At 48.6% G+C, this 288,358-nt stretch overlaps 2 protein-coding genes across 2 annotated transcripts in view; both read right to left on the bottom strand.

Moving 5' to 3' along the window:
* Positions 1 to 3,314, bottom strand: part of rhoh (ras homolog family member H) — a 22,301-nt gene extending 18,987 nt beyond the window's left edge. Inside the window, exon 1 of the mRNA XM_072496603.1 lies at positions 2,992 to 3,314. The gene's annotated coding sequence lies outside the window, so the exon portion shown is untranslated. The remainder of the gene's footprint in view (positions 1 to 2,991) is intronic.
* A 112,949-nt stretch (positions 3,315 to 116,263) lies between these two features.
* n4bp2 (NEDD4 binding protein 2) lies at positions 116,264 to 281,253 on the bottom strand. The gene is made up of 16 exons (XM_072496602.1): positions 280,870 to 281,253; positions 235,453 to 236,962; positions 230,500 to 230,624; positions 222,644 to 222,732; positions 205,028 to 205,104; positions 193,101 to 193,256; positions 184,583 to 186,912; positions 182,275 to 182,360; positions 181,031 to 181,076; positions 178,444 to 178,709; positions 169,572 to 169,693; positions 160,493 to 160,619; positions 159,293 to 159,481; positions 138,864 to 139,032; positions 129,916 to 130,039; positions 116,264 to 117,506 (listed from the first exon to the last, which is right to left on the bottom strand). The coding sequence occupies exons 1-16, from the start codon at positions 281,144 to 281,146 to the stop codon at positions 117,461 to 117,463; spliced, it is 5,739 nt and encodes a 1,912-aa protein (XP_072352703.1). The 5' UTR covers positions 281,147 to 281,253; the 3' UTR covers positions 116,264 to 117,460.
* Between the last annotated feature and the right edge of the window lie 7,105 nt (positions 281,254 to 288,358).

Genomic DNA, 288,358 nt, shown 5'->3' with positions numbered 1-288,358 from the left:
AAAACAAATCTGTGGCATTAGTGAGAATTTACTAAAATGCAGTAATGAAAGAAAAGATAATGATTCTTCCACTTTGCACTGAAGCAAAACTATTATTTCTGATCATGTTAGCTTATTAAAACAATCTTTCTGTTATTCTGATGTTGACCTGGGGTTGTTTCCAGATGTGAATCCTGATATGGTACAGACATGAATTATTCAGCAGCCAAATATTCCAAAAGTTACATGACAACATTCTGAAAGGCCTCATCTGCGACACTTTAGCTTTGTCAATTGATCCATACTCTCTGTATTAACTGATCTCAGCCGGAGTAACAGATGAGGGGCATTTGCCTCAACACCACGGAGCCAGATGTTGATTGGGGGGGGGGGGGGGGGGGAGAAACTTAGCCAGTTGCCCTGTGATTCCAGCAGTGCCACATTAAATTTGGGCAAGGTCAACATGCTCAGATGGTCATGTAGCCTACCAACACTTGCTGTGTGCGCTCAAATGCAAAGAATGGGTTACTTGACCAGAGGTGGTTAATGCTCATGGAACTATACTTTAGCACGAGTCAAGTTTTCTATTGAGGAATTTAGAAAAAAAGTGGAGAAAGTTAGAAGAAAAAAATCAGAATAACTGAAGAAAGTCAACATTATATTTAGTTTTCTAGCCTACAAATAAATGCGAGCGATATAAGACAGTAAAACAGGATGAAAATGACCCAACATATGTGGGAAAAATAGACCACTGAAAAAAAATGAAGGAAATCAAATAAACAGAAAAGAGGAACTGTTGACGAATTTGTTCACCCCCACTCCCCCCAGTACCAACTCCCCCCCCCCCCCCCCCATCATCCACCGCCCCTGAAATGGTGGCATTAATGGCACCTTACATTCAAAAAGTAACCCTTGAACAAACTGGAAATTCTATCCTAACTAACTGTTATGAGCTCCCATTCATTTATTCTCGGCTTTGAAGCGTTCCTAGAATGGACCTCACAATAAAAGTGAAAATGGAGGCCCCCAACAAGATGTCTCCCTCATTGTGTTATCTTCAACAAGACCAATTTCCTGACAAATATAGATTTTCTGAAACTATTTTTTTTGTTTTGCTACCGTGAATATCAATCATCTGATACATTTTAACCCAATCTTTCTTTCAGCCGTATGGAAAAAGTATTTATTTTCGACAATGGAGATGCGAGTGCCACCCACATGTCTTTGCATGTGTGCGGCCCATGGAATATTATACGTAACAACCACAGGTACAACCAAGTACCGAACGAATAAGGTAAACATATCAAACTTCCTCACAGCAACAAACACATTCTCCTCAAAAGGCTTTCTGAAAGTTACTTCCAGATTAGGTCTTCCTATAGTACTCCTCGCTTTAAATATCGTGTTTTTTGGTGTATCAAAAAAAAAATAGAAGGAATTTAAAACCCGTCAGTAAAATAATAAATATTTATCATTGAAGTCATGAAACTAAACACCGAAAATCTGTAATTCCTGTTCTCAATCAGTAACTCGTTTGTGTTTATCTTTTCTTGACCTCAACTCTACACATTGTTAGCTCGTCTGGAATTCAATTTGAGGTATCACTGCACTCTTTGAAAATGTTGCCAACTGAATTAATTATTGAAAAAAATCTCTTGCTAGCTGAAAGTTAAAACTGTTGCATAGTCCAGTTTATATCGTTTATTACTGCACAACCCGTTTTGTTTTTGTCATTGTTTTGTCGTCCAATGTGTATCTTGTTGCAGAACATCAAACCCTCTTGAGCAAGGCCTACTGGCGGAATGCTCGCTGTGTACAATTCACTTCTAAGAATGGTCTGAATACTTTAATGCTTTATTTTAAATAGTGAATCCATAGAACTCGAAAAACGGCATGTTATTTGTGATCCTATCTGAATTGCCGCATTGCATTGTAAATGCTGAGATCTGTTCTACCTTAGTACTCAAAAGTTCACATGAAATTATTAAGGCGAAAATGCCGGCTTCTCACCACCCTGGAAGACTAGCAATTTACCTTGTACGGAATTAACTATAATGTTCATTTTTCTGACCAAATTATACGAATTCAACAAAATTACCACCGTAATCACTTCCGAAATCCAAAATTTTGGGGTGTTGCCAAATATCAGGCACTTTGAAGATATTTTAATGGTGTTGCTCTGGATTGAGGTTCTCGAAATTATATATAATCTATCTGTGCTACTTGTGAACGTGTGATGCTGATGTACAAGTGTAGCGGAGAGTGCGGCACGGTGTAGAGGTTAGGGTACATTACGTTCTACTGCACATTATTGTTGCTTAGCATATTTGGGGCAATATTACCATGGCATTATTCTCCCATTTACCCAATGTTCTCTACAGGCCATAACCACGTTCATTTTCTTAACACTCATTTCCACCAGAATTACTCCCCTGTTTTTTTTTCTAAACACCATGGATCCCCTCTGCAGTCGATATTCTAAATTTTAGCTTGATTCTTGTTCGCACTTTGCCTAAAGTGCGAAAGAAAACCTGCCCCCCACCCCCGTGATTAAATTCAACAAAACTCGATGGGTGCCTTTAGGTAAGGAGGAGAATCTAAACTAAGGGAAACAAACCACCTTCAGAAACAGAAACCAGAGGATCTGGATTAAAACCTTGCTTTCGGAGTTAAAAAAATATATATTTCCATTAACAGTGAGTATGCGGCGGCGGCGGCGTGAGGAGAGCGACAAGATCCTCCTCAAATTCGCTAAAACTTTCCCAATTTGCCGATTGGTCACCATTTAGCAAACGGTTCCACAAACCTGGACATGAAATGAATTGTATATTTTCATTTTTTTTTAAATGTTAAATGATTGGGGAAAAACTTTTCACTGAGATTTTCTTCATGCCTTTTTATCGTTATGTTTTATCAAACCGGGCTCCGGGTGAAATCAGCCCACACTTTGAAACCGCCGACACGAAGGGTTGAGATACCTCGGTTATTTTTTTATCTACTGCGTGGACCTACCTCGGCCTCCGTTCCCCCTCCCTCGGCTCCTTGAGACTGGCGCCCGGCTCCACTTGACTGAACCCACCCCTCAAACCGGCGGGTAACTTGCTCACAGATTCAGCTTGTCGTTTTTCATATGTGAAGCTTGGACATAAACATCCCTCACACCGAGCAACATCTTCCTTTTTCGGTTTCAGCACTAGTTCTCGCGGTGGCTTAACATATCCACAGCAAAGGCGGGCATCAAAAAGCGGCACGAGGAACCAGGTTGTGTCGGCGGCTCAGCCAGAGGGTTGACTGGCTGACTTGACTTGACTATAACTGCGAACCTCCACTCAGGACATCCTGCGCGACGAGCAGCAAATCAAAAGTGCTGGAGCTTGCAGTTTCCCCTACCCCCTTGTGGTTTGCGCTTCAGAGCAAAGCTAAAGGACAACGCAAGTACAGAGGTGGTTGACATCCTGACTCAGAAAAGGAGAGAAACCCCCCTAGAGAATTATTTCTCACACTGTTTTGGTTGGGCTGCTCGTGCAATTTAATTCTAATATCGTGGTATCAAACCTGGGTTGAAAGCGCACAGCGGCTTCTGCCTCTGTACATTTACGACATTTAAAATGTTATGATGAGAGTAATACCTGCATTTGGCGGCACGGGAGCACAGTGGTTAGAACTGTTGCTTCACAGTGCCAGGGTCCCAGGTTCGATTCCCGGCTTGGGTTACTGTCTGTGCAGAGTCTGCATGTTCTCCCCGTGTGTGCGTGGGTTTCTTCAAGGTTCTCTGGTTTCCTCTCACATGTCCCAAAAGACGTGCTTGTTAGGTGAATTGGACATTCTGAATTCTCCCTCTGTATACCCGAACAGGCACCGGAAGATGGCGACTAGGGGCTTTTCACAGTAACTACATTGCAGTGTTAATGTAAGCCTACTTGTGACAATAAAGATTGTTATAAGATTCTAAGTACTCTCCTTGTGAGAAAGTAGTCCTTATCCTGCCCAGCATTTGTTTTTCCACAAATCTATGTTGCGGACTGTACATTGAAGTAGCAACACAGAACCAGGCCATTCAGCCCAATACACTCATGTCAGTGTTTATGTGCCACATAAGTCTGTTCCCGGTCGACTTAATCAGAACCTTCTGTTTCTCTCCCCCTCGTGTTTATTTGGCTTCCCCTTATATTCATTAATGTTATTTGTTTCAACCACTCACTATAGTAGCGAGTTCCACACTTTAGCCTGTCTCCAGGAAAATAAAATTTTCCTAAACTGCTTATTGAATGCATTAGTGACTATCTTTCATGTATGATCCTTCGTTTTGGCTTTCCCCACAAGTGGAAATTGTGAGACGGCTTAGCAGGACCAATACTGAAAGAGTGCTTCTACTGGCTGGAGAGTCTGAGACTTTTTTAAAATTCTATCATGGGAGGTGGTCTAAGTCAGCATTTGTTGCCCATCCCTAATTGCCCCTGAGAATGTAGTTAGCCGCCTTCTTGAAACGCTACATGTGTAGGTACACATAATGGTGGTGGGAGAGGGGGGGTGGCAGGGAGGATAGTCTCAAGTTAAGGGGTTGATCATTTAGAATAGAAGAAGAATCTTTATTACTGTTACAAGTAGGCTTACATTAACACTGCAATGAAGTTACTGTGAAAATCCCCTAGTCGCCATACTCCAGCACCTGTTCGGGTATACTGAGGGAGAATACAGAATTTCCAATTCACCTAACAGCATGTCTTTCGGGACTTGTGGGAGGAAACCGGATAACCCAGAGGAAACCCACACAGTCATGGGGAGAACCTGCAGACTCCGCACAGACAGTGACCCAAGCCGGGAATCGAACCTAGACCCTGGCGCTGTGAATCAACAGTGCTAACCACTGTGTGACCGTGCCTTCCATTACTGATATTAGGAAACATTTCTTCACTCAGGGTTGTGAATTCTCTACTTTTGCGGGTGGTGGTGCTCAATCATGAAGTACACTGAAAGCTGAGATAGATGGAGGGACTCTATGGAAATCAAGAGATAGGAGATCAGGTGAAAAAGTCGAATTGAGGTCCAAGATCAGCCATGATCATATTGAATGGCAGAACAGGCTTGAAGGGCCAAATGGTTTATTCCTGCTCCTATTTCTTATATTCTTATGAGACTTCTTCTCTACATTCACTCTATCAACCATTTCCGCAATCTTAAAATCTATGTCATTCCTCAGCATACTATTTTATAGTGAAACAAATCCCAGCCTGCTCAGTCCTCATGGCAGTGTTCAAGTGAATGTGACACTGAGCATTAGTCAAACTGAAGTCAATGTGGGTCCTCAAGAGAAACTGTCCAAAGGCTGGAATCAAATCTGGTGCAAAGGGAAATTATTTTGGTTGTGAGACAGCTCTACAGCCATTTCACAGTGTCAAAGTCCACAACAACTCCTCTGACAATGAAGCACCCTTGCCAGGTTACAGCAGGACTGAAATAACATTCAGACCTGGGTTGGCAAGTGGCACATCGCATGCATGTATAGGTGCTAAGCAATGACGATCTTATGTTATTTACTGTGCTATGTTTGCATTCAAATTGTTGTTACAAAATCACAAATGCCTTAATGAAATGTTTTTTTTAAAAGTAATAACCATCTTGACCAAGAGGATGTATAACCATCTCTCTTTGGCGTTCAGCTGTACCACCACTACTGAGTCTCCTGCTGTACATATCTTGGGAGTCACCACTGACCACAAATGTAGACATTAGGTAAGGGGCAATGTTCTGAACACCTCAAATCTTTTCCATACACTACAACAACAACTTGCATTTAAATAGCACCTCTAAACTAGTAAAACATCCCAAAATGCTTCACAGGGGCATTATCAGGGGCTGTTTAGCACAGGGCTAAATTGCTGGCTTTGAAAGCAGACCAAGGCAGGCCAGCAGCACGGTTCAATTCCCATAACAGCCTCCCCGAACAGACGCCGGAATGTGGCGCCTAGGGGCTTTTCACAGTAACTTCATTGAAGCCTACTTGTGACAATAAGCGATTTTCATTTCATTTCATCAAAAATCTACTATGCTGAAGTTAGGAATGTGATAGAATACTCTGAGATAGAATACTTTGTGAGATAGAATATTCTCTGTGATAGAATATTCTGAGAGATAGAACAGTTTGTAATAGTGATGTGGAGAAGCCGGCGTTGGACTGGGGTGAGCACAGTACGAAGTCTTACAACACCAGGTTAAAGTCCAACAGGTTTGTTTCGATGTCACTAGCTTTCGAAACAAACCTGTTGGACTTTAACCTGGTGTTGTAAGACTTCGTACTTTGTAATAGAACACTGTGATAGAATACTCTCTGATAGAATGCGCTCTGATAGAATACTCTGTGATTGAATTCTCTGTGATAGAATTCTCTACGATAGAATACTCTGTGATAGGATACTCTGTGATAGAATATTCTGTGAAATAGAATACTCTGTGCGATAGCATACTCTGCGATAGAATATTCGATATGTATGATCGAATATTCTGTGATGGAATACTCTGTGTAAGAGTACTCTGTTTGAATACTGGGTGCGATTCTCCACTCCCGTTCCGAAGTGGCCGCGCCGTTGTGAACCTCGACGGCGCGAAACGGCCCCGATCCCGACCAATTCATGGCCCGAAAATGGGCTAGGATCGGGGCCGCGAGAACCTCGGGGGGGGGCGTGCCGCGAAGGCCGCGTCGTCACCACGCGACGCCCGAATGACGCAGCGCTGCATCATAAATTGCGCGATCTGCGCACAGAGAACCCGGAGGAGAACAGAGGAGATGGCTGAGCCCCAAAGAGCCGCACCGAGGTTCCGGGACACGGACCTGGACACCCTGGTGGATGAGGTGGAACGGAGAAGGGGCACGCTCTGCCCAAGACGTGGGCATCGTCAGCCATCCAGCGCGGTGAGGCGCGGCTGGCTGGAGGTGGGCACCGCTGTCAGTGCTGTGGGGCAGACCCCCCGGACGGGGAGCAGTGCCGCAAGAAGCTGCACAACCTCACCCGGGCTGCCAGGGTAAGTGCCATGAGGGTGCCCCCAGGCCCCCCCCCCCCTCTCCCGGCGGGGCTGGCGGGAGGTGGGCACCGCTGTCAGTGCTGTGGGGCAGACCCCCCGGACGGGGAGCAGTGCCGCAAGAAGCTGCACAACCTCACCTGGGCTGCCAGGGTAAGTGCCATGAGGGTGCCCCCAGGCCCCCCCCTCTCCCGGCACGGGGGAGAGTGGGGGGGGGGGTTGGGAGTGTTGGGGGGGACTGGGGCATCAGGGGCGATGTTGGGGGGGGTCAGGGGGGTTTGGGGGGGTCACGGTGCCCAACTATCTACTCGACCCACATGAGCCCCGGGACCCACCTGGAGCGAAGCCATGGCGTGCTGTCTCCTGAACCAGCAACAATGTTGTCTATATCTGCATGCCCTGATGATACCCGCCTAATGGTGATGCTTTATCCAACCCCCCCCCCCCCAGGACAAGACAGCGCACAACCAGCGGGAGCGCATGAGAACCGGAGGGCGTTCTCCGGTCCTGCACACCCTAACTGTTCATGAGCAGAGGGCCCTGGACCTCGTTGGGGGATCCGCCACCCAGGAGGTTGTGCCATGCTAGGTCAGAGGCGCAGGAGCAAGTGAGAGAACCCTGCATGTCCTCTCCAACCCCAACCTGTCATCGCCCCCCTCACACTCTGGCCACTGCACCCCCGATCCCATCCCCCCTCACACTCTGGCCACTGCACCCCCGATCCCATCCCCCCTCACACTCTGACCACTGCACCCCCGATCCCCTCCCCCCTCACACTCTGGCCACTGCACCCCCGATCCCATCCCCCCTCACACTCTGGCCACTGCACCCCCGATCCCATCCCCCCTCACACTGTGCACCCGCCACAACCATACACCCGGGCCACCGTGTCTAACGGACCCCGAATCTTTTATGTTCCCCAGGGCCACCCGCCGAACCTTCAGGGACGTCTCGCCCAGGAAGCAGCGCAACGCCGCCCACCACAACTGCACCCAGGGACGCACGCCAGAGGTTGGCAGTCGGTCGGACAGGAGGGCAGACCTCACAGTCTGGGACACAGGACCGGGACGCTGAGACCACCGGGACAGACATTAGTCAGGGACACAGGGTGGACAGTAATGCCGAAGCCCACATCACGGCCACACACCCGCTGGATCGAACTGGAGGTCAAGACGACATGGCCCGCATGGAGCTTGCGCCGGGCCATGAGGGGGACCAGTACACACCAGACTTCTTGACGGATGATGACCTCGAGCTTGCGGCACTGCTGTCTCCCACACCGTTCACCATCGCAGAGACACTCACCTCGGTTGGGCATGTAAGTGATGAGGCACCCGGGTCAGGGTCTGGTGCGCACCCCACAGCCGAGCCGGTACAGCAGGTGGAGTTTGGAGCAGCCGAGGGGCTGGACGGTCGGAGGGCAGCCCAGGCCCAGCAACCAGCTGCCACCCAGACGGTTCCCAGGTTCCTGGACGTAATTGACCCACCCGGACAACCGGTGCGTGTGGACACCCAGGGACTGAGTAACGGGATGAGGGCCATCTTCCAGGACCTGCACACGCAGCTGGAGGAGTCTATCCGCGTCCAGGAGCAGGGAGTGGGGCCGCTCATCGCAGCCACCCAGGCCGACACCACACGGGTGGCGTCCGCGGTGGAGGCAATGGGTGAAGGGGTTTCGGCCATGGGTCAGGTTCTGCAAGGCGTTGGGCTTCACGTGGACGCGTCATCCATGGCCCAGGAGAGGGCTGCCCTCTCACAGGTAGCCATGCGCCAGAGCCACCACGACATTTCCGCCGCTCTCCGGGCCCTGGCTGAGTCTCACCATGCCATGGCCCGGTCCCAGCAAGCGATGGCACAGTCCCAGCAGTCGGTTACGGAGAGCATTGACCACCTGGCGCACGTGATGGATGGCGTCGCGCACTCACAGTTCGAGATCGCACAGACCTTGGCAGGAATGTGGCACTCCCTGGGCCCCGTCGCGGCGAACATTCAGACCGTGGTCGATACCGCTGCAGGCCTCCAGGACTGGCAGTGCCAGGTGTCGGGGGTGCGACGGGGCATGTCTCCGAGCGCATCTCCGTCCCACAGTGAGGCCCTGGGGGCCACCAGGCTCCCCGAGGGAGGAGGAGGTTCTGGGGCCCGTCCCGGTAGCTCCATCAAGGGATGTCCCGGTACACTCGGCCTCTCCCCGTTCCGTCCCTGGCGCATCTGGTGGGGAGCGGGCAGGTCAGGGTGGCACCACGCCATCCAGCATGCCCGCAGAGCAGCCTGGCCCATCGAAGCCGGGCCACCCCAGGAAACATGTGCCGACGGGGAGCCATGTCGAAGGGCGTGATTCACAGCAGTCCACCTCCACTCCTGCTGTACCATCTGGGAACACACCTAGACGTAGCGGTAGGGCCCGTAAGGCAAAGCCGTTAGGCACGTAAGAAGTTGGCACGGGTGCAGGGCACAGTCTAGTTGTAGTGGGTAGGGCACCTATGTTAACCACACGAATAAACGCACTGTTAAATTTGACTTGTAAGACTGTGTGCTATGTCTGGTGTCAGGGGGCTCGTGAGGGTGCCCGATTGGCGTAGTGGTATACGAGCCGTTCAAGGTCTGTTCCGGATGTGCTGACCCTTTCCCCCCCGCCCCCCCATAATCGTACACCGTTGTCCTCGGTACACCGACGCCAGCCACCCCACGGGCATGTGGTGAAATATCTGTCACGAAGGCTGTGAGCACCGGAGTGCATGGTTCAGCTATAGCCATGAGTCAGACCTCGGCTGGCGAATCTGAGCACACAGCTCATCGCAGAGCGGGCTGTCATCATTCAACATGGCACTGATCACACTCGCTTACCCAATCATCAATGTTGTGCAATCCTGTAGTGCCGCAGTGGTAAGGTGATGTGGAATTGTTGCCGTGAACGCGGTGCGGGGGTGCAGGGGCGGGGGGGGGAGGTGGTGGGCGCTGTGTGGTGCCCGTGTACAGGAGTGACGGTGCAAGTGGCAGTGTTCAGCGAATCCCACCCCCACAGTGCGTGAACCGTGCGGCCACCAACGCTTTGCGTGCCCGCTGTCCCCGGCGGTGCCGTCGCGCAGCCTCCTGGACGTAACGAGCAGCCGGGCAGTGTCTGCGTCCTGCGCCCCTCCCCCCACCCTGATGCGCCCCATCATCCTCATCCTCCGCATCCTCCTCGTCCCTATCCCCCTCGTTTGCGTTGGCTCTGGTGCCGTTGGGTCCTCCCTCCGACTCCTCCACCAGGGCATCTCCCCTCTGCATGGCAATGTTGTGCAGTGCACAGCAGACCACAACCATGCGACCGACCCTGTCGGGTTGGTACTGCAGGGCCCCTCCTGATCGGTCCAGGCATCTGAAGCGCATCTTCAGCAGCCCGAAGCACCGCTCCACCACACCCCTGGTTGCTGCATGTGCCTCGTTGTATAGGCTCTCCGCGTTGGTGTGAGGCCTCCGTATTGGCGTCAGCAGCCATGACCTCAATGTATAGCCCTTGTCGCCCAGCAACCAGCCCCTCAGCCGGGGGGGGGGGGGCATCCATCGAACATTGCGGGGATGAACGACTGTGCCAGAATGTAGGCGTCATGCACACTGCCGGGGTACTTTGCACACACGTGCATGATCTTCATGTGGGGGTCACACACCAACTGAATGTTCATGGAGTATGCGCCCTTTCTGTTCATGAACACTTCCCTGCTGTCTGCAGGCGGGCGCATGGGGACGTGCACACCATCGATGACACCCTGGACCATCGGTATCCCGGCCACCTTGGCGAATTCACGTGCCCGATCTTCCTGCTGTGCTCGGTCCTCGGGAAATTGAATGTACCTGTCCGCGATGGTGTACAAGGCGTCGGTGACGGCCCTGATGCACCTGTGGACCGATGCCTGTGATATCCCGGATAGGTCCCCGCTCGGCGCCTGGAAGGAACCGGTCGCATAAAAGTTTAGGGCCACCGTCACCTTGACGGAGACTGGTATCGCGTGTCCTCCTCCCATTTCACGTGGTGCGAGGTGCGCCACGAGCTGGCATATATGTGCGACCGTCTCCCTGCTGAACCGTAGTCTCCTTCCACATGTGATGTCCGTTAGGGCCTCGAACGACATTCTGTCACGGTACACCCTCGACCTTGCTGGATGCCTGTGGTGCCCTGGCACCACCATCAGTGGATCCTCCTGCTCCTCCTCCTCCTCCTGCTCCCCCACAAGCACTTCCTCTGCATTCCTCGCCATCTGGCGGTCAATGTTGCCCTCGGCATCCCCCTGTACATTCGGGTCCTGAGCGCCTGCGGCCTGCGCGGCGACAACAGGCCACTCCGCGGCCATCCCCTCTGCTGCACCGGCGACCGCTGCATCTGCAGCCACTGTGGGCCGTCCGAATCTACGCTGCTGGATGGCAAACTCCAGAGCTGCTGCTCCAACCACGGCAGTGAACATCACTGTCTGGTTGGCATACATGGTGACCTGCAGGAGGGTGGTGGAGGACAGAGAAACGACATGTTACACGGAGGTTCTTCCACACCTTGTCAGCCGGGCTGCATGGGATACCTGTGTGCCCCGGTGGCCTGGTCGCGCTGCAGACACGCAGCCAACCTAACACCTGGTCACTGTCTGCGCCCAACGGTCAGTTCACACCGTACTGCTCACCAGTGTGCCACTCTCCTGTGCCCATCAACCACACGCACCCTGCGGCCGTGTCCTCATCACCGTCCTGCCATATCAGGGCGGCTGACCTGTGGCATCCGCGGATGGACGATACCATCCACACTCTCCCTCACCCCCGTCCCACCTGCACACTCTCCCACCCCCCCTCCCACCTGCACACTCTCCCACACCCCCTCCCACCTGCACACTCTCCCACACATCCCCGTCCCACCTGCACACTCTCCCACACATCCCCGCCCACCTGCACGCCACTCCCTCATCCCCCCCCCCAACTACACGCTCTCCCACCCACCCCCCCTCCCACCTGCATGCTCTCCCAACCCCCCCTCCCACCTGCACGCTCCCCCCCTCCCACCTGCACGCTCCCCCCCCCCCCCCCTGCTCCCCCCCCCCACGCTCCCCCCCCCCCCCACCTGCACGCTCCCCCCCCCCTGCTCCCCCCCCCACGCTCCCCCCCCCCCCCTTGCTCCCCCCCCCCCCCACGCTCCCCCCCCCCCCCTCCCTTGCTCCCCCCCCCCCCCCACGCTCCCCCCCCCCCCCCCCCTTGCTCCCCCCCCCCCCCCCTTGCTCCCCCCCCCCCACCTGCACACTCTCCCGCACCCCCCTTTGGCCGCATCCTTCTCGGGTAAGCCGACCCGGTCTCCAGGCGCTGCGCAACAGTCCGCTCACCTCCTCCCTGCTCAGCGTCAGCCAGCACGACTGGCTGACGACTTTAAAAAGCAGGTGTGAACGGCGAGGGCGTGAACTGGGGTCACGCCGTCGGGGACTTCGGCCGTCCGGGCCTGAGAATAGCAGGGGTGCCGGAGAATAGCCGTTTTGCGTGTCTCAGGCGATTCTCCGGCCTGCACAGCGCGAAGCTCGACGGGGCCGTTCCCGCCGCTTGGGAGAATCGCGGGAGGGCGTCGGACCGGCGTCGTGGGAAATTTTGGCGGCCCAGGCGATTCTCCCAACCGGCGCGGGAGTGGAGAATCGCGCCCACTCTGTTGGAATACTCTGTGATAGAATGCTCTGCGATAGAATGCTCTGCGATAGCATGCTCTGCGATAGAATGCTCTGCGATAGAATGCTCTGCGATAGAATGCTCTGCGATAGCATGCTCTGCGATAGAATGCTCTGCGATTGAATGCTCTGCGATTGAATGCTCTGCGATTGAATGCTCTGCGATAGAATGCTCTGCGATAGAATACTCTGCGATAGAATACTCTGCGATAGAATGCTCTGCGATAGAATGCTCTGCGATAGAATGCTCTGCGATAGAATGCTCTGCGATAGAATGCTCTGCGATAGCATGCTCTGCGATAGCATGCTCTGCGATTGAATGCTCTGCGATTGAATGCTCTGCGATAGAATACTCTGCGATAGAATACTCTGCGATAGAATGCTCTGCGATAGAATACTCTGCGATTGAATGCTCTGCGATAGAATGCTCTGCGATAGAATGCTCTGCGATAGAATACTCTGTGATAGAATGCTCTGCGATAGAATGCTCTGCGATAGAATGCTCTGCGATAGAATGCTCTGCGATAGAATGCTCTGCGATAGAATGCTCTGCGATAGAATGCTCTGCGATAGCATGCTCTGCGATAGCATGCTCTGCGATTGAATGCTCTGCGATTGAATGCTCTGCGATAGAATACTCTGCGATAGAATACTCTGCGATTGAATGCTCTGCGATTGAATGCTCTGCGATTGAATGCTCTGCGATTGAATGCTCTGCGATTGAATACTCTGCGATAGAATACTCTGCGATTGAATGCTCTGCGATAGAATGCTCTGCGATAGAATGCTCTGCGATAGAATGCTCTGCGATAGAATGCTCTGCGATTGAATGCTCTGCGATTGAATGCTCTGCGATTGAATGCTCTGCGATAGCATGCTCTGCGATAGCATGCTCTGCGATAGAATGCTCTGCGATAGAATGCTCTGCGATAGAATGCTCTGCGATTGAATGCTCTGCGATTGAATGCTCTGCGATTGAATGCTCTGCGATAGCATGCTCTGCGATAGAATGCTCTGCGATTGAATGCTCTGCGATAGAATGCTCTGCGATAGAATGCTCTGCGATTGAATGCTCTGCGATAGCATGCTCTGCGATAGAATGCTCTGCGATAGAATGCTCTGCGATAGAATGCTCTGCGATTGAATGCTCTGCGATTGAATGCTCTGCGATTGAATGCTCTGCGATTGAATGCTCTGCGATAGAATACTCTGCGATTGAATGCTCTGCGATAGAATACTCTGCGATAGAATGCTCTGCGATAGAATGCTCTGCGATAGCATGCTCTGCGATAGAATGCTCTGCGATAGAATGCTCTGCGATTGAATGCTCTGCGATTGAATGCTCTGCGATTGAATGCTCTGCGATTGAATGCTCTGCGATAGAATGCTCTGCGATAGAATGCTCTGCGATAGAATGCTCTGCGATAGCATGCTCTGCGATTGAATGCTCTGCGATTGAATGCTCTGCGATTGAATGCTCTGCGATTGAATGCTCTGCGATAGAATGCTCTGCGATAGAATGCTCTGCGATAGAATGCTCTGCGATAGAATGCTCTGCGATAGAATACTCTGCGATAGAATACTCTGCGATAGAATACTCTGTGATAGAATACTCTGCGATAGAATACTCTGCGATAGAATGCTCTGCGATTGAATGCTCTGCGATTGAATGCTCTGCGATTGAATGCTCTGCGATAGAATACTCTGTGATAGAATACTCTGTGATAGACTACTCTGTGATAGAATGCTCTGTGGTAGAATGCTCTGTGATAGAATACTCTGTGGTTGAATACTCTGTGGTAGAATACTCTGTGATAGAATACTCTGTGGTTGAATACTCTGTGGTAGAATACTCTGTGATAGAATACTCTGTGATAGAATACTCTGTGGTAGAATACTCTGTGATAGAATACTCTGTGATAGAATACTCTGTGATACAATGCTCTGTGATAGAATGCTCTGTGATAGAATGCTCTGCGGTAGAATACTCTGTGATAGAATGCTCTGCGGTAGAATACTCTGTGATAGAATACTCTGTGGTTGAATACTCTGTGGTAGAATACTCTGTGATAGAATACTCTGTGATAGAATACTCTGTGGTAGAATACTCTGTGATAGAATACTCTGTGGTTGAATACTCTGTGGTAGAATACTCTGTGGTAGAATACTCTGTGGTTGAATACTCTGTGGTAGAATACTCTGTGATAGAATACTCTGTGGTAGAATACTCTGTGGTTGAATTCTCTGTGGTAGAATACTCTGTGATAGAATACTCTGTGATAGAATACTCTGTGGTAGAATACTCTGTGATAGAATACTCTGTGATAGAATACTCTGTGATACAATGCTCTGTGATAGAATGCTCTGTGATAGAATGCTCTGCGGTAGAATACTCTGTGATAGAATGCTCTGCGGTAGAATACTCTGTGATAGAATACTCTGTGGTTGAATACTCTGTGGTAGAATACTCTGTGATAGAATACTCTGTGATAGAATACTCTGTGGTAGAATACTCTGTGATAGAATACTCTGTGGTTGAATACTCTGTGGTAGAATACTCTGTGGTAGAATACTCTGTGGTTGAATACTCTGTGGTAGAATACTCTGTGATAGAATACTCTGTGGTAGAATACTCTGTGGTTGAATTCTCTGTGGTAGAATACTCTGTGATAGAATACTCTGTGATAGAATACTCTGTGGTTGAATACTGTGATAGAATACTCTGTGATAGAATACTCTGTGGTAGAATACTCTGTGGTTGAATTCTCTGTGGTAGAATACTCTGTGATAGAATACTCTGTGATAGAATACTCTATGGTTGAATACTCTGTGATAGAATACTCTGTGATAGAATACTCTGTGATAGAATACTCTGTGGTAGAATACTTTGCCACTCACTTGAAAAGTTGAAGCTGCAAAATCACACAAGCAGCTCAAAGCGATCCAGGACAGACTAGCTCATTTGATTGGCATTCGGGTCACCAGACTCAATATCCACCTAGTCACCATTAATGGACATTGAGATTTTATTGATTTTTTTGCACAGTTTCACATCGCAGCCATCTAGATTAGAAAATAATGGGCGGGATTCTACGATCCCCGCCGGGTCGTAGAATCACCGGGAGAGGCGCGAATCCCGCCACGCCACTCCAACGGAGGAGGCGGCGAGGTAGGCCTCGAAACATTGGAGCCAGTGTGAAAAAATCCCTTCGGCTTCGACGGCCTGTGGGTCGAGTTCCGGTCGGTCAGGTTTGAGGGCCGATTCCATTGTGGTGTTGTAGTCGATTAAATTGATACAACCATCAATTCACGCGAGACAGAGAGTTGAAGTGAACAGTGGCTTTAATCGACTAAAACAGTGCCTGCCTGTGACTGCTCTGCTAGTGAGGGCCACCTACAGGGCAGCTGCTCTTTATACCTCCCCTCAAGGGGGCGGAGCCAGGGGCAGAGCCCACAAGGGCACCAACATGATACATTCTGTGTAATATCGTACAATGGTCCATAGGTGGAGCCCACATGGGCAACAGCATGATACAGTGTAATACAGTGGTGAATGGTTAGTACAATACATTCACCACAGTACAGCACAGGAACAGGCCCTTCAGCCTCCAAGCCTGCGCTGACCATGCTGCCCATCTTCTAAAATCTTCTACACTTCCGGGGTCCGTATCCCTCTATTCCCAACCAAACAAACTATTCCCAAACAAATCTTTCCCCCCTCATGCTGGATGACTGAATTTGAAGAAGAACAGAGACTTTTCAACAAAAGAATGATTTAACAAAGAAAACTGAAGATAATTGATCTTTGGAACCTCTGGGACAAGAACAGAAGAATTCAGGGCACAGTGAGGAACTTGTTACTCCCTCAAAAGACTCTGGAAAGCACTTCAGAAAAGTAACTTTGGGGAAGACTGTCACAGCTGTATCCTCCACTGCTGAATCCCCCACTGCTGAATCCTCCACTGAAGTATCCTCCACTACTGAATCAGCAACTGCAGTATCCTCCACTGCTATATCCTCCACTGCTGAATTGTCCACTGCTGTGCCCTCTACTGCTGTATTCTCCACTGCTGAATCGTCCACTGCCATGTCTTCCACTGCTGAATCGTTCATTGCTATGTCCTCCACTGCTGTACCCTCCACGGCTGAATCATCCACTGCTGTGTCCTCCACTGCTGTATCTCCAGTGATGTATCCTCCACAGCTGCATCATCCAGTGATGTATCCTCCACTGCTGTATCCTCTACTGCTGTATCCTCCACTATTGAATCATCCATTGCTGTATCCTCCACCACGGTATCCTCCACCGCTGTATCCTCCACTGTTGAATTGTCCACTGCTGTATCCTCCACTGTTGAATCGTCCATTGCTGAATTGTCCACTGCTGAGTCCTCCACTGCTGTGTTCTCCACTGCTGTGTCCTCCACTGCTGTATCTTCCACCGCTGAATACTCAACTGCTGTATCCTACACTGCCTTATCTAAGACTGAAATGTCATTGAAGATCTGAGGTTTCAATTAATTGGGCAATGTAGAAAAAATGACCAACTACCTGTAAAACTGTCAGGAAAAGAAGAGAAGATTTACCAATGATATTCTGGGAGGACCATTTACGTTCTATGGGCAATGGTAAGAGAGCCACACTTCTCTCTGTATGAGGGTGCTCCACAATGGACAATGGGACGAATTGGTGAGAATGTAGAGACAAGACAGCGTCAGATTCTGTAATGAGAAGGCTTTTCTATAGACACTGAACTCTGGGGAAAGATTGCTGTACAGAATTCTGCAGTTTCAGTAGTGGTAAAAAGATTCTGCCGCAGCTTCTGTGCTGACCTCCAGCACCAAAGGCAGAAAACGTTTCACTAGGACTGAAGTATGGATGTCAATTGAATTTGACCCTGGGAAGATACCAGCTCTTTACTGGTGTTATCCTCTATGGACTATATCCTGCACTCAGGCAAAACATTCTCTGTGAATGACTCTTCATGGACAACAGGAGATAATTTTTTTATTTAATAATCTTTATTGTCACAAGTAGGCTTACATTAACACTGCAATGAAGTTACTGTGAAAAGCCCCTAGTCGCCACATTCTGGCGCCTACTCGGGTACACGGAGGGAGAATTCTGAATGTCCAAATTACCTAACAACACGTCTTTCAGGACTAGTGGGAGGAAACTGGAGCACCCGGAGGAAACCCACGCAGACACAGGGGAAACGTGCAGACTTCGCACAGACAGTGACCCAAGCCGGGAATCGAACCTAGGACCCTGGCGCTGTGAAGCAACAGTGCTAACCACTGTGCTACCGTGCCGCCTGAAAACTATACATTGGCAGATTCAGTGGAACTAAGATCTGAATGCCACTCAGCCATTAAAAACACAGCTCATTCTTCTAAAAAAAAACAAGAGACATCATAAGATGCATCCATCATTGGGAAAGACAAATCATTCTCTTGGATCTCAGTCTCCAACAGATCATTCAGTACTGCAAGAGATTCTTCCTCATCACTGTCCAGGAAAAGAAAATTAAGATCCAGCAGGTCGTCATGTGGATGGCAACTGCCTCCTGCAGTGCCTTCTGTATCTGCCAGTAGCCTTACTCTGTGAAGAACTGAGAGCTTCTTAACTTCCATAACTTCCTCAGTTTCTGAAGAATGAAATATAAGTTTTAAGGTTGCTGCGTGAAAGACAGCTAGTCGCTTAAATGGTGAACATCATCAGGTTTTCCCAGGATTTCTAGAAGGATGCAACCTCTTCACTCCGTAGGGGTGTATGTTGATTGTGAAGAACATTGAGAGAATCAGTGATATCCCATCCCCTGCAGCCAATATCAGAAATAATCCTGCCTTTGATTGGAAGGTCTATGCCACCTAGACCTTGTAAATTGATGTCTGATGGATGAAAGGTCATTGGCTGAAGCCATTCAAGGTCATCTGCTTATATGTTAACAGCAGCTCCAGGATCAATTTTGAACCCTCTACAATGAGGAGACCAAATATAGATTGGGTGATTGCTCTGTGGAACAGCTCCATCTGGTCTGCAAGCATGATCTGAGCTTCCAGTGCCTATCATTTTAATTCTCCACCCCACTCCCATTTTCCTGTCCTCATTCTCCTACACTGTTCTAGAGAAGCTGGATCTAAATTTAAAGAACAACACCTCATCGATCCAGGAACTGTGTAGCCTTCCAGACTCAACATGAGCTCAAAACTTTTAGATCATAATTCCTGCACTTTGCTTTTGGACGGCTGCTGGTGGTGATTTCTTTTTTCAGTTACTTTTAAAAAATGTTTTATTAGGGTTTTTCTTTTTATACAAAACAAAGATGAACGTGAAGATACACAAAAACTATATACATCGGTTACCATTCAGTATAAACATCAGTTACAATTTATATTTCTTCAGCAAGTGCCTGGTTTTGGCTAGGTCCCCTGTTCACAACTCCCCGCTTTCCTTCCGTTCACCATCCCCTTCATGCTATTGGCATGCCTTCTTTGTTCGTTGGCTCTTCCAACCCGGACCTGTTGGGGCGTCATGTTGCTACATATATTGTTTCATGTTAGGTATGATTGGGTTCTGCGCTTCTTTGTTCCCTCCCTCCCTCCCCCCTCCCCCTCCTCTCTTTCCGTTTGTGTCTGTGAGTCTCCCGTAGATCCCCCCTACCACTGGCTTATTGGCTGTGGGCTACAAACAGGTCTTGCAACAGATTGGTGAACGGCTCCCATGTTTTGTGGAAGCCCTCTTCCGACCCTTGGATGGTGAATTAGATTTTTCCCATTTACAGAAATTCCGATAGGTCAGAAAGCTAATCCGCAGCTTTAGGTGGTGCTGCTGATCGCCAGCCGAGCAGGATTCTCCAGCAGGCAATTAGAGAAGCAAAGACAAGGGTGTCAGCCCTCCTCCCCATAAAGAGATCTGGCTGTTCTGTTCTGATACCCCGAAGACTGCCACTCTCGGTACGGCTCCACTCTCATCCCCACAACATTGGACATTGCCTCGAAGAATGCTGTCCAGAACTCAACAAGTCTGGGGCATGGCCAGAGCATGTCGGTGTGGTTGGCCGGCCTCCATGGTATCGTTCACATTTGTCCTTCACCTTTGGGAAGAACTTATTCATTCGGGTTTTGGTTAAGCGAGCTCTGTGTGCCACTTTAAGCTTAGACTTGCACAAGTGGAGGTGGAGTGCTTCGTCCAGAGTCCCCACCTTATTTCAAACCCTGGGTCCTCCTCCCATTTTTCCCTTGTCTTGTCCAGTGGAGAATGTTCCATTCCCAGAAGTCACTTAAACAGGTCCCCGCAGTTTCCCATCCCTAGGATGTCCGTGTCCAGTAGGTCCTCTAATAGCAATTGTTGCGGTGGCTGTGGGTATGTCTTTACTTCCCTGTGCAAGAAGTTTTTGACTTGCATATATCTTAATTCATTTCTCCAGGTCAGTTAGAACTTCTCTGTCAGTTCCTCTAGTGTTGTCAATCTGTTGTCTCTGCCACGTCCCCATATCCTTACTCCACCTTTTGACGGTGGCATCCATTTTGCTGGCGCGAACCTGTGGTTGTTGCAGATGGGGGCCTTAATGGGCATCTCGGTCAGACCGAAGTGCTGTCGTAATTGAATCCATGACCGGAGTGTGGCTATCACCACTGGCCTCGTTGGGTGCCTGGTCGGTGCGGATGGGAGCGTTGCTGTACCCAGGGCCAGAGGGAGGTCCCCGTGCAGGAGCCCTCCTCCATTCTTACCCATTCGGCCTCCGGTTCCTTTATCATAAGTCACAGCCTGCCAATTAAAGTGCAGAGCCATCATCTCTGCTTTCTGTACTGGACAGACCTCTGACATTGGACAAACTGCGCTGACATGTTCGGACAACTGTTGAGGAGGTAAGGGCACCGCTGGATGAGACACTGGGAAAGTGTAAGGAAAAGCTAGGCACAGAGATAGGGGAGGACTCTGGGTCGAAGCACTGTATAGGACGAACTCCACCTCCTCATGTGCAGGGCTGAGCCTAATGCAGCTAAAGGTAGTGCACAGTGTGCACTTGACCAGAACACACATGAGCGGGTTCTTCCCGGAGGTGGAGGACAAATGTGAACAGTGCCAGGGAGGCCCAGCCAACCGGGCCTATGGTCTGGTCCTGTCCCAGGCTTGTTGGGTACTGAACCACCTTTTTGAGGGTGGAGCCATGCCCACTAGTGGCGGTCTTCGTGGTATCAGAATGGCCAGAGTTCTTTACAGGGAGAGGAGCCGACGCCTTAGCCTTTACCTCCCTGATTGCCTGCCGGATGACTCCTGCTTGGCTGGAGATCAGCAGCACCACCGAAGGTTGTAGACTGTCTGTCCGACTTAGCAGAATTCAAATTGGAAAAGATCAAATTCACCATCAGAGGATAAATAATTTACCAACCTGTTTGAGGCCATGTTTGTGACCATCAACCAATGGGGGGGGGTGGGGGGGGGGGGGGGGGGGGCGGGGAGAGAAGGAAGGGGGGACCGAAACAGACAAAGGAAGAAGAGAAAGGAGAGGGAGGTGGGAGGGTGATAGGGCTGGAGAGGAGAAGGGAAGAGGGAAGACACTGCCCAGAATACAGGGGAAGCAGCGAAGAGGAAACAAAGGGTACAGAGGGAAAGAGTGCCCATGGGTGTGGCCACAGCAACAACAGGGTACGCCTTGCTGGCCTTAAACACACCATTCGTATGTTTTAATACCATGGGGGCCACATGTAAACAGTACGGTTGAGGTAACTGATTACCTGGGGCTCGGTATTAACATGCCCCGTAGCTGCATATATGTTCCCCATGTATTAATACCTTATTATTTGTTTTCCCTTTCGTCGTTTTATTTTTCTGTTTGCATTTTTTATTCTTTTGCTTTTTCACAATGTTGTCACAATCAAATGCAAAAATCAATTAAAAATAAATATTTTTAAAAATCTCTGCTCCCCGTCCTAATCAATTGCTTAACTAAGTCATAGGTTGCATACAATTCCATGTGCTCCTATGGATTAGGTTTTGTGATTCCATTCTGATGAATATAATGATTCCTTCATTTTCAGTGCATCCAAACCACAGCCCATTTCCACATCAGGCCCTTGAGCCTGGAAGTCCCACCATTAAACAGAGGCAATTCAGTCTATTAATACCTAGATGCTGTTCTTGTTTTTCTAACTTACTTGAAACTTTTGCTAGTTGATTGATTTGGAAATGTTCTGTGTTATTGCCTTCATTCATGGATTAAACATAAATCAGGGGCGAAATTCTCCGGTTTCGGCGCGATGTCCGCCGACCGGCGCCCAAAACGGTGCAAATCAGTCGGGCATCGCGCCGCCCCAAAGGTGCGGAATCCTCCGCATCTTGGGGGGCCGAGCCCCAACCTTAAGGGGCTAGGCCTGCGCCGGACTAATTTCCGCCCCGCCAGCTGGCGGAAAAGGCCCTTGGTGCCCCGCCAGCTGGCGCGGAAATGACATCTCCGGGCGGCGCATGCGCGGGAGCGTTAGCAGCCGCTCACGGCATCCCCGCGCATGCGCAGTGGAGGGAGTCTCTTCCGCCTCCGCCATGGTGGAGACCGTGGCGAAGACGGAAGGAAAAGAGTGCCCCCACGGCACAGGCCCGCCCGCGGATCGGTGGGCCCCGATCGCGGGCCAGGCCACCGTGGGGGCACCCCGCGGGGCTAGAACGCCCCGCGCCCCCCCCCAGGACCCCGGTGCCCGCCCGCGCCGCCTTGTCCCGCCGGTAAGGTGGTGGTTTAATCTACGCCGGCAGGACAGGCATACTAGCAGCGGGACTTCGGCCCATTCGGGCCAGAGAATCGCAGGGGGGGGGGGGGGGGGCCCGCCAACCGGAACGGCGCGTTTCCCGCCCCCGCCGAATATCCGGTGCCGGAAAATTCGGCAACCGACGGGGGCGGGATTCACGCCAGCCCCCGGCGATTCTCCGACCCGGAGGGGGGTCGGAGAATCTCGCCCCAGAAGACTTGGATGGGTTTATAACGGCAGTTTAATGAACGGGAACATGAATTTTGATTTTGTGTTATGTCTGTGAGGCACCATGGTAGATATTTAAGCCAGTGTTTTTTCCGGGACCCATTTTTACCAATCGGCCGGCCTTCGGGACCCATGCTGGCTGACCTTCGCAAACCACACAAGCCGATCTTCGCGACACATACGTTTGCTTACCTTTAATGCAACAGGTGGGCAGCTTGGTCCTCATGATCTCACTTGCTTTGTCATTCAATGTTACATTTCTGCTAAGGATTTCAGCTTATGATCTAAATTCTCACTGCATCCTTTGAAAAAAATCAAGAGGTTTGTCCTCGAACGTGTCATGCTTACTCTTCACATACCTTTGAAGTTTTGAGGGTTTTAAACTTTAACGTGTTTTATGGACACCAGTCCAGATCCTAACAATGGCTAAGATACTGGACCAGAACCGCAACGTTTATTTTTTATTTTTAAGACTCTGCGGAAAGACTGATTCACGCCAGGAGTGATTGCATGAAAAATAGGGCTTGGTTATTTTTACAAACAAAACTTTATTGAAGCAAAAGAAGAAACAATATTTTAAACTTCGAAACTAACAAGAACAGCTTACATGTATCTCTCAACCCTAACACACGATTTCCCATTAAATCGCACGTAAAATGAACATACAGTTATTAACTTCACTTACACAGACATGCAAAAATGATACTTGCATTACCAAACATATTCCTGCTGTTAGTGAGGCTCCTTCAGACCCTATCCAAAAGCCTGTCCCTGTGGCAGTTTTTCATGGCCTCGTCTGATCGTTCTTCAAATCCTTCTGACCCCACCTGTTCGAACAGGATTCTTTTATCTCTCTGAGCTCCGCCCAGCCCCTCAAAGATGGTTCTGTCTAGACTTGTCCAGATTTGAACTCATCATCGTTATTTGGACTTTTGATTACCCACTCCCACATACACAAAAGAACAGGGCCATATTATGAATACGCAACTAACCTCCAATTTATGGATAAAAGAAGCCATCAGGTACATAATGGGCTAATGGCTGGTCAGACAAGAGTACCCCGGAGGACAATGGATCTTGAGTGAATCAGAGGGCCATCATGTTCATTCCCATTAATGTGTTTAAGTCTGAATGGGACAATCACTTAGTCCAGGTGTAGGCATATACCTCTGACTCAGTGCTAACAGTTTTACCTTCAGGCCGTTAACCCCTAAATTTCCCACTACATCTTCGACCCAATTTCCTAACATCTCCCAGTCATCACACGTGGACTCTCCTGAGCAGCTGCCGCCACCAGATTCAGTTGTGAAATCCTGGCCTCTTTGTGTCTCTGGCCCTCTCTTCCTTATAACAAAATGATCAATCTTCAGTTCTTCCCAATCCTGTTACCATGCTTGCTGGCAGCTAGAAACTGGAGGAACCTCTCCTCCATGATTTTGATCCAAAATCACGGATGTACAGTGACGTCAGTGTACATGCCGGGCACGTGGCGTGCTCTCTGCCAACGCTTCTGATGGGAAAATGCATCGTTTGCATTTAAAAGACCATCACAGCTGGCATTTACAACTTAAAAACCGGTTGCGGCTGTTGGGCGCTTCTCCCGCAATCAGGAATGCTGTGACTGATCGCTCCACGACCCTCCCAAAACCTGCCCGCGACTCGCTCGTGGGTTGTAACACGCAGTTTGGAAAACTCTGATTTAAGCAATCCGACATGATCATTCCTATCTTAACCAGCAGTTGCCTCACAGACACATTGTGGGGTCCATTCATAGAATGTTAGTCTCCATTCAATTCTGAATATCTAAACAGCATTATTTCCAGTTTGAATCTGTGGAAATACTGCTGAACCAGACCATTATTTAAATGTTTACATTGGCTCACCAGCTAGATCATGGAAATTACCCAACCAGGAAACCACTTGAAAATGTTGAAACAACTGATGTGAATAGGCGTTTTAACCAAGGTCAAGTTTGTTGTGTAAAAATTGACTGCCACAACTCCAACATTACAATAGTGATTATACTTCAAAAATACTTAATTGGGACTTCCGGTGATGGGGATGTGGACGCACATCAGGTGGCTCTCCTACAGACCAGATCCAATTAGGCACTTTTAGGCAAATTTTGCCCGAAAACTCGAAGACAACTTAATCTCAATGGTGAGAAATGATAAGCACCAAAATGCCAGCAAACGGGAGCTCAATGGGTCGAAGGGACGGCACGAGTGGTAGAAAGGGCCACGACCAGCAGGCGTGCGAGCCGGCTGACCCTCGAAGCAAGGGAGCTCCAGCCACCCGGAGAGAGGGAGACCGAGGACCCGAGCACCAGCCACCCCCCCAACCACCTGGAGACAGATGGGAGATTTTCCTCATGGAGGAGCTGACCGCCATAAAAGAGAATCTGCAATACTACCACTGGGCAGCCACAGCCGAGAGGGTGAGGGGATGGATATGAGAACCCATTACGGAATGGGTGAGGCTGGAGGAGTCCTCCTGCAAAGGAACAACCCTCCAGGCCCTCGCCATGGCAGTACTCCCATCCCCCTTGACAAAGTATACATCCTGCCCAGTGGTGGTAGACATATTGAGGACATGGAACCAAATGAGGCAACATTTTGGCCTAACCGAGATGTCCTCCATGGCCCGCATCTGCGGCCACCACAAATTCCCGTCAGCCATGCTCACGCCACCCTTAAAAAATGGAGACAGGAAGAGGAAGCTAGGAGTTAGGGATTTTTATGTAGGGGACAGACTCGCAACCTTGAGCGAACTGACGGAAGACCTGGAGGCACCTTCAAATTAAACACTTTGTCCACAAGGAGACGGCAAGACACCCTGGGGTCCCAAGAGACACATTACTGGAAGAGCTAATAAACACGGACAGAAAGTGGGGGAGGAACTTTGGGGACATCTATGGATGGTTGTTGGGAAGGGCAAGAACACCACTGGATGGAGCCAGGTGAAAATGGAAGGGCGAACTGGGGACAGAAGTGGGTTGGGGACTCTGGAACGAAGCACTGAGCAGGGCCAACTCCTCCTCCTGCTGCGCTAGGCTAAGCTTCATGCAGTTCAAAGTGGTGCACGGAACTCACCTAACCAGAACCCAAATAAATAGGTTCTACCCGGAGGTGGAAGATAAATGCGAACGTTGCCAGGGAGGAACGGACAACCCACCCACATGTTCTGGGCCTATTTTTATTCAACAAATTTTCAACATTTTCAAAATACAACACCCAAACAGCCCCAAGCAACCCCAAACAAGACATCCCTCCCCCAACTCTCCTCCCCCAACTGACAATGGTAACCAACTCCCGAAAATGCATAATAAACAATGCCTAACAATTGTAGAACTCCTCCTTCATTCTCCTCAGCTCGAACTTGACCTTTTCCAGGGTCAAAAGCTCCAGTAGATCTCCCCGCCACGCCGAGGCACAGGGTGGAGAGACTGACTTCCACCCCAATAAACCCGCCTTCGACCGATCAAAGAGGCAAAGGCTAAGACATCTGCCCCCCCCCCCCCCCCCCCCCTCCCTGCAGCTCGAGCGGGCCTGCCACCCCGAATATGGTTTCTAGGGGGCCGGGCTTCACATCCATATGTAAGACCCCTGAAATTGTCCTGAATACTGACCTCCAAAAATGTTCTAGTTTCGGACAGGACGAAAACATGTGAACATAATTCTCAGAGCCCCTCCCACATTGCTCTCAGGTATCCTACACCCCCTCGAACAGCCGGCTCATCCTTGATTTAGTGAGGTGTGTCCTACACACGATCTTGAGCTGAATCAGCCCCAACCTTGCAGCACCTCACACCACAGTTACTCTTCTAGTGCCATCCCCAGCTCCCCTTCCCACTTTGCCTTAATCCCCTTCATGGACACCCCATCCTCCTCCAGGATCCTCCCATAAATCGCCGCAACGACTCTCTTTTGCAATCTTCCTGCTGACAACACCACCTCCGGCGCTACCGGGAAAGTCAGGAATACCTTCCTTGCAAAGTCCCACACCTGCATGCACCTAAACCCCTCTCTCTGTGTCTCCACGTTTCTCTCCCAACTCTTCCAGACGCGCGAATCGTCCCCCAAGGAACAAATCCTTCATTTCACTGATACCCTTCTCCTCCCAACCCCCAAACCTCGCATCCATCCTTCCTGGCTCGAACCCATGATTCCCCCTAATCGGCATCCCCCCCGACCCAGCCCTCAATTTAAAGTGCAGCCTAAACTGCCTCCAAATCCTCAATGTGGCCACCACCACCTGACTGCCCAAATATTTTCCTGAGACCATCGGGAGCGATGCCGTTGCCAACGTCCGCAATCCCGAACCCCTGCAAGAGCCCACCTCCACCCTTACCCACAGAGCCCACCCCTTCTTACACCATCCTCTCACCTTCTCGGCATTTGCCGCCCAATAATAGGATGGATTTGTTTATTGTCACGTGTGAGGGAGGAAATCAACTTATTCACCCCCTTGAAGAACGATTTATGTAGAAAGACCGGCAGACACTGGAACAGAAACAGTAACCATGGCAACACATTCATTTTGACAACGTGCACCCGGCCTGCCAGTGACAGAGGGAGATTGTCCCACCTTGCCAAACTGGTCTTCACCCTCACCATCAAACTGGTAAAATTAAACTTCCAGAGCCCTGCCCAGTCCTGAGCCACCTGCCCAGCCAGATACTTAAACTGAGACTTCGCCAAGCAGAATGGCACCCCTCCCACTCCCAGTGGGGCAACATGAAAACCTCACCTCTCCATAGGTTTAACTTGTACCCCGAGAACGTGCCAAACCTCTGAAGCAGCTCCATTATACCCCCTAATGATTCTTTCAGCTCCGAGATGAAGAGGAGCAGATCATCTGCATACAGGGACACCTCATGTTCTACTCCACCCCTCACTATCCTGTTCCACAACTCCGGGCTCCTTAGAGCAATGGCCATGGGCTCTATAACCAATGCCATCAAAAGGGGGGATATAGGGCACCCTGCCTCGTGCCCCGATGTAATGCAAAATACCCAGAGTTCGAATTATTTGGACGCCTTTAGTTCCTCATATGGCAGTCGCCCCCATGCCCCAAACTTTGGCCCAAACCCAAACCTCTCCAATACAGCCATCAGATAACCCCATTCTACCCAATTGAATGCCTTCTCCAGAGCCATCACTATTTCCGTCTCCCTTCCCTCTGCTGGAGAGAGGACCACATTCAGCAATCCCCTCACGTTCGAGAACTGCCGCCTTCCGTTCACGAACCCCATCTGATCCTCCCCAATCACCTTCGGGAAACACCCCTCCAGCCTTTGCCAATATTTTGGCATCCATATTCAGCACGAAATGGGTCTATACAGCCCACACTCCACCAGGTCCATCTTTCTTGAGCAGTAACGAGATGGAAACTTGCCCCATCGTTTGTGGCAAGACTCACCTGTCCAACGTGTCTTCAAACATGCTCACCATCAGCGAAAGCAGTTTGTCTTTAAATTTCTTATAAATTTCAACTGGGAACTCATAGGGCCCCGCCGCCTTCCCTGCCTGCATACTTCCAATGGCCCCATTCACCTCTTGCATCCTCACCAGCTCCTCCAAGCTCACCCTATCCTCCTCTTCCAACCTCGGGTACTCAAACCCATCCAAGAACTGCCTCAGCGCCCGTTACTCTTCTGGAGGCTCCGATATATATAGGTCTCTATACAATTCTTCAAATACTTCATTAATCTGCTCCGGAGCCAGCACCACCTTCCCTGCCTTATTCCGTATCCGAATTATCTCCCTCTCCGCTGCCTCCCTTCAAAGTTGGCCAGCCAGCATCTTAGCTGACATACCACTTTCCCTGTGGACAGTTGATCGAACCTTGCTTGTATCTCCTTCCTCTTAACCAGGTGACCCGGTCCGTGCCCTCATCTCTATTAGTCTTTGGCGTTCTTCCCTCTCCACCCTGTCTACCTTAGCCTTAAACAAAATCACCTCCCCACCCCCTTACTCCCACTTTCAACGCCTCCCAGACCACTGATTGCGAGACCTCCCCCGTACAATTAAACATCACATATTCCTCAAACACCTTCCCAATCTTCTCCCAGAATCTCCAGTCTTCTAAAAGCCCCACATCCATTTGCCACCCGGCCTCTGAACTATCCATTTTACCAATACCACATCCATCCATCCAGTGTGGGGCACGATCCAAAATCACGATTGCTGAGTACTCAGATCTCTAAATCCCAGTCAATAATGCCTTTCCCACCTCGAAGAAGTAAATTCTTGAGTACACCTTGTGTACCGGGGAGAAAAAAAGAATACACCTGTACCTCTAGATGTAGGAACCGCCTGGATCTACTCCTCCTAGCTCCCCCATAAGTCCAGCCAATGCTTTTGTGCCCCCCCCCCCCTCCAATTGGGACAGAAAGTGCGGCTGGGACTTGTCCACCTTTGGTTCCAATACCATGTTCCAATCTCTCCCTACTATCAACTCATGGGTATCCAGATGTGGGATAGCACCTTTCATCTTCTTTGCAAACCCCGCATCACCCCAGATGGGACCATATGCACTCACTAATACCACCAGCCTATCCTCCAGAGCACCCGTCACTACTACATACGTACTCCCCTGTTCCTCCACTACCTTCTCCATCTGAAACTACACCCTCTTACCTACCAATACAACCACACGCAGAGCCCTACTGTCAAACCGAGTGGAATACCTGACTCGCCCAACCCTTCCAAAGCCTCACCTGATCTTTCACCCTCACGTGTCTCCTGCTCTTTAAATGTATGAAAACCTTTGATCTCTTCACCAGCTAATGCCCTCAAGTTCCACATTACTATTCTGACTGGGGGTCTCTCACCGCACCGCCCCCCCCCCCCCCCCCAACCGTTCCTATCCATCATCATCATAACCCCGGGTCCTGCCTCTTAGGCCTAACCCGCACCATCCATTTGTTACTGTCGGACCCTTCCCCCCCCAACCACCCCCCAAAAAAAATCGAACTACTGCCTTTTACCAACCCCTCACCTAGTATCATTCCCCTTCACCCCTCGCTCTTTCACACCTCCTAGGCCCATCAAAACCTGCTCAACCAAGCTCCGACAGACGCGGACCCTCTCCCCACCACACTCCCATTCACTAGCCAAACTCTGCTTGCTAGTGCAGGGGCTCCTACCCGAACCCCTGTCCTCCCAATCCCCTCTTCCATAGCCCAATCCCAGGAACAATAAAGAAAACACCCCCGCCAAAGCTAGTGCACATATCCCCCAAGCCCAAAGTGCTCAGAACAAACTCTAAATACAGCTGGACTACCCGCCTACATTCCGAAGTAGAGATCCTTTGAGTTGGACATCACCCATAACTTCGGAGGATACACCACTGCAAACTACATGCCTTTGTTGTAGAGTGTAGCCTTCACCTGTTCGAAGACGCCAAATCCACCGTCAAATCTTGGTATATTCGTATTCAAAAAACCAAAACCTTCAGGATGGAGTCAATCCCATTTCACCTCTTGCCTTTGCCTCACCCAATTTAGGATCTTTTCCTTGGTACGATACTTGTGGAAGCGAAGTATAACTGCTCTCGGCGGCTCATTCGCTTTCGGTTTTGGCCTTAGCAACCGATGTGCCCTGTCCAGCTTGTATCAGGAGGGTTCTTTCCCCTCCACCATCAACTCCACAAGCATCTTTGCGAAGTAGTCGGTCGGCACTCGGGCAGACCCACGATCCAAAGATTTAGTCTCCTTGGCCTGTTCTCCAGATCTTCCACCTTATCTTTGCGCCCTTTATTTGCCTCCGCCACCCTCCACAACTCCTCACCCATCGAAGGGATCTGGTCGTTGTGCTGTGACATAGCCTCCTCTATCCCTTTCATCTTCTCTCCTTGCTCTCTTATCCGGCCACATTCTTCGACACAGCCGCCTTTACCGGGGCAATCGCCTCCTCCATCCATGTTTTCGTCTCAACCATCATTTCCCTTTGCATCACCTCCATATGCTTGGTGAACAGCCTTTCAAACTCTCGGGACATCACTGCGATCAGAGATTCCACTGTGAGAGAAGCGGCGGCACATTGTGCTCCTTCCCCCGCCATCTTGTTTCATGCCTGAGACACCGACTCATTCGGCGACAGATTTTCATTCGCCCCCTTTCAGTCATCCCTCTTCTGGGCCGTTGACATCACACCTCTATCTAATATCTTCCTACACCGACTTATTCAGAAATTTCCCCTGGGATTGGGCATTAAAGTTCAAAAAACCAAAACCTCGAGCAGGAGCTTTCCAAAGTACGAACTCCGCTGGACGTCCACGGCCTGACCCAGACTTGTCGGGGGCTTGGAGGTGTGCAGTCCCCGGTAGAAGGTCTCGAATGCTCGGTTGGCCTCTTTTTGCTCAGTTACCAGTCTGCCTCTGCTATTCTTCACATGGGCTATCTCCCTTGTGGCTGCCTGCTTACTCATCTGTTGAGCAAGTAGGTGGCCAGCCTTTTCTTCATGCTCATAGAAGGTCCCCCGTGTCTGGCGGAGTTGATGCACTCTTTCCTGGTGGATAGCAGGTTAAAGTCCATTTGTAGCTTTTTCCTCTTCAGCAGAATCTATACGGATGGGGCCTCAGAGTATCTTCTGTCGACCTTCAGGATGGAGTCAATCAGTTGTTGCCTCCCTCTCTTCCCTGTCTCTGCGAGCCTTGAAGGTTATAATTTCTCGCCTAATCACAGCCTTCAGTGCCTCCCAGAACGTGCAAGGTGAGACTTCCCCATTTTGGTTATTAGTAACATACTCGCCTATGGCCTGTGCTATTTTCTGGCAGAAGACCTTGTCAGCCAAACGGTCCTTGTCCAGCCCCCATGAGGGCTCACCTGTGAGGGCTCCAACCTCACATCCATGTAATGTGGAGCATGGTCGGAGATGACTATCACGGAATATTCCGCCCTTACTATTCCTGGAAGCACCGATTTCCCCATTGCAGAGAAGTCTATCCTCGAGCATACTTTGTGGACCGGTGAAAAAACCGAGCATTCCCTCTCACTGGGGTGTAGGAACTGCTATGGGTCCACCTCCTCCATCTGCTCCATGAATGCTCCCAGTTCCCTAGCCATGCCTGTCGTTTTCCCGTTCTTGGGTTTGATCGGTCTGTTTGAGGGTCCTGTACACAGTTGAAGTCGCCGCACTGACCCCATGATCAGTTGGTGTATGTCAATGTCGGGGATTTCCGCCATGGTCTTTTTTATAAAGTCTGTGTTGTCCCAGTTGCGCGCGTATACATTTACAGGAACTGCCAAGGTCACCGCTGACCATGACTCCTGTCCCCTCTTGGTCCGTAACTGTCTTTGTCACTGTAAACCTCGTGCTTTTACTAATCAGTAGGGCTACTCCCCTAGCCCTCGTCACATAGCATGAATGGTACGTCTGTCCCACCCAGCTGTTTCTTACCCGCAGTCAGTCCTTCTCCCTCAGGTGTGTCTCCTGCAGGAAGATTTTCAGCTTTCAGACTTCTTAAGTGGGCGAAGATTCTGGATCTTTTCACTGGGCCCTGACATTCCAGGTGATAATCCCTCAGTTTCTGCGGGATCAACCATACTTAACTGGTGGACACGCCCCCTACGCTCCGTGATTTTCCCTTTGTTAGGGGGCCATCCAAAATGGTCGTGGTCACCGTTCTCACCATGAGGTTGGGCCCCTGCGCTCCAGGGTTTCCCTTTGTCCCGGGGGCACCCAACATGGCCACGAATTGTGTGTCTGGCACGTGGGTGCCCCCATACACTCCGGGGTCTCCCTTTGCCCAGGGCCCCTCCAAAGTGGCTGCTTGCAGCGCCATCTTGTTTCCTCGGCCTGCTCCCTGCCTGCCCAAGCCAATCCAAGATCCAACTCCTTTTTCCCATCCTGTTCCCTATGTGTTCCGTTCCTTTCCCCCCAAACTCCCCTCCCTGCATCGTCCCCTTCCCATCCCCCCACTATACGTTCCCCTTCCTTGGTCCTGTGTCCGCCTTCCCCCCCCACCCCACCCCCAGCCAGGCGCTCCCTCCCTGTCGAGAGGTACGCCGCAGTCCCACTTGCTACTTGCTGTCTGTCTTCCCGTGCTAGCTATTCCTGCTAGTGTGGTGGTTCCCCTCCCGGGGTTGGTCTGGCCCCGAGCTTATACCCACTGATTGTCTGCTTTCCGTGCCTGTACCCTCACCTGCATTTCCCTGTCCTCACTCTCTGCTGTGACCTGGTCTTTTTGATCAAAACGAGGCAGTACAGACCCGCCGCAAACAAATTGTCCAACGAGCCTCTATTCTTTTTAACAATCCTCCTCTGATCCCCCTTCATCGCTGCCTCACCTGTCCCCTGTCCAGGCGTTTGGTCTGCACGACTTTGTTTGCCTCTGCCGTGGTATTGAAGTAGTGCTCTGTGTTCTGGTACTTGACCCAGAGACTGGCTGGGACAGCATACCAAATCGTTCCCCCGTTTTTGTATAGGCCCGACTTTGCCTGGTTAAACACAGCCCTCGTTTTGCCAGATTTGTCCCAATGTTTTGGTAAACTCGGATTTCTTGCCCTTTCCCATGTACTCGCTCTAGTCGGTCTTGCCCACCACAGGATCCTCGCCCGGTCCTGATATCGGTGCAGCTTCGCGATGGTCGCTGTTGGCTGCTCCCCCACCTTGGCTTTTGGCCTGAGCGACCTTTGTGCCCTGTCGAGTTCTGGGGGGGTTGGGAAGCTGTGTCTCCCAACTAGGTTGCCCTGCATTTGGGCGATATAGTCTGTCGGGTCTCTACCCTCAATGCCATCCGGCAGGCCCACACTCCGAATATTCTGTCGTCGCGACCTGTTCTCCTCGTCCTCGACTTTCCCCTTTGAGCTCCCTTGGGCCACCACCAACCTTTTAACTTCTGCTTCCAGAGCGACGATCCTGCTGCTCTGGTCCGTCGAGGTTCTCTCCAGGTCGAGGATTGCCCTCTCTTACGCCTCCACCTTCCTCCCCAACCCATCGATTGTCTTTTGCATGGTGACCATCGCCTCCGTCACCGCCACCCTGACCACCGCCTGGATTTTGTTCTTGATCGCCTTTCATGGCGGTCAGCTCCTTCATGAGGAAAGTCTTCCATCCATACCCAGGTGGTGCGAGGTCGATGGTCTCCCCTGGGTGGCCGGGACCCCCTCTCTTCGTGGGTCCACCTGCTGCTCGTGGTCCTTTCCGCCATCCCTTCAACCCCTTGAGCTCCCGTTTGCCGGCATTTTTTTGTGGTTGTTTTCTTTTCTCCATTGAGGTTTATTTGCCTTCAGATTTTCAGGCAAAATTCGCCAAAAGCACCCATTTGGTTCTGGTTAGGAGAAGAGCCACCTGATGTGCGTCCGCTCAGCACATCACCATCACCGGAAGCTTTCATGTGCTTTTTAATGTGGTATTACAGGTCAGCTACAGCAGTGTAATCTTTTAATTTGGAGACAGCTCGAAGTTAATAACTGACTCTGGATTTTCAACCACAAAAGGAATTTTTCACCCACCACTTCTCTTTCAAAATCTGAAATTTCTCCTCTCATTTTCCAGTACTTCCCTGCATGTCACATACATGGGCTTTGCATCCTTATTTGCATTGGCACAATTGACAAAACCATATCGCAAGAAATCATCTTTATATTGCTTTGTTCCTGAGTTAAGTTTCTTCTTTGTCGGCTGTTAACCAAAGACCCTAGAGCTCTGTACAGAGCCAACACTAGCACTGCTCAGTACTACCCTGGATTCTCCTGAGCAGTTCTCTCCAGCAGGTTCTGTTGTGAGATTCTGCCAATAGGTAAACTGTCTATTTGAGTCTCTGGCCGTTTCCTACTTTTAATTTTTATTCATCTTCACAATCCATTTGCCTTGCTTGCCAGCAGCGGGAAAATGGAAGCAACACTGCTCTGTGATTTGGTGCCCAAACTACTTACCTGGCGGGTGCTTGACATCAAGTGTGCGTGCAGGGCTTGTGAGCTGCTCTCTGCTGCTGCTTCTGGCCAGAAGACTCCACACAGCCTCATTATTTTCACTTAAAAGGTGGCAGCGGCCACCATTCTCTCTGCTGTGTGAAAATCAGCTGCCATACTTCCTATATTCCAACAGTGAGCAAACGTCAAAAGTACATCTTTAGCTGTAAAGAACTTTGGGATGTCATAAGTTCTTGAAATGTGTTCTTTAAATGCATATCATTTTGTACTGGTGTATGGCCTATTGTGGTTATGTTACTGAAGTTCCCTGTGCTAGTAATACTGAACTAATGATCAAGAGACATGGGACTGGATTTTACATCCACAAATTCAGTGGGGTGCGCCGCCAACTCCACTCCTTCATAATTCTAGCTGTGACTACTTCCTGTTTACTGCATTACTCCTTTACCATGTGACATCCAGCACTGGAATGTCAATTGGCTGCGGAGCCCCCCTTTCCACCTATAATTAGTCCCCCTCCCATTGGGTGATCACAAATTGACCACTTGATATTTTATTTGATGAGCTGAGACGGCAGGGGTGGGAGTGAGCTGAACATGCAGTTTGCATTCTGCCTCTCTCACCCTGTTAAGAAATGTAAAATCCAGCCCTTGAGTTCCAGGACAGATAAGAATTCAAATTCAATTAATTAACTAAATCTTGCATTAAAAAACTAGCATCAGTAATGTTGGCAATTAATCTACTGAATTGTTGTCAAAACCGATCAGGTTCATTATGACTTTTAGGGAAGGAAATCTGCCACTCTTACTCATTCTGACCTATGTGGCTGACTCTTAACTGCCCAATGAAATGACCCAGCAAGCTAATTAGTTGTATTTGAGAAGGCAGCTCACTGTCACCTTCTCAAGAGCATTAGGCAGAGCTTCCCAAACTTTGGGTTATAATAAATTTTGGGCTTCACAGCAATGGTTGCCATGGAGCTGCAATGAGTGCTAACAGCAGCAAGGCCACTTTAAATCTTAGCGTTTATTTCCCAGTGTGGCCGTCTGCAACAAAAGAAAGCGATTTCGGTGTCAGCAATCGGAGAATCGGGCTACAAACTCAACCTGGGTAAGAGCGAGATATTCCCAGTGAACACGAATTGGGAAGGCACAGAGCTGGAGGATCCAGATAGCCCATGACTGGACACGGATCCACAAGTGCAATCTGACCAGTCTGGCGGAGGAAGTACAAAAGGACTTACAGAGATGGGATGCACTCCCGCTCTCCCTGGGGGGGGGGGGGGGGGGGAGGATGCAGACGGTCAAAATGAACGTACTGCCGGGGTTCCTCCTCCTGTTGAGATCCATACAGATCTCATCCCCAAGACCAATTTCTACAAAGTAGACAAAATTATATGCCTTTTGTGTGGGAGGTAAGAACTAGAGGATCCCTAAGGAGGAAAAATATGGGGGGTCTAGCCCTGCCGAATCTACAGTACTACCACTGGGTGGCCACAGCCGAGAGGGTGAGGGGGTGGATACGGAACGGGTGAGGCTGGAGGAGTCCTCCTGCAAGGGAGAGACCCTCCGGCCCTCACCACGGCAGCGCTCCCATCCTCCTCATCAAAATACACATTCTGCCCAGTGGTGGTAGCCACACTGAAAACGTGGAACCAAATGAGGCAGCATTTCAATTTAACAGAGATGCTCTCCTTGGCCCTCATCTGCGGAACCACAAATTCCCACCAGCCATGCTCGCCACCGCCATTAAAAAAATGGAGACAAGACGGGGAACATTAGCGTTAGGGACCTTTACATAAGGGTCAGACTCAAGACCTTGGACGAGCTGATGGAGGACTTGGACCTGCCAACGGGATAGGAGCTCAGACACCTCCAAATTAAACATTTTCTCCACAAGGAGACGGCAAGGTACCACAGGGCCCCGAGAGACACACTACTAGAGGAACTAATCAACACGGATAGTAGGGGGGGGGGGGGGGGGGGGAACTGTGGGAACATATGCGGATGGTTGATGAACACGGCAAGACCAGCGCTGGACAAAGCTAGAGGAAAATGAGAGGACGACTTGGGGATGGAAGTGGGTTGGGGACTCTGGAGGGAAGCACTGAGCAGGGCCAACTCCATCTCTTCCTGCGTTAGGCTAAGCCTCATGCAGTTTAAAGTGATGCACAGAACCCACCTAACTAGAACCCAAATGAGCTGGTTCTTCCTGGAGGTGAAGGATAAATTTGAACAGTGCCAGGGAGGTCCGGCCAACCACACTAACATGTTCTGGGCCTGCCTCAGACTTGGCGGGTTTTGGACAGCCTTCTTCAAGGCAATGTCCAAGGTTGTGGGGGTGAAGGTGGAGCCGCGGCCGAGAGTGGCAGTCTTCGGGGTATCGGACCAGCCAAATCTTCTTATGGGGAAGAGGGCCGACATCCTGGCCTTTGTATCCCTAATTGCACGACAGAGAATCCTGCTCAGCTGGTGATCAGCAGCACCACCCACAGCTGCAAACTGGCTGGCAGACCTGGCGGAATTTCTCCACCTGGAGAAGATCAAATACACCATCCGAGGGTTGAATGAGGGCTTCCACAAAGCATTGGGGACATTCATCAGCCTGGGGGGGGGGGGGGGGGGGGAAGAGGAAATAAGACAAGGCAAGGCATACACAAGAGAAAGGGGCAGTGGGGTGGGGCGGGGGGGGAGGGGGGGGGAGGGGGGGGGAACCCAAGGCAAGCACAAGACGAAGCATGGGGACAAAGGGAGGAGGGGGAAGGGCCATGCAGGACCCTCATGTAAAACCGTTATAAATAAGACACAAACTTGTTTGTAAAAAGCAGATACACTTGAGCTGTTACTCTGTAAAAACTGGAAAATACCAATAAAAATATATTTTTAAAAAATAACATTTGCTTCACACCTTGATTTAAGAGCAAATCTCTCTGTAATTTCTCCCATCCCTATCTCTGTAACTTCATCAGCCTACAACCATACAAGATATCTACGCTCTAAGTAGACTAAAACTGATCACTCATTTAGGAGCTGTATGCTGTAAAATGCTTAGAAAAGTGTGTAAAGATTGACTCCAGCTCGATCCTTCACCAACTGGCTTCCTGGAATATAACCCAGTGGCAGAGGATGGTTGCCTAAAGATGAAAGTTGGAAAGCAATACCTTCAGACAAAAAACTGCAATCCTAATCACCATTGTGGAAAATGTTAGAATGCAAGTGAAAGTTACCACGGTATGATTATAGTCTCATGTTCTTGGAGTCTGAACCATATGACCAGTAAAAGATGAAGTGGATATATGGACAATGATTATGTTCCTACCAAAGAGAAAACAAGAAATGGCCTTGTCGGTGTTGTACTCCTCAAGAAGTACCATGGATCGCGGCCTAGACGTTGACCTTTGATGTCTCCAAAAATCCTTCCAAAAACAAAGTTGATTTATATGCTAAGCATTAAATATGAACCGCAAGTGTCGCCACTTTAAAATGTGAACAAAAAATACTGGTAATTTATATTAAATTAATGTGGCACAGTTTATTGAATTAATTAATTGTACAAAGATACCTTTAGTCACAATCAAAGTATTTTAATACCATCATTCTTCAGCATTTGATGCAAAGAGTTTGTCACAGTGGTTAGCACTGCTGCCTCATGGCACCAGGGACCTGGGTTCGAAACTGACCTTGTGTGACTCTCCGTGTGGAGTTTGCACGTTCTCTCCGTGTCCGCATGGGTTTCCTCCGGGTGCTCCGGATTCCTCCCACAGTCCAAAGATGTGCAGGTTAAGTGGATTGGGCATGATAAATTGCCCCTAAGTATCCAAACGTTTGGTGGAGTTACGGGGATAGGATGGGCTATTGGACCTAAGTAGGGTTCTCTTTCGGAGGGCCAGTGCAGACTCAATGGGCCGAATAGCCTCCTTTTGCACTGTAGGGATTCTATGGATTCTATGAAAATTTGTTCTGATTCACTTTGGCTATGGAATGAACATAAGGATGCCACTCTGGATTAAACTTGATGTTTTCACTTTCAGAATCATCTTGCTCTCCATCCATGAGATTAGACATTCCACATTCTTTAAAAGACACAGAAGCATCAAGTGGGGAAGTGTGCATATTTCCACTTTGTGAAGGTTTGTTTCTCCATCAACCATCCGCCTATTCCATTCTGTGTGAACATGATCATTGAATGGCTTGTTGAGGCACACTTCCAAAGGTCAAACTATGGAGTTAGACCCCCTGGTATAACTGCAATAAGGGTGGTATTTCTCAAACGCACTTGATCTCATTGATTATATGGGAACTGAACATGTCCCACACCAATAAGCTGCATTCTTTATATAGACCATCGGGAGATCTATTTCACACATTGCTGATGCAAAATATCTCTTCTTCCTCACCCATCCAACCATTATCATGGACTTGCTCAAAAGCTCTTCCAGGGAACTTGATGTTCAGCATGGTTTTACATTTGAAAATGACCACAGATTTTAATTTTATTCCGTTGGCCATGCAGGTTAATATCATCATGAATATTTGTCTTCTCATGTCCTATCCTTTTCATTAGTACTCATTTTGAATGTTTCCCTCCAGCGTTGGGCTGCTGGGCACATTGAAATTCATGGGTGTTTCACCCATGTTGACAATTTGACTTAATGGATACTCATGTTTTTGCCATTGTTTCATGATGAATTGCTGGAAACTGGTAATTTTGGCATCACAGTCTTTTGGTAGTCTCTGAGCAATCTTGTTCTTCTGCCACAATACTAGACTGTTTCATCCCATAAAGCATCTCCACCAACTAATTGTTGCCCTGAAACCTTTGCTGGACTCAGTGTTTGACCCACTTAAGGGCTTATATACACATTGCAATTTTGGTGATGATGTAATCATTCTGACTATATTTGAGGACCTATCCTGATACATGTTGCTGGCCATCAGGCCAGCGGCAGTTCCTGTTCTGATAATCTTGACCATCTTCTTCGGGAAGGATTCTTTCTTCTTCCATTCCTGCAGCAGCTTTTTGCTGACGTTGAATTCCCTCACAGCAACACAGTTCTTTGACGATGTAAGGGTCCTTCCTGTTTGTTCCCTTATTTCCTCTTTCATTTTTGCTGTTACATTTTTTATCTGTTAAATCGATAATTAATAGACTTGTGACTTTAAGACAAGCAACCTGTAAGAAGCCTGCACCTTTAATTCAAACATAGGAATCAGGAAGGCAGTGCTGGTTTAAACTGGTGATTGAAGACTTGCTGGTATCAGTGAGGACTTGATTTGATTGATTTGGCTGGTGGCCAATGAATGGGCCGAGAGGGCTGTGCTCTGCCCTGTAACAGGTGGTGATTGGATATTATTCGACTGGAAAGCTTTTCAGAGTTCCGAGGTTCCAGTTTGGTTTCAGTTTTAATTCTGGTGGCCCGGTGAAGAGATCCAACTAACTCTCTCCAAAAAGATCTAGCTAATTTCTCCAGAAGGCCTCTGTGAGGGTTGACTCTATATAGCAGATCTGGATGTAGTTCCCTTGAGACTACAGAGACCTGAAGTCATACCACAAGCTGAAAGCAAGGGTTGTCGTGAAATAAAATTTCTCTCTAGAAAGATAGAGGTCTGAATGCGAAACTCGAGCTGAAGGCCCAATTTGATGAAAAATAAGGCATCTCTCCAGAAAGCCTGTGAGTACTGATTTCTAAACTACAAGGACCCTGAATGAATGAATGACTCTATAAAGAAGACCAGTACCGGCTGCAAACCAACAGCTTTAATCAGCAAGCTTGCAGTGAAGAAAGTGAGGAAACCACCATATGAAGCAAAGACTCTTGGGTGATTTCTCCATTGGCTAATGCTGAAATCGCGAAATGCGATTGGGCAGAGAATAGGTTCTGACGCTAAAATCGTGGCAGGCGGCGATTTGACACCAAATCGCAATTCACCTCGACAGCGGTGTCAATGCGGTCCGGAAACCATGTGCAGTAAACACCATTTGCATATCATTAGTGGGTCTGACCCGGTATTCTCCGGGCCCTCCGCGATTCTCCTCCGATGGGCCGAGTTCCCAAGGGTGCGGTTCAATTGTGCTTTTAAAAATTGTGAAACCGGCATCGTGGCTGCTGAGGGAGAGAGAGGGGGTGCGAAAGGTGTCCAAAATCGCCATAGTTTACCGACACCGGGGGCTTCTGCCAGGGCTCGGGGCAGTAGCGGGGGTGGGGGTGGGGGGCATAAGGTGGGCTGTGGGGACAGGGTGGACAGGCATGGAACACCATTGCCGCAGTGGGCAAGGCAGCTATGCAGTTGCACATGCCTCTAACAGCCCACTGTGAACTTAGGGCCACTGGTATAATAGGTGTCCCCTTAAGGGCACCCTCCCAGGTGCCCTCTGGCCCAAGCTGACCCATTAGCTGTATGGGTGATCTCCAGCACAACCAGTCGCATCTTGTTGACTGGGATGGTGTGTGTGGCGATTGAAATAAGTATATGTGGCTGCAGCTTGTCAACCTCCCAAGTGTCAACCACAGACCCGGTGAATCCCGCACCGTTGTTCATTGGAATCGATTGTGTTCCATGTGGCACCGGTGCTAGCCCCTCCACATTTGCTGAATCCATCAGGTTCAGCACCAGTATTTCTGTCGGGAAAATCCACGACTTGTGTCGGCGTCAACACTTAGTCTCAGAAACAGAGAATCCCACCCCTTATCTTTTGACCTTCATTATATTTTTTGTTTCCCCTTTCCACCCCCTCTGTGTTTGTCTGTCTTGTGTGTGTGGGTAGAGCGGAGGCAGTTAAGGTGGGTAGTAGGTATTACCTTGGCATTGACCAGTTGTCTTTACTGCATATTTCATGATCGCCCTCGTTATAAATTAACAGTAATTCTGTTTAAACTTTCAAACCTGATGACTGTAATTATTGGGCAGCCAAGGGCCAAAGGACTTTGGGTATTTTTTATAAGAATTATTGGTTAATTCACTCGTGTTGTGACTCCAGGGCACGTGGGGCTGGAATTGACGGCACACTAGCCCATGGTGTTGTAACAAGTTTATTTTGGAAAATGCTTTTAATCAAGTTTTTGATATTTTAACATTTTAAACACACAACATAACAAAGAAAAAACAACACAAACCCCAAAACCGCACCCCCCCCTCAAAGTAACCTCAGCCAAATGCTTCACTTTGCCCCTCCCCCAATAGCTGGCAGTAACCAGCTCCTTGAAATGTAGTACAAACCTCATCTCTTGTGAAACACCTTACTTGCCCTCCTCAAAGCAAACATCACCTTTCCCAAATTCAAAAATTCCGTTAAATTCCCAGCCACACCAAGGCACAGGATGGAGAAGCTGCTGAGCTCCACCCCAACAGGACCCCGCCTGCGAGCGATAAGCGTGGCGAAGGCTAAACATCCGCCCCACTCCCTTTTGCAGCTCCGGCAAGTCCGAAACCCCAAATATGGCCCCCAGGGATTGGGCTCTAAATCCATGTGCAAGATCGCCGACATGGTGCTAAGGAACGACCTCCAAAATCTCTAATAATAATTTTTATTGTCACAAGTAGGCTTACCTTAACACTGCAATGAAGTTACTGTGAAAATCCCCTAGTCGCCATACTCCGGTGCCTGTTCGGATACACTGAAGGAGAATTCAGAATGTCCGATTCACCTAACATGTCTTTCGGGACTTGTAGGTGGAAACCGGAGTCCCCAGAGGAAACCCACGCAGACAACGTACAGACTCCGCACTGACAATGATCCAAGCCGGGAATCGAACATAGGTCCTTGGCACTGTGAAGAAACAGTGCTACCACTGTGCTATCGTGCCATCCGGGTATCAGGTATGTATCAGGTGTAATGTATTTTAATAGTAAACGTTTCACTGTGACAAATCTCCATTCCCCCGAGCTACTGATAGTGACACCCTCGAGTGCCTTCAGTCTTATTGGTCTTCAGATGCGCTGGTGCAGGAGGGTGGGATCTGGAAGAAATGGAGACCACCGTAATCTCCTTGGTGGCAGGCCCCAGGCTTTCCTCTAGTGCTTCCTCCTCCCTGATAGTGCCCGTAGGGCCCTGGGGGACCACATGGGATGGAGGGGCAGCTGGAGTGAGCTCCAGATGCGTCTGGGTCATCTGGTGCTGCCAGTCCTGGTGGCTCCCCATTGTCTGCACCATGGTGTTGACACCCTCAGCGATGTTCCTCAATGACTGGGCCATGCTCTGCATTGCTCCGTCAATGTCCAGCTACGTCTGAGACACGTCTCTCAGCGATGGAGACATGATGTCGAGGCTCTCAGCCATGGTCGTCACAAACTGAGCCATGCCTTGAACACCACCACTCAAAACGCAGACGTTGTGCTCCAGGTGTTCCACTGCGGTCACCACCCCAGTAGTGTTGGCCTTGTTACCATCATCCTCTGCCCCTGAAGCCTTTGAGACACCTCCAATCGGCTTTGCATTGACTGGAATGTCGCTAACACTCCCTCCTGAATCTCACGGCTGTTTCCTACGGGCACGGTACAGTGGCTAGTACTGCTGCCTCACAGCTCCAGGGACCCAGGTTCAATTCCGGCCTCGGGTGACTGTGTGGAGTTTGCACCTTCTCCCCTTGTCCACCTGGGTTTCCTCCGGGTGCTCCGGTTTCCTCCCACAGTCCAATGATGTGCAGGTTAGGTGGATTGACCATGCTAAATTGCCCCTTCATGTCCAAAAGGTTAGGTGATGTTACTGGGATGCGGAGATAGGGTGGAGGCGTGAGCTTAAGTAGGGTGCTCTTTCAAGGGCCAGTGTAGACTCGATGGGCTGAATGGCCTCCTTCTGTACTGTCAATTGTATGATTCTATCTATGTATGATTCTATCATCTGCGTCAGCTCTGGGATAATCTTGTCCAGAGACTCGGCATCTGACTGGGACCCAGCGGAGTCCTGGGATCCAGCAGACGGAAGGTTCCTGCCTTCCCCTGATGTGCATTAACAACTATGAGGCGCTCACGAGATTGTGCACCGGACGCCTGTCCACTAATGTCGCCACCAAGGTATGTTTCTCTGCACTGGTGGAAGGTGTGGGTGATAGCAGTGAAGCCTCACCGGTGGTCTTCTCGGAGCTCTCCTCCGATGTGTTCTCTTGGGTGGCAGGGTGGGTATGATTCCGGTTGGACCGGCCTCATCAGATAGAGGTCCTACGAGACAATGGACATTTGGTCAGTGAGAGGGAAGAATCATTTTATCTGACATGAACAACTCACTTGAGACAGGTTACCTGGGTGAAGGGGCAGTGGATCCTCACCTCTGTTGGTGACTGCTCTCGCCTCGGGCAATCCCACGATTTCCAGGGCCTGCTCCTCATAAGGAATGAGGACTCAAATCTCTAGTACACCTGTCTTGGCGGGTGGTGTGGGGGTGATAAGGAGGTGGTGGGGGGAGTGGTGTCGGGGTGGTGAGCGGGGGCGGTAAGGGGGTGGTGAGCGGGGGCGGTAAGGGGGTGGTGAGCGGGGGCGGTAAGGGGGTGGTGAGTGGGGGTGGTACAGGGGTGGTGTGGGGGTGATGAGGTGGTGGGGGGAGTGGTGTCGGGGTGGGAGGGGTGGTGAGTGGGGGCGGTAAGGGGGTGGTGAGTGGGGGCGGTAAGGTGGTGGTGAGCGGGGGTGGTAAGGGGGTGGTGAGCGGCGGCAGTAAGGGGGTAGTGAGCGGGGGCGGTAAGGGGGTGGTGAGCGGGGGTGGTAAGGGGGTGGTGAGCAGGGGCGGTAAGGGGGTGGTGAGCAGGGGCGGTAAGGGGGTGGTGAGCGGGGCCGGTAAGGGGGCGGTGAGCGGGGGTGGTAAGGGGGTGGTGAGCAGGGGCGGTAAGGGGTTGGTGAGCGGGGGCGGTAAGGGGGTGGTGAGCGGGGGTGGTAAGGGGGTGGTGAGCAGGGGCGGTAAGGGGGTGGTGAGCGGGGGTGGTAAGGGGGTGGTGAGCGGGGGTGGTAAGGGGGTGGTGAGCAGGGGCGGTAAGGGGGTGGTGAACGGGGAGTGGTAAGGGGGTGGTGAGCGGGGCCGGTAAAGGGGTGGTGAGCAGGGGCGGTAAGGTTGTGGTGAGCGGGGGCGGTAAGGGGGTGGTGAGCGGGGGCGGTAAGGTTGTGGTGAGCGGGGGGCGGTAAGGGGGCGGTAAGGGGGTGGTGAGCGGGGGCGGTAAGGGGGTGGTGAGCGGGGGCGGTAAGGTTGTGGTGAGCGGGTGCGGTAAGGGGGCGGTAAGGGTGTGGTGAGCGGCGGCGGTAAGGGGGTGGTGAGCGGGGGCGGTAAGGGGGTGGTGAGCGGGGGCGGTAAGGGGGTGGTGAGCGGGGGCGGTAAGGGGGTGGTGAGCGGGGGCGGTAAGGTTGTGGTGAGCGGGGGCGGTAAGGGGGTGGTGAGCGGGGGTGGTAAGGGGGTGGTGAGCGGCGGCGGTAAGGGGGTGGTGAGCGGGGGGCGGTAAGGGGGTGGTGTGGGGGCGGAAAGGGGGTGGTGAGCGGGGGGCGGTAAGGGGGTGGTGAGCGGGGGTGGTAAGGGGGTGGTGAGCGGCGGCGGTAAGGGGGTGGTGAGCGGGGGGCGGTAAGGGGGTGGTGTGGGGGCGGAAAGGGGGTGGTGAGCGGGGGGCGGTAAGGGGGTGGTGTGGGGGCGGAAAGGGGGTGGTGAGCGGGGGGCAGTAAGGGGGTGGTGTGGGGGTCTGGTAGCATCCGTGGAGAGAGAAACAGAATTAACGTTTCGAGTCTCTGTGACTCTTCTTCAGACCTGCTGAGATTTTATAACATTTTCTGGGTTTTTTTCTTGCACTCTCTGTTTTTATTACACACAGAGACTTGATTGATTTCCCGGGGGTTAGACAGTGCTATGGGTTGATACAGTAACTTCATTGCAGTGTTAATGTAAGCCTACTTGTGACATTAATAAAGATTATTATTATTAGTTGTGTCACCCTCAGGGATTTCCCCATTCATTTCACGGAAGCCATACCACATGAATCATCCGACGCTCTTGTATGCAAATTTAACATTCTTGCTATAATAATATTTATTGTCACAAGTAGGCTTACATTAACACTGCAATGAAGTTACTGTGAAAAGCCCCTAGTCGCCACATTCCGGCGCCTGTTCGGGTACACAGAAGGAGAATTCAGATGTCACCTAATAGCACAACTTTCGGGACTGTGGGATGAAACCGGAACACCCGGAGGAAACCCACGCACAAACAGGGAGAACGTGCAGACTCCACACAGACAGTGACCCAAGCTGGGAATCGAACCTGGCACCCTGGAGCTGTGAAGCAACAGTGCTAAACACTGTGCCACCCCTGCCAATGTTTTAGTATTTCCTTCAACAGGTTTTTGAACAGTTTACAAAATTTCATCAGTTTGTGATGATGAAAGAAATATCAGCACCAAGTCTAGACGTTGCTAAACAACGTGCGTTGGTGCATGGCTTCAGATGTTGATTTATTAGAAAATGAAACTTACGTTTGCGACTATTTGGTTAATGGTTTTTCCTCTTCATTTCAGCTTTTCAGGAAGGTAAAGATCATGAGGACAGTCTTCTCCGCAAAACACAGCGAGGAAGAATAGGATTAATTTGAACATAATTTATTCTTTTGTGCTTCTGTAGATTTATTTAATATTTTGTTAAAATTGTGAGTACTGATAAATAATATCAGGAACTTACTGGCTGGGTGTTTTTATTGTAAAAGGCGAAGCTCAATTAGCAACCATAGTTGAAAAGATACAATCACTAAACGAGTCAGTGTCATAATTATCTCCCTGTGTATAATCTATTTCAGTTTAGCGATTATCCCTAGTCAGATTACCCACTCATCTCCAACGTTTGTTTAAAGATGGTGATAATAATTATGATAAAAAGATACCCAAAAAAAATCAACCTTTTGATTTCAGCATTTTGGGGCATAATGTTTGTGAGCATTTATTCCAATTCTCTGGAGTTACAATCATCTGCTGAAATTGCAAACGGTTAGGAGACTCCTCACTGGACGCGATTCTCCGGCCTCGCTGTGCTCTCATTCGGGCGAAACGAGGCCGGTGAATAGCGGAAGTGGCGGAAAATGAGAACTGCGCCAGGCGCCAAACAGCTTGCGATGTAACTGGCCTGTTACCAGAGGCGAAATCAGGACTCTGCCGTGGCGTGGGGAGAAACCAATGAAACCCTATTTCAATATAATTAATGGGAGGCACCTCATATGCAAAAGCCTCCTGTGATTCAGCAGCCTCCCCAGCAAGTGGTTACGCTGGCGCCGATTAGTACTCCCTTTGAAAAAGGTGAACCTGGCGGATGGACTGCTGCGGGGAGCCGAGGAGCTGAGCAGCCATCTTGCTCACAGGCAGTAAGCCCCGGGGCATTCTGCTTGCTGCCCCTGTGCTTGGGGGTGGGGGGGGATGGGGGGAGGGGGGGGGGGGGGGAACCAGGGGGTGGAGCCCTGGTTGGGGGTGGGTCGCCATGGGGGGCTCGGGGAGCGTCCTGAGGGGTGGTGTTGGGGGGGGGGGGGGGGGGGGTGCGGACCTGCGCGGGTCTGCCATGCCAACCCCTGTACCAAGTATTCCCTTACCCGGGGCAACCATAGCCACTGCCCGTCTGCCCCACCGACCACCATAACTCCCACTGACCACAGAGGCTCTGGCCCTGTGGCTAAAGGCTATTGCTAAGAGGGAATTGGTAATCATGGTTAAATGCGCACTTCGCACATCCCAAGTGGATCCCCGTGGGTGGGCAGGCCATGTAGCATGTGGGAGGCAGCACCACAGACATAGCGGCCAACCTTCGGTCACCCAGGGGATGGGCCCCAGCCATGGGCACATGTCCGCAGCCAGGTGTGCGTGGGCAGGATGGCTCAGGTAGGGGCGGGGGGCATGCCTGGAGGGATGGATTGGTGGTCAGCCCGTACCACAGAACAAAGAGCCAGAGGTTTCATACTGATTGTGGTGAGAGTATTTTAATGTTCCTCATGCAAGCACACACCACTGCCCACTGTCCAGATGGTGCTGTCCTACTATCTCCTCCCTCCCTCACCCCCCCAAATCCCCCCCAATGTCCCCTCCCACCCAATGCACACTGCATTCCAACACCCCCCCCCCCCTCCCCCGCCGCGTCCTCAGTGATCCTCGATGTGCTTGGCCTTCCTTGCTCTACCGCTATGTCTAGGTGAATTCCCAGGATGCACACCAGAGGTGGAGGCATCCGTTGCTTACCATGTCTCGTGCCTTCGATGCCCAGGCAGGCATTCTCTGGCGGCTCTGGGGCCGGAGGGCCCCGCCGCATTTGTCGGCGGCACATGCACAACCGTGTCGCCCTGCTCCAGGTGCAGGCTACAAGGCGCGGCCTCATCGGAGGGGTGCAGTTCAGGGGCGTTGGTGGCCATGGTCGACAGTCCATCGGATGGCTCTAGGTTTTATCCCTACACCCGCTCCTCCCATCCAAAGGGCCCTGGGTTTCACCTCGGGATGGGGGGCAGCTGGTTCGAGCCCCGGCTGCACCATGATGTTTGCACCATGGTGTTGACGCACTCGGTGATGCTCCTCAGTGATAGGGCTATGCTGTGCAGCACCTTGGTTATGCCCACCTGCGACTGGCACAACCTCCGCAGCACCTGGGCCATTTCCATCTGAGAGCCGCACATCTCCCTCAGCACCTCACCAAGGTCAATCTGGTACTGGGTCACATCCCGCATTGAGTCGGACATTCTGCTGAGACCCTCACCCGTGGCTGTCATCGACTGCGCGACACCTTGGACATCTTCAAACATGCTGCCAACGTCGTGCAACAGGCTCTCCGGTGCGGCTGCCATCTTAGCAGTGTTGGCCTCGGTGCCACTCATTGCCGACGACATCTCCTGCGCCCATAGCCTCTGGGACACCTCCAGTCAGCTATGGGCCTGCTGGAGTGTCGCTCACATCTCCCTCTGGATATCCTGGCTCATCCCAATGTCTCCATTAGCTCCGGGTAAACTTGTTCCAGAGGCTCAACGTCTGGCTGGGACCCAGCTGGGTCCTGGAATCCAGCAGACCCCCGACTATTGTATCCCCTGGGTGTTACTGCCTCCAGCTGATGTGCATCAACAGCTGTGTGTTGCTCACCAGATTGTGCCCCAGAAACCTGACCACTAACGTTGCCACCGAGGTGCGTGTATCTGCGCTGGTGGAGGGTGGGGTGACACCTATGACGCCTCGATCATGTCTTTCTCAGATCTCCCCTCTGATGTGGTCTCATGGGAGGCAGGGGAAGGGGCCACCCTGGATAGGCCAGTGCCATCAGCTAGAGGACTATGGGGAAATGACACATGGTCAGTGGGAGGGATAGGTCATTCAGTATGGCAATAACAACTCATGTGTGACAGTCCATCTGTGTGGGGGCTGGTGGATCCTCACCTCTGCGGCGAGCACCGACCTCCGCATTGGTGACCGCTCTGTCCTGAGCCACACCCAAAACCTCCAGGGTCCATTCCTCGAAAGTCATGAGGATTCTTATGTCTGGCACTCCTCCGCCAGTCTGGGCCCTCTCCCAACGATTGTGGGACAGCTTCTCCTGCGGAAACACAAGGAGGACATCGTTAGCCACACATGCAGTTCACATTGGTGGGGGGCGGGGGGGGAGGGGTGGGGGGGGGGCGGCATATGGAGGTTGGGTGGCGTGGGATCTCAACTCACCCATCCTGCCCGGTGTAGGTCATTGACCTTCTTGCGGCACTAGAGGCCAGACCTCCTGGTCAAGCTGCCTGAGCTGACTGCCACTGCCACTTCTTCCCAGGCGGCATGACTGCCCTGTGGCACATTCTTTGGGACCCTCGGGGGAACAGGGCATTCATCCTGACCCCCACCCCATCTAGGAGCCTCCCCATGTCTGCATCTCCAAATCTTGGGGCCGGTCGTCTCAGCGCCATGGCTGAAAGCTGAGTGGGGTTCGTTGTGCAAGTGCTATTTAAGTACTGCTCGACCTTGTTAGCGGGGTGAGGGGAGGGGTGGAGCGCACGGTCCTGGCGAATCGGCTGGCGAGCCTTCATTTGCAGCGTGAAGCCCGTGAGGCCTCATTAAGTGGACCAATTAACGTTGAATAACATTGCCGGCCTCGTCAGGCCGAGCGTCGGGAAGCTCGCGGCAGTTCCCGCTGGCTACCACACTGAGAAATTTTTCTGGAGAATCACGCCCATCGTCTCTGATCTAGAACTCAGGGCCATTAATTAATTTGAACATTGTATGGCCGCTTTAATTTAAGATGCACTTGTAATGTGTTATCAACCTGAACCCCACAATCCCTCTTCTCTTCCACATTTTTCAGCCTTCCTCATTCAATACTGTTTTTATCAAAATATACCAAGAATTCCATCCATCCCCTGATTGCCTATTTCACTAACTTACTGATAACTCCCTTTGCAGTTTCCTTTGTCCTCAGTTAGTCACTATGCTCCTTTTTCAATATTCTCTATAAATTTCAACATCATTCCTCTACGCCTACATCTTCATTATTATTTCATAATTACTGTTTCAAAACAGCTTTCTATGAAACCAGTAACCAAAGTGTCATAATCCGCTGCACAGGACTTACAGGCTGAGAATGATTATCTTTCCCATGTCCCTTGCGGAGTACGATCTCCCTCGTTAAGGGGGTGGGGGAACTCAATCTATGTTCTACATCCGTGTGGAGTTTGCACATTCTCCCCGTGTTGCGTGGGTTTCGCCCCCACAACCCAAAGATGTGCAGGTTAGGTGGATTGGCCACGTTAAATTGCACTTTAATTGGAAAAATAAATAATTGGGTACTCTAAATAAGATCGGCCAGTTTGGCACCAACCAGGAAGACCCGGTTGGGATCTACCGGAAGCTGTGTATTATAGCCTTGTAAATAAACCTACATGTTTTTGATACAAATCTGAGTGGACTATCCGTGACATCATTAAACTAAGCAAGTTACATCAGCCAATGTTTTAGTTTTTCCTTGAAGAGATTTTTGAACCTTCAATAAATTTCGTAAGTTTAAGGATGATGAAAGAAAATATCAAATCTAGACAGTCATTGCAAAACAATGTGCATTGGTGCATGGCTTCAGAAGTTGATTTATTAGAAAATGAAACTTCACACTATTTAAAAGAAATTAAAGGAAATTGACCACATCGATATTAGCCAATTAAAGCTGCATTCTGTTATATACGTGGGTCGAAATTATTATGTGTTGCATGTTCCCTTTAAGAGTTGAATCACCTGATAGTCTATGAAGTCATCGGCTACTTTGCGGGATTAGGGTCAGTCTATACTCACTTTGTTCATCAACAACCATTTGATTATTGGGTTCAACCCACGTGCTTCAGCATTTTCATTCTTTTTTTTTCTGAACCGGACTGGTTCCTCGTTTCCAGTTTGCCTTTTATCCTGCAAGTACAATACACAACAGGATAAAAGACAAACTGGAAACGAGGAACCAGTCAGGTTCAGAAAAAAAATATTTTCCAATGTGGAAAAGAAAATCAAAGCTGTTAATGATTGACCTTGAGGCAGATCAACAGTGGGTCAGCGATTGCACCTCACACATTGCATTTTGCACCTGGCATCGCTCTGGTAAGGTTGTTGGGCACAAAATTAAAAAGAAAAGGGTCCATACCTTAAAGTTAATCCGGCAACCCGAGGAGTTAAGGCTGCATAGCTCGCCACGTGCAATGGGGTAAGACACAGAGATCGAGAAAGAGAAATAAAATTCTGGCATCACAAGCTGCTACAATTGGCCTTATTCACCATTTACAAAATAGATCATCGATTTGAGAGAAGTTGCAAAGCATTCCAATATCACTGAAAAATGGGAGGAAAATCTCTTTGAGGCAGACTCAGAAAACTGGAAACCACATGCAGAGAGATTCCACTATTATGTCCTGGCCAATAACATTTCAGAAGATATTCAGGTCCCTATTTTTCATGGTACAATTGGAAGCAAATTGTTTAATTTACTCAGAAGTTTGGTTGAATCTGAGAAACACAGTGATAAGCCTTATCAAGAATTGACTAAAATATTAGAGGACCATTCTGCACCAAAGCCATTAATTATCGCAGAGAGGTTTTGATTTCACCAAAGGAATGAGCTAGAGGGGGGAAACAATACAGTTCATCGCAACCCTCAAGTGCCTTGCGGAGCTTTGCGAATTTGGTGACTCGCTAGATGATACCATTAGAGATCGCTTGGTTTGTGGGTTGAGAAATTAGGCCATTCAGAGAAGATTATTAACGGAACAAAATCTAAGTTTGAAAACAGCATTTGATATTGCCATTTCAATGGAGATTGATGCGAAAGAGACTTCTCAGCTCGGAGCAGGCAGGAAAATCCATAAACTGGCTGCCGATTAGAAAACGCTTACCCAGAAAGGTGTGTCACTGCTCTGGAAAAATGGCCTGATTACTGGAGCGAGAACATCCAATGCAAAAATCGTGGCAGAACTGGCCACACAGCAAGAGCTTCCAGAGTACAACAGTATCGCTAGAGAAGAATGTGCAAGAGAAAACACAGAAAAATTCTAAAATAAGAAAACAAATTCAACTAAGAAAATTCACAATGTGGAAGAAAGTAAGAATAACAACACTGAAAATAAAGCACATAGTTCTGGCGAGGAACTGAAATTGAATGTACTATCAGTGGAAGATGAATCACATTGATTTGGGTAGTTTCAAAATTTTATGGACAATCTGTAAAAATGGAGGTCATGGTGTCTCTTTAATTCCTGAGACCATCTATTTTTTAAAAAAATGTTTTTATTGGTTTTCCAATCATTTACAGTAACATTTGTTGTGGATAACACACAATAGTAAAGACAACGAAGAAAGAAAAATGAGAATCTACAAAATGGGTATACAAATGGAAATGAGGGGCAGACGGACCTTGAAGATGTACCTATGTACGTGAATGAGGGTCCCAGTTTTTGAGCCCCCTGGAGTTGGTTGTCATAGCCGTATTGTCTTATTTACGCCCCCTGCTGCCCCTGGTACTAGAATGTGACGGATGTGGGGTGGAGGGTGGGGGGGGCACAGTTTGGTTGGTGTCGGCCGGCATGCTCCTCGGGTGAATAGGCTGTGAAGCCTTCCTCTGATCCCAAAATGGCGTATTTTATTTTTTCTAATTTGAGAAACTCTACCAAGTCAGACTGCCAATCTGCGGCCTTGGGTGGCGCTGCCAATCGGCAGCCGAGTAGGAGTCTTCAGCGGGTGATAAGGGAGGCAAAGGCTAGGGCGTCTTTCCCTCACCACATAGAGACCTCTGGCTGCTCTGAAACCCCGAAGACCCTCACTAGCGGGCATGGCTCCACCCTCACACCCACCAGCAGAGGGCAGTAGAGCGGAGCTGCTGATTGGGTGTTGCAAGGGAAATTTGCATACCTCCATTGTGGTCACCCTAACTTGAAGGTGTACCTGAGCTAGAGACCCTAGCTGTTCAAATGAAGACACGCATCCAGCAGAGGGCAGTAGAGCGGAGCTGCTGATTGGCATTTGCAAGGGAAATTTGCATACCTCCGTTGTGGTCACCCTAACTTGAAGGTGGTTTGTGGAGGAGCTGTTGTCAAGTGACACTTAAACCCAAAACACTTCTTCAGTGTTTCCCTCCCTACCCCCTCCTCTAACCAAAAAAAAACAACCGCTGTAAAGATCAAGAGGAAGGCTCGAGGTCAGGTAGAAGTAGAAAGAAGTTGAACCGTGATGCCACAGCCTGCAGGTAAGGGATTAGCTGGTGGCTGGTAAGTAGTTTTTCTTTTCTTTTCCCTCAGGTGTTATCGTGCAGGGCGCAGAGGTTGCTGAGTGAGTGCTTGCTGAGAAGGGGAATTAATAACAGGTAAGCTCTTCCTTTCTGTTTTTTTATCTAGAGGGGATGACAGGGAAGGTAGTGCAATGTTACTCCTGCAGAATGTTTGAGGTGAGGAACGCTGACAGTGTCCCTGCTGATTTCATCTGTGGGAAGTGCACCCATCTCCAGCTCCTCAGAAACCGCGTTAGGGAACTGGAGCTGGATGAACTTCGGATCATTCGGGAGGCAGAGGTGGTCATAGATAGAAGCTTCAGGGATGTAGTTACTCCGAAGAATGAAGATAGATGGGTGACGGTGAGAGGGTCTGGGAGGAAGCAGTCAGTACAGGGATCTCCTGTGGTCATTCCCCTTAGTAACAAGTATACCGCTTTGGATACTGTTGGGGGGGGGGGAAACTACCAGGGGTAAGCCATGGGGTACAGGTCTCTGGCACAGAGTCTGTCCCTGTTGCTCAGAAGGGAAGGGGGGAGAGGAGAAGAGCATTAGTCATTGGAGACTCCATAGTTAGGGGGATAGATAGGAGATTCTGTGGGAACGAGAGAGACTCACGGTTGATGTGTTGCCTCCCAGGTGCCAGGGTGCATGATGTCTCGGATCGTGTTTTCGGGATCCTTAAGGGGGAGGGGGAGCAGCCCCAAGTCGTGGTCCACATAGGTACCAACGACATAGGTAGGAAAAGGGATAGGGATGTAAGGCAGGAATTCAGGAAGCTAGGGTGGAAACTTAGATCTAGGACAGAGTATTATCTCTGGGTTGTTACTCGTGCCACGTGATAGCGAGATGAGGAATAGGGAAAGAGAGGACTTGAATGCGTGGCTACAGGGATGGTGCAGGAGGGAGGGTTTCAGATTTCTGGATAATTGGGGCTCATTCTGGGGTCGGTGGGACCTCTACAAACGGGATGGTCTACACCTGGACCAGAGGGGGTACCAATATCCTGGGGGGGGGGGGGGGGGGGGGGGGGGGGGGGATTTGCTAATGCTCTTTGGGAGGGGTTTAAATCGTTCAGCAGGCTGTTGGGAACCTGAATTGTAGCTCCAGTATACAGGAGTTGAGAGTAGTGAGGTCATGAGTAAGGTTTCAAAGTTGCAGGAGTGTACCGGCAGGCAGGAAGGTGGTTTAAAGTGTGTCTTCTTCGGGACTTCCGGTTGCGGTGATGCACTGCTAAGCCGCACGTTCGGCACCTCCCGTTCCAACGGACTTTTGGGCTCTTATCGGGAGCCCAACGAATTTTTTGTCGACCTAACCCAGTGTGGGGTAACGAAGAAGGAGTCCCCCGGGTGTGTATGGAAAGGAGCGGCTGTAGTGGCCAGATTGCGAGGGATCCTTTGGAGCAGCGGCAGAGAAGAGAAGGGAGAAGCAAGATGGCGGCGGATGGAGCCCAGATGGTATGGGGCCCGGACCAGCAGGAGTTTCTCCGACGATGTGTGGAGGAGCTCAAGAAAGAGGTGCTGGCGCCGATGCTACTGGCAATCGAGGGACTGCAGGAAACACAAAAGGTCCAGGCGATGGAGCTCCGTGGAGTGAAGGCAAAGGCAGCCGAGAATGAAGATGCGATACAGGGCCTGGTGGTAAAAACGGAGACACATGATGGACTCTGTCCAACAGGTATGAGGCACTTGCTCCCTGTGTGGATGGCGAACAGGGCTGCAGGAAGGATGAGTCAGCTGACCAAGGCACCATGGTTCAGCAGGCCATTCAAGGGGAGGGAGTAAATAGGCAAGTTGTAGTTGTAGGGGATTCTATTATCAGGGGGATAGATAGTATCCTTTGTGAGCAGGATAAAGAGTCCCGCATGGTATGTTGCCTGCCCGGTGCTAGGGTGCGGGACATCTCTGACCGGCTTGAAAGGATACTGGAGAGGGAGGGGGAGGATCCAGTTGTTGTGGTCCATGTCGGTACCAACAACATAGGCAAGTCTAGGAAAGAGGACCTGTTTAGAGATTATAAAGAGCTAGGATTCAAATTAAAAAACAGGTCCTCAAGGGTCATAATCTCCGGATTACTGCCCGAGCCACGTGCAAATTGGCACAGGGAGGCAAGAATAAGGGAAGTTAACACGTGGCTGAAAGAGTGGTGTGGGAAAGAGGGGTTCCTTTTCATGGGACACTGGCATCAGTTTTGGGACAGGGGGGACCTATACCGTTGGGATGGTCTCCACCTGAACTGAGCAGGGACCAGTGTTCTGGCGAAAAGAATAAATAGGGTGGTCAATAGGATTTTAAACTAAAGATTGGGGGGGGGAAGGGAAAGTCAGGGAACCAAGAGGTGAAGTAATCAGTGGGAAGCGTAGCTGCTTAGGAATACAAAAAAAGCACGAAAAGACAAAACTCAGGAGAGGTTACGATAGTCCCCATCCCACAAAATATGACAGTGTATGGAAAGGCTCAGTAAACCAAGGTCCACCACACTAAGAAAACAAAAAGGGACGGTCAATAGAGAATTAAAGGTGCTATATTTAAATGCGCGCAGTGTACGGAACAAGGTAGATGAGCTTGTGGCCCAGATTGTGACTGGCAGGTATGATGTGGTAGGCATCACAGAGACATGGTTGCAGGGGGTTCAGGACTGGCATTTAAACATCCAGGGATTCACAACCTATCGAAAAGACAGGGAGGTGGGCAGAGGGGGCGGGATTGCCTTGTTAATTAGGAATGAAATTAAATCAATAGCACTAAATGACATAGGGTCAGGTGATGTGGAGTCTGTGTGGGTAGAGTTGAGGAACCACAAAGGCAAAAAACCATAATGGGAGTTATGTACAGGCCTCCTAACAGTGGTCAGGACCAGGGGCACAAAATGCACCACGAAATAAAAAGTGCATGTCATAAAGGCAAGGTCACAGCGATCATGGGGGACTTCAATATGCAGGTGGACTGGGTAAATAATGCTGCCAGTGGACCCAAAGAAAGGGAATTCATTGAATGTTTACAGGAGGGCTTTTTGGAACAGCTTGTGATGGAGCCCACGAGGGAACAGGCCATTCTGGACTTAGTGTTATGTAATGAGCCAGACTTGATTAAAGATCTTAAAGCAAGGGAGCACTTAGGAGGCAGTGATCATAATATGGTAGAATTCAATCTCCAATTTGAAAGAAAGAAGGTAGAATCAGATGTAAAGGTGGTACAGTTAAATAAAGGTAACTACAGGGGCATGAGGGAGGAACTGACGAAAATCGACTGGGAGCAGAGCCTAGTGGGAAAGACAGTAGAACAGCAATGGCAGGAGTTTCTGGAGTAATTGAGGACACAGTGCAGAGGTTCATCCCAAAGAAAAGAAAGGTTATCAGAGGGGGGATTAGGCAGCCATGGCTGACAAAGGAAGTGAGGGAATGCATCAAAGCAAAAGAGAAAGCTATAATGTGGCAAAGAGTAGTGGGAAGTCAGAAGATTGGGAAGGCTACAAAAACAAACAGAGGATAACAAAGAGAGAAATAAGGAAAGAGAGGATCAAATATGAAGGTAGGCTAGCCAGTAACATTAGGAATGATAGTAAAAGTTTCTTTAAATACATTAAAAACAAACAGGAGGCAAAAGTTGACATTGGGCCGCTCCAAAATGACGCTGGTAATTTTGTGATGGGAGACAAGGAAATAGCTGAGGAACTAAATAAGTACTTTGCGTCAGTCTTCACAGTAGAAGACATGAGTAATATCCCACCAATTCCGGAGAGGCAGGGGGCAGAGTTGAATATGGTAGCCATCACAAAGGAGAAAGTGCTAGAGAAACTAAGAGGTCTAAAAATTGATAAATCTCCGGGCCCAGATGGACTACATCCTAGAGTTCTAAAGGAGATAGCTGAAGAAATAGTGGAGGCGTTAGTTATGATCTTTCAAAAGTCACTGGAGTCCGGGAAAGTCCCAGAGGATTGGAAAATCGCTGTTGTAACCCCCCTTTTCAAGAAGGGAACAAGGAAAAAGATGGAAAATTATAGGCCAATTAGCCTAACCTCGGTTGTTGGCAAGATTCTAGAATCCATTGTTAAGGATGAGATTTCTAAATTCTTGGAAGTGCAGGGTCAGATTAGGACAAGTCAGCATGGATTTAGTAAGGGGAGGTCGTGCCTGACAAACCTGTTAGAGTTCTTTGAAGAGATAACAAATAGGTTAGACCAAGGAGAGCCAATGGATGTTATCTATCTTGACTTCCAAAAGGCCTTTGATAAGGTGCCTCACGGGAGACTGCTGAGTAAAATAAGGGCCCATGGTATTCGAGGCAAGGTACTAACATGGATTGACGATTGGCTGTCAGGCAGAAGGCAGAGAGTTGGGATAAAAGGTTCTTTTTCGGAATGGCAACCGGTGACGAGTGGTGTCCCGCAGGGTTCAATGTTGGGGCCACAGCTGTTCTCTTTATATATTAACGATCTAGATGACGGGACTGGGGGCATTCTGGCTAAGTTTGCCGATGATACAAAGATAGGTGGAGGGGCAGGTAGTATGGAGGAGGTGGGGAGGCTGCAGAAAGATTTAGACAGTTTAGGAGAGTGGTCCAAGAAATGGCTGATGAAATTCAACGTGGGCAAGTGCGAGGTCTTGCACTTTGGAAAAAAGAATAGAGGCATGGACTATTTTCTAAACGGTGACAAAATTCATAATGCTGAAGTGCAAAGGGACTTGGGAGTCCTAGTCCAGGATTCTCTAAAGGTAAACTTGCAGGTTGAGTCCGTAATTAAGAAAGCAAATGCAATGTTGTCATTTATCTCAAGAGGCTTGGAATATAAAAGCAGGGATGTACTTCTGAAGCTTTATAAAGCATTAGTTAGGCCCCATTTAGAATACGTTGAGCTATTCTGGGCCCCACACCTCAGGAAGGACATACTGGCACTGGAGCGGGTCCAGCGGAGATTCACACGGATGATCCCAGGAATGGTAGGCCTAACATACGATGAACGTCTGAGGATCCTGGGATTATATTCATTGGAGTTTAGGAGGTTGAGGGGAGATCTAATAGAAACTTACAAGATAATGAATGGCTTAGATAGGGTGGATGTAGGGAAGTTGTTTCCATTAGCAGGGGAGACTAGGACCCGGGGGCACAGCCTTAGAATAAAAGGGAGTCACTTTAGAACAGAGATGAGGAGAAATTTCTTCAGCCAGAGAGTGGTGGGTCTGTGGAATTCATTGCCACAGAGGGCGGTGGAGGCCGGGACGTTGAGTGTCTTTAAGACAGAAGTTGATAAATTCTTGATTTCTCGAGGAATTAAGGGCTATGGAGAGAGAGCGGGTAAATGGAGTTGAAATCAGCCATGATTGAATGGCGGAGTGGACTCGATGGGCCGAATGGCCTTACTTCCGCTCCTATGTCTTATGGTCTTATGAGGCACTACACAAGAGGTGCATAGAAAGGCTGGAACCCCTGGAGAACAGCTCGAGGAGGAAAAACCTACGGATTCTAGGTCTCCCCGAAGGAGCAGAGGGAGCTGATGTTGGGGCTTATGTGAGCATGATGCTCCACACACTAATGGGAGCTGAGGCCCCAATGGGCCCCCTGGAAGTGGAGGGAGCGTACCGGGTCCTCGTGAGAAGACCAAAGGCAGGTGAAACACCAAGAGCAATAGTGGTGACGTTCCATCGCTACAGGGACAGAGAGATGGTCCTGAGCTGGGCCAAGAAGGCATGGAGTAGCAAATGGGAGAATGCGGTGATGCGTGTGTATCAGGACTGGAGTGCGGAGGTGGTGAGAAGGAGGGCAAGCTTTAACCGGGCCAAGGCGGTGCTCCATAGGAAGAAAATTAAATTTGGGATGCTGCAGCCGGCGCGACTGTGGGTCACGCATCAGGGCAAGCACCACTACTTTGAGACAGCGGAGGAGGCATGGACATTCATCCAAGAGGAGAAACTGGACTAGATTTGAGAGTTTGATGTTTGGAGAGAAGCAGCAAGGTGGTGGTACAGAAATGTAAAGTGGGGAAAGGGGAGGGCTATTGTACAGCAATGTTGGACGGGGAATTTTTCTCGAAGAAAATGTGACACGAAGAAATGTGGGCGCCGGTGGGAAAAGGGACAGGGAAGGGGAATGAGGGAACTGCGCCATAGGGGGCGGGGCCGAGAGGAAAGCGCGGGTATTTTCCCGTGCTATGGAAATTATCACGGGAAAACGGGCGCAGGAAGGAAGGGAGCCCCACACGCAGGGAGATCAAAGAGTGAACGGGGGAAGCAGAGGTCAGCCAGAGCCCTTCGGCCCACGATGTTGCACCGAAACAAAAGCCATCTAACCTACACTAGCTGACTTCCGGAAGCAATATGAGGGGAGTAATCAAGCTAGAGGGGGATCTAGCGGGGGGGGGGGGGGGATTAACTGGGTTGCTGCTGCGGAGTGCAAGGGGGAGCTGGTAAGAGATGAGGTGACCGGGGCGGGAAGGCGCTGCCTGGGGGACAGACAGGTGCGCGGGACCTGGATGAGGAGATGGCCTAAAAAAGGGGATGGCTAGTCGACGAGGGGGGGGGGGGGGGGGGGGAATGGCCCCCAATCCGGCTGATGTGAGAGGCTTAAATGGGCCGATTAAGAGGGCACGGGTGTTTGCGCACTTAAAGAGACTGAAGGCGGACGTAGTCATGCTCCAGGAGACGCACCTGAAGGTGGCGGATCAGGTTAGACTAAGAAAAGGATGGGTGGGACAGGTATTCCACTCCGGGTTGGACGCGAAAAACAGAGGGGTGGCAATATTGGTGGGGAAACGTGTATCATTCGAGGCTAAGAACATAGTGGTGGACAGTGGGGACAGATATGTGATGGCGAGTGGCAGACTGCAGGGCGAGGCGGTTGTGCTGGTGAATGTATATGCCCCGAATTGGGATGACGTGGGATTCATGAAACGAATGCTGGGACGTATCCTGGACCTGGAGGTGGGAAATTTGATAATGGGGGGGGGGATTTTAACACATAGAACAATACAGCGCAGTACAGGCCCTTCGGCCCACGATGTTGCACCGAAACAAAAGCCATCTAACCTACACTATGCCATTATCATCCATATGTTTATCCAATAAACTTTTAAATGCCCTCAATGTTGGCGAGTTCACTACTGTAGCAGGTAGGGCATTCCACGGCCTCACCACTCTTTGCGTAAAGAACCTACCTCTGACCTCTGTCCTATATCTATTACCCCTCAGTTTAAAGTTATGTCCCCTCGTGCCAGCCATTTCCATCCGCGGGAGAAGGCTCTCACTGTCCACCCTATCTAACCCCCTGATCATTTTGTATGCCTCTATTAAGTCTCCTCTTAACCTTCTTCTCTCCAACGAAAACAACCTCAAGTCCATCAGCCTTTCCTCATAAGATTTTCCCTCCATACCAGGCAACGTCCTGGTAAATCTCCTCTGCACCCGCTCCAAAGCCTCCACGTCCTTCCTATAATGCGGTGAGCAGAACTGTACGCAATACTCCAAATGCGGCCGTACCAGAGTTCTGTACAGCTGCAACATGACCTCCTGACTCCGGAACTTAATCCCTCTACCAATAAAGGCCAACACTCCATAGGCCTTCTTCACAACCCTATCAACCTGGGTGGCAACTTTCAGGGATCTATGTACATGGACACCTTGATCCCTCTGCTCATCCACACTTTCAAGAACTTTACCATTAGCCAAATATTCCGCATTCCTGTTATTCCTTCCAAAGTGAATCATCTCACACTTCTCTACATTAAACTCCATTTGCTACCTTTCAGCCCAGCTCTGCAGCTTATCTATATCCCTCTGTAACCTGCTACATCCTTCCACACTATCGACAACACCACCGACTTTAGTATCGTCTGCAAATTTACTCACCCACCCTTCTGCGCCTTCCTCTAGGTCATTGATAAAAATGACAAACAGCAACGGCCCCAGAACAGATCCTTGTGGTACTCCACTTGTGACTGTACTCCATTCTGAACATTTCCCATCAACCACCACCCTCTGTCTTCTTTCAGCTAGCCAATTTCTGATCCACATCTCTAAATCACCCTCAATCCCCAGCCACCGTATTTTCTGCAATAGCCTACCGTGGGGAACCTTATCAAACGCTTTGCTGAAATCCATATACACCACATCAACTGCTCTACCCTCATCTACCTGTTCAGTCACCTTCTCAAAGAACTCACTAAGGTTTGTGAGGCATGACCTACCCTTCACAAAGCCATGCTGACTATCCCTGATCATATTATTCCTATCTAGATGATTATAAATCTTGTCTCTTATAATCCCCTCCAAGACTTTACCCACTACAGACGTGAGGCTCACCGGTCTATAGTTGCCGGGGTTGTCTCTGCTCCCCTTTTTGAACAAAGGGACCACATTTGCTGTCCTCCAGTCCTCTGGCCCTATTCCTGTAGCCAATGATGACATAAAAATCAAAGCCAAAGGTCCAGCAATCTCTTCCCTGGCCTCCCATCAGGAGGATCCAGGGCTAGACCGGTCCAGATCCAGGACCGGGAGAAGGCCGGCAGCGGCCAAGGTGCTTAAGGGATTTATGGAACAAATGGGGGGGGGGGGGGGGGGAGTGGATCCGTGGAGATTCGCCAGGCCGATGGCTAAAGAGTTCTCTTTCTTCTCCCACGTACACAAGGTATACTCCCGGATAGACTTTTTCGTTTTGGGAAGGGCGCTGATCCCGAAAGTGGCAGGAACGGAGTACTCGGCCATAGCCGTTTCAGACCACGCCCCGCATTGGGTGGATCTGGAACTAGGAGAGGAAAGGGAGCAGCGGCCACTCTGGCGACTAGATATGGGACTACTGGCGGACGAGGGGGTCTGCGGAAGGGTGAGGGGGTGTATTGAGCAATACCTGGAGGTCAACGACGATGGGGAGGTTCAGGTGGGGGTAGTATGGGAAGCGCTGAAGGCGGTGGTTAGAGGAGAGCTGATCTCCATCAGAGCCCACAAGGGGAAACAAGAGGGCAAAGAAAGAGAGCGATTAGTGGGGGAAATTTTGAGGGTGGATAAAAAATATGCGGAGGCCCCAGACGAAGGGCTATACAGAGAAAGACGAAGTCTGCAGACGGAGTTTGACCTGCTGACCACGAGAAAGGCAGAGGCACAGTGGAGGAAGGCACAGGGGATGCAATATGAGCATGGGGAAAAGGCGAGCCGGCAGTTAGCCCACCAACTTCGGAAGAGGATGGCGGCGAGAGAGATCGGGGGAGTTAGGGACGAAACGGGAAATATGGAGCAGAGAGCAGGGAAAGTGAATGAGGTGTTCAAGACCCTTTATGAGAGGCTATATAAGTCCCAACCCCCGGGGGGAAAAGAAGGAATGCTACACTTTCTGGACCAGCTAAGGTTCCCGAAGGTGAAGGGGCAGGAGGTGGCAGGTCTGGGGGCGCCAATCGAGGTGGATGAGGTGATTAAAGGACTGGGGAACATGCAGGCAGGGAAGGCCCCGGGACCAGACGGGTTTCTGGTGGAATTCTACAGTAAGTATACGGATCTGTTGGCCCCGCTTTTGGCGAGAACCTTTAATGAGGCTAAGGAAAGGGGGATGCTACCCCCGACAATGTCGGAGGTGACGATATCGCTAATCCTGAAACGAGATAAAGACCCGCTGCAATGCGGGTCATACAGGCCTATCTCACTCCTAAATGTAGATGCCAAACCGCTGGCCAAAGTGATGGCGACAAGGATAGAGGATTGTGTCCCAGGGGTGATGCATGACGATCAGGCAGGGTTTGTAAAGGGGAGACAACTGAATGTTAATGTACGAAGGTTGCTGGGGGTGATGATGACGCCCCCACAAGAGGGGGAGGCAGAGATAGTGGCGGCGATGGATGCAGAGAAGGCATTTGATAGGGTGGAGTGGGACTATCTGTGGGAGGTGCTGAAGAGGTTTGGGTTCGGTGAGGGGTTTATTAGATGGGTCAGACTCTTATATGGGGCCCCGATGGCAAGCGTAGTCACAAACCGGCAAAGATCGGGGTATTTTCGGCTACATAGGGGTACAAGACAAGGGTGTCCCCTGTCCCCGTTACTGTTCGCGTTGGCAATTGAACCACTGGCCATAGCGCTAACGGATTCTAAGAAGTGGAGGGGGGTGCTTAGAGGGGGAGAGGAACATAGAGTTTGTAGCTCTACGCAGATGATCTACTGCTATACGTTGCGGACCCGGTAGAGGGGATGCCAGAGGTAATGCAGATACTTAGGGAGTTTGGAGAGTTCTCGGGATACGAACGAAATATGGGGAAGAGCAAGCTTTTTGTAATGCACCCCGGGGAACAGGGTAGGGGGATAGATGCTCTGCCGCTGAGGAGTGTGGTAAGGAACTTCTGATACCTGGGGATCCAGGTGGCCAGGAACTGGGGAACCCTGCAAAGACTTAACCTGATGCGACTGGTGGAGCAGATGGAGGAGGACTATAAGAGGTGGGATATGGTGCCGCTGTCGCTGGCGGGCAGAGTGCAGGCAGTTAAAATGGCGGTCCTCCCGAGGTTTCTTTTCGTGTTTCAGTGCCTCCCCATTCTGATCACAAAGGCCTTTTTTAAAAAAAATAGATAGCAGCATTACGAGCTTTGTGTGGGCAGGAAAGACCCCGAGAGTAAAGAGGGGGTTCCTGCAGCGCAGTAGGGACAGAGGGGGACTGGCGCTGCCGAGTTTGAGCGACTCCTATTGGGCCGCCAATGTGTCGATGGTCTGTAAGTGGATGAGGGAGGAAGAGGGAGCAGCGTGGAAGAAGCTGGAGATGGCGTCCTGTAAGGGAACGAGCCTAAAAGCGCTGGTGACGGCGCCGCTGCCATTCTCCAAGAAAAGGTACACCACAAACCCAGTGGTGGTGGCAACCTTGAGGATCTGGGGGCAGTGGAGGCGACACAGGGGAGTGACGGGTGCCTCGGTGTGGTCCCCGATAAGGAATAACCACAGGTTTGTTCCAGGGAGGATGGATGGGGGGTTCCAGTGTTTTTTTTTTTAAATAATATTTTATTGAAAATTTTTGGTCAACCAACACAGTACATTGTGCATCCTTTACACAACATTATAACAATACAGATAATAATGACCTTTTTTATTTAAACAAGAACAAAAGAAAACAACAACAAATAAATAAATATTAAATAACAAAAATAAAAACTAGCCCTAATTGGCAACTGCCTTGTCTCAGGCCACACCCCCCCCCCCCCCCCCACCCCCCACCCCCCAAGTTCTGGGCTGCTGCTGCTGCCTTCTTTGTTCTCCCCTATCTATCTTTCCGCAAGATATTCGACGAACGGTTGCCACCGCCTTGTAAACCCTTGAGCCGACCCCCTTAGGACGAACTTAATCCGCTCTAACTTTATGAACCCCGCCATATCATTTATCCAGGTCTCCACCCCCGGGGGCTTGGCTTCTTTCCACATTAGCAATATTCTGCGCCGGGCTACTAGGGACGCAAAGGCCAAAACATCGGCCTCTTTCGCCTCCTGCACTCCCGGCTCTTGTGCAACCCCAAATATAGCCAACCCCCAGCTTGGTTCGACCCGGACTCCTACTACTTTCGAAAGCACCTTTGTCACCCCCATCCAAAACCCCTGTAGTGCCGGGCATGACCAAAACATATGGGTATGATTCGCTGGGCTTCTCGAGCACCTCGCACACCTATCCTCCACCCCAAAAAATTTACTGAGCCGTGTTCCAGTCATATGTGCCCTGTGTAATACCTTAAACTGAATCAGGCTTAGCCTGGCGCACGAGGACGACGAGTTTACCCTGTTTAGGGCATCTGCCCACATCCCCTCCTCAATCTCCTCCCCTAGCTCTTCTTCCCATTTCCCTTTTAGTTCGTCCATCATAGTCTCCCCTTCGTCTCTCATTTCCCTATATATATCCGACACCTTACCGTCCCCCACCCATTTCTTTGAGATGACTCTGTCCTGCACCTCTTGTGTCGGGAGCTGCGGGAATTCCCTCACCTGCTGCCTCGCAAAAGCCCTCAATTGCATGTACCTGAATGCATTCCCTTGGGGCAACCCATATTTCTCGGTCAGCGCTCCCAGACTCGCAAACTTCCCATCCACAAATAGATCTTTCAATTGCGTTATACCTGCTCTTTGCCACATTCCATATCCCCCATCCATTCCCCCCGGGGCAAACCTATGGTTGTTTCTTATCGGGGACCCCCCCAGTGCTCCGGTCTTTCCCCTATGTCGTCTCCACTGTCCCCAAATCTTCAGTGTAGCTACCACCACCGGACTCGTGGTATAGTTCCTTGGTGAGAACGGCAATGGGGCTGTCACCATAGCCTGCAGGCTGGTCCCCCTACAGGACGCCCTCTCTAATCTCTTCCACGCCGCTCCTTCCTCCTCTCCCATCCACTTACTCACCATTGAAATATTAGCGGCCCAATAATACTCACTTAGGCTCGGTAGTGCCAGCCCCCCCCTATCCCTACTACGCTGTAAGAATCCCTTCCTCACTCTCGGAGTCTTCCCGGCCCAAACAAAACCCATAATACTCTTTTCTATCCTTTTGAAAAAAGCCTTCGTGATCACCACCGGGAGACACTGAAACACAAAAAGGAATCTCGGGAGGACCACCATCTTAACTGCCTGCACCCTCCCTGCCATTGACAATGCTACCATGTCCCATCTCTTGAAATCTTCCTCCATCTGTTCCACCAACCGCGTCAAATTTAGCCTGTGCAATGTGCCCCAATTCTTAGCTATCTGGATCCCCAGGTAACGAAAGTCTCTTGTTACCTTCCTCAACGGTAGGTCTTCTATTTCTCTACTCTGCTCCCCTGGATGCACCACAAACAGCTCACTCTTTCCCATGTTCAATTTATACCCTGAAAAATCCCCAAACTCCCCAAGTATCCGCATTATTTCTGGCATCCCCTCCGCTGGATCCGCCACATATAGTAGCAGATCATCCGCATATAAAGATACCCGGTGTTCTTCTCCTCCCCTAAGTATTCCCCTCCATCCCTTGGAACCTCTCAGCGCTATCGCCAGGGGCTCAATCGCCAGTGCAAACAGTAATGGGGACAGAGGACATCCCTGCCTTGTCCCTCTGTGGAGCCGAAAATATGCCGATCCCCATCCATTCGTGACCACACTCGCCACTGGGGCCCTATACAACAGCTGCACCCATCTAACATACCCCTCTCCGAACCCAAATCTCCTCAACACCTCCCACAGATAATCCCACTCCACTCTATCAAATGCTTTCTCGGCATCCATCGCCACTACTATCTCCGTTTCACCCTCTGGTGGGGCCATCATCATTACGCCTAACAACCTCCGTATGTTCGTGTTCAGCTGTCTCCCCTTCACAAACCCAGTTTGGTCCTCATGAACCACCCCCGGGACACATTCCTCTATTCTCATTGCCATTACCTTGGCCAAGACCTTGGCATCTACATTGAGGAGGGAGATTGGTCTGTAGGACCCGCATTGTAGCGGATCCTTTTCCTTCTTTAAAAGAAGCGATATCGTTGCTTCTGACATAGTCGGGGGCAGTTGTCCCCTTTCCTTTGCCTCGTTGAAGGTCCTCGTCAGTAGCGGGGCGAGCAAGTCCAAATATTTTCTGTAAAATTCAACTGGGAATCCGTCCGGTCCCGGGGCCTTTCCCGTCTGCATGTTCCTAATTCCTTTCACCACTTCTTCTACCGTGATCTGTGCTCCCAATCCCATCCTTTCCTGCTCTTCCACCTTGGGAATTTCCAGCCGATCCAAAAACTCCATCATTCTCTCCCTCCCATCCGGGGGTTGAGCTTCATACAATTTTTTATAAAATGTCTTGAACACATCATTCACTCTCTCCGCTCCCCGCTCCGTCTCTCCATCTTCGTCTCTCACCCCCCCTATTTCCCTCGCTGCTCCCCTTTTCCTCAATTGGTGTGCCAGCAATCTGCTCGCCTTCTCTCCATATTCATACTGTACACCCTGCGCCTTCCTCCATTGTGCCTCTGCAGTGCCTGTGGTCAGCAAGTCAAATTCCACATGCAGCCTTTGCCTTTCCCTATACAGTCCCTCCTCCGGTGCTTCCGCATACTGTCTGTCCACCCTCAAAAGTTCTTGCAACAACCGCTCCCGTTCCTTACTCTCCTGCTTCCCTTTATGTGTCCTTATTGATATCAGCTCCCCCCTAACCACCGCCTTCAACGCCTCCCAGACCACTCCCACCTGAACCTCCCCATTGTCATTGAGTTCCAAGTACTTTTCAATGCATCCCCTCACCCTTAAGCACACCCCCTCATCCGCCATTAGTCCCATATCCATTCTCCAGGGTGGACGCCCTCTTGTTTCCTCCCCTATCTCCAAGTCTACCCAGTGTGGGGCATGATCCGAAATGGCTATAGCCGTATATTCCGTTCCCCTCACCCTCGGGATCAATGCCCTACCCAACACAAAAAAGTCTATGCGTGAATAGACTTTATGGACATAGGAGAAAAACGAGAACTCCTTACTCCTAGGTCTACTGAATCTCCACGGGTCCACCCCTCCCATCTGCTCCATAAAATCCTTAAGCACCTTGGCTGCTGCCGGCCTCCTACCAGTCCTGGACTTCGACCTATCCAGCCTTGGTTCCAACACCGTGTTAAAGTCTCCCCCCATTATCAGCTTTCCGGTCTCTAGGTCTGGGATGCGTCCTAGCATTCGCCTCATAAAATTGGCATCGTCCCAATTCGGGGCATACACGTTTACCAACACCACCATCTCTCCCTGTAATTTGCCACTCACCATCACGTATCTGCCCCCGTTATCCGCCACTATAGTCTTTGCCTCGAACATTACCCGCTTCCCCACTAATATAGCCACCCCCCTGTTTTTCGCATCCAGCCCCGAATGGAACACCTGCCCTACCCATCCTTTGCGCAACCTAACCTGATCTATCAGTTTCAGGTGCGTTTCCTGTAACATGACCACATCTGCTTTAAGTTTCTTAAGGTGTGCGAGTACTCGTGCCCTCTTTATCGGCCCGTTAAGCCCCCTCACGTTCCACGTGATCAGCCGAGTTGGGGGGCTTCCCACCCCCCCCCCCTTGCCGGTTAGCCATCATCTTTTTCCAGCTTCTCGCCCAGTTCCCACGCGGCTGTATTTCTCCCAGACGGTGCCCCCCCGCCCATCCTTTCCCGCACCCACTCCCCCCTTTCCCCAGCAGCAGCAACCCAGTAATTCCCCCCTCCCCCCCCCCCCCCGCTAGACCCCCCGCTAGCGTAATTACTCCCCCCATGTTGCTCCCAGAAGTCAGCAAACTCTGGCTGACCTCGGCTTCCCCCCGTGATCACGGCTCGCCCCGTGCGGTGCCCCCTCCTTCCTGCTTCTCTATTCCCGCCATAATTATCATAGCGCGGGAACCAAGCCCGCGCCTCTCCCTCGGCCCCGCCTCCCATGGCCAACGCCCCATCTCCTGTCCCTCCCCCCCTCCCCCCATCACCACCTGTGGGAGAAAGAAAAGTTACCATACGGCAGGATTAATCATACAATCCCTCTTCGCCCCCTCCCCCCCCACTCGTCCCACCACTTTGTCCAAACGTTCATTTTCGTAGTCCAATCATTCCAATTTTTCTTCTACAATAAAAGTCCACGCTTCATCCGCCGTCTCAAAGTAGTGGTGCCTCCCTTGATATGTGACCCACAGTCTTGCCGGTTGCAGCATTCCAAACTTTATCTTTTTTTTGTGAAGTACCGCTTTGGCCCGATTAAAGCTCGCCCTCCTTCTCGCCACCTCCGCACTCCAATCTTGATAGACGCGGATCACCGCGTTCTCCCATTTACTACACCGAGTTTTCTTCGCCCATCTAAGGACCATTTCTCTATCCTTAAAACGGAGAAATCTCACCACTATGGCTCTGGGAGCTTCTCCTGCTCTCGGTCCTCGCACCATAACTCGGTATGCTCCCTCCACCTCCAACGGACCCGTCGGGGCCTCCACTCCCATTAACGAGTGCAGCATCGTGCTCACATATGCCCCGACGTCCGCCCCCTCCACACCTTCAGGAAGGCCAAGAATCCTCAAGTTGTTCCTCCTTGCGTTATTTTCCAGTGCCTCCAACCTCTCCACAGATCGTTTCTGGTGTGCCTCCTGTATCTCCGACTTCACCACCAGGCCCTGTATGTCGTTTTCATTCTCTGCTGCTTTCGCCTTCACGACCCGAAGCTCCTGCTCCTGGGTCTTTTGTTCCTCTTTCAGCCCTTCAATCGCCTGTAATATCGGGGCCAACAACTCTTTCTTCATTTCCTTTTTTATCTCCTCTACGCAGCGTTTCAAAAACTCTTGTTGTTCAGGGCCCCATATGAAACTGCCACCTTCCGACGCCATCTTGGTTTCTGCTTGCCTTCCTTGCCGTTGTTCCAAAGGATCCGCTGCAATCTGGCCACTTTCCTCTCCTTTTTCCATCCGTGTCCAGGGGGAACACCCTTCTGGTTTACCGCACGGTGTTTTCAGCCGTTAAAATTGCCGTTGGGGCTCCTATCAAGAGCCCAAAAGTCCGTTTCACAGGGAGCTGCCGAAACGTGCGACTCAGCTGGTCATCGCCGCACCCGGAAGACGGGGGGGTTCCAGTGTTGGCAGCGAGCAGGAATTAGGAAGCTGAGGGACCTGTTTATAGACGGGACGTTTGCAAGTCTGGGAGCGCTAGAAGAAAAATATAAGTTGCCCCCAGGGAACGCCTTCCGATATATGCAAGTGAGGGCATTTACGAGGCAACAGGCGAGGGAATTTCCACAGCTCCCGACGCAGGGAATCCAAGATAGAGTGATTTTGGGGGCATGGGTTGGAGAGGACAAAGTGTACGAAATATACTGGGAGATGAGGGACGAAGGGGAGGCGATGATAGAGGAGCTGAAGGGAAAATGGGAAGAAGAGCTGGGGGAAGAGATTGAGGAGGGGCTATGGGCGGGTGCCCTAAGTAGGGTAAATTCCTCGTCCTCGTGTGCCAGGCTTAGCGTGATTCAATTTAAGGTTCTACATAGAGCACATATGACGGGAGCAAGACTGAGCAGGTTTTTCGGGGTCGAGGACAGGTGTGGGAGGTGCTCAGGAAGCTCGGCGAACCACACACACATGTTCTGGTCGTGTCCGGCACTGCATGAGTTCTGGGGGTGTGTGGCAAGGGTAATTTCAAAGGTGGTGAAGGTCCGGGTCAAGCCAGGCTGGGGGTTAGCTATATTTGGGGTTGCAGAAGAACCGGGAGTGCAGGAGGCGAAAGAGGCCGATATTTTGGCCTTTGCGTCCCTAGTAGCCCGGCGTAGGATTCTACTCATGTGGAAGGAAGCAAAGTCCCCGGGCATGGAGGCCTGGATAAACGACATGGCAGGGTTCATAAGATTGGAACGAATAAAATTTGCGTTGAGAGGATCTGCTCAGGGGTTCTCCAGGCAGTGGCAACCGTTCCTTGACTATCTCGCGGAACGATAATGAAAAGATAGAAATGACAGCAGCAGCAACCCAGGGGGGAGGGGGGGAGCACTATTCTGTGTTTCTCCTATTTGTTTTTCTTTTTTTTAGTTTTTGTTGTAAGCTCACTATATTATTTAAATAATGTTATTTACCAGTTAATGTATAATCCCTTGTTGAGTTGTAAAAACGGAAAGATTTTTGTTTGAAAAATTTCAATAAAATATATATTTTTTTAAGTGTGTCTTGTTCAATGCCAGGAGCATCCGGAATAAGGTGGGTGAACTTGCGGCATGGGTTGGTACCTGGGACTTCGATGTTGTGGCCATTTCGGAGACATGGATAGAGCAGGGACAGGAATGGTTGTTGCAGGTGCCGGGGTTTAGATATTTCAGTAAGCTCAGGGAAGGTGGTAAAAGAGGGGGAGGGGTGGCATTGTTAGTCAAGGACAGTATTACGGTGGCAGAAAGGACGTTTGATGAGGACTCGTCGACTGAGGTAGTATGGGCTGAGGTTAGAAACAGGAAAGGAGAGGTCACCCTGTTAGGGATTTTCTATAGGCCTCCAAAAAGTTCCAGCAATGTAGAGGAAAGGATTGCAAAGATGATTCTGGATAGGAGCGAAAGCAACAGGGTAGTTGTTATGGGGGACTTTAACTTTCCAAATATTGACTGGAAATGTTATAGTTCGAGTACTTTAGATGGGTCCGTTTTTGTCCAATGTGTGCAGGAGGGTTTCCTGACACAGTATGTAGATAGGCCAACGAGAGGCGAGGCCGTATTGGATTTGGTACTGGGTAATGAACCAGGACAGGTATTAGATTTGGAGAAAGGTGAGCGCTTTGGTGATAGTGACCACAATTTGATTACGTTTACTTTAGTGATGGAAAGGGATAGGTATATACCGCAGGGCAAGAGTTATATCTGGGGGAAAGGCAATTATGATGCGATTAGGCAAGACTTAGGATGCATCGGATGGAGAGGAAAACTGCAGGGGATGGGCACAATGGAAATGTGGAGCTTGTTCAAGGAACAGCTACTGCGTGTCCTTGATAAGTATGTACCTGTCAGGCAGGGAGGAAGTGGTCGAGCAAGGCAACCGTGATTTACTAAGGCAGTCGAAACACTTGTCAAGAGGAAGAAGGAGGCTTATGTAAAGATGAGACATGAAGTTTCAGTTAGGGCGCTTGAGAGTTACAAGTTAGCTAGGAAGGACCTAAAGAGAGAGCTAAGAAGAGCCAGGAGGGGACATGAGATGTCTTTGGCAGGTAGGATCAAGGATAACCCTAAAGCTTTCTATAGATATGTCAGGAATAAAAGAATGACTAGGGTAAGAGTAGGGCCAGTCAAGGACAGTAGTGGGAAGTTGTGCTTGGAGTCCGAGGAGATAGGAGAGGTGCTAAATGAATATTTTTCATAAGTATTCACACAGGAAAAAGACAATGTTGTCGAGGAGAATACTGAGATTCAGGCTACTAGACTAGAAGGGCTTGAGGTTCATAAGGAGGAGGTATTAACAATTCTGTAAAGTGTGAAAATATATAAGTCCCCTGGGCCAGATGGGATTTATCCTAGGATTCTCCGGGAAGCTAGGGAGGAGATCGCTGAGCCTTTGGCTTTGATCTTTAAGTCATCTTTAAGTCAACAGGAATAGTGCCAGAAGACTGGAGGATAGCAAATGTTGTCCCCTTGTTCAAGAAGGGGAGTAGAGACAACCCCGGTAACTATAGACCAGTGAGCCTTACTTCTGTTGTGGGCAAAATCTTGGAAAGGTTTATAAGAGATAGGGTGTATAATCATCTGGAAAGGAATAATTTGATTAGACATAGTCAACACGGTTTTGTGAAGGGTAGGTTGTGCCTCACAAACCTTATTGAGTTCTTTGAGAAGGTGACCAAACAGGTGGATGAGGGTAAAGCAGTTGATGTGGTGTATATGGACTTCAGTAAAGCGTTTGATAAGGTTCCCCACGGTAGGCTACTGCAGAAAATACGGAAGCATGGGATTCAGGGAGATTTAGCAGTTTGGATAAGAAATTGGCTAGCTGGAAGAAGACAAAGGGTGGTGGTTGATGGGAAGTGTTCAGACTGGAGTCCAGTTACTAGTGGTGTACCACAAGGATCTGTTTTGGGGCCACTGCTGTTTGTCATTTTTATAAATGACCTGGAGGAGAGCGTAGAAGGATGGGTGAGTAAATTTGCAGATGACACTAAAGTCGGTGGAGTTGTGGACAGTGCGGAAGGATGTTACAAGTTACAGAGGGACATAGATAAACTGCAGTGCTGGGCTGAGAGGTGGCAAATTGAGTTTAATGCAGAAAAGTGAGAGGTGATTCATTTTGGAAGGAATAACTCGAAGACAGAGTACTGGGATAATGGTAAGATTCCTGGCAGTGTGGATGAGCAGAGAGATCTCGGTGTCCAAGTACATAGATCTCTGAAAGTTGCCACTCAGGTTGAGAGGGTTGTTAAGAAGGCGTACGGTGTGTTAGCTTTTACTGGTAGAGGGATTGAGTTTCGGAGCCATGAGGTCATGTTGCAGCTGTACAGAACTCTGGTGCAGCCGCATCCCCGAACAGGCGCCGGAATGTGGCGACTAGGGGCTTTTCACAGTAACTTCATTTGAAGCCTACTTGTGACAATAAGCAATTTTCATTTCATTTCATTTGGAGTATTGCGTGCAATTCTGTTCGCCGCATTATAGGAAGGATGTGGAAGCATTGGAAAGGGTGCAGAGGCGATTTACCAGAATGTTGCCTGGTATGGAGGGAAGATCTTATGAGGAAAGGCTGAGGGACTTGAGGCTGTTTTCGTTAGAGAGAAGAAGGTTAAGAGGTGACTTAATTGAGGCATACAAGATGATCAGAGGATTGGATAGGGTGGACAGTGAGAGCCTTTTTCCTCGGATGGTGATGTCTAGCACGAGGGGACATAGCTTTAAATTGAGGGGAGATAGATATAAGACAGATGTCAGAGGTAGGTTCTTTACTCAGAGAGTAGTAAGGGCGTGGAATGCCCTGCCTGCAACAGTAGTGGACTCGCCAACACTAAGGGCATTCAAATGGTCATTGGATGGACATATGGACGATAAGGGAATAGTGTAGATGGGCTTTAGAGTGGTTTCACAGGTCGGCGCAACATCGAGGGCCGAAGGGCCTGTACTGCGCTGTAATGTTCTATGTTCACCTTGGACATAGCCTCAAAGAAGGCTGCCCAGTACCCGAAGAGTCTGGGGCAAGACCGAGCATGTGGGTGTGGTTGCCAGGGCCTCCCTGGCAGCGCTCACAATTGTCCTCCGGGCAGCATGGTGGCACAGTGGTTAGCACTGCTGCCACACGCCGCCGAGGTCCCAGGTTTGATCCTGGCTCTGGGTCACTGTCCATGTGGAGTTTGCACATTCTCCCAGTGTTTGCATAGGTTTCGCCCCCACAACCCACAAATGTGCAGGTTAGATGGATTGGCCACGCTAAATTGCCCCTTAATTTGGAAAAAATCAATTGGGTACACTAAATTTAAAAAAAAAACAATTGTCCTCCAACTCCGGGAAGAACCTACTCATTCTGGTTAAGTGTGCCCTGTGCTCTACCTTTAGCTGCATAAGGCTCAGCCCTGTACATGAAGAGGTGGAGTTTTCTCTGTGTAATGCTTCTATTCAGAGTCCTCCCCCTATCTCTATGCTTCGTTCTTCCTCGCACTGCTCCTGCAATTCGTCCAGTGGTGACGTCTCGTGTGGTCCTCTAGTCGCCACCTGTCATATTCACACAGTTCCCATCCCTAGCTCACCCACAGTCAGAAGTCTGTCCAGTAGGCAGTGTCCTGGTCACTGGGGGAACGTTGCTGTTACCTTTCGGAGGAAGTTCCTTATTTGTATTTATCGTAGTTCGTTCCCTTTCGGAAGCTGGAGCTTATCCGTGAGTTCCCCTAGGGTCGCTACTCCACTGTCCCTGCAGTCAGTACCCCTTTGTCCTGTCTCCATCTTTTAAAGGAGGCATCCATAGTCATGGGGGTGAACTTCTGGTTCTTGCAGATGGGGGCGATGGTCAACAATGCAATCAGGCTGAAGTGGTGCCTCAGTTGGTTCCATGTTCACAGTGTGGCCACTATCACTGGGCTTCTCGAGTATCTTGCTGGGGGTATTGGGAATGGGGCCATGGCAAGTGCTCAGAGGAATGTTCCCGTGCAGGAATTCTCCTCCACTCTTTCTGCAGTACTCTTTCTGCGGTAGCTGCCCGGTGGTAGAACAGGAGGTTCAAGAGGGCCAGGCCTCCCATGATCCTCCTCCTTTGTAGCACATTCTTTCTAATCCTTGGGTTCTCCCCTCTGCCCCCGCCCACCCACCCACACACACACACACACACACAAACGCCATGAGTAGTTTGTCTACCTTAGTGAAGAAGAAGACCTTGGGGATGAAGATTGGGAGGGATCTGAACAGGAATAGGAACCTAGGCAGTACGTTCACTTTGATCGTCTGCATCCTCCTTGCCAGGAGAGTGAGAGCGAGTCCCACCTCCACAGGTCTTTCTTTACCTGTTCTACTAGACTCAACAGGTTCTACTTGTGGATCCACGTCCAGTCATGGGCTATTTGGATCCCCAGGTATCGGAATTTGGCTTGGGCCAGTTTGAACGGCAGATTCCCCCCATCCCCTTGCTGGTCTATGGGGAAGTTGCTCTTATTCAGGTTAGGTTTGTAACTTGAAAAGGCTCCGACTTCCTTTAGGAGTTCCATTATTCCTTTCATGCAGGCTATGGGGTTCTACATAAAGGAGCAGGTCATCCGCATAGAGTTTCTGTACTCCCCGCCTCTCCTCTGGATGCCTCTCCACCCCTTCGCGGATCTGAAAGCAATATCCCTGGCTCGATTGCCAGGGCAAATAGCAGCAGAGATAAAGGGCATTCCTGCCTCGTGCTTCGATGCACCCGGAAGTATTCAGAGCTGGTGGTGGTTGTCCGTACGCTCGCCATGGGAGCACAGGACAATAGTTTCACCCACGGGGTGAACCCTGGCTCAAACCCAAAAGGTTCCAGTACCTTCATGAGGTACCTCAATTTGACTCTGTCAAAGGCCTTCTCTGCGTCCAGGGAAATGATCACTTCTGGTAGCTCCTCCCTGGTTGGGTCATCATCACATTCAGCAGACACTTGATGTTCGCAGTTAGTTATCTGTCCTTGACAAAGCTCGTCTGATCCTCCGCGATTACCTCTGGTACTCAACTCTCCAGTTGCCTCGCCAGAACGTTCGCCCGAACTTTGGCGTCAATGTTTAGGGGTGTGGTGGGTCTTGTAGCCACCTGAGTTGGCCACTTCCCGACTTAAAATGGAGAACCACAAAGGCTGAAGGAAAATTCAGCCAACACAGGCAAAGACTAGCAAATACAGAGATCATGTATATTGGAACCTGCAAAACAACCAGACAGCACCGAAACCAGCAGCCATCTACATAGTAATGTGCGATTCCCAGGCACAATGGCAACAGTTAAGGTAAACAAAGCCAAGCCAGACTCCTCGGCGCCAGCAGGAGCCAAGACAAAGGAAGGCCAACGGACACTTAGGACCGCCCAGCGATCAGGGAACCGCTCCAGCATTGGAGAAATCGATCCAAGTGATCAGAAAGTAGTCCAATCACTTGGAACCAGATACGGGGTCCGCTCCAGAGGGCGGGAAGCCCCTGGGGACTATAAAGTAAAGCCCCCAAGTTCAAATCGTCCTTCTTTGGCAGGGTCACTCAGCAACTTGAACCAACCCTTGACAGTGACCTGTCTTGTTGCCTCCAAGCAAGTAAGTCTCAAGTCAACGCTCGCTATGAGATAGGCACTCCTAGCTACCAGTCCATACCAGCTTTTGAATCTCGCAGACTCAGGACATGAATGAAAGGCCATTTGTTCCCCTGACCTGGTGGGCCAGTCCAAAGCTAAGTTTAGGCCTGTTAGTTATAGAAATAGCCTAGAAAGTAGAGTTTATGCATGAGTAGTGATTTACTGTGTATAATAAATGTGTTTTGATTTGAATCTTACTAATTGGTGTGTTGAGTTATTGATCATTACTTGAACTTGAACCTCGTGGCGGTATCATAAAGATACCTGGCGACTCGAGAGCAAAGGTTATAAAACAGAGCCAAACCAACCAAAAGTTAGCAACATATTACTGGCGACATCCTGACGGGACCTGATCTAGAAGTGGCTTAACCACTCCGGGAGACCCCAAAATTTGAATTAGAGATCCAATTGGGAACAGAAAACCACAAGTGTTCAAGCAGTTCTGATCAATCCTCATAATTCGGAAGTGTGTTAATGCATGCATAACTAACAGGGCTATAAGGTAAACTGATAGATTTTTTTTGTTGCGACAAAACTGTCGGGAGTTTGTATTCTGGAAAATAGCGAAAGCCGCACCCGTAATTACAGCACCGCCTTAATACCCCTCGTTCCAAATTTTAAGAGAAGCATTCAGATAAGAAAGATGGCAATGCAACGCCTCATGAACCCCGAAGAATTTGTGGTCGCAGTGACCAGCAGTAGAGTAGGACAGTGTCCCGTTTGGGAAGAGGAAATCAGAAAGTACCTCAAAGGGAAAGGATGGCCCCTTTGGAGCGAATTCTGTGAAAATGAGGAAACAGGTCCCGGGAGTATAGGACATACTTGGTGGGAGAACTTGAACAAAATCCATAAGAAAAGCTTGGGAAAAGCTCACAAGCCGATGGCAATCGTGTCCTGTTTGGCACAATTACGAGGCACAGGGGAGGTCGTTCGGACCCTCCGTAGAGAGATAGAGGAGGCACATCAAATGAGCAAGGTCGATGTGAGAGAGATAGAGAAAGAAAACCTAGAATTAAGAAGGAAGTTAGCAGCAAAGGACGGAGAGGTGGATGATGTCAAAAGGGCACACCAGTCTTGTCTGGCGCACTTAAGCAGCTTCCAATCCCAGTACGAAAAGGCCTATCAGGACACGCAACGTGCAGTCCTGGTACAAGAGGAAACAGAGAAGCAGGTAGAGGCATTGCAGAGGCAGTGTAGAGACCTGAAGGCAGCGTTAAGAGCACTCCATACTACCACCAAGGAGCAAAGACAAAGCTCATTAGACCACGCAAAGTGCCGGAAGCAGATTGCAGAACTGCAGTCTTTGCTTTCCGTTCAGAAAGGATTCCAGAGCACCTTTGGATCCCAGTTAGATGAGGAAGACAGCCCTGATTGGGAAGAATTGAGTGAGACAGCGCAGAGATATGTTCAGGGAACATGTGCGCAGGGAAAGCCCCAGAAGAGAAAAGCGCCCCAAGCCCCCACAGAGCAGATAGTTCAGGCTCCAATGAACCCAGTCACCACCCACCGCACAGCCACATCGGATGACATGGAATTTCTGTACACCACCCCCTTAACAGTGACCCAATTACGGGATGCGTGCGATAAAATCAAACCGTTCCTCCCCACCTCAGGCCCCCACCACTTACTTCTTTGCCAGAGTAAAGCAGCAGGCTACCATGTATGGCCTGGATGAACGAGAGCAAGTAAAGCTCACAGTTTTGAGTTTAGATCCTTTGGTCGTAGCAGCCCTTCCCGACCCACGGAATGTAGGAGGAGGCACCCTTGCAAAAATGCACGCAGTGATCCTAGACGCGATCGGCTACAACAGAGGTGACCCCGTAGAAGGCCTGAATAAATGCAGGCAGAAAAAGACGGAACACCCCACAGCGTTTACTGGACACCTGTGGATTCATTTCAGAGCAGTTTTTGGAAATTTAGAACGCGCCCATTTGTCCCAAGACAGTATGGCCAAATAGATCCGCACCCTTATCTCCCATGCCACAGAGGCAGGACAAAAAGCCTGTACAAATTATGACCCCTCAGAGGAAGCCCACAATGAGAAATGGGTTTTAAAAAGATTGTCCCGCACCTGGGAGCAGTCTGTACAAAACAAACCCGCAGTTAGGAAACCCAAAGAACAGCAGGAAGAGCAGGCAGACATGCATCCAGTTAGGACGCACCAGAACCCCGCATGGGTAAATGAGGGAAATAGCCCACAGCAGCCTAAATCCCAGGAATGCTACAATTGTGGACTGTTAGGACATTACGCACGAGAATGTCAAGCCCCCCTGAAACAGCCACGGAGTCAGCCCACCAATGCCCCCCGAACCAGCAAAGACACCAACAGCCCCGACCCCCCACCCAGGGAACAATACCCAAGGGAACAATGCACCAGAGAGCCTGCTCCACCTTATGTGCCCCAGGGGTCATGTTACAACTGTGGGCAGTCAGGACAATTCGCCCGAGATTGCAGGAGACCCCCACCAGCTAGACTAGCCCCCAGATATGAAAGAGAACATCATCCACAGCAGCTACAAGGTCCCAGCTGCCCCATGCAAACTGTGAGCGCTTACCCACCACTTCTCATGGCAGCGTTACTTCAGCAAGGCCACTTCATTTTTGTTTCGCTCCTCCTTCCTCTCTTCTTCGGTCACGCTGCACTCCCTCCATATGCTAGTTACACCCCAGTCCAAATGTGATTTACGATGTCCTGTATTCTGATGGAACCTGCACCATGTTTGTTGTATGTTTGTTCGTTTAATGTACATGTTAAATGTTGTTTGTGAATTTAAAAGTTTTCATGGCCCCATGCCATCACTCTTTTAATGCCCACTGGCTGTTAAAGGTACAAGTTTGTCCCAGACAATAGTTCAGAGGAACTAGTCTGTTGGCATACAACAATCATAACTACTCTCCTGATTCGAAGGTAATCACGAGGCAGCCCCCACGACGACCACCGGCATTGATCGCCGTCCTACCCGGGGATTCCATCCAATTCTTACCCGTCGCGGCCCATACGCACCCCATTTCGGCACTTTTGGTTCAAAAAGTTTTGTTTTGTTTTCAGGCGACCCTTAGGTTGCCATCCCTATGCTATTTACATCCTCAAACATTTGGATGGTAAATCGCACAGCCTGCGAGATGGTTCGCACTGTTTCAGTATTTTTAAGTGTGTCTTGTCCTGAATATTTGGTTTTAAAAAAAAAATGAGGGAGTGACACATGGTGACAAATTGTAAAGGGAGAATTGGCACAAAAGGACAGACATACTGTTATAACCTGCCTGCTTACCATTGGCTGGGGACTAATGACAATCCCACAATCCTGTGGGAGTATGAGCTTCCCCAATGAGGGGGGCGGAGAAATCATTAGCAGACTCCCTGTATAAATAATGGGCATCCAGTTGTGACCAAAATGAAAATGGTGGCCAGGCCTCGACGCCGACATTGAAAAGGTGGCCCAAAACTGCTCCATTTGCCAGGAGCATCAGAAGCTTCCGCCAGCCGCGCCCCTACATCACTGGGAATGGCCAGGGCGGCCTTGGGCGCGCTTGCATGTGGATTTCGCCGGCCCTTTTCAAGGATCCATGTTCCTTTTATTAATCAACGCCCAGTCTAAATGGCTAGAGGTGCATAAGATGCAGGGGACAACGTCCTGCGCAACAATTGAGAAGATGCGTTTGTCTTTTAGCACACATGGCCTCCCCGAGGTGCTGGTCACGGATAACGGCACTCCATTCACCAGTGAGGAGTTTGCGAGGTTCATGAAGATGAACAGCATACGCTATATCTGCACTGCCCCTTACCACCTGGCTTCAAATGGGTTGGCGGAGCGCGCAGTGCAGACATTCAAACAAGGCCTAAAGAAGCAGTCTTCTGGGTCAATGGACACGAGACTGGCTCGCCTTTTGTTTTCGTACAGGACCACCCCCCATGCGGTGACTGGGGTAGCACCCGCAGAACTCCTAATGGACCGGAGACTTCGCACCCGCCTTAGTATGGTTTTCCCGGACATTGGCGCAAAAATACACCGCACACAAGAACGGCAGGGGCAGGGTTTTTCTCAGCATCGGCCGATTCGGCAGTTTGCGCCGGTGACCCAGTGTTTGTTCGCAATTTTGCTGGTGGTGCCCAGTGGGTCCTTGGTGTAATCTTTCGCCAAACGGGCCCTATATCTTACCAGGTGCAAGCCCAGGGTCGTCTCCAGCGCAAACATGTAGACCACGTTCGGTCCAGAAGACTATCCCTTCCAAAGATTCCCCGCCCCCGGAGCTCATTTCTACAGCCGTAGAGACCAGAGACAATGAAAAGTAGTCCTCCAATCTTCCTCTGGTGCCTCACTCAAAGCCTGCGCAGGTCGTTACAGAACCGCGCAGAGATAGAGACGGCGAGATGACAGAGGCTCTGACTCCGAGATGGAGACACAGGACGCATCAGAGGGGGAATCCTCGGGCCCACGGGCCGTGGATGTACAACCGTTACGCCGTTCATCACGGAAGCGCCGGTCTCCGTCAAGTTACACGCCGCCCGATCCTGGCCTCGTGCAAATGGTGTCCGGCCTGCGGCAAAACGAGTCTGACGCCTTCCTTCGCCAGGTCTTCGGTGGATTCCTTGGACTTTGGGGGGGGGAGGAATGTTATAATCTGCCTGTTGACCATTGACTGGGGACTAATGACAATCCCACAATCCTGTGGGAGTATTAGCTTCCCCAATGAGGGGGGCGGAGAAATCATTAGCAGACTCCCTGTATAAATAAAGCTGGCCAGTTTGGAACCAGCAGGAAGGAGTAAGCAGCAAGCGAGGTTGCTGCTGTTGTGTATATATGTTATTGTAAATAAATGTTATTTCTTTGTATCCTTGAAACTCGTGCTGGATTCTTCGTGGCCCTCACAAAACATACTAACAGACGAGATATTAAACCAAGATAGTAACAGACACTATGCTTGATCCCACAGAACTCCAGAAGCTCCAGGAAAAGAGACGAAACGGAAAGGAAGAGAAAGAAGAAGACAACAATGAAGACAGCATACGTGTTTTTCGTTATTGCAATTTGTACCCGGTTGCGCGCGAACGCGAACCCCCTGACCCCAACCCCCCCAGCTGTTAATGATTCACTTCCCCATAGCACCCAGAGCCCAGTCACAAGCGACACCACACCATCTTGGTGTGACAGGTTTATAACCTGGTACTCCCTGTCCTACTTAATAGAATCCCTATTAGTGTTGGCGATACTCTGCAGCATCGTGCAGACTATCCGCATGAGGAAATGGAGAAGGAGAGCCTACCGCTCTCGCACCCCGGTATATAGGATAAGATCCCCTATTTTCGGTTATGACCAGACCCCCGACCCCCACGATCTATAATGAAGGACATTAGTTTGCATTCTTCTGTAAGTAAAGAAATGGAAATATTGTGCACCCCTGTGCTCGACTGCCAATCCAGGAAAAATGTAAATGCTGCTTTTATTTTGTATTGTTTGGGAAGTTAGTATGATTGAATGTTTGAGTGAGTGTAGTTTATTGAGGACAGTTAGAGGTACCGTTTTTTTATTTTGTAATGCATGTCCCTGTGTTGACATAACACCACTTAGAATGTTAGTTAACATTTTTCTTGCATAGTTATGGTCAGTGTAGAGGCCATAGAAGAGTGCTCGCCGGGTCAGGGAATGAAGACAACGCAGTCATGTGATCCTTCACGCTTCGCTGGTAAATAACATTATTTAAATAATATAGTGAGCTTACAACAAAAACTAAAAAAAAGAAAAACAAATAGGAGAAACACAGAATAGTGCTCCCCCCCTCCCCCCTGGGTTGCTGCTGCTGTCATTTCTATCTTTTCATTATCGTTCCGCGAGATAGTCAAGGAACGGTTGCCACTGCCTGGAGAACCCCTGAGCAGATCCTCTCAACGCAAATTTTATTCGTTCCAATCTTATGAACCCTGCCATGTCGTTTATCCAGGCCTCCATGCCCGGGGACTTTGCTTCCTTCCACATGAGTAGAATCCTACGCCGGGCTACTAGGGACGCAAAGGCCAAAATATCGGCCTCTTTCGCCTCCTGCACTCCCGGTTCTTCTGCAACCCCAAATATAGCTAACCCCCAGCCTGGCTTGACCCGGACCTTCACCACCTTTGAAATTACCCTTGCCACACACCCCCAGAACTCATGCAGTGCCGGACACGACCAGAACATGTGTGTGTGGTTCGCCGAGCTTCCTGAGCACCTCCCACACCTGTCCTCGACCCCGAAAAACCTGCTCAGTCTTGCTCCCGTCATATGTGCTCTATGTAGAACCTTAAATTGAATCACGCTAAGCCTGGCACACGAGGACGAGGAATTTACCCTACTTAGGGCACCCGCCCATAGCCCCTCCTCAATCTCTTCCCCCAGCTCTTCTTCCCATTTTCCCTTCAGCTCCTCTATCATCGCCTCCCCTTCGTCCCTCATCTCCCAGTATATTTCGTACACTTTGTCCTCTCCAACCCATGCCCCCAAAATCACTCTATCTTGGATTCCCTGCGTCGGGAGCTGTGGAAATTCCCTCGCCTGTTGCCTCGTAAATGCCCTCACTTGCATATATCGGAAGGCGTTCCCTGGGGGCAACTTATATTTTTCTTCTAGCGCTCCCAGACTTGCAAACGTCCCGTCTATAAACAGGTCCCTCAGCTTCCTAATTCCTGCTCGCTGCCAACACTGGAACCCCCCCGTCTTCCGGGTGCGGCGATGACCAGCTGAGTCGCACGTTTCGGCAGCTCCCTGTGAAACGGACTTTTGGGCTCTTGATAGGAGCCCCAACGGCAATTTTAACGGCTGAAAACACCGTGCGGTAAACCAGAAGGGTGTTCCCCCTGGACACGGATGGAAAAAGGAGAGGAAAGTGGCCAGATTGCAGCGGATCCTTTGGAACAACGGCAAGGAAGGCAAGCAGAAACCAAGATGGCGTCGGAAGGTGGCAGTTTCATATGGGGCCCTGAACAACAAGAGTTTTTGAAACGCTGCGTGGAGGAGATAAAAAAGGAAATGAAGAAAGAGTTGTTGGCCCCGATACTACAGGCGATTGAAGGGCTGAAAGAGGAACAAAAGACCCAGGAGCAGGAGCTTCGGGTCGTGAAGGCGAAAGCAGCAGAGAATGAAAACGACATACAGGGCCTGGTGGTGAAGTCGGAGATACAGGAGGCACACCAGAAACGATCTGTGGAGAGGTTGGAGGCACTGGAAAATAACGCAAGGAGGAACAACTTGAGGATTCTTGGCCTTCCTGAAGGTGTGGAGGGGGCGGACGTCGGGGCATATGTGAGCACGATGCTGCATTCGTTAATGGGAGTGGAGGCCCCGACGGGTCCGTTGGAGGTGGAGGGAGCATACCGAGTTATGGTGCGAGGACCGAGAGCAGGAGAAGCTCCCAGAGCCATAGTGGTGAGATTTCTCCGTTTTAAGGATAGAGAAATGGTCCTTAGATGGGCGAAGAAAACTCGGTGTAGTAAATGGGAGAACGCGGTGATCCGCGTCTATCAAGATTGGAGTGCGGAGGTGGCGAGAAGGAGGGCGAGCTTTAATCGGGCCAAAGCGGTACTTCACAAAAAAAAGATAAAGTTTGGAATGCTGCAACCGGCAAGACTGTGGGTCACATATCAAGGGAGGCACCACTACTTTGAGACGGCGGATGAAGCGTGGACTTTTATTGTAGAAGAAAAATTGGAATGATTGGACTACGAAAATGAACGTTTGGACAAAGTGGTGGGACGAGTGGGGGGGGGGGGGGGGGGCGAAGAGGGATTGTATGATTAATCCTGCGGTATGGTAACTTTTCTTTCTCCCACAGGTGGTGATGGGGGGAGGGGGGGAGGGAGAGGAGATGGGGCGTTGGCCATGGGAGGCGGGGCCGAGGGAGAGGCGCGGGCTTGGTTCCCGCGCTATGATAATTATGGCGGGAATAGAGAAGCAGGAAGGAGGGGGCACCGCACGGGGCGAGCCGTGATCACGGGGGGAAGCCGAGGTCAGCCAGAGTTTGCTGACTTCTGGGAGCAACATGGGGGGAGTAATTACGCTAGCGGGGGGTCTAGCGGGGGGGGGGGGGGGGGAGGGGGGAATTACTGGGTTGCTGCTGCTGGGGAAAGGGGGGAGTGGGTGCGGGAAAGGATGGGCGGGGGGGCACCGTCTGGGAGAAATACAGCCGCGTGGGAACTGGGCGAGAAGCTGGAAAAAGATGATGGCTAACCGGCAAGGGGGGGGGGGTGGGAAGCCCCCCAACTCGGCTGATCACGTGGAACGTGAGGGGGCTTAACGGGCCGATAAAGAGGGCACGAGTACTCGCACACCTTAAGAAACTTAAAGCAGATGTGGTCATGTTACAGGAAACGCACCTGAAACTGATAGATCAGGTTAGGTTGCGCAAAGGATGGGTAGGGCAGGTGTTCCATTCGGGGCTGGATGCGAAAAACAGGGGGGTGGCTATATTAGTGGGGAAGCGGGTAATGTTCGAGGCAAAGACTATAGTGGCGGATAACGGGGGCAGATACGTGATGGTGAGTGGCAAATTACAGGGAGAGATGGTGGTGTTGGTAAACGTGTATGCCCCGAATTGGGACGATGCCAATTTTATGAGGCGAATGCTAGGACGCATCCCAGACCTAGAGACCGGAAAGCTGATAATGGGGGGAGACTTTAACACGGTGTTGGAACCAAGGCTGGATAGGTCGAAGTCCAGGACTGGTAGGAGGCCGGCAGCAGCCAAGGTGCTTAAGGATTTTATGGAGCAGATGGGAGGGGTGGACCCGTGGAGATTCAGTAGACCTAGGAGTAAGGAGTTCTCGTTTTTCTCCTATGTCCATAAAGTCTATTCACGCATAGACTTTTTTGTGTTGGGTAGGGCATTGATCCCGAGGGTGAGGGGAACGGAATATACGGCTATAGCCATTTCGGATCATGCCCCACACTGGGTAGACTTGGAGATAGGGGAGGAAACAAGAGGGCGTCCACCCTGGAGAATGGATATGGGACTAATGGCGGATGAGGGGGTGTGCTTAAGGGTGAGGGGGCTGCATTGAAAAGTACTTGGAACTCAATGACAATGGGGAGGTTCAGGTGGGAGTGGTCTGGGAGGCGTTGAAGGCGGTGGTTAGGGGGGAGCTGATATCAATAAGGACACATAAAGGGAAGCAGGAGAGTAAGGAACGGGAGCGGTTGTTGCAAGAACTTTTGAGGGTGGACAGACAGTATGCGGAAGCACCGGAGGAGGGACTGTATAGGGAAAGGCAAAGGCTGCATGTGGAATTTGACTTGCTGACCACAGGCACTGCAGAGGCACAATGGAGGAAGGCGCAGGGTGTACAGTATGAATATGGAGAGAAGGCGAGCAGATGGCTGGCACACCAATTGAGGAAAAGGGGAGCAGCGAGGGAAATAGGGGGGGTGAGAGACGAAGATGGAGAGACGGAGCGGGGAGCGGAGAGAGTGAATGAAGTGTTTAAGACATTTTATAAAAAATTGTATGAAGCTCAACCCCCGGATGGGAGGGAGAGAATGATGGAGTTTTTGGATCGGCTGGAAATTCCCAAGGTGGAAGAGCAGGAAAGGATGGGATTGGGAGCACAGATCACGGTAGAAGAAGTGGTGAAAGGAATTAGGAACATGCAGACGGGAAAGGCCCCGGGACCGGACGGATTCCCAGTTGAATTTTACAGAAAATATTTGGACTTGCTCGCCCCGCTACTGACGAGGACCTTCAACGAGGCAAAGGAAAGGGGACAACTGCCCCCGACTATGTCAGAAGCAACGATATCGCTTCTTTTAAAGAAGGAAAAGGATCCGCTACAATGCGGGTCCTACAGACCAATCTCCCTCCTCAATGTAGATGCCAAGGTCTTGGCCAAGGTAATGGCAACGAGAATGTGTCCCGGGGGTGGTTCATGAGGACCAAACTGGGTTTGTGAAGGGGAGACAGCTGAACACGAACATACGGAGGTTGTTAGGGGTAATGATGATGGCCCCACCAGAGGGTGAAACGGAGATAGTAGTGGCGATGGATGCCGAGAAAGCATTTGATAGAGTGGAGTGGGATTATCTGTGGGAGGTGTTGAGGAGATTTGGGTTCGGAGAGGGGTATGTTAGATGGGTGCAGCTGTTGTATAGGGCCCCAGTGGCGAGTGTGGTCACGAATGGACGGGGATCGGCATATTTTCGGCTCCATAGAGGGACAAGGCAGGGATGTCCTCTGTCCCCATTACTGTTTGCACTGGCGATTGAGCCCCTGGCGATAGCGCTGAGAGGTTCCAAGGGATGGAGGGGAATACTTAGGGGAGGAGAAGAACACCGGGTATCTTTATATGCGGATGATCTGCTACTATATGTGGCGGATCCAGCGGAGGGGATGCCAGAAATAATGCGGATACTTGGGGAGTTTGGGGATTTTTCAGGGTATAAATTGAATATGGGAAAGAGTGAGCTGTTTGTGGTGCATCCAGGGGAGCAGAGTAGAGAAATAGAAGACCTACCGTTGAGGAAGGTAACAAGAGACTTTCGTTACCTGGGGATCCAGATAGCTAAGAATTGGGGCACATTGCACAGGCTAAATTTGACGCGGTTGGTGGAACAGATGGAGGAAGATTTCAAGAGATGGGACATGGTAGCATTGTCAATGGCAGGGAGGGTGCAGGCAGTTAAGATGGTGGTCCTCCCGAGATTCCTTTTTGTGTTTCAGTGTCTCCCGGTGGTGATCACGAAGGCTTTTTTCAAAAGGATAGAAAAGAGTATTATGGGTTTTGTTTGGGCCGGGAAGACTCCGAGAGTGAGGAAGGGATTCTTACAGCGTAGTAGGGATAGGGGGGGGCTGGCACTACCGAGCCTAAGTGAGTATTATTGGGCCGCTAATATTTCAATGGTGAGTAAGTGGATGGGAGAGGAGGAAGGAGCGGCGTGGAAGAGATTAGAGAGGGCGTCCTGTAGGGGGACCAGCCTGCAGGCTATGGTGACAGCCCCATTGCCGTTCTCACCAAGGAACTATACCACGAGTCCGGTGGTGGTAGCTACACTGAAGATTTGGGGACAGTGGAGACGACATAGGGGAAAGACCGGAGCACTGGGGGGGTCCCCGATAAGAAACAACCATAGGTTTGCCCGGGGGGAATGGATGGGGGATATGGAATGTGGCAAAGAGCAGGTATAACGCAATTGAAAGATCTATTTGTGGAGGGGAAGTTTGCGAGTCTGGGAGCGCTGACCGAGAAATATGGGTTGCCCCAAGGGAATGCATTCAGGTACATGCAATTGAGGGCTTTTGCGAGGCAGCAGGTGAGGGAATTCCCGCAGCTCCCGACACAAGAGGTGCAGGACAGAGTCATCTCAAAGAAATGGGTGGGGGACGGTAAGGTGTCGGATATATATAGGGAAATGAGAGACGAAGGGGAGACTATGATGGACGAACTAAAAGGGAAATGGGAAGAAGAGCTAGGGGAGGAGATTGAGGAGGGGATGTGGGCAGATGCCCTAAACAGGGTAAACTCGTCGTCCTCGTGCGCCAGGCTAAGCCTGATTCAGTTTAAGGTATTACACAGGGCACATATGACTGGAACACGGCTCAGTAAATTTTTTGGGGTGGAGGATAGGTGTGCGAGGTGCTCGAGAAGCCCAGCGAATCATACCCATATGTTTTGGTCATGCCCGGCACTACAGGGGTTTTGGATGGGGGTGACAAAGGTGCTTTCGAAAGTAGTAGGAGTCCGGGTCGAACCAAGCTGGGGGTTGGCTATATTTGGGGTTGCACAAGAGCCGGGAGTGCAGGAGGCGAAAGAGGCCGATGTTTTGGCCTTTGCGTCCCTAGTTGCCCGGCGCAGAATATTGCTAATGTGGAAAGAAGCCAAGCCCCCGGGGGTGGAGACCTGGATAAATGATATGGCGGGGTTCATAAAGTTAGAGCGGATTAAGTTCGTCCTAAGGGGGTCGGCTCAAGGGTTTACTAGGCGGTGGCAACCGTTCGTCGAATATCTTGCGGAAAGATAGATAGGGGAGAACAAAGAAGGCAGCAAGCAGCGGCCCAGGACTTGGGGGGGGGGGGGGGGGGGGGGGGGGGGGAGGGATGGGGGGGGGGGGGGGGGGTGGCCTGAGACAAGGCAGTTGCCAATTAGGGCTAGTTTTTATTTTTTGTTATTTAATATTTATTTATTTGTTGTTGTTTTTGTTTAAATTTAAAAAAGGTCATTATTATCTGTATTGTTACAATGTTGTGTAAAGGATGCACAATGTACTGTGTTGGTTGACCAAAAATTTTCAATAAAATATTATTTAAAAAAAAAGATACCTGGCGACTCGAGAGCAAAGGTTATAAAACAGAGCCAATTGAACCAACCAAATGTTAGCAACAGTCTGACCTGCACTCTGTCAGGTCTTTGTCCTTTTTAGGGATCAGTGATATCGTGGCTTGTGCTAGTGTGGCTGGCAGGGTGCCTCTCGATAATAAGTTGTTTAACATCTCCCGCATGTGCAGGGCCAGTGCTGTCCCAAATTTTATATAGAAGTTCACCAGGAATCAATCCGGCCCCGGTGCCTTCTCGACTGCATGGAGTTGATACTCTCCATGACTTTACCCAGTTCTAGTGGTGCTTCCAGTCCCTTTTTCTTTTCCCCCCGCAACTGATATGTCCAGCCCATCGAGGAATCATTTCATCTTCCAGTCCCCCTCCGGGGGCTCGGTGGTGCACAACTCTCGATATTAAGTCACAAAGGCCTCATTGATCTCAGGTGGTGCTACGAATAGCTTGCCTCTCCTGTTCTTTACCTGTGCTATTCCCCTTCAGGCAGCCAGCTTCCTCAGCTGGTGTGCCAGTAGGTGGCTGGCCTTGTCCACATGCTCATAAAAGATCCCCCGTGTCTGGCGGAGCTGGTGCACTGCCTTCCCGATTGAGAGCAGGTCAACTCTATTTGTGATTTTTTTCTTCTTCTCTGCCTGTAGTTCCACGGTTGGTCCATGGAGTACCGCCGATCCACTTCCAATATGGAGTCAAACCAGCTGCTGCCTAGCTGCCTTCTCCTTCCTGTCCCTGAGTGCTCCATATGCAATTATTTCCTCCCTTATCACCTCCTTCAGTGCTTCCCAGAATGTGGAGTGCGAGACCTCCCCATTCTGGTTGCAGGATATGTACCATCGATGGCTTGTGACGTTCTTTCATTCTCTTGGAGAAAGATTGTCGGTCCTCGGGCTTTTCAGGTGGATCTTTTCACCGGGCCTGGTATTGAACTGATGTAGGCAGATCTTGCAGTGAGCAGGCACAGACATGATGGGCTGAACAGCCTCTTTCTATATTGTTATGATTCCATGTGAGCGGTGAAGCGGTCATCCTTGCATATATATACTGGTTCCTGTCTCCCAGTATATTATATCTAAACTCTACATCTGGTTTACAAATCCCTCATGACCCTATAATGCTGATTCTTCTCTTCTGTTTATCCCTCATCTCTTCTTGGGTAACATTCCCTACCAGAATCTTCCAGTTTTTCACTTTAAATAAAGTTTTGACCAAGCTTTTGATTGCTCTTACTATTGCCCTGCCGTGTCAACATTTGCCTTCCTTACACCTATTTGTGAAACACCTGGAAACTTATAATATTAAATGTGTTGCAGAGAGGTTTATACAGTCATGCTCATGTAGATGCTTACATTATCATTTCACAGATTATGTTTTCATTAAATTTTAATTAGAAATGGAGCTGCTGTTCTATATAGCAACATTTCCTGCAGATTCTCAAAGAAAATCTTGTTATTCTGTGTCATTATTTTCTTCTGTTTTTATATTCATGATTGTTTTTTGTTCCTCACGTATTAAAAATCTGATTCCACAACAGGGAGGGGTTTGTAAAATGTGAAATTGTTATTTCCATCATTTTGGCATATGCTGATCAACAGTGGAAAGGAGTGCTAAAACTAATTAGATTTACTGGCTAATTGCCCAGCTTTCGCGCAAAAACTTTTGTGCACTTTCTGACAACCAACCACCTAGCCTTATAATAATGTTAGACCTTTGTTGTCAATGAGGCAAGAATGTACTATTGTCTGGTGTGAACAGGAAATTTAATATTAATTATAATCTGGCATGCAGTGCAGGACCATCTGGTTTATGAGTAAACAGAATATTAGTAGAAAAGCAAATATTGCAGATTCTGGAAATCTGAAATAAAAACAGAAAAGCTGGAAATACTTAGCAAAATTAGAATTGATCGGGTGAATTCTGTAGTCCTGCAATTTTTTCCTGGTCAGGTATGACGCAATTCTCTTTTGAAAGCCATGATTGAATCTGCCTCCACACTCTCAGGTGGTGCATTACAGATCCTAACCACAAGCTGCGTAAATAAGATTTTCCTCATGTTTTCTGGGGGGGTTTTGGCAATCAACTTAAATCGGTGACTTCTGGTTCTTGACCCATCCATGAGAAGGGTCTACCAATACTTTGTCCAGACCCCTCATTCTTTGAATACCTACACACAACCTTCTCTCAATCTTCTCTTCCCCAAGGAAAACAGCTTCTCCAATCTAACTGAGTTGCCTCATCATTGGAACTATCCTCGGCAATGTTTTCTGCAGCATCTCTAATGCCTTGACATGCTTCCTAAAGTGACCAGAATTGGAAACAATACTCCAGTTGATGCTGAACCAGAGTTCTTTATGGTTCGCCATAACTCTCTTGCTTTTATATTTTATGCCTCTATGTATTGTCAGGAAATAGAGGTAGTTTAAGTAATTTATATTTGTATTGTATGCGTTAGGAATAAGGTACAAGATTAGTAAGCTTAATTTTGTGTTTCTGTATTTGTTTTTTAAATAATTTTTATTAAGGTTTTCATAAAATATCAATAACAAAATGAAAAAGGAACCCAACAGGGTTAAGTACAAAACACAGTCTAGAAAAACAACCCTCCATACCCCCCTCCCCTCTGTACATAAATAATAAATTAACATTAACACCATGACTTAACACAACAGGTATATACACCCCCTCAGACACTCCAGTGTAAATAACAAAAACAAAAATAAAGTAAAACCCCCCGCCCCCCCCCCCCCCGAGTTGCTGCTGCCATTGACCAATGTCTACCGTTCTGCCAGGAAGTCCAAGAACGGTTGCCGCCGCCTAAAGAATCCTTGTACCGACCCTTTCAAGGCGAATTTCACCCTTTCCAATTTAATGAACCCCGCCAAATCGTTGATCCAGGATTCCAAGCTTGGAGGCCTCGCATCCTTCCACTGAAGAAGAATCCTCCGCCAGGCTACCAGGGACGCAAAGGCCAGAATACCGGCCTCTTTCGCCTCCTGCACTCCCGGCTCCTCTGCGACCCCAAATATTGCGAGCCCCCAGCCCGGTTTGACCCTGGATCCTACCTACCACCCTCGACACCGTCCTCGCTACGCCCTTCCAAAATTCCTCTAGCGCTGGGCATGCCCAGAACATATGGGTGTGATTTGCTGGGCTCCCTGAGCACATAACACACCTACCCTCACCCCAAAAAAACTGGCTCATCCTTGTCCCAGTCATGTGTGCCCTGTGCAGCACCTTAAACTGTATGAGGCTGAGCCTCGCGCATGATGAGGAAGAGTTCACCCCCCCTAGGGCATCTGCCCACGTCACTTCCTCAATCTCCTCTCCCAACTCCCTCTCCCACTTACCTTTCACCTCCACCACCGAGGCCTCCTCCTCCTGCTGCATCACCTGCTAAGTTTCCGAGATCTCTTCCCCCCCCCGCCCACCCCGAGAGCACCCTGTCCTGTACTGTGTGTGGCAGCAGCTGCGGGAATTCCACCACCTGCCGCCTGGCAAACGCCCTTACCTTTAACTACCTGAAGGTGTTCCCCGGGGGGAGCCCGTACTTCTCCTCCAGCTCACCCAGGCTCGCGAACTTCCCGTCCACAAACAGGTCCCCCAACCTTCGTATCCCTGCCCTGTGCCACCCCGAAAACCCTCCATCTGTTCTCCCTGAGACGAACCGGTGGTTCCCCCGTATTGGGGTCCACACCGAGGCCCCAACTTCCCCTGTGCCACCTCCACTGCCCCCAGATTTTGAGGGCAGCCGCCACCACCGGGCTCATGGTATACCTCCTTGGAGGGAGCGGCAGCGGCGCCGTTGCCAGCGCCCCCAGACCCGTACCCACACAAGACGCCGTCTCCAGCCTCTTCCATGCAGCCCCCTCCCCCTCCATTACCCACTTGTGCACCATCGTCGCATTGGCGGCCCAGTAGTACCCACAGAGGTTGGGCAGCGCCAGCCCCTCCCCCCCCTATCTCTACTGTGCTCCAGGAACACCCTTCTCACCCTCGGAGTCCCTCGCGCCCACACAAACCCCATTATACTCCTGTTGACCCGCCTAAAGAAGGCCTTCGGGATAAACACGGGGAGGCACTGGAACAGGAACAAAAATCTTGGGAGCACCGTCATTTTGACTGACTGCACCCTACACGCCAGGGACAGCGGCAGTGTGTCCCACCTCTTGAACACCTCCTCCATTTGCTCCACCAGCCTTGTGAAATTAAGCCTATGCAGGGCCCCCCAGCTCCTGGCCACCTGGACCCCCAAATACCTGAAGCTCCTCTCCGCCCTTTTTAGTGGGAGCTCACCAATCCCCCTCTCCTGGTCCCCTGGGTGAACCACGAACAGCTCGCTCTTACCCATGTTGAGCTTGTACCCCGAAAAATCCCCGAATTCCCTAAGGATCCTCATTACCTCCGGCATTCCCCCCACCTGCTCCGCCGCATATAGCAGCAAGCCGTCCGCATAGAGCGACACCCTATGCTCCTCCCCACCCCGCACCAACCCCCTCCAGTTCCTCGACTCCCTCAGTGCCATAGCCAGAGGTTCAATCGCCAGTGCGAAGAGCAGGGGGGACAAGGGACACCACTGTCACGTCCCTCGGGGCAACCGAAAGTACTCGGACCTCCTCCTGTTTGTGGCCACACTTGCCATCGGGACCTCATACAACAGCCTAACCCACCTGACAAACCCCTCCCCAAACCCAAACCTCTTCAGCACCTCCCACAGGTACCCCCACTCTACCCTATCGAAGGCTTTCTCAGCATCCATCGCCACCACTATCTCGCCGGCACCATGATAACATGATAACGTTCAAAAGCCTCCGCACATTCGCGTTCAACTGCCTCCCCTTCACGAACCCCATCTGGCCTTCATGGATGATCTGCGGCACACAATCCTCAATCCTCGTAGCTAAGACCTTCGCCAGCACCTTGGCATCTATGTTGAGCAACAAAATCGATCTGTAAGACCCACACTGCAGGGGATCCTTGTCCCGATTCAGGATCAAGGAGATCAGTGCCCGGGACATCGTCGGGGGCAAGGCCCCCCCTCCCTTGCCTCATTGAAGGTCCTAACTAGCAACGGGCGCAACAGGTCCATATAATTTTTATAGAATTCGACCGGGAAACCATCCGGCCCCAGTACCTTCCCCGCCTGCATGCTTCCTATGCCTTTGGTCAGCTCCTCCAGCCCCATTGGGGCCCCCCAATCCCGCCACCAGTCCCTCCTCCACCTTCGGAAACCTCAATTGGTCCAGGAAGCGGCCCATCCCTCCCTCCTCCAGTGGGGGCTCGGACCGGTACAATTCCTCATAAAAGTCCCCGAATACCCCATTGATGCCAACCCCACTCCGCACCACACTCCCTCCCCTATCCTTAACTCCCCCGATCTCCCTAGCTACGTCCCGCTTCCGAAGCTGATGCGCCAGCATCCGGCTTGCCTTTTCCCCATACTCGTAAATCAACCCCTGGGCCTTCCTCCACTGCACCTCCGCCTTCCTGGTGGTCACCAGGTCGAATTCGGCCTGGAGGCTGCGCCTCTTCCTCAACAATTCTTCCTCGGGCACCTCCGCATACCTCCTATCTACCCTCACCATCTCCCCCACCAGCCTCTCCCTCTCCTCCCGCTCCCTCCTCTCCTTGTGGGCCCGAATGGAGATCAACTCTCCCCTAACCACCGCCTTCAGCGCCTCCCATACCATCCCCACTCAGGCCTCCCCATTATCGTTGGCCTCCAGGTACCTCTCTATACATCGTCGGACCCGCTCGCTCACCAATAGCCCCACCTCCAAGCGCCACAATGGGCGCTGGTCCCTCTCCTCCCCCAGCTCTAAGTCCACCCAATGCGGAGCGTGGTCCGAAATGGCTATCGCCGAATACTCGGTATCCTCTACTCTCGCTATCAGCGCCCTGCTCAAAATAAAGAAGTCGATTCGGGAATAAGCCTTATGGACATGTGAGAAGAATGAAAATTCCCTAGCCCCCGGCCTTGCAAATCTCCAAGGGTCCACCCCCCCCATCTGGTCCATAAATCACCTCAGTACTCTAGCCGCTGCCAGCTTCCTACCCGTCCTAGACCTGGAGCGATCCAGTGCCGGATCCAGCACCGTGTTAAAGTCTACCCCCATTATCAGGCCCCCCACCTCCAAGTCTGGGATCCGACCCAACATGCGCCGCATAAAACCCGCATCGTCCCAATTCGGGGCATACACATTGACCAGTACCACCCTCTCTCCCTGCAGCTTACCACTTACGATTACGTACTTACTGCCATTGTCTGCCACAATGCTTGACACCTCGAATGACACCTTTTTTCCCACCAAGATCGCCACCCCTCGATTTTTGGCATCCAGCCCCGAATGAAGCACCTGACCGACCCACCCTTTCCTCAATCTTACCTGGTCTGCCACCTTCATGTGTGTCTCCTGGAGCATAACCACGTCCGCCTTCAGCCCCTTCAGGTGCGCGAACATGCGGGCCCGCTTGACCGGCCGACTCAATCCTCTTATATTCCAGGTTATCAGCCGGATCAGGGGGCTACCCGCCCCCCTCCCCCGCCAACTAGCCATTACCCCTCCTCGGCCAGCCACGCGTCCGCACCCCACACCTGACCCGTTCCCCACGGCGGCAGACCCTCGTCTCGACCCCCTCCACTCGGTCCAGCTCCCCCTTGACCATAGCAGCAGCAACTCGATCTCCACCTCCCCCCCCCCCCCCCCCGCCCGCTCCAGTTTCCTCTCACAGTCCAAAGATGTGCAAGTTAGGTGGATTGGCCATGCTAAATTGCCCTTAGTCCAAAATTGCCTTTAGTGTTGAGTGGGGTTACTGGGTTATGGGGATAGGGTGGGGGTGTGGGCTTGGGTAAGGTGCTCTTTCCAAGAGCCGATGCAGACTCGATGGGCCGAATGGCCTCCTTCTGCACTGTAAATTCTATGATAGCACAGGGAGAATGTGCAGACTCCGCACAGACCCATGTGGAAGACAGAGTTCCAGTGAGACCAGTTAGCTTACAATGTGACAAGCGTCTGGGGGGGTGAATTGATTTAAAAAAAATGTATTTTATTCCAAACACAATCAAATACAAACAACAAATAGCACCTCAAAATAAACATATCACACACATTTTGTCAAGTTTTCCCCCATTTTCCCCTCTAAACACTTCCAACCTCCCCCTTCCCATTTCCCTCTCTTCCCACCGGTGATGAACAGATCTTCAAACATGGACACAAATGGCCTCCACCGTGCGTAAAACCCGTCTTCCCACCCCATAAGGGTGAACTTAATCTTTTCCAAGCTCAGGAATTCGTACAGATTCCCCAACCATGCCGCGACCGCAGGTGGCGCTGCCGACATCCAACTCAGTAGTACCTGTCGCCGGGCAATCAGAGAGGCGAAGGCCATGACATCAGCCCCATCCCCCTCCAGCAGCCCCAGCAATTCCGATACCACAAAAATCGCCACCAAAGGGCATGGCGTCATCCTAACCCCCACTATCCCCAACAGAGTCTCAAATACCACCTCTCAGAATATATTCAGCCTTCCACACCTCCAGAACATATTGACGTGGTTCGCTGACCCCCTCCCACACCTCTCACATACATCCTCCACTCCCGGGAAAAAAACACTTAGCCGGGTCCACGACATATTGGCCCTGTGCACCACCTTGAATTGTATAAGACAAGAGAAGGTCCAATTTACCCTGGTGCATTATTTCATTCCATGTCCCCCCACCCCATCTCGATCCCCAGTTCTTCCTCCCTCTTCCGCTTAAATCCCTTCCACTAGCACCTTCTCCTTCCACCACCGCCCCCCCCCCCCCCCCCCCCCCCCAATCTGGAGCTAACAAATTCTGATAACCGCAGAAATGAGGGCAGCTCCCTCCGTGCAAAGTCCCACACCTGCAAATATCTAAACTCACTCCCTCTCGGCTACTCAAACCTTTGGTAGCCGACCCCTCCACCATTTTTAATGCTCCAACGCTCCGGAACATGAATAGTTCTCATAATAGATACAGCAAATGGATTTTGGTCGGTATCACTGGCACCTGAGGTTAGGCCATGGTTCATCTTTACTGACCAACAGCAACAGTACACCTGGACAAAGCTACCACAGGGTTTTCACAACAGCCCTACAGTATTTACATGGCCTTACAAAACCATTTGAGAGAGTTACCTACCATCCATTCCACAGTTATCCAGGATGTGGATGACATCCTGTTGGAATCCAACATGGAAGAACAACACAAACAAGACCTATATACCATGTTGGACCACCTCCACCTGAGAGGACACAAAGCCTGCATAGCCAAAGAGGTTGTCAACCTGGGACAAAATATTTTGGAAGGAAAGAGAGATCTTTCCCAGGATAGAACCACAGCCACTCGGGCAGCCAAAGAGCCTACTACTACACAAGAACTCAGATCCTTTTTAGCTTTATGTAATTTTAACCAAAATTGGACTGACTCCGACACACAGCTGGCTCAGCCATTGAATAACCTTTTGAAGGGGAAGCGAAAATCCAAAGAAGCCACTGCCCTCACGGGAGAAAAGCTAGAGGCGTTCACGAATCTGAAAAAGGCCTTGTGCCTGGGCGGGTTTCTCCAAGCCTCCACGCCAAAACCGCGATCGGCACGGGGACGGAGAATGCCTGCAATCGCGTCAGACGCTGAGACCCGATTCTCCGGCGACCGTAGAATTGGCGGCAGTCGCGCACGTGCGGTCGACACGGCACTGGTCGGGGGCCGTTGGAAGAGGCCCCCACGGTGATTCTCCGTGGTCGACCGACCGAGTTCCCGCCAAGTCCCGCTGGTGTGGTTCCCATATGGTTCCATCCGGCGGGAGCTCGGCGTCGCGGCTGCGGGCGCTGTCCTGGTGTGGGGGTGGGGGGGGAATCAGACTCCGGGGTGAGTCTCCACGATGACCATGCCCGCGATCGGGGACAACCGATCAGCAGGCGCGCGCATTCCGGGGGGGCCTATCTTCTTCCGCGCCGGACCGCTGCAGGGCTCCACCATGTTGCGCAGACCCGCGGCCGGAAGTGCTGGGGCCCATATCGGCAGCCGGAGCTGTGTGAAACACTCCAGCGCCGTGCTGGCCCCCTGTGGATTGCAGAATCGCTGGGCCAAGAGGCCCATTGACGCTGGAGTGAAACACTCCGGTGTTTACGCCGGCGTCAACACTTTGCCGCGATTTTGGAGCATCACGGCCCTTGTGGTCGGCACTGGCTCTGAGAATCCCTGACAATGAGAAGCATTTACCTTGTTTGTCCATGGGAAATAAGGATACATGACAGCAATACTGGCACAAGCACATGGGGTTCAGCAGACACCCATTGGGTACTATTCAGGAAAACTGGGCACAATAGCCCTCAGATGGGGAATGGAGAGCCATGGAGGCAACATGTCAGGCTGTAATGGTTACTGTGGGTCCAGTCCTAGACCAGAAATTAATAGTCAAGTGCCCTAGGCTGTACACATTCTATTGTCTATGAACAGAGCATCACAGGTGACTGCAGCTAGATGGACAGCAATCCTGGAAGCCCCAATCTCCACATTATGCGGGCTAGCCCGGTGAACCCATGATCTATGCTCCCACTTCCCGAGGAGCAAGGGGGGGGGGGGGGGGGGGGGGGGGAGGAGAAGGGCATGACTGTGTGGAGATCTTGAACAAAATGGAGGAATAAAGCTTGGCAGCAAAAGAACCATTGCACAACCTAGACCTGAACCTATTTACAAATGGCTCCTTCTTTGTTGACAATGGCATCCGAAAAGCAGGATGGGCGGTTACAAGCCTGCACAAGATTATGGCAAAAGGTGTCTGCCCTCAGGAACATCAGCCCAAAAGGCTGAGTTGCGGGCCCTGACGGAGTCATGCTGGATAGCAAAAGGACAGACGGCTGACATCTATACAGACTCAAGGTACAGCTTTGAAGTTGCTCATGACTTTGGCCAGTTATGGCGGAAAAGAGGATTTCTCACTGCCGCTGGTACACCTATCCGAAATGGGAAGGAGGTACAAGACTTATCAGAGGCCATGCAACTACCACGTGAAGTGTCCATTTTGAAGTGTAGGGCCACATGAAGGAAAATACCACAGAAGCACAAGGAAATGCCCTAGCCGACAAAGCAGCCAAAGAGGCCGCCTCACAATGGGCTTCTCCAGAGGAACCAACACAAACATGCAGACTGGAAGCAATCAGTCTAACTCGAGACCTACTGACAATGCCAGGTGACTGCTCTCAAGAGTAAAAGTGGACATGGACTGAAGCAGGAATGAAGCTAGATGATGAAGGCATCTAGAGACAAAGAGATACCAACAAGCCAGTCGTGCCACAAGTACTGATGCCTTCTTTAGCCCAACAGATCCATTCATGGGGGAACCTGGCCCCCCCAACAAATGACAGCAGATTCCAGAAAAGTTGGTGGGGCCAAGGATTCAAGAAACATGCCCAGTTGGTAGCAGACGGCTGTGTGATCTGCCAGAAGAACAATCCTGGACCTATCACGATTATGCCCCAACTGAGGTCCCCTGCTCCTGCCGGGCCATTCCAGCATTTGCAGGTTGTCTATATCTCCCTTCCTCCATCTCACGGATACACCGTCGTTCTCGGGTTGATTGACAAGTCCTCAAGGTGGGTGGAAGTTGTTCCAACTAAAAGGGCCACAGCCAATCAAACAGGCTAAGGTCCTGAGTAAGGATTACATTCCCCGATGGGGAGTCCAAACCAGCATTGACTCTGACCAACGAGCTCACTTTACAGATGCCGTATGCAAAGAAGTCTGGAGACTACTAAACATCACCTGGGAATTACATTGTCCTCATCACCCACAGTCTCCAGGGTAAGTGGAAAGAATGAACATAACTCTTAAGCAGCGATTTGCCAAACACCATCAGGAAGGAATGCCTTGGCCCCAGGCATTACCAATAATCCTTGCAGTATTAGGGAATGCCTAACAGAACTACAGGTCTGAGTCCATTTTAAATCATAACAGGGAGACCCTACTAGGAACAATTGATTTGCAAACAGCCGATTATAACTTAATGAGTGAAGCCTTATTACAATATTGTCAGAATCTAACAAATGCTATTAGTTATGCTTCCCAACAGGTATCAGCAGCCTGGAGAGACCTGCCAGAAGGAGGATACAATATCATCCCCAGTGTTTGGGTTTACATGAAGAAAGTACACCTAGATGCTAAGTGGAAAGGACCTTATCAAGTGCCACTGACCACTCAAGCAGTTGTTAAAGTCCAGGGGAAGAAAGCTTGGATTCACGCATCTCACGTTAAACAAGCACACCGTAGAGTGCTGCACCTATATTACAGACAATTCAGAGGAAATTACTAATCTGGCGGAGCACATCCAAACAGAGATAAAGAAACTCAAACAATAGCCAGCCAACACCTTGTGGAGCTGGGCATCTGGATGGCTGGGCTCAATGGGAACCTCTTTAGTTCAGGGCTTGATCTTGTTTTTCATTTTTATTTTCATTGTGCATTGAGTTTTTACACTTAAGTGTTGCTTTAAACACCTAACCGAAGCCCCTGCCAAGGTTATGCCTCTTAAGACTACCCATCATCCTCTTTGGCCTAATATGCATGCGCCCTATATTTAAAGGTGTGTAACACTTCACTGGCTTGCCCATTCCAGTGTTGAAGGCTGTTTCTAAACAAAGGGACCATCAAAGGCATCTGTGAATGTGTTTCTCTTGCTATTTCCCACTTGCTCGCTTTATTGATTCGTTCTATTTAGAATTTTTTAGAAGAATCGAAGGGGATAGACTGTAGGGAAATAGTTAAATTCTAAATTTTCAAAATATTGTGTCTGTGGGAAGGATACTCTGGGAACATATCAATTTTACAGAACCCCGACTGCAGATGTGACAATGTAACAAAGGGAGTACAGACAGTAATTTAGAATGTGAGTGATGGTAAAGACCACTATTCAGAAGTCACAATTCAAAACTTGTAAGCCAATAGGGAACAAAGAGGGGGGGGGGGGGGGGGGTATAAGCTTACTGCCGCATATGTTGCCCATCTCTTCCCCTCTTCACCTTTGTTCTCCTTCCATTGTGTTCTTCCTTATGTCCCGCTGGGCTTTTGTTTCTTTTGTTCAGTAGTCTTTGAAGTGTATTAACTTGATTTTTGCAATAAAACTCAATCTCGCACCTACCACTATTTGAAAAATAAGAGATCCTAGACTTCCAGTTATTTTTAAATGGAAAACACCCTTCAGCAAGTTCCTTCCAGCTAAGGAGTGTCGGTGGTATGTGGTAGTGGGGCTGTGAGATAGGTATCAGTCTTTTCATCTTCTTATCCGTACTTTATGATGGTAGTGTATACTTTATGGATTCCTTACTTGAATAATGATAAATATGAGTAGCGTCACTACCGAGAGGTGGATGAGTGGTTTAAGTTTTCACGGGTGAGGTCAAAATGCATGAGGGGCATTTGGCACCCAGTCACATTCTAGCTCATCTTTTCTCCCCTTTTCTGAGAGGTATGACTCCTGAATGTGACGAAGGAATGGTTTTTAAAGATAGCCCTGCTGGTCCTCAAATATGTTGAGGAATGTCCCCTTAGAATTAGTGTTGTCGTGAATTTTTAGTATTGTCTTCGTTTTGGGGTTAAGAATTGTTAACTGTGGGTCTTCCGAGCCTGATGTATTATTACTGGGTGGCGAATGTGGAGAAGGTACGGAGCTGGGTCAGAGGGGTTGACTCCCAATGAGTCAGAATGGATGAAAGTTTGGGTAGGGGGTCAGGATTGAAGGCGCTAGCAACAGCGCCGCTCACGACGGCCCCGGGGAGATACTCAGGGAGTCCGGTAGTAATAGCTTCGTTGAGAATTTGGCGGCAGTTTCAACAGCATTTCGGGTTGGGGGCAGGGTCAAATGCCGATTTGGGGAACCATAGATTTGAGCCAGGAAAGTGGGATGGAAATTTTCGGAGATGAGAGGAGAAAGGAATTAGGCCATTAAAAGATTTGTTTCTTGGGTGTCATTTTGCGGGATTGAAGGAGCTGGGAGCGAAGTATGGGCTGGAACAGGGGGAAATATTTCGATACATGCAGGTTTGAGACTTTGCCACAAAGGAGATACAGAGCTTCCCAGTAGAGACGGCTTCCACATTGCTGGAGGAGGTGCTATCGACAGGGGGACTGCAGAAGGGGGTTGTATCGGTGGTTTACGAGGCTATTTTGGAGAAGGTGCCACCAGAAGGGATCAAGGCAAAGGGGGAGAAAGTGTTGGGAGAGGGTATGGAGGAGGGGTTCTAGTGTGAGGTGCTCCAGAGGGTGAACGCCTCCGCCTCGTGTGCGAGGTTGGGGCTGATATAGCTGAAGGTGGTGTACAGAGCGCACCTTACAAGGGCGAGGATGAGCCGGCTCTTTGAGGCGGTAGAAGATGTATGTGAACCTAGCCCGGGGGGAGGGGCGCAAACCACGTTCATATGTTTTGGTCCTGTCCAAAGCTGGAGGATTACTGGAAGGAGGTGTTTAGGGTAATCTCTAAAGTGGTGCACGTGAAACTGGGCCCGGGCCCTCGGGAGGCCACATTTGGGGTGTCAAACCAGCCAGGGTTGGAAACGGGCGCAGAGGCAGATGTTGTCGTCTTCGCCTCGTTGATCGCCAGAAGGCAGATCCTGTTAGGGTGGAGATCAACCTCTCCACCCTGTGCCCTGGCGTGGCGGGGGGGGACCTGCTGGAATTCTTGACGCATGAAAAGGTTCAATTTGAACTGAGGGGAAGGATGGAGGGGTTCTACAATTCACGGGCGTTATTCATTATGCACTTTCGAGAATTGGATCATATCGAATATTAGGGGGGTTGGTGGCTGGGAGGGTTATGTGTTAATGGTGACTATGGGTGATTCCTGATTCCTTTTTGTCATTTGTTTACGTTAACATGCGGGCTAATGTTTGGGGGTTTGGTGGGAGGATGGGATCGTTGTTATTCATATGGGGATTGACATTACATTCGTTGGGAGTAAATTTGGGAGAAAATGTGAAAAAAGAGAATAAAACAATATTTTTAAAAACTGTTAACTGGATCCTGCAATGGTACAGGTAGGTCGTTTATCTGAGTAAAATATGTTACATCGATGATGCCTCTCGTATGACTGGAAATGGGGGAGGTCTATTTTGGTGAAAATCATATCCTGTATTTTCAATGGCTGATTGAATAATGGCGGTAGCTACTTTAAAAATTTTCTCCTGGAATGCACAGGGGATACATGATCCTATTAATAGAAAAATATTTTGTCATTCCTTAAAAAAGAGAAAGCTGACATAGCTAAGCTGCAGGAAACTCATTTCGATAACAAGGAACACTTAAAGTTGTGGTGAAACCCCAGGTGGGGCAGGATTTCTTAGCCTCGCTCTCAACCAGTCGTCGGGGCATAGCAGTATTAGTCAACAAAAATGTGTCTTTCAAAATAGAGAACTGTGTTAAGGACAAGGAGGGGGTAAATATTTGATTGTCAAGGGACATTTATATGGGGAATTTGTCTCAATGAGTGGGTATGGTCCGCCAGTTTATTCCCCTGACTTTGTTATTAAGGTTTTCATGGACTTCACTGACTTGGCATTGGCTAATCCCTTTATAGGTGGGGACTTTGTCACCTTAACCCTTTGATGGACAAATGCCCAATAACCAAAAATCATCACCCCCCCCCCCCACAACCCATCAAATGCAAGGTGCTCTCATCAGTTTGCGAGGAGGTGTGGTACTTGGATATGTGGAGAACTCATCCCAAGGATAGAGTTCACTCTTTATTCTGCACCTCAACAATACCATACTATTGACTATTTCATCATGGCAATATCAATCCAGCACTTGGTGACCTCCTTTCTCCATAAGCAGTATAGTGATTTTCGATCATGGGCAAAATTCTCCGGAAACGGCGCGATGTCCGCCGACTGGCGCCCAGAACGGCGCCAATCAGACGGGCATCGCGCCGCCCCAAAGGTGCGGAATGCTCCGCATCTTTGGGGGCCGAGCCCCAACCTTGAGGGGCTAGGCCGACGCCGGAGGAATTTCCGCCCCGCCAGCTGGCGGAAACGGCCTTTGTTGCCCCGCCAGCTGGCGTGGAAATGACATCTCCGGGCGGCGCATGCGCGGGAGCGTCAGCGGCCGCTGAGTTTCCCACGCATGCGCAGTGGAGGGAGTCTCTTCCACCTCCGCCATGGTGGAGACCGTGGCGGAGGCGGAAGGGAAAGAGTGCCCCCACGGCACAGGCCCGCCCGCGGATCGGTGGGCCCCGATCGCGGGCCAGGCCACCGTGGGGGCACCCCCCGGGGTCAGATCGCCCCGCGCGCCCCCCCAGGACCCCGGAGCCCGCCCACGCCGCCTTGTCCCGCCGGTAAGGTAGGTGATTGAATTTACGCCGGCGGGACAGGCAATTTATCGGCGGGACTTCGGCCCATCCGGGCCAGAGAATCAAGCGGGGGGCCGCCAACCGGCGCGATTCCCGCCCCCGCCGAATATCCGGTGCCGGAGACTTCGGCAACCGGCGGGGGCGGGATCCACGCCAGCCCCCGGCGATTCTCCGACCCGGCGGGGAGGTCGGAGAATGTCGCCCCATGTTCCTGTTTTTCTAGTTTTGACTTGAGGGACTTCCCCCAAGGGTAATAAACTGATCAAAACTGAGGATATCAACCAAGCATTTAAGGGTTTTTATACCAATTTATAGAAATCAGACCAGTCTGGGGATGCACTGACACTTATGGAGCACTTCTTCTCTTCCTTTAACCTCCCAATGATCTCAGAGGACAAAAGGTTGGTCCTAAATGCTCCTATTTTTAAAGGGGATGAGGCTCTTGCATTGAAGGAGCTTCTATCTGGTAAGGCCCCAGGGTCTGATAGTTTTGGGTGTGAATTTTACAAGGAATTTAAAGACTTGAACATCGATCCACTGATGGGCATGTATAGCCACTCAATTGAAACAGATCTGCTGCCACAGGTGCTCTGAGAAATGAATATTTCCTTAATTCTGAAGACAGGCAAGAATGACGAAGTGTGCACATCCTATCGGCCAATTTTGCCATTGAATGTAGGTTTGAAGTTCTTGTCTAAAGTGTGAACACAACGCCTGGAGATATCTCACCCATGGATCATCAAATGAAATCAGGCTGGGTAAGGCCAGAATTTGTGTAACAGCGTTAGGAAATTATTGAATGTTATTCAGGTCTTTCAAAATGAATTTCCGCCCCTTTCCGAGCTTAGTGATCTCCTTAGGTGCAGAGAAAGCTTTTGACCGGGTAAAGTGGAATTATTTATTTTATACACTGCAGATGTTTGGGTTGGAAAGGGAGTATATTAAGTGGATACAGGTGCTTTATAAAAAGCACTCTGGCGGCAGTGCTTAAGGATGGTTACAAGACTGAGAATTTTTTTCTCCAACAAGGTACCAGGCAGGGGTGCCTGTTATCCCAGTTATTGTTTGCAATAGCCATAGAGCCCCTGGCAGAGGCAATTAGACAGGACCCTGCGGTTTTTGGGTTACGTAGTGGAGGGAAGCAGCATAAGGTCACACTATACGTGGATTACATGTTGCTGTTATTGACGTGATGCATAAATTTAGCATTTTCTCAGGCTACAAAATTAACTAAAAGGGGGGCCCTGAAGAGGGGGAAGCACTTGGCAAGCTCATAACAGGGCGTCACTCATTTGTTGGGTGGGGAGGGCCCTTGCCAGCGATTGGGGGAGGGCTACAGTGTTATTCTGAGATTGAGAGTCCCTTTAAAAATGGCATCCCGATCTCGGACGTGCAGGTCCTGTCAGCAAGCTTAGGCATCGCCGCTCTCAAGACCAGTCTAAACCTGCCCCTCTCCAGTAAAGTTTTCAAATGCCATTGAATATCCCCGATTAGTGCTGCCAGAGCCAGTGGGAAACGTACTGATTTTTTTGGAGAATCATGACCGTAGGTTGGTAGAGGCACTTCCAAAATTTGTTGAAAATTATGCTTTTTAAAATAAATTTAAAGTACCCAATTCTTTTTTTTTTCCAATTAAGGGGCAATATAGTGTGACCAATCCACCTACCTTGCACATCTTAGGTTTGTGGGGGTGAGACCCATGCAGACGTTGAATGTACAAACTTCACATGTCAGTGACCCAGGGCCAGGATTGAACCCGGGTCCTCTGCGCCATAAGGCAGCAGTGCTAACCACTGCGTTACCGTGCTGCCCTGATGAAAAGGATGTTGAGGTATTTTTAAATTAATTTGATAAAATAGCAAGACAAATGAAAGGTCACAAATATTTGGATGCTGCTCTTGCAGAGTAAATTTGTAGGTAGGGCCAGTGAGATCTATGTGTCTTTGTAAGAGGAAAGGTCTGGAGAGTATGATACAGTGACAAAAGCTATATTGAATGCTTTCGAGTTAGTACTGGAGGCTTACAGACAAAAGTTTTGAAATGTAAATAAACAGTCTAGACAGACCTGTATTGAATGTGAAATGGTTAAACAAAGTAATTTTGATAGGTAGGTGAGAGTATTAAAAATAAAAGAAACTTATGAGGCTCTGAGAGAAGTAATTCTGCAGGAAGAATTTAAAGACTCATTACCTGCAGTGAAAACAAACCTCATGTGGAGGAACAAAGAGTTAAAACTGCAAGGCAAGCCACAAAGCTTGCTAATGACTATGAACTGATTCATGGTCAACGCGTTTTCTTCGACATACTTTTAAATCTGAGGAAAATAGAAACTGGGAAGGTGCGAAAAAAAGTCACGCAAGAGAGGGAGTAGTTGAAAATTCCAAGGAGACTTCACCTCAAAGTAAAAACGCTGGTGTTGAGGGAATGAGAGATATGAGGAAGGTTAGATGCTTTCATTGTAATAAACTGGGCCCTATCAAATCATTATGCTGGAGATTAAATGGCAAGCTGGTTGGAGTCATAAATCTTAAGGAGGAAATAGTAAATCAGAGACTGGAGAAGCTAGTAGGTTTTGTACAGAGAGAAGAACAATAGGAGTGAATGAAGGGGTGAAGATGTGTACACAACTTGTACAGAGACAGAGAGAAAGCAGGTGGCTGATGTGTTTAAGGATTTTGTATGTGAATGGAAGGTTTTTTCATGTTTACTGAATGGAATGGGGAAAGATATTAGAATTTTAAGAGATACAGGAGCAAGTAAATCTCTAATATTGTGGGATAAACCTATTTGTTGTCCAGAAGGCTTATTGAAGGAAGAGGTTCTGGTCAGCAGTATTCAAGGTGAGGCAAAAAACTTCCTCTGATGAAAATAAACTTAAAGGGTAGCTTGAAGACGGGAGAAGTGGTTGTAGGAATGGTAGAAACGTTGCCCATTGCAGGGATTCAATTCATTTGAAGATGGAACAGCCTACTGTGGTTGAACAGCCGGTAGAAAGTCAAGCTGCAAGAAAATTGCAAACAGACCATCCTGGAGTGTCTTTGATTGTGTAACTAGATCACAGGCACGTAAGATGAGACGAGGAGGAGGAGTTAAGAGCACTGCTTGAGAAAAATGAGATAAGGTTATCTGATAGGACTTTAGTAACCTAAATGAAGATGGAAAAGATTAAGGAAAAGAAACAGATGTGTTCAACTCAAAGAGATTGATAGAATTACAGCAGGGTGATTTCAAACTAAAACAAATTTATCAAATGGTTTACTTGGATTGGAGGCTCATTTCTGAATGTTATTATGTAAAGGGTTGCATAATGAGAAAATGGTATGCCACGCATATTAATGCAGATGCCAAATAGGCAGAAATACATCAAATTGTATTAACTCCTGAGTAAAGGAAATAGATTCTAAGGATAGCTCGTGAAATTCCATTGGGAGGTCATTTAGGAATAAAGAAAATACAAGCGAAGATACAGGAAATGATCGGGACTACATAAAGATGTAGTTAGATTTTGTCAAACATGTCATACATGTTAAGTAATAGGGAAGCCACAAGCTGCAGTAAAGCAAGTACCTTTGATCCCTATTCCATGTTTTGAAGAACTTTTTACAAGACTTCTAGTTGACTGCGTTGGGCCACTTTTGAGAGCACAAAGTGGAAATCAATAATTGTCAATTATTATGGATACATCCATTAGATTTCCTGAAACATTTAAGAAACATTACAGCCCAAGAGAGTGGTAAGAGGAATTAATCAAGTTCTTTACTAGATATGGCTTATCAAAAGAGAGACAATCATATCAAGGGTCACATTTCATGTCAGGGTTATTTAAAAATACCCTGGAAAGAAAACAGTACAAATCAGCCAGCGTCACAGGAGCATTAAAGAGGTGGCATCAAACATTGAAAACAGTGATGAGAATGTATAGTTAACCATGATGTGGAGAACCCACCATTGGACTGGAGTGGGCACAGTAAGAAGTCGTCCAACAGGTTTGTTTGGAGTCACTAGCTTTAGGAGCGCGGCTCCTTCATCAGGTAAGTCATCTTTTGCATCACCTGATGAAGGAGCTGTGCTCTGTAAGCTAGTGACTCCAAACAAACCTGTTGGACTTTTAACCTGGTATTGCAAGACTTCTTACGATGTATAGTTAAGATTACCCTCATGATTGGGGCAAAGCGATCCTATTTTTTACTATTTGCTGTTAGGGATGCATCAAATTATTCTACTTGATTTAGTCCTTTTGAATTGGTTTATTGACATGAGAGTATAGGACCACTGAAATTAATCCAAGCAAAATTGTGAAGAAAGAAATCAGAGACTACACTTTTGGACTGTGTATCAAATTTCAGAGAAAGACTAAATGGAGTTTGTGAGCTGGTAAGGAAGCATTTAAAGATAGCACAGCAGGGAATAAAAGCAATGGCTGATAGGAGAGCAGACTCATAAATGTGTAGCAGGGAGAAAGTGCTTGTGCTACTTATCTGTGTCATGAGAACTGTTGAAAGCTAGATTTAGTGGATTATGTCAATCTGAACTAAGCAATTTATCTGGTACGCCCACCACATCAACGTAAATCTCACACAGTATGTCATATTAACATGCTTAAGAGGTAATGGGATAGAGGAAATGAGGACGAGCACGAGGTCTTCGTAGTAATGAAGCAAGGAAAAAAGGGTTAAATTCAGAGTGATAGGTAGCATGGTGGTGCAGTGGTTAGCACTGCTGCCTCACGGCACTGAGGACCCTGGTTCCATCCCGGCCCCTGGGTCACTGTCTGTGTGGACATTCTCTGTGTTTAGGTGGGTCTCTCCACCGCAACCCAAAGATGGAGGCTAGGTGGATTGGGTACGCGAAATTGCCCCTTAATTGGAAAAAAAACCTCAAAATTTATTAAAAGGAGAAGAAAAATAATTCTGAATGACTTTCCTCAAATTCATTTGGGTCATGAGGAAGTATTGGGAAGTTTAAACAGCGGGTTAAGTTATCTTCCAGGTAAGAGCCGAAGCAAATTGGAAGAGTTGCTGCAGTCTTACAAATGTGTTTGTGGGAATAAATTAGGCAGGAGAGATAGCGATGCATGACGTAGATGTGGGGAAAACGGTTCCCATAAGGCAATATCGATATAGGTTAAATTCAGAAAAGTTATCACAAGTACAGAAGGAAATTGAATATATGCTCCAAAATTACATTCTTGAATTAAGTTCTAGTGATTGGAGCTCAAAACATAGGGTGAATTCTTATCAGAATTTGGCAAGTGTCAGGCTCAGGCAGAAAACTGGTGTGGAACTCTCCAGTTGCACAGACCAGGGGCTGCATTCGCAGTTCCTGAGACTAAGGGCTGGATTCTCCGATTGCCAACGCTGAAATCCCGTTGGGCGATTGGCCGGAGAATCCGTTTTTACGGCAAAATCAGGGGCAGCGTCATGTTTCAGATGCTCCGCCCCCTCAAAAACAGCGTCATCACGGAGTACACCGCACGCTCTTGGGACGGCCTCAGGACATCACCTGAGGCTCTCCCCCGATGCTCCGCCCCCGGTGGGCTGACTTCCCGAAGGTGTGGAGTGCGTCTGCTCAGTTTTTGGGGACTTCACGTGGCGGTTGCGGACTGTGTCCAATGCCGCGACAGTTGAACGGGGGAACCATTCCGCTGGCCAGGGGGGCTTCGGCGGGGTTTTTTTCAGGTGGATACTATCTGGCAGGTCAGGTCCACGCGTGGCCAGCGCCATGTTGTAAGGCACGACCGCTTCAGGTCGCAGCCATGCGCATGCGCGGCCACGGACTCGGCAATTTTCTATCCTTATCTGCAGGTAAAGCTGGGGGCATTGCGTGGCGCAGCTACTAGCCCCCCCACCAGACGGAGCATTGGTGCGAGGGCGCCGCCGACTTTTTGGTCGCACGACACATGCTCCGGATATAGCCTCAGAATCCAGCCCTAAGTGTTGACGCCGGGGCAGAATTCGTGGAGTTCCACGACAGAAAACTGCCATCGTACTTCAGCGACTGTTAAGGGGCTAGCACCGGCACCGCGTGGAGCATAATCGATTCCAATGAGAAACGGTACAGATTTGCGATTTGACACTCAGGAAGCTGATGAGCTGCAGCCGCATATACACACTTAACTCCTCACACGCACCATCCCAACCAACAAGATGGCAGCAAGGAGAGAGGACACCAAGCTTGAGACCCTCCTGGAGGCCGTGGAGGAGAGGTGGGCCACCCTGGGAAAGAGGCTGCCAGCTGCCAACATTCGCCGTGCCTGGGCACAGGTGGCAGTAAGTGCATCCAGACCAGCCTGCAGTGCCGTAGTAACTGACACAACCTCCTCAGGGAAGCCAGGGTGTGTAGGCAGCACTGTGCCCCCGGGCACTAACCCCCCAACCCGAAGGACGGCCAAACCCTCATTCTGCACCACATGCCGGCACCCATAGCAGCCTCCATGGCCAGGTGCCCTGGCCACTGAAGCCACCAGCCTGCGTCGGACTGTTCCCCCCGCCCCCCCCCCCGCCCGTCAGGGAGCGGGAGAAGACTGGAGGAGACTGCAGCCCCTCACCACGGCAGAGCAGCAGGCCCTGGAAGTGGTCAGCGGGCTCGAGGAAAGGGCAGTCGTCAGGGTGAAGTTCGGCCTTGGGTGAGGAAGTGATACCCCGCTGAGTTGCGGTTCCCCGTGACACGTGTGTCAACACCATTCCCACTACCACCCCCATGCCGCAGTCTTATCATGAGTTTCGAATTGCAGGACCTGCTGGTGATGGTGCGAGTCCGTCTGGTGTCCCCCACCCCCAGCCACAAACCCCTCATGTGCCAAGCAGCAACAATGATACCGCACAGCAGGGACCCATATGCCCTAAACCCAGGACACTCTGGAGCTAGTGTCCGATATTGACACGGATTTCCGGTCACAGCTGTCTCCAACACCCTCAACCATCCCAGAGACACTCACCTCGATCGGGCACTTTAGTGAAATGCCGTCCAAACAGGTTTTGGACTTCTAGAACGGACAGTCCCATCAATCATGGTCTACATGAGGGGTTGCCGGAGGAGCATCCAGTACCTGCAGGCGTCCAACTGCATGCAGGAGCAGGAGGTGGTGCCAACCATGCGTGACACCCAGGTCAACACTGCAGTTGCGGCATTGGGGGCGAGGGTTTTAGCTATGGATCAGCATGTCCAAGGACTGGGGCATTCTGTGCAGGCAGTGGCCGAAGACCAGGACAGGGCTGCCGTCTCACAGGAAGCCATGTGCCATAGCCATCTGGAAATTGCAGCGGCACTCCTGAGCATGGCCTAGTCACTGTAGGCCATGGCTGAGAGCGTCGGCGGTATTGCCCAGGCACTGGCCGACGTGGCACAGACCCAGAAGGTGGTGGCACAGTCAATGGGCGATGTGGCGCAGTCACAGGCGTAAGTGATCCACTCCCTGTGCTCCATGGCCACAAGCATGTAGACCTTGGCCGAGAAGGCAGTGGGCCTCCAGGATTGTCAACGCTAGTTTACGGGGGAGCCTCAGGGGTTAGTTTCACTTGCACCCCCATCCCGTGGAATAGCCGGGGGGCTATCGGGCACCTGAGGGAGGAGGTGGTGGTGATGGGGCCCATGCCGGTGGCTCCCGCAGGGGAGGTGCCTAAGCACCGCAGCACATCGGACTCCGCCCCCCCCCCCCCCCCCCCCAAGGTCCATGGCGCATCTGGTGGGCAGAACAGGAGTCACCACAACATCTGCGATACCTGAGCAGAAGCCGGGCCATTCACGCCAGATCGGCCCCGAAGCCGGCCGCCTAGGGGGACCCAGGTTGCAGGACGGGAATCACAGCAGGCCACCTCCATTCCTGCTGTACCATCTGGGACCCACCTATATGTAGCGTTAGGGCCCGTAAGTGCAGAAAGTTAGACACCCATTAAGTTGGCACGGGTTCAGAGCACAGTGTAGAGTTAGGGGCGAGGGCACGCTATATATATATATATATATGTATATAATATGCTATCACGTTAAACACCTGTTCACAATGTTACAACATGCCTCGGTACTCTGTCAGAAGGGTGTGAGCAGTCTGCGGAGGGGGGAGGGGGAATTGACGGACGTTGTGAGTGGGCTTGGCTAAGGTACCGCAGTTCAGCCAGCGCTCACAGCTCCGCTGTCCACCGCCCCCCCCCCCCGCCATCCCCACTTCCAGGGATTCGATGGGAACCGTGTAATTGAATGGCCAACTTGCATGCAGGGATCACCCAGGTGGAATGTGGGAAGTGCGACCGTGGACAGGAATCAGACATTGTCCACCCCATGAATTGATCTGGTGGTTCTGAAATCCCGAAGACTGCCACTCTTGGGCATGGCTCCATCCTCATCCCCATCACCTTGGACATTGCCTCGAAGGATGTCCAAAACCCAGCAAGTCTGGGACAAGACCAAAATATGTAGGCATGATTGGCCGGGCCACCTTGGCACTGGTACCACTTTTCGCATCATTAAGCTTAGCCTTGCACATGTGGAGGTGGAGTTGACCCTGTGTAGTGCTTCGCTCCATGTGCTTCGAGCATGTGGTTCTCATCAATTTTCCAATACATGGGCAGGATCCCGTTACCAACATTAAATTCTACTTGTTGATGGTTCTCAAAGGTAAAAAAGATGGAAGTACAAATTGTCAGGTGGTAAATAAACAAACATATGAAACATAAATATCTTTATTGAAAATATCTTGTAAAATACATTACATCATATTCTGAAAAAATAAAATCCAACATTTGATTTGAACCAAAAAAATGTCATAGTTTAAATCATAATGTAAATATTAAAAACATTTTTAAAAATTAAGCATTCAATATTTATTCTGTTTGTTTCTTAAAAAATACATCAGTGTAAATACTGAAATGTATGCTAGTGTGAAAGGTAAATGTGGCAGGAAGTTTACATCCTGTGCTTCCAGTAACAAAATTAATTTTTTAAAATTCAAATGAATTGAAAAAGTCTTTAATCAGCAAATATCAAGAATCGTGTGAAAGAAAATTACACAGTATAATAACCAAAAACATTGAATATTAATTTCAAAGCACCCTGCCCATCAATTTCCAATTTATAATTGATCAATAATGGGCAAAATTTGCTCATTATCTTTTAAAGTCAACAATCATTTTGGTTCAACCCACAAACACAGAAAAACTATTGTGTATATATATAGTGGCCACAAACTACCGGCCTTGGCATACCTGACTCAGGACGTGATGAGGCTGTCAAATGTCGCAGGAGGACTCTCTTGAGATTTAATGACCCCGTTAAGCCTCACGAGATCGCACTAGGCATCACGATCTGGATCCTGCCCACAATTGATGGGGGTCCAAATTTGCATATTCAAGTGTGCAGTCAGGCTCACTTAAATTTGTTCACGCCAGGGTTACCCAAGGTGCGGGATCTCTTGCCCAAGCCTCAAGAGACCCCAAGCGAGCACCATTTAGTTAGCATGAGTCTCCACCAACATGGACCAGCATAATGGCACGGGGGGGGGGGGGGGGGGAGGAATCTCCCAGGCAATCGGGCGTCCTTGGGTGGTCGGGCTCTGGGCAGGGTGGCACCCTGATGTCACCCAGGCACTACCGTCGCCAGTCTACCATAGGTACTGCCAGGGTGCTCAGGTGGTACTGCCAGGAGCACTGACGGTGCTAAGTTGACAGTATTAAGGTGCCCAGGTGGCACCTTGCCCACATTGGGTATCAGGCCTGGGGGATGCCCTGCCCTTGGGGGGGGTGGGGGGCTCGAGGACCCCTCATTGGTAAGTTGAGGCATTGGGGGGGGGGGGGGGGGAGGGGTTCTAGAGGCTGTGGTGGGGGGGGGGGAATCAGAGATTGAGGCATCACCCCTTCCTGTACTGGTGAGCAGAGTTCGTTAGTGCAGGAAATGGGACTAAGTGCGGCGGCCTCGGCGGAGCGTTCCTCGCCGAGGCCCAGAAATGAAGCAGAGTTCCATTTAATAGCGAGATTGTTCTTGGCGCTGCCAGCAACGGGAAACGCCCGGGTAAACACATCCAACATGGGACTCTGTTTAATTTCTGTTAAATCATGTCCAGTGCCTTGTCAGATCTCAAATGTTTCAAAGCCTTGCCTTTCTTAATAAGTTCACTGAGTTCAGTTACTCAAAATGCAACAAGTTTTAAGATGATTTTTATTATATTATTACTTTTTTAACAACACAAATTAGTTTGCAGGTAAAACAATGCAAAAGTGGTAGTAGAACCTGGGGTGTATATCCTGATCTGCCTCCTGAACACATTAAAGCAAGCTGTGCCAGCTCTCTGGTGAGTTATTCCTTCATAAAGTAAGGCAGTATTTTAAAATAACCCTAGCAGCCTTGTGAACCACTTCAGCACTTCATTAATATATTTTAATGTTTTTAATGCTAGGAGAAAGCATTTGCTCTTTTCCAACATTACAAATCAACATTCTGAGAAGATTCCTTGTTGCTAATCTCAAATCCACAAATACCAATTTGAGACCAGTAGTTTGCACTATGGCTGTAACTTTACTGATTATTTGGATATCATCTTTTTAACTTCCTCTGGTTAACTCATGACAAATTAGTTGATATTAAATTATACAACTGGATGAGAAGCACACATGAACCTTAGTTTGGAGTTGTACTGCCCTCAGAATATAAAGCATACTGTTTTTAAAAAAACAACAAAGCAAATCACAAATTATTGTGCTTCTTCAATTATCATTTGAAGTACCATTGAGAAAAGGGGGGGGGGAAAACTTTCAATATTGGTTTGGAATAGGCGGAATATTTAGCTGAGATTCACCGGCAATCATTCTTAACGAACGTGCTAGGATTTCCCAAAGCATGTTAGACACAAAGAAAAGAAAAACAGGAAATCTGAAATACAGATTTATAAATACAAATTATAAATGGTAACCCTGCTTCCTCTCCATTGATGCTGCCTCACCTGCGAAGTGTTTCCAGCATTTTCCATATTAGTAAAACATCTATTTTATGAAAATAAAACTTGTAATTAAAGGAAAAAGCAATTCAGCAAGGAAGTACAATTACTGACTGTTAATAATCAGCCAATACTTACACATTCTTCCCAAAGGCCTATTGAGAGTTTGGAAAACAAGTGTTTCACAATAAATATGGTGAATGGAATTCCCCTAACATACATGTTCCATTCCTCGCTGCAGAAAATGAATATTTAGTTTAAAACATTTTTAGTAAAGAGTTTACAAGGATAAAGAATTCAGTAACTGAACTGGTCCATGTCACCTTTCCCATGAAATAAAAACCTTGTACCTGCATCTAACTCGACAGAAATCTGTTAAATAAATGCCTTTTACAAACTTGTAAACACAATCACTTCCCATATTTGCTAAAATCACAAAAGTGGGGATCAATGGCAAATTTCTCCTTCAAATAATTGCCCACTTGGTTGTGAGAGCACTTCCTATATATTGAATTGCTATCTTGCTCAACTATTAAATATCTGTAATGGCAATTTAGCACATTGTATAGGCAGCAACTGATTGCTGCACAAAACAGTTCATACCATGCTTCAAATAATGTTTTGCCTAATGACCACTTTTGAAAGTGTAGTTATGGTATGCAGAAGAACATTGGAGTGCTAAAGCATTGGTCTCCATTTGATTACTTACACCAATCTTAGCCATGCAATAAAGGGATCCATGGGGGAGAGAGAAATGAGGGGGAGAATCTCTTAGATAACGCCCTTGTGTAAAATAAAACTGCAGAACAGATTGAAGAGCAAAGGATAATGTGCATTGTGGAAAGAAGCCTAAAAATATTAATATTGTAAATTAACTGACATGGTTGTACATAGGCAGGAATGGCATATGCTGAACAGTAAAGCAAACTTGTAACCTGAGGAACAGATTGCTATACAACTGCAAACTCAGGGACAACTTCATGCTTAACTTCTAGATTGTCATCCCCTCAGTTCATTCGCAGCAATGCTATGATTTCAGCAACAAACTGTGGCCTTCTCACTCAAGAGTGTGAGATTCATTGGAAAAGCCTTTCTTTCATATCTGAAAGCATTTAAATTACACATTCAAACGATCAATCTGAACAACTAAATATCTGACTATAATTGTATCATGGCATGCTGTCAGGAATAATTAATCTACAAATCCATAATCACTTCTTAATCACAATAACATTTATATATACACACAAAAGAGCAAAGATAGGGATCAAGGTGGAAAACAAAATGCACTATTTTTTAAGCATTTGCAAGTTAAATAAAACTGCAAAAAAAAAAAAGAATAAACTCAATTTATTTCTTGCATTGTACAAACCTAGTTATTGAGCAGCATTAACATTTTAAGCATGATGTCTTTGTTACATGTTTTACGGAGGAAATGTACATAATTTGTATTCCAACAAAATGAAATCCTGTACAGTCACTATGGAATGAGACTTCTTCAAACTTGTCTAATTAAAAGTTTAATTGATCATAAGTTTTAAATAGTCTTTAGGTATTATAGAATTTTAAAATGTGATAGATTTGTATAAAAAATGATGTACACATCTCTTGTCAAGGTTTAGAATAGTCATTAATGGTGAAGTAGTGCTGTGCAATCAATGTTTAATGCTTGGTGCTCTTTTTCTTTGTCTCAACAGAGGTATTTTCAATTGGAAAATATTTTCCTCATTGGAACTTCACACCCGATAACACAATAATGCTAATAACTAAGAGCAGAGCAGCATTATCATACAAATTACTTTTCTTGAGTCAACACTTTCCCCACCATTATTGTATCAAACTTAAAAATGTTGTATTTTTACTGCTTTAAAACAATAGCAAATATCAAGCAGGATGAAGAATTTTATTAGTTAAAACCTGGGTGTCACATTTGCAAACTCAATTTTGTGCAAAAGGCTACAAAAGTTAAAACTTAGTTTTACTTATTTGAAAAACCTTAATTTACCCACAATCTCACTCATAGATCTAGGTCCTCTCAAATTTTACTTTGTATCAGCACAAGATAAACATTTTGCAGTGGTAAAAAATCCTATCCAACTGAAATGCATGTTAGAATAATCAATGAAACAAGAGTAAATGGCTCAAATTTCAGCAGCCTCAAGATATTTCAAAATGGACAGTTCTTAACCTTCTGTGCTGAAATTTCAAAACACTACAAATATAAATGAAAGACTTCGGACAATTATTCACAACAAATTTTAAAAGGGTGGAATATACTACGATGAGTACATTTATCAGAACACATTTCATGTTAAAAGATGCTTTACCCTGATAGGAGTCAAATAGGCACTCTTAAGTATACCAGGATCAAAGTTTCACTGTATTCAATCTGCTCAATATCCCTGAGTGTTACCATTTAAAAAAGCACTGCACAGTTAAATGTTTGATATTGCACAGTAACTCTGAAAACTCATATGAGATAGTTGCATACTCAGAATTAGGAAGAAATTTTCTCGTCAAATCATCCTTCAATTCAACTTAATTTTCACAACACCTTGCTGTGGCTCGGTGAACCTATAACAAAGCAAACATGCATTAAGTCACTTCAGTCATCAATTGTAGTACTCTTGTCTGAGTCAGAAGATTGTGGATTCAAATCCCACTCCAGAGACTGTCGGTTTTTTCAGGTGGATGTAAAATATCACATGAAACTATTTTGATGAAGGGAACGGGAACTATCCTCAGTGTCCTGATCAACATCATTAAAAAAACTGGTCATTGCTCCAATGCTGTTCGTGGACGTTTGCTATGCTCACACTAGCCACCTGGTTTCTTAGTTTAGAAGTACTTCATTCACTGTAAAATGCTTTGGAATGCTCGGAGTTCATGAAAGGTGTAATATAAATGCATTAATGTATATTCATATTTTGTATGTAGTTAGGATTAAATAAAAATTGATGCATTTGACAATATTAATCACTTGATGACAATAGACATTATACCAATAATGCAAGCCTACTTACCTGAACATTTTAGATTAACGAGCTTGGCTAAAAGCCTAGTGTTTTCTTTTTGTAATCAATATGGTTGTGGTGATACCAGGTATTGCGGTACCTGAGAGGTGGATGACCATTGGCTAGGCCCAGGAGTCTACCATTGGCTGACGTACATAGCTCCGCCCTGAGAGGCAGAGTATAAGAACCGATGCCATCCCAGCAGCCTTCACTTTCTGTATCGAAGCTGCTGGGGAATAGTTCGAGCAGATTAAAGCCTATTAGTTATGACTCACCTTGTCTTGAGAGTAATTGATTGCGCATCAATTTAATCTGCTACAACTTCAGTGAAGGGATGGATCTCCATATCAAACCGGAGTGCCTTCAGTTCAGCCCCCACGCGGACAACTCTGCTGCTATCTTCAAACATTGGCTGGCGTGCTTTAAGGGCTACCTCGACACGGCCGCCGACACCCCCACGGAAAGACAAAAAATGCACCTTCTACGCTCGCGGGTCAGCCCTGGGATCTACCCTCTGATCGAGGAGGCGGAGAATTATGCTGCGGCGATCGAGTTGCTAGAAGGACACTATATCCGTCCTGTGAACCAGGTCTACGCTCGTCACCTGCTGGCAACTAGGAGGCAAAGCCCTGAGGAAACGTTGGAAGACTTCTATCTGGCACTGCTCGTGCTGGGCCGGAACTGTTGCTGCCCGCCAGTTTCGGGGAACGAGCACACGGAACTTTTGATCAGGGATGCTTTCGTGGTAGGTATGACTTCCCCCGACATCCGCCGCAGGCTCCTAGAAATGGACACTCTTGGACTGACTGAGGCACGGGCCCTGGCGGGGTCCATGAACGTTGCTTATAAAAACGCGCTGGCTTTTGCTCCATGACGCACGGCGGCCCCCTGGGCTGCGTGGCACCCCTCTGCAGCAGCCCCTCAGACCTTCTCCCTGACCCCGCAAGCCTGCGCGGCGAGACGGCCCGCTACCGCCGCCGGACACCACTGTTTCTTCTGCGGGCAGGCGAATCATCACCGCCCGCGCTGCCCGGCCCACACCGCCACCTGCAAAGGGTGCGGCAAGAAGGGCCACTATGCCGGGGTCTGCTGGGCCCGCGACGTGGCCGTGGTATCCAGCGACTATCGGCAGCCCCCTTTCAGGCCCCGGCCCTCCAAAGCCCACTGCCACCCCCCTGATCTCAGGCCGCGTGCGATCTGCGGCCGCGACCATTTTGCCCCCCGGCCACCACGCTGTACGGGTGGGCGCCGCCATTTTGTCCCTCGCTGCCGCCATCTTCTTTGTCCCCGGACTCCATGTGCGATCCATGGCTGACGCCATCTTGGAAAGGGCCTCAGGCCCCCAGCACAGTCGACTACACGCTGCCTGACCAGAACTCGAACTCTCCATTACTGCAGCTGGCCTCGGTGACTCTGGACCAGAGTCGGCCCCGAACGCTTGCAAAAGCTACAACGACGATCTCCATCAACGGCCACGGGACGTCGTGCTTGATCGACTCCAGGAGCACGGAGAGCTTTGTTCACCCCGACACGGTAAGGCGCTGTTCTCTTGTCACCCATCCCGTAAACCAGAGGATCTCCCTGGCCTCTGGGTCACACGCGGTGGAGATAAAGGGGTTCTGCCTAGCGAACCTCACTGTCCAAGGCCGGGAATTCCACAATTTACGCCTGTACGTCCTGCCGCACCTCTGCGCAGCCACCCTCCTTGGGCTGGATTTCCAGTGCCATTTGCAAAGCCTGCCCTTGAAATTGGCGGCCCTATACCCCCCTCACTGTCTGCGGACTCGCGACCCTTAAGGTCGACCCGCCCTCCCTGTTTGCGAACCTCACCCCGGATTGCAAACCCGTCGCCACCAGGAGCAGACGGTACAGTGCCCAGGACCGACCTTCATCAGGTCAGAGGTCCAAAGGCTGCTGAGGGAAGGGGCCATCGAAGCGCGCAACAGCCCCTGGAGCGCTCAAGTGGTGGCGGTAAAGACCGGGGAGAAACATAGGATGGTCATTGACTACAGCCAGACCATCAACAGGTTTACGCAGCTGGATGCGTACCCTCTTCCCCGTATAGCCGACCTGGTGAACAGGATTGCGCAATACAAGGTTTTCTCCATGGTGGATCTCAAGTCTGCCTACCACCAGCTACCCCTCCGTCATGGTGACCGAACACTGCCTTCGAAGCAGATGGGCGGCTCTATCACTTTTTAAGGGTTGCCTTCAGTGTCACAAACGGGGTCTCGGTCTTCCAACAAGAGGTGGACCGAATGGTTGACCGGTATGGCTTATGCGCAACATTCCCGTATCTTGATAACGTCACCATCTGCAGCCATGACCAGCAGGACCACGACACCAATCTCTGAAAATTTCTCCAGACCGCGAATATCCTTAATCTGACTTACAATAAGGATAAATGCGTGTTTAGCACCGACCGTCTAGCCATTCTGGGCTACGTAGTGCGAAGTGGAGTCATAGGCCCCGACCCTGAGCGCATGCGCCCCTCATGGAGTTTCCCCCTCCCTCACTGCCCCAAGGCCCTAAAGCGCTGCCTCGGTTTCTTCAGCTATTATGCACAGTGGGTCCCCAATTACGCCGACAAGGCTCGACCCCTGATCCAGTCCACAACCTTCCCCCTGTCGACGGAGGCCCGCCAGGCCTTCTGCCGCATCAAAGCAGACATTGCTAAAGCCACGATGCGCGCCATCGACGAGTCCCTCCCCTTCCAGGTCGAGAGCGATGTGTCTGACGTAGCTCTGGCGGCCACCCTCAACCAGGCGGGCAGGCCCGTGGCTTTCTTCTCCCGCACTCTCCATGCTTCCGAAATTCGCCACTCCTCGGTCGAAAAGGAGGCCCAGGTCATAGTAGAAGCTGGCGACACTGGAGGCATTACCTGGCCGGCAGGAGATTCACTCTCCTCATGGACCAACAGCCGGTTGCTTTCATGTTCGATAATGCGCAGCGGGGCAAGATTAAGAACAACAAGATCTTGCGGTGGAGGATCGAACTCTCCACCTACAATTACGAGATCTTGTACCGTCCCGGGAAGCTGAACGAGCCTCCTGATGCCCTGTCCCGCGGCACTTGTGCCACCGCACAAGTGGACCGCCTCCGATCCCTCCACGAGGACCTCTGCCACCCGGGGGTCACTCGTCTCTGTCATTTTATCAAGGCCCGCAATCTGCCCTACTCCATCGAGGAGGTCAGGTCCCTCACCAGGGACTGCCAAATCTGCGCGGAGTGCAAACCGCACTTCTACCAACCAGAGAAAGCACATCTGATAAAGGCATTCCGTCCCTTTGAACACCTCAGCATGGACTTCAAAGGCCCCCTCCCCGCCACCAACCGCAACACGTACTTCCTGAACGTGACTGACGAGTACTCCCGGCTCCCATTCGCCATCCCCTGCCCAGACATGACCACAACCACCGTCATCAAGGCCCTCCAGGGTATCTTTACACTGTTCGGTTTCCCCGCGTACATTCACAGTAATAGAGGGTCCTCCTTTATGAGTGACGAACTGCGTCAATTCCTGCTCAGCAAAGGCATCGCCTCGAGCAGGACGACCAGTTACAACCCCTGGGGAAACGGGCAGGTAGAGAGGGAGAACGGAACAGTCTGGACGACCGTCTTGCTGGCCCTGCGGTCCAGGAATCTCCCAGTCTCCCGCTGGCAGGAAGTCCTCCCGGTCGCCCTTCATTCCATCCGGTCGCTGCTCTGTACTACCACAAATCAGACACCTCATGAACGTCTCCTTGTTTTCCCCAGGAAGTCCTCCTCCGGGACCTTGCTCCCAACCTGGCTAGCGACACCCGGACCCATCCTGCTTCGGAAACATGTGAGGGCGCACAAGTCGGACCCGTTGGTCGAGAGGATCCACCTGCTGCACGCCAACCCCCAGTACGCCTATGTAGCGTTCCCGGACAGCCGCCAAGACACGGTCTCCCTTCGGGACCTGGCGCCCGCAAGAGCCCCACGCGCCCCCACACCAGTGCCCCCACCCTCACCGCAACACCTGACCGGAGTGTCAGTACTCCCACCGCCCCTGCCTCGGCCCGAACAAGCGCCGACGCCCCCTACAGGCCCCCCCCCCCCCCCCCCCCCCCGTCCTGCCCACTTTTCGCCCCAAAGGCCGTCTAGGGGCAACGAAGCTGCCTGGGAGGACGACACCACGTTCCCGGAATCGCAACCACCGAAGCCCAGACGCTCGAGAAGGACGACCAGGCCACCTGATCGACTAATTGCTGCACCAAGAACACTTTGCTATTACCCTCGACATCACGGCACCTCAATACCTGGTCCTACCATGCGAAAGGCGACATTAACGCTGGCCATCACCCCGCCGGGTGGTTTTTTTTTTTTTTTTTTTTAAACAGGGGGTGAATGTGGTGATACCAGGTATTGCGGTACCCGAGAGGTGGATGACCATTGGCTAGACCCAGGAGTCTACCATTGGCTGATGTACATAGCTCCGCCCTGAGAGGCGGAGTATAAGAACCAATGCCATCCCAGCAGCCTTCACTTTCTGTATCGAAGCTGCTGGGGAATAGTTCGAGCAGATTAAAGCCTATTAGTTATGACTCACCTTGTCGAGTAATTGATTGCGCATCAATGGTAATCAACAGATTAACCCCAACTACCTTATCAAGAATGGTCAGTGCAAGATCAAGCACTGTCAACAGCCAAGAGTCAGAATATCAGAGTGTGTGAGTGGCTACAAGGTTGAGAATGTTACAAAGCTTTGAGGGAATTCCAAGAGGACAATGAAAACTTAAAATATAATTTGTTTGGGAAAGACAGCCAATGCAGGTTAGTCGGAATGGGGTTGTGATATTATGTGAAATATTCAGGATACAAAGGGCTGCTGTCATATCATAATTAACCACTAGATGGAGGCTAGATGCAGAACTATATAAAGCACTGACTCACAGGCTTCTGGGAGAAGGCTGGAGAAGAGCAGTGAGAGAATGTAGAGTACAGTTATCGATAGAGTGGAGAGACTAGTGCTAGTAGAGTGTAGATTATTGTGTACTATAGGAGTAAGTGGTTGAGCTTTAATAAGTAGGGTAAATAAAAGTTAGCTTTATTAATGAATTTAGTTTCTGTGGTCTTTGTGAACACTACAACATCCATCCTGATAACAGAATCACAAAGAACATCATAGGGGTGACAGACAATTGGACTTAGCATGGTTCAGTATACGGGCCGCTGCATTTTGGACAAGTTGTAGTTTTTGGAGGATTGAACATGGGAAGCCAGTGAGGAAAATAATGGAGAAATCAAACCTTGAGGTGACAAAGCAAGGTTAAGGATTTCAGTAATAGAGAGCACGAGAGAGAAACAATGTTGCAGAGATGAAAATGAACTATTGACAATTCATAGGATGCAGGGTTTGAAACACTGAATATCAAGATATCAATCACATGATATTACTAAACCTGAGAAAGTAACTGGAGATGAGGAAAGGGAGAGAGTTCCTGCTAGAAGTTGAAAATGTCTTCTCCATGATCATTTAAAAGTCACTGGGCAAAATTTTCCACCTCGCGCTTCCAGTAGCGGAGTTACCAATGAAGCGGAGAATCCAACAGTTGTGAAGAAAACGGGATTGGCGCCCGTTTCCAATGCCCTGGCCTCCTGCTGGCATCGGGATTGAGGTTCGCATCCTATGCCAGAGAGCCGGGAACCATATTCTCCAGGCCCGCATCATTCTCCGGTCCTCTGGGCCGGGAGTCAGATGGGTCAGAATTAAGATGGGTCCTGACAAACATGGCCCTGATGCGCTGCACCTCACGGTGGGTCAAGTAGCTGCCGCCGCTAGAGGGGGATCTAGCGGGGGGGGGGGGGAGGTTTAACTGGGTTGCTGCTGCTAAGGAGAAGGGGGAGCTGTTATGGGATGGGGTGGTCGAGGCGGGAGGGCACCGTCGGGGGGATACACAGGTACGTGGGAACCGGGTGAGGAGCTGGGTTAAAAAAGGGGATGGCTAGTCGACAAAGGGGGGGGGGGGTAAAGAGCCCCCCAACCCGGCTGATCACGTGGAACGCGAGAGGGCTGAACGGGCCGATTAAAAGGGCACGGGTACTCACACACCTAAAGAAATTAAAGGCAGATGTGGTTATGTTGCAGGAGACGCATCTGAAACTGAGGCAAAGACCATAGTGGCGGATAGTGGGGGTAGATATGTGATGGTGAGTGGTAGATTGCAAGGGGAGGCGGTGGTTCTGGTGAACGTATACGCCCTGAACTGGGATGATGCAAATTTTATGAGGCGTATGTTGGGACGTATCCCGGACCTGGAGGCGGGAAAGTTGGTAATGGGGGGAGACTTCAATACGGTGCTTGATCCAGGGCTGGACCGGTCGAGGTCCAGGACCGGGAGGAGACCGGCAGCGGCCAGGGTGCTCAAGGACTTCATGGAGCAGATGGGAGGGGTAGACCCCTGGAGATTTAGTAGGCCTAGGAGTAAGGAGTTCTCATTTTTTTCCCATGTTCACAAAGTATACTCACGGATAGACTTTTTTGTCTTGGGAAGGGCACCGATTCCGAAGGTGACAGGGACGGAATATACGGCCATAGCTGTTTCGGACCACGCTCCACATTGGGTAGACCTGGAGGTAGGAGAAGAACAGCACCCACTCTGGAGAATGGATATGGGCTTAATGGCGGATGGGGGGATATGTTTAAGGGTGAGGTGGTGCATCGAAAGGTACTTGGAGCTTAATGACAATGGAGAGGTTCAGGTGGGAGTGGTCTGGGAGGCGTTGAAGGCGGTGGTTAGAGGGGAACTGATATCCATAAGGGCACATAAAGGGAAGCAAGAGGGTAAAGAAAGGGAGCAATTGCTGAAAGTACTTTTGAGGGTGGACAGGCAATATGCGGAGGCACCGGAGGAGGGACTGTACAGGGAAAGACAAAGGCTACATGTGGAATTTGACCTGCTGACCACGGGTAAGGCAGAGGCACAGTGGAGGAGGGCACAGGGTGTACAGTATGAGTATGGCGAGAAGGCGAGTCGGCTACTGGCCCACCAATTGAGGAAGAGGGGAGCAGCGAGGGAGATAGGTGGGGTGAGAGATGAGGAGGGAGAGATGGAACGGGGAGCGGAGAGAGTGAACGGGGTGTTCAAGGCATTTTATGAGAGGTTATATAAGGCTCAGCCCCCGGAAGGGAAGGAGGGAATGATGTGTTTCTTGGATCAGCTGGAATTCCCTAAGGTGAGGAGCAGGACAGGGCGGGACTGGGAGCACAGATTGAGATGGAGGAGGTGGTAAAAGGGATTGGGAGCATGCAGGTGGGGAAGGCCCCAGGACCGGACGGATTCCCGGTGGAATTTTATAGGAAGTATATGGACTTAGTGGCCCCACTTTTGACGAGAACCTTTAATGAGGCTAGGGAAAGGGGGCAGCTGCCCCCGACTATGTTGGAGGCAACGATATCGCTCCTTTTGAAGAAGGAAAAAGACCCGCTGCAGTGTGCTCCTACAGGCCCATTTCCCTTTTAAATGTAGATGCTAAGCTCCTGGCCAAGGTGATGGCGACGAGGATAGAGGACTATGTCCCGGGGGTGGTCCACGAGGATCAAACTGGGTTCGTTAAGGGGAGACAGCTGAATACGAACATACGGAGGTTGCTAGGGGTAATGATGATGCCCCCACCAGAGGGGGAGGCGGAGATAGTGGTGGCGATGGACGCCGAGAAAGCATTCGACAGAGTGGAGTGGGATTATCTGTGGGAGGTGCTGAGGAGATTTGGTTTTGGAGAAGGGTATATCGGATGGGTACAGCTGCTGTATAGGGCCCCGGTGGCGAGCGTGGTCACGAACAGACAGAGGTCTGATTACTTCCGTCTTCATAGAGGGACGAGGCAGGGGTGTCCCCTGTCTCCGTTACTGTTTGCATTGGCGATTGAGCCCCTGGCCATAGCACTGAGGGGCTCCATGAAGTGGAGGGGAGTACTCAGGGGAGGAGAAGAACACCGGGTATCCTTGTATGCAGATGATTTATTGCTGTATGTTGCGGACCCAGTGGAGGGGATGCCTGAGATAATGCAGACACTCAGGGAGTTTGGGGAATTTTCAGGGTACAAATTGAATATGGGTAAGAGTGAGTTGTTTGTGGTGCATCCGGGGGAGCAGAGCAGGGGAATAGATGACTTACCGCTGAGGAAGGTAACAAGAGATTTCCGGTACTTCGGGATTCAGATAGCCAGGAGTTGGGGAACCTTACATAGGCTTAATTTAACAAGATTGGTGGAACAGGTGGAGGAGGATTTTAAGAGATGGGACATGGTGCCCCTGTCACTGGTGGGTAGGGTGCAGACGGTCAAAATGGTAGTCCTCCTGAGATTCATCTTTGTGTTTCAGTGCCTTCCGGTGATGGTCACGAAGGCCTTTTTCAAGAGAATTGAGAAAAGTGTCATGAGTTTTGTGTGGGCCGGGAAGACCCCAAGAGTGAGGAGGGGGTTCTTGCAGCGTAGCAGGGATAGGGGGGGGGGGGCTGGCACTACCGAGCCTAAGTGAATACTACTGGGCCGCCAAGATCTCAATGGTGTATAAGTGGATGGGAGAAGGGGAGGGAGTGGCATGGAAGAGATTGGAGATGGCGTCCTGCAAGGGAACCAGCCTACAAGCAATGGTGACGGCGCCGTTGCCGTTCTCCCAGAAGAAATACACCACAAGTCCAGTGGTGGTGGCAACACTAAACAGTTGGGGGCAGTGGAGACGACATAGGGGAAGGACGGGAGCCTTGGTGCGGTCCCCGATAAGAAATAACCATAGGTTTGTCCCGGGGAGAATGGATGGGGGATTTGGAGCATGGCAGAGAGCTGGGGTTGTGCAACTGAGAGATCTGTTCGTAGACGGGACGATTGCGAGTCTGGGAGCGCTGACGGAAAAATATGGGTTGCCCCAAGGGAATGAATTTCGATACATGCAACTGAGGGCTTTTGCGAGGCAGCAGGTGAGGGAATTCCCGCAGCTCCCGATGCAGGAGATTCAAGATAGAGTGATCTCAGGGATATGGGTGGGGGATGGTAGGGTGTCGGATATATACAGGGAAATGAGGGACGAGGGGGAGATCATGGTAGATGAGCTGAAGGGGAAATGGGAAGAGGAGCTGGGGGAAGAGATTGAGGAGGGGCTGTGGGCTGATGCCCTACGTAGGGTAAACTCGTTGTCCTCGTGCGCCAGGCTAAGCCTGATACAATTCAAGGTTTTACACAGGGCGCATATGACCGGAGCAAGGCTCAGTAAATTTTTCGGGGTAGAGGATAGGTATGGGAGATGCTCGAGAAGCCCAGCAAACCACACCCACATGTTTTGGTCATGTCCGGCACTGCAGGGGTTCTGGGTGGGGGTGGCAAAGGTGCTTTCGAAGGTGGTGGGGGTCCGGGTCGAGCCAGGCTGGGGGTTGGCTATATTTGGGGTTGCAGAAGAGCCGGGAGTGCAGGAGGCGAAAGAAGCTGATGTCTTGGCCTTTGCGTCCCTAGTAGCCCGACGAAGGATATTGCTTATGTGGAAGGAAGCCAAACCCCCGGGCCTGGAGACCTGGATAAATGACATGGCAGGGTTTATAAAACTAGAACGGATAAAGTTCGCACTAAGGGGTTCGGCTCAAGGGTTCACCAGGCGGTGGCAACCGTTCATTGACTACCTCGCAGAACGATAAAGGAAATGGGAAGGTAGCAGCAGCAACCCGGGGGGGGGGGGGGGGGGGGGCAGAAAGAGGGCCCGGGTGGGTCCTCAGGGATATTTGTGTATAGATATTTGTACCAGGTTATGTATATTGGATTGCTTGATTTTATTTTTGGAGAGATATTATTTTTGGTATGGCAGTTGCCATTTAGTTTATGTATTATTTATTTATTTGTTAAAACGGCCACTGTTATTTATACTGTTTTATTGTTGTAAAAAGGAAAACCTTTGTATTGTTTTGTTTGGCCAAAAATCTTTGAATAAAATATATATTTTTTTAAATTGCTGCCCCCCCCCCAAATCCATCCGAGGGCCACCCTCCCACCCACAATGCAAGATCAGCCCACCCCACTCCCACCAAATAAAGAGACGCCTCAAATAAAGAGACGCCTCAAATAAAGAGACGCCTCAAATAAAGAGACGCTTCAAATAAAGAGACGCTTCAAATAAAGAGACCCCCTAAATCAAGAGACCCCCTAAATCAAGAGACCCCCTAAATCAAGAGACCTCCTAAATCAAGAGACCCCCTAAATCAAGAGACCCCTCCAAACGCCAGAGACTCCAAAAAAAGAGACCCCACAGAATTAGTGCCTTCCAATCACCTCCCTTTATGGATGAGTGATTTTAAAGTGGTCAGCTAGAAATTGACTGCACTTAGTTCTGTTTCACGTGGTCCAGGAGCTGTCAATCAAAGCTTGATGTTTAAAAAGATTGCGGTTAGAGCACTTCAGTTACTCAACCGTGAAGGAAGATGAATGGAATAATGCTGACACCTGTGTGGGTGTGTGGAAGTTGTCAATCACAGCCTAGTAAAATCGATATCAAAGCAAAATGAATAAATGGCTTACAGATCAATGCTCTGAAAAGGTTTAAACACAGCTGACTGCTTTTCTCTTTCCATGAATCGACAGATGGTGCTTCCTGTGTCTTAGCCAGTAGGTGTATTGTCCAGTAATTATTTTCACTGTCTCTGTCTGGTCTGCTCTCAAGCTTCCAGACTGGGGATCTTTCTTCTGGGGGGCCTGCTAACAGGGGTCGCTCTTCTGGGGGGCTCCCTTTTATAAAATAACTTTTGCAAATAAGGGGCAGTTTAGCATGGGCATTCCACCTACCCAGGGAGGGGGGCTGAACTGCAATGCGGCGGAGGAGTTTCGGGGGGTGGGAGGCCAGCCACGGGACCTCACTATCGGGCCGCACGCTCAAAATTGCAGCCGGATAGTGGAAATCTGCATGGCGAAAGTTTGGAAATTGCTTCCTGATTTGCGCTCCCGCTGGTGCAATTATGCTCTGGCGGGAGAACATGGGGCTGGATTCTCCGATTTTGAGGCTATGCCCGGAGGAAGTATCTGGTTCTACGACCCTCCGATCAGTGAGGGACTAGCAGCTGCGCTACGTAAAACTCCCGGCCTTCACAAAATAAACAACAGGAGAATTGCCAAGTCCGTGAACACGCATGTGCACGGCGACGATACAGCGGTCGCGCCATACAACATGGCACCGGCCATGCGTGGACTCTTCCTGTCAGATAGTGCCCCCCTGGACTCCCCCCCCCCCCCCCTCCCCCACGACCAGTCACCCCAGCCAGCGGCACGGCTCCTCACAACCCCCTCCCCCGGACTGTGGCGCCGCTGGACATAATCCGCAGCTGTCACGCTGGGTTCCCAACCGTTGAGACCACACGTGCCCCGCGTGGTTGGGAACTCGGCCCATTGGGGCCGGAGCATTGGGGAAGGGACTTCAGGCAACGACCTGAGGCCATCCCAATGGCGTGCAGCGTACTCCCCGTTGACGCCGTTTTGGAGGGGGCAGAGCATCGGAAAACAGGTGCTGCCCCTGATTCGGTCGTAAAAGTGGGTTCTCCACTCGATCGCCGATTACAGAATCGGTGTCGGGGAATGGAGATCCGGCCCATAGTCTACTAAATGGAGAATTCCACCCATTGTAATTTTATTATTCTGCAATCCTGTTCCTCCTAACCAAAAAGCAAGGGCCCAGCATTGCATGATTCTCTTCTGTGTTTTTTTAAACAATCTACATGGATGTTTGAGAAATAGGAAAAATCCACAAAATATTTTTCCACTCAATATTAAATATAATTTCTTTAAAATCAGGACGATAGTTTAAACATGTTAATAGATAGACAAAAAAATGTTACTTCACCCCACAGTAATGTAATCCTCTACTCTAATTGACAGAAGGCAGAAAACAAGATTTAAAACAGTGCATCAAGCAGGACATTCCTCTGATATTGTTCGGCAATCAAAATTTAAGTAAATGCACAGTCTAAGTGTACCTGAAGTTGTGGGTTTTGAGGTAGTCAATGACAGCTGGTTTGATGCGTGCTACTCCCCCTTGGCTGTGACATCCCCTCCCAGTTATGACAGCCAGGTAGGGTTTACCACCTTTTTGCTGGTATTCTGAAACAAGACATTGTAACAATTGAAGCACATTTTGTCACTTTATGAAATAAGAATTTATAAACTCAATTACACAATGATCTACACAAGAGTTTTAATGGTATATTATGGTTTTAATGAATTTATTTAGGCTCTTAATTAGATGGGTTCAGCTAAAATCTTAGCTATTAATAAGTTATTTCCAGAAAAAAAACCAATAAGACAGCCATCAAGATATTCAACCTAATTCTACTTGCTTTCACGTTACGATTTTAATTTTCTTTCTCAGCCTTACTTCAACTTGAGCAGTCTCACCTCTAGGTCAGTAGGTCATGGGTTCAAGCCCGATTCCAGAGTTTGAACACATAACATCGACTGACAATTCAGAGCAGCACTGAATGAATGCCGTTTCATAGGTGCCACCATCTCTTACAGGGAACATTAAACACACATCTGCTATTTCAGGGTGATGTAAAAGATCCCATGGCACGAAGCAAAGAATTTCTGAGTATTCTGGTCATCATTAATTCTCAATAAACGTTACTGAAATAAATGATCTGATCATATTTAAATCAAATCATGAAAGAAACTGCATGAGTTCAAGTTATTTTCATTCCAAGGGCGGCACGTGTCTGGAATAAAAATGGTGGAGGCTGCTGCAGTATCAGGGTCCATTTCACTAACTGTGGAGATTTTAGCGATGGAGCTCGAGAGATTACGCCAGGAGGTCTCAGGGAGACCATGAGAAAGCAATGTATTTTTAAAAATATTTTCATTAAGCTTTTGTTATTTTATACAAAAATACAAACTTCAGTGAACTAACAACTGAAAACCATACTCTAATCTGTGCAGTCCCACCTTCTCAAAACATGTCCCCCCCATCCCCCTGCCACCAAAAGCTAAAAGTGACCAATTCCAGGAAATACAATATAAATGGTTGCCATCTCCGGTAAAACCCTTCAATTGACCACCTCACTGTGTATTTGACCTTCTCGAGGTGCAAATTCATTTAGTTCGCTAGCCAAGCTGAGGGACTAGGTGGCACCGCCAGCTTCCAGCTCAACAGGGCTCACCTCTGAGCAACTAACGAGGTGAAGGCTAGGACATCTAACCCCGCACCCATCCACAGCTCCAGCAAGTCCCAGTACCCAAATAGAGTCACTGAAGGACAGCGCTCTAGCTCAGGTGTTCAGGATCGCCGATATGGTGCTAAAAAAAAAACATCCAAAAACCCACAAGCTTGGGACAGGACTAGAACATGTGGGCGTGTTTAGCGGACCACCTCGAACAGCGCTCGCACCTATCCTCAACCCCCCCCTAAGAAGCAACTCATTCTGGCTTTAGTAAAGTGCACCCTAAACACTACCTTGAGCTGGATCAGGCTCAGCTTTGCACAGGATGACGTGGCGTTCGCCGAGAAGGGCCTCACTCCACACCTCCTCCTCTAATATAGGCCCCAGCTCCTCCTCCCATTTGGCCTTCACTCCTTCCACCGGGACCGAACCTCCCAAAATCTGCCCATAAGGGCCAGACATTATACTCTCTTCCGATACCGAACAGGAAAGGATCCTCTCCAACAAGGATAACAGCGGCGCCACCGGGAATACTGGAATCATAAGTCTAACAAAATGTTATTCCACGAAGTACCTAAACGCGTCAGAGCCCAAAAGACAAATTTCTCTTTCATTTCTTCCAGGCTGACAAACCACCCCTCCAGGAATAATGAAATGATATGAAATGAAATGAAATGAAAATCGCTTATTGTCACAAATGAAGTACTGTGAAAAGCCCCTAGTCGTGACATTCCAGCGCCTGTTCGGGGAGGCTGGTACGGGAATTGAACCGTGCTGCTGGCCTGCCTTGGTCTGCTTTCAGAGCCAGCGATTTAGCCCTGTGCTAAACCAGCCCCTCACTCACTCTTTCCAGTACCTTTCCCTTCCACATCCCAATTGAGCATTCAACTTTGTCAGCTCGAACAAGTGGTGAACACAAATTGGGATCAGCCTTAACACGGAACCCAGCTTGAAATGCTGATGGGAGTTGCCTCCATATCTTTAAAATGGAGACAACAACCGGGTTTGACGAGTACCTTGCCGAAGCAAATGGCAGACACCATCACCTGTGCCCCAAACTGGACCCTTTGCACATCCCAGACTCCAACCGCACCCAGGTAGACCCTGGGTCCCTACATCACCCCAACACCTTCTTCACATTGGCAGCCTGGAAATAAAACATCAGGGGCGGAATTCTCCGACCCTCGCCGGCGGGCCGCGCAAATCGCGCCACGCCGCCCCGATGCTGGGACGCGATTCTCCGCAGAGGTCGGTGTGGCGCCGGTCGGGGTATGTGCCGACTCTCCGGCCCGGCTGGCGCGCTGATTCTCCGACCCGGATGGGCCGTCACCAAAAAGCCGAGTCCCACCAGCGCCGTTCTAACATCCTCTGAGCCGGCGGAACCTCGGCATTGAACGGACCGGGGCGGCCTCCATTGTGACCTGGCCCGTGATCGGGGCCCACCGATCAGCAGGCCGGCCTCTCTGTCGGGGGGCTTCCTTTCCTCCGCGCCGGCTCCTGTAGCCCTGCGCCATTTGGCATTGGGGCTGGCGCAGGGAAGGCGGCCACTGCGCATTCGCTAGTTGGCGCCGGCCCAACTGCGCATGCACGGACCCTGCGGCGCCACGTTCACGCCTGATCGGCAGCTGGAGCGGCATGGGCCGCTCCAGCGCCATGCTACCCCACTGTGGCCCGGAGAATCGGGTCTCAGAATGGGCGCCGACGCCGGAGTAAAACACTCCCGTTTTTACGCCGGCGTCGGCACTTAGCCACCCGATGGGAAAATCGCGCCCCAGATTTGGCAGCGCAAGATCCCCTAATTGTCTACCCCTCTGTAGGACAGACCTCCGAATCCTTGGGAGTTTTCCCCGCCCACATGAAGGCTGATAAAGCTGCTCAACCGCCCGGTAAATGACTTGGGTAAAAATACCAAAAGACAATGATTTTGTAGGAACAGGAATCTTGGCAAAATGTTCATCTTGATTGATTGAACCCAGTCTGCCAAAGACAATGGGAGCAACCAAGTACATGGCAGCCTTGACCCTACTCACTAGGCAGGTAAAATTCAATTTCCGGAGCCGCGCCCAATCCCGAGCCACATGGAGTCCCAGATACTGAAAGCTTGTTCTAGCCGGGCAGAAAGGCAGCCCCCCCCCCCCCCCACCCCCCGACTGTCTACCCTCCCCGAGGTGTTGACCAAAAAATACTCGCTGTTCTCTAAATTTAACTTGTATTCAGAGAAGGGCCAAAGCTTGTCAGTATACGCAGTGTGTCTCCCATAGCTGGCCCCAGGTCCTTCACATGTAACAGAAGATCATCTGCATACAAGAGCACCCTGTGTTCCACACCACCCTAACTATTTCGCACCACTCTTTTGAGACCCTCAGGGTAATGGCCAGAGGCACAATCACTAACGCGAACAGAAGGGGAAACATAGGACACCCCTGACTCATCTCCCTATGCAACCGAAAAGACCGCAAACTCATGGTGTCGGTGCGAACATTGGCAAAAGGAACCTCATACAACAAACGAACCTACAACATAAACCCAGGGCCAAACCCAAACATCTCCAAAATCCCAAACAGGTACCTCCACTCAACTCTATCGAACACTTTATCTGCATCCAATGACACAATTATCACAAGTTCCAGCACAGCCACTGGAGTGTGAACCACATTCAGCAGTCACCTCATATTGGACGACAATTTTCCGTCCTTTACAAACTACCTCCGGGAGACAGGGTTCTAGCCAATAGCTTTGCGTCGACATTCAGTGGAATCCTTATCCTTTTTCAGATGAGAGATGGGTGCCTGCCCAAGTGTCTCAGGGATGCCATTAAACATCCCCATCAATTACAGAACCAGATGATCCACAAACTTCTTGTAGAATTCCCCGGGAAACCATCTGGCCTGGTGCCTTCCCCGTCTGCATCTGTCGCAATGCAGTTCGAAACTCCTCCAAGCCCCTCAGTGCGTCCAGCCCTTCCCGCAATTCCTCCCCCACCTTGGGGAACTCTAAAATCTCTATCATTCCCAACTCGTCCCCTGGCAGCTCCGACCTGTAAAACTTCTCATAAAAGGCTCGAAATGCCGCATTCACCTTGGCTGGGATGGAAGCCAGCCTACCCTCCGAATCCCTAATTTGAATGATTTCCTGAGCAGCCTCCTCCCACCTTAGCTGGTGAGCCAAAAGCCGGCTTGCCTTCTCCAAATACTCCTACACCACCCCCCTCAAACACTTCAGCTGGCGCACTATCCACATACAGCAGGTCAAACTGCACTGGCAGATTTTAACTGCATGCCAAGAGTTCCAGCATTGGGTCACTCGCACACCTCTGGTCCACTCCCAAAATCTCATCAACTAACTTCTAGCACTCCTTCCCAGCCTCCCCGTTCATTTGAGCCTTATATATGATCTCCCCTCTAAGCACCGCCTTCAACACCTCTCACGGAGTAGAGGGCGAGACCATCCCATTCTCATTGAACTCCACATATTCCCTTATGGTTCTCAAAACCCTACCCCAGAACCCCATATCTGGCAAAAACCCTACATCCAACCTCCATCCCTTGCTACGTCCAGCCCGCCTCAAACTCTAGGTCTACCAAATGTGGAGCATGGTCAGAGATAACCACAGCCGAATATTCCGCCTTCTTCACCCGGAGAGGAGTCCTCCCATGACAAAGTAATCTATTTACGAGTACACTTTGTGCATCAGAGGTAAAAAAACGATACCCCTTTACTCCCACAGTGCATAAACCGTCGCGGGTCCGCAGCCAGTCTCCACGATGTATGCAGAAAGCACCTTCTCCATCCCAGAAGGAGCGATCGACTTCAGCTTGGAGCGATCCAACTTAGGGTCTGATACACAATTTAAATCCCCCCGCCAGTGGCACAGTGGTTAGCACTGCTGCCTCACGGCACTGAGGACCCGGGTTCGATCCCGGCCCCAGGTCACTGTCCGTGTGGAGTTTGCACGTTCTCAGTGTCTGGGTGGGTCTCACCCGCACAACCCAAAGATGTGCAGGGCAGATAGACTTGCCACACTAAATTGCCCCTTAATTGGAAAATAAAGAATTGGAAGTTTTATTAAAATTGCCCCAGAATCAGTTTGAGTGTCCAAATCGGTATTGGGGCCAACAGCTGCCTTATAAAGGTTACATCATCTCAATTTGGGATGTACACGTTTACCAAGATTATCGACTTTCCCTCCAGTGTGCCTGCAACCATCAAATACCCACCCCCCCCGATCAGCCAGGACATTCCCCGCCTGGAAGCCTGGAAGTTATTGATTAAAATCCCCACCCCCCCGGGTCAAAACCATCTACCTGGAATATACCGGCCATGACCATATTTGGACAGTTGGTAAGAGGGGACCATGTGACAAGTTAGCCAGCTCTCTTTTATCTTTTAAGAAACTCTTTTCTCCAGACCAGGGGCAGAAATGAAATGAAAAATGAAAATCGCTTATTGTCACAAGTAGACTTCAAATGAAGTTACTGTAAAAAGTCCCTAGTCGCCACATTCCGGCGCCTGTTTGGGGAAACAGAGGAAACACCAAAATGGCAAAACCACTATATGGGCCTCCCTCTCTCTCACCATCTTGCAGGCATGAACCCTGTCAGCTGTTTGAAGACTCACGTGCAGACAGATTGTTTAAAAAACATCAACCAAGTAGCAGCTACCTCGGGAAGAAAAGATACATTGACTGCAAACATCTCCAAACCGGCTGGCCTTCGAATCCAGAAAGACCACCAAGCCAGACCGGAACCATCCCAGTCATCAATCTCCAAGAGTTGCATATTTTTCACTTTCCCAAGACTATAAAAATTCTGTTTAATCTATCCTGCTATTTTGTAACTCATTGATGCATGTGTGTGAGCGTAGAATGTGTGCGAACATGAAGGTAATTTTAAAATTATTTTACGTAGACCAGGTTAAGTACCATAAATACTATTATCTTTTCTTCTTCAGAGATTCAAGAAAACCTGTGTGCGCCTTTTATAATTCCAGCATTTAAACAGTTAAACACTTACTAGGGAAGTAAACGTGGTGCGGGAAGGGTTTCATTTCATGGGGCTTTAGCATCAGTATTAGAACAGGAGAGATCTGTACCGTTGGGACAGTCACCACCTGAACCGATCTGAGACCAGTGTTCCAATGAAAAAGATAAAAAGGGTGGTCTCAAGGACTTTAAACTAGCAAGTGTGCGTGTGTGTGTGTGTGGGGGGGGGGGGGGGGGGGGGGGGGGAGGTAACGCTACAGGAGGCAAAATGGTTAATGGGAAGCAAATAGCAGGTTAGCACGTGGGTAGGTGGGTTCAACTACTTGGAAAGTTATGAAAAAAGATAAAGGGAAGAAGAATTAAGATGTTATTAATGGAGGTGATAGGATGCAAAAATAAGGTATTAAAATCGCTCGTAGCATTCGAAACAAGATAAATGAGTTGACGGCACAAATCATCGCAAATGAGTATGATTTAGTGGCCATTACAGAGACATGGTTGCATGATGGTCACAACTGGGTGTTAAATATCCAGGGGTATCAGACTATTCGGAAGGACAGACAGGAAGGTAAGCGAGGTGGTGTAGCACTGATATTTAAGGATGACATCAGGGCCATAGTGAGAGATAATATAGGTTCTATGGAGAAAAAGTTTGAATCCAATTGGGTGGAAATTAGAAACAGCAAGGAAAAAAGGTCACTGATAGGTGTAATCTATAGGCCACCAAATAATATCACAGTGGGACTGGCAATTAACAAAGAAATAACAGATGCATGTAAAATCCCCCAATGATCATGGGGGATTTTAATCTAAATGCAATTGGTCTAACAGGTCCGTCATTGCAGCCTTGAGGAGTTCATAGAGTGTATCTGCGATAGTTTCCTCTAACAGTATGTAATGGAACCTACAAGGGAGCAAGCTATCCTAGATCTGGTCCTGTGTAATAAGACAGGAATAATTAATGATCTCATTGTTAGGGATCCTCACGGAAGGAGCGATTATAATATGGTTGAATTTAAAATACAGATGGAGTGCGAGAAGGTAAAATCCAATACCAGTGCCTTGTGCTTAAACAAAGGAGACTACAATGTGATGAGGGAGGAGTTGGCTAGGGTAGATTGGGAGCAAAGACTTTGTGGTGGGACAATTGAGGAACAGTGGAAGACTTTCAAAGAAATTTATCACAGTGCTCAGAAAATGTATATACCAGTGAAAAGGACTGTAGGAAAAGGGATAATCAACCAGGGTATCAAATTGAAAGAAAATGCATACAAAGTGGCAAAGATTAGTGGGAAACTAGAGGATCTTTAAAGGTCAACAGAAAGGGATAACGCGGTGGTTAGCACTGTTGCTCCACAGCACCAGGGTCCTAGATTTAATTCCTGGCTTGGTTCATTGTCTGTGCAGAGTCTGCACGTTCTCCCTGTGTCTGCATGGGTTTCCTCCCACAAGTCCCGAAAGACATGTTGTTGGGTCATTTGGACATTGTGAATTCTCCCTTTGTGTACCCGAACAGGCGACGGAATGTGGCGACAAGGGGCTTTCACAGTAACTTCATTGCAGTGTTAATGTAAGCCTACTTGTGACAATAAAGATTATTATTATAATACCACGAAAAAAGCTAAAAAGAAAAGCAAGTTAGTTTATGAGTGTAAACTAGCTCAGAGTATAAAAACAGATAGCAAACGTTTCTACAAATATATAAAACGAAAACAAGTAGCTACGGTAAACATTGGTCCTTTAGAGGATGAGAAGAGAGATTTAATAATGGGAAATGAGGAAATGGCTGGGACATTGAACAGGTGTTATGTGTCGGTATTCACTGTGGAAGACACAAATAACCTGCCAACAATGGTTGGCAAGGGCTATGGCAGGTGAGGACTGAAAAACGATCATTAACACTAAGAAGGTTGGACAAGCTAATGGAGCTAAAGGTAGACAAGTCTCCTGGCCCTGATGGAATGCATCCGAGGGGACTAAAAGAGGTGGCGGGGAAACAGCAAATGCGCTCATGGTAATTTACCAAAATTCTCTGGACTCTTGGGCAGTTCCGGCAGATTGGAAAATAGCAAAGTTGATGCGAATTTTGAAAAAGGAGGTAGACAAAAGGTGGGTAACTATAGGCTGGTTAACTTAACTTCTGAAGTGGGGAAAATGCTTGAATCTATCATTAAGGAAGAAATAGCGAGACATCTGGATAGATATTGTCCCATTGGGAAATGCAGCATGTGTTCATGAAAGATAGGTCATGTTTGACTAATTTAGTGGAATTCTTTAGGACGTTACGAGCGTGGTGGACAACGGGGAACCGGTGGATATGGTGTATCTGGATTTCCAGAAGGCATTTGACAAGGTGCCACAGAAAAGGCTGCAGCATAAGATAAAGGTGCGTGCATTATAGATAATGTATTAGCATGGATAGAGAATTGGTTAACTGACAGAAAGCAAAGAGTGGGGATAAATGGGTGTTTTTCTGGTTGATGATCTGTGGCTAGTGGTGTCCCTCAGGGATCAGTGTTGGGTCTGCAATTGTTTACAATTTACATAGGTGATCTGGAGTTGGAGACCAAGTGTAAGGTGACAAAGTTTATATCGCATAGATTACACTAAGATGAGTGGTAGAGCCAAGCGTGCAGAGGACACTGAAACCCTACCTCTCCTCACTTGATCATAACAGAAGTCTGAAAAGAGCAATGATAAATAGACAGAGACAAGGAGAATAACAGTTTCTTCCTCTTTCAGAAGTTGGTTCTCAATAATTTCTTGACCATATGCATTACCAGTGACCTACCATTGATCTTATCAAGTAGCACATTTTCTAGGTGGTACTGGGCTTCTTCCACATGAAGGCCATGCAGGTCTAAAACATTTTGTGGAAGCAATGATACATTCACTCGCTTCAAAATGTTTGCAGCAGCTCTGTAGTTGGCTTCTTTCATCTTCTCTCCATGAAGGTGACCCTTTAAAAGTACTTGATATTAAAATTCAAAACATAACATTGCAGGCACAGTTAAATTAATACATTTTTAACCAAGTAAAATAATACTTTTTGCATCAAAGGATTGATTGGTGCAATTCCAGTAAACGTAACACAGCTTTCAAGGACATAGTCTCACTATTTAACTTCCTGAATACTCTTCAGAATTGTGTCACCGACACAAAAGTTTCACAAGTGTGAACTTCATTTATAGTAGAAAGTAACTTACATATTCTGATCATTTAAATTAAAACACATTGGGCTGAATTTTCATTTTGCGGACAGGTAACAGGAGTCAGGACTGTTTCGATCCCAAATCTACCCCCTGTAGCCACCTGGGTTGGCCACTTCCCGACGTAAAATGGAGAACAGCAAAGGCTGAAGGGAAATTCAGCCAATCCAGGCAAAAACTAGCAGGTGCAAGTTTACTGTGTATTAGACTCTGCAAAAACCCAGACAGCATAGATACAAGCAGCCATCTGCATAGTAATGTAGCAGCCATCTACATAGTAATGAGCGATCCTCGGGAACAATCGAAACATTTGAGGTAAACAAGGTCAAACCAGACTCCTCGGTGCCAGCAGGAGCCAACACAAAAGAGGTTGACGGACACTTAAAGACCGCCCAATGATCACGGAACAGCTCCAGTATTGGAGAAATCGAACCAAGCGATTGGAACAAAGTCCAATCACTTGAAACCAGGTACGGGGTCCGCCCCGAAAGGCGGGAAGCCCCTGGGGACTATAAAGTAAAGCCCCCAAGTTCAAATCGTCCTTCTTGACAGGGTCACTCAGCAACGCGAACCAACCCTTGACAGTGACCTGTCCAGCTGCCTCCAAAGAACGCAAGTCTCAAGTCAACGCGAGCTACGAGATAGGCGCTCCTAGCTACCAGTCCATACCAGCTTTTGAATCCCGCAGATTCAGAACCCGAACAAAAGGCCATTTGTTCCCCTGACCTGGTGGGCCAGTCCGAAGCTAAGTATAAGCCTGTTAGTTATAGAAATAGCTTAGAAAGTAGAGTTTATGCATGAGTAGTGATTTACTGTGTATAATAAATGTGCTTTGAATCTTACTAATTGGTGTATTGAGTGATTGATCATTACTTGAACTTGAACCTCGTGGCGGTATCATAAAGATACCTGCCGACTCTAGAGCAAAGGTTATAAAACAGAGCCAATTGAACCAACCAAAAGTTAGCAACATATTACTGGCGACATCCTGACAGGACCCGATCTAGAAGTGGCTTAACCACTCCGGGAGAACCCAAAATTTGAATTAGAAATCCAATTGGGAACAGAAAAACCACAATTGTTCAAGCAGTTCTGATCAATCCTCATAATTCGGAAGTGTGTAAATGCATGCGTAACTAGCAGGGCGATAAGGTAATACTGATAGATTCTTTGTTGCGACAAAACTGTCGGGAGTTTGTATTCCGGAAAATAGCGAAAGCCGTACCCGTAATTACAGCACCGCCTTAGTACCCCTCTCGTTCCAAATTTAAGAAAGCATTCAGATAGGAAAGATGGCAATGCAGGCAATGCAACGCCTCATGAACCCCGAAGTATTTGTGGTCGCAGCGACCAGCAACAGTAGAGTAGGACAGTGTCCCGTTTGGGAAGAGGAAATCAGAAAGTACCTCAAAGGGAAAGGATGGCCCCTTTGGAGCGAATTCTGTGACAATGAGGAAACAGGTCCTGGGAGTATAGGACATACTTGGTGGGAGAACCTGAGCGAGATTCACAAGAAGAGCTTAGGAAAAGCTCGCAAGCCGATGGCAATCGTGTCCAGTTTGGCACAATTGCGAGGCACAGAGGAGGTCGTTAGGACTCTCCGGAAAAAGATAGAAGGCGTACATCGAATGAGCAAGGTCGATGTCAGTGAGGTAGAGAAAGAGAATGTAGAATTAAGGAGGAAGTTGGCAGCAAAAGACGGAGAGGTAGATGGTGCCAAGTGGGCACACCAGTCTTGTCTGGCGCAAGCAGCTTCCAATCCCAGTACGAAAAGGCCTATCAGGACACGCAACGTGCAGTCCTGGTACGAGAGGAAACAGAGAAGCAGGTAGAGGCATTGCAGAGGCAGTGTAGTGACCTGAAGGCAGCGTTAAGAGCACTCCATGCTGCCACCACGGAGCAAAGACAAAGCTCATTAGACCACGCAAAGTGCCGGAAGCAGATTGCAGAACTGCAATCTCTGCTTTCAGTTCAAAAAAGATTCCAGGAAACCTTTTTATATCACAGCTAGATGAGGAAGACGGCCCTGATTGGGAAGAATTGAGTGAGACAGCGCAGAGATATGTTCAGGGACCATGTGCGCAGGGAAAGCCGCAGAAGAGAAAAGCGCCCCATCCCCCCCACACAGAGCAGATAGTTAAGGCTCCAATGAACCCAGTCACCACCCACTGCACAGCCACATCGGACGACACGGAATTTCTGTACACCACCCCCTTAACAGTGACCCAATTATGGGACGCGTGCGATAAAATCAAACCGCTCCTCCCCACCTCAGACCCCCGCCACTTCTTTGCCAGAGTAAAGCAGCAGGCAACCATGTACGGCCTGGACGAGCGTGTGCACGTCAAGCTCACAGTTTTGAGTGTAGACCCTTCGGTCGTAGCAGCCCTTCCCGACCCACAGAACGTAGGAGGAGGCACCCTTGCAGAAATGCATACCGCAATCCGAGACGTGATCGGGTATAACAGGGGTGACCCTGTAGATGACCTCAATAAGTGCAGGCAAAAGAAAACCGAGCACCCCACAGCGTTTGCTGGATGCTTGTGGATCCATTTCGCAGCAATTTTCGGAGACTTAGACCGTGCCCATTTGTCTCCAGACAACATGGCCAAATGGACCTGCACCCTTATCTCCCATGCCACAGAAACAGGACAAAAAGCTTGTGCCAATTATGATCCCTCAGAGGAGGCTCATAATGAGAAATGGGTTGTAAAAAGATTGTTCCGCACCTGGGAGCAATCTGTTCAAAACAAACCCGCAGTTAAAAATCCCGAAGAACCGCAGGCAGAAGCAGGCATACACGCAGTTAAGGCACACCAGAACCCCGCATGGGTAAACGAAGGCAAGAACAGCCCCCACAAAAGCCCCAGGAGTGTTACAACTGTGGACAGTTGGGACACTTTGCAAGAGAATGCAATGCCCCACGAAAGCAACAGAGAGCCCAGCACACAGGCACTCTAAATAAAACCAGGACAAAGCCAATACACAGCGTTAGCACCCGTTCAGATCAGACAGACCTGACCGGAACGGACTGACGGTGTTCGGGCTCCCCCAGTTGGGTCTGCGACACCCTTTGGGATAGGTCCGGCCGACCAGTAGTTGCAGCAAAGATTCGGGGACAACCCATCGAGTTTCTCTGGGACACAGGAGGGTCCCGCACCACAATCAATTCCTCCACCATGTTTCAAAAGGACACGTGGCCCACGACAGCCACCATCACCCTCAACGGCTTTACAGGCCACTCACAGCAGGTACACATCACAGCCCCTGTACCCATTCAAATCGGCAACATCACCACCAAGCACCCCATAGTTTTAGTCGATCTATCCCACACAGCAGAACACTTTTTAGGCATAGATTTTATGAATTCCCACAATCTGTCCTTTGATCCAGTCAACCAGTCTGTCTGGAAAATGGCAAAATCCGCAAGAGCCCCTGCAACGCTCACCATAGGAGAATATGCGAACAAAATTAGCGCAGTAGACGAATTTTGGTTTGACCCGACCACGATTAGCACGGACAAGCAGGTTAGGGCAGTTTTACAAAGGAACAGGAGAGCATTCGCGACCCACAAACACGACTGTGGCTGGATGACTGGCTCCGTACAAATCACAGGACCTGACCCTACACCCCAAAAGCAATATGGATTTCCCCAAGAGGCAGAGGGAGAAATCGCAAAAGTTATCGACAGCTTATTAGAGCAAGGCGTACTCAGATCAGTAGCCTCCACTAATAATGCCCCGATTTGGTCAGTGAGAAAGCTCGATGGATCATGGCAACTGACCATCGAATCCCGGGAACTCCACAAAATCACCCCCGCAGTAGCCACAAGTCCTGAGACCATGCTCAAACAGGGACTCAACTCACAATTCTGTACGGTTTTGGACATCAGTAATGGATTCTGGTCCATTCCATTGGCAAAAGCGTGCCAATACAAATTTGCCTTCACTTTGAAAAATCAGCAGTACACATCGACATGCCTTCCACAAGGATTCCACAACTCCCCCTCCATTTTCCACCGACAGCTGGTAAATGGATTATCAAAATTTTCTCGCCCCGAATGTCTGGTCCAGTATGTGGACGACCTATTACTGCAGACAGACACCAAGGAAGAGCACATCGAGCTTCTGTCTGAACTCCTACAGAAAATTAGATGCAAAGTAAACCCCCAAAAGGCCCAGATTTTGGAAAACAAGGGGATATATTTGGGTACGATTATCACGCACGGTAAACGCGAGATCGAGCTTAAAAGGATTGACTCGATTGCCAAATTGCCCCTTCCCCAGAACGTTTCAGCCCTCCGGTCGTCTTTAGGACTGGTTGGCTACTGCCGAAACCACATTGACGGTTTCGCCAGCAAGGCAGCACCCCTCTCAGACCTCCTAAAGAAAGGAGCCCCTGAGAATGACTCGTTGAAAAGAGCACTCATTGCAGCCCCCGCACTACAAGTTCCAGACCCGCTTTCCCCCTATGTGACAGAGGTAGCAAGCACAGACCGCACCCTTTCGGCCGTGCTCCTCCAGGAACGGCACGAACAGTTAAGGTCCGTGGAGCAGGGGTTTTCAGCCTGTGAAAGGCACCTGCTCGCAGTTTTTTGGGCAGTACAGTAATTTTCTTACATAACCGGACTAAACCGCATCACAATCCTCACGGAACACACCCCCACCCAACTTTTACTTGACGGACGACTCAAGGACGGTACAGTTAGTCAGATGAGAGCAGCGAGATGGACCCTTCTTTTGCAGGGACGGGACATCACTGTTAAAAGGACAAAGACCCACACTTTTCTAGCCAATAACCTACAGTACCCCGGTACCCCCCTATGAATGTGAAATCATCTCACCGCACCACAACACAGGCCCCTTTATTGCTAAAACACCCCCCAGAAAGATAGGTAGTTCAAACCAGAGCCCCAAGCGCACAGACACGTGCAAACCAATTAGAATATATGTGGATGGATCTTCCACAATATTAGAAGGGAAGCGCATAACAGGATGCGGCATTTACGTCGAGGACGGGCAGAGACGCGCCCTAGAGGAAATAGCAATAAAAATTCCAGGACACTTAGGCACGCAGGCAGCAGAACTTGCGGCCATCGCATAGATGATCATAGAATTTACAGTGCAGAAGGAGGCCATTCGGCCCATCGAGACCGCACCTGCTCCTGGAAAGAGCACCCTACCCAAGGTCAACACCTCCACCCTATCCCCACAACCCAGCAACCCCACCCAATAATAAGGGCAATTTTGGACACTAAGGGCAATTTATCATGGCCAATCCACCTAAACTGCACATCTTTGGACTGTGGGAGGAAACCGGAGCACCCGGAGGAAACCCACGCACACACGGGGAGGACGTGCAGACTCCGCACAGACAGTGACCCAAGCCGGAATCGAACCTGGGACCCTGGAGCTGTGAAGCAATTGTGCTATCCACAATGCTACCGTGCTGCCCATACATACATAGTGGAACACCCAGATTCCTTCCCCAGCCCAGCAGACATATATTCGGACAGCCTCTATGTCTTCAACAGCCTTACGGAATTCCTACCCCTGTGGAAAGCAAGAGGATTTGTTTCCGCAGACGGAAAACCCCTCCCTTCAGCCCCATTGCTCCGTCACATTTTAGAAAAAGCACAGGGCAGGACTTTTGGAATAGTTAAAGTTCGTAGTCACCATCGGTCCTCCCCCACTAGAAATGTAAAAGCCGACGCACTGGCTAAAGCAGGTTCCAGGCATGGATATTTTTGGACACCCCCAAAAGCGCACCAGTGAATGCAGTTCAGGTCTCGCAGACTAATATCGAGGATTTAGTGCAGGCCCAGAAGCAGCATAGCAATCTCAGGGAGATTTTGAAAGGAAAATTTACGGCACCTTACTAGAGATTTAAAAATTCTCTGACCACACATGACGGTGTGGTGTTAAAAGACACCCTTTATGTGGTTCCTGAACAGGACAGGAATCAGCTCATTTGTTTGTTCCATGACAGTCATGGACATCAGGGAATTGAACCCACTACAGCCCACCTCAGGCAGCTCTGTTGGTGGCCGAATTTAAAAGACGATGTAACTCACTACGTTGAGAATTGCCTCATCTGTGCCCAGAACAATCCGGACAGATATGCCAAAAAGGCTCAGCTTAGTCACACCCGACCCATTAATGGCCCCTGGACTAACCTCCAGATTGATTTTATAGGACCATTGCATTCTTGCAGGAATGGTTACAAATATGTACTCGTGGTGATAGACACGTTTACCAAATGGGTCGAAGCATTCCCATCCAGAACAAACACGGCAAGACCACAGCCAAGATCTTAACCCACCAGATCTTTACGAGATGGGGACTCTCCTGCAGCATTGAATCTGACTAAGGTTCCCATTTTACGGGACGTGTCATGAAGAACGTCCTCATGATATTTGGCATTACCCAAAAATTCTACATCGCATACCACCCCCAGTCAAGTGGTATCGTGGAGCGCATGAATCGGACCCTAAAATGGTCCAGCAAAACACCACCACTTGGGACTCAGTCCTCCCCTTTGCGCTGGTGTTTTTGCGAAATACGGTTTCAACATCTACAGGTTACACCCCACACACCCTCATGACCGGACGCCCCATGAAAGGCACAGAATTTTTATTGGGATTAGATTTGACCAGCCCCGAGGGGACGGCCCTCACACACGAGAAAGCGGTAGAACAACTGGTACAGAATGTTTAAACGGCTCAGCTAGCAGCCGCAGTGAAATTGGGCACAAGAAAGAAACAGAGCAAGGCCTGTTTCGATAAGACAGTGCATGCGACTGAGTTCAGTGTCGGGCAGCAAGTCATGCTCTCCGAATACAACCCCAGCACATTCCTGTCACCTAAATATTCGGGTCCGTACTCCATTGCGGACAAAGTCAGCCCTTCCGTCTACAAAATAAAGTATCCCCATGGAAAGACTGCGTGGTTCCATATCAACCAGATGAAGGCATATGGAACACAGTCTAAACACACCCACCACATCATGCTCGACGCAGCAGACCACGCCCCACCCACAGCCAACGTAACCCTACCCTCCCCCAACACGTCCAGCCGAGCCACGGACTCAACCCCGACTCCACCCCCGAGCTATACACTCCGCCCCGGAACGCCCACAGACTGCAGCAGCAGCGACAGCGACTGTGACTCGGACAATAGCCACAGCACGCCTCCCTACTATCCCCATGCAACAGGACCCACACCCAGCGAATCTGACCACGATTCGAGTGATCCCTTCATGATCACTTTCCTAAACAAACCCCACCACCGACCTACAATGAGGGGCTGTTTAGCACAGGGCTAAATCGCTGGCTTTGAAAGCAGACCAAGGCAGGCCAGCAGCATGGTTCATTTCCCGTAACAGCCTCCCCGAACAGGCGCCGGAATGTGACGACTAGGGGCTTTTCACAGTAACTTCATTTGAAGCCTACTTATGACAATAAGCGATTTTCATTTCATTCAATGACGACCCCGACTCCGTCCCCACAGAACTAGACACCACCGTCTGGCACCGAGATAACTCATACAGACTCGTCCGGAATGACGAGAGGGATCCCAAATCACACCATGCAGCCCTATCCGCCCTGATACACTCGAGAGTTTGGCATCCGGGAGAAGATGACGACTTTGAGTCTGACTCCCAAAGCGATAACCCCTTTGCGACACTGTTCGCAACCGATAACTGAGGTGTCCAGATGATGTTTTAATAAGGAACCGCTTGGGAGAAAACGGTGCCCTTTCTGATGGAACCTGCAGCACGTTTTATGTCGTTTGTACTAGTTTTGTTAAATGTTGTATGTAAGACCGGAAAAAAAAAAATTCCACAGCCCCACGCCCCCACCCTTCTGACGCCCACTGGCGGTCAGAGAAACTAGTTTGGCCCGGACGCTAGTTCAGAGGAAATAGTTTGTCCACAGAGACTTGTTAATGTCCCAGACGCCAGTTCAGAGGAACTCGTCTGTCGACTGAAACACAGACCCCCGTTCGTAATTGCCCTTCTGGTTCGAAGGAAGAACCAATACAGCAACCCCCCACGATGACTACATTTCTTGCCCGTTCTTGTCGGTTGCTCAGGCAGTGGAGAAACGGCATTGGGACCGCCCTGCCTGGGAACCCCCCCTCTGGTCAGCTACGCTTGGGTAGAGCACACACGGCATTGGTCGCTGTCCTACCGTGGGATTCCATCCAAATCTTACCCGTCGCGGCCCATACGCACCTCATTTCGGCAATTTCCGTTCAAAAGGTTGTGGTTTGTTTTCAGGTAACCCTTAGGTTGCCAACCCTATGCTATTTACATCCTCAAACATTTGGATGGTAAATCGCACAGCCTGCGAGACGGCTCGCACTGTTTCAGTATTTTTAAGTGTGTCTTGTCCGGAATATTAGGTTTTTAAAAAAAGAGGGAGTCACACATGATGACAAATCATAAAGGGAGAATTGGCACTGAAGGAACAGACATACTAACAGACGAGATATTAAACCAAGATCGTAACAGACACTATGCTTGATCCCACAGAACCCCAGAAGCTCCAGGAAAAGAGACGAAGAGAAGAAAAGAGAAGAGAAGAGAAAGAAGAAGACCCGTGAGGACATCCTCCGTGTTGCTCATCTTCCTAATGAACATTTGGTTGCGCGCGAACGCGAACCCCCTGACCCCAACCCCTCCCAGCCGTAAATGATTCACTCCCCCATAGTACCCAGAGCCCAGTCACAAGCGACACCACACCATCTTGGTGTGACAGGTTTATAACCTGGTACTCCCTGTCCTACTTAATAGAATCCCTACTAGTATTGGCGATGCTCTGCTGCATCGTGCAGACTATTCGTCTGAGGAAATGGCGAAGGAGAGCCTACCGCGCTCGCACCCCGGTATATAGGATAAGATCCCCTATTTTTGGTTATGACCAGACCCCCGCGATCTATAATAAAGAACATACGTTTGCGTTTTTTTTGTGAATAAAGAAATGTGTTTCATGAGCGATTGTATAATCCTGAGCTTGACTGCCAAGCAAGGAAAAATGTGAATAATGCTGCTATGATTTTGTTTGTATTGTTTAGGAAGTTAGTATGATTGAATGTTTGAGTGAGTGTAGTTTATTAAGGACAGTAGAGGTACCGTTTTTCTTATTTTGTAATGCATGTCCCTGTTTTGACACAGCGCCACTTAGAATTGTCAGTTAAAATTTTCCTGCATAGTTATGGTCAGTGTAGAGGCCATAGAAGAGTGCTCGCCGGGTCAGGGAATGAAGACAACGCAGTTATGTGATCCTTCATGCTTCGCGTTAGGATCACAAGGAGGAGTGTAGCCACCTGGGTTGGCCACTTCCTGACGTAAAATGGAGAACAGCAAAGGCTGAAGGTAAATTCAGCCAACCCAGGCAAAAACTAGCAGGTGCAAGTTTACTGTGTATTTGACTCTGGAAAAACTCAGACAGCATCGATACAAGCAGCCATCTGCATAGTAATGTAGCAGCCATCTACATAGTAATGAGCGATCCTCGGGAACAATCGAAACATTTGAGGTCAACAAGGTCAAACCAGAATCCTCGGTGACAGCAGGAGCCAACACAAAAGAGGCTGACGGACACTTAAAGACCGCCCAACAATCACGGAACAGCTCCAGTATTGGAGAAATCGAACCAAGCGATTGGAACAAAGTCCAATCACTTGAAACCAGGTACGGAGTCCGCCCCGAAAGGCGGGAAGCCCCTGGGGACTATAAAGTAAAGCCCCCAAGTTCAAATCGTCTTTCTTGACAGGGTCACTCAGCAACACGAACCAACCCTTGACAGTGACCTGTCCAGCTGCCTCCAAAGAACGCAAGTCTCAAGTCAACGCTGGCTACGAGATAGGCACTCCTAGCCACCAGTCCATACCAGCTTTTGAATCCTGCAGACTCAGAACCCGAACGAAAGGCCATTTGTTCCCCATACCTGGTGGGCCAGTCCGACGCTAAGTATAGGCCTGTTAGTTATAGAAATAGCTTAGAAAGTAGAGTTTATGCATGAGTAGTGATTTACTGTGTATAATAAATGTGCTTTGATTTGAATCTTACTAATTGGTGTATTGAGTTATTGATCATTACTTGAACTTGAACCTCGTGGCGGTATCATAAAGATACCTGGCGACTCTAGAGCAAAGGTTATAAAACAGAGCCAATTGAACCAACCAAAAGTTAGCAACACCCCCGGAGGACAATCGCTGTCCTGGGGCTTTGACCAAGGCACCCCTTTAATTGGCATGGACACAGGTTCCCTGTCCAATCAAGAGCAGCAATTGAACTTATAAAGCTGGAGGGCAATCAGAGACCTTCCAACTTGTGAGAAAGTAGCTGCTAGAAGCCTCCTGGCAGTTAAATTATCATTCCTCTTTCTTCCCCCCCCTGCATCAGGACCCTCAAAGCAGACTGAAAAATCCCATTTGGCCTCTTTTGACTGCCCTTATGCAGGCTCTCCGCGAGTTTAAGGGGCTGCCCACCCCTGGGTCTAAAACTGCCTCTGCCAAAATGGCTGGTTCCAGGAATGGGGTTGGAAAACAGCATGTCTCTGCCCGTGGTATTTCCAGACCTTATCAGCGTCATTTTTCTCATCTTGGCAGGATCTGAAAATTCTGTCCATTCTATTCAAAATGCTTGGATCCTTCCCTGATACTTCTTTGGTGAATGCACTGTGAGATGATAACGTATTTAAGACTTTGAAATGTCCATGCTTCAATCTTTGGTCTGTGCTGAGGTAGCTGATACAAGCCATGATGGTGGTAGGCATCACAATTCAGCTCACATGGACACCGGAATGGTTTTGAAAACACTAAGCATGAAATTGAAAGCTATCCAAGACATTTTGTCAATCTGATGGTTGATATATCCAATTTGATGGTTAATATATCCAAACCAATCCACCCAACCAATGAAGAGAAGCAATTAAAACCCAGAAGGTACAGTAACTGAACTACAGAAGAATGCAAACCGGAGGATGTCAAGATCAAGCTTTACAATGTATCCTGTGTCCAGAGTATCTTGTACTCTTCTGATCACCAGGAAGCTAAGGGATATTCAAACGTTGGAGGCAGTGCAGGGAAGAACCACAAGGCTGATCCATAGTATAAGAGTATGATTTGTGAAGGAAGTTAGTAGAAACTGACTTCTGAGCCTGAACAAGGTGCCTGCAGTCATTTCATGGAAGCATATAAAATATAAGAGTATGGAATAGGTAAATATTACAATCAATTTGCAAACATTTAGCAAGGGAATGAAGTTTAAAAATAACAAAAGATGGATTTGGGACATGTTCACAGAGCAGTCAGAGATGTCAGACCTGGCTCAGCGTAATTCTTGTTTCCGAGTCAGTAGATTCAAGCCACACTCCTGAGCACAGTACCACAGTTGACGTTTCAGTGCAGTAATTCTGGACTGCTGCACTGCTGCAACTGCTTTCTTTAAATCAAGGTTTTGGTTTTCGGAGATGATATTAAAGATCTCATTGTAATTTTCAAAGGATTGGGAAATTCTCCAGGTGCACTGGCCAATACGCCTCACAGCCAATTCATCCCTCAACCAATATCATCCCAAAAAAGCAATCTGGTCATTTATTTGAGTGTTGTTTGTGGGACAGTGTTATGTGGATTTCTATATATTACCAGATAGTGATTCATAGATTGAATTTACAGCGCAGAAGGAGGCCATTCGGCCCATCGAGTCTGCTCCGGCTTTTGGAAAGAGTACCCTACTTAAGCCCACACTATCCCCGTAACCCAGTAACCCCAGCTGACATTTTTTGGACACTAAGGACAATTTATCATGGCTAATCCACCTAACCTGCACATCGTTGGACTGTGGGAAGAAACCGGAGCACCCGGAGGAAAGCCACGCAGACAAGGGGAGAACGTGCAGACTCCGCACAGACAGTGACCCAAGCCAGGAACTGAACTTTGGACCCTGGGGCTGTGAAGCAACTGTGCTAATCACAATGCTACCGTGCTGCCCAATTACAATTCAAATGTATGTTATTGCCTGTTAAGTGTTCTGGGTGACCCCTCTCGGTCTCCTCCAGCCTCATAGATAGCAGTCTGTGGTCAATTAAAATCACCCCACATGTTATCAAGAAATGGCTGAGACTTCCGGGTGCGGCGATGACCAGCTAAGTCGCACGTTTCGGCAGCTCCCGGTGGAACGGACTTTTGGGCTCTTAATAGGAGCCCCAACGGCAATTTTAACGGCTAAAAACAATGTGCGGTAAACCAGAAGGGAATCCCCCCTGGACACGGATGGAAAAAGGAGAGGAAAGTGGCCGGATTGCGGTGGATCCTTTAGAGCAGCGGCAAGGAAGGCAAGCAAAAACCAAGATGGTGTCGGAAGGTGGCAGTTTAATATGGGGCCCTGAACAACACGAGTTTTTGAAACGCTGCATGGAAGAGCTTAAAAAGGAGATGAAGAAGGAGCTGTTGGCCCCGATATTACAGGCGATTGAAGGGCTAAAAGATGAGCAAAAGACCCAGGAGCGGGAGCTTCGGGTCGTGAAGGCAAAGGCTGCCGAGAACGAGGACGATATACAGGGCCTGGTGGTGAAGACGGAGATGCACGAGGCACACCATAAACGATGTGTGGAAAGGCTGGAGGTGCTGGAGAATAATGCGAGGAGGAAGAATTTAAGGATTCTTGGTCTTCCTGAAGGTGCAGAAGGGGCGGACGTCGGGGCATATGTGAGCACGATGCTGCACTCGTTGATGGGATCGGAGGCCCCGACGGGTCCGCTGGAGGTGGAGGGAGCCTATCGAGTTATGGCGCGAAGACCGAGGGCTGGAGAAATTCCTCGAGCCACAGTGGTGAGATTCCTCCGTTTTAAGGACAGAGAGATGGTCCTAAGATGGGCAAAGAAAACTCGGAGCAGCAGGTGGGAGAACGCGGTGATCCGCGTATATCAAGACTGGAGTGCGGAGGTGGCGAGAAGGAGGGCGAGCTTTAATCGGGCCAAGGCGGTGCTTCATAAAAAGATCAAATTTGGAATGCTGCAGCCGGCAAGACTGTGGGTCACAAATCAAGGGAAGCACCACTACTTTGAAACGGTGGATGAGGCGTGGACATTTATTGTTGAAGAGAAATTGGAATGAGTGGGTTATTAAAAAAGAACGTTTGAGACAAAGTGGTGGGGCGAATATGGGGGGTGAAGAGGGGGGAAAAAAGGGGGGGAGAGATGATTTTTATGTTGTTAATCCTGCGACCTGGTAACTTTTCTCTCTTCCACAGGTTGTGGGGGAGGGAGGAAGGGAGGTGGAGGAGTTGGGGGCGTTGGCCATTGGGGGCGGGGCCAAAAGGGAAGCGCGGGCTTTGTTCCCGCGCTATGATAATTATGGCGGGAATAGGGAAGCAGTAAGGAGGGGGCGTCGCACGGTGCGAGCCGAGGTCACGGGGGGAAGCCGAGATCGGCCAGAGTTTACTGACTTCTGGGAGCAACATGGGGGGTGTAACTACGCTAGTGGGGGATCTAGCGGGGGGGGGGGGGGGGGGGAGAGATTTACTGGGTTGCTGCTGCTGGGGAGAAGGGGGAGCTGGTATGGGGTGGGGTGGGCGGGGACCGCCTGGGGGGGGACACAGCTGCGTGGGAACCGGGTGAGGAGCTGGGTAAAAGGGGATGGCTAATCGACATGAGGGGGGGGGGGGGGGGGTAAAGAGTCCCCCAACCCGGCAGATCACGTGGAATGTGAGAGGGCTCAACGGGCCGATAAAGAGGGCACGGGTACTCGCACACCTAAAGAAACTTAAGGCAGATGTGGTTATGTTACAGGAGACGCATTTGAAACTGATAGACCAGGTTAGACTACGCAAAGGATGGGCGGGGCAGGTGTTTCATTCGGGGCTAGATGCGAAAAACAGGGGGGTGGCTATATTAGTGGGGAAGCGGGTAATGTTTGAGGCAAAGACCATAGTGGCGGATAGTGGGGGCAGATACGTGATGGTGAGTGGCAAATTACAGGGGGAGGCGGTGGTCTTAGTGAACGTATATGCCCCAAACTGGGATGATGCCAACTTTATGAGGCGCATGTTAGGACGTATCCCGGACCTAGAGGTGGGGAAGTTGGTAATGGGTGGAGATTTTAACACGGTGCTGGAACCAGGACTGGACAGATCGAGGTCCAGGACTGGAAGGAGGCCAGCAGCAGCCAAGGTGCTTAAAGACTTTATGGAGCAGATGGGAGGAGTAGACCCATGGAGATTTAGTAGACCTAGGAGTAAGGAGTTTTCGTTTTTCTCCTATGTCCACAAAGTTTATTCGCGAATAGACTTTTTTGTTTTGGGAAGGGCGTTGATCCCGAAGGTGACGGGGACGGAGTATACGGCTATAGCTATCTCGGATCACGCTCCACATTGGGTGGACTTGGAGATAGGGGAGGAAAAAGAATGGCGTCCACCCTGGAGAATGGACATGGGACTAATGTCGGATGAGGGGGTGTGTCTAAGGGTGAGGGGGTGTATTGAAAAGTACTTGGAACTCAATGATAATGGGGAGGTCCAGGTGGGAGTGGTCTGGGAGGCGCTGAAGGCAGTGGTTAGAGTGGAGCTGATATCAATCAGGGCACATAAAGAAAAGCAGGAGAGTAGGGAACGGGAGAGGTTGCTGCAAGAACCTCTGAGGGTGGACAGGCAATATGCAGAGGCATCGGAGGAGGGACTGTATAGGGAAAGGCAAAGGCTACACGTAGAATTTGATTTGCTGACTACGGGTACTGCAGAGGCACAGTGGAGGAAGGCACAGGGTGTACAATACGAATATGGGGAGAAGGCGAGCAGGTTGCTGGCCCACCAATTGAGGAAAAGGGGAGCAGCGAGGGAAATAGGGGGAGTGAGGGATGAGGAGGGAGAGATGGAGCGGGGAGCGGAGAGAGTGAATGGAGTGTTCAAGGCATTCTATGAAAGATTATATGAAGCTCATCCCCCGGATGGGAAGGAGAGAATGATGTGTTTTCTGGACCAGCTGGAATTTCCTAAGGTGGAGGAGCAGGAGAGGGTGGGACTGGGAGCACAGATCGAAATGGAGGAAGTAGTGAAAGGAATTAGGAGCATGCAGGCGGGGAAGGCTCCGGGACCGGATGGATTCCCAGTTGTATTTTACAGGAAATATGTGGACTTGCTCGCCCCACTACTGATGAGAACCTTTAATGAGGCGAGGGAAAGGGGACACCTGCCCCCGACTATGTCAGAGGCAACGATATCGCTTCTCCTAAAGAAAGAAAAAGACCCGCTGCAATGCGGGTCCTATAGGCCTATTTCCCTCCTGAATGTAGACGCTAAGATTCTGGCCAAGGTAATGGCAATGAGGATAGAGGATTGTGTCCCGGGGGTGGTCCATGAGGACCAAACTGGGTTTGTGAAGGGGAGACAGCTGAATACAAATATACGGAGGCTGCTAGGGGTAATGATGATGCCCCCACCAGAGGGGGAAGCGGAGATAATGGTGGCGGTGGATGCCGAGAAAGCATTTGATAGAGTGGAGTGGGATTATTTGTGGGAGGTGTTGAGGAGGTTTGACTTTGGAGATGAGTATATTAGATGGGTACAGCTGCTGTATAGGGCCCCGATGGCAAGCGTGGTCACGAATGGACGGGGGTCTGCATATTTTCGGCTCCATAGAGGGACGAGGCAGGGATGTCCTCTGTCCCCATTATTGTTTGCACTGGCGATTGAGCCCCTGGCAATAGCATTGAGGGGTTCCAGGAAGTGGAGGGGAGTACTCAGGGGAGGAGAAGAACACCGGGTATCTCTGTATGCGGACGATTTGTTGTTGTATGTGGCGGACCCGGCGGAGGGGATGCCAGAGATAATGTGGATACTTGGGGAGTTTGGAGAATTTTCAGGATATAAACTGAACATGGGGAAAAGTGAGTTGTTTGTGGTGCATCCAGGGGTGCAGAGCAGAGAAATAGAGGACTTACTGCTGAGGAAGGTAACAACGGACTTTCGCTACTTGGGGACCCAGATAGCCAAGAATTGGGGTACATTGCATAGGTTAAATTTAACGCGGTTGGTGGAACAGATGGAGGAGGACTTCAAGAGATGGGACATGGTATCCCTGTCACTGGTAGGGAGGGTGCAGGCGGTTAAAATGGTGGTCCTCCCGAGATTCCTTTTTGTGTTTCAGTGCCTCCCGGTGGTGATCACGAAGGCTTTTTTCAAAAGGATTGAGAAGAATATCATGAGTTTTGTGTGGGCCGGGAAGACCCCGAGAGTGAGGAGGGGAGTTTTGCAGCGTAGTAGGGATAGGGGGGGACTGGCACTACCGAGCCTAAGTGAGTACTACTGGGCCGCCAATATCTCAATGGTATGCAAGTGGATAGGAGAAGAGGAGGGAGCGGCGTGGAAGAGATTGGAGAGGGCGTCCTGCAGGGGGACTAGCCTACAAGCTATGGTGACGGCGCCGTTGCCGTTCTCACCGAAGAAATACACCACAAGCCCGGTGGTGGTGGCTACTCTGAAAATCTGGGGGCAGTGGAGACGGCATAGGGGTAAGACGGGAGCCTTGGGGTGGTCCCCGATAAGAAATAACCATAGGTTTGCTCCGGGGAGAATGGATGGGGGATTTGGAACATGGCAAAGAGCAGGAGTAACACAATTGAGAGATCTGTTTGTAGATGGGACGTTTGCAAGTCTGGGAGCGCTGACCGAAAAATATGGGTTGCCCCAAGGGAATGCATTCCGGTATATGCAACTCAGGGCTTTTGCAAGGCAACAGGTGAGGGAATTCCCGCAGCTCCCGACGCAGGAGGTGCAGGACAGAGTGATCTCAAAGACATGGGTGGGGGACGGTAAGGTGTCAGATATATATAGGGAAATGAGGGACGTGGGGGAGATTATGGTAGATGAGCTGAAAGGGAAATGGGAAGAGGAGCTGGGGGAGGAGATTGAGGAGGGGCTGTGGGCTGATGCCCTAAGTAGGGTAAACTCATCGTCCTCGTGTGCCAGGCTAAGCCTGATACAATTTAAGGTGTTACACAGGGCGCATATGACTGGAGCACGGCTCAGTAAATTTTTTGGAGTAGAGGATAGGTGTGCGAGATGCTCGAGAAGCCCAGCGATTCACACCCACATGTTCTGGTCATGTCCGGCACTACAGGGGTTTTGGGTGGGGGTGACAAAGGTGCTTTCGAAGGTGGTGGGGGTCCAGGTCGAACCAAGCTGGGGGTTGGCTATATTCGGGGTTGCAGAGGAGCCGGGAGTGCAGGAGGCGAAAGAGGCTGATGTTTTGGCCTTTGCGTCCCTAGTAGCCCGGCGCAGGATACTGTTGATGTAGAAGGAAGCCAAGCCCCCGGGTGTGGAGACCTGGATAAATGACATGGCAGGGTTTATAAAGTTGGAACGGATTAAGTTCGTCCTAAGGGGATTGGCTCAAGGGTTCACCAGGCGGTGGCAACCGTTCGTCGAATACCTCACAGAAAGATAGAGGGAATGGAAAAGAAGAAGACAGCAGCAGCAACCGGGGGGGGGGGGGGGGGGAGGAGGAGGAACCAGAAGGACTCTCAGGGATGTTAGTGTACATGTATAATATGTAAAGGTTGTTGTTATAGGTAATTGTATATTGGACTGTTGAATTGTATTTTTGGAGAGTATTTATTTGGGACAAGGCAGTTGCCATTTAGTTTTGTTTTTTAATTTTGATGTTGTTTATATATTATTTATTTCTTGCTTAAAACTGGCCATTGTTATTTATATTGTTATATTACTGTGTAAAGGATACACAATGTACTGTCATGGTTGGCCAAAAATTTTGAATAAAATATATATATATTTTTTTAAAGAAATGGCTGAAGGCACTGGATACTGCAAAAGCTATGAGAGCCTTGACATTATTCCAGCAATAATACTGAATACTTGTGTTCCAGAACTAACTGTGATCATCAGTGAAATGATGGAAGGGGTCATCAACAGTGCTATCAAGCGGCACTTGCTGAGCAACAACCTGCTCATGACGCTCAGTTTGAGTTCCACCGGAATCACCCAGCTCCTGACCTCATTATTGCCTTGGTTCAAACATGGACAAATGAGCTGAACTCTAGAGGTGAGGTGAGAGTGACTGCCCTTGACATCAATGCCACATCTGACAGTGAATGGCATCAAAGACCCCAAGCAAAACTGGAATCAATTGGGGAATCAGGGGGAACGCTCTGCTGGTTGGAGTTATATGTGGCACAAAGGAAGATGGCTGTGGTTGTTGGAGGACACAAGTGTCAGGCAATGACCATCCTCAACAAGAGAAAACCTAACCATCGCCCCATGATACTCAATGGTATTACCATCGTTGAATCCCCACTGTCAACATCCAGGGGGTTACCATTGACCAGTAAATTGAACTGGACTGGCCATATAAGTGCTGCGGCTACAAGAGCAGGTCAGAGACTAGGAATCCTGCAGTGGGTAACTCACCTCCTGACTTCCCAAATCCTGTCCACTATCTATCGACAGGGCACAAGTTAGAAGTGTGATGAAATATTCCCCTCTTGCCTGGATGAGTGCAGCTCCAACAATACTCAAAAAGCTCAACACAATCCAGAACAAAGCAGTCCACTTGATTGGCACCTTATCCACAAAAAACACCCATTCCCCCACCACTAATTTGTTATGGGCGAGGAGTTTTCAGAACCCCAAAATGTATCATGGAGTTCAACCAACCTCTCCCTTTAATGGATTTGTTGCTTTTCCTAGCACACGGCTTTTTCCCCTAGTTGTGGGATTACAATTATGGACACGTGGATTTTTAAACACAAAACACTGTTTATTCCATGAACTCAATTTAACATCTTAAATAAACATTGGATCTCTTAACACCCCTTACTTCAAAGATAACTCAGAAAATATTGCAACAGTAAATAATTCCTTAAAATGTTCCTTCAAACTTCCAAGAGACTTAATACCTTTAAACAAAATCACATCAGGTTAAAGACTTTATTTTAAATTACCCAAATGATCTAGAGATAGTCTTTCATGGCAGAGATCCAGCTCACTGCAAAACACAGACACACACAAGCTGCTTTTCAAACAAAACTGCAAAACTAAACTGCAAAATGGCTGACCTGACCTCAACTCCACCCACTCTCTGACATCACTGTTTTCTTAAAGGTACATTGCTTAAACACCCATGTCTTAAAGGTACTTTCACATGACAAATTGTATACCATCTACAAGGTACACTTCAGGAACTCACCAAGGTTTCTTAGACAGCACCGTCCAAAACCATGACCACTACCATCTAGAAGGACAAGGACTGCACATGTATGGGAACACAACCACCTGGAAGTTTTTGCCCAAGCCACATGCTGTCCTGACTTGGAGATATATCGCCGTTCCTTCGCTGGCACTGGGTCAAAATCCTGGAAGTCGCTCCTTAGAATCACATAGAACATACAGTGCAGAAGGACGCCATTCGGCCCATTGAGTCTGCACCGACCCACAAAAGCCCTCACTTCCACCCTATCCTCGTAACCTAATAACCCCTCCTAACCCTTTTTTTGGTCACTAAGGGCAATTTATCATGGCCAATCCACCTAACCTGCACGTCTTTGGAATGTGGGAGGAAACAGGAGCACCCGGAGGAAGCCCACGCAGACACTGGGAGAACGTGCAGACTCCACACAGTGACCCAAACCGGGAATCGAACCTGGGACCCTGGCACTGTGAAGCCACAGTGCTATCCACTGTGCTACCTCGCTGCCCAAATTGTTGCTACAATATTTTAAATGTTCAGTTTCTGGTGAATGGTAACCTCAGGATGTTGGTTGTGGGGGATTCACTGATGGAAACCGTCCAATTCATTTGCACAGATGTTGGTGTTACTGTTTGGTTAACTTGCAGGTGGCCAAAGAAAGTACAAAGAACAATATAGCACAGGAACAGGCCCTTCGGCCCTCCAAGCCTGTGCCGGTCATGATATCACCTTTGGCCAAAACCCAAAAGAAGTCAATATCAGCTACTTACTCAGCATCATTATTACGGCTTTTTAGTATGCTCACCTGTTGTGCATAAAAAACAGCCACTGGTTTCATGTCCCTTCGATGAGCTTCTGCTGCCTTACTGAAGCACTCCTGCTGCTTGCGGCGATGCAAAACTGCTTCAGCTCTAAAGTCTTCATAATCTGGGAACTCTGCATCCTGAAACATACGCTCATCATCTAATTCCTTAAAGTCTTTGTTCATCACGACCTAAAACAGAAACACATGACAAAGGTAATTGATAAATCCGACAGCAGCATCAATTCCCACAACTTGAAAGCAATGTTTCCATACATTCTTGGTTATATGCTGAAGGTCACTTCCAATAGACTTTCACAGTTGCTCCCACCACCAGTCTCTACATGCCAGGAGAGAACACAAACCACAAGCATCTGCTTTAATGAACATGACTAGTAAAAAGGAACACCACCAGCCTAGCCCTATATGGCACACATTTCAGATATCTGAGGCGGGATTCTCCCGAATCCCTGCGATGGCCCGCGCCGGAGTAAAAAGCGGTGCAAACCACTCTGGCGTCGGGCCGAACGGAAGTTGCGGAATCTTCCGGGTGCTAGGCCAGCGGTGGAGGGGTTGGTGCCGCGCCAACTGGCGCCGAAGGGCAGGCGCAAGTTAGCGCATGCGCAAAACTGCCGCCGTGGTTCCACACGCACACTTCGGATGGCGTATTCGAGTGCATGCGCAGGAAGGTGTCTTCTCCGCGCCAGCCATGGCGGAGCCCAACAGAGGCCGGCGCGGAAGGAAGGAGTGCTCCCACGGCACAGGCCCGCCCGCAGATCGGTGGGCCCCGATCGCGAGCCAGGCCACCGTAGCACCCCCCCCCCCCCAAACCGGAGCCAGATCCCCCCGCGCCCCACCAAGGACCGCACCAGCCGGCCTACTAGACAGGTCCCGCCGTATGGGACCATGTCCAATTAACGCCGGCGGGACTGGCCAGTAACTGATGGCCGCTCGGCCCATTGGGGTCCGGAAATTGCCGGGGGGGGGGGGGGGGGCTGCCAATGGCGCCCGACCGGCGCGGCGTCAACCCGCCCCCGCCCGAAAACCGGCGCCGTAGAATACAGTAGACATCTGGGGCGGGATTCACGCCGCCCCCCGGGGATTTTCCGACCCAGCGAGGGGATCGGAGAATCCTGCCCCAGATGTCTACTGTATTCACTGCTCCCAATAGCGTCTTTCAAGAAGTTTCAATACAGGGTTTACCTTTTTATTTCTGCCCACAGTTGGTTCATTTTGATGAGCACTTTCATGAATTTTAATGGCTTTTGTTGCCTCTAGATCACAATCAAATACAGACTTCAAAAACTGTTCCGTCTGCTCAAAGGAATAGCTAAAGTAAAAAAAAACAAAAGTTAAAGAAAACCAACTGTATGAGAACTCCAGAAACAAGAATTTGCACTTATTCAGCACCTTTAAAGATTTTCACAGGTGTCAACAAAAATATAAATGGGCGCAAGGTCTAGAACAAGTATGATGGGTAGGCAGGATATGGTGTTGGATGCCATCCAGGCAATATAGATTCTGGAAGAGCTGAAGTTTAGAGGGTTGAGGGGATGAGCCAATCAGAAGCGCATTCAAATAATTGACTCAGATAAAAAAAGGCAGCGGCAGATGGGCTGACATGGGTGTAGGCAGAAGTTAAAAATGGTATAATTAGGCAGTCTTTATGATGAAGAGGATATGAGATCTGAAGTTCAACTCAGGACCAAATACAATGCCAAATGTCTTTCAAATATTAATATGGAGGAAATTGTGGTTCATCCAAGACTGGATATGTTGAACAAGCTGTCCAAAACACAGTGGCAAATGGAGTATAGTATTAAAGCTGGATGTCATCACTCTGCAGTTAGAAACAGACCTCCCTGTAGATTATGTCAGCAAAAAGCAGCATGCAAATGAGGAAGTGGAGATTGTTGGGGTCTACCAAGGTATTGGTGAAGAGTGAGAAAGAAAAGCCATTTTTGGAGCTGCTCTAGCTATGACCAGGTATGTAAACATGGAACCAAGCAAGCTGGACAATGACTGAAGGAGGATGGCATAATCAGTTGTGTCAAATACATCAGAAAGACCAAAGATGAGGAGGAGGAAAATAGGAACAAGAGTCTGCCATTCAGCTCTTTGAGCCTGCTCCGCCATTCAATACAATCATGGCTGAACATCCACTTCAACTGTTTTTCCCCACACTATTCCCATATCCCTTTATGTCATTGGTATTTAGTAATCTGAATCGCTGCTTTACACAAACTCAATGACCAGGCTTCCACAGCCCCTGAGCAAAAGAATTCCAAGGATTTATAACCATCTTAGATTAAAAAGGTTTCTCCTCATCTCAGTCTGAAGTGGCTTCACTTTATTTAGAAATTGTGCCCCCTGGTTCTGGACTCCCTAACCAGGATCTGCCCTGTCCATCCCTTCAGGGGCTGTTTAGCACAGGGCTAAATCGCTGGCTTTGAAAGCAGACCAAGTCAGGCCAGTAGCACGGTTCAATTCCCGTAACAGCCTCCCCGAACAGGCGTTGGAATGTGGCGACTAGGGGCTTTTCACAGTAACTTCATTGAAGCCTACTTGTGACAATAAGCGATTTTCATTTCATTTAAGTATTTTGTAGGTTTCAGTGAGATCATCTCTCATTCTTCAAAACTCAAGAGAATACAGGCCCACTTTCCCAATATCTCTTCATAGGGCAGTCCCATCATCCCAGGAACAAGACTGGTGAACCTTTGCTGCACACCCTCTGTGGAAATAATGTCATTGAAAAGGTATGGGGAGCAAAACTGCAAAAAGTACTCCAGGTGTGGTCTAATCAAGGTTCTACACAATTGAAGCAAGACTTCAGTACTCCAATCCTCTTGTAATAAAGGCTTCTTAAATTCTTGCTGCATCTGCATGTTGGCTTTCAGTGAACTATTAATGAGAACACCCAGGTCCCTTTGTACGTCCATACTTTTAATCTCTCACCATTCAAGAAATACTCAGCAAACTGTTCTTACGACCAAAGTGGATAGCCTCACATTTTTCCACATTATTTTCCATCTGCCATGTTCTTGCCCATTGTCTGTCCAAATGTTCTTCAAGCTGCTTTGCATCTTCCTCACCACAGTTAACTTTGTGTCATCCATGAACTTGGAAATATTACATTTGGTCCCGACATCAAACTCATTGATTGTTGATCATTATATATTGCTAACAGCTGGGGCCCCAAGTACTGATCCTTGTGGTATTCCACAAGTCACAGCCTGCCAATGCAAGAATGATCTGTTTATTCCTACTCTTGTTTTCTTCCTGCTAACCAATCATTAATACATGCCTATATATTACCTCCTATCGCACATGGTTTAATTTTGCCTGGAAACCTCTTGTGGGGGACTTTTATCAAAAGCCTTCCGAAAATCCAAGTATACTATGTCCACGGTCTCCTCTTTAGCAATTCTGTTAGTAACATCCTCAGAAAACTCCCAACAGGTTTGTTAAACATGATTTCTCATTCACAAATCAATGTCAACAGTGCCTAGTCAGATCATCATCAAAGTGTCCATTTACCATACCCTTAACAACAGGTTCCAGAGTTTTATGTTGGGCTAACAAGTCTGTCGCTCCCAGTTTTCTCTCATCTTCCCTTCTTAAATAGCAGGGTGACATTTCATACTTCCAATCTGCAGGAACCATTTCAAAATCTATAGGGCATGATTCTCTTGCCATGTTGCGCTCAAGCTAGAGCACAAAGCGGCAGGAGAATCCTGGGAGAGGCCTCCAGCGGACCTCCCACCAGCTTCCGTGCCTCGTGGGATTCACCCATCCCGCGCGACGTCGGAATCGGAACTCTGCCTAAAAGCGCCGGGACCAAATGACACTTACGGCCTACCTGCCTGGGATCTACAGGCCTCCGTCGATTTTCCGCCCACCCCCAGGGAAGCTACAGCCGGGTGCCGTTCAGCACTGGTCCACAATGTGGACCAGGAGGAACGGCACCCAGAGGGGTCTCCTGGGCCATTGGAGACCCCTGGGGTGGTCAAGGTAAGTTCAGGGTGGCTCCCTGACCTTTCCCAAGGAACGTGGGCACCTTGGCACTGCCCAGCTGGCACTGCTACTCTGACACTCCCATGGTGCCCAGGTGGCACTGCCAAGCCAGCAGGACCACTGCCTGGGTGCCCGGGTGGCTTTGCCAAGAATCAGGGCCCAAGGGGCCATGCCCATGAAATGAGGGGGGAGAAACGAGTGCAGGGCACGTAAGGGCCTCCGGGAGGTTGGGGGGGGGGGGGGGGGGGTGACGGATGGGGGTCCTGGAAAAGAGGGGTGATGTAAGGGGACTTGAGGGTCTGTAGAGGGGGGTCTCAGGGACCCCATAGCAGGGTGTCTTCACTTGGTGGGTGTGGGGTAGTGCCCATGTGCGTGGGGGGTGACACTGCCCAAAGGTGAGAGAGAGAGAGCGAGAGGGGTGGCCGGGGGGGGGGGGGGGGGGAGACGACACCCACAAGTTCACTTAGAGATTGGGGCACCCTTTCAAAATGGCAGCCCAATCAGAGTTCAACTCCCTACTGATAAAAAAAATTCTAAGTGTGGGCTAAACCAGTGAGAAACTCCCCATGGCCTAAAAAAGTGACTAAGTGTCATTGAATAGCACTGGGGAACTTGCCGGGGGAAACTCCCTGAAAAATCCACCACAAGTGAACTTAGAAATTTTCCTGGAGAATCGCACCCATAGACTTTTGAAAAACGATCACCAATGCACGCATTAACTCTTTTGCTATCTCATTACTACTGGAATGTAGAATATCAGGTCCTGGGGACTTATCAGCTTTCGGTACCATTATTTACCCTAATATACAGCCTTCTTACAAATTTCTTTCAATTTCTTATTCTATTTAGACCCTTGGATCTCTAATTCTGGGAGATTTCTTGCATCCTCCTCAGTGAAAACAGACACAAAGGGCTGGATTCTCCAGTTTTGAGGCTATGTCCGGAGGAAGTGTCTAGTTTTACACTGAAAAAGTTGGCACCGCCCCCGCACCGATGCTCCACCCAGTGGGGGGCTAGCAGCCACGCCACGTAAAATCACCGGTGATCCCGACAGAAGCGGCTGGAGATTTGCCGGGTCCATGGCCACCCATGCGCACGCTGATGACCGTACAACATGGCGTCGGCTGCGCATGGACTCGGCCTGCCAGATAGTGCCACCCATAACCCTCCTCGCCAACCCCGGACCACTCCCCACATCCCCCGCTGATGCTCCCCCTCCCCGACTGTGGCACCACTGGGCACAGTCCGCAGTCACCATGCGAAGTTGACGAAAACTCAGAGCACACGTGTCCCACGCCGTTGGGAAGTCAGCCCATCGGGGGCGCAGCATTGGGAGAGAGCCTTCAAGTGACGTCCTGAGGCCGCCCCAACGGCGTGCGCCATACTCACCAATGACGCCGTTTTGGAGGGGGCGGGCATCTGAAAACAGGCGATTTCGGCGTCAAAAGAGATTCTGCGTCCGATCGCAGAATACGATTTTGGTGTTGACAAGCGGAGAATCCTGCCCAAATTAACCATTTAGATTGAACTACCTCACTTTCAAACATAATGTAAAATTCTAACATATTATGGTAGCTCCTCGCTAAAAGTTATTTTATAACAAGATTATTCATGAGCCCTTTCTCATTTGGAATACTAAATTAAAATTGCCTGTTCTCAGGTCAATTCCTCAACATTCTGTTGAAGAAAACCTTCCTAGCACACCCCTCCACAGCATCAGTACTCATTAGGTTTACAGTCTATTTGCAGATTGAAGTCACCCATGATTACTGTATTATCCATGTTACATGCTTCCCTAATCCCCAGACCAATACCATGCCTCACATTACCTCCACTGTTTGGCACCTTATCAATAATAACTGCAATGTTTGCTGCTCCATGCTGTTTCTTAGCTCCACCCAAACAGATTCCACATTTTCTTCTTCGAAAGGGAGATCATCCCTTACTAATGTACTAATCCCATCCCTATTAGTAGCGCAACACCACCTCCTTTTCTTCCTACATGACAAATATCCTTGAATATTCAGTTCCCAGTCTTAGTCACCCTGTAGCAATGTTTCTGTAATGGCAATTAGATCATACCCATTTACATCCATTTGTGCCTTTAAATCATCAGCCTTGGTGCGAATGCTGCATGTATTCAGGCCGAATGCCCTTAACTTTGTCTTTTTAACACTATTTTGCATTCTAAGTCTAGTTGAGGCTATTTAATTTGCTATTTTTCTACTTCCTGTTACCAGCTCTACTTCTTTCCAATTTGAGCTACATTTCAGGTTCCCATCTCTCTGACAAGCTAGTTTAAACCCTCCCCAACAGAACTAGCAAGTCTCCTTGCATGGATATTAGTCCCAGTCCTGTTAAGGTGCACCAATCCATCTTGTACTGATCCCACCTGTCCCAAAATCAGTTCCAATGGCTCAGGAAACGGATGGCCTCCTTTCTAAATCAATTCTCCAACCACATGTTCAATCATTCAATCTTCTGATTCCTCTGCTCACGGCACATGACACTGCAAGTGAACCTGAGTTTGCTGCTTTTTAAATTTCCGTCTTGACTCCCTAAAATCTGCTTTCAGGTCCTCATTTCTCTTCCTACCTATGTCACATTGGTACCAATGTGGACCACGATTTCTAGCTGTTTACCCTCCCCCCAAAAGAATGCCTTGCATCTTCCCTGTGACATCCTTCACCCTGGGACCAGGGAAGCTACACATCATCCAGGAGGCACATTTACTGCCGCAGAAACGCCTGCCTAATCCCCTGACTACAAAGCCCCCATTGCTTTTGCTCTTCCACTTTTCTTCCCTTCCTGGGCAGCTGAGTCATTGACTTGGCTCTGGTTCCACTCCCTTTAGGATTCATCACCCTCACCAGTATCAAAATGGTGGAAAACCAATTACTAAGCAAGACAGATTCAGGAGGCTCAAATAGTGAGTTATGGGGAACAGGATATGGTCTTTGGAGAAGAAATAGAATATGAAAGAGGGTAGTTGTTTCCAAAGACAGAAAAATCAAGGATGGGTTTTTCTGAGGAATAGAATGCTGACAGCAGTTTTGAGAGCAATGGAAACAGTATCTGAGGAGAAGGTAACATTTACATTGACAACTCGCATAGAGACTGGGCAGTGAAGGCATCTGGTCAACAATGATTCTGGAGTTGTGATAATTAGCTTATGAGGAGAGATTAAGTAGACTGGGACTATACTCATTGGAATTTAGAAGAATGAGGGTTTATCTCATAGAAACATATAAACTGTGAAGGGAATAGATAGGATAGAAGCAGGGAGGTCGTTTCCACTGGTGGGTGAAACTAGAACTAGGGGGCATAGTCCCAAAATAAGGGGGAGCAGATTTAAGACAGAGTTGAGAAGGAACTTCTTCACCCAAAGCGTCGTGAATCTGTGGAATTCCCGCCAGTGGTGCAGTTGAGGCAACGTCGTTAAATCTTTTTAAGGCAAAGGCAGATAGATTTTTGAACAGTAAGGGAATATAAGGTTACGGGGAGCGCGCGGATAAGTGGTGCCGAGTGCACAAAAAGATCAGCCATGATCTTATTGAATGGCGGAGCAGGCTCAAGAGGCCAAGTGGCATACTCCTGTTCTTAGTTCTTATGTAATTAAATGGCAACGGCAGCTTGAGAATTATCTCAAGGGAACCAACCAGGAACAAGAAAAATGAGCAGGTTTTAATTGTTGGGCAAAGGAATGGGTACGAGGATAGGGGGAGCGGCAGAGGATGAATAAATAGATAGTAAAAATGAGGGAGTCTTATATACAGAAGTGAAAGTCTGTTAATTATAGATTCGGTACCTTTATAACTAAGTTGAAAGATAAACATAACAATTCACAAGGAATTTGCTTACATTGTAAACTTCTTAAAAACTCTGAACTCGTGTGCTCTAATTTATTGTGGATCATTAGATTTGGTACCAAGTATTTATATTAGGTTTAGGGTTTCATTCCCATTCAAATAGTTACCTACCCAACAATGAACTTAAAATCTTTGGGTAGCCTGTGTTTTGGACTGGACAAGGAAAGAGGATTTGAAACAAAAGAAAGTGTAAACTAAAGATTGCTGAATAAATCATTCAAGTTTTGAATATTCAATATTAAAAACATCAGGGCTGGGATTCTCTGCTGTCCGCCACCAGTAGCAGAGTTCCAGAAGCAGCAGAGAATCTTGCTTCAGACAAAACACAGGGGGCTGGATTCTCCCTTCCCGAGACGAAGTGTTGAAATTGGGGCAAAATCCGTGGGCTTTCACAACAGCAAAACTGGCGTTGAACCTGGATCAACTCAGCGACTGTGGAGGGGCTAGCACCTGCACCACGTGGAACACAATAGATTCCAATGAAAAACGGTGCCGGATTCGCCAGGTCCGTGATTGACACTCGGGAGGCTGACAAGCTGCAGCCGCATACACACATTACAATCCCCACACACATGGCAGCACGGTAGCGTAGTGATTAGCACTGCTGCCTCACGTCGCTGAGGGCCCGGGTTCAATCCCGGCCTCGGGTCACTGTCCGTGTGGAGTTTGCACATTCTCCCAGTGTCTGATTGGGTCTCACCCCCACAACCCAAAAAGATGTGCAGGGTAGGTGAATTGCCCCTTAGTTGGAAAAAAAAGAATCGGGTATTCTAAATTTTTTTTTTTTTTTTTTTTTTTATAAACTATCCCCACACACACTCATCCCAGCCAGCAAGACGGCACTTGTTGCGCCTATCCCATTGATGGGTCAGCTGGGGCCAGAGGGCCCCCGTGGCCCGAACTTCCTAGTGGGCTGTTAGTGGCATTCACATCTACATGGCTGCCTTGCCGTCTGCGGCAAGATGTTCCATGCCTGTCCAAACCGACCGCACAGGCCTCCTCGGGGCCACCCCCCGCTATTAACACCTCCCCCATCCCTTCCCGGCAAGTGGCACAACTGTGAGAAAACTATGGCGATGTTGAACACTTTCCATGCCCCCTCTCTCTCCCTCAGCAGCCATGGTGCTGGTTTCATAATTTTTAAAAGCAAAAAATTATGAACCGCGCCATCAGGAACACAGCCCAGAGGCGGAGCATCTCGCTGGCCCGAAAAATACCGGGTTGGGCCCGCTAATGATACGCAAACGGTGTTTACTGTACGTGCGTTCCAGAGCACACTGATGGCGCTGTCGAGATGACGAAGAATAGCGATTTGTCATCAAATCGACGCCCGCCGTAATTTTGGCGTTAGAACCTATTCTCTGCCCAATCACATTTCGCGATTTTGGCGTTAGCAAATGGAGAATCCCGCCCGGGATCTATGAGTTAAGTGCTTTCACTTCCTCTTGTTCTCAGCAGAACGCACTTAACGGCGTTTGGTGTGGTCAGGAGCTGTCAATCACAGCTATATGTTTTTTAAACATTGTTCACAGCAGGATACTTGAGATGCATTCAAGCATGAAAGGAAATTAAAATAAACAATCCAGACACCTGGCTGTCTGGAAGCTATTACAGAGAACAAACTGCAGCCCGCTACAAGCCATTTTGTGTTAAAAGTGGATAGAAGCCTCACAGATCAAAGGATCTGAAGGGGTTTCAAGTTTTGTGATGTGGTTTTGGCTTTCTCTGAACTAATAGCTGCTGCTTTCTATACCTCTTTCTGAGGCAATCGCCCTTTAGCTTCCAGGCAAGGGTGCCTGACTGGGGGGAGGCAGGGGGGGTGCGTCTCTGGTATGGGAGGGGGATGGGTGGGAGCGGTCTCTGGTGGGGGATGGGGGATCGGGTCACCCTCATGCCTACGTGCCGTGGGGGGTAACCCAGCAATGCCCATGGCAGCTCGATAACGGGATTCGGAACGGAATCCCTTGAGCTCCTAGCCATGCATAGATTTGCATGGTAAGGGAGAGGGAATCGCTCCTGGGCATCGCTCAGCGTAAATCAAAACGATTCACTTTCAGTGGGAGAACATAGGGCAAAATTTACTCAAAATATTTCAAAGTTCATTTGTGGCGGGTTTTTCAGGGAGTTTCCCACTGGCTCTGCTGGCGAATACCCCACCGCTATTAAACAACACTTAGTCACTTTTCTGGGCCCTGAGGAGTTTCTCCCCAGTTTAGCCCACACTTTGGGTTGGATTCTCCACTGGCGGGATTCTGCCTTGTACCGACAATGCACCCATGCCGTGAATCCGCCCCCAGCATTTAAAATATCTTGAAAGCATGATCTCACACAGTAAACACCTAAGACAAAATTAACGATTACAATAATCGGCAAATGAAACTCTGATTGAAACTCACTTGTTGTCTTTATACATATCCATGATAAAGTGCTTATCAATACCCGGAAACATCTCCAGGAGGTACTTCTCCTTCAACTTAGTTGCAAAGTCTTTTGTGGATAAGAGAGATCTCATCATGGACTACAGGAGATAAAGAGAAAATCAAGATAGGCTGGGTTTAACAATTATTTAGTTCTCATTGGATACATTTTGTCAGTACAGTAAATTTTAAAGAAGAATCGAATTCCATAATATGCAGTACACTGCATGTCAAAAGTGTTGGTACAACTTGCTCTTCTTACACGATAAACAAATCTTTTTCCGATTATAGTACATATACATGATAAATAACTGAGAGCAATTCTTTCCGGACCTTATAACACCTCTTTTAATTAACATTTCTACTCATTACCCCAAAATATCAATTGTTCATATACAGTTCTGGTACAGTTCAATACAAAATTGTTCAAACATGGAGATAGATTATTAAACAATAGAGGCTGGATTCTCCGGTCGCCGACGGCGAAATCGTGGGGAGATCGGCCGCAGAATCACAGTTCCCGACCAAATTGGGGGCAGCGCCGCTTTCGCGATGCTCCGCCCCCTTCAAATCAGCGCACTCGCAGAGTACGCCACGCGACATATCAAGACATCAGGACATTGCCTGAGACCCCCCCCCGATGCTCGGCCCCCAACTGGCTGAGTTCCCGACGGCGTTGGTCACATATGGCCTCACCCGTCGGGAATTCAGCGTGGCAGCTGCGGACTCAGTCCAGCGTCACCAGTCAGGGGAGGGCCAATCCGTGGGTCGGGTCGGGGGGGGGGGGGTTGGCTTTATTAGGGGCTGGGGACACTGTGAGGGAGGGGCGGGTCCGGGGCACGCAAGCCGGCCAAAGGGGGGCCACTATTTCGCAGGCCGGGTCCGTGAGCAGCCTCTGCCATGTAGCACGGCGCAGCCGCTGTAGGCCGCTGCCGTGCACATATGCGGCCACGGACCAGGCAATTCTGCGGGCCATAATGGCAGCTAGAACCGGGTGCTCTACGCTGCCGGCATGATGGCCCCCAGTAAAACGGGGAATCGGAGGCCGTTTTACGCCATTTGTTCTGGCGTAAAACGACACCGTTTCAACGCCGGCGTGGGGCATAGCCCCAGCATCGGAGAATCCAGCCCTAGATCTTTCATGCTGTTTTTCATGGTGTGTCAGAGGTTCTGCTATTGGAAGGGACCAGAGTTGTTTAGATGCTATTGAAAGCAGTTGTGGAAGAAATTTGTAAGATATCCCAGCAGAGACATTAATATGTTTTGAATAAATGACGCTTAATCAAAAAGATTGAAGTAGGTCATGAAGATATTTGATTAAGAAGAATATCTCTACATAATAAATTTTTTAAATGTTGCCCTTTAATATAAAAAGCTATACCATAAAAAGAAATTAAAAGGAAAAAAATGTTGTTCTCCTCTCAAATAACATGGGGAGATTCAGATATAATATGTCAGTTGGTAGCATCAATTTGGACTTCATTTTAATATAGAAGGTGAACTGCCAGTGTAAATCATTCTGCTTTTTGGTGACTTGCTATTTCGGAGGGTGGGAGAGACAGAGACTCAAGTGGGTTTGCAGCAACACCTAAAAGAGAGGTGTGGAAAGATCAAAGAAAGAGATCACCCCACTCAACATTAAGAAGTAGCTGAGTGCACTGAGCACAGCAAAAGCCATAGGTGTTGACAATGCCCTTGCTGCAGTACTGAAGACCTGCACACCAAAGAAGCAGATTCTAGTGCCATGAAACTGTAAATAGCATACCAAGTAACAAAGAATTGAAAATAAAGACTTCCGGTGACGGCGGGCGGGAGGCAGCCGCACAATGGAGAGCCCCCGCTCGGGAACGGCAATTTCGGGGCTTTAAGCCCGGTCCCAGGGTCCGCGGAGGCGGCAGGAGAAGGGAGACGGCGCGGAGAAGGCACTGAGAAGACACAGGAGGGAAAAAAAACCCCAAAGAAAAATGTCGAGGGTGAGCAAAAAAACGGCCGAAAAAACCCAGCTGGAGGTCCGTCGGGGAGTGGAAAGGTCAACGCGGGGTCACCGGGAAAAATGGAGGCTGGAGCACCAGGGAAGGCCGCACTGCTTACGGCTGAAGAAATAACCAAGGTGATGGCTGCGGAATTTGAAAAGCAGTTGGCGCAGATTGTGAAATGCATGGAGACGGTGAGGAAGGAGATGAGGGAGGTTTTGAGTGTGCTGGTGGAGGAGGCGGTTTTCCCGGTGAGGACGGAGGTGGCGAGCGCAGTGGCGGAGGTGCGAGAGCAAGGGGAGGCGCTGAAGAAAGTGAAGGAGACATTATTGCAGCACGGTGATCAACTTGCCTCGATGGGGAAAGAGATGCGGAAGGTGATTGTAGCGCACAATGACTTACGAGAGAGACGAGAAGTGATGAAGTCGATTCAGGCTTTATTAAGCGAGACTTGTTCTCAGCAGTTCAGTGACAGAATGAAGCGGCGGGGAGAAGCTCGGGTTCTTATACTCCGCCTTCAGGGCGGAGCCAGGAGTCAGCAGCCAACCAGGACCCGGGATCTGTCAGCCAATAGCATCACGGCTTCACAGTCCCACATGACCCCTAATACATACCACCACATTCACCCCTTGTTAAAAAGGAACCCGGCGGGGTGGTGGTTCGCATGGTGGTAGGGGTTTACAAGGCTGGAAGGAAAATTTCGGACATGTTACAGTTTTAGCCCTACACTGGGCTATGTACAAGGTTTGCGAAACTATTTACAATATTAGCAAGAGAAAAAAAGTTTTTTTTTGTTACAATACAACAACATTCTTGGTGTCACGAGGATGCCACGAGTCGAGCGGGCGGTCTGGTCTTCCTCGTCGATCGCCTCAGCCCCGGTGGTGGTGCAGGTGCTTGTTTAGGCGTTGTCGTCTCCGGGAGCGTTTCGGTGTTTGTTCCTGTTTCACTCCTGGGCGGGCACGGGAGGAGGACCGATCCTCCCGGGAAGGGGGTGGTCGCGGGGTGCACCGGTGGTAGGGAGGGGATGATCGGTGTCGGGGGGGGGGGGGGGGTGTGTGTGTTGCCGGCGGGCGCCAGGTCCCGCAGGGAGACCGTGTCCTGTCGGCCGTCGGGGTACGCCACGTAGGCGTACTGCGGGTTCGCGTGGAGAAGGTGAACCCTCTCGACCAACGGGTCCGATTTGTGCGCCCGCACATGTTTCCGGGGCAAGATGGGTCCTGGGGCCGCCAGCCAGGTCGGCAGCGACGTTCCGGAGGAGGACTTCCTGGGGAAGACAAGGAGGCGCTCATGAGGCGTTTGGTTAGTGGTGGTACACAGCAGCGACAGGATGGAGTGGAGAGCATCCGGGAGTACCTCCTGCCACCGGGAAACTGGGAGATCCCTGGACCGTAGGGCCAGCAGGACGGTCTTCCAGACCGTGCCGTTCTCCCTCTCTACTTGCCCGTTCCCCCATGGGGTTGTAGCTGGTCGTCCTGCTCGAGGCTATGCCCTTACTGAGCAGGAACTGGCGCAGCTCGTCACTCATGAAGGAGGACCCCCTGTCGCTATGGATATACGCGGGGCAACCGAACAGTGTGAATATGGTGCCAAGGGCTTTAATGACTGTGGCCGCTGTCATGTCGGGGCAGGGGATGGCGAAGGGGAAACGAGAGTACTCGTCCACCACGTTCAGGAAGTATGCGTTGCGGTCAGTGGAGGGGAGGGGCCCTTTGAAATCCAAACTGAGGCGTTCAAAGGGGCGGGAAGCCTTGATCAGGTGCGCTCTATCCGGCCTGAAAAAGTGCGGTTTGCACTCTGCGCAGATGTGGCAGTTCCTGGTGACTGTACGGACCTCCTCCACAGAGTAGGGGAGGTTGCGGGACTTTATGAAATGGTAGAATCGAGTGACCCCCCCGGGTGGCAGAGGTCCTCGTGGAGGGCTTGGAGACGGTCTATTTGTGCGTTGGCACATGTGCCGCGGGATAGGGCATCGGACGGCTCGTTCAGCTTCCCGGGACGGTACAAGATCTCATAGTTGAAGGTGGAGAGCTCGATCCTCCACCTTAAGATCTTGTCATTATTAATTTTGCCCCGCTGTGCATTATTGAACATGAAGGCTACCGACCGTTGGTCGGTGAGGAGAGTGAATCTCCTGCCGGCCAGGTAATGCCTCCAATGTCGCACAGCTTCCACTATGGCTTGGGCTTCCTTTTCCACTGAACAGTGGCGGATTTCTGAGGCGTGGAGGGTCCGGGAGAAAAAGGCCACGGGTCTGCCCGCTTGGTTAAGGGTGGCCGCCAGAGCTACGTCGGATGCGTCGCTCTCGACCTGGAAGGGGAGTAACTCGTCGATGGCGCGCATCGTGGCCTTTGCGATATCCGCTTTGATGCGGCTGAAGGCCTGGCGAGCCTCTGTCGACAGGGGGAAGGTAGTGGTCTGTATTAGCGGGCGGGCCTTATCTGCATACTGGGGGACCCACTGGGCGTAATATGAAAAGAAACCCAGGCAACATTTCAGGGTTTTGGAGCAGTGGGGGAGGGGGAATTCCATAAGGGGGCGCATGCGTTCGGGGTCGGGGCCTATTATCCCATTGCGCACTACGTATTCCAGGATGGCCAACCAGTTTGTGCTAAAAACGCACTTTTCCTCATTGTATGAGGGGTTCAGGGCGTTAGCGGTCTGGAGGAATTTTTGGAGGTTGGCGTCGTGGTCCTGCTGATCGTGGCCGCAGATGGTTACGTTGTCGAGATACGGGAACGTGGCCTGCAACCCGTGCTGGTCAACCATTCGGTCCATCTCCCGTTGGAAGACCGAGACCCCGTTCGTGACACCAAATGGGACCCTTAGGAAGTGGTATAGACGCCCGTCTGCCTTGAAAGCTGTGTACTTGCGGTCACCTGGGCGGATGGGGAGCTGGTGGTAGGCGGACTTGAGGTCCACGGTGGAGAAAACCTTATACTGGGCAATCCGATTTACCATAGCGGATATGCGGGAGAGAGGGTACGCATCTAACTGTGTGTACCTGTTGATGGTCTGGCTATAGTCTATGACCATCCTTTGCTTCTCCCCGGTCTTTACTACTACCACCTGGACTCTCCAGGGACTATTGCTGGCCTGGATTATGCCTTCCTTCAGCAACCGCTGGACTTCAGACCGAATAAATATCCGGTCCTGGGCGCTGTACCGTCTGCTCCTAGTGGCGACTGGTTTGCAATCCGGGGTGAGGTTTGCAAACAAGGACGGCGGTTCAACCTTGAGAGTTGCGAGGCCGCAGATAGTGAGTGGGGGTATTGGGCCGCCGAATTGAAATGTTAGGCTCTGCAGGTTACACTGGAAATCTAATCCCAGTAATGTGGGCACGCAGAGTTGGGGAAGGACGTGGAGCCTGTAGTTCTTAAACTCCCTCCTTTGCACCGTTAGGTTCGCGATGCAGAACCCTTTGATCTCTACGGAGTGGGATCCTGCAGCTAGGGAAATCTTTTGCGTACTTGGATGGATGGTCAGAAAACAGCGTCTTACCGGGTCTGGGTGAATAAAACTTTCAGTGCTCCCGGTGTCGATTAAGCATGATGTCTCGTGTCCGTTGATCAGCACCGTTGTTGTCGTCGTCTGGAGCGTCCGGGGCCGTGATTGATCCAGAGTCACCGAAGCCAGTCGTGGTAGTAGTGTCGCGGCGTCTTCTTCGGACCCCGTGGAGCCGTCGATGCTGGGGTCCTTTGTTGTCAACCAAGATGGTGGTGTCCATGAATCGCACGCGGCCGGGGGTGGACAAAATGGCCGCCCCCATGGATCGCACGTGGTCGGAGGTGGACAAAATGGCCGCCGCATGAATCGCACGTGGCTGGGGGTCACAAGATGGCGGCTCCCATCCTCCCCTCGTGGTGCCCGGGACCCAAAATGGCGGCACCCGTGGGTCGCACATGGGGCGTTGGGGAGCGTTTGGGCTATGCTGGGCTCGTTCTTCTCCGGGGATTGCGGCGACCCCCCCCGGGACCGGCACACTGCCGCGTAATGGCCCTTCTTGCCGCAGCTTTTACAAATAGCTGCGCGGGCCGGGCAGTGCTGCCGGGGGTGTTTCGCTTGCCCGCAGAAATAGCAGCGGGCCCCCCCGGGATGGTCTGGCGCTTTAACCGCGCAAGCCTGCGAGGGGGGGGGGGGGGGTTTGTTGCGACGGGGGTCCACGGAGCCCAAGGGGCTGCTGCGCGGTCGGGGCCGTAGACCCGGGCGTTTTTCGAGGCCACATCTAGGGAAGCTGCAAGGGCCCGTGCCTCTGAGAGTCCTAGCGACTCTCTTTCTAAAAGTCTTTGGCAGATTTGGGGAGAGTTCATACCTGCCACAAAAGCATCGCGAATTAGCATGTCCGTGTGTTCCATCGCGTTCACCGGCGGGCAGCTGCAGCCCCGTCCCAAAATTAGCAGTGCGGCGTAGAATTCTTCTAGCGATTCTCCGGGACTTTGCCGTCTCGTTGTGAGTTGGTGGCGCGCGTAGACCTGGTTCACGGGCCGAACGTAGATGCCCTTCAGTAATGCGAGCGCCGTCGGGAAATCCTCTGCGTCTTCTATGAGAGGGTAAATTTCCGGGCTTACCCTCGAATGCAGGACCTGCATTTTCTGGTCTTCTGTGATCCGGCCGGGGGCCGTTCGGAGGTAGCCTTCAAAACATGCTTGCCAGTGTTTAAATACTGCTGCCGAGTTCGCTGCGTGGAGGCTGATCCGCAGGCATTCCGGGGCGATCCGGAGCTCCATAGTCTTTTAAGCTCGCTTAATAAATTGTAGCGCACAATGACTTACGAGAGAGACGAGAAGTGATGAAGTGGATTCAGGCTTTATTAAGCGAGACTTGTCCCCAGCAGTTGAGCAACAGAATGAAGCGGCGGGGAGAAGCTCGGGTTCTTATACTCCGCCTTCAGGGCGGAGCCAGGAGTCAGCAGCCAACCAGGACCCGGGATCTGTCAGCCAATAGCATCACGGCTTCACAGTCCCACATGACCCCTAATACATACCACCACAGTGATGGATACTAACAAGGATCTGCGAGGAAAAATGGAAGACCTGGAAAACAGATCCAGGCGATAGAATTTGAGGATTGTGGGGCTGCCCGAAGGAGTTGAAGGACCGAAGCCGACTGAGTATTTTGCCGCGATGCTGACAAAACTACTGGGGGAGGGGGAGGACCCCTCCCGATATGAACTGGATCGGGCTCATCGGTCGTGGAGGCCTGTACCAAAGGCGAGTGAGCCGCCAAGGGCAGTGACTCTGTGCTTCCGTAGGTACAGGGTGAAGGAGAAGGTCCTGAGCTGGGCCAAGCAGAAGCGGGTGGTGCAGTGGGCTGGAGCTGGTATACGTGTATACCAGGACTTTACAGTGGAGCTGGCAAGGAGGCGGGCTGCCTTCAACCGGGTGAAGAGGGCACTGTACATTAGCAAGGTGCGGTGCGGCACTGTATATCCAGCGAAGCTGAGGGTGACTTACAAGCTCAGGGACTTTTATTTTGGAACGGCGGAAGCAGCGGAGGAGTTTGCGAAAGCAGAAGGACTGTGGCAGAACTGACAAATTGAGGAATGGCCATGTGCCGATGTAACCTCATGACTGTATTTTCTTCTTTTTTGTATCACTGCGCGCGGGTGTAGAGATTAAAGGAGCCAAGGTGGTATATATTTGGACAAGGGAACGGACGGACTTTCACTCAAAATGAGAGTTCTTTGGGGTGTAGGTGGATAGGCGGGGTTTGTGTGCTAAAAGGGGATCTTTGGGCTTTCCTGGGGCCGGGCAAGTGGGAAAGGGACCTGGGCGGGGGCCTCCATGCTGGCCGGTGTGTGCCGGCCAGTGAACGGGAGTGAGGTGGGGGGAGGGGCTGCGGCCATCGGAGCCTGGCAGAACAGGGTCCGAGTGGTCTAGCCGGGGTGGAAAGTTGGGGGGGAAGGAACAGAGGGTAGGGGGAGGAGTTTTACAAGAGGCAGTGGACGGGAGGAGCTGGAGACCTGGGGTGGGGGGGTGGGAGCTGTGTAAGATTAAGGGTGACTACGGGTAATCCCTGATTTATTTTTGTCATTTATGTAAACATGCGGGTTGAGGTTTGGGGTTTGGTGGGTAGGTGGGATCGTTGTTGTTATTATGGGGACTGACATATCTTGTTGATTATTGTTTACTGTTGATGGATGTAAATGTGGGAGAAAATGTGAAAATGGAGGAGAATAAAAAATTTTTTTTTTTTTTTTTTTTAAATTGAAAATAAAGGAGTTTCTAATGTTTCAAATCAAGAACGGAGGAGAAAAATTGCTAGACCTAGTCAATCCACACCTTTTGGAGTGGCTGCCACTGTCATAGCCATAAAAGAACAGCTTAGGTTGGGTAGTGACAAGCTTTTGTGTGCAGGTGCATTATACTCAACACTTTATAATTCTGCAGTACAGTAAAGGAACGTTTACACACGTTATCAACTGTTTATTTTTAGGCATGGTGGTGTAGTAGTTAGGACTGCTGCCTCACGGTACTGAGGACCCGGATTCGATCCTGGCCCCGGGTTACTGTCTGTGTGGAGTTTGCATATTCTCCCAGTGTTTGCGTGGGTTTCATCCCCACAACCCAAAGATGCGCTGGGTAGGTGAACTGGCCACGCTAAATTGCCCCTTAATTGGAAAAAATAAATAATTGGGTACTGTAAATTTATATATTTTTTAAAACAGCTCATTTCTGAAAGTTAAAAAGATGTTCAGGCATGACAGAATCAGAAACAAAATTCAGACAATATTAGAGCAAGTCTCATATTCCTAAATTAATGTATTATATCAATCAAAGTTATAAATAAAGCTCATCTCTGCTGTACAGTAACACCAAACATAACATAAGTAGTAAAAGTAATAAACTATCTGAACAGGCATGCAGAGGTATATATACCTGGTCTTGTTTTGTCTGAAACTTCATCTCCTCAGACATGATATCCCTTAATGACACGGTAGGAATTTGAGTACTCCAATGGTCCATAAACGGAAAGCCTTCCACCACATGCGTCTCCGCAGTCAATGCGTCAGATAAAGGGACAATTTTTATCCAATCCTTTTTCTTTGGCTTCTTCTCATCATATTTCAACATTGACATATCCTTCTCTTCCTTCTTCACTTCATCCTCAGGATCCCACTTCAAATTCTCAGACACATTACTGCCTAAAAAGGAAATGTTACAATTTTTTAAGCTTCTAATTTACATTAAACATGCTATATAATAGAGTTCTGAAACTTATCACAAAAAATGTGACCTGGAACTGTTTCTCATGAAGTTCTGATGTGGAACAGAAGGTTCACACTCCACAAATAAGTACCTAATCCTTGCCCTCCTGCTGTAAAGGCAGCAAATTGGAGACCAGGCACCATCTCACAAATGGAGGACATAATCAATCCACTTCCACCCAGTGTTATGCTAACTTTTCCTTCTAACCAGTTTCACTGTAGGAGCAGGTGCTGTAGAACAATCCAAAAATGAGAAATTGAGCCTCGCAAATGTTGGGCAGGATTTTTTGGATGGCAGGAGTTTACCAACCCATTACCCGAAGAATAGATGGAGAAGATTTCCCTGGCGATACCAGCTGCTCCACAACCGATTAGCATTAATTGGTTAAGGATGAGACATATACCTATATCTGGGGAGGTATCCAAATGGCCGGTAGCATCGTAGTCATCCCAGCAGCACCAGTCGTGGCCATTGCTGAACTACAAGTATCCTCCAGAGAAGCTAATGGGGTCTGGACTTTGGGTAATTCCAGAGAAATAGCACGGCCTGGCTGGCAAGCCCTGGTAAGGGGGGGCAATGAGGTTTTATGGCTTTCTGGGGCAAAATATTACCGGGAGTGGAATGAGTCACTTAAGTGGCCATCAATTAAAAGTCACCCAACACCTCCATCGTCCAAAAAATGGGAGACGTGGGACGGTAGATAGACAGTGGGCACGATCAGGCTCTGCATTTTACAAACTTCCAAAACACCCCCTACCAGCCTTTTAACCCAGCAGCGGGGCCAATAAAAAATTGCCCACTACCAGAGAAGCTGTAGCTAGAATTGAACACTCTGGGATCAGCAAAAATTTTAAAAAAAACAATTGTGTGATGGAAAGAAGAACATGAATAAAATTCTGGTAATGGGCAAATGTTTATGGACCCCACCGGAGGTATGGGGGGGGGGGGGGGGGGGGGGGGGGGCATTTGGAAGTTTGTAAAATGGAGCACCTGGCCTGTCCACTGTCTACCTTCCCAAGTGATGGAAAGAAGAACATTAATAAAATAATTAAATATGGGTGGTGAATGCTTTCTTTAGAAATGCTTACAGTTATGTTCTAGGACTGTGATGATTTATCACAAACAAACATGATATTGGGTGTGGGGACGCAACTTCTCTTTGACTCTTAACCAGTTTTGCAATGGCTGCATGGTGCTTATCACAGTAGAATGCTGCCTTAAAGTCAATAGCAGCTACTACCTTCTTTCCACTCATAATTAGGTCCTGTGTCCACATCATAGAATTTACAGTGCAGAAGGAGGCCATTCGGCCCATCGAGTCTGCACCAGCTCTTGGAAAGAGCACCCTACCCAAGGGCAACACCTCCCCCCCTATCCCCATAACCCAGTAACCCCACCCAACACTAAGGGCAATTTTGGACACTTTATCATGGCCAATCCACCTAACCTGCTCATCTTTGGACTGTGGGAGGAAACCGGAGCACCCGGAGGAAACCCACGCACACATGGGGAGGATATGCAGACTCCGCACAGACAGTGACCCAAGCCGGAATCGAACCTGGGACCCTGGAGCTGTGAAGCAATTGTGCTATCCACAATGCTACAGTGCTGGAATCAACTAGTTCCTGCAGAATGAGGAAAACTGCTGAGTACATTAGCACTCATCAAGCAGAGATGACTTTTCTGGTTTAGGCATGTTTGCAGGATGGAAGGCAGATGAAATCATAAATATTTTCTGTATAGCAAGGTAGCTGGAACCAGACAACCAGTGGGACACCGAAAGCCAGTTGCAGAAGCTTGGCAACAGCTGTTAAAACTAAAAACAACGCCAAACAACACCTGTTAAACATTACATGTGCAGAACCGGCATCTCATGCTCGGAATCTTCAGCCATCAATACATGTGCACTTATCTTATATAGATGGAAGGATGCTGACAAAGAGGAACAGCTTATACTAGCAGTGCTCGAGAGGAAGGAGTGGTGGGCTCCTGAAAGCACGAGTGAATTTGTTTCTATATCAATTCATCAGATTTCGGGTGCTATCCATAAATTACCAGATCCACTGAATTCAATTTCACAATTTGCAATAATTTGATTTGAAGTTACAAACTGAGTTGCTAGCCCATTTATCAGAACCACCATAATACCCTTCTTCCTCTTTCTTAGTTATTGTGTGTGATCTTCACATTCATAAGAATGAAAAGCTCTTGTGAAAAAAATTAGGATTTCAGTCAAGGCATTAACAATATTTATTACCTTCCAAAAGTAGCTGGTATGACAGAGATTCCTGTTTTTTTCGTTCCTGGAGAAGAGATAGGTTACATCCAAGAAAGATGAAAGATAAACTAATCAAACAATTAATTATAAGGTAACATAATAACTTTAAAATTACACATATATAACTGTGCAACATTATATAAGCTTGAAATAAGAATATAAAAAATTAAGAAATAGGAGTAGGAATAGGCCGTAAGCCTCTCCATTCTGCTTTGCCAGTTAATGAGATCATGGTTGATCCTTGGCTTCCAATTCCATTTCCCTGAACAATTCCCATATTCTTTCATGCAGAATTATGCTTTAATCGTACTGCATTTAGTTTTATAAATTTTCTCACTGGCTGTCACAGATTATTTTAATTTTACTTTTTAGAAGGCTCTGATAGTTTATTAAATTATTTTAGTTACGGAATCTTTTACGATCTTTGTATTGAAAGCTGCATCTCTAAAGAAAAACCAGACGGCAGCACTGTGGTGCTGTGGTTAGCACTGCTGCCTCATGTCACTGAGGGGGACATGGGTTCGATCATGGCCCTGTCACTGTCCATGTGGAATTTGCACATCCCCCCCAATGTCTGCGTGGGTCTCACCCGCACAACCCAAAGATGTGCATGGTAGGGGAATTGGCCAAGCTAAATTGCCCCTTAATTGAAAAAAAATGAATTGGATACTCTAAATTTATGGGAAAAAAAATCAGAGAGAGAAAGGAAATAGAATTTCTAAATTTAATACCACTTTTTCACACAACTCCAAGTTGTTTGAAGTGACAAAATATTGCAGCAAAATGGAGTCTGCTCTGCTCAGTGCATACATCAGCAAAAGAGTAATCACCAAGGCAGTTTAATAACTGTTAATATATTTTTCTTCAATCTATATTACACATTACTTTTTGAAAAATTGTGACAGTACAATGTTAATATTAATGAAAATAGTTTGGGAATGTATCAATCACATCCTGCTTGAAAAAATGCGACAGTGTAATCGTAATATTAATGAAAATAGCTTTGCAATGTATAAATCATATCTTTAAAAACAAATCTATAAGAAGCAAGACTACTTAACAGAGGGTTACAAATTACCATAATAGGAATAAAAGGATCTCAAACTCAGATCAACTCTTCCACATGGGAACACTAATCACAATGAATCAAAACATGCCTTAAGGGCTTCCAAACTGGAAAATAGGTTAGAGTTATGATCAAGATGAACAAAAATTGTACAAACCAATATAGTTTCCTTCCACTTCTGATGAATACTTTTTGCCAAATGCAGATCCATCTGCACAACGCATTCCTCTGGAGTCAAATAATCTGAGGAAGTAGTCATGGTCATATGAAGAAGAGCAACAAGGTAATCAATGTATATGACTAGACATTTTGGAAAGAATAAAGAGCTTTTGGAAAATAGGATATTAACTGTATATCATTTTTAAAAGGTTCTTTTAAAATTTCTATCCATCCATTAAGCTACTTCATGAAATTCAGGGGAACAGTGAAGGACATACTTCACAGATTACAACTCTGTTCAGGGAGTTGCGACTGACCAGGTTGTTCCACAATCTGCCACAACCTTTGAATATTTTTGATATTTTTTAACATGCAGGATTAAAACTACTTATGTAAAAATATGAGTGGTTTGTGCAATTATATAATTTCCTGATACAGTAAAATAGCTCTGAAAAAACATCATGTTTAGAGTCCCCTGTTCCAAAAATCTAGTTAATAATTCATAATGCTTTATAATATAACTTACAGTTTTAGAAATTAAAGTTTTAACGATAGAAAATGGTGCCATCTGACCGAGTAATAAATAAGCAATCCTGAAGTGAATGCAATTCAAACAAGTTTGGAGTTATTTACAGTTAATAGCTAACTTGCAATGACTGCCTTACAAGGCCAGAGTTGATGGTGGAAAAAAAGTTGAACAATGAATAATCCATCTCTAAGCTAATAAATACAACCAGGGAGTCTGGTGAGAGGGCAACTAAATCAATTTGAGATATAAATTATTCATATAGGTTACAGAATCAAACAGTTATACCGAAGGTTAAATAATTTGTTTACATTTCAAGTTGAATCATCTCAAAGCATGCCACATTGCCATAAAGATAGTGATTCAGGGTGGGACATTGGTTAGAAGGTTATTTTCATTTATCTGCGTGTGTTGCTTGACAGAAGCAGGCAGTTCAGTTTGGGTTTTGAGGGAAAAGCGGCTGGTAGATTTGCTCGAGCTTACTGCTAATGAAAAAAATCTACAATGGTTCTCACAGAAGCTTGTGGCAAAGACTCATGTTGAATAGTTAGCTTGGAAAGAGCTAGGCATAAGCTGTGGGGGCAAACTGGGGATAAAACAGTCCATTTATGTCCAAAGCCAGAACAAGGTGCTGAAGAGTCCACAGGGGTGAGATCTTTAAAAAAATTAATTGGACAAGTGCGTAGCCAAAACGTAATGGAAGGATTTTGATGTTATTTGTAATTCAAGGAATAGTTGGAATATTGTGGAGAATTAAAGTAAAGTCTGGAGGACAATGGCATACCTTTTAGATAGGTCCCAGGGAAAATGAATGAACCTTCAACAATATGTAAAGTAAGGGAGCTCTTCGGGGCCGGAAGGGAAGAGAGACGGCTGAAATGTAGAACTGAGTTTCGCTAAAATTAATAGTGCTTAATTTGTTTAACTTTTTTTGATGTAAAGTTTTTTTTGCTCAAAAATGTGAAATTTTGTGGAGTACTTCTGTTGGTTAATTACTGAGAATTTGGATTTTTTTTTTTATCTCAGTAGTCCCTCACAGAATTGTAACATTTCTTAGAAGCCTTTGGCCTGCACATTATTGTCAATGAAAGGAAAAATAACTATATAAATGAAGCACGAGAGAACAGTGAGAGGAATAAAAAAACGCTATAGAATAGAATTACATACAAAGTGCAAATACATTTTCCTTGAGTTTGGATAAGTAACAGCATACTGTGATGTCAGTTATCAAAAGGAGGGGTGGAGCAGAAAAGTAACATAAGAGGTATCCAAGGCGACACATGCATAGAGGATTGATGGGCCATTCCAACAATGACACGCTTATATTTAAGGCATGGAATTATTTTGAAACATAAACACTCCCGTTTCTTCTTTTACAAATAGGATTTTCAGTGAGACTAATGACAGAAATAGCTAGCCCATGCAGATACAAATGCTAATATTTTCAGAGCATCAAGAGAAAATGGACTAGAAATATGCTTGAGCATTACACAATATATAAATCAGAATATGATACTACAAAGGGAAGATAATTTAAGCACTAAGTTAGACAGAAAATTGTGTTATTAACTTTGGCAGAATATTTTCCAATCGGGTTATGCTGTACTGAAATTGATTTTATTTATGTTTAAAGGACATGTATAGCAGAACTATTGTGAACTCTGTGGATGCATATAAGGATATATACTACAGAATATTTGACTCCGACATTGAAGTCTAAAATCCAAACTAAAATAAGTAACTTAATCAGCAATAGAGTCAACTTAAAATCCTTGCTTACCTGAATCAAGACCTACTGATCCAAACAGGTCATTAAGTTGAATTGCCAGTTCTGGTGGCAAGTACAATTCCAAAGTTTGAAACTGCATTGTATCAGAGCACAATGCTGAACCATCCTGATCTGTACTATCACCTTGCATGACCTTCACTTCATCTTCATTTTCCTCCTCTGCTGAAACTTTTACTCGGTTACAGCTGGGCTGATTCTCACTTCCATTTTCTGCAAAGGAATTCAGTTCTGACTTCGAACTTGAAGTGGTCTCATTTACGTCTATACATTCAGACAAACCCACATTTGTTTCTTTTAATATCTTTATATCTGAAGTAACAGATTTGTCACCTTCTGTGCACATTGCATTATTATTTAACAAAGTATTTCCAACCACTGAATCATTGCATTCTCCACCTAGGTCACACCCCTCACTTGGGTTCGCAAACTGCTCACAATCAATGTTACATGCTGGACTGGCATCACTTGTACTTTTCATCTCTTCACCGATAATTACAGGTTCTGCAGCAATGTTGGGTGACAGTTTTTTGACTTCATGTTCAAGGGAAGACATCAGATATTCCACATTATTCTCAGTTTTCATTGCAGATGTTTGACTATTTATCTCTGCAGTTTTATTGGCACTAGGCAACTCATTTGTTACAGATGCAGATTTGTCATTTTGTGACTGTTCATCAAAGTTTATTTTCTCCGTTTGTGATGTCAGGCTCACTTGCGCAATACTGCTACTGCTATTTACAGGTTTATCGTCTGCAACTGATGGTTGATTCACTGGATCTTCATTTGAAAACTTCGCACCAGAGTCAAGCAACAAATTGGTTGCCCATTCTACATCTTTGTCACATTTTTCATATAAATCATTCAGATCTTCCAAAGGCACAGATTTAAAACAATCACTGAGTATCTGCGAATTCTCCTCTTTATTAACAAATGCATTTTCATCTACAAACGTGCTTTTATCATGCACAGGTTTATAGGGCACTGATTCCTTAGAACTTACAGATTTTTGAGTTGCATCTAAATCTGCTATTTTAAATAGGTTTCCCATCAATATTTTAAACTCCGTAAAACTAGCTTTCTGACTCTCAATTTTCCACAATAGAGAAAAATCTTCAGGCGCTGTTTGCATTGCGTTATCCTGTCCTGAATTGTCTGGAGTTACAATAGAATTTTCCATCTGGTCAGTAGTCAAAGAGACAGGTTCCAGAAGGTCTGCAGAGATTGGGCTGCTACCAGTGAATGTTAATGCCAGTTTGCATGATTTTCCTACTCGCCTGTTCTGCCAAGATTTTTTATTTATATACTTTTCAGATGATGCTTCTGAACTTTGCTCTTCAAAAGTTTCGAGACTTTTAAGCTCCTCACAGTTTTCAGAATCGCTTTCCAAAGTAGCATTTTTAGTGTTTGAAAGAAGCACATAAAGATCATCAAAACTATCTTTGGAAGCTTCAGGGCTGTTCGTTTCTTGTGAGATTTCTACATTCTTCTGTTCAATCAAACTGCCAGCAGCTTCTTTCAATGAATTACTTAGAACGATGGATTCCAAGTTGTTGGATTGATTTAGATTCTCCTTATTGCTGATGCTTTGTTCTGATGTTTTTCTGGTTCTCCTTTTCCTCTGATCTTGAGGTTGCAATGTTTCTGCTACTGGCCAGTCTCCAACAAAGTTTAATAATACTGGTTCAATATTCTGATTAGATTGTTCTATAGCTTGTAGCTCTTTTGCGATCAACATGTTCTCTCCAGATAAATAGTCTTCAACTGGCAGTTTTAGAGCTTCTTCCTTTTCTGAAGCGTTATTTGTACGATTGGCACCTTGCCGTTTCCCTCTCCTAATTCTCTGGCCAATAGATGTACTAAATGCGGTTGGCAAATCATCACACTGTGTTAAATTATCTCTGTGACACATCAAATGATCAGTATTTTCTGTCGTGTCAACCTCTGATTCAATAGTTCTCACACCAATCACTTCCTTTTTCACATCTTCAATATCAGAGTGAGATACTAAATTATAATGACTGGCATTTGACCCAATAGTCTGATCTACTTTTTCTATGTTTTCTCCATTTAGTAATTTTGAATATATAGCATTATTGCCAGTGTCATGTCCAGTTCTGCATTTTCTGCTTTCACTGGGGAAATCTGAAGGCAGTCTGATGCATTGCTCCAAGTTACCAGAGAATGCTTCATTTGTTTTAATAATTGATGGGTCTTCTGTACTTGTTGAAGGAGGCATCGGGGAGTAAGGTAAATCTTGGCAGTCTGAAGCAGCTGGCGGTCCTGCTGCCACCAGCACACGATGCATGCCTGCATTCATTGCTCTATATAATCAAAAACAAATAGATTTTTGATCTTGAAGTTCAGAATGAGATTTTCTAACATTCATTTGATTAACAAATTTAGAACAGAAGTCATCATTAATGGTAATAAATTTATGAAGCTTGTACTGTACATTTAACTTTTGGTGCTGATAAACCATTTTCTAAAAGGTGGATTAATTCCATACTGAGTACCATTTGCCTTTACAGTCACACTTGTCTCTGCAGTAAGAACTGTTTTACAAAACCTACATGTATGATATTTTTACAGCTATTTTTGCACAAAAGGACCATGAAGCAGAAGGGAGAAAAAAAAAGAATGCTATCACCTTCCATTCAGCATCCTATCCCCCATCCAACCGACCTCCATCTCTTCTTAATTGGTAAGTAAAGATTTTGTAGCCTAGGGGCGGGGCCTGAGCTCAGAGGGGGTAGCACGCACGTGGAGGCTCTCTATTAAAAATACTTTCATTAAGTGCAATGGACAATTGAATTAGCTTGGAAACTTCACAACTCATCATAAGAATGCACTTACCAGAGTATTGTGGAAAACAAAGAGACGACCATTGGGAAAGCAACCGAAGAATCGGAAGGGAAGACAGAGTGCCTGAGGCGCAGTGGGCCAACTTTGCAAGTGGAGGGCAGCTTGAAGTAACGGCCGCATATAGGGTGGCTCCCACACTTATCAGCCCAATCGAAGGAGAACAACATTTTTTTCCCTTGTTTTTTTTCTTTTCCCTCGTGGGGTTTTTTCCCCCCATTTTTTGGGTTTTTTTTTTCTCGTGGTTTTTCTTTTCTCCTATTTTTTCTCGTGGGATTTTTTTTCCTCTTTTTTTCTCCCCCTCTTTTTATCCTCTGGGTTTTTTTTTCTCTTTCATACATAAGGAGGGGAAAAACCTCTGGTGACGGGGATGTGCTGAGAAGTCGCACATCAGGTAGCTCTTCTCCCGCGAACCTGAAAACAGGCACTTTCTATCTGAAAAACGCTTGCAAAGTAAGCAAACCATCCTTACAACACTAGCAGAACAACGGAGGAGAGAAGAATGCCGAAGAAGAGCCGACCCAGGGGTCAAGCGGAGACCAGGAGTGGGAAAAGCCTAGACAAGCTGCAGACGGACGAGCCAACTGGCGCATGAGGTGGCGAAACTCACCAGAGCGAGAGGGTCCGACCAGTCGCACAAGAAGCCCCCCTCACCATGGGATGGTTGGAGAACGTTCTTCTCAAGAGCTTTGAGGGAACATAGAGATGAGACAAAATCAGACATCCAGGCTCCGGTGAAAGGCATGGTGGCCGAAGCTCCTGCGCATATGCGGTTGCCCCTGGACAGAGTCGAAAAGCGACTGGAGATCCAGGAGGCGACAATCAAAGACTTGGAAAGAGCCGAAACAAACCAAAGTGACCGGATCGTCGCCCTGGAAAAGGAGGTGGTCAGGCTGGCGGCGACACAAGTCAACCTGAAAGGAAAGGTTGAAGACCAAGAGAATCGATTGAGGCGGCATAACTTGCGAATCAGAGGTAGGGACCCCACAAAATACGTGGCTCAAATGCTGGGTAATCTGATGGGAAGGGAGAGCTTCCCTAACCCCCCAGAAATCGACAGAACACACTGATCGCTCAGACCAAAGCCCAAAGCCGGGTACCAGCCGAGGGCGATAATTGCCAAAATGCACTGGTACCAAGAGAATCCTGCGCAAGGCAAAGCAGTCCAATAACTGCAGCTGGGAATATGATCCAGATATACCAGGACATAGGGGCTGGCCTGACCAAGTGCCGGGCCAAATTCAACAAAGTAAAAGCTGCGAAGTACCAGAAGGCGTAAGGTTCGAAATGCTGTACGCAGCCATGCTCTGGGTCACATACCAAGGCGAAGTGCACTTTTTAGGGTCCCTGCAGACATGGACAAGTTAGTCACAGAGCACGGGCTGGAAAAGCGGCAGCAGGGGCAGTGATGAGAAGCCCGCAGACTCTAACAACACAAGGTTTTAACATTTTGGGGGGGGGGGGGGGGGGGAAGAGAGAAAGAGCTATCTCCCCCTATAGCTTGTACAGCCAACACCAAACCATTGCCACAGTGGCCATTTTACGCGGGAGAGCGCGGCCTCGTTTTGGAAGATGAAAGCAGTGAAATAGGGAAGGAGGAGCTGAGTGCAGATAAGCATAGGGTAAGGAGTAGGGAGCCCATAGAACGGGCAATGGGAGGAAGTATAACAACTCCCAGGAGGAGGGCCACCACACTAGTGGGGTGGCTGTCATGGGGATTCATGAAGGAGTAAGAAGCCGCGGCGCATCCTCAGCAAGGGGGAAGGCGCCTGGCAGGGGGGGTACCGCAAGGGAGAAATAGGGGAGGAAAGATGGAGAATATCAGACTGGCTATAGCAGGCCACAGGTGGCGACTTGGAACAAAGTGGCGCTGCAAGCAACCACTTGGGAGGATCCCTGGGTAAAGAAAAATCCCGGAGTGCAGGGGCTCAACCTCATGGAGAGAACAGTGACCGCGTCCATTTTGGACGCCCCCCTAACAAAGGGAAACCCCGGAGGGCTTCGTTACGTCCACCAGGTAATTATGGTTGATCCCACAGGAGCAGGGGGGACAAAGAAACCCCACCAGGATATTCACTTGGGACGTCAAACGACTTAACGGCGCAGTGAAAAGATCCAGAGTCTTCACCCACCTGAGAAACATGAAAGCCGACATAGTCTTCCTTCAAGAGAAGCACCTGAGGGAGAAGGACCGACTGTGGGGAAGGAAGGGCTCGGTGCCTGCTACGGGACAAGGGTCAGGGGGGTATCCATTTTGCTAAATAAGAGGACGAAGTTCACGGCGACAAAGACGGTTACGAACCCAGGGTACGTCATTGTCAGACGGGGCACCCGGTGAACGCGTACGCTCCCAACTGGGACGACACGGAATTTATAAAGAAGACAATGACGAAATCCCCGCCGTAGATATGCACCAACTGATCTTGGGGGGGGGGGGGGACTTTAACTGTGGAGAGGACCCACAAATGGACAGGCCAAACCCCAAATCAGGAAACACTTCCATAATGGCGAAATAAATCGGTCTATTTATGGAGCAGATGGGACGGTGGACCCATGGCGATTCACCCACCCAGGGGAGAAGGAATTTTCCCTTTTTCTCCCAAATACATAACGTCTATTCTCGGATCGATTTCTTTGTAGTGGGGAAATCGGTGCTTCCAGGGCTGGTGAGGGCGGAGTGCTCAGTGATCGTAATCTCCAACCACGCTCCACACTATGTGGGTGTGAGGTTGGAGACTAGCCATCATCAATGCCCCCCATGGAGGTTGGACATGGCCCTACTGGCCGCTAAGGTTTTTTGCGAGAAAATATCACAGGCCATAGACGAGTATATTACTAATAACCAGAATGGAGTGGTCTCGCCCTCCACATTCTGGGAGACACTGAAGGCTGCGCTAAGGGGAGAAATTATCGCTTTAAAGTACGAAGGGACAGGGAAGAGAGGGCAGCTAGGCAACAGCTAGTTGACTCCATACTGGAGGTGGACCGGCGAAGAGCTGACAGAAAGATTCAGAACGAACTTGGATACCTACAACTCAAAAACCTCCTACGAAAAGAAACAAGACCACCAAGACAGTCACTGCTCGAGGGCCTGCTGGACGTAGACACCTTAGGGAAAGGGAACTGTGGGGACATGGACGGATGACTGCTAAAGGGGGGCCAGTATACAACTGGACGAGACAGGGGAGAAGTGGGGGGAGGACTTGGGGTTTGAAATAGGGTGGGGGCTCTGGAGTGAAGCACTGCACAGGGTCAACTCCGATGCCCTTGCCTTTGCATCCCTGATCGCTGCGCTGTAGGAATTTTAGAAGGGCGTAGCGAGGACGGTGTCGAGGGTGGTAGGATCCAGGGTCAGACCGGACTGGGGGCTCATAATATTTGGGGTGGCAGAGGAGCCGGGAGTGCAGGAGGCGAAAGAGGCCGGAATTCTGGCCTTTGCGTCTCTGGTAGCCCGGCGAAGGATTCTCCTTCAGTGGAAAGATGCAAGGCCCCCAAGCGTGGAATCCTGGATCAGCGATATGGCAGGGTTCATTAAATTGGAGGGGGTGAAATTCGCCTTGAGAGGGTCGGTACAAGGGTTCTTTAGGCGGTGACAACCGTTCTTAGACTTTCTGGCAGAACGATAGACATTGGTCAATGGCAGCAGCAGCTCGGGGGGGGGGGGGGGGGGGGGTTACTTTATTTTTGTTATTTACACTGAAGGGTCTGAGGGGGTGTATACACCTGTTGTGTTAAGTCGGGGTGTTAATGTTAATTTATTATTTATGTACAGGGGCGGGGGGGGGGGGGGTTTGGGGGGTTGCTTTTTTAGATTGTGTTTTGTACTTAACCCTGTTGGGTTCTTTATTCTTTCTCATTTTGTTATTGATATTTTATGAAAACCTTTAATAAAAATTATTTAAAATTTTTTTTAAAAATAAGCACACAAAAATGGCTGAATTCTCATCCCAAGTGGACAAATGGGAGAACAAACTAACACCTTGACGCAGCACTGTCCACTGGCAGCGAACCAAGAAGGTCCAAAATCAGGGGCTTGATTCTCCATTGACGGGGTTCTCCGTTGCGCTGGCAGCGCACCCACATCCGGGGATTTCCCAACAGAGTGGGGCTGCCCACAATGGGAAATCCCATTGGCTGGCTGACGAGATGGCGAATCCCGCCTCTGGTGGGGGCACCCGCACCAGAGAATCCCACCTCAGGTATCTTGTGCTGGATTCTCCGTTCCTGCGGCTAAGTGCCAACGCCGGCGTGGGACCAGTGGTATTTCACGACTAGCTAAATCGGCGCGAACTCCTCACCAATTCCGGTATAGGTGAGGGGCTAGCACCGGCACCGCATGAAACGCCCGAGGATCACGCAGTAAACTGGGCGCGCCATACGACATGGTGCCGGCCGTGCGCATAACTTAACCCGCAACCCCTGGCCACCCCCCACTAGCCCCCCCTAGCCCTTGCAGAAGTCCCCCAGCATGCTGCACGGATCCCAGCTGAGTGTGGCGACGGTGGACACAGTCCACAGCAGTCACGCCAGGTTCCCACACAGTTGGGAACATGTGTCTCGCGCCGTCAGGAACTAGGCCCATTGGGGGTGGAGCATTGCGGCACGGTAGCACAGTGGTTATCACAATTGCTTCACAGCTGCAGGGTCCCAGGTTCTATTCCTGGCTTGGGTCACTGTCTGTGCGGAGTCTGCACGTTCTCCCAGTGTGTGCATGGGTTTCCTCCGGGTGCCCCGGTTTCCTCCCACAGTCCAAAGGTGTGCAGGCTAGGTGGATTGGCCATGCTAAATTGCCCTTAGGTCCAAAATTGCCCTTAGTGTTGGGTGGGGTTACTGGGTTATGGGGATAGGGTGGAGCTGTGAGCTTGGGTAAGGTGCTCTTTCAAAGAGCCGGTGCAGACTTGATGGGCCGAATGGCCTCCTTCTGCACTGTAAATTCTATGATTGCGGCTAGCCGATGACGCGCCAACGGTGTTGGAACGGCGCGCGTCATGATGACACCAGTTTGGAGGGGAGGAGCATGGCGTCAAACCGGTGCCAGCCCCGATTCCGGTGCGAAAATCCATTCGCCGCCTAATCGCCGAATACGATTTCGGTGTCGGGCTACGGAGAATCCAGCCCCTCGACTGCAATCTCTCCACATTCCAATGTATGTTGTTCATTATAGCTACCTTGAAACATTCATAAGATCATGGGCATCCTGCAGAGATCGAAGTTTGAAACATGACACTAAATCAACTGACATATTCAACAATATGCTGACAGAATTTCTTAGAAGGTTGTTTGGACTAGTAAGATTCTGCACTTATTTAAATAGAAGTTATTGACTTGGCTGCTTATCCAGATGCAGTTTGCCCTGATCACTACTGGTAGCATAAACAGCCTAAAATTTAGATAAGATTACAATTTCTTCTGCTACGTATAACTCAGATATTGAGAGAGGTTTAAACCTACACGATTACCATCTGCAAGAATTTTTTTTATTTTAGGTACCGTTTTTAACCTACAGTTCTCATTCTTCTGCAAAATAGAGCAATGCACTAGATAGGAAGGGAAAAAATCTTCTCACCCTCCAATTCAGCATACTCTGGAAAATAAAAACTCAAATATACTCTTAAACTTTGGTAATACAATATTACTTGAGGATACTTACCCAATTTTTGCACTCTGAGCAGGAAACTGTTCTACAATTTTTGTTTCAGGGAATTTTGGTTCCGATGACCGCATTATACTGCTGATTGTAACATGACGCTCATAATGCTCCAAGATTATTTTAATTTTCTCCTTTGACACGCCATGAATATTACGTCTAAAGACAAATAAGCATAATTTCAAAAGTGTGCTTTGGATAATAAAATAAAAGCTGGTTAAAATTTCAGGTGAAATTCAACTTGGGCAGTAGTACAAAATGGGCAATCACAAATAGGCAGTTCACTTTACATTCTTCCCAAATTTATTTTCTACTGCTGTCAAGATGATTTTAACCTACTTAGGCTGAAAGTAGCTTCCAAAATGAGTCAGGAACAGCACACCATAATTTTGGCAAATTTGAAAATGAAAAGAAAAGCAAATGTCACCAGCTTAAATTCAGAACAATGAATTACAAGACATGGAGCATATCAACTTTTAATATTATTATAAATTGTCTGCAAGTTCCATGGTTTCTATAACTTTATAAAAAGCAGTTCATCTCTCAACAAAATGTTAACCAACGTTAAAAATATTCCCTGCAACAATGTTGGCTTCTTTTCCACTCACTAATTCTTCTGAAAATCTCTTGCAATATTTCTATTAGTTTTCTGCTCTGTGTATGGTACTCACACACGTAATATGGGATCTCATTATTTGTCTCTCAATTTGTAACATTTCTGCTCCTCTCACTGTGGAGAACTAAAGGAGGAGCTGTATTTAAAAAGGAAGCAGCAGGTGCGCACGTTGACACAGTGGTTAGCACTGCTGCCTCACGGCATCGAGAATCCCGGCTCAATCCCAGCCCTGGATCACAGTCCATGTGGAATTTGCACATTCTCCCCGTGTCTGTGTGGGCCTCAAAACTCAAATAAATGCAAAGTAGGTGAATTAGCCACTCTTTTGAAGTCAACCAAATAGAAGAAAGGAAACAAACTTAGCAGCAAAGCAAAAAGGGCCGCTCCTGTTAGGGGCACTGTCCGAATGTAACAAACATCAACGGAAACTTAAAAACATCAAAGGAGAATGAATTAAAGGGGTCAATAAAGCACTCCAACCCCTGTGGTGCCCACCAGGCACAGAAGGCCGCGATGGTGCCAGTGGACACCGCAAGTTCCCTTTCCAGGGACACCCGGGAAAAGATTTGTCAGAAAACTCAAAAGGGAGTGCAGCCTACAATACGCAACATAGACGGGGGTCCATGGACGCCACAAAGCCGCAAAAATGGTAGGCTTCCTGGGAGTCCGTGAACTGGTGCAATTGGTGATTGTACGGCACTGTTGTATGCCACACCCTCCATCCAGATCCCCAAGATTGAGGGAGAGGACTCCGCCTTAGAGGGACCCAGTGGGACCTCCGCCGCCGGACGGCAACAAGACACGCCATGGCGTATCCGGGCGACGGGCAAGGGTAAGGAGGTAAAAGATGTGCAGCAGCAGCCTGTACAGGACTCCTCCTCACAGAGCAAAAAGGCATGGAGGGCATTTCCGTGAGACGGCTAGGACTGTGGGGCACCAGTCCCAGAGGGAGGTTTCGGGCTTGGGGCCAATGTGGAATTCCACCCAAGCAGGGGCTCGCTCAGACAGGATACCACCACACACCTGTGCATCCTCCAGACCGCCAGTGCCATCGGGTCCAGCTCGACCGTTTTGCTGTATCGGATGGCATTGGCCGCGAGCTGGACATCCACTGCCATGCGCTATGCTGACTCGTGGGGTGTCATCCAGTCCACTCATCAGCCACCCACCACGTCTCCGATCCTGGTCACCCCGGCAGCCACAGCCCGCTCCTCCACCAGCCACTCAAAATGGTATTGGTGGAGGTGCGGATTCTGGAGTAGCAGCTCCCTGATGACACCACCACTCCTGACAGGGGAGAGCTGCGATGCGAGGCGACCATGCTCCGGACTATGAGCAGGTCACGGTAAAATGGGCAGCGTCTGCAAAGGGTAACAAAGACTCTGCAGATCTATGAACAGTAGCTGCATGTCATAATCCAGGCCTTGCACCTGGCGGATGAAATGCGTCACCAGGGCACAACATCGTGGAGGAGGCTCAACGTAAAAGTATCGCTGCAGGATCTGAATGCAGAAGGTCGCCACTTGGGTGTGAAGGCACACCAGTGCCTGGCCGCCCTCCCTAATCGGGAGACTCGGACCCTCAGCAGCAACCCAGTGCAGTCTCTTGTCCCAGAAGAACTCTGCAAGCATTCTCTGGAGCTTTGGGAGCAGTTAAATGACCACAACATGGAGGCTATCAGCTGGTTTTGTTGAGAACGCGACCCCTATGAGGTAGCAATAGGAGCAGTCCTGTCCAGCATCTATAGCAAATGGTTACCTAGGTCTCCAGCTCCTGCCAGTTAGCCAGCCAGGATTCATCAGCCAGGCAAAGATGGACTCCCAACTAGAGGAGGCTGGTCTTGCTCCAGGTGAAAGGCCTGAACTCCTCTGGGAGGGGGTCCATTTACCATGGACCGACCAGGAGTCCGGAACACATGACCCAGTTGATCCTGGCAGAGGACGCAGCAGAGTGCACATACTAGCACTCTTGTATCCTTCGCAGATCAACAGGGTCGGAGCACATGAAGAGTATGTCATCAGCGTAAGCAGAGGTGACCAACCCAATGCCCGGCCCGTGCAGAACCAGTCCCGACAACTTCCTCCGCAGAAGGCACAGGAAAGACTCCACGCAAATAGTAGAGTTGGTCCGACAAGGGGTAGCCCTGACACACACCTCTCCCAAAGCAAAAGGCAGCTGTCAGGGACCAGTTATCCTTAACGAGACACTCTGCAGTAGTTGACAGAAGTCGGATCAAGGCATCGAAATGCAGCCCGAATCCGAATGCTTGCAGAGGCCCGAATAAATATTCGGGATCCACCCTGTCGAGCACATCCTTCTGATCAAGGGACAGGAAGGAGCTCGATAGACCAGCCCTCTGGGAATGATGGACCAGGTCCCAGACCAGATGGATGTTGTATAGGGGTATCAAGCCTCCAGGCACCCTCCTGGCAACCTGCAGTAGGTCCTCCCACAAAACTCTGCAAGCATCCTCACTGGACGGAACCGGGGAGAAAAGGGCACTGTAGAAGCTTCGGATTTGGGCCCTGGCCTCCTCCGGATCCGAGATGAGGGACCTGTCAGCCAGCAGTGTAAGGAGCTGCTGATGGACCCCGCACATTTTTTCCAGCGAGTAAAAGAAGGAGCCGTGAGGTGTCTGCGAGGATCTGGATCTGCGACCTCACATACGCGCCGCGGGACCAGTCAAACTGCAGGTCCCACAGCGCGCTCTTTTTCTCTCTGTACATCAGCTGCAGGACCGGGTCCTCTTCGGGCTGACCGCGACGTGACACCAGGCCAGGCACCTCCTTCTCCAACTCCTTGACCCTGGATTTCCGCCTCATTGTCGACCCTCTCCTTTTTTTTTTAAATTTAGAGTATCCAATTCTTTTTTTCCAATTAAGGGGCAATTTAACGTGATCAATCCACCTACCCTGCACATCTTTGGGATGTGGCGGTAAGACCCACGCAGACACATGGAGAATGTGCAAACTCCACACTGACAGTGACTCGGGCCGGGATTGAACCTGGCCTCGGCGCCCGGAGGCAGCAGTGCTAACCACTGCATCACTGTGCTGCTCTCCCCTGAAGTACTCCTGACAGAAGGAATGCACCTAACTCTTGCCCACATCCCACCATAGCCTCAAGGAGGGGAAGCCTCCCCGCTTCCTTCTCCAGCCGGTCCAGAAGCAACGAAACAAGCCCAGTAGCCGCTCATCCTCCAGCAACAAGTTGTTAAAAGTCCCAGTATGCAGACCACGATTAAGCGCAAGACATGGCGAGTCCCACCCACACCAGCCTGTCAATGGTCCGACTACGGCACCTGCTGCACAGAGGACGTCAGGTGCGCCCTGGAAATGTAGATGTGGTCGATTCTGGATGCTCTGACCCCAGGCCTCAGAAAGGTGAAGACAGTGGAGTCAGGATGGAGAGTCCGCCAGATGTCCACCAAGTTAAAGAACCGACCAGGCTCCTTCACTTCACCACCGAACAAGAGCTGCACTAAGTACCGAGGCGGTCTTTTGTCCCATGAGTGCAATTAAACCCCCCCACCCTGGACGATGCAATTGCCCGCAACAATGGTGCCAAGATGAGGTATACTTGCTCGAAGAAAGTAGTCTGCTGCTGGCCTGCATGGGGAACGCACACATTCACAAATTGAAATACCTCGCCCCCCTCGCGGATTGTCAGGTGAAGGAAGCGGCCTGACACTGGCTAGTTGACCGAACACCCCCCCCCACCCCACGGACCCACCAACCCACCAATTAGCCCTGGGCCTGCCTCGATCCCGCTCTCCTCTCCTCTCCTCCTCCTCCTCCTCCTCCTCCTCCTCCTCCTCCTCCTCCTCCTCCCCCCCCCCCCCCCCCCCCCCCCCGCCCCCGCCCCCGCCCAAGAACGTCGACAGACAGGTTCCTCGCGGGCTCCTCTCAGGGAACTGAGCAAAAGGGAGGCGGTGGCTCAGACACCCACTCCTCTTACGAAGCCGGGCCACCGGACAGATCTGGGAATAATTCCAAGAAAAGCTCTGGAATGGAGATGGAAGTGTCCTGTCTCACAGGCTGGGGCGGAGAGGGGGGGGCCCGCTCCACACGACCACCACCCAATGACCAAGAGGTCAGGGAGCTGCCTCCGGCGTTGTGAAAATAAACGCCTTCGGGGTGCAAAATTGCACCAAGTGGAACGAGCCTTGGGGGCTCCCACTCGCACCCAGCCCCAAGGCGGCCTGCTTGGGGGCTGCGACAGCTCAGGGGTTGAGATACATTTAACCTTTTCCGTTTTCTTGCGGGGCTGGGGTGTAATGTCGAGAGGCAGGGGTTAGGGCACCACACTCTCCACACAAGGGGGGGTTCACTGATGTTTTTCGCCCCTCCAAGGGGTGGCGGCGCTTACCGAGGGGGGGGGGGGGGGGGGGGGGGGTGCGGAGCTGACATGACTTTGCACTGGCTCAGGATCATGCGCATCACCAGCGCCCGCCCACACCCATTTGTTGCCCCGCGCTGTAACAATGCCGGAGCCAGTACCCCCACTGAGGCGGCAATGCGGCTCGGATGAGGTGGAGTGTCCACGGGGCAAGGTGTGTCAGTAGCCTCTCAGCCGGAGTTCACCAGGCCGACAGGGTCCGGGGTGTCTGGGGCCGATCCCTGTCTCGCCTTCTTACAGGCCTTGCAGATGCCCTCCCTCCTCCACCCGGCAGCCAATTGGTTGGTAGGCACAAGCTTGGTGTCCTGTCGTTGAGGTGGGGTGGTAACATCAGTAGAGGGGAGGGGGTGACGGTGCAAGTGGTGGCCTTGGGAGTCGGGCAATTCTTTTGCACGTGCCCCACCTTCTTGCAGGCATGCACCGCACGCCATCCACAAGACCAAAATACACAGAAAGTCTCTCCTTGATGGGAGACTTCAAATTCCTCCTCTAATACCTCCTCCCGGGCCAGGTGGATGAAAGCCTGCCGCTGGAAGGAGTATATGTGTCTGAGTAGGGGATCCTTTAGGCCAAGAGAGAGCTGCGCCACCTCAGAATGTATCTCCCCCAGTAGTTGGAGGTGGGGGAGGAGGAGCTCCATAGGGAAGTAGGGCAGTACATCGGAGCGTATGATCCTCTTGGCAGTAGCCTCAAGGTCCACCGCCACGTCCGCCCACCATGAGCCCATTTTCAAGGGTGAAGTGGACCGCTCTCTGTTCTCAGGAAAAACACTACTTTCCCGTACATCTAGAGGTGGTCACAATGGCCGAGGTGTGCCATTTTCCGATGGTATGTGCTGCTCATTTGGGCGCTTTTCTGCTGTTGTGGGGCTACCGTTGGGGCCGGGAGGGGATGCAGCCTTGAGAGCTAGCTGGTGGTTTCCTTTTTTGGGGTCTTGTAAATGCTTTTTGCATATTACTGATTTTCGGGACTGTTTTCAGCATATTGCTGATTTTTTTGTATTCTACATTATAGAGTTGTCAATAAATTAAAATACTTGTAGGAGCGGAATCAGATGCAGTACAAGTTCTGTCCTACTTGGGGTTCGTAACAGAAACAACATAGGATTCTTGGAATTCTGATAGCATCACATCAACATAGGGCAGCACGGGGGTGCAGTGGTTAGCACTGCTGCCTCACGGCACCGAGGGCTCCATCCCGGCCCTGGGTCACTGTCCCTGTGGCGACTGCACATTCTCCAATTGTCTTTCACCCGCACAACCCCAAGATGTGTAGGATAGGTAGATTGGCCACGCTAAAATTGCCCTTTAATTGGAAAAATTGGGTAGAAGAATTGGGTACTCTAAATTTATATTTAAAAAAAAGAATCACCTCAACATTGACAGTATCTCAGGTCTAGGGAAGAAAGACTTAGTGAAGTCACAAAACTCTCAATGTAACACCCTTTGTAAAGGCTGCAAGTTAAAGGGCTTAGGAAAAGTGGAACTGACCAGTCTCAAGGTCAATATTTGAATGCCATCTTGTTGGGGATAATTGACAAAGAAGTGTGGACATTTTTGACACTATTTACTTTATCTTTGATAAAAGAAATAGGCCGGGATTCTCCAAGCCCAAGCCGAGTCGGAGAATCACCGGGGAGGGGGCGTGAGAATCACGCCACGCCGCTCTGACGCCGGGCTGCCGATCTCCGGACGCTGGAGATTCGGCGCCAATCGCCCCCGCGGCGATTCTCCGCGCATGACGGGCCGAGTGCCCGCCGACATGGTTTACATATGGTCCCACCCAGCGGGACCTCGTCATTCTGGCTGCGGGGGCCGTCCTGGTGGGGGGGCAGGGGGACCCGACTCTGGGGGGGGGGGGGGGGGGGGCTCCATGGTGGCCAGGCCCGCGATTGGGGGCTACCGATCAGCGGGCACGCTCATTCCGGGGGGGGGGGGGCTATGTTCCACCGCGCAGGGCCCCTGTAGGGCTCCGCCATGTTGCGCGGGGGCCCAGTGTGGAGACAACAACCATGAGCATGCGCCGGCGTGGAGACAGCTGTGGCGCCGGCCGTGTAGAGCCAGCTTTCGGTGCCGGAGCAGTGCACAGCACTCCGGCGCCGTTCTAGCCCTCGAAGAAGAGGAGCACTTCTGGGCCTGGTGGCTCGTTGACGCCGGCGTCAACACTTGTCCGCGATATCGGTGAATCCCAGCTGTGGAATTTCTTAATCTTTAGGCGGATTTTATGGAAAAGTTTCTAAGTGTGGTGGAGGGTGGGATTTGCCACGAACTTCCCGACGCTCGACCCGGCGAGGCCATCACCGGTATCAAACATTAATTGGGCCACTTAACAGGCTTCACGCCGTAAAAGATGGTCCCGCCGGCTGATTCATTGGGGCCACGCCCGCCAGCTCCCCACCAAGAAGGGGGAGCAGTACTTAAACCGATACTGCAGAGCAGACCCCATGCAGCTCACAGCCGTGCCACCGAGGAGGCCAGCCCCACGATTCGGGAATGCCGACCTGGTCAGATTGTTGGACGCGGTTGAGTGCAGGACAGGATGCCCTGTTCCCCAAGAGGCTCCAAGAATCAGCCACAGGGCTGCCAGTGCTTCCTGGGAGGAAGTGGCAGCGGCCGCCAGCTCAGGGAGCGTGACCAGGAGGACTGGTACCCAGTGCCGTAAGAAGATCAACAACGTCCACAAAGGCGAGTTGCCACGCCACCCCCCCCCCCCCCCACCCCCTACCACCCTCCCCACCCCACCCCCCCAGCATGCATCTGGCACCAGCCCTGCCCCTCCGCCCAGCACTGTACCATGCCGACAAGGCTGGTGACACCCACCATACTCCCCAGCCCTCCCATGAACAAAGCTTGCGGCTCACGATGCCCCCCACAGGAGAGATTGCCCTACAACAGATGGGAGAGGGCCCATATGGGTGGCGGGGTGCCGGACATCAGAGTCCTCAACTCCGATGAGGAACAGGCCCTGGAGTTTGCGGGGGTGGCCAAGGACAGATTGGTCACCGACATAGAGGATAGCATATGGTGCAACGGTGAGGTTCCACTAGGTGACCTGTCACACGTGAGTTGTTACTACCATTTAGTCTGACCCAACCCTCCCACTGACCATATGTCCGTTATCCCGCAGGATCATCATCCGACAGTGCCGGGCCATCCGGGGTAATCTGTCCCATCATCTCACACACACACACACAGCACTCCTCCCCTCCTCCCCCCGCCCCCACCGAGAACACCTCGGAAGCGATCTCTGAGGAGACCACCATATTCGTGGCACAGCTGTCATCCCCACCCACCACCAGAGCAGAGACACACCTCTGTGGGCAAAAGTAGTGGTCAGGCTTCTGGGGCACATTCTGGTGAGCACCACAGCTGCTGATGCACATCAGGTGGAGGCAGGGCCGCCCAGGTGAGAGAGCAGTTGGAGGTCTGCTGGATCCCAGTACCCAGCTGGGTCCCAGTCAGATACTGAGCCTCTGGACCGTTTTTACAGATAGGGTGCGGCCATGATATTCAGAGGGGGATGTCAGCGACACTCCAGCAGGTCCATTACCGACTGGAGGGGTCCCAGAGGTTATGGGCAGGAGATAGCACCAGCAATGCATGGCAATGAGACCAACACTGCTAAGGTGGCGATCACAGTGGAGAGCCTGGTGCATGACATCAGCAGCATGAGTGGTGGTGTGCAAGTCATAGCTCAGTCAGTGATGGCCATGGCTGAATGCCTCGACAACATGTCCGACTCACTGGGAGATGTGTCCAGTCCCAGGTGGACCTCTACGAGACGCAGCGGAGCATGTCCCAGTCTCAGGCATTGCAGTCTTGGGAAATATGCTTAAGAGATATGCTGGTCTGCACTATTTACGAAAACAGCATTCAGCATTGGCTGTTGTGTGAAGCCACACATACCTTTAAGAAGGCTATAGAAACTTCTCAATGACAGATCTATTCAGCAGGCTAATGGTAGTGCCCAGGCGGGAGCGCTGCACCAATTACAGAAAGTAGCTTCCAGAAAAAAGTTAAAACAGTAGAGTGTTTTAGATGTGGAGGGCCATACTATGCCAATCTTTGCAAGTTTCTGTACACTGTTTATCAACGATGCAACAGGATAGAGCAATTAGCAAAGAAATGCAGGTGTGCGAAAAGAAAGGCAAAAGATGAGCAAGAAATTTAAATTTGAGGAAGCCTCAAGCAGCTCTGCATCATGTGGAAAGCTTGGAGCAGGCAGAGGCGCATAAAGTTCATGAGGCATGGGTGGAGTCTATTTATACTACAGTGGTGGCGGATGGGAAACATAACAAGATGGAGATGGTCACAGGAGCCTCTGCATCCGTAATCAGGAAGAGACCTACAAGTTGGCGTGGGACTTTTACATGAGCACTAGCCCGTATTCCGGCCAAAAGCTAACTTGGGATTTACAACGGAGAGTGGAGGTGGCGTTGGAATGGCTGCAAACGAGTCTATTCAGTTTTCTCGTTGGGCAACTTCAATCGTTCCTGTCCTTTGTAAGGGTCCTTCCTGTTGATTCCCTTATTTCCCCTTCCTTTATTTTTTTGCCATTATCATTTTGATGCTCAATGATCCATGAATGCTTAATAGTCATGTATCTTTAAGTCAAACAACAGAGAGAATGAGGAGTTCAAAAAGTTGCAACATAGTATATGGTGCTATCGAGCAGCAGAATTCAGACTCTAGCACCCGAGGAATTGGGTGGGACTCGGTTAGATTGGTTGGTCGTAGCCAATTAATTTGCCAAAAGGCCCTATTTTGCCCGGTAACAGGTGGTGATTGGGTCCTATCCGGGTGGGACCATTTCCAGAGACCCAAGGAAAGCAGAGTTGGGTCCTGGACACTCAAGGAAGAAGCTGAGAGTGCCTGCTCTCCCTCTCTTCTCTTTCCCTCTCCAGAATTGCTGAGATGCTGTACTTCTCAACCTACGGAGAACTTGAATGAATGAATCTACAGTGAAAACCATTACAGACCTCAAACCTCAACCTGAAAGCCTAGTTCGAAGGAAAGTGTGCTTAAAGACAACCATCTAAAACAAAGACTCTTTCTCCCTTTACTTATTATTTTCATCCTTCTCTTCGTGAGAGATTAGGGGCTGGTTTCTCCAAAATTGGGGCTATGTCCCCACTCCGGCATAAAAACACCATTTAGCTCGTTTAAGGGGGGGGGGGAAGAGAAGGGGTCCAAAGTGTCATTTTGAGTATTGAGTGGTGTTTTCTCCTGTGTAATTGTTTCACTGGCATCTGTTAAGGGTTCTGTGCATGTGCGACCTTCTTCGTGGCCTCAAGTTGCCGCACCCAGCATTCTATTCAACCGAGCGCAGAGCCTCAGACTTCAGGTACTCTCCAACACAAAGACCATTTACAATCCAGCTATAACAGCCCGGCTCTTGAAATCCTGTCAACTACACATTTGAAAATCCAGAACTCTTCTTGCTGGCACACATCCTGCTTCCTAAAGTATTGATTTTTTATGATTTTAGAAGGTATCCAAGCACATAACAACATTTGCTGGATCAGCAAAAATGCAAAATATGTAACATTGGGATTATTACAGTGTTTGATCAGAGTGTTGGTAAAGAAACATTAAGTTTTCCACTGAAATGAATATTGTTGTTCAGAGACCAAAAATGACACTTTAAAAGATATTTATTTCTGCATGGTTCAGCTGATACAATTTGACCACACACTATCAGATGTGACATTTTTCATAAGAGATGTTAAATTAAGGCTTTGCCTTCCTGGCTCAGAAAATGCAAAAATCCCATTGCACCATTTAAACAAAACGAGGGAGTTCTCGCATTCATCTCTCTGCAACACCAATGTGAACAAACGGTCTAGCCATCTATTGGTGTTTTATTGGTGGAACGAGTGGAAAACTTAATGTATCTTGTTTGCACATGAGCTGCTAGGTTTCACAATATAACAGTGACTGCTCTTTACAAATAATTATTGGACGTGAAGTATTAGAGGTCATCACGGGATAAAAGTTATATACATTTCCCTTAAGTTAGTGCCCTTTTCCACCTCTCTAACATTTCCAAACGTCATGCCTGCCTCAGCTCATTTGCTGTTGAAACACTAATTTCTGCTTTTGTTACCTCTCAACTGGTCTGTTCCAACACGCCTGGTATCCCACATTCTATCCCCTGTAAATCTGTTCTTTCAAAACTCAGCTGTTCATGTTTTTACTCACACCAAGATTCATTCACCTTTCAACCATTGTACTTGCTGGCCTACACCAGCTCTCTATCAAGTAATACCTCAATTTTAAATTCTCACCCTTGGTTTCAAATCTCTCTATGCACTTGCTCCTATATGTGTAATCCCCTCCAGCACAACAACTCTTCAAGGTATCTGCACACAACTAATTTTGGCCTCACAGTATCCCAAATTTTAATCACTCCTCAGATGGTGGCTATGTCTTCAGTTTCCTTGATCTCAAGCTCTGGGCTAGCTGTACAGGGATAGGTATGAGCTCGGAGAGATTGGACAAAGATGTTTAGGGGACAAGACAAGGGAAGTGTTAATAATAGCATTAAGGGACTCAATAAGATGCTGATCGTGGTGCTAATGTAAGATAGCAGAATGTGTTATCTGCTGAGTTTTTCCATCGTTTTCTGTTTTTATTGCCAAAACTTCATATCACCAAGACAGAAAAAAGTAGGGCAGCAGGGTGGCGCAGTGGGTTAGCCCTGCTGCCTCACGGCACCGAGGTCCCAGGTTCGATCCCAGCTCTGGGTCACTGTCCATGTGGAGTTTGCACATTCTCCCAGTGTTTGCGTGGGTTCCGCCCCCACAACCCAAAGATGTGCAGGGCAGGTGGACTGGCCACGCTAAATTGCCCCTTAATTGGAAAAAATTAATTGGGTACTCTAAATCTTTTTTAAAAATAGAAAAAAGTAACCTCACCTTTCAAGCTCCCCAGGTTTAAACTTCCACCGGGTCTCTGGTTCACGAAATACAACCTTATAGCTGTGTTTCAAAGCCTGTACAAAAACATTAAAGAGCGTCAACATCTGGGTAATATAAATTAATCTGAGACAATTAGTTGTAGTTTTAACAGACACCTCAGTCTTAAAATGCCTCAAGACCTCTTTCAGTTTTCAAAAAAGGCAGATATTGGTATATTCAATATTTTGATAATATACACCTCCTAACATGGATTGTATTATTTTATTCTGAAAATTTGTATTGGCCTTGGAGGGGGTGCAGCTAAGATTTACTCAAATTTGTTTTATTCATTCATGAAATGTGGGCGTCACTGGCTGGGCCCAAATTTATCGTCTATCCTCGAGGGCATTTAAGAATCAGCCACATTGCTACAGATCTGGAGTCACACGTAGGCCAGACCCGTTAAGGAGGAAATCTGTCGGGCAGCGCGGCGGTGCAGTGGTTAGCACTGCTGCTTCACGGCGCTGAGGTCCCAGGTTCAATCCCGGCTTTGGGTCACTGTCCGTGTGAAGTTTGCACATTCTCCCTGTGTTTGCATGGGTTTCGCCCTCACAACCCAAAAGATGTGCAGGTTAGGTAGATTGGCCACGCTAAATTGCCCCTTAATTGGAAAAAATTAATTGGGCACTCTGAATTTTTTTTTAAAAGAAGGAATTCTGTCTAAAGGACATGAGTGAACTAGATGGGTTTTTACAACTATCAACGATGGTTTCAGTCATCATTAAGCTTTTTTAATTCCAGATTTTTATTGAATTCAAATGTCACCATCTACCTTGGTGGAATTCAAACCCGATCTCCAGAGCATTACTCTCAGTCTCTGGATTGCTAGTTCAGTGACAATACCGTTCACCACTGCCTCCCTGGAAATCTGGATTGCAAGGGCTAAATTATGGAGAGAGTTACACAAACTAGGATTTCATTCCCTGGAATTTAGACAGTTAAAAGGGAGATTCGATCAAGTTTTCAGGCCATTAAGGGAAACAGATAAGACAGATATAGCAAAATTATTTCTGCTGCTTGAGGAGTCCAGGACTGGGAGGCATATTCTATTTATTAGACCTATCAGGAGTGAAATTAGAAAACACTTCTACAAATGTTGGGTGGCAGAAGTTTGGAATTCTCTTCTGTAAACAGCAATTGATGCTAGATCAATTGGTAATTCTAAATCTGAAATTGATCGACTTTTGTGAAAGAAAGTTATTAAGAGATACAGGGCAAAAGCATGCATGTGGGATGCAGATCAACTATGTTCTCATTGATTAGTGGAATAGTCTTGAAGTTAAATTGCCCACTCCTGCTCCTACGTTCCAATTTTTCCTCTGGTTAAATTCCACAACCTTGAAAATCATAACCTACAGTGATTATTTTTTCCTTAATTTATGTATTTGATTTTCCATTGCTTAATTTTATTCACACATTTCCAAAAGAATTTAAAACTAGCTACAGCGTAAATTTATAACTTTTTTGGTACGGAGCAAAATCAATATGTATAGGCAATTGAGTACAGCATTTCCATTTTTTTTTAAAATTTATGTTGAAAAGTCATAGAAACCAATGATTATAAAGATAGCTGCAGTTCGGTTACCCATGTTTTTTTGATGCTGTAAGAAAAATATTAATTATCTGCAAGCCAGTAAGTAATTAAAACACTTGCTTCAATGGAATTGAACGCCAAAAATATGTTGATCTTGCAAGATAAAGGATCACAGAAAACTACAGTGCAGAAGAGTCCCTTCGGCTCATCAAGTCTGCACCGACGCATGAAAGGCCCTGACCTGCCCACCTAATTTCATTTGCCAGCACTTCGTCCATAGCCTTGAATGTTATGACGTGCCAGGTACTCCTCCAGGTACTTTTTAAAAAAAAATCTTTTTATTGGCTTTTCTCATATATATATATTAAACATTACATTTTTCTCGCCCGCGCTAATTTACCTTTTTTACATAGAGGTTTATTTTGTCCTTCATTTAACTAACTATGTACATTTCGGTGCCCTCTGGATCGGTCTATGATTTCCCCCCCCCCCCCCCCGCCCCCCACATTGGCTTCAGCACCCTTCCTCTTTTCATGGTTTCCCCACCATCCTTCCGCCGGCCCCCCTTCCTTCCCCCCTTCCCCCCCGCCCCCCCTCCCCCTCCTCCCTCCCCCTCCCCCCTCCTAATTATCTACGTCATCTATATAAATGACAAACAATAGGAGGCCCAGCACGGATCCCCCTGAAACGCCACTGGTCATGGCTTCCAGACATTAAAGCAGCCATCTATCATCACCCTCTTTCTCCTACCGCTAAGCCAATTATGAATCCACCTTATCAAATCACCCTGTATCCCATGTGCATTTGCCTTCTTAATAAGTCTCCCATGTGGGACCTTGTCAATGGCTTCCATGTAAACTACATCAACTGCGCTACCCTCATCTGTACACTTGGTTACATGCTCAAAAACATCAATCAAATTTGTTAGGCATGACCTCCCTCTGACAAAGTCATGCTGACTATCATTAATCAAACCTTGATTCTCCAAGTGGAGATAGATTCTCTCCTTCAGAATCTTCTCCAGTAGTTTCCAAACCCCTGACTTCAGGCTCACTGATATGTAGTTCCCTGGCATGTCTCTACAACCTTTCTTAAATAGGTGTTCTCACTGTCCGTGTGTAGTTTGCACATTCTCCCAGTGTTTGATGGATTCGTCCCGACAACCCAAAGATGTGTAGGCTAGGTGGATTGGCCATGCTAAATTGCCCCTTAATTGGAAAAAACGAATTGGGTACTCTAAATTTTTTTTTGATTCAATAAAACCATCATAAATGTGGGATTTGGGACTTCTGGCAGCGGCCATGGAGTGAGTGGTCGCACATTTGGTGGCTCCCGCTGAAGGTGGATTTTTTGGTCTTTTCCCCACCCGAAGGGCAAAGTATTTGAGGGCAAAAGGTGCAGGTGTGGCTGGTGGATGGATCCACGGGCAAGGAGTGGTGCAAGGAAGAAAGAGCTGCGGAAGCAAGAGAGTCTTCATGGTGTGCCACAGGTAAACATGGCGGAGGACAAAGGGGCTATGCTGCCTGCCCAGTGGTCGATGGAGGAGTAAGTAGAGTTCCTAAATGATAAGTTTCAGCAACAGAGGAAAGAGGCCCTGGAAGACGGAGCCAGGGTGGTGGAACCGCTGAGATCTGGGATTGAGCGAGTGGAGCAGAGGCTGGAATCCCAAAGCCTAGCAATCCAGAAAGTAGAGGTGGCGGTGGGGGAGCACGAGGAGCAATTGGCCTCGTTGGTGGTTGAGGTGGGAGTGATGCGGGAGAGCCAGAAAAGGCTGAGGGAGAAGGTGGGAGGATTTGGAGAATAGCTCCAGAGGCAAAACCTAAGTATCGTTGGGATGCCTGAAGGCATTGAAGGTGCGGAGGCCACAGTGTATTTGGCAAGGATTCTGGAGAATTTGATGAGGATGGGGCCTTGGATCGGCCTCTGGAGGTGGACCGAGCGCACAGGGCACTGAGGAGGAGTCCGCAGACGGGGAGACCATCCTTCGATGGGTGAGGCGGACCACGAAATGTTTCTGGGAAAGGAACGAGCTGTGGGTGTACCATGACCTGGGCACATGGCTGGCGAAGAGGAGGACCAGGTTTAACCAGATTAAGGCTGCCCACTTCAAAAAGGGGTGATGTTTGGGGTGTTGTATCCGGCCTGCCCATGGGTGACTTTCCAGAAGGGAGAATTTTATTTTGACATAAAGTCGATGGAATTGATGAGGAACAATGAACTTGGAGGAGTGTGAGGACATTGAAGGTTAGAGGAGTTTTGTGTGCTTTTTAAAGTGTTTCGTGGTGGGATGTCAGGAGCAGGTTTTCACGGGAGGGTAAAAATGGTGAATGTGCCTTTTGTTACTCTTTTGGGATGGATGGCTGGGTTGGTTGGGGGGTCGGTTTGTGTGTGTGTTTCAGAACCCCCCAATCTTTGTCCCCAAGTCGTTTTTTCCGAAGGCCAAAGGACTGATCTCTGGGTTTGTGTGGGCGGGGAAGATCCTGCGGGTTAGGTGCGCTTTATTGAACCAGGGGGGGCTGGTGTTGGGGCAATGGAGACAGCATCTGGGGCTGGAGAGTGCCTCGGTGTGGCCGCCGATCTGTAATAATCATAGGTTTGCATTGGCGGGGCTGGAAGCAGGCAGGGATTGAAAGCTTTGGAGATTTGTTTATAGGGGGCAAATTTGCACAGTTGCTGGACCTGGAGGAAGTGTACGAGTTGCCCAGGGGGAATGGCTTTCGGAACCTGCAGGTTTGGGACTTTGTAAGGAGAGGTGCCGTCCTTTCCTGGGCTGCAACCCCTGGGGTTGCAGGGCAAGGTGCTACCGAAGGATGAAATAGGGGAGGGGAAGGTGTTGGATGTTTATAAGGAGTTGGAATGGGAGGGAGCCCTCTTAGGGGATATTAAGAGGAAATCGGAGGAGGAGCTGGCAGAGGAGGTAAGGGCTGAGACCTGGGTGGAGGCCCTGCAAAGGGTGAACATGTCCTCGTCATGTGCGAGGTTAAGCCTCATCAGGGTGCGTATGGCGATAGCAAGGATGAGCAGGTTCTTTGAGAGGGTAGAGGATAGTTGTGGGCGGTGTGCTGGGAAGCCCGCGAATCACGTCCATATGTTCTGGGCATGTCCGAGGCTGAAGGGGTTCTGGCAGGGGTTGGATGACGTGATGTCCGAGGTGCTGGGGGTGGAGATGGTCCAGAGGTGACTATATTCAGCGTGCTGGAAGACCCGGGAGTCGAGGGGGTTAGAGAGGCCGATGTTTTGGCCTTTGCTTCCCTGATAGCCCGGAGACGGATTTTGCTCGGGTGGCGGATGGTAAAATGGGGAAGGTAAGAGGATGTAGTGTCAGGGAAGCAAGGGGGGTAGTGGGTGTTGGTTGTTTATTGAATTGCTTGGTTGTTCTGATTTTTTTTTTGTATTTATGAAAATGCCTCAAATAAAAATATTTAACAAAATAAATAACAAAATAAATGTGGACTTTGAACAAATTGAGGTTATGAAAAGCTCCATCCAATTTCAATTCTTTCAAATTCATCCAGTTTCCTTACTATGATTCAGGAACAAAGAGTCTAGTATTTTATTTCCTAACAGAAACACATCCAGTCCTCTTTTAAGTACTGCCATGGCGCTTGGTTGGTAATATGTTTGACAAATCTATTACTCTTTTATTATAAAATTTCCTAAGATTCCGATTAACTGTGCTCTGCACTAATCATAAAACGTTATCCCAGACAGATCTTTCCTCAATCCAAATTCTTTGAAACAGAACAAATCTTACAGAACTCTTCGAGTTACCCTGTTCATTCTCCTCTTGAGAATAAAGTTTCAGCCTCCAACTTTAGGAATCCATCTCACAGGGACACCTTTATAGTTCTTTTTAGCCCAAAATGCTGTAATCAAAAAAGCCAGGGACATTGATGCCACAAGGGAAACTATAACCAAGTCACACATCATCCAGATTTGAGTGTATTGTTCTTTTTAAAGTTTCTTGAATTTAAAACCATAAAACCATCGCTACAAAGACTGCAGCGGCCAAGGAGAAAGAGCACCTGTGAACAATTAGGAATAGCGAGAAAATGCAGCCTTGCCAGCAATGTCTACACTCGCTCAAGAATGTATTTTAAAAATTGACTTTCTAAATCATCGATGCTCATTGAGAATGCATTTTTTCTTATAAATCATGTGTAAGAATTCCATAGATTCCACTTACTCCACACAGATGTCAAACCCTGGGACTTAGCTCACTCCTTCCAAACTTCCTGTCAGGCCACTTAAGGATCCTGCAGGACATGTTAAACTTTACATTTCACTCCTTGGGGTTACCAAACACTAGACATCCTTTCATAGTACAGCCATACTTCTACGACCAGACTCTCCCAAATTCTACCAATGTCTAGCAATGCCCAACCGCTGTTAACCTCCACATAACTACCTCCACTTTGCTATAAATTGTCAACCATTTTCCTTTTCAGGATTGAAAAAGATTAGATTAAAAATTAGCTGAAAAATAATCTACGCACCAAGGCCACGTCACGTCAGAATAAACTTAGCAGGATCGGAAATCATACAAACATTAAAAATTCCAGAATACTATGCAATATAAACTGAACTAAACTTCACCACAAATCATTGGTCCTGTGGCTGTGATAATATATTGTGCATTGTATGACACATAATTCTAGTTATAAAAAAGTATCCTGCAACCTATTGTGACCATGGGGGATATCATACCCGCATTGTTAAAAAGTATGGATTATAAATACAAGTGGGTTGACCTTGTAAGTGATGAGCAAGATGTGCTCACAAGCTAAATATAAATAACATTACTTGTGTCCTTTTGCCCTGTTTATACCACACATGGTTACTTAATTTATATGACTAAAGTTGAAACACAAATGACTATAAATGGAACCTAATGAATGTACTTGTAAAATGTGCTCTCATCAATCTGTAGTACCATCTCCATAAATGGGATACATAAATTTCAGAGTTAAGTAGGACGAGAACTTGCTCCACCCAAAGACCACGTATGATTATGTTAACATGAATGCTCCCCTGCACCCCGCTACACCAACTGGCAATCACCTTTATGAAGGGGCATTTTCCCCCTCGCTCCCCTGAAAAAGTATCCCTATAACTTACAGGCCTTCATAACATATTCTATTAAAGAATTTAATTAAGAGGTTAAACCATGGTTATCACAGGATGGAGATTTTAAAAATTACTGTGCAAAGATTGGACTATGTGTCCACAAATATTTTCAATCGCCTCTTCCTACCCCAGGCAGTGCTGATGACAGGATGATGCCGGGCAACAACAAAGTATGTTGCAATGAAGCTGCAATTCTGCTGTTTGCACTATTCCACTGCAACTACAAACAGTGCCCATTATTGAGTTGTGATGATTACTGTATTCATATTATCTTGTGAATTTTCAAAACATATTCCCCACATAAAACATCAAATGCAAAAAAAAAATACATGTAACAAAACAGCAAGATCATGAAACAAAAATTCAACTGTCCCTATTATTTTCAAATTAACAGCAGCATCTCACCTTAAGTTGTTCATGGTTTGGATTTTGCTGCAATAATAATGGGGAGGTTATGAGCACTCGCTGTTATTAGAGAGTAAATCTGACTGCAACTTCTGGCATATGTTGTTAAATGTGGAAATCCAGATGTTGCTTCCAGAGATACATTGTTCCATCAGTGAGTGCTGTTGCAGTCCTCACCCACAGACACTACATAAAAATCAGTAAAGGCATGAACATTGGGGAGTTATCTACCAGCTCTTCACGGAGGACAGCAAAAGTGCATTGTAGATTAAGTTTTTAATAGTGTAATAAAGGATAATTAATACTCAACAATCTCTATGGTCCTAAAAAATTAACATTATAAACGCACACACTTTCCTAGAAAAAAATTAAGGTTGGAGTTTTTTTTAAATTATCACTAATGGTTTTCCATCCATATCTCCTTATCGCACTCTTCCTTATTACCATCTGTGTTTCATAATCTTTATTTTGCTAACAAACAAAAGTTACATTTCCTGTTATTTTTTATTTTGGTTTTAAAATTTAGAGTATCCAATTCATTTTTCCCTAATTAAGGGGCAATGCAACATGGAAAATCCACCTACCCTGCACATCTTTTTGGGTTGTGGGGGGTGAAACTCACGAAGACACGGGAGAATGGTATGGCAGGGGGGTGGGCACGGGAGCAATAGGTCAGAAGGTGAGAGCATTGAGGGAGAACTAGGGAATAGGGACAGTGTGGCTCTGAGGCAGAGCAGACGGGGAGAAGTTGCTGAACACAGCGGGTCTGGTGGCCTGAAGTGCATATGTTTTAATGCAAGGAGCATTACGGGTAAGGCAGATGAACTTAGAGCTTGGATTACTACTTGGAACTATGATGTTGTTGCCATTACAGAGACCTGGTTGAGGGAAGGGCAGGATTGGCAGCTAAACGTTCCAGGATTTAGATGTTTCAGGCGGGATAGAGGGGGATGTAAAAGGGGAGGCGGAGTTGCGCTACTTGGTCGGGAGAATATCGCAGCTATACTGCGAGAGGACACCTCCGAGGGCAGTGAGGCTATATGGGTAGAAATCAGGAATAAGAAGGGTGCAGTCACAATGTTGGGGGTATACTACAGGCCTCCCAACAGCCAGCGGGAGATGGAGGAGCAGATAGGTAGACAGACTTTGGAAAAGAGTAAAAACAACAGGGTTGTGGTGATGGGAGACTTCAACTTCCCCAATATTGACTGGGACTCACTTAGTGCCAGGGGCTTAGATGGGGCGGAGTTTGTAAGGAGCATCCAGGAGGGCTTCTTAAAACAATATGTAAACAGTCCAACTAGGGAAGGGGCGGTACTGGACCTGGTATTGGGGAATGAGCCCGGCCAGGTGGTAGATGTTTCAGTAGGGGAGCATTTCGGTAACAGTGACCACAATTCAGTAAGTTTTAAAGTACTGGTGGACAAGGATAAGAGTGGTCCGAGGATGAATGTGCTAAATTGGGGGAAGGCTAATTATAACAATATTAGGCGGGAACTGAAGAACATAGATTGGGGGCGGATGTTTGAGGGCAAATCAACATCTGACATGTGGGAGGCTTCCAAGTGTCAGTTGAAAGGAATACAGGACAGGCATGTTCCTGTGAGGAAGAAAGATAAATACGGCAATTTTCGGGAACCTTGGATGACGAGTGATATTGTAGGCCTCGTCAAAAAGAAAAAGGAGGCATTTGTCAGGGCTAAAAGGCTGGGAACAGACGAAGCCTGTGTGGCATATAAGGAAAGTAGGAAGGAACTTAAGCAAGGAGTCAGGAGGGCTAGAAGGGGTCATGAAAAGTCATTGGCAAATAGGGTTAAGGAAAATCCCAAGGCTTTTTACACGTACATAAAAAGCAAGAGGGTAGCCAGGGAAAGGGTTGGCCCACTGAAGGATAGGCGCAAGGGAATCTATGTGTGGAGCCAGAGGAAATGGGCGAGGTACTAAATGAATACTTTGCATCAGTATTCACCAAAGAGAAGGAATTGGTAGATGTTGAGTCTGGAGAAGGGGGTGTAGATAGCCTGGGTCACATTGTGATCCAAAAAGACGAGGTGTTGGGTGTCTTAAAAAATATTAAGGTAGATAAGTCCCCAGGGCCGGATGGGATCTACCCCAGAATACTGAAGGAGGCTGGAGAGGAAATTGCTGAGGCCTTGACAGAAATCTTTGGATCCTCGCTGTCTTCAGGGGATGTCCCGGAGGACTGGAGAATAGCCAATGTTGTTCCTCTGTTTAAGAAGGGTAGCAAGGATAATCCCGGGAACTACAGGCCGGTGAGCCTTACTTCAGTGGTAGGGAAATTACTGGAGAGAATTCTTCGAGACAGGATCTACTCCCATTTGGAAGCAAATGGACGTATTAGTGAGAGGCAGCACGGTTTTGTGAAGGGAAGGTCGTGTCTCGCTAACTTGATAGAGTTTTTCGAGGAGGTCACTAAGATGATTGATGCAGGTAGGGCAGTAGATGTTGTCTATATGGACTTCAGTAAGGCCTTTGACAAGGTCCCTCATGGTAGACTAGTACAAAAGGTGAAGTCACACGGGATCAGGGGTGAACTGGCAAGGTGGATACAGAACTGGCTAGGCCATAGAAGGCAGAGGGTAGCAATGGAGGGATGCTTTTCTCATTGGAGGGCTGTGACCAGTGGTGTTCCACAGGGATCAGTGCTGGGACCTTTGCTCTTTGTAATATATATAAATGATTTGGAGGAAAATGTAACTGGTCTGATTAGTAAGTTTGCAGACGACACAGAGGTTGGTGGAATTGCGGATAGCGATGAGGACTGTCTGAGGATACAGCAGGATTTAGATTGTCTGGAGACTTGGGCGGAGAGCTGGCAGATGGAGTTTAATCCGGACAAATGTGAGGTAATGCATTTTGGAAGGGCTAATGCAGGCAGGGAATATACAGTGAATGGTAGAACCCTCAAGAGTATTGAAAGTCAAAGAGATCTAGGAATACAGGTCCACAGGTCATTGAAAGGGGCAACACAGGTGGAGAAGGTAGTCAAGAAGGCATACGGCTTGCTTGCCTTCATTGGCCGGGGCATTGAGTATAAGAATTGGCAAGTCATGTTGCAGCTGTATAGAACCTTAGTTAGGCCACACTTGGAGTATAGTGTTCAATTCTGGTCGCCACACTACCAGAAGGATGTGGAGGCTTTAGAGAGGGTGCAGAAGAGATTTACCAGAATGTTGCCTGGTATGGAGGGCATAAGCTATGAGGAGCGATTGAATAAACTCGGTTTGTTCTCACTGGAACGAAGGAGGTTGAGGGGCGACCTGATAGAGGTATACAAAATTATGAGGGGCATAGACAGAGTGGATAGTCAGAGGCTTTTCCCCAGGGTAGAGGGGTCAATTACTAGGGGGCATAGGTTTAAGGTGAGAGGGGCAAAGTTTAGAGTAGATGTACGAGGCAAGTTTTTTACGCAGAGGGTAGTGGGTGCCTGGAACTCACTACCGGAGGAGGTAGTGGAAGCAGGGAAGATAGGGACATTTAAGGGGCATCTTGACAAATATATGAATAGGATGGGAATAGAAGGATACGGACCCAGGAAGTGTAGAAGATTGTAGTTTAGTCGGGCAGTATGGTCGGCACGGGCTTGGAGGGCCGAAGGGCCTGTTCCTGTGCTGTACATTTCTTTGTTCTTTGTTTGTTCTTTGAATGTGCAAACTCCACACGGACAGTGACCCGGGGCCGGGATCAGTTACAATTCCTGCTTTTTGCTTCTTGGTTTAAACTCTGCTCAATAAGGATTCTTCAATCCGACTGATTGAAATGCTTGTTGTTATATGCCCTCCTGAGTGATGTCAAGGGATTCCCTGTATAGGGTGCCGCCATGAAACAGATACAAGCACATGGAAGTCTGTGGTGAACTATCTTCAATATGCCCATTGTACAGAATCTCACTTAAAAGATATGACAAAAATAATCTGATAATCTATGCCTTCACCAGAGCCAACATTTTGGCGGCCAGAGTACATTTTTTAAATTCTTTCTTGGGATGTGGGTGTCGCTGGCTGGGTCAGCATTTGTTGCCCATCCCTAATTGCCCTTGGACTGAGTGGCTTGCTGGGCCATTTCAGTGGCGGGGCGGTTAAGAGTCAACCTGTGGGTTTGGAGTTACATGTAGGCCAGGCCGGATAAGGACGGCAGATTTCCTTCCCTAAAGGACATTTGTGAACCAGATGAGTTTTTTACGACCATCGACCATGGTTTCATGGTCATCATTAGACTTTTAATTCCAGGTATATATTGAATGCAGACTTCACCAATGGCCATGGTGGGATTCGAACCCGGACCCCAGAGCATTACTAATCCAGTGACAATACCACTAGGCCACCCCACACCTTTTATTTATTAGCTTTCCAAGTTTTTTAAAATATAAATTTAGAGTACCCAATTCATTTTTTCCAATTAATGAGAAATTTAGCATGGCAAATCCACCTACCCTGCACATCTTTGAGTTGTTGGGGTGAAACGCACGCAAACACGGGGAGAATGTGCAAACTCCACACGGACAGTGACCCAGAGCCGGGATCGAACCTGGGACCTCGGCGCCATGAGGCAGCAGTGCTAATTACTGCACCACAGAGCTGCCCAATTAGCTTCCCAAGTTAAAATGTGTTTTCCATTCTCGCTCGTAAGAAAAATTATGAAATCAGCTTCATCAGAAGATAGATTAGCATATGATGCATCACGGAAAATAACTAGCTTTATGTTCTTTAGGTCATCCAAGGATGAGGAGACATTTATCAGATATCATTATTAAAAATATTTTATTTGGCCTTAAAACATTCTCCACTTTAATGTTTCAATGTAATGTTTAACTCCAGCATATCAAAAGCAGCATCAGGTATAGTCTGACTGCACAATCAGTTCAACCAACCTATCAAACTTTGCAATTGCTCTGTCACTTCATTAACAATAATTATCTTTCTGTGATGCCCCAGTATCACTAAATAGGATGGGAGAAACACTCTCGATAGCACTGTTGATTTAAAGCTATTCCAGATCTACTTTACATCAGGCGAGATTCTTTTGCCTCCCCGCAGCGTGTTTCTCAGGCGGCGGGATCTTCTGGTCCTGGTGCTGTCAATGGAATTGCCCATAAAATCCACCCCACTTTGCCAGGAAACCTGTGGCGGGGTGTTCGATGGCGGGACCTGAAGATCCTGCCAGCATGAACAGCCACAAGATCTTGCCCTTAATGTCGAAACCAATATGCCTAAAACCTCCATAAGCCGACTCCCAATTATAAATTCTACTCTACTCCTATTTCTAATGCATTTCTCAAATTCCACAGCATAACTCCACAAAAGAAATATTCAAAATACATCATTAAAACACCCAAGCAGGGCAGCATGGTGGCAAAGTGGTTAGCATTGCTGCCTCACGGCGCCGAGGTTCCAGGTTCGTACCGGCTCTGGTTTACTGCCGTGTGGAGTTTGCACATTCTCCCCATGTTTGCGTGGGTTTTGCCCCCACAACCCAAAAGATGTGCAGGGTAGGTGGCTTGGCCATGCTAAATTGCCCCTTAATTGGAGAAAAATTAATTGGGTACTCTAAATTTATTTTTATTGAATAAAACACCCAAGCCTTTTCCTTTATGATACCAATAAAACTTTTTTGTTCCAATATGTTCACGGGATGTGGGTGTCACTGGTTAGGCCAACATTTATTATCCATCCCTAATTGCCCTTAAGATGATGGTGGGCTCTCTTGAACTGCTGCCGTCCATGCGGTGTAGGTACAACCAGTATTGTTCGGGAGGGAATTCGGGCAGTTCAAGATTCCGACCCAGCGAAACTGAAGGAATGGTGATATAGTTCCAAGTCAAGATAGTGTGGCTTGGAGAGCAATTTGAAGATAGCAGTGTTCCCCTGCCTTTGCTGTACTTGTCCTTCTAAGTGTTGGAGGTTTAAGGGGCGCTGTCAAAGGAGCCTTGCTGAGTAGCAGCTGCAGTGCATCTTATAGATGGTACACATAGCTGACACTGTGCGTTGGTGGTGGAGGAAGTGACTGTTTAAGGTATCATAGTCATAGAGTTAACAGTCATACAGTACAGAGGAGGCCCTTCGGCCCAATAAGTCTGCGCCAAAAGCGCATGGTGGAACAGTGGTTACCACTGCTGCCTCACAGCTCCAGGGACCTGGGTTCAATTCCGGCCTCGGGTGACTGTGTGGAGTTTTTTTATCCCTGTGTCTGCGTGGGTTTCGACCGGATGCTCTGGTTTCCTCCCACAGTCCAAAGGTGTGCGGGTTAGGTGGATTGGCCATGCTAAATTGCCCCTTAAGTGTCAAAAAGGTTACGTGGGGTTGCTGGGTTACGGGGATAGGATGGAGGCGTAGGCTTAAGTAAGGTGCTCTTTCCAGGGTGCAGGCTCGATGGACCAAATGGCCTCCTTCTTCTGCACTGTAAATTCTATTATAAAAATACACCAAATCCACACCAATCCCGCTTTCCAGCACTTGTTCGATAACCTTGAATGTTATGACATTTCAAGTGCTCATCCATGTACTTTTTAAAGGTTGTGAGATTTCCTGTCTCGAATCCAGGTTGTGCATTCCAAACTCAGACCACATTCTGAATGAAAAAATAGGTGGTGGAAGTGGTGCCAATCAAGTGGGATGCTTTGTCCAGGATGGTATCAAGCTTCTTGAGTGTGAGGTGCAATCATCCAGGCAAGTGGTGAGTATTCCGTCACACTTGTGCCTTGCAGATGGTGAACAGGCTTTTGGAAGTCAGGTGTAAGAATTCCCAACATCTGACTTGCTCTTCATAGAATCATAGAATTTACAGTGCAGAAGGAGGCTATTCGGTCCATCGAGTCTGCACCGGCCCCTGGAAAGAGCACCCCACTTAAGCCCACACCTCCACCCTATCCCAGTAACCCACTGAACCCAAGAGCAATTTATCATGGCCAATCCACCTAACCTGCACATCTTTAGACAGTGGGAGGAAACCGGGGCACCTAGAGGAAACCCACGCAGACACAGGGAGAATGTGCAGACTCCGCACAGATAGTGATCCAAGCCAGAAATCGAACCTGGGACCCTGAAGCTGTGAAGCAACTGTGCTAACTACTGTGCTACCTCACTGTCCAAATTATTGCTACAATATTTGAAATGTTCAGTTTCTGGTGAATGGTTGGTTGTGGGGGATTCACTGATGGAAATGTCATTAAATGTCATGGGAAGACAGTTAGATTCTCTTCTGCTAGAAATGGCCATTGCCTGGCATTTGTGTGACACAAATGTTACTTGCTTATCAGCCCAACATTACCAGTCAGGAATCTGCTTGGTAAATCATCGCTGCATCCCTCCTTAGCAAGAACATCCTTCCTCAGATAAGGAGACCAAAACTGCACACAATATTCCAGGTGTGGTCTCACCAAGCCCTGCAGCAAGACATCTCTGCTCCGTATTCAAATCCTCTCGCTAGGAAGGCCACCATAGTATTTGCTTTCTTTGCAGCCTGCTGCATCTACATACTTAATTTCAGGGATCCCTAATTGAATTTTATCAAATCTTGTTATGATTTGGGTCAAAACCTGTAACTTTCTTTCAAAAATAAATCAGAAATCCCAATTATTTACTGAAAGAATGAAGCCACAAGATTCCTGTTAAAACAGACAAATGTTTACTATACAAGAGTTAAACAATGCATATACAAAATGCGATCTTGGGCCCTCCTGTCATCTAAAAGCCAAAATCAACACAAGTTAAACATTAATGAATAGGCAAATTTCAATCATTTATAAATAAAATTATAAATTAAATGGCAGATCAACTAAGGCAGACAGGGTTCTGAAGAAGTCATATTGGACTCAGTTTTTCTCTCCACAGATGCTGCCAGAGCCACTGAGATTTAAAAAAAAAAAAAATTTAGAGTACCCAATTATTTTTTTCCAATTAAGGGGCAATTTAATGTGGTCAATCCACCTAACCTGCACATCTTTAGGTTGTGGGGTTGACACCCACACAGACGTCGGCAGAATGTGGAAACTCCAAGACCCACTGAGATTTCTCAGTATTTTCGTTTTTTTCAACTGAGACAGGTCAGGCTTGGCAGTTCACTCAGAACATGTGTCATGAGTCAATGTCACAAAGTCCTTCAAATTGCTGTCTTCCTCACGAACAATTTCAGTTCTCTTCTTCTAGGATTTAGCTCTACGCCCCTCCAACAGCACACTATAACCAGGCCCTGTACCACAGGCACAGTCTCCACTAAATATGGTACATGTCTGCAGAACTTCACCAATTCAGATTACAACAGCCTGAATGGCGTTGATCCACTAATGTTTTCTTCAAGCAATAGAAACAGCTACAGTAACTGGATATTAGCCTATACTCAGCTTCTAAATCTAGCCTCTACCTTCTTCAGCCTGCCTGTATAGCACCACTGGGATTATCACCTTCATCTGGGCTCTGATAGCAAGTGTCTTTTTTTTAATAGTTTCAACCGTTTCAATTTCCCCTGAAATCTTGGTTTGTAATTTCATGAACTGGGGGAGGCAGTTTTCTGTGTTTCCCTTTCTGGTTTTCCTTTTCATTTATGGCTTGGCTCAATCAATACAAAGACTGCAAAGTGGCAGAGTTGGATTGCCACTCCACTCCTATGTATTTAACTGGAAATGAAGCTGCTCCTTTCTCATTTGTCCTTCTGACTCAGGCCAGGCGAGAACAGTGTAGTCCAATGGGTTCCTAAGGCCTGTCGAGTACAGCTGAATTAGAGGCAAGGAAAGCCAGGCCTCATTTTTTACGGCACTATGTGCTGTAAACAGGTACGTTTAAAGGTCCAGCCACTCTCAAATCCTGGGAGACGGTAATTGTATGTGTGTCAATGGAGGGTGTCGGGTTGGGGTGGTCAGGGAGGGTGGGGAAGGGCAGTCAGCCGGTCCTATGGAGAAGTATGGGGGGGGGGGCAGAAGGGTGGCAGTGGAGAAGGTGCAGGGCCTTGGCGGTTAGAGTGTTGTCTGAGGGACATCAGAGTGTGTGCGTGCGAGAGAGATGTGATTGAGTGTGTGCAAGAGACGAGAGTGAGTGCGTGTCTGCACGCAAGAGATAAGAGTGTATGTGCATGCATGCAAGTGATGAGAACGAGCACATGTAAGTGTATGTGTGTGACAGATGAGTGAGTGTGTGTGAGCAAGTGTATGAGAGTGATGAGTGTGTCGAGAGTGTGTGAGTGTGTGTCAGTGTGTGGGAGAAAGCCGAGAGTGTGCGTCCAATATGAGAATCCAGCATTCCAGCCGCACTCTTCCCATTTTGAAACAAAGGAGCAGCAACCATCCTCCCATTAGAAATGACAAAAAAGGTATGACCCAAGTACTTTTTTAAAAACAGAACTTTTTAAATTATGGTAAATATATCATACAAGATCTAGAAAATACTTCTATGAATTGGGTTATTCTATGTTAAGACCTATTGCGTAAAACAATAATTTTTTTTAAAGTTTGGCTCATCAACACAATAAGAATGTTTCTCAGAGGTTCCTTCAGTACCAATTGGAGGTCAAAAGGGTTCAGTGGCTGGAAAAGTTTGGGAAACCCTGCTTGGTATAACTTTCAAGTGGCAAAGAAGCTTTAGCCAAATCTAAAGTGGAATATTTAAGCTTTGTCTGACATAACAAAGAAAAGTAACTCACATTTAAAGAATAAAAATAAACAAAAGATTTAATAAATACGGGAGCAAACCAAATTTTATAGGAACAGTTAGATATTCATCTATAATGTTGAGTGAAAAATGGGGTGGCACGGTGGCTAGCAATTGCTGCTTCACGGCGGGCGCTGAGGACCCGGGTTCGATCTCGGCCCTGGGTCACTGTCTGAGTGTAATTTGCACATTTTCCCCGTGTCTGCGTGGGTCTCACCCCCACAAACCAAAGAGGTGCAGAGTAGGTGGATTGGCCATGCTAAATTGCCCCTTAATTGGAAAAAAAAGAGAATTGAGTACTCTAAATGTTTTTAAATGTTGAGTGATACGTTACATAAACAAGGTGAGTAAACACAAACGTAAAAATTATTTTGAATAATTTTATTAAATAGCTTCAGTATTTGGTTTTAACATACTATAATGAGCTTTGCCACATCACACAGGTTGCTTGCTCACCTTCTTGGCCAGGACTCCAGTGAGCGTGTGGCATATTATAGCAAGTTTTCCCACCTCTGGCAACAGATGTGTTGAGAAAAATTACAATAAAATTTAGCCATGCATTTATTAAATTGCAGCACTTCTATTACAAATTCATCTAACACTGGGTATATTTTGAGCCAGAAAACATCAATTCCCTCTTCAAAGCACAATTTGAAGCATCAGAAAATCAAAAGGTAACTCAAGTTCCAAGGCATCATTACAATATTTCCAGCCCACCTTGGGCTGACAAACATTAAAGTGACAAAAGATGAAGCAGCATTTCATATTTCAAAGAAACTGACATTCTTTACAAGATATTTACAGAAACATCCAGACTACACAAGACATTTCCAAATAGCTTTTACTAACCATAACTATGTAAGGCTTCATCTCCCAGGCCTGTGTATTTGTGTTATCGATTATAATAGGAGAATAGCCTTCCTCCATGGCTTCTTTGGCTGAAATAAAATATTATAATTAAATTTTACTCAAAGGTTCAAAATGAATGACAACATGTGCATATGACTTGAGACTCAAGTTTTAAATTGCAACAGACAATAAACTTAGCTTATCTGCTCATATTTACTTTGAATCTACTATAGATGAAAATATTACACAAATATTTCAAAAATCGAATTTAGGAATGCAAATCTCAGTTTACACCAAGATCCTTTTTAAATAAAAAGGCATCAGTTTTGTGAAAAAAGTAATGTTTCCTTTGTAATCCCTCTTGGATTGATTTTCCACCAAAATTGAATGTTTGGTATTCACATACTGTAAATTCAGCAACCTTGATTTATACAGAATGCTACTTGGCAGAGGGTCTAGCAATGCAAAAATAATATTTTTCCCAGTTTTCACATTCAATGCCTCAATCACACTTTTGAGATTACAACCAATGTAAATATATCTCTACTCGAATATCCCTTTAATCCCAAACTCAGAACAATATTAACATTGCCATTGTTTTTCATTTGCTCCACCAGCCATCACATTGGCCATTTTCTCTTCTATTGTCTGCTGAAACAAGTACAAGTCCACAGCTTCTGCCATACCAAACCCAAGTGATCATTTCTCACTTATGAATCTAGATAGGCAGTGATGATCGGCAAATAAACCATGTGAAGCATTACAGGCAAACCCAAACATGCTCTCTGGCATCTGCATGCCAACAGGAGTTTCTGGTTTGCGAAAAGGTAGAGTGGGGGGTGGAAAGTTGGAGAAGTTTTGGTCATCAAGATAGCAATTACTATCAACGTCTATCAGATTATGCACTTGGCTGCAATTTTTCAAAGTGTTTCTTTCACAAACAGCATTTATAAATATGAAAGATAATTTCAACTTGTGGTCCAGCCAGGATTTAAAACTGGACCTTAAGGGGTGCAAGAATAGTGGGTAAACCCATTTTGTTGTCAAGTTTTCCCCCTTTCAATTAAAAACACTTTTTGAACAAGATGGGGTTATGGCAAGAGTGGCAGTTAACTGTTATCAGCTGTCTGTGAATAGGAAGCTGAGTTAGCAGTTGCAACTTGGGTGTGACTTAAAGTCTATATAAGTAAACAGTATCTCGTGTGCAGAGAGCAGCTGTACAATGTTAAGAAGGTGCTAGCTGCAAGCTGCAAAGGGGGCGACAGGGGGGACAGGGAGAGAGAGAGAGAGAGTGAGAGAGAGATAGTTTGAGGAATAGAGACTTTTCTCTGTCGTCAGGATCGAGAGTCCCAAAGGCTGTGTGTCCTACCTGGTGCCCAGGTTGGAATCATAGAATCAAGTATCATAGAATTTACAGTGCAGAAGGAGGCTATCGAGTCTGCACCGACCCACTGAAAGAGCACCCCACTTAAGCCCACACCTCCACCCAATCCCCGTAACCCAGTAACCCCACATAACCTTTTGGACACTAAGGAGCAATTTAGCTTGGCCAATCCACCTAACCTACACATCTTTGGACTGTGGGAGGAAACTGAAGCACCCGGTAGAAACCCATGCAGACACAGGGAGAAAGTGTAAACTCCTCGCTGTCACCCGAGGCCAGAATTAAACCCGGGTCCCGGGAGCTGTGATGCAGAAGTGCTAACCACTCTGCCGCCTTGCTGCCCTCAAGGATATCTCATCTGGCTGCAGAGGTACGTGGAAGTGGGAAAAATAGGATAACTAGTGGTTTAAACTAAATTGGGAGGTTCAGTTTCACGGAAATTAAAAAAATCAAAGTGTAAAGAGAAAGTAGCAGCACAGGTTAACTGTGAAGAGGCTAATTGTTTACCAGATAATCAAGAACAGGGAAAATTAATTGAACAAATTTAAAGGTTATGTATCTGAATGTGCGTAGCGTTTGGAATAAAACTAATGAGCTAACAATGCAATAGAGACAATGGGTTATGGTTTGGTAGCGATTACGGAGATATGGTTACTGGGAGACCAGGTCTGGGAGTTGAATGTCAACTGTCAAACTATGTTTCAAAAGGATAGACCAAAAGAGAAACGAGGTGCTGTAGCTCCTTTACTAAAGAAAGGGATCAGTGCTGTAGTGAGAAATGTTATTTGCACTGGCGATCAAAATGTAGAAACAGCTTTGGTAGAAATAAAAGCAAAGAGAAAAAGTCCCTGGTGGAAGTAATCTATAGGATCCTTGATAGCAGTTCCACAGTGGGACGCAGTACACTGAGGGCTTATAACAAAGGTACTTCGATAATCATGGGTGATTTCCGAGGTGGCACAGTGGTTAGCACTGCTGCCTCATAGCCCCATGGACCCGGATTCAATTCTGGCCTCAGGTGATTGTCTGTGTGGAGCTTGCATGCCCTCCCAGTGTCCTCCGGGTGCTTCGGTTTCCTCCCATACAAAAGATGTGCAGATTTGGTGGATTGGTTATGCTAAATTCCCGACTGCCAGAAAGGTTAGATTGGGTTACTGGGTTAAGGGGGTGGGGTAGAGGCGTGGGCTTCAGTAGAGTGCTCTTTTCAAGGGCCGGTGCAGACTCCATGGGCAGAATGGCCTCCTCCTTCTGCACCGTAGGGATTCTATGATTCAATTCTACGCTTAAAGACTGGATTAATCAAATTGGCAAGGGTAGCCTCGAGGGAGAGTTCATAGTGTATTAGAGATTGTTTCTGAGAACAATATGTTGTTGTTGAACCAACCAGGAACTGGCTGCTTTAGATTTTGTATAGTGTATACTAAATTACACAATATAGTATTGAGATGGGATTAATTAATGATCTTGTAGGAAAGGATCCTCGACGGAACAGTGATCACTGCATGCTTGAATTTCAATAAACGTGAGTCCCACACTAGTATTCTGGTGCTAAACCAAGATAATTACAAAGGCATGAGGACAGATTTACTCTCAGTGGACTGGGCAGAAGGACTAAAGGTAGGAAAGTTGATGAATAGTAGCAAATATTTAAGGAGATACTCAATTCAAAGAAGTAAAAGATTGCATTCGGGTGAAAATTCATTTGCAGCTGGAGCAAGGAGGGAGATAACAACGGCAGAAACTTGGACATACCATATTGCAAAGGTCAGTGGCAGGCTGGAGGACTGGGAAACTTTTTAAGACCAACAGAGGATTACTAAAAAAAGTCATAAAAAAAGAGCACGGTAAATTATGAAAGAAATTAGTACAAAATAAAAAGAGAATAGCAAAAGATTCCATAAGTATTTAAAAAGGAAATCGGTAGCTAAAGTCAACATTGGTCTCTTAGAGGTCAAGACTGGGAGTTAATAATGGGGAACACAGCATAGGCAGAAACATTAAATCAAGATTTTGCCTCCTTTTTCACAGTGGAGGACATGAGAACCATTCCTATAGTCACGGGTAATGCAGACGTTGTTGAAAAGGAGCAATTTAAACAATCTCCATACAAGGGGAAAAAGTACTGAGCAAACTATTGGATTAAAAGCAGGCAAGCCCCTAAGGGCTGATGGCCTATATCCTAGGGTCTTAAAGGAAGTGGCAACAGAGATGGTGATGGCATTGGTTATAATATTCAGGAGTTAAATTAGGAAGTACCTCTATACACAAAGGATGGTAAAAGTTTGGAACTCTCTTCTGCAATACCCTTTGGCTCACAAACATTTAAGGTATATGGGACAAAGTTACTCTGCAGATCATCCATAATCTCGCCCAATGGCAGACCAGAATCATAGAATTTACAGTGCAGAAGGAGGCCATTTGGCCATCAAGTTTGCACCGGTCCTTGGAAAGAGCACCCTGCCTAAGCCCACACCTCTACCCTATCCCCATAACCCACCCAACCTTTTTTGGACACTAAAGGCAATTTAGCATAGCCAATCCACCTAACCTGCACATCTTTGCACTGTGGGAGGAAACCGGAGCACCCGCAGGAAACCCACGCAGACATGGGGAGAATGTGCAGACTCCACACAGACAGGGACCCAAGCCGGGAATCGAACCTGGGACCCTGGAGCTTTGAAGCTCGAGGGGCTAAATGATAACGAAGAAATTAATGGTACTAAAATCCCCAGGACCTGGTTGTTTCCACCCAAGGGTGTTAAAGAAGTAGAGGAGCACATTGGAGATCTTCAAAATTCCCTAGATTCCAGAGTTGTCCCTCCTGGGTTAGAAAATTGCTCATGTCACTCTGCTTTTTAAGAAGGGCAAAAGAGGAAAATCAGGGATCTACAGACCACATATGTTGGAATCTATAATGAAGGGTGGGGTAAGTGAACACAAATTTTCAGTGAAACATGGAGAGCCAACATGGGTTCATGATGGACAGGTCGTGCCTGACAAACCTCATTGAAGTTTTGAAGAGGAGACCAAGGTAGTGTACAGAGGAATGGTTATGAATATTATTTATGTGGACTTCCAGAAGGCAGTTAATAAAGTCCCACATAAAAGACTGTTAACTAAGATGGAAGCCCATGAAGTTGAGGGCAAATTACTGACATGGCTGGGAAATTGGTTGAATGACAGGCGACAGAGTGGGGATAATGGGTAAGGTAAGTACTCTGATGGCAGGATGCGACTACCCAGGGATGTGTTAGGGTTTGAATGTTCTCATTGTTCATTAATGACTTGGATAATGGCATAGAAATTCATATATCCAAATTTGTTAATGACACAAAGCTGGGTGGCATGGTAGACGCGCATAAAATTATGAAGAGATAGTGATGGACGAGGTGAATGGGCAAAAATGTGGTAGATGGATTTCAATGTAAGCATAAGGTTATTCATTTTTGACCAAAAAGGATAGATCAGGGTACTTTCTAGATGGGTATGAGATAAATTCAGTGAATATCCAAAGAGATCCAAGAGCTCAGATGCGTAGAGCTTTAAAATACCACAAACAAGTGCAGCAAGTAATCAAGAAGACCAATGGAATGCTGGTGGTCTTATCTAGAGGACTGGAGTATAAGGACGTAGAATTTATGCTGCAGCTTTACAAAACCTCGGTTAGACCCCACAGACCCCACTTGGGAGTACTGAGCAACTCTGGGCACCACACTTTAGTAAGGGTATTTTGGCATTGGAGGGAGTTCAGCGTAGATTTACAAGAATGATACCTGGACTTCAGCGATTAAGTTATGAGGAGAGATTATACAATTTAGGCCAATTTTATCTAGAATTGAGATGTAGTAATCTAATCAAAGTTCACAAGATAGTAACAGGAAAAGACAGGGTAGATAAAGATACTGTTTCCACCAGTTGGAAATTATAGAATTGGGGGGCATTGTCTAGAAATTATGGCCAGACCATTGAGAGCTGTTGGGAAGCACTTCTACACAAAAAGTGTGGTAGAAGTTCAGAACTCTCTTCCACAAAGGGCAATTGATGGTAGATCAGTTGTCAATTTTAAATCTGAGCTAGATAAATTTTGGTTGAGTAATGGGATTAAGGGATATGGGCCAAAGCCTGGTATATGGAGTTAGGCCACAGATCAGCTCTGAATGGCGGAATGGGTCAAGGGGCTGAATGGCCTCTTTTCCTATGTACTCCTGTTCCCATGGGAGAAAATAATATGTCAAGCTTGCACTGCATCCTAACATAAAACCATTAGTGCCCCACAACCTCAGTTTTATTTTACTGACTAAATGAAAACCATAAGATATCCCGTCTCACTCTTGTGTGCCTTAAAATTTAAAGATGACAGCATCTTTTTTAAAAAAAATATTTTTTATTCTCCTCCCTTTTCACATTTTCTCCCAAATTTACACCCAACAATAAACAATAATCAGCAACAAATGGAATGTCAATCCCCTTATCAATAACAACGATCCCATCCTCCCACCAAACCCCAAACATTGGCCCACGTGTTAACAAAAACAAATGACAAAAAGGAATCCGGAATCACCCATAATCACCATTAACACATACAGTCCCCCTCCCCCCAACCCTCCCAGCACCCCCCTAATGTTCAATGTAATCCAATTCTCAAAAGTGCATAATGAATAACGCTCATGAATTGTAGAACCCCTCCATCCTTCCCCTCAGTTCAAATTTGACGTTTTCAAGCGTTAAGAATACCAGCAGGTCCCCCCCGCCACGCCAGGGCACAGGGTGGAGAGGTTGACCTCCACCCTAACAGGATCCGCCTTTGGGCGATCAACGAGACGAAGGCTACATCTGCCTCCACGCCCGTTTCCAACCCCGGCTGGTCCGACACCCCGAATATGGCCTCCCGAGGACCCGGGTCCAGTTTCACGTGCACCACTTTAGAGATTACCCTGAACACGGGAGATTCCCGCCCCCCTGCAACGTTCACACACATCTTCTACCCGCTCAAAGAGCCGGCTCATCCTCACCCTTGTAAGGTGCGCTCTATACACACCTTCAGCTGTATCAGCCCCAACCTTGCACACGAGGTGGAGGCGTTCACCCTCCGGAGCAGCTCAAACCAGAACACATCCTCCATATCCTCTTCCAACTCTTCGGCCCACTGTGCCTTGTTCTCTTCTAGCGGCGCCTTCTCCTCCTCCAAAATAGCCCCGTAAACCGATTGAATGGCGGAGTGGACTCGATGGGCCGAATGGCCTTACTTCCACTCCTATGTCTTATGGTCTTATCTCCTCGGGACTGTCGGGAGCGGTGTTGTCCCTAGCGCCTTCAATCCCGACCCCCTACCCAAGCTCTCCATTCTGAGCCATTGGGAGTGAACCTCTCTGACCCAGCTCAGTACCTTCTCCACATTCGCCGCCCAGTAATAATACATCAGGTTCGGAAGACCCAAACCCCCTGGCCTGCCTTCCTCTCTGTAGTAGCACCTTTTAAATTCTGGCCACCTTCCCTCCCCACATGAATGAGGTAATCATCCCTTCAATCTCTCTAAAAAAAATGCCTTTGACAGGAAAATCAGCAGGCATTGAGAAATAAACAGGGATCGCGGCAGCATATTCATTTTAACTGCCTGTACCCGACCCGCCAATGAGAGGGAGACCATCCCACCTTGCCAGATCAGCTTTCACCCTCCCCGCCAAACTAGAAATGTTGTACCTATGGAGCCCCCCCCAATCACGAGCAACCTGACCCCCAGGTATCTAAAGTGAGTCCCTGCCTTACGAATGGCAGCCCCTCCACCCCTGCCCGAGACACCACAAAATATTCACTCGTCTAGATTTAATTTGTACCCGGAGAAAGACCCAAACACCCAAAGCAGCTCCAGTATTCCCCGTATTGACACACTTGGTTCCGACACGTATAATAATATACGTGTCCTAATTCCTTTCTCCTCCCATCTCCGAAAATTTCCATCCCACTTCCCTGGCTCAAATCTATGGTTCCCCCAAATCGGCATTTCCCTTGACCCTGCCCCCAACCCGAAGTGCTGTCGAAACTGCCACCAAATTCTCAACAAAGTTATTATTACCGGACTCCCGGAGTATCTCCCCGGGGCTGTTGGGAGCGGTGTTGTCCCTAGCGCCTTCAATCCCAACCCCCTACCCAAACATACAAGGACACCCTGTGCTCTATCCCCCCCACACTATCCCTTTCCATACCCCCGAACTTCTTAATGCAATGGCCAATGGCTCAATCGCGAGTGCAAACAGCAGAGGGGGGGACATAGGAGACACTAAGCATCTTAAAGGCATTCCCAAACCTGCCCATTTTGAATAAGAATTGGACGATAGCATAATTTAAGTAGTTTTGAAATGAGTAAAATGACAGGTTAAAGATGGTTCACCTAACTGCGCAGAAAGCATTGTAATAAATACATTCCCTCCAGCACACTGCAATGTCTATAAGAACATGTTGCAAAATTTCTCACCTCTTGCTTGGTTCCACTGATGAGCCTCTCCAATCAAACTAGGATCAAACTGATAGTGTCCATTTCGACAAAAATATTCATCGGTGCTGAAAATCATTCCATTAGGTTCCTGTTGAACAAGCATTCTGTCCAAAACTTATTAGTTGTATGTGGAAATTCTCAAACTATACAATAAGCTTGCATTAGAAAAATTGTTCTTTTGCAACTTGGAAATAGATTTTACTTGTTTCCACTATTAACAAAGTTTTAGTGCAGGTGAGTGCCATTGGGTCCTTATTGCCTGTGCTGAGAAAACGAGTCTCATTTAGAGAATACTGATCATTCACTTCGGCATCCAGCTTTTCAGTTTCAAAGAATACAGTCCTAGCTGTTCTAGCTCTTATTCCCTGTACCACAAGTCCCTCAATTTTTGGTATCATCGCAGACTGGCATTGCACTGACTCCTGAACTAGACATTAGCTCCATTATCCAAAAGCAAGTCAGTATTGAATCTTGTGTTTGTAGCATCAAGTCAAAAAACAGACCCAAATGCATTCTACAAATTTCACCTCATTTAAATCTTGCAATAGAATAACAAAATGATTACAGCACAAAACGCCATTCAGCTCATCTTATCCATGCCAGCTCATTGCAAGGGCGACTCAACTAATCCCACATCCCTGCCTTTATCCTGTAGCCTTGCAGCTTTTCTCTCTTTAGGTATTTACCCAATCCCCTTTTGAAAGCCACAATTGAACCACGCTCCGGAAATGCATTCCAGATGCTAACCACTTGCTGTGTAAAGTTTTACCTCTTATCGGTTTTAGTTCTTTTGCCAATCATTTGAAATTGACGACTTATGATTCTCAACCATTCTGCCAACAGAAACTGTTGCTCTGTATCTACTGTCAAAGCCCCTCATGATATTGAACACCTCCGTCAAATCTCCTCTCTTCTCTAAGGAAAACAAACTAATCATGTAACTGAAGTCCCTTGTCATTCTCGTAAATCTTTTCCATACAATCTGTAAAGCCTTCACATCCTTCAAAGTGCAGCACCCAGAATTGTAGTTGAGGATGAACTTGGGTTATTAAACTTGTTCAGTTTTTTTGCTTTCAGCATAAATGCTGTGTTATCAACCTGCACTGCCACCTTCCACAATTTGTGAACAATGTTCACAGGTTTCTCGGTTTCTGCACCTGCTTTGGAATTATGCCCTTTTTATATTGCCTCTCCTGGTTCTTCTTACAAATATAAACCACTTCATTTTTCTCTACATTAAATTTCATCTGCATATTTTGAATTTGTGCCCTGTACACAAGTTCAGATAATTAACATGCATTAAGAAAAGCAGTAGTGCAAGGATAGGCCACTGGTCAAAGTATCAACAACTGGTCCTTGTATTTACACTGGCAAGTCCCACTGTATATTTTCTTCAATCTGTAAAACAACTGTTCGCCACTATTGTTTCCTACCATTTAGTCAATTTTGTGTCCATGCTGTCACTTCGGCTTCAACTTTGTTGGCAATCCTATTCTGTGGCACTTTATCAAACACCCTTGGGAAGTGCACAGAGACCAAGTTAATCATATTACCCTCATATACCCTCTTCTGTTACCTCAGCAAAAAACTCAAACAAATTAGATAAACACAATTTACCATTAACAAAAAGTGGCATCCCTGATAAATACTAGCAAATCTCCTCTGCACCCCCTTTACACGTCAACTGTAGGAATATCATCAGCCTTCTCTAATATTTCTGGTTTGCAATTTATTGCTGGTAACATTGTTGATATTATAATGGTCGCAGACTGAAATAATCAGGATTCCATGTAACAATTGTTCTTGTGCTGTTGAATGGAATGGGCAATTTTTGTGAAGAGGAGTTGGCCTAGGTTAAAAGGGCATGGAAAAGTGAAAGACAGAAAAGATGTGGGAAAAGGAAAGAGGGCAGTAATATGTCTCCTTCTTCTTCCTTCCCTCCTAGTATGGAGAGAAAATGGGTGGTATTAGTGTACCTTCCTGTCACTGTCAGCACCAATTCTGCTTTCAGTGGGGTGGTGACATATCAGATTGAAAGTATTGACTTTGCTCCAAATCTTGAAGGGAGGGTGATGTAGGAATATAGATCCAGCAGTTCACAAGTCATATTCCGGTTCCTACTGGTTTGATTGAGGGTTGGTCCAAATGCAAGGGGGCTATTCTGATTTCCTTACCAGCCTCACTTTTGTTTCTATGAGTTGGAGAGAGTTGGAGTTAAAATTAGAGGTCTAAGCACAGAAAACAATCCTTCGATCCATGGCTGCAAAAAAAACACCTCTAACTATTCTAATCTCATTTTCCAGCGCTTGGCCTATCGCTTTATTTGCCTTGGCATCGCAAGTGTGCACCTAAATACTCATTAAATGTTATGAGGATCCTTGCCTCTACCACCCTTGCAGGCCATGAGTTCTAGACTCCCACCACCCTCTGGATGAAAATGATTTTCCTTACATTCCCTCTAAATCCCCTGCCCCTTACCTTAAATCTGTGCTCCTGGCCACTGATCCCTCCACCAAGGGTAAAAGTTTCTTCCTGTATCCTCTATCTATAGCCCTTATAAATCTCAATCATTGCCCCCTCAGTCTTCTCTGCTCCCAAGGAAGACAATCCAAGTCCATCCAATCTTTCTTCATAACCTAAACTCTCCAGCCCAGGAAACATCATGGCAAATCTCCTCTGCACCCTTTCCAGTGGTATCACAACCCTCACCCAATGTGGATGCCAAAACTGCACACATACTGTGCAGCTGTGGCCGAACCAACCTTTTATGCAGCTCCAGCATAACCTCCCTGCTCTTAAACTCTATGCCTCTGCTAATAAAGGCATGTATAACCACATACCTTCTTAACCACTTATCCACCTGCCCTGCTACCTTAAGGGACTGTACATGTGCACACCAAGGTCCCTCTGATTCTCAATAATTCCCAGGGTCCTGCCATTCTGTATTCCCTTGCCTCGTTTGTCCTTCCAAGTGCATCACCTCGCACTTAGCCGGACTGAATTTCATTTGCCACTGATCAGCCTGTCTATCTCCTCCTGTAATCTAAGGATATCCTCTTCACTGTTTACCCTTCCACCAATTTTCATATCATCCACAAATTTACAGATCAACCCTCCTACATTGTGGTTTATATTAAAGGTTTAGACTTCACACAGCAACAGCCCCAACACTGATCCCTATCGGACCCCACTGGACACAGGCATCCAGTCAGAAAAGCACCCCTCTACCATCACCCTCTGCTTCCTGCACTCAGCCAAATCTGGATCCAATGTGTCAAATCTCCTTGGATCCGATTGGACTTTGCTGTCAGTCTGCCATGTGGGAATTAATCAAAAGCCTTGCTGAAGTCCAAGTAGACTATTTAAAATGCATTGTCCGCCTCATAGGCCAAGTTCCTCATGGCGTGGGCCACTGTGATTTCAGCAGTCGTGAGCCTAGTGTGGCGGCTGCAGAGACACCAACTCCGCCGAGAGCTGTGCCGCTGGCCGGGGAGGCTTCAGCCAGGGCGGGGGGTACTCACGGCTGCAGTTTGTCAGCCCTGCGCATGTTGTCATGGGAGTGTCCCTTTAAGAAATGTTTTTGTCTTATCACATGACTTCAGTGATGTCATTGTGTGGGTGGAGCTGAGCTGTGGCTCTGGGTTTTACTTTTGCTTTTGAGTTTGAACTACATAGGTTGAAAGAAGTGTTTCTCTATCTTCATTTTAAAAGCTGTTTCTAGACTGCTTGATGAAGATAATTGCTTTCTGGAAGGAATTCAAACCTGCTGTTTGGAAAGGGGAACAAGAGTATTAATAAGAAGTCTTATACCAGTAAGAATGCCTTGTGCTGGGCCACACCTTTGAAAAGGGATTTCTGGTTTTACTTGGATTTTGTTATTGAATTGGAGCAGTTAAGGGAGAATTCATTCAGGGTTATATATAGATTACTGTCGCTGTGTGGGCTCTTTGTTTGTAGTTGATAAAAAATTTTACTGTGTGTGTTTATACAAATGTAAACTAAATTCGTAGAATAAAGCTTGTTTTTTGATTAAAAGCGCCTACGAACTCTGTTGAATAACACCTGGAAGGCAGGATCTTGTGCTCATCATAACCAAAATCAATAAACATTTGTGGGTCAGGTGAACTCCATGATATACTTTGGAGTTTTCTAAATCCTGGCCCATAACAAAGTCCAGCACGGACCTGGCAATTCTCCCACCGTTTTTCACTTGTTCCGCGGGTGTTTCGCACGGCGCTGCTGCTAGCCCCTCACCGGTACGGGAATCGGTACGGGTGCGGCTCCGATTTTCCCATCGCGAAACACCACGGATGCTCCGTTGGCGTCAGCACTTCGACGCAGGAACGGAGAATCCAGCTCTTTATTTCCTTTTGCCAATTGAAGTGACTGCTTCTCAAAAGGGAGCTTGCATTCATTCAAGTGCCTGTGTTTCAAGTAGAATCACTGTTGGAAACTTTTGCATTCATTCAAGTGCCTATGTTTCAAGTAGAATCATTGCTGGAAACTTGGAAATCAATTTGTGAATAGCAGAGTTCCACAAACAGCAATGTGATAAATGATCTGTTTTAGGGATGTCAGTTGAGGGATCAACGTTAGCCAGGACAATAGACACCTCCCCACCACTTCAGGTTGTAGTGCTATGGAAACCACCTGACCACAGTTTAACATTGCATCTGAAAGCTGGCACCTGACAGTGTAGCATTTCCTTAAATGTTGCTGCACTCAAGTGTCACACTAGTTTACTTGAGTGTCTGTAATGGGATTTGAAGTAGAAACCTTCTCGCTCACAAGTGAAAGTTCCGCGATTGAATCCACTGGTTGTAAACTGGTTTCTCTAAAAATATGATAGTGTTACATTAAGGTAAATGATTTTCTCTTCCCTCCAATGTGCCTCTTAATTATGAAAATAAACTAAATATATAGTTTTCATACCTGGCTTGGGTACTTTTCCCAGATCCAGGTAATCCCCTCATCAAAATTAACACTTTAGATATTCCTGGTGTCTTCCTATGCATATGCTGTGGAAACAGATACTCGCAAGTCTGTGACTGCTGAATGACATGTTGATTTAACCACGGTTTTAAATGCAAGTTGTTGGCACCCAATCTCATCATCTGAGGTGGATCAGGACTAGGCACAGCTCCTGCAGGACTCCATGGTGAAACAGTACGAGGCTTTGGTTTTACAGGACTCATAGCCACAGGGGTGACAAAAGTCTTTGGCATACTCATAGGCTGGAATTCAGGAGCCCATGGATTCCATGAGATGGGAGATGTATTTGGAACATTTGTAAAGAGCACGCTATGGGAATATTGAGGATAGTTTGCTTCCCCGCTGTTCGTTAATTTGGGGAGTTTTTCACCACTAGCATCTTGCCCTACATCAAACCAGTAAGGAAAGCAGGTTGTGTTTTGTTGCATGTTGTTTGAATTACTCCCTTTATTAGCTAATGGTTTTGATGAGAGAGTACTGCTTTTTGGCTTTAATTCATTTGTTCCTTTATATTCTTGAGGTTCTTCAAATATTTCTGAGTTTTCTGCTGATAGATTCTTGTTTGGTCTAAACCATGATATTTGACTTCCACCTGTTCCAGAACATTTTCCTACTATTTTAGTAGAAATGCCACTACTTTGTGATGATCCAGTTTGCTGGTCCACTGTATTTGAGTGTAGGTCGTACTTTTGACTAGAATGCTCTGAACCACCATATTTGGTTGAGCCAATGTTCATAGAAATAGCTACTGATAGACTGTTACTTTCACTTTGATTTGTCCAAATATCTGCACTACTTGTGCTTGTACTGCCTGGAAAAGCAACTTCAGGCTCAATGGAGGACTTGTTGTTGCTGGGTCTTTCAACAGCTTCTGAAGTGAACTTGCCATATTCGAATTGAACTTCTGATCTTTTCTCAAAGATGTTGTTTTCACAACCAAAATATTGACTCAAATTTTCTTCACAGTCTTTTGAATTTAAAGCAAATGGTGAGGGCCCGACACTCACCCTATCATCTGCTCCTGTTTGCTGTTGATCTGACATATGACTGAAAGAGTCCAAATTTGACTGAAGTAGTTGAGGCAACCCGTCACGAACACAGAGTCTAGAAAACTGGCTGATCGGAGAATTATACCGGTTCATAAATGGCTGGTACTGTTGATATGATATGAACTGTTCTGGGCCAGTTTCATAATTTGTGTTTGTGCTATACTTCTCCAATTCATTTTCAGTGGAAGGGTCCAATTGTTGAGTTAAATGAAATCCAGATGTTCCAGTACTTTCAGAAACAACTGAATTACTTCCATGGTCTTTCATTACTCCGTTGCTGTCACTATTAACTTCACTATCACTCAGGACAGCTGCCACATGATCAAACCCGGTGAAGCTGGAAGTCGTGGCACCTTCAGCTGCATCAGACAGTACCAACAAAGAGTCCATCGCATCATCAGCTAGACAAAACAAAAAGGGAATCATCACATAAGTATGCTAATCAAACAAATTCAGAACGTTAAAAAAATTTGCAGACAAAAATGTCTTTTATTAATACATCAGACAGCGACTTCCGGCTGCGGCTATGCGGAGCCAAGTCGCACATTCGGCAGCTCCCGCTAAAAACGGACTTTTGGGCTCTTTTCAGGGACCCCAACGGCACTTTTTCGATGTTTCCCGGTGTGGGAAGGAGATTGCAATAGTTCCCAGGCAGTGTATGGCTTGGACCAGGAGCGGGGTGACTAAAAAAGTGGTGGTGAACCCAAAGAAGGTGCGAGGGAAGAAGAGCAAACTGGCGGCGGGCGGGGACCAGGCAGCGTGGATGCAGTAGGCGCAGGAGCAGCAGTAGGTTATCCAGCGCTGCTTCAGGGAGATTAAAGCGGACCTGCTGGAGCTGATGAAAGCTTCTATAGACAAGCTGCTGGAGACCCAGACGGCCCAGGGGGTGGCGATCTGCGAGGTCCGACAAAAGGTAACCGACAACGAGGACGAGATCTTAGGCCTTGCGGTAAAGGTGGAGGCGCACGAGGCGCTCCACAAGAAATGGCAGGAACGGTTCGAGGAGATGTAGAATCGGTCGAGGCGGAAGAATTTGCGGATTCTGGGCCTCGCAGAGGGGCTGGAGGGGTCGGACGTGGGGGCCTATGTGGTCACCATGCTAAACTCACAAATGGGAGCGGGGTCCTTCCAGGGGCCCCTGGAGCTGGAAGGGCCCCATAGAGTGCTGGCGAGGAGGCCCAAGGCTAACGAGCCACCGCGGGCGGTGCTGGTGCGGTTTCATCGGTTTGTTGATCGGGAGTGCGTGCTCAGGTGGGCCAAGAAAGAGAGGAGCAGCAGGTGGGAGAACGCGGAGGTTCGGATATACCAGGACTGGAGTGCGGAGGTGGCGAAGAGGAGGGCTGGGTACAATCGGGCGAAGGCGGTGCTGCACAGAAAGTGGGTGAAGTTTGGCATGCTGCAGCCGGCGCGACTGTGGGTCACCTACAAGGACCGGCACCATTACTTCGAGTTTCCAGAGGAGGCGTGGGCCTTTTGTTCAGGCCGAGGAACTGGACACAAACTGAGGGTCAGGATGGGTGGTCGGGGATTGTTGTTGGGGTGTTATACTTTGAGGGAGGAGTTCTAAGCCCTTATTTCTGTTTGGTTCGATGAGGGTGGTTAGGTGGGTTGGGCACTGTTTTGGTTGGGTCTGTCGGGAGGGCTCTTGAAGGGGAGGTAAGTAAATGGAGTAGGGGCAGATGGCCGGTCGGGGGGATGGGGCCCTGCGGGGGAGGGGGAGGCCCGAGTCGGGGGTGAGGGGACTGGGCCTGTAAAAGGAACGGCGACAGGGGTGGCGGGGCCGGGCAGGTGGAAAGCACGGGCTTTTTCCCACGCTGAAGGTTGGAGGGACGGGGCCGGGGCAGGAAAGCGAGGTTGTTTCCCGCGCTCGAGATGGAAGGGGGAGGCGGAGAGCATGTGGATGGGTAATGGAGGAGGAGGCTATGTCCCACAATGGGAGGAGTCGAAGGAGAAGCGGGAGTAGCCGGGGTCAGCTGACTTGCGGGAGTGCAATGGGGGGGGGGGAGGGAGGAAAGAGAGAGAGAGAGAGAGAGAGAGGGAGAGAGGGAGAGAGAGAGAGAAGCTAGGAGGGATCCTAGCTGGGGAGGGGGTGGAAGGAGAACCAGGTTTCTGCTGCTATGGTCAGGGGGGAGCTGGAGCAAGTAGAGGGGGTTGGGACGGGGGTCTGCCGCCGTGGGGAACGGGCCGGGTGTGGGGTGCAGGCGCGCAGCTGGCCAAGGAGGGGTTATGGCTAGTCGGCGGGGGAGGGGGCGGGTGGGCCCCGATCCGGCTGATAACCTGGAATGTAAGGGGACTGAACGGACCGATCAAGCGGGCCCGGGTGTTCGCGCACCTGAAAGGGCTGAAGGCATATGTGGTCATGCTCCAGGAGACACACCTGAAGGTGACAGACCAGGTAAGATTGAGGAAGGGGTGGGGAGGTCAGGTGTTTCACTCAGGTCGGGATGCCAAAAATCGGGGGGTGGCGATCATGGTGGGAAAGAGGGTGTCGTTCGAGGTGTCAAGCATTGTGACAGACAATGGCGGCAGGTACGTAATGGGAAGTGGTAAGCTGCAAGGGGAGAGGGTGGTGCTGGTCAATGTGTATGCCCCGAACTGGGATGATGCGGGGTTTATGCGGCGCATGTTGGGTCGGATCCCGGACTTGGAAGTGGGGGGCCTGATAATTGGGGGGGGGGGGGGGGGGGGGAGCCGAATTCGACCTGTTGACCACCAGGAAGGCGGAGGTGCAGCGGAGGAAGGCCCAGGGGGCAAATTACGAGTATGGGGAAAAGGCAAGCCGGATGCTGGCGCAGCTAGGGAGATCGGGGGAGTAAAGGACAGGGGAGGGAGGGTGGTATGGAGTGTGGTTGACATCAATGGGGTCTTCAGGGACTTTTATGAGGAATTGTATCGGTCCGAGCCCCCACTGGAGGAGGGAGGGATGGGCCGCTTTCTGGACCAAGTGAGGTTTCCGAAGGTGGAGGGACTGGTAGCGGGATTAGGGGCCCCGATTGGGCTGGAGGAGCTGGCCAAAGGGGTAGGGAGCATGCAGGCGTAGGCACCGGGGCCGGACGGTTTCCCAGTCGAATTCTACAAGAAATCTGTGGACCTGTAGGGCCCGTTGCTAGTTAGGACCTTCAATGAGGCAAGGGAGGGGGGGGTTTTGCCCCCGACGATGTCCCGGGCACTGATCTCCTTGATCCAGAAGCGGGAGAAGGATCCCCTGCAGTGTTGGTCTTACAGGCCGATTTTGCTGTTAAATGTAGATGCCAAGGTGCTGGCGAAGGTCTTAGCCACGAGAATTGAGGATTGTGTGCCGCACGAAGACCAGACGGGATTCGTGAAGGGGATGCAGTTGAACGCGAATGTGCGGAGGCTCCCGAACGTGATTATGATGCCGGCGAGGGAGGGGGAGGCGGAGATAGTGGTGGCGATGGACGCTGAGAAGGCCTTCGCTAGGGTAGAATGGGGGTACTTGTGGGAGGTGCTGAAGAGGTTCGGGTTTGGGGAGGGGTTTGTTAGGTGGGTTAGGTTGTTGTGCGAGGTCCCGATGGCGAGTGTGGCCACGAACAAGAGGAGGTCTGAGTACTTTCGGTTGCATCGAGGGACGAGGCAGAGGTGTCCCCTGTCCCCCCTGCTCTTCGCACTGGCGATTGAACCACTGGCTATGACCCTGAGGAGTCGAGGAACTGGAGGGGGTTGGTGCGGGGCGGGGAGGAACATAGGATGTAGCTCTATGCGGACGACTTGCTGCTGTATGTGGCGGAACGGTGGGGGATTGCCGGAGGTAATGAGGATCCTCAGGGAGTTCGGGGATTTCTCAGGGTACAAGCTCAACATGGGGAAGAGCGAATTGTTCGTGGTTCACCCAGGGGACCAGGAGAGGGGGATTGGCGAGCTCACACTAAAAAGGGCGGAGAGGAGCTTCAGGTACATGGGGGTTCAGGTGGCCAGGAGCAGGGGGGCCCTGCATAGACTCAATTTCACAAGGCGAGTGGAGCAAATGGAGGAGTTCAAGAGGTGGGACACACTCCCGCTGTCCCTGGCGGGTAGGGTACAGTCAGTTAAGATGACGGTGCTCCCAAGGTTTTTGTTCCTGTTCCAGTGCCTCCCCATTTTTATCCCGAGGGCCTTCTTTGGGCGAGTAAATAGGAGCATAACGGGGTCTGTGTGGGTGCAAGGGACTCCGAGGGTGAGAAGGGTGTTCCTGGAGCGAAGTAGGGATGGGGGGGGGGCTGGCGCTGCCCAACCTCTGTGGGTACTACTGGGTCGCCAATGCGGTGATGGTGCGTAAGTGGGTGATGGAGGGGGAGGGGGCTGCATGGAAGAGGCTGGAGACAGCGTCTTGTCAGGGTACGAGACTGGAGGCGCTGGCAACGGCGCCGCTGCCATTCCCTCCAATGAGGTATACCACGAGCCCGGTGGTGGAGGCTACCCTCAAAATCTGGGGGTAGTGGAGGCGGCACAGGGGGGAAGTTGGGGCCTCGGTGTGGACGCAAATACGGGGAACCACCGGTTTGTCCCAGGGAAAATAGATGGAGGGTTTTCGGGGTGGCACAGGGCAGGGATAAGAAGGTTGGGGGACTTGTTTGTGGACGTGAACTGGCGGAGAAGTATGGGCTCCCCCCGGGGAACGCCTTCAGATATCTACAGGTAAGGGCGTTTGCCAGGCGGCAAGTGGTGGAATTCCCACGGCTGCTGCCACGCACAGTGCAGGATAGGGTGCTCTCGGGGGCAAAGGGGGGGGGGGGGGGGGGGGGGGTGGGAGTGGAGAAGATCTCGGAAACTTACCAGGTGATGCAGGAGGAGGAGGAGGCCTCGATGACGGAGTTGAAAGGTAAGTGGGAGGAGGAGTTGGGAGAGGAGATCGAAGAGGGGACGTGGGCAGATGCCCTAGGGAAGGTGAACTCTTCCTCTTAGTGTGCGAGGCTCAGCCTCATACAGTTTAAGGTATTACACAGGGCATACATGACCGGGACAAGGATGAGCCGGTTCTTTGGGGGAGAGGACAGGTGTGTGAGGTGCTCAGGGAGCCCAGCAAATCACACCCATATGTTCTGGGCATGCCCAGCGCTGGAGGAATTTTGGAAGGGCATCGCAAGGACGGTGTCGAGGGTGGTAGGATCCAGGGTCAAACCGGGCTGGGGGCTCACAATATTTGGGGTTGCAGGGGAGCCGGGAGTGCAGGAGGCGAAAGAGGCCGGTATTCTGGCCTTTGCGTCCCTGGTGGCCCAGCGAAGGATTCTTCTTCAGTGGAGGGATGCCAGGCCCCCAAGCGTGGAATCCAGGATCAACGGTATGGCAGGGTTTATTAAATTGGAGAGGGTGAAATTCGCCTTAAGGGGATCGGTACAAGGGTTCTTTAGGCGGTGGCAACCGTTCTTGGACTTCCTGGCAGAACGGTAGACAATGAACAGCAACCCGGGGCGGGGGGGGGTTCAACTTTATTTTTATTTTTGTTTATTTGTCCTGGGGGGGATCTGAGGGGTGGTATATATTTGCTCTGTTTGCTTTGTGTTAAACTCAGGGTGTTAATTTATTATTTATGTATAGGCAGGGAGGGGCGCATGGTGGTTGATTTAATTTGTTCTGTATTAAATTTTATTGGGTTTTTTTTCCATTCTGTTGTTGATATTTTGAGAAAAGCCTAATAAAAATTATTATTTTTTAAATAAAAAATTAATACATCAGACAGCCAGGTCGTGCAAAGTAAGGAGCAAATTTCAAACATTCCGTCTTAAAGAGGAAATGAATCAGGATTTATACAAGAGAACAATTATTTAACAGTATCTTGTATGTGTTGGTAACATGTATATTAATCCACTTAGTGTCGTATGATGTGTTAAATTGGTATATGGTCGACTTCCGGTGGCGGCATGTAGGTGGAAGTCTCACCTTGGGTGGCTCCTGTTCGAGGCTCTGGTTTTTGGTGTTTAATGCCAGGGGCAGTTTTTTAATAAGCTGGTGAAGGAGGGGAATGTCGAAGATCCATAAAAAAGCCACTGGGAAGAAGGGGACAAACAAAAGTTTGCTGTTGAGCAAATGGGTCAGCCCGGCAGCAAGAAAAATGGCGGAGGCTGGATCGCTGGTTGGGGCCCCACCTTTCACAATGGAGACTTTGACCAAGATGATGGCTGGAGAGTTTGAGAGGCAGTTCGCCAAACACCTGGAGGTGATGCGTAAGGAGATGACGGCTGCAATGAAGGAGTTGGCAGAGGAGGCGAAGGAGGTGGTGTTGGAAGACATCGGCCGAGGTAGGTGAGCAAGGAGAGACTTTGAAGGGGGTGGAGGGAGCTCTGTCGCAACATAGTCACCAGTTCACCTCGATGGGGGAGAAGCTGCGGAGGGTGGAGGCCAACAAAGGGCTCAGAGCCAAGGTGGAGGTCCTGGAGAATAGGTTGAGGCGGCAGAATGAGAATTGTGGGCCTGCCAGGGGGTGGAGGGCCCGGGGCCGACTGAGTCCTTCGCGAAGATGCTGGCAGAGTTGTTGGGGGAAGGAGAAGAACCCTCCCGGTATGAACTGGACAGGGCTCACCGGTCGCTCGGGCCCAAGCCGAAGACAAACGAGCCGCCAAGGGCAGTCATAATTTGTTTTCACAAATTCCATGTCAAAGAAAAGGTCCTGAGTTGGGCAAATCAAAAGTGCAGTGGGAAGGAGCTGGTATTCATATATACCAGGACTTAACAGTGGAGGTGGTGAGGAGGCGGCGGCCTGTGGTTTGGTGAAGGTGGACTACAGTCGGTGGAGGTTTGGCGTGGTCTACCCGGCGAAGCGGAGGGTGACCCATAATTCGAGGGACTTGTACTTTGAGGCGGCGGAGTCATTCATGAAGGCTGAAGGACTGGGGTTAAAATGAGATGAGACTGGGGTTTGGTTCTGGACTGAAGGAAAGGGGAGTGAAATGCTGTAGACAGCCTCGTTTCTTGTTTTGGGGTGTGTATTTGTTCTGAATGTTTGAGGGAGGGGAACAGTTGGGGGTTTAGCTTTTGTGTTGGTTAATGGGGAAGGGTAGGGTGCCCTCTGCTATAGGTTACAGTGGGTATGAGAATATTGAGCTTTGGGGTTATGGCAGTTTACTGGGATGCAGTTTTTTTGCACTGGTTTTGTTTGTTTGTCTTTGTTTTCAGAGACTGGTTCACGGGGGAGGAGAGTGGGAGTAGGGGGGCCTGGGCAGGGACCTCCACACTGGCAAGGGAGGGTTGGCTAGTGAACAGGAGTGTGATAGGGGAGGGGCCACGGTCATTGGAACCTGGTCGAACAGGTTTCAATGGGCCTGGGAGGTGTGAAGGGGGGGGGGAAAAAATCGCTACTGGGAGAGATGTTTGCAAGAGAAAGTGGATGGGGGGATTCTTGGAGGGAGGAGGGGTTTGATGACACAAAAGGACGTGGCGGGTCAGGCCCAGTGGGCAGGACTCTGGGTTTTGATGGCGGACAGGAAGGGGGGGGGGCCCTGAGAGACCCCCGGTCAGAATAGTAACGTGGAATGTGAGGGGGTTGGGAGGACCAGTGAAGAAGTCACAGGTGTTTGCACATTTAGAGTCTAAAGGCCGACGTGGTGATGCTGCAGGAGACCCATCTGAAGGTGAAGGATCAGGTGAGACTTGGGAAGGGTTGGGTGAGTCAGCTTTTCCATTCAGGTTTCGATAGCAGGCTCGAGGAGTAGCGGTATTGGTGGGCTAGAGGGTGAGATTTTGAATGGAGAAGGTGGTGGTGGACCAGGGGGATAGGTGCGTGATTGTGATAGGGGCATTAGAGGAGAGGCTGGTGGCACTGGCGAGCATATATGGCCCCAACAGGGATAATGCAGGGTTTGCAAAGAGGGTGGCGGGGTGCCATCCCGGATTTGGACACGCACCCGAGTTAATAGTGGAGGGGACTGGAATATGGTGCAGGAGCCAAAAGTGGAAAGGTCTCCGCCGTGCTCGCTGAGCGGGTGTATTTTTTTTTCTCCCCGGTACATAAAGTGTGCTCAAGAATAGATTTTCTTATGATTGGGGAAGGTGTTATCGGCAGAGGTAAAAGGGTCGGAGTATTCAGCGATATTGATTTTGGATGGATGTGGTTCTGGAGCCGGGGTGGGGCTGTTAGGGGACCTGAATTTTTGAGAAGACTGAGAAGGTGGGGGCGGTGCAGTGGCTATCACTGCTGCCTACCGCATTGAGGACCTGGGTTCGTTCCCAGCCCCGGGTTGCTGTCTGTGTGGAGTTTGTACATTCTCCCCGTGTTTGCGTGAGTTCCACCCCTACAACCCAAAGATGTGCAGGGTAGGTGGATTGGCCACAGTAAATTGCCCCTTAATTGGAAAAAAATAACTGGGTACTCTGAAGTTGTGGGGTTTTTTTTTATAAAAGATTGGGAAGGTGATCGATGAATATGTGGGGTTTAATTGCACAGAGGAAGTTCTGCGGTTGGTGGTCTGGGAATCTCTGAAGGCAGTAGTCATGGGGAAGGTGATTTTGTTTAAAGCGAAGGTGGGCAGGGAGGAGAGATAGTCGCGCCAGAAATCGATAGAGGAGATGCTGGAGGTGGGTAAGAGGTACGCAGAGGACCTGGGTCTGGTCCTTTTGGCCAGGAGGAAGGAGTTTCAGGCAAGTTTGACCGGTTGTCCGCAGGGAAGGTGGTACGCCAGTTGATAAGGGCGTGGGGACAGTCTATGAACATGGGGAGAAGTATGTTGACCGGCTAGCTTCGGAGGGAGGCGACAGCACAGGAGATAGTCCAGGTGCGGGATAAGAGGGGGAAGCTCGTGGTGACCCCGGAGCAGATCAATAAAGTTTTTGATGTGTTCTTTGAGAAGTTGTGTAGGGCGGAGCCACTGGGAGAAGAGTGAGAGATGAGGGAGTTCCTGGATGAGTTGGGGTACCAGAGATTGGGTGAAGAGGACAGGGCAGGGCTGGAGATTCAGTGGGGGAGCAGGAGGCAATTGGGAGGATGCAGTCAGGAAAGGCGGCAGGACAAGATGGGTTTCCAGTGGAATATTGTAAGAAGTTGAAGGACAGGATGGCGCCACTGATGGCGGGAATGTTTCAGGAGTTGATAGGTAGGGGAGTCTTGCCACAGACGTTGGGGAAAGCTTCAATTTCTTTGCTGCTAAAGAAGGTTAAGGACCTAGTGGAGTGTAGATCGTATAGGCCCATATACCTACTGAATGTAGACGTCAAGCTATTGGCAAAGGTGCTGGCAGCAAGGTTGGAGGGTTGTCTCCCAAAGGTGATGGTGATGAGAGAGGATCAGACGAGATTTGCAAAGGAAAACCACTGTTTTCGAATGGGAGAAGGTTGTTAAATGTGATCATATTACTGATGGAGGGAACGAAGGCGGTGGCAGCACTGGATGCAGAGAAGGCGATTGATCGGGTGGAGTGGGATTATTTGATGGCAGTATTAGAAAGATTTGGAATCGGGCCGAGGTTCGCGGCGTGAGTACGGCTGTTATGCAAGCAGCCGATGGAGAGTGTTCGCACTAATAATATAAATTCTGGGTACTTTGCTCTGCATCGGGGTACGAGGCAGGGGTGTCCTATGTTTCCACTGTTGTTTGCACTGGCTATAGAGCCTTTGGCCATTGCGCTAAGGAGCTCGGTTGTGGAAGGGGATAGTGGGTGAGTGAAGCATGGAGTATCCTTACATGCTGACTATCTGCTACTGTACATTTGAGCTGAGCACGTCGGTGGGGAGTACTATGGGGCTGCTCCAAAGATTTGGGTTGTTTTTGGGGTATAAACTGAACCTAGGCAAGAGCGAGTTTATTATGGCTTCCCAGCCAGGAGTGGGAGGTGGGGGGAGGCTGCCATTTTGCTTGGCTGCAACCCACTTTAGGTACTTGGGAGTGCAGGGGCCGTGGGATTGGGGTGGGCTGCGAAGGTATACTTTTACTAGTTTGGTGGGGACGGTAAAGGTCAATTTGGCAAGGTGGGTCAACCTTCCTCTGTCGGTGGGTCAGGTGCAGGCAGTTAAAATTAATGTGTTACCGCGATTTTTGTTCCTATTTCAGTACATGCTGGTCTTTCTACCGAAATCTTCAAGGAGGACAAATCGGTCACCTCGTTTATTGGTTGGGGGGGGGTCGGAGGAGGAGGAGGAAGAAAGAGTCTCGATGGGTTCAGATGGAGTGGAGGGCTCGTGTAGAGAGTTGGGGTTTTGGGCATTGGCATGGCGCCACTCCCGATGGCACCAGGTAAGTATTCGGGAGTCCGTTGGTGGTGGCAGAACTGGAGGCAGTTTAAGCAACATTTTAAGCTGGGGGCTGGGTCAGGGGGGATGCCGATTAGGGGGAATCCCCCTTAGGGAGAAGAGGGTTATATCGGCGAATTATGGGAGGATCCTGGTGAAGGATAGGGAGTCCATTGGTGGGGTTATGATGAAGTGGGAGGAAGAGCTTTTTGGGGGGGGGGGGGGGGGGGGGCAGCAATGGAAGAGGGACTGTGGTGTGAGGTGTTGCGAAGGGTGTACGCCTCAACCTTGTGCGTGAGGTTGGGGCTCATGAAATTGAAGGTTGTGTATAGGGCACACCTCACAAAATCAAAGATGATCCATTTGTTTGAGGGGTGGAGGATGTTTGTGAACTATGTGGGAGGGGCTCCGCAAACCATGTTCACGTGCTTTGGTCCTGCCCGAAGCTAGAAAGGTTGGCAGGAGGTATTAGCACCATCTCGGGGGTTTTGCATATGGATGTGGAGCCTGGTCCCCTAGAAGCCATTTTCGGGGTGTCTGAATGGTCTAAGTTGCAGGCGGGTGCGGGGGAAGACTTATTAGCCTTGCTCGCGGATCACTCATAGGTGGGTTTTGTTGGGGTGGAGGTCCGCTTCTTCGCCCTGTACATCAGCATGGCGGGAGGGGGGACCCCCTGGAGAAGGTGAAGTTTGAGCTGAGGGGGAGGGGGGGTGTAGGAGGTGTTCTACAATCCTTTGTTTATTATTTAGTATCGGGACTTGGTTGCCGTTGAATGTTGGGAGGCGGGGCGATAGTTTCATAGAATTTACAGTGCAGAAGGAGGCTATTTGGCCCATCGAGTCTGCACCGGCTTTTAGAAAGAGCATCCCACCTAAGCCCACACCTCCACCCTATCTCTGTAACCCAGCAACCCCATCTAGCCCAAGGGCTATTTAGCATGGCCAATCCACCTAACCTGCACATCTTTGGACTGTGGGAGGAAACCGGAGCACCCGGAGGAAACCCACGCAGACACAGGGAGAATGTGTAGACTCCACACAGACAATTTCCGTTTTTGTTCTACGAGTCTATGTTTTAGGTTTTATATTTTTGGGGTCATTCTGTTGCTTTCTTTCTTTGTATGGCGAAAATGAGAAATATGGTGAATAAAAATATATATATTTTTAATTGATAAATGGTCTTAGCAAAGTAACAATAATATCTGGATGGCACTGATCACAACTTAATGATTGCAACGTGGCAGCACCATCACCCTAACCATTAGACCCTGAAAAATAGCTTTCCCTCAAGAAACTGTACCAAGTTCTAAGACAAGCGCAAGCAACCAATTAGATATTGTAGTGCAGCAAAATGAACCTTTGTAAATTCAAAACTACCCTTGAACAGGTCAACAATGTTATAAAAGTGAGCCTTAAGGATCCAGTCCGATAGATCTGAACAGAAATTTTAAACCATGGCTGAACTAATCTGTGACATAACACGTTAACTTGAACCTTCATAACTCACTCACTACTCAAATCATTTGCCGTTTACCTGGCTAACCAATTCGTTGGTATCAGCAACAACAAATTGTCATTGATCAAGTGACCAACGGTTAATTACCTTTTGTTTTGCTATATCTCCTGACATAACCAGTATTAAACTGCCAGATTTTTGGAAGACTTTTCATTTGGCTTTTCCACCACACATCCCCTTCAACATAAATGACGACTGACTACAGGTACAGTGCCAAAAAAACAGCATCATTGGGACTGAGTCTGTGCTGTATTTTGGATGTTTCCAGTTTTCACCAGTATTGAGGGCATGTTTTTTCAAGGGCAGTTTTGAAAGCATTGAAGACCATGCTGCAAGGTAAGTCAGAAAATTATTCGAAGCTGCTTCATATCTATCAGTCAGTGTTATTTTGCCAGATTCGACCTGTAATGCTAACCCCAGAGCATTTTAATCAGCAGACCTTTAGATGAACACAACATTCACACAACAAGCCGAGATTAGACAATATTCCCCTGTTCTCGGGAGAAACTCCTCTCCCCACCAAGATCAAGCAATAGTACAAGACTTGCTCAACTCCATTACATCAATGGAAACAGAAACCCAACAAAACTTCACTTGGAGCTGCAGGAGTGCCATTTCTGACATGGTAAAAAGCTGCCATCAACAGAACTGAATTCCACCACAAACTGTATACCTGTGGTCCAGCATTTGTCTCACTCCTCCCCTTCCAATCAAGCCAAGGGTTCAACCCTGGTTCAGTGAAGTGCAGGAGGCCATGCCAGAAGCACCACAGGCATACCAAAACATTAAAAGTCAACCTGATGAAGCTACAACACAGGACTACTTGCATTCCTGTGATAGACAGAGCTCAGAAATTCGATAACCAGCGCATCAGATCCTGACACATCCAGTTATAAATGGCAGTGGCCAATTAAACATTAACTGAAGGAGACAGAGCCCAGCACATCATTGCAAAAGATAGGCTTAAGCAGTTGCAACAATGCCATGTAGATTATTCATCTCTACATCCTCCAGGCATCACAGATTGCCAGTATTCAGCCAATCGATTCACTCTACATGATATCAAGTTGAAGGCACTGGACATTGCAACGGCAATGGGCCACTACAACATTCCAGTAATAGTACTGAACACTTCTGCTCTAAAATTTGTCATGCCCCTAGCCAAACTTGTCCAGTACAATGACAACACCCAGCAATGCAGAAAGAGCTGAACTCCAGAGCTGAGGTGACACTAAATGCCCTAGACATCAAGACAGTATTTCAGAGTGTGCATCAAGAAGCCCTCCCAAAACTGGAGTCCATGGGAATCAGGAAGGGAACTTTCAAATGGTTGGAATCATACTTAGCATATGGTTGTGGTTGCTAGAGGTCAAGCATCTCAGTTCTGGGATATTACTGCACGAGATCCTCGGGGCAGTTCCTCGGCCCAACCACGTTCATCTGTTCCATCTTCAGTTGCATCAGGCCCAGGCTTATGCGCAAGATAGTGGAGTTTACTCTGTATAAGATCTCACTCCAGAGACCTCGCTCTAGCTCGAGGCCTAGTTGCTCTTCCCACCTCTCTCTCGTTTTGTCCAATGGGGCCCTTACTTCCTCTAGCAGTTGTCTGTATATGTCTGCTCACTTACCCTCTCCTAACTCTTCTGTGATCTTCGTCTGTCGTGTAGGGTGTGCGCTGGACTTCCGGTGGCGGCCATGGAGGAGTAGGTCGCACATTTGATAGCTCCCGCCTGTAACGGACTTTTGGACCTTTTTCCCCTGTTTTTTTTTCGGATTTTATGGGATAAAGCAGTGAAGAATCAAACAGTAAGGAGAAATCCCCCTCTGGTGTATGGAGAATTGGACCAGAAGTGGCCATGTGAGACGACAAAGTCCTATCAGGGAGACGCAAGCAGAGCTGGTAACACGGGACAGCATGGCGGAGGGCAAGGGAGACGACACAGTGGTCGACGGAGCAGCTGGTGAAGTTTTTCGAGGATTGCTTCGCCAAGCTGAAGGAGGACACGCTGGACCCGATTAAGGCTTCGATTGATCGAGTGGTTCATAATCAGGAAACGCACGGGAGAGCGATCCAGGAGGTCGAACAAAAGTTGTCCGAGCACGAGGAGTTTATAACCGTGCTGGAAAGCAAGGTGGGGATGATGAACGACCGCCAGAAAATAATGCAAGAGAAGCTTGAGGGCATGGAGAATAGGTCCAGGAGGCAAAATCTCAGAATTGTAGGCCTCCCTGAAGGCAGTGAGGGATCGGATGCAAGGGCCTATGTGACGGACATGTTGGAGAAGTTGATGAGGGCTGTGGCGTTCCCTCGGCCCCTGGAATTTGACAGAGCGCACAGAGCCCTCGCGAGGAAGCCCAGAGCGAATGATCCGCCGAGGGCCCTGGTGGTATGTTTCACCGTTTCATGGACAAGGAACACGTTTTGCGGTGGGCCAAGAAAGAACGGAGCAGCAAGTGGGAGAACTGTGAGTTGCGCATTTATCAGGACCTGGGAGCGGATTTGGCCAAGAGCTGGGTCGAATCGGGCAAAAACTACCCTCTTTAAGAAGGGGTGAAGTTCAGGATGCTGTACCCAGCCCGCCTGTGGGTCACACATGAAGAACGGGACTTCTACTTTGAAACACCAGACGAAGTATGGACCTTTATTAAAGAAATGAAGCTGGAAGCGAATTAAAAGACACTTAAGCCTTGGAGAAGTACTGCGGCAGCGATTTGTGGTACTGGATTGTAAAAATTTAAGTAGCTCTATGTGAAATAATTTGCTATGTAAATGGTTAACGGTTGATCTGTCTTGCAGGGACCTTGTTAGAGGGGGGATGGGCTTTGAATTTAGTTGTGCTTTTTGGGTGACTACTTTTCTAAGTGATTGTTTCTTCACTGTTTTTTTCTCTGTTGTTTAGTTTACTGGGGAATGTGATGCTTTTAAAATGTTTATTCATATGGGGGGGGGGGGGGGAAGAGAGGAGAGTACAATAGGGAGACAGACAGCTTGGTGCCAGGGGCGGGAGCTATCGAGTCAGCATGAGTCAGCTGACTCTTGGAAGCGCAGTGGGGGGTAGACAGGTGTTAAACTGGAGCTTGACTTGAGGGATTGGGTTTTTAGTGTTGTTGCTGGGGGGGGGGGGGGGGGGGGCTGCTTTGCTGACAGGAGGGGAACTGTTACTAGGGGACAAATGGACAAATGGGAGGTCGGGAACGGCGACAGCCTGAGTGGGAACTCGAGGAAGCAGAGGGCGCGAGCTCCAGGCTGGTCTAAAAAGGATGATGGCTAGTCGTGTGGGTGGGTGGGTGGGTGGGGGGTGGGGAGGAGTGATCAGCCCCCGTCCAGGCTGATCACATGGAACGCGAGAGGACTGAATGGGCCGGTCAAGAGAGTTTGCGTGCTCGCGCATTTGAGGGAACTGAAGGTGACGTGGCAATGCTACAAGAGACACACCTAAAGGTTACAGACCAGACGAGATTGAGGAAGGGGTGGGTTAGCCAAGTGTTCCACTCAGGACTGGACTCAAAGGCCAGAGGGGCAGCGATTTTGATCAGCAAACGAGTGGCATTCGAGGCAGGGAGAATCGTGTCAGATAAGGGGGTTAGGTATATAATGGTGAGTGGGAAGCTTGAGGAGGTGCAAATGTACTTGTGAACATATATGCTCCGAATTGGGACGACGTGGAATTTATGAGGCAGGTGTTCGGTAAGATCCCAGACTTAAGAGTCGCATAACCTGATCATGGGAGGGGACTTCAACACAGTCATTGATCCGGAATTGGACTGGTCAAAATCCAGGACAGGGAGGAGGCCGGCTGCGACAAAGGAATTGAAGGTTTTATGGAACAGATGGGGGGAGTAGACCCATGGAGGTTTGCACGGCCGAGGATGAAGGAGTTTTCCTTTTTTTTCACATGTCCACAAGGTATTGGCAGGTTGACATGAAGATATGGGTTCAACGACAAGGAAAATTAGGAGAAAAGTTAGGAGGAAATATAACTTAGGAGAGGTTACTGAGCGAGGTGTTAAGATTCAAAACAGAGGTAAAAAAGCCAACATAAGTGTACTTTATCTGAATGCTCGTAGTATTCGGAATAAGGTAAATGAGTTGATGGCACAAATCATCGTGAATGACTATGATTTAGTGGCCATTACTGAAACATGGTTAAAGGATGGTCACAACTGGAAGTTAAATATCCAAGGGTATCAAACTATTCGGAAGGACAGAGTGGATGGTAAGGGAGGTGGTGTAGCTCTGTTATTTAAGGAAGACATCCGGGCAATAGTAAGGGATGACATTGGTGCTATGGAGGATAAGGTTGAATCCATTTGGGTGGAAATCAGGAACAGTAAGGTGAAAAAGTCACTGATAGGAGTAGTCTATAGGCCTCCAAATAGTAACATTATGGTGGGGCAGGCAATAAACAAAGAAATAATGGATGCATGTAGAAATGGTACAGCAGTTATCATGGGGGATTTTAATCTACATGTCGATTGGTTTAACCAGGTCGGTCAAGGCAGCCTTGAGGAGGCAAGGCAATCTATGTGTGGAGCCAGAGGAAATGGGCGAGGTACTAAATGAATACTTTGCATCAGTATTCACCAAAGAGAAGAAATTGGTAGATGTTGAGTCTGGAGAAGGGTGTGGAGATAGCCTGGGTCATATTGAGATCCAAAAAGACGAGGTGTTGGGTGTCTTAAAAAATATTACGGTAGATAAGTCCCCAGGGCCTGATGGGATCTACCCCAGAATACTGAAGGAGGCTGGAGAGGAAATTGCTGAGGCCTTGACAGAAATCTTTGGATCCTCACTGTCTTCAGGGGATGTCCCGGAGGACTGGAGAATAGCCAATGTTGTTCCTCTGTTTAAGAAGGGTAGCAAGGATAATCCAGGGAACTACAGGCCGGTGAGCCTTACTTCAGTGGTAGGGAAATTACTGGAGAGAATTCTTCGAGACAGGATCTACTCCTATTTGGAAGCAAATGGACGTATTAGTGAGAGGCAGCATGGTTTTGTGAAGGGGAGGTCGTGTCTCACTAACTTGATAGAGTTTTTCGAGGAGGTCATTAAGATGATTGATGCAGGTAGGGCAGTGGATGTTGTCTATATGGACTTCAGTAAGGCCTTTGACAAGGACCCTCATGGTAGACTAGTACAAAAGGTGAAGTCACACGGGATCAGGGGTGAGCTGGCAAGGTGGATACAGAACTGGCTAGGTCATAGAAGGCAGAGAGTAGCAATGGAAGGATGCTTTTCTAATTGGAGGGCTGTGACCAGTGGTGTTCCACAGGGATCAGTGCTGGGACCTTTGCTGTTTGTAGTATATATAAATGATTTGGAGGAAAATGTAACTGGTCTGATTAGTAAGTTTGCAGACGACACAAAGGTTGGTGGAATTGCGGATAGCGATGAGGACTGTCAGAGGATACAGCAGGATTTAGATTGTTTGGAGACTTGGGCGGAGAGATGGCAGATGGAGTTTAATCCGGACAAATGTGAGGTAATGCATTTTGGAAGGTCTAATGCAGGTAGGGAATATACAGTGAATGGTAGAACCCTCAATAGTATTGAAAGTCAAAGAGATCTAGGAGTACAGGTCCACAGGTCATTGAAAGGGGCAACACAGGTGGAGAAGGTAGTCAAGAAGGCATACGGCATGCTTGCCTTCACTGACCGGGGCACTGAGTATAAGAATTGGCAAGTCATGTTGCAGCTGTATAGAACCTCAGTTAGGCCACACTTGGAGTATAGTGTTCAATTCTGGTCGCCACACTGCCAGAAGGATTTGGAGGCTTTAGAGAGGGTGCAGAAGAGATTTACCAGAATGTTGCCTGGTATGGAGGGCATTAGCTATGAGGAGCGGTTGAATAAACTCGGTTTGTTCTCACTGGAACGAAGGAGGTTGAGGGGAGACCTGATAGAGGTCTACAAAATTATGAGGGGCATAGACAGAGTGGATAGTCAGAGGCTTTTCCCCAGGGTAGAGGGGTCAATTACTAGGGGGCATAGGTTTAAGGTGAGAGGGGCAAGGTTTAGAGTAGATGTACGAGGCACGTTTTTTACGCAGAGGGTAGTGGGTGCCTGGAACTCGCTACCGGAGGAGGTGGTGGAAGCAGGGACGATAGTGACATTTAAGGGGCATCTTGACAAATACATGAATAGGATGGGAATAGAGGGATATGGACCCAGGAAGTGTAGAAGATTGTAGTTTAGTCGGGCAGCATGGTCGGCACGGGCTTGGAGGGCCGAAGGGCCTGTTCCTGTGCTGTACATTTCTTTGTTCTTTGTTTGAGGCGTTTATAGAATGTATCCGCCATAGTTTCCTAGAACAGTATGTAATGGAACCTACGAGGGAACAAGCGGTCCTAGATCTGGTCCTGTGTAATGAGACAGGATTGATTCATGATCTCATAGTAAGGGATCCTCTCGGAAGGAGCGATAACAATATGGTGGAATTTAAAATACAGATGGAGGGTGAGAAGGTAAAATCAAACACGAGTGTTTTGTGCTTAAACAAAGGAAGTTACAATGGGATGAGAGAAGAACTAACTGAGGTAGACTGGGAGCAAATACTTTATGGTGAAACAGTTGAGGAACAGTGGAGAACCTTCCAAGCGATTTTTCACAGTGCTCAGCAAAGGTTTATACCAACAAAATGGGAGGACGGTAGAAAGAGGGAAAATCGACCGTGGATATCTAAGGAAATAAGGGAGAGTATCAAATTGAAGGAAAAAGCATACAAAGTGGCAAAGATTAATGGGAGACTAGAGGACTGGTAAATCTTTTGGGGACAACAGAAAGCTACATAAAAAGCTGGAAAGAAAACTAAGATAGATTATGAGAGTACACTTGCTCAGAATATAAAAACAGATAGTAAAAATTTCTACAAATATATAAAACAGAGTGGCTAAGGTAAATATTGGTCCTTTAGAGGATGAGAAGGAAGATGTAATAATGGGAGATGAGGAAATGGCTGAGGAACTGAACAGGTTTTTTGGGTCGGTATTCACAATGGAAGACACAAATAACATGCCAGTGACTGATAGAAATGAGGCCATGACAGGTGTGGACCTTGAGAGGATTGTTATCACTGAGGAGGTAATGATAGGCCTGACCCTGATGGAATGCATCCCAAAGTGCTAAAAGAGATGGCTAGGGAAATTGCAAATGCACTAGTGATAATTTACCAAAATTCATTAGACTCTGGGTGGTCCCGGCGGATTGGAAATTAGCAAACGTGACACCACTGTTTAAAAAAGGAGGTAGGCAGAAAGCGGGTAATTATAGGCCAGCGAGCTTAACTTCGGTAGTAGGGAAGATGCTGGAATCTATCATCAAGGAAGAAATAGCGAGGCATTTGGATGGAAATTGTCCCATTGGGCAGACGCAGCATGGGTTCATAAAGGGCAGGTCGTGCCTCACTGATTTAGTGGAATTTTGTGAGGACATTACCAGTGCGGTAGATAACGGGGAGCCAATGGATGTGGTATATCTGGATTTCCAGAAAGCCTTTGACAAGGTGCCACACAAAAGGTTGTTGCATAAGATAAAGATGCATGGCATTAAGGGGAAAGTAGTAGCATGGATAGAGGCTTGGTTAATTAATAGAAAGCAAAGAGTGGGGATTAATGGGTGTTTCTCTGGTTGGCAATCAGTAGCTAGTGGTGTTCCTCAGGGATCAGTGTTGGGCCCACAATTGTTCACAATTTACACAGATGATTTGGAGTTGGGGACCAAGGGCAATGTGTCCAAGTTTGCAGACGACACTAAGATGAGTGGTAAAGCAAAAAGTGCAGGGGATACTGGAAGTCTGCAGAGGGATTTGGATAAGCTAAGTGAATGGGCTAGGGTCTGGCAGATGGAATACAATGTTGACAAATGTGAGGTTATCCATTTTGGTAGGAACAACAGCAAAAGGGATTATTATTTAAATGATAAAATATTAAAACATGCTGCTGTGCAGAGACACCTGGGTGTGCCAGTGCATGAGTCGCAAAAAGTTGGTTTACAGGTGCAACAGGTGATTAAGGCGGTGAATGGAATTTTGTTCTTCATTGCTAGAGGAAGTTTAAGACTAGGGAGGTTCTGCTGCAATTGTATAAGGTGTTAGTGAGGCCACACCTGGAGTAGTGTGTTCAGTTTTGGTCTCCTTACTTGAGAAAGGACGTACTGGCACTGGAGGGTGTGCAGAGGAGATTCACTAGGTTAATCCCAGAGCTGAAGGGGTTGGATTACGAGGAGAGGTTGAGTAGACTGGGACTTTACTCGTTGGAATTTAGAAGGATATGGGGGGATCTTATAGAAACATATAAAGTTATGAAGGGAATAGATAGGATAGATGCGGGCAGGTTGTTTCCACTGGCAGATGAAAGCAGAACTAGGGGGCATAGCCTCAAAATAAGGGGAAGTAGATTTAGGACTGAGTTTAGGAGGAACTTCTTCACCCAAAGGGTTGTGAATCTATGGAATTCCTTGCCCAGTGAAGCATTAGAGGTGCCTTCATTAAATGTTTTTAAGATAAAGATAGATAGTTTTTTGAAGAATAAAGGGATTAAGGGTTATGGTGTTCGGGCCGGAAAGTGGAGCTGAGTCCACAAAAGATCAGCCATGATCTCATTGAATGGCGGAGCAGGCTCAAGGGGCCAGGTGGCCTACTCCTGCTCCTAGTTCTTATGTTCTCTCTCGCATCAACTTTTTTGTTCTGAGCAGGGCGCTGATACCGAAGGTGGTGGATACCGAGTACTCGGCAAATACAGTGTCGGATCATTCCCCGCACTGGGTGGATCTATGGGTTAGTGTGGAGAGAGGGCAACGCCCGCCGTGGAGACTGGATGTGGGGTTGCTAGCGGACGAGGCGGTCTGTGGGCGGGTTAACAAGTCCATCCAGAACTACCTGGAAACAAATGATGCGAGGGAGGTCTCTGCAGCGACGGTCTGGGAAGCTTTGAAGGCAGTAGTCAGAGGGGAATTAATCTCGATACGGGTCCACAGAAAAAAGGTGGAAAGGGCTGAGAGGGATAGATTAGTGGAGGAGATACTCCAGGTGGACAGGAGATACTCGGAGGCCCCGGACGCGGGGCTACTGAGGGAGCGGCGGAGGTTACAGGTGGCATTTGGGCTATTGACCATGGGGAAAGAGGTGGAACAGTTCAGGAAAAGAGAGGTGGTCAGGGCAATAGGTAAAGTAAAGAGTAGAGACGGTAATACTGTCCTGGAACAAGCGGGGGTGAACGAGGTGTTTAAGGACTTTTATAGTAAATTATATGAACCCCAGGCTGGGGTGGAGGGGATGAGGCAATTTCTGGATCAGTTGAGGTTCCCGAGGTTGGAGGAGGACCTGGTGGAGGGGCTGGGAGCTCCAATTGAGATTGAGGAAATAATCAAGGGGCTGGAGGGCATGCAGTCGGGCAAGGTCCCAGGGCCTGACAGCTACCCGGTGGAATTTTATAAGAAGTTTTCAGAGAAATTGAGCCCACGGCTGGTGAGGACATTTAATGAAGCAAGAGAGAAGGGAGACCTCCCCCCAACAATGTTGCAGGCCTCGATTTCATTGATCTTCAAACGGGAGAAGGATCCAGAGCAATGCGGGTCATACAGGCCGATTTCTCTACTGAATGTGGATGCCAAACTTCTGGCTAAGATACTGGCCACAAGGGTAGAGGACTGTGTCCCGGGAGTGATAGGGGAAGACCAGATGGGATTTGTTAAGGGCAGGCAACTCAAGGCCAATGTTCAAAGGCTTCTAAATGTTATTATGATGCCCTCCGAAGGAGAGGAGGCGGAGGTGGTGGTAGCGATGGACGCGGAGAAGGCTTTTGATCGGGTGGAATGGAATTACCTGTGGGAGGCGCTGGGAAGGTTTGGGTTTGGTGAGGGCTTTATTGACTGGGTGCGGTTGCTCTATCAGGCACCAGAAGCAAGTGTGCGTACGAACCGGCTGAGGTCAGGGTATTTTGAACTACACCGAGGGATGAGGCAAGGGTGCCCCCTCTCCCCATTACTGTTTGCTCTGGCCACTGAGCCATTGGCCATGACGTTAAGAGCCTCTAGGAACTGAAAAGGGTTCTGGGGGGGGTGGCCACCGTGGTCTCTCTCTACGTAGATGACCTGCTCTTGTACATTTTGGACCCGTTGGAGGGGGTGGGGGAAGTAATGCGAATCTTGGGGGAATTTGGCAATTTCTCGGGGTATAAATTGAACATGGGGAAAAGCGAGATGTTTGCGATCCAGGCAAGAGGGCAGGAGAAGAGACTGGGAGAGCTGCCGCTTAGAATGGTAGGGAAGAGCTTTCGATATCTGGAAATCCAGGTGGCCCGGAAATGGAAGGTACTACACAAGTTAAACCTATCCCAGTTGGTAGAACAAATGGAAGGGGACTTTAAGAGATGGGACATGCTCCCGCTAACACTGGCGGGGAGAGTACAGACCGTCAAAATGACGGTCCTCCCCAGATTTCTGTTTGTCTTTCAATGCCTCCCCATCTTCATCCCTAAGGCCTTTTTCAAGCGGGTGAATAAGATTATATTGGGCTTTGTGTGGGTGAGTAAAACCCTGCGAGTGAAGAAAGTGTTGCTGGAGCGCAGTCGGGGGGAGGGTGGTATGGCGCTGTGGAACTTCTGCAACTACTCCTGGGCGGCTAATATAGCCATGATTAGGAAGTGGAGAGTGGGGAAGGGGTCGGCATGGGAGCGGATGGAGGCGACGTCATGTAAAGACACCAGTCTGGGAGCATGGGTAACGGCACCTCTGACGTTCTCGCAGGCCCAATACTCCACAAGTCCGGTGGTAGTGGTGGCTCTGAGGATCTGGGGGCAGTGGAGGAGGCATCGATTTGGACCCCAATTTATAATAACCATAGATTTGTACCGGGTAGGTTAGATGGCAGGTTCCGGAGTTGGCAGAGGGCAGGAATTTGAAGGCTAGAGGATCTATTTATAGATGTGAGCTTTCCCAGCTTGAAAGCTTTGGAGGATAAATTTAAATTGCCAGAAGGGAATGGTTTTAGGTATTTGCAGGTGCGCAACTTCCTGAGAAAACAGGTGCCGGCCTTTCCGTTGCTGCCGCCAGAGGGATACAGGATAGAGTAGTTTCCAGTACCTGGGTGGGAGAGGGGAAGGTATCAGATATTTACCAGGAGCTTTCGGAGGCGGAGGAAACTCCGGTGGGAGGAAAAGCTAGGAGGAGAGATAGAGGCAGGTCTAAGGGCAGATGCCCTAAGCAGGGTTAATACCTCCTCATTGTGTGCCAGGCTTAGCCTAAGGTAGTCCACCAGGCACACATGACGGTGGCTAGGATGAGCAAGTTTTTCGGGGTAGAGGATAGGTGTGTGAGGTGCACGGGAAGCCCAGCAAATCATGTCCACATGTTTTGGGCATGCCCGAAGCTTAGAGGGTTTTGGCAGGGTTTTGCTAAGACAATGTCCACGGTGCTAAAAACACAGGTGGTGCCGAGTCCGGAGGTAGCGATCTTTGGAGTGTCGGAAGATCCGGGAGTTCAGGGGGCGAAAGAGGCCAACGTCCTGGCCTTTGCCCCCCTGGTAGCCCGGAGACGGATCTTATTAATGTGGAGGGACTCGAAGCCCCAGAGTGTAGAGACCTGGGTTTGTGACATGGCTGGGTTTCTCAGTCTTGAGAAAATAAAGTTTGTCTTGAGGGTCACTGTTAGGGTTCTCCCGGAGGTGTCAGCCGTTCGTTGACTTTCTCGGGGAAAATGTTAAATGTCAGCAGATGCCAAGTATCTTGCCTTGCAGGAGAAGCAGCCTTCAGTTTTTCGACGGGAGCAGTGGCCAGGGGTCTATCGGGAAGGTATGTTTCCCTCTTTAAAAACCTGCCTTGCAGGAGAAGTGGCCTTCAGTGTTTCGGCGGGAGCAGTGGCCAGGGGTCTGTCGGGAAGGTAAGTTCCCCTCTTTAAAAACTTGCCTTGCAGTTTTTTTTTGTTTCCGAGCTGCAGGAACCCTGAAGTCGGCCGTGGGGATTTCTGGGAAGGTTTGTAGTACCTGTATATAAGTTGGGCGGTTGCTAAACCCGAGACACTACACTTGTAGTATCCCCCACCCTTCCACCTCCTCTAACCTAAAGGGTTGAGTGAATATCAGGTAAGCTCTTCCTTTCTTTTTCTGGTTTTATCCAGAGGGGATGGCAGGGAAGGCAGTGCAATGTTCCTCCTGCAGAATGTTTGAGGTGAGGGACGCCGTCAGTGTCCCTGTTGATTTCACCTGTGGGAAGTGCACCCATCTCCAGTTCCTCAGAAACCGTGTTAGGGAACTGGAGCTGGAGTTGGATGAACTTCGGATCATTTGGGAGGCGGAGGTGGTCATAGATAGAAGCTTCAGGGATGTAGTTACTCCGAAGAATGAAGATAGATGGGTGACGGTGAGAGGGGCTGGGAGGAAGCAGTCAGTACAGGGATCCCCTGTGGTCGTTCCCCTTAATAACAAGTATACCGCTTTGGATACTGGTGGTGGTGGTGGTGGTGGTGGGGGGGCCGATTTACCAGGGGTAAGCCATGGGGTACAGGTCTCTGGCACCGAGTCTTTCCCTGTTGCTCAGAAGGGAAGGGGGGAGTCTTCTCCAGGGAGAGGAGTAGAGCATTAGTCATTGGAGACTCCATAGTTAGGGGGATAGATAGGAGATTCTGTGGGAACGAGATTCACGGTTGGGGTGTTGCCTCCCAGGTGCCAGGGTCCGTGATGTCTCGGATCGTGTTTTTGGGATCCTTAAGGGGGAGGGGGAGCAGCCCCAAGTTGTGGTCCACATAGGTACCAACGACATAGGTAGGAAAAGGGATAGGGATGTAAGGCAGGAATTCAGGGAGCTAGGGTGGAAACTTAGATCTAGGACAAACAGAGTTATTATCTCTGGGTTGTTACCCGTGTCACGTGCTAGCGAGACGAAGAATCGGGAGAGCAGTTGAACACATGGCTACAGGGATGGTGCAGGAGGGAGGGTTTCAGATACCTGGATAATTGGGGCTCATTCTGGGGTAGGTGGGACCTCTACAAACGGGATGGTCGACACATGGACCAGAGGGGTACCAATATCCTGGCGGGGAAATCTGCTAATGCTCTTCGGGAGGGTTTAAACTAATTCAGCAGGTGGTTGGGAACCTGAATTGTAGCTCCAGTACACAGGAGGTTGAGAGTAGTGTGGTCATGAGTAAGGTTTCAAGGTTGCAGGAGTGTAACAGCAGGCAGGAAGGTGGGTTAAAGTGTGTCTTCTTCAACGCCAGGAGCATCTGGAATAAGGTGGGTGAACTTGCGGCATGGGTTGGTCCCTGGGACTTCGATGTGGTGGCCATTTTGGAGACATGGATAGAGCAGGGACTGGAATGGTTGTTGAAGGTACCAGGGTTTAGATATTTCAGTAAGCTCAGGGAAGGTGTAAAAGAGGGGGAGGGGTGGCATTGTTAGTCAAGGACAGTATTACGGTGGCAGAAAGGACGTTTGATGAGGACTCGTCTACTGAGGTAGTATGGGCTGAGGTTAGAAACAGGAAAGGAGAGGTCACCCTGTTAGGGGTTTTCTATAGGCCTCCGAAAAGTTCCAGAGATGTAGAGGAAAGGATTGCAAAGATGATTCTGGATAGGAGCGAAAGCAACAGGGTAGTTGTTATGGGGGACTTTAACTTTCCAAATATTGACTGGAAACGCTATAGTTCGAGTACTTTAGATGGGTCCGTTTTTGTCCAATGTGTGCAGGAGGGTTTCCTGACACAGGATGTAGATAGGCCAACGAGAGGCGAGGCCGTATTGGATTTGGTACTGGGTAATGAACCAGGACAGGTGTTAGATTTGGAGAAAGGTGAGCACTTTTGTGATAGTGACCACAATTAGGTTATGTTTACATTAGCGATGGAAAGGGATCGGTATATACCGCAGGGCAAGAGTTATAGCTGGGGGAAAGGCAATTATGATGCGATGAGGCAAGACTTAGGATGCATAGGATGGGGAAGGAAACTGCAGGGTATGGGCACAATTGAAATGTGGAGCTTGTTCAAGGAACAGCTACTGTGTGTCCTTGATAAGTATGTACCTGTCAGGCAGGGAGGAAGTGGTCGAGCGAGGGAACCGTGGTTTACTAAAATAGTTGAATCACTTGTCAAGAGGAAGGAGGTGGCTTATGTAAAGATGAGATGTGAAGGTTCAGTTAGGGCACTCGATAGTTACAAGTTAGCTGGGAAGGGCCTAAAGAGAGAGCTAAGAAGAGCCATGAGAAGTCTTTGGCAGGTGGGATCAAGGATAACCCTAAAGCTTTCAATAGGTATGTCAGGAATAAAAGAATGACGAGGGTAAGAGTAGGGCCAGTCAAGGACAGTAATGGGATGTTGTGCGTGGAGTCCGAGGAGATAGGAGAGGTACTAAATGAATATTTTTCATCAGTTTTTACACAGGAAAAAGACAATGTTGTCGAGGAAAATACTGAGATACAGGCTACTAGACTAGAAGGGCTTGAGGTTCATAAGGAGGAGGTGTTAGCAATTCGGGAAAGTATGAATATAGATAAGTCCCCTGGGCCGGATGGGATTTATCCTAGGATTCTCCGAGAAGCTAGGGAGGAGATTGCTGAGCCTTTGGCTTTGATCTTTATGTCATCATTGTCTACAGGAATAGTGCCAGAAGACTGGAGGATAGCAAATGTTGTCCCCTTGATCAAGAAGGGGAGTAGAGACAACTCCGGTAACTATAGATCAGTGAGCCTTACTTCTGTTGTGAGCAAAGTCTTGGAAAGGTTTATAAGAGATAGGATGTATAATCATCTAGAAAGTGTCATGCGAGAGTGCCTTTAAGAACTGGATGTTTAAGCAATGTACCTTTAAGAAAACAGTGATGTCATAGAGTGGGTGGAGCTCAGCTCAGGTCAGCCATTTTGCAGTCTGTGTATTTGCAGGTTTTTAGTTTCAGTTTAAAAGCAGTGTCTGTGTGTTTCCAGAGAGCTGCCAGTTTTGCAGTTTGGTTTTGCTGAGAGCAGTTTAAAAGTAGAAATCCAGTTTACGACAGTCTCTGCCATTCTACAGAAAATATATATATCCTTTAACCTGATGTGATACTGTTTAAAGGTGTTAAGTCTCTTGGAAGTTTGAAGGAACATTTTAAGGAATTATTTACTGTCGCAATATTTTCTGAGTTATCTTTGAAGTAAGGGGTGTTAAGCGATCCAATGTTTATTTAAGATGTTAAGTTGAGTTCATGGAATACACAGTGTTTTATGTTTAAAAACCCACACGTCCATAATTGTAATCCCACACCTAGGGAAAAAGCCGTGTGCTCGGAAAAGCAACAAATCCATGAAAGGGAGAGGTTGGTTGAACTCCATGATACATTTTGGGGTTCTGAAAAGCCTCGCCCATAACAATTCGGGGCTTGTCCGGGATAAAAGTCTATCTATTGGATTAGCTTTTGTGAACTTAAAGACGGTGAAGGATTGTTGCTTTTCCGGTGTGGCATTTTAGTTTAAGTGGGGAGAGTGTTGTGAACAATGGCTCTTTCAGAGGCTCAGAAATTTTTGGGGGTGGAGAATGTCACACGTAGTACTTTACGGGAAGAAACGAAACTGTGGTAGTATGTATTGGGGGTCATGTGGGACTGGAAGCCCTAATGTCATTGGCTGACAGATCCCGGGTCCTGGTTGGCCGTTGACCTCATACTCCGCCCTGAAGGCGAAGTATAAGAAGCCGGTGCCTTCCCCCGCATGCCAGTTTACTATCGGGCTGCTGGGGAACAGACACGCTTAATAAAGCCTCATCGACTTCACTCTATTCGTCTCACGGAGTCTTTGTGCGCCACAATTTATTAAGCGTGCCTAAAAAGGACTATGGAGCTCAGGATCATTCCAGAATGCCTGAGGATCAGCCCCCACGCAGTGAATGCAGCAGCAGCCTTCAAACACTGGCAGACTTGCTTTGAGGCCTACATCACATCGACCACAGGCCGAGTCTCAGATGAACAAAAACTGCAGGTCCTGCACTCGAGGGTGAGCACGGAGATTTTCACCCTCATTGAAGACACCCGCGATTTCCAGACGGCGTTCGCAGCACTGAGAAGTCTCTACGTTCGCCCAGTTAACCAAATCTACGCTCGCTACCAGCTCGCGACGAGACGGCAAGCTCCCGGAGAATCGATGGACGAGTTCTACGCCGCGCTGCTGATTTTGGGACGAGCCTGCAGCTGCCCGTCTGTGAACGCGAACGAACACACGGACATGTTAATGCGCGATGCTTTTGTTGCAGGTATACAATCCTCCCAAATCCGCCAAAGACTTCTAGAAAAAGAGTCGCTAGGACTCTCAGAGGCACGGGCCCTGGCAGCCTCGCTGGACGTAGCCGCGCGTAATACCCGCGCCTACGGCCCCGACCGCGCGGCAGGCCATTGGGCCCCGTACGTACCCGCCGCGGCAATCCCCCTACCCCCCCCCCCCGGACACCCCACAGGCTTGCGCAGTCCAAACGCCGAGTCGCACCGGGGGCGCCCGCTGTTATTTCTGCGGCCAGGCGAAGCACCCCCGACAGCGCTGTCCGGCCCGCGCAGCCATCTGCAAAAGCTGCGGGAAAAAGGGCCACTATGCGGTGGTGTGCCGGTCCCGCGTGGTCGCCGCCGTCCCGGGAGAACAGGGAGCCCTACAGGCAGTCTATGCCTCCCAACCCCCCCAGCACGCCATGTGCGACCCCCAGGCGCCGCCATTTTGGGTCCCGACCACCGCGGCCCCGGGAGAACTGGGAGCCCTGCACGCCGCCTACGCTCCCCAACCCCCCTCCCCGCAGCCCACGTATGACCCGCCGCCGGCGCTCCCGATTTGGGTACCAGCCAACACTCTCCACGGAGAGGAAGGGGTTTTCCGTATCCCGAACGCCACCCTCACCCCCGTCCCGCGCCCCACGCCTGACCCGCCGGCGCCACCTACCTTGACCCCGACCACCGCTGTCCCCGGCGAGGGAGCTCCGCACGGTCCCAGCGCTCGCGGCCCCACGCCTGACCCGCCGGAGCCGCCGACCTGGGCCCTCGCCCCCGTCCCGCGCCCCACGCCCGACCCGCCGGAGCCGCCGACCTGGTCCCTCACCCCCGTCCCGCGCCCCACGCCTGACCCGCCGGAGCCGCCGACCTGGGCCCTCACCCCCGTCCCGCGCCCCACGCCTGACCCGCCGGAGCCGCCGACCTGGGCCCTCGCCCTCGCCCCCGTCCCCGTCCCGCGCCCCACGCCTGACCCGCCGGCAATACAACTCACCTGGACCCCGACCTCCGTCCCCGGCGAGGGACCTCCTCACTGTCCCAGCGCTCGCACTGACCTGCCGGTCCCCAGCGAGGGAGCTCCGCGCGGTCCTAGCGCCCGCGGCCCTGGAGCTCGCACCAAAGGAACTCCGCGCGGTCCTAGCGCCCGCGGCCCGGAGACTCCGCGCGGTCCTAGCGCCCCCCAGCACTCAATGTACGACCCGCAGACGCCGCCATTTTGGGTCCCGACCACCACGAGGGGAGGAGGGGCCCCGCCATCTTGGACCGCCCCCGACCTGTACGACGCATGGGGGCGGCCATTTTGCCCACCCCCAACGCCATCTTGTGACCCCTCATCTACGGGCGAGGTATGGGGGCGGCCATTTTATCCATCCCCGACGTCCTCTTGGACGGCAACAACGGACCCCACCCCACTACTACAACCACGGCTCGCTTCGGTTACGCTCGATCAGGCTCGGCCCCGGACTCTCCAGACGACGACGACAACGGTCCTAATTAACGGCCACGAGACGCCATGCCTAGTCGACTCCGGGAGCACGGAAAGTTTTATACATCCCGACACGGTAAGACGCTGTTCCTTGACTACCTACCCCAGCGCACAAAAGATTTGCCTAGCCGCAGGATCTCACTCCGTACAGATCCAGGGATTCTGCATAGTTACCCTAACGGTACAGGGGAGGGAATTCAAAAACTACAAACTTAACGTCCTTCCCCAACTCTGTGCCCCCACCTTGCTGGGCTTAGATTTTCAATGTAACCTACAGAGCCTTACGTTTAAATTCGGCGGCCCCATACCCCCACTCACTATCTGCGGCCTCGCCACCCTCAAGGTGCAACCCCCGTCCTTGTTTGCGAACCTCACCCCGGATTGCAAACCCGTCGCCACTAGGAGCAGACGGTACAGCGCCCAGGACCGGACCTTCATTCGCTCCGAAGTCCAGCGGCTACTAAAGGAGGGCATAATCCAGGCCAGCAATAGTCCCTGGAGAGCGCAGGTGGTAGTAGTGAAGACAGGGGAGAAACAAAGGATGGTCATTGACTATAGCCAGACCATCAACAGGTACACACAACTAGACGCGTACCCTCTCCCCCGCATATCCGACATGGTCAATCGGATTGCCCAGTATAAAGTCTTCTCCACCGTGGACCTCAAGTCCGCCTACCATCAGCTCCCCATCCGCCCAAGTGACCGCAAGTACACAGCCTTCGAGGCAGACGGGCGATTATACCACTTCCTAAGGGTCCCTTTTGGCGTCACAAACGGCGTCTCGGTCTTCCAACGGGAAATGGACCGAATGGTTGATCAACATGGGTTACGGGCCACGTTCCCGTACCTCGACAATGTAACCATCTGCGGCCACGATCAGCAGGACCACGACGCCAACCTCCAAAAATTCCTCCAGACTGCCAAAGCCTTGAACCTCACGTACAATGAGGACAAGTGCGTTTTTAGCACCGACCGGCTAGCCATTCTGGGCTACATAGTGCGCAATGGGATAATAGGCCCCGACCCCGAACGTATGCGCGCACTCATGGAATTTCCCCTCCCGCACTGCCCAAAAGCCCTGAAACGCTGCTTGGGGTTCTTTTCATACTACGCCCAGTGGGTCCCCCAGTACGCAGACAAGGCCCGCCCCCTAATACAGACCACGGCTTTCCCGCTGTCGACAGAGGCTTGCCAGGCTTTCAGCCGCATCAAAGCGGACATCGCAAAGGCCACGATGCGCGCCATCGACGAGTCCCTCCCCTTCCAGGTCGAGAGCGACGCCTCTGACGTAGCTCTCGCGGCTACCCTTAACCAAGCGGGCAGACCCGTGGCCTTTTTCTCCCGAACCCTCCACGCCTCAGAAATCCGCCACTCCTCAGTGGAAAAGGAAGCCCAAGCCATAGTGGAGGCTGTGCGACATTGGAGGCATTACCTGGCCGGCAGGAGATTCACTCTCCTCACTGACCAACGGTCGGTTGCCTTCATGTTCGATAATGCACAGCGGGGCAAGATCAAGAACGACAAGATCTTGCGGTGGAGGATCGAACTCTCCACCTTCAACTATGAGATCTTGTACCGGCCCGGAAAGCTGAACGAGCCGTCTGATGCCCTATCCCGCGGGACATGTGCCAACGCACAAATTGACCGCCTCCAAGCCCTCCACGAGGACCTCTGCCACCCGGGGGTCACTCGGTTTTACCACTTCATCAAGTCCCGCAATCTCCCCTACTCCTTAGAGGAGGTCCGTACAGTCACAAGAGACTGCCACATCTGCGCAGAGTGCAAACCGCATTTTTTCAGGCCAGATGGAGCGCACCTGATTAAGGCTTCTCGTCCCTTTGAACGCCTCAGTCTCGATTTCAAAGGGCCCCTCCCCTCCACCGACCGCAACGCGTATTTCCTTAATGTAGTGGACGAATACTCCCGCTTCCCTTTTGCCATTCCCTGCTCCGACATGACCGCGGCCACAGTCATTAAAGCCCTGAACAGCATATTCACACTGTTCGGTTACCCCGCATACGTCCACAGCGACAGGGGGTCCTCTTTCATGAGTGACGAGCTGCGCCAGTTCCTGCTCAGCAAGGGTATAGCTTCAAGCAGGACGACCAGCTACAACCCCCGGGGGAACGGGCAAGTAGAAAGGGAGAACGGCACGGTCTGGAAGGCCGTCCTACTGGCTCTACGGTCCAGGGATCTCCCAGTTTCACGGTGGCAGGAGGTCCTCCCGGACGCTCTCCATTCCATCCGGTCGTTATTATGTACGAGCACTAATCAAACGCCTCACGAGCGTCTCCTTGTCTTCCCTAGGAGGTCCTCCTCTGGAACGTCGCTGCCGACCTGGCTGGCGGCCCCAGGACCCATCCTGCTCCGAAAGCACGTGCGGGCACATAAGGCGGACCCGTTGGTCGAAAGGGTTCACCTCCTCCACGCAAACCCCCAGTACGCCTACGTGGAGTACCCCGACGGCCGACAGGACACGGTCTCCCTGCGGGATCTGGCGCCCGCCGGCACCACGCACACCCCCCCGGCACCATCAACCCAACCGCCCCCCTTCCTGCCACCGCCGCACCCCGCGACCGCCCCCTTCCCAGGAGGATCAGCCCCCCTCCCCTTTGCACCGACAGCTAAAACCGTGCGGTTCCCGGAGGCGACAACGCTGGTACAAGCACCACCACCACCGCCGGGGCCGAGGCGATCGACACGGACGACCAGACCGCCCGACCGACTCGTGGCGTCGATGTAAAACAAAGATGGACTGTCCAATGAACATTTTGTTTTTCATATCTCCTCTGTAAATAGTTGTAACAGGACGATACTGTCCAATACGGTCCTACCATGTAACTGTTCTCTCCTCCCAGGACCAGTACTGTAAACCCTTACCACCATACGAAGCATCACCCCGCCGGGTTCATTTTTGACAAGGGGTGAATGTGGTAGTATGTATTGGGGGTCATGTGGGACTGGAAGCCCTAATGTCATTGGCTGACAGATCCCGGGTCCTGGTTGGCCGTTGACCTCATACTCCGCCCTGAAGGCGAAGTATAAGAAGCCGGTGCCTTCCCCCGCATGCCAGTTTACTATCGGGCTGCTGGGGAACAGACACGCTTAATAAAGCCTCATCGACTTCACTCTATTCGTCTCACGGAGTCTTTGTGCGCCACAGAAACGCAGACTGTTCGATTTAGCAAAAACATTGCAGTTAACCTTACCTGATAAAATGCGAAAAGATGAGGTAATTATGGCGGTGGTTAAGCATTTAAAGTTGCCTGCGATAGTTTGACTCATTGGAAATGGCAAAAATTCAGTTGCAAATTAAACAGATGGAACATGAGAAAGAATTAAAGCAGCTGGAATACGAGTGTGAAAGAGAGGAAAAAGAAAGAGAAAGAGAGCGGGGAAAAAGAAAAGGAGAGAGGAGAAAGGAGAAAAGAATAGCCCTAGCAGAACAAAAAGATAAAGAAAGGGAGTTTGAACTTCAGAAAATGGCCATGAAATATGACAATCAGTTAAAATTGGCAGACGTAAAGGGATGACAGTGATGTGGATAGTGAGAAAGACGTCATAGTCGAAGGCTTGGTGGGAATCTATTTAAATATGTCCAAGCATTGCCAAGGTTTGACGAGAAGGAAGTGGAAGCCTTTTTCATTTCATTTGAGAAGGTAGCTAAACAAATGAAATGGCCACAGGGCATGTGGGTGTTACTGATTCAAACAAAGCTGGTAGGTAGAGCTAGTGAAGTGTTTGCATCACTACCGGAGGAGGTATCTGGAACGTATGAGGAGGTGAAGAAATCCATCTTAAGTGCATATGAGCGAGTGCCTCAGGCTTACAGACAAAGATTTAGAAATTTAAGGAAAGAATTTGGTCAAACGTACATGGAGTTTGAAAGGCTCAAACAGAGTAATTTTGATCGGTGGATAAGGGCTTTGAAAATAGACCAAACGTATGAAGCTCTCAGAGCAATTATCCTTTTGGAGGGGTTTAAAAATTCAATTCCTGATGTAGTGAGAACTCATGTGGAAGAACAGAGGGTTAAAACTGCGAGATTGGCAGCAGAAATGGCAGATGATTGTGAATTAGTTCATACATCAAAGATTGGTTTCCGACATCAGTTTCAGCCGGTGAGGGATAGAAACTGGGGACATGAGAAATGCTCAAGTGGTAAAGGTAAAGGTGATCTGATGGGAGACAATAAAGAGAGTGTACCTCAGATTAAAAAAGAAATCCAGGAGGGTGGAAAAGAAATGAAAAGTTTCAGATGTTTTCACTGTAATAAACTCGGCCATGTAAAGTCACAGTGTTGGTGGTTGAAGAAAAGCACTGGGAAGGCTGATGTGGTAAAACAGGATAAGACAGTGGGGTTTGTTAGAGTGGTAAAGGAAAGCCCAAGGGAAGCGAAGGAGGTGCAAACGATTGTACAGCCTGTTCAAGAAGTAATTGTTAAGGTGCCAGATGGCTTTAAAGAATTTACTTATGTGGGTAAAGTTTACTCATGTGTATCAGGAGGTGCAGGTAAAGAAGTCACAATTTTAAGAGATACAGGGGCTAGTCAATCTTTAATGGTAAGAGATGAAGAATTATGTAGTTTGTGAAGAATGTTGCCAGAAAAGGTGGTGATATGTGGAATTCAGGGTGAGAGGAGTTTCCATTATATAAGGTAAGGTTGGAAAGTCTAATGAAGAGTGGTGAAGTGGTAGTAGGAGTAATAGATAAACTAGCTTGTCCAGGAACACAGTTTATCTTGGGTAATGATATAGCTGGATCGCAGGTGGGAGTGATGCCTACTGTGGTTGATAAGCCAGTGGAAAATCAGACAACTGAAGTGTTGAAGGACGAATATCCTGGGATTTTTCCAGATTGTGTAGTAACAAGGTCGCAAAGTCACAGGTTAAGACAAGAGGAGAAATCAAAGAAAACAATTTTTGATCAGATGTTCAAAAAGAACAAGAACAGGTGGCGGATGAGGCGGAGATTTTTAGTTCAGGAAAATTGGCGGAGTTACAACAGAAAGATGTGGAAATAAAATGGATATATCAGAAAGCATATACGGAGGAGGAATCTGAGAGTATACCAGAGTGTTATTACCGTAAAAATGATGTCTTGATGAGAAAATGGAGACCTGTACACATGCAGGCAGATGAAAAGTGGGCAGAAGTTCATCAAGTACTATTGCCAGTAGGGTATAGAAAGGAGGTGTTGTGAGTTGCACATGAGGTACCAGTGAGAGGTCATTTGGGAATAAGGAAAACTCAAGCTAAAATCCAGAAACATTTTTATTGGCCTGGACTACAGAAATATGTAGTTAAATTTTGTCAATCATGTCACACATGTCAAGTGATAGGGAAACCTCAAGCAGTGATAAAACCAGCACCCTTAATACCCATTCCAGCATTTGAGGAACCTTTTACACGGGTCCTAATCGATTGTGCAGGGCCGCTTCCTAAAACAAAAAGTGGGAATTAATATCTTTTGACTGTAATGGATGTGTCTACCAGGTTTCCAGAGGCCATTCCAGTATGCAATATTACAGGATTGTGGAGGAGTTACCTAATTTTTTTACTAGATATGGACTGCCCACAGAAATTCAATCGGATCAAGGAACGAATTTTACTTCAAAGTTATTCAAAGAAGTTATGGATAGCTTAGGAATAAAACAATTTAAATCAACTGCGTACCATCCAGAATCGCAGGGAGCGTTAGAAAGGTGGCATCAGACATTAAAGACAATGTTGAGGGCGTATTGTCAAGATTATCCAGAGGATTGGGATAAAGGAAATCCATTCGTATTGTTTGCAGTTAGTGATGCACCAAATGAGTTTACCAAATTTAGTCCTTTTGAACTAATTTTTGGTCATGAAGTAAGAGGATCACTTAAATTGATTAAGGAGAAATTGGTGGGTGAGAAATCGGAAATTACACTATTGGATTACGTGTCAAATTTTAGGGAACGATTAAATAGAGCAGGTGAATTGGCTAGACAACATTTGAAAGTTGCACAAAATGTGATGAAACGGGTAGTGGACAAGAAATCCAAAGTTCGTAGTTTTGCCAGTGGGGATAAAGTTTTAGTGTTGCTCCCCAGTGGTAGGGGAGCCTTTAAAAGTTAGGTTTTGTGGACCGTATCAGATTGAAAGGAAATTAAGTGAGGTGAATTATGTGGTAAAAACACCAGATAGAAGGAAGACTCACCGAGTGTGTCATGTGAATATGCTTAAAAGGTACGTTGAAATGGAAGGAGAGAAAAAGGCGGTTTTAATGATTCTAACTCAGTGACGAACCAAATCCAGATGACTGTGAATTTGACATACCTCAAATTAAATTGGAAAATGAGGATGTTCTTAAAAATTGGGATGAATTGTTAAATTACGTTCCAGAGGAAAAACGAACTGACCTGAAAGAGTTATTGATATCACATGGGCAAGTTTGTAGAGATAAATTGGGAAGTACTAAAATGGCTATACATGATGTAGATGTGGGAAATGCTGTTCCGATCAAACAACATCCATATAGACTTAACCCTTTAAAATTAGCACAGGTTAACAGAGAGATTGAGAGTATGCTGAAGAATGGCATAATTGAAGTGGGTTGCAGCCAATGGAGCTCACCCATAGTGATGGTACCTAAACCATATGGTACCCAACGGTGTGTGTGAACTATCGAAAGGTGAATGCAGTTACAAGAATGGACTCTTCTCCTATCCCACATTTGGAGGATTGCACTGAGAAAGTGGGACAATCCGCTTTTATTTCCAAATTGGATTTACTGAAAGGTTATTGGCAAGCACCTTTATCTGAAAGGGCGAAGGAAATTTCAGCTTTTGTGACTCCAGATGGTATATACCAGTTCAAAGTTATGCCATTTGGCATGAAAACCGCCCCAGCAACATGGTCGCTCCACTGACGGACTTGGTCAAGAAACCTAACAAATTCCAGTGGACAGCGGGGTGTCAACAGGCATTTGACGGCCTGAAGGCTGTGTTAACCACTGTTCCTGTGTTAGTCATCCCAGATTATACCAAACCCTTCAAAGTGGCTGTGGATGCGAGCGATGTGGGCGTAGGTGCGGTGCTTCTACAAGACGACGACAAAGGGCTAGAGCGGCCTATTGGTTATTTTTCAAAGAAATTGAATTCTCACCAGAAAAAGTATTCGACGATTGAGAAGGAGACTTTTGGTGCTGGCTTTGCAACATTTTCACATTTATGTGACCAGCAATCCATCTGGCACCATTATATATACAGATCATAATACTTTGACGTTTTTGGAGCGATTCCAGAATACAATGCAAGGCTGTTTCGCTGGAGTTTGTTGTTCCAGCCATTCCATTTAACAATAGTGCATGTGGCAGGACGGGAAAATGTGATAGCCGATGCTTTGTCACGAATGTGATCAATTGAGAAGGATTTCGGTTGGAGGAAGAGGAACAAAGAAACATGGACTACATTATTATACTTGTTTGCATGTGTTGTTTTTAAAAAACGAAAAGGTATATTTACTGTGTACATTTCTTAGTCGATGGTGCAAAGGTGAAAAATGAAACCACCTTGAAGTTGAAGGTTGTTTTTTCTTGGGGTGTGGTGTCATGCGAGAGTGCCTTTAAGAACTGGATGTTTAAGCAATGTACCTTTAAGAAAACAGTGATGTCATAGAGTGGGTGGAGCTCAGATCAGGTCAGCCATTTTGCAGTCTGTGTTTTTGCAGGTTTTTAGTTTCAGTTTAAAAGCAGTGTCTGTGTTTCCAGAGAGCTGCAAGTTTTGCAGTTTGGTTTTGCTAAGAGCAGCTAAAAAGTGCCTGGCTGGTTTTGCTGAGAGCAGATTAAAAGTAGAAAGCCAGTTTGTGACAATCTCTGCCATTCTACAGAAATTATATATATCATTTAACCCGATGTGATACTGTTTAAAGGTGTTAAGTCTCTTGGAAGTTTGAAGGAACATTTTAAGGAATTATTTACTGTTTAATATTTACTGAGTTATCTTTGAAGTAAGGGGTGTTAAGAGATCCAATGTTTATTTAAGATGTTAAGTTGAGTTCATGGAATAAACAGTGTTTTGTGTTTAAAAATTCATGTGTCCATAATTGTAAAGGGAAAAAGCCGTGTGCTCGGAAAAGCAACAAATCCATTAAAGGGAGAGGTTAGTTGAACTTCATGATACATTTTGGGGTTCTGAAAAGCCTCGCCCATAACAAAAGGAATAATTTGATTAGGGATAGTCAACACGGTTTTGTGAAGGGTAGGTCGTGCCTCACAAACCTTATTGAATTCTTTGAGAAGGTGACCAAACAGGTGGATGAGGGTAAAGCAGTTGATGTGGTGTATATGGATTTCAGTAAAGCATTTGGTAAGGTTCCCCACAGTAGGCTATTGCAGAAAAAACGGAGGCACGGGATTCAGGGTGATTTAGCAGTTTGGATCAGAAATTGGCTAGCTGTAAGAAGACAGAGGGTGGTGGTTGATGGGAAATGTTCAGCCTGGAGTTCAGTTACTGGTGGTGTTCCACAAGGATCTGTTTTGGGGCCATTGCTGTTTGTCATTTTTATAAATGACCTGGAGAGCATAGAAGGATGGGTGAGTAAATTTGCAGATGACACTAAAGTCGGTGGAGTTGTGGACAGTGCGGAAGGGGGTTACAGAGGGACATAGATACGCTGCAGAGCTGGGCTGAGAGGCGGCAAGTGGAGTTTAATGCAGAAAAGTGTGAGGTGATTCATTTTGGAAGGAATAACAGGAGGACAGAGTACTGGGCTAATGGTAAGATTCTTGGTAGTGTGGATGAGCAGAGAGATCTCGGTGTCCGTGTACATAGATCCCTGAAAGTTGCCACCCAGGTTGAGAGGGTTGTTAAGAAGGCGTACGGTGTGTTAGCTTTTATTGGTAGAGGGATTGAGTTTCGGAGCCATGATGTCATGTTGCAGCTGTACAAAACTCTGGTGCGGCCGCATTTGGAGTATTGCGTGCAGTTCTGGTCGCCGCATTATAGGAAGGATGTGGAAGCATTGGAAAGGGTGCAGAGGAGATTTACCAGGTGTTGCCTGGTATGGAGGGAAGATCTTATGAGGAAAGGCTGAGGGACTTGAGGCTGTTTTCGTTCGAGAGAAGGTTAAGAGGCGACTTAATTGAGGCATACAAGATGATCAGAGAATTAGATAGGGTGGACAGTGAGAGCCTTTTTCCTCGGATGGCGATGGCTAGCACGAGGGGAGATAGATATAGGACAGATGTCAGAGGTAGGTTCTTTACTCAGAGAGTAGTAAGGGCGTGGAATGCCCTGCCTGCAACAGTAGTGGACTCGCCAACATTAAGGGCATTTAAATGGTCATTGGATAAACATATGGATGATAAGGGAATAGTGTAGATGGGCTTCAGAGTGGTTTCACAGGTCGGCACAACATCGAGGGCCAAAGGGCCTGTACTGCGCTGTCATGTTCTATTCCCCGGGGGGGGGGGGGGGGGGGGGGGGTTGTATGGTTGAGGTGTGTGAAGATTGGGCTGGGGGGGGGGGGGGGGGGGATGTTTATTTTACCATGTTGATGTCATTGTTTTTGTTACTGTTACAAAAATTTTCAAAACCTAAATAAAAATATTATTAAAAAACTAAAAGAGTAGGGTGTGCGCTTGGGTAACTGGGGGAACAATGGGGCTTCCTTCCGGACAAAGTCCCGTATCTGGAGCTATCGGAGCTCACTCCCTTTCGGGAGTTCGAACTTCTGTTAGTTCCGCCAAGGTTGGCATTCTGCTGTCAACATGTCCCGAAACCTCAACAGCCCATCTTCCCTTCTCCAAGTCTTGTTGGTGGCATTCAATCTGACCGGGATGCATCAGTGGTAATTACAAACGAGAGCTAAATGGGCGGTGCAGTGGTTAGCACTGCCTCATGGCGCAGAGGACCCAGGTTTGATTCCATCTCGGGTCACTGTCCGTGCGGAGTTTGCACATTCTCCCCATGTCTGCGTGGGTCTCACCCCCACAACCCAAACATCCGCAAGGTAGGTGGATTGGCCACGCTAAAATTGCCCCTTTAATTTGAGGGGAAAATTACAACAAAAAAAAACAAGTGAGAGCTGAAATGACTCTCTGCTCGAAACGGTGCCCGAGTTGGATCAAGGCTTTCAGTGATGCTACCACAACTGGGCTCGTCGAGTACTTGGCGGGGGAGAATGGGAGCACGGCAGTGACCAGTGCCCGCAGGGATGTCCCGACACACTAAACCTCTTCTATCTGCACCCAATCTGACCCCCGGCTCCGCTCTTTCTACGTTTGCTGCCCAAGAGTAGTACAGGAGTCCCCCCTCCGCCCCCAGGAGCTCATGTTTGAGATGTAGAGCAGCAGGTCATCTTCAGAGACTCTATGCTCCCTGTCACCTCTCTGAAAGCCTCATACCCCTCCACTGATCCGAGCATGATAGCCAGTGGCTCAATTGCCAGAGCAAACAGCAGCGGAGACAACAGGCATCCCTGCCTTGTGCCTCTGTGCAGCTGCAGGTAGTTTGAGCTAGTGGTGTTCGTTTGGATGCTGGCCGTAGGAGCACTATACAGCAGCTTCACCCACGAGATGAACATTGGCCCAAATCCAAACAGTGCCAGTACCTACCTACTCCCACTCCACCTGGTTGAAGGCCTTCTCTGCGTCCAGGGAGATGATCACCTCTGGTGTCTCATCCCCAGGTGGGGCCATTTCCATGTTTGGCAGGTGTCTGATGTTCACTGTCTGCCTTTGACAAACCAGGTTTGATCTTCCACATTCACTTCTGGCAAGCAATTCTCCAGTTATTTTGCCCGAACCTTTGCGTCAAGTGTTCAGAAGTGAGATAGATCTGTATGACCCACACTCTGCCGGGTCTTTGTCTTTCTTTGGAATCAGTGAGATCAAAGCTTCTGCCATTTTGGACGGCAGGACCCCCCTCGACAGCAAGTTGTTGAATATCCCCAGCGGGTGTGGGGCCAGTACTGCCACAAACGTTTTGTAGAAATCCATCGGGAACCTATCGGGTCACAGTGCCTTCCCGCATTGCATGGAGTTGATGCACTCAATGACCTCCACTAGAAGCAGGACATAAGACATGGAGCAGAATTAGGCCATTTGGCCCATCGAGTCTGCTCTGCCATTCTATCATGGCTGATATATTTCTCATCCCCCTTCTCCCCATAACCCCTGATCCCCTTATTAAACAAGAACCTATCTACCTCTGACTTAAAGACACTCAGTGACTTGGCCTCCACAGCCTTCTGTGGCAATGAGTTCCACAGATCCAACACACTCTGACTGAAGAAATTCCTCCTCATCGCAGTTTTAAAGGTTCGTCCCTTCAGTCTGAGGCTGGGACCTTGGGTTCCAGCTTTTCCTACTAGTGGAAACATCCTCTCCACATCTACTCTATCTGGGCCTCACAGTATCCTCTAAGTTTCAACAAGAACCCCCCTCATTCTCCTAAACTCAGAATACAGACTGAGTCCTCAACCGCACCTCGCATGCCCTTTTTCCTCTTTCCCTCCCACCACTCACTCACTCACACTCTGCTGGGAAGGACAGTCCCTCCATGAACTGCTTCATTTTCAAGTCTCTCTTTCTCCAGCCCCCCCTACTCCCCCCCCCCCCTCCCGGCCTTATGGATGAGTACAGTCCCCGCTAGAAGCTGGCAATGGCTCCATTGGTCTCCTCTGGAGCTGTGACCATCCATATTCCCCTATGTCCCTGATCTGTGCAATCTCTTGGGCATCCGCCTGCTTCTTCAACCGGTGAGCCACCAAGCGGCTGGCCTTGTCCCCATGTTTGGAGAACGTCCCCAGTGTCCAGTGGAGCTGGCTCACTGCTTTCCCAGCTGAGATCAGCTCAAACACCATTTGTAATCTTTTTCCGTTTGTGAGCAGCTCCATGGTTGGGACCGTTAAGAGTACTGCCAATCCAACTTCAGTATGGAGTTGATCAACCACTGTCTGGCTACCCTCTCGCCCGCCATCCCTATGTACCCTGTATGCTGTTATCTTTCCCGCCCCAACCACTGCCTTCAACTACCTTTAAATCTTACCGAGTTATGGTCGCGATCAACAAAATACTCCCCCATTGACACTTCCAGAAGGCATTTGACAAGGTGCCGCATAAAAGATTGATCCAGAAGGTGAGATCACAGGGGGTGCAGGTAAGAGTACCAGATTGGATATTGAGGATTGGCTGACTGGCTGAAAGCAGAGGGTTGGGTTACATGGGTCCTTCTCTGGCTAGCGAACTGTAACTAGTGGGGTGCCGCAGGATCAGTCCTCGGACCTCAACTGTTTATAATCTATATTAATGATCTGCAAGCAGGGACAAAGTGTAACATTACAAAATTTGTGGATGATACTAAAATAGGTGAGAAAGCAGGCAGTGAAGAGGAGATACAAATTTTACAGGCGGGTATAGATAGGTTAGGAGATTAGGCCAAAATCAGGCAGATTGAGTTTAATGTAGGTAAATGTGAGGTTATCCATTTTGGCCGAAAAAAATAGAAAGGCAAATTATCTAAATGGAAAGCAGATTCAAGATGCGTCTGGGCAGAGGGATCTGGGTGTCTTTGTTGATGAATCACAGAAAGTCGGTATGCAGGTACAGCACATAATTAAAAAGGCAAATGGAATGTTAGCGTTAATGGCAAAAGGACTGGAGTATGAAAGTAGAGAAGCATTGTTGATGAGGCCCCATTTGGAGTAGTTGTCCAGTTTTGGTCTCCTTATTTGAGGAAGTATGTGGTGGTATTGGAAGCAGTTCACAAGACGTTCACCAGATTGATTCTGGGGATGAAGGGGTTGACGTATGAGGAGAGATTAAACAGTTTGGGCTCATACTCGCTGAAGTTTATCAATCCATTTTAGTATTTTATATACCTCTATCAGGTCCCTTCTCATCCTTCGAAAGTAAATGTCGACCAAATGTTTTACCTTGTGGGGTAAACTAGAACAAGAGGTCACAGATATATGTTGAAAGGTGGTAGATTTAAAACTGAGATGAGGAGGCACTACTTCTCGCAGAGGGTGGTGAATTTGGCCATGATCTGTTTGAATGGTGGAGCAGGCTTGAAGGGTTGACTTGCTTATTTCTGCTCCTAATGCCTACGTTCCTCCTACCTGCCCATTTTCACTTCTTAAAATTAGGTCAAGTACCACCCCTCCCTTCTACGACTTGCTGGTTCAAAAAGCTCTCCTAGATGCACTTTAAGAATTCCACCCGCTCTAAGCCTTTCACACTTTGCCTATCCCAAATAATATTGGGGAAGTCTCCTCTTGTTGTTACCCAATTATTTTTACACTTCCTCACTGCAAACCCCCCTGTAAGATGTTGGTCCAGTTTCAGTGCAACCTATTTGACTTGTACAGGTCCCATCTTTCCCAGAAACTGACCCAGTGATCCAGGAAACTAACCCCCCCACCCCACTCCTGCACCATCTCTTCAGCCACACATTCATCTACTGCTCTATCCACCTATACCTATAATCACTAGCACGTGACACCAGGTATAATCCAAGGATTACAATCTTTAGGGTCCTGCTTTTCAATCTGTGACCTCGCACCATGAATTCTTGTTGCAAGACCTTGTTCCCCCTTTCTACCTATGCACATTCAAGAAAAATACGCCCAGCTCTGCTTGAATATTACACAAGTAAAACAATGAAACAAACAGAATTATATCATAAATTAGTGTTAGGTTTCTGTTGAATTGCTTGATTAAATTAATGCGGCAAAATCATCACATTATATTGAAAATTACGATGTTGACATTTTCCATTGGATACACACAATAAATTGAGACCCTTGGAAGAATCCGACACAAAGCCAGTCCAGAGATGAGTGTCCACTGCTCTGGTGACATCATTTTACATCACAATGTGTACGATGGCATTAATGAGTTCGACATGCATCTCAACTTTAAGCACAAAACACAGAATCAGGGATTCTAATTTCAAAATGCAAGGGGAAGAAACTTAATCCACAACTTTGAAAATGATAAAAATTGGTCAATTGCAACATTCATGGCCCTAATGAAGAGGCACATCAGAGTTGCAGGATTCTTAAAAATTAAGTACTCAACTAGGTTTTTTAAAAACCAGCCATTCAACATATCTGTGTAGTCAGTCTTGTTACATATCTTAGACATCAATACATCACCACGCTTGCAGTGACATGAAGCAATTTAAACTTTGTACACAATTTGGCTATGGATTCCGACTACACAAATGTACAAGAGAGACAAAACCATGATATAGCTTTGAGCACAGTATATATAATTTATAGCCGGATTTAAAGGCATGTATGAAAATCTTGGATTAAACTTTTAACAAATTAAATATGAACATTTATTAATAACTTGTCAGAACCAGCATCTCTGCTGCCTCTCTCCTAACATTCATAAGCTGACAATCAATACACATCTCCCATGTCCCTGCACAAAAAGTAATGCACAACTACTGCAACTCAGGTCTGCAGAATGCACATTACATTATCCCACTAGGACAACGCAGAACTCACTGACAACCATCTCAATAAAGTACTCATCACATATTGTTATAGCAAATACGATAAGCTTCAAAGTAAGGACTTTGGGTTTTCTGTCAATGGAACTGAAAACAATCACCCCCAACAACTGAAACTCGGATCCTCTACCTTTGATCATGTCACTGTAATAATTTAAAATTTTCTGCAGTTAAAAATACTTGTCAAAAGTCCTTGAAGCGGTGTGCACTGCGATTTACACCAGGAGATGGCAGATTGAAGATTTTTAAAAATGTTTTCAAGATGACCACCTTTGACCTTTTGTAAACAGTTTCCTCAAAAAAGGAAACGATTTGTTTCCCGGATCGACTTCCATAAACAGAACAAGGGAGGGAGGGAGGTGATGGAAACACGGCAGAAATATTTAACCGTGCATCTGCCGACTGCAGTTACAACCGAACAGTGGCTGCAGCCCCGCTCGCCCTCCATTACCTTTAAAGTCACATTCGGAGAGCACCACATACACCACGCTGGGGTCCAGGTGAGAGAACATCTCGGTCATCCTATCCAGCAACTCCTCCTTGTTCACCCCGGCCGAGCCCGAGGAAGCAGCGGCCGAACTGGAGCCCGAGGCCCGAGTAGGAACTAGAGCCCGGGCGCGATTCACTGCGCCCGGAGGCGGCACCGAGGCGCTGATCCTGGGAGGAGGCCCCAGTCCAGGCGGTCGAGCCGGGCTTGATGCGACAGGATTCCGCCTCTTTCTCGGCATTTTCTTTTGCAACTTCCCCTCAGCCAGAGTCGGTGGCCAGGCCCGGGGAACGGCCACAGCGCGAGAACGGTGCGGACTCAGAGCGCGCGCGCTCAGTGCGGCGGCGCGCGCCGGAGGTTGTTGTGATGGGGGGGGGGCTACGTGCTAGAGTCACGTGGTTGGAAAGAAAGGCCAAGGCTGTCACTTGGCCCAATCAGATGGCTGCTTGTCTCTGGCTGGCAACATTCAACCTGCAAAAATCTGGCACGGTTCTTGTTCCCACACAACCAGTGTCCATAGCAAGCAGATACAGGCCATTCGGCCCTTCAAGCCTGCGCCGATCCAGATCCTCTATCTAAAACTGTCGCCTATTTTCTAAGGATCTGTACCCCTCTGCTCCCTGCCCATTCATGTATTGTGTCTAGATACATCTTAAATGACGCTATAGTGCCCGCCTCTACCACCTCCACCGGCAATGCGTTCCAGGCACCCACCACCCTATGCATATCACCCTTTAACTTTTCCCCTCTCACCTTGAACTTGTGACCCCTAGTAATTGAGTCCCCCCCACTCTGGGGAAAAGCTTCTTGCTATCCACCCTGTCTATACCTCTCATGATTTTGTAGATCTCAATGAGATCCCCCCTCAACCTCTGTCTTTCGAATGAAAATAATCCTAATCTACTCAACCTCTCTTCATAGCTAACGCCCTCCATACCAGGCAACATGCTGGTGAACCTCCTCTGCACCTTCTCCAAAGCATCCACATCATTTTGGTAATGTGGCGCCCAGAACTGTACGCAGTATTCCAAATGTGGCTGAACCAAAGTCTTACACAACTGTACCATGACCTGCCAACTCTTGTACTTAATACCCCTTCCGATGAAGGAAAGCATGCCGTATGCCTACTTGACCACTCTATCGACCTGCGCAGCCACCTTCACGGTACAATGGACCTGAACACATAGATCTCTCTGTACATCAATTTTCCCCAGGGCTTTTTCATTTATCGTATAGTTCGCTCTTGAATTGGATCTTCCAAAATCCATCACCTCGCATTTGCCCGAATTGAACTCCATCTGCCATTTCTCTGCCCAACTCTTCAATCTATCTATATTCTGCTGTATTCTCTGACAGTCCCCTTCACTATCTGCTACTCCACCAATCTTAGTGCCATCTGCAAACTTGCTAATCAGACCACGTATACCTTCCTCCAGATCATTTATGTATATCACAAACAACAGTGGTCCCAGCACGGATCCCTATGGAACACCACTGGTCACAGTTCTCCATTTTGAGAAACTCCCTTCCACTACTACTCTCTGTCTCCTGTTGCCCAGACAGTTCTTTATCCATCTAGCTCGTACACCCTGGACCCCATGAGACTTCACCTTCTCCATCAGCCTACCATGGGGAACCTTATCAAATGCCTTATTGAAGTCCATGGATATGACACCTACAGCCCTTCCCTCATCAATCAACTTTGTCACTTCCTCAAAGAATTCTATTAAGTTGGTAAGACATGACCTTCCCTGCACAAAACCATGATGCCTATCACTGATAAGCCCATTTTCTTCCAAATGGGAATAGATCCTATCCCTCAGTATCTTCTCCAGCAGCTTCCCTACCACTGACGTCAGGCTCACCGGTCTATAATTACCTGGATTATCCCTGCTACCCTTCTTAAACAAGGGGACAACATTAGTAATTCTCCAGTCCTCCGGTGCCTCACCTGTGTTCAAGGATGCTGCAAAGATTTCTGTTAAGGCCCCAGCTATTTCCTCTCTCACTTCCCTCAGTAACCTGGGATAGATCCCATCCGGACCTGGGGACTTGTCCACCTTTTAGAATACCCAACACATCCACCCCCCTTATGCCGACTTGACCTAGAGTAATCAAACATCTATCCCTAACCTCAACATCCGTCATGTCCCTCTCCTCGGTGAATACCGATGCAATGTACTCGTCAAGAATCTCACCCATTTTCTCTGACTCCACGCATAACTTTCCTCCTTTGTTCTTGAGTGGGCCAACCCTTTCTCTAGTTGCCCTCTTGCTCCTTATATATGAATAAAAGACTTTGGGATTTTCCTTAACCCTGTTTGCTAAAGATATTTCATGACCCCTTTTAGCCCTCTTGATTCTTCATTTCAGATTGGTACTACATTCCCGATATTCTTCCAAAGCTTCGTCTGTCTTCAGTTGCCTAGACCTTATGTATGCTTCCTTTTTCCTCTTAGCTAGTCTCACAACTTCACCTGTCGTCCATGGTTCCCTAATCTTGCCATTTCTATCCCTCATTTTCACAGGGACATGTCTGTCCTGCACTCTAATCAACCTCTCTTTAAAAGCCTCCCACATATCAAATGTGGATTTACCTTCAAACAGCTGCTCCCAATCCACATTCCCCAGCTCCTGCTGAATTTTGGTACAGTTGGCCTTCCCCCAATTTAGCACTCTTCCTTTAGGCCCACTCTCGTCTTTGTCCATGAGTATTCTAAAACTTACGGAAATGTGATCACTATTCCCAGAGTAATCCCCGACTGAAACTTCAAACACCTTGCCGGGCTCATTCCCCAACACCAGGTCCAGTATGGCCCCTTCCTGAGTTGGACTATTTACATACTGCTCTAGAAAACCCTCCTGGATGCTCCTTACAAATTCTGCTCCATCTTGACCTCTGACACTAAGTGTATCCCAGTCAATGTTGGGAAAATTAAAATCTCCTATCACCACCACCCTGTTGCTCCTACACCTTTCCATAATCTGTTTACATATTTGTACCTCTATCTCATGCTCGCTGTTGGGAGGTCTGTAGTACAGCCCCAACATTGTTACCGCACCCTTCCTATTTCTGAGCTTTGCCCATATCGCCTCACTGCTCGAATCCTCCATAGTGCTCTCCTTCAGCACAGCTGTGATATCCTCTCTGACTAGTAATGCAACTCCTCCACCCCTTTTACCTCCCTCTCTATCCCGCCTGAAGCATCGATATCCTGGGATATTTAGTTGCCAATCATGCCCTTCCCTCAACCAAGTCTCAGTCATAGCAATAACATCATACTCCCAGGTACTAATCCAAGCCCTAAGTTCATCTGCCTTACCTACTACACTTGCATTAAAACAACCAGTCCCTTTGCGTTCATCATCTGCTCCCTGCCTACTCTTTCCCTTAGTCACGCTGACTTCAAGATCTAGTTCCTTACAGGCTTTAGTTACTACCTCCTTCCTGTCCACTGATCTCCTCATTTGGTTCCCATCCCCCTGCCACATTAGTTTAAACCCTCCCCAACAGCGTTAGCAAAAGCACCCCCAAGGACATTGGTTCCAGTCCGGCCCAGATGTAGACCGTCCAATTTGTAGTAGTCCCACTGCCCCCAGAACCGGTCCCAATGTCCAAAAATCTGAACCCCTCCCTCCTGCACCATCTCTCAAGCCACGCATTCATCCTGCCTATTCTTTCATTTCTACTCTGACTACCACGTGGCACTGGTAGCAATCCTGAGATTACTACCTCTGAGGTCCGACTTTTTAACTTGGCTCCTAACTCCCTAAATTCTGCTTGTAGGACCTCATCTCGTTTTTTACCTATATCATTGGTGCCTATATGCACCACGACAACTGGCTGTTCATCCTCCCCCCTTCAGAATGTTCTGCAGCCGATCTGAGACATCCCTGACCCGTGCACCTGGGAGGCAACATATCATTCGGGAGTCTCGTTTTCTACCACAGAACCGCCTATCTACTCCCCTTACAATTGAATCCCCTATGACTATAGCCCTTCCACTCTTTTTCTCGCCCTTCTGTACAGCAGAGCCAGCCACGGTGTCATGAACCTGGTTACTGCTGCCTTCCCCTGGTGAGCCAGCTCCCCCAACAGTATCCAAAATGGTATACCTGGTTTGGAGGGAGATGACCGCAGGGCACACCTGCACTGCCTTCCTGCTTTTTCTCTGCCTTTTGGTCACCCATTCCCTTTCTCCCTCAGCAATCCTAATCTGTGCTGTGACCAATTCGCTAAACATGCTATCCATGACCTCCTCAGCATCACGGATGCTCCAAAGTGAGTCCATCCGCAGCTCCAGAGCCGTCATGCGTTCTAACAAGAGCTGCAGCTGGACACACTTCCAGCACGTGAAGGAGCCAGGGACATCAGCCACGTCCCTGAGCTCCCACATTGAGCAAGAGGAGCATAACACCGGGCCGAGATCTCCTGCCATTTTTAATCTTAAGCTTAACTTAGTCCAACTATAATATCAAATCATAGATAAATGAAAAAGGGAGAAAAAAAAAGAAAAATTGTTACCAATCACACGACTAAAAAAAATAGAAATAGAAAAACCTTACCTTATCAACACACCTCGGGGAAAAGAAAAACTACTTACCAGTCACCAGCCAATCACTTACCTGCTGGCTGTGACATCACGATTCAACTTCTTTCTACTTCTACCTGCCCTCGAGTCTCCCTTTTGATCTTTACTCGGCTGGGATCTTTACAGTGATTGGGTTTTTTTGGTTAGAGGAGGAGGTAGGGAGGGAAACACTGAAGAAGTGTTTGGGGTTTAACTGTCACTTGACAACAGTTCCTCCACAAACCACCTTCTGGATACAGTGACCGCAATGCACTGATGCAAATTTTCCCCGCAACAGCCAGTCAGCAGCTCCGGTCTGCTGCCCTCTGCTAGATACAGTCCATTTGGCCGTTCAAGCCTGCTCTGCAGTCGTCGCCTCAACTTCCCTTTCCTGTGATGTGGAGATGCCGGCGTTGGACTGGGGTGAGGACAGTAAGATGTCTTACAGCACCAAGTTAAAGTCCAACAGATTTGTTTCGAATCACTAGCTTTCGGAGCACTGCTCCTTTCTCAGGTGAATGAAGAGGTGGGTTCCAGAAACATAGATTATATAAACAAAGTCAAAGATGCAATATGATACTTTGAATGCGAGTCTTTACAGGTAATTAAGTCTACAGCAGTGTTCTTCAAACTCGGGGGCGCAACCCGCGGGTGGCTCGCGGGCGGATGTCAGAAGGGTCGCGGAGCCATCCTTTGCGACTCTCCCGATCACGCAAATCCCCACGCAGCAGTCGGCTTTTAATAATGCCGGCTGCAAGCGACCTTTAAAATGGCCGCAAACATGTAAATAAAATTTGGCCGTATTGCACAGGCGCACACGATCATCGGCGCGCATGTGCAGTGCGGCCGCTATTTTTTTAAAGTGTCGCAGCTTTTTGTTTTACAAGTTTGGGGGCGTTTTATTCATTTATTTTATTCATTTAATTTTTTTAAAAATTTATTTTATTCATTTTTTTTTACAAGTTCGGGGGGGGGGGTTTATTCATTTTATTCATTTATTTTATTCATTTAATTTTTTTTACATTTTATTCATTTTTTTTTTACAAGTTCGGGGAGGGTTTATTTAATAAAAATGTACAGAAAAAAATGCAGAACTTTGGACAGATGGAGACTCCATACTTTCCGACACCGGAAGGCTTCACCTTCATCCAACAGGTTCCATTGGAAGAGCGTGTACGAGGGCCAAAGGGACCCAAAACCATTTCCTCCATTTTTATCAGCAGCAAACAAGGTAAGAGAAAATAGTGGGTCGCTCAGGTCGGCCGGCATGGGTCGCGAAGGTCGGCCGGGTTGGGTCCTGAAAGTCGGCCGGGTTGGGTCCCGAAAGTTGGCCGGTTGGTAAAAATGTGTCCCCGGAAAAAACGTTTGAAGAACACTGGTCTACAGGTCCAGACGGAGATACTGTCTGCTTTCTTGCATCTTTGTAGAAACTTAATGTCAGTGTCTATATGCGCGATCTTCTTGGCGATCCTCTCCACTGGAGTGATTAAACAATTCTGTTGGACTTTAACCTGGTCTTGTAAGACTTCTTACTGTGTTCACTTTCCTGTGTACTTTCCCTTGGCCACAGAAAAATACTTTTCACTGTACACGTTGTAATGATATGCAGACATGTAACCAATGGGTAATCAGAACAAGACACAACCATTGGGTAATCAGAACACCCAGCGGTGGCATCACCACAAGAGGGCATCACACGACCACTATAAAAGACAAGACACACAGGCCTTCTGCCCCTTCCACTGGCAAAAACCTAGAGAGCAAGACGTGTGTAGTAAGCAGCACCATCACACCACCACATGTGGTCTAGAGTAAGTTCATATCGTTCGTCGAGTGTACTATGTTACTAAAGTCAGATCAGTAGAGTGTAGAACTCATTTAGGAGCTTTGCTAATTGCTCAATAAATACGTTCAACTTACCTCGAGGTCTGGAGTATTCTTCAACAGCGCCTACAACAAGTAGCGGCTTATACAACACATGGTACAAGGAGTGGCTATTGTATCTACCGAGTTAAACTCAGTAAATTCAGAGACAAACTCAGACAGTTGTTTGGCAACAAAGCCAACACAAGCATCGCCGCCAGAACAAAGCTACCGAATCCAGGCACGATGGACAAGTCACAAGCTCCTCGTCACCTCAGGACCACCGGTAATCTTAGTGCTAACTGGCATTCGTTTAAACAAAAATTTCAACTATATGTAGATGCTTCTGACTTGAACAGCATGACCGATGCTCAGAAAATACCTCTCCTACTAACCACTGTGGGTGACCACGTGATAGAGATCTTCAACTCATTTCAATACACAGAAGGGCAGGACAAAACGAAATACGAAACATCCTGGGAAAATTCGATAACCACTGCGAGGTTGACAGAAACAAAATATTTGAATGCTACATCTTTAAACAAAGGATGCAAGGTAAAGATGAATCCTTCAATAGTTTTCTCACTAACCTTAGACTGCGAGCCCAATCCTGCAACTTTGGTGACATAACTGACTCCATGATCAGAGACCAAATCGTTTTTGGAATCCACTCTGATCCTCCAAGAGAGCAACTGCTAAAAATTAAACATATGACTTTAAAGATCGCTATCAAAACGTGCACTGTAAATGAACACTCCATAAATCGCTACTTACAATACAGAAACGGTGAGACTGAAAAACAAACCTCACACGAGGTGGAGAGCGTTCAGGCCATCTCCCGAATGCAGCGCCTCCACATCTCCGATGGCAACCACCTTGCATGCTCCTCCTTGTGCCCGGCACATGCGTAGTACGACCGGAAACACGAATCGGCCGAGAACCGCACCGTGCATGCGCACTATGACCAAAGGAATGAAACGGCCGAGAACCGCACCACGCATGCGCGATGATGCACAGAA

The sequence above is a fragment of the Scyliorhinus torazame genome, chromosome 3, assembly GCF_047496885.1.
Source record: "Scyliorhinus torazame isolate Kashiwa2021f chromosome 3, sScyTor2.1, whole genome shotgun sequence".
Taxonomy (NCBI): Eukaryota; Metazoa; Chordata; class Chondrichthyes; order Carcharhiniformes; family Scyliorhinidae; genus Scyliorhinus; species Scyliorhinus torazame.
This window is presented reverse-complemented; position numbering and strand designations above follow the sequence as displayed.

Bases quoted from the DNA above. Each gene is read 5' to 3' on its own strand.
- n4bp2 (XM_072496602.1), bottom strand. From the start codon at position 281,146: ATGCCGAGAAAGAGGCGGAATCCTGTCGCATCAAGCCCGGCTCGACCG. The intron at 160,620-169,571 runs GTGAGTTTCAAT...TTTTTACTTTAG, and splicing joins GATATGTATAAAGACAACAA to CTATTCCTTTGAGCAGACGG. The intron at 117,507-129,915 runs GTACACTTAGAC...GCTTTGTTATAG, and splicing joins CTCAAAACCCACAACTTCAG to GTTCACCGAGCCACAGCAAG.